The sequence below is a fragment of the Podarcis melisellensis genome, assembly GCF_964234715.1.
Source record: "Podarcis melisellensis genome assembly, chromosome: 3".
Classification (NCBI taxonomy): domain Eukaryota; kingdom Metazoa; phylum Chordata; class Lepidosauria; order Squamata; family Lacertidae; genus Podarcis; species Podarcis melisellensis.
In genome coordinates, this window is record NC_138530.1 from 114,984,010 (window position 1) to 115,202,298 (window position 218,289).

Consider the following 218,289-nt stretch of genomic DNA (forward strand, 5'->3'; position numbering starts at 1 on the left):
CTCCCGGGTTGGCACCTCTTGGGTGGCCGCGGAGGCTGCCCCCTAACTGGGCGTCACGGAGCAGTGGCGTAGCGTGGGGGGTGCAGGGGGGCCCGGCGCAACACCAGCGGCAGGATGATCATCTTGAGCATGCGGTTAGGGGGCGCAAATCCACGGGTTAGGGGGCACAAATTACTTGCCTTGCCCCGGGTGCTGACAACCCACGCTACGCCACTGTCACGGAGGAGCAGCAGCCGCCACTGTCAGGCGGGAGAAGCTTAAAACCCCAGGGGAGGTTTTTGAGCAGCTTCTGGAAGCAGCCCCCCCCTCTTCCCCGCCCGCAGCCCCCAAAGCAGACAAGCAATGGGAACTGGACCCACCTGGAGGGAAAGAGCCAGCAGGCGACCCGAGATGGCTGTGCCTTAGGTGGCCACGCACGACAGTGGCAAGAAGCGGCTATGACAGTGGCGTAGCGTGGGGGGTGCAGGGGGGGCCAGCCGCACCGGGCACAACATCTGGGGGTTAGGGTTAGGGGGTGCAAATGCACGGGTTAGGGGGCGCAAATTACTTGCCTTGCCCCGGGTGCTGACAACCCACGCTACGCCACTGGGCTATGATTGTTTTTATTATTGGTTGTTAGCTGCCCTGAGCCCGGTTTTGGCTGGTGAGGGCAGGGTATAAATAAAAAATTATTATTATTGCCTCCGGAAGCAAAACCTTCCTCTTACTTAGCATTTTCATTTGGGTGAAGGAGCTGTGATTCCTGCATTGCAGGGAATTGGGCTAGATGACCCTTGGGATCCCATCCAACTCTACAGTTATATGATTCTATGATGGGGGACGTGGGTGGCGCTGTGGGTTAAACCACTGAGCTTAGGAATTGCCGATCAGAAGGTTGGCGGTTTGAATCCCCGGGATGGGGTGAGCTCCCATTGCTCGGTCCCTGCTCCTGCCAACCTAACAGCTTGAAAGCATGTCAAAGTGCAAGTAGATAAATAGATACCACTCTGGTGGGAAGGTAAACGGCGTTTCTATGCACTGCTCTGGTTCGCCAGAAGCGGCTTAGTCATGCTGGCCACATGACCCGGAAGCTGTATGCCGGCTCCCTCGGCCAATAAAGCGAGATGAGCACCGCAACCCCAGAGTCGGCCACGACTGAACCTAACGGTCAGGGGTCCCTTTACCTTTACGATGGAGAAGAGTCATTGCTCCATGATGAGAGGACCCACCTTGAATGTGCAAGGTCCCAGTCTACATTCCCAGCTTCCCCTTCCTGAAGCTCTGGAGAGCCACTTCTAGGCAGTGTTTGGCAATACTTGGTTGGACCAAGTGCAAAGCTGCTTCCTGTGGTCCTATGGTTGGCCGTTGCTTGGGCCCCAGTGTCCATAAGTGCAAAAAGCAGCTGTCTCCACTCTACCCTTCGAGGTGATGAGGAGAGGAAGATTGGGCCTGTTAAACCTGTATTTTCATAGAATCATAGAATCATAGAGTTGGAAGAGACCCCAAGGGCCATCGAGTCCAACCCCCTGCCAAGCAGGAAACACCATCAGAGCACTCCTGACATATGGTTGTCAAGCCTCTGCTTAAAGACCTCCAAAGAAGGAGACTCCACCACACTCCTTGGCAGCAAATTCCACTGTCGAACAGCTCTTACTGTCAGGAAGTTCTTCCTAATGTTTAGGTGGAATCTTCTTGTAGTTTGGATCCATTGCTCCGTGTCCGCTTCTCTGGAGCAGCAGAAAACAACCTTTCTCCCTCCTCTATGTGACATCCTTTTATATATTTGAACATGGCTATCATATCACCCCTTAACCTCCTCTTCTCCAGGCTAAACATGCCCAGCTCCCTTAGCCGTTCCTCATAAGGCATCGTTTCCAGGCCTTTGACCATTTTGGTTGCCCTCCTCTGGACACGTTTTAGTTTAAATGAGTGGGTTTTTCCCCTAATATGCTCTCCAGGGCACTGGAGAGCATTCAGGCAGCTGGAGGCATTCCAGACTCTCCTTTTGGGTAGCACAGCAGGACCAGGACCAAGCATTACACTGCTCAGAGAGCTTGCTTGAGGCTCAGGGCAGCAGTCTTGTTAGAATAAAGTTATAAACTCAAACGAAAACACACACACCCCGCAGCCACCTTAGCCCTTTGGGGCTCAGAGCAAGTGTACCTGGCTGCCTGCACCTGAGCAAGTAGAAGGGCAGACCGGAAGCCGCCGCCTCTGCTTGGCCTCTCCCGCTGGGCACCCTGGCAGGGAGCCACTGAATGAGCAAAGAGGAAAGGCATGGGGGCAGGGGGCACTAAGGGTCTCCCCAAACCTGACCATGGTAATGAATTTAATCCGGGAGTGAACTCCAAGTGCTTCCAGATGCGCTTATTGTCATAAGCAGGTAATATGATCCGACCCAGACCCTGCGATCGCCACCTGAGGCCCTTCTTTGTGTGCCTCCTCAACAAGAGGCCGGGAGGGTGGCAAGATGAGAAGGGGCTTTTTCTGAGGAGTGGAATGCTGTCCCCAGGGAAGCTTATCTAGCACCTTCATTATACATTTTGGGCGCAGGAGGAAAACGCTCCTCTTCAACCAGGCCTTGGTCTGATTAACATCCTACGTCCTTTTAAATGTGTTTGTGGGAAGAGGGAGATAATTGGTTTGTTTCTGTTTTTGTTTTATCGTGTATCCTGTGTTCTCGTTTTCTAGTTTCATGTTGTGAACTGCCCTGTGATCTTCAGATTGAATACAAATTTAACAAATGATAATGATAATGATGATAATAATAATAATAATAATAATAATAATAATAATAATAATAATAATTCAGATATCACAGATGGTTCATTGGCAACAGGGGTGGGGTGTTTTTTTGCTAATTTATTGGATTTTCCCCAGAATAAGTAATTCCAGATTACATGGGGTAAGGGCAAATACAGGCTGGCATTTTGATGCCAATCATGTAGACCCTCTGAAAAACTTGCTTGCATGAGAACTCCCCATTCCACAATAAGCATCTGTCTGGAAGCAGATGCTTTTTTGAGTCATGATCTATAGCACTTTGTGTCGTGATCTATAGTCTTTCTAGCACATAGGTTATTATAAGGTTACCAGACGTCCCCGTTTCCCAGGGACAGTCGCTGGATTTACAAATCAGTCCCCTGACAAAATCCTATCATTCCTACTGAAGTTGAAAATTGTCCCTGGATTCATTGATAAAAATCTGGTAACCTTAGGTTATTATAATTAACCATCCAATGAACTGGGTAATGGGGAAGGTACATGGTGTGTACTTGCTTCTGGAGAGCTAATTCTATTTTAGAATTATAACCTCATGCCAAGATATTTGAATCGCTGTGGCACAAATTCCCTTCTACAATCTTTTTTTATATTGAATTATGATTTTTCATCATTTTTCATAGCAGGTTGATAATAAATCACCAGGACCAGCCTGAGACATTTTGCCACAAATTGTGTTCCCATCTAATGTCAAGGTACACAGGTGGGGGGTTTTGTGGCACCTTTGGCAGAGATTCACACATACAGATTTGTGGTGTACGAATTAATGATGACCCTCACTAAAATCAGGGTCTTTGAGGATTCCTAACATCCTGCCTTAGCCTAACAATTATTAACTTCCCCATATTACATTTTTATAATTTTTATCACAATCCCAATTGATCCTTTTTTCCTGCCAATGGTCTGAATCTGTTTAGGTTCCCACACCTTGTGGAAACATATTTTGAGAAATGCAGCCTTGCTTTCAAGTAGTTTCAGACAGCTGAGCAGATATTACTTCATTACCCAAACATCATGGATAAACATAACAGAAAACATTGATTGATCTGAGGTGAATATTTAATTTCCACAAAGTCACAGTGTTCTCTGCAGTGTGTTGGCCAGGTATTGCACAAATAAGAGTTTGCAGAGAAAGAAGATAGTTGGGGTTTGGATTTACATCTGCAAAAAAACCCAAACCCTGACAGAAATGAGCTTCTGGCCAATTAACCTTTGTGGGCTATGCTTTCATTAAAAAACCCAACTGTGTTGCAATTTTTGCTTCCAAAACGAACGAACTAGATAGAAGATTCATCTTGGGGAGCTTTGAAGACCCGTAACAACCCATCCAGTCAACCAGTGTTGTTACCTTGCTACCCTTGTCACCTAATCTGTGCAACAGCAAGCAGGCCATCCGAATACTGGTGGTGAATTGGTGACGGTGAACAAAACCATCCTTCCTGTGCACAAACTTTTCGCTGTCCCCTCTTTTCCTCTTGCACATATCCTTCATTTACGTTGCTGTTTCTCAGGCCTGTCTTCCTTTACAATGACCCTTCCTGAGCTCTCTGCCGATTTGCTTCCTTATCTCACCCTTCTTCCTTGACTTTCCAGTTCCTGCCCACAATGCTGCTTCTTTCTGTGGGTTTGTTATAAGCAAAGTGGCCTTCCATGGTTCTGTCATCAAGAGGCCGACTGGCCTATGATGCCTGATTTGATTTAATTAATTTATTATATGTATTTCTTTGCCACTTTTCATTCACATGAAGCGCATAGCGGCTTACAAACAAAAATAAAAATAGCAGAATAGACCATCACAAATACGACATAAATCACATAGAATAATACAGTTACAGATAGGTAGCCGTGTTGGTCTGCCATAGTCAAAACAAAAAAAATTCCTTCCAGTAGCACCTTAAAGACCAACTAAGTCAGTTCTTGGTATGAGCTTTCGTGTGCATGCACACTTCTTCACACTGTGTGTATCTGAAGAAGTGTGCATGCACACGAAAGCTCATACCAAGAACTGACTTAGTTGGTCTTTAAGGTGCTACTGGAAGGAATTTTTTTTATAGAATAATACAAATCATCATTAAACCGATTACAATCTACGTAACACAAAGCAAAACAACAACAAAGCTAATCAGCACATTTACAACAAAAGTCATTTTATAGGATTCACAAAGTACTGCCGCTTTCATAATATATACCGTATTTTTCGCTCTATAAGACGCACCAGACCACAAGACGCACCTAGTTGTTGGAGGAGGAAAACAAGAGAAAAAAATTCTGAATCTCAGAAGCCAGAACGGCAAGAGGGATCGCTGCGCAGCGAAAGCAGCAATCCCTCTTGCAGTTCTGGCTTCTGGGATAGCTGCGCAGCCTGCATTCGCTCCATAAGACGCACACACATTTCCCCTTACATTTTAGGAGGGGGAAAGTGAGTCTTATAGAGCAAAAAATATGGTATATAAAATTAACAACAGGAGCCTTTTCCTTCTGAAGATTGCAGGGTGTAGGGCACATCAGGGGACAAAGGATTAAAACCTCCTACCCTACCCTCTTTGATAAGGTCCTGATCCTCCTTAGAAGCCACCCAGAGTAGCTGGGGCAACCCGGTTAGATAGGTGGCATATAATTAACATCATCATCATCCAGACTGAGGCCCCAGTCTTGGCAACTTGGGTGGGGTGTGGACCTTAGGGCGCAAGAACATACAGTAATTGACGTACATGTAACTTGGCTCCCTGAGTTGTGTCTGGGTACAATTTCTTTTTCTTTAAATTGCATGTGACACAGACATTTAGAAGGCCTGGCCTAGAACAGGGCCCCTCGGGAACCCAAACATTGTAAGCTATTACGTTTAGCCCAGGATTTAATAAAATGCTTGTTTTTAAGTGGCTTCCTCCTTTAGAAAAACCACACCAAACAGAAATGCCCTATTATGTACAACCTACTTTTTTGGCGGCTGCAGCTGGCAAGGTTTGCTTTGAACTGCTGGTGGGACATTTGTGGATTTTCTGACATGGCTTTGATAAAAAGGACAAACCCCCCAAATGGCTTTTATGTATGCCCGGGAAAGGCTACTGCCTTTGGGTTGAGTTGAATCTTTTGCAATATGTAATAGTCAGGGGCAAGGATCCTTGGTGTGAAAATATCCATGCTATAAGTGCAAAAGAGTGCACTTATTTTTTTATGCTAGGGAATGGAGGGTATGGGTGGATGGTTGACAGCTAAATCCTAATCCCATTCCCATGCTCTTTGAGCTCTCTGTTCAGTGACAACACTGACGCACACAATTAAGCTAATGGGATTTTTAAAAGGCCTTTCTGGAAGAGAAGCTTATGAGACTGATGCTTTGCTTTTCATGCATCTGGAGGCCCACACTGCAGACCTTTAAATGAATGTGAATTGGATGTACAAGACGGAAACACGTTACACATCCCTTGAACAACTGCTCTCCAACTACAAATTTGCAAAGTGATTAAAGGGGGAGGGATCCTCTTGCAAAGTTTGCTCCAATTTTTTAATCCTTGTTTTTAATCACAAATTACAATAAAACTATAATAAATGCAAAGCATGGTCATAGTGGTAAATTTCAAAAACACTGGAGAAATTTCTTTTGCAAGAGGTCAAGAGGGGAGGACAGATGGAGGACTGAGGGCAGAAAGCTTCCACTAAAAAAATGCTTTAAAAGCCTTTCGTTGCTATGAATTGAAAATGCAAAGAGCAAGCCAAGCCAAACACAACGGGAAGGTTTGAGCTTGTTTGTTAAGGTCTTCGCAGTAGTCGTTTTGGCTACACAACAGTTCCACACACACACACACACCGATGTTGGATTTTAAATGGAAAGCTTTGCTGGGGTGATCAGTTGTTGTGGGACCTGTGGATGAGAACCAGACTCTAGAGATTGCAAGAAAGCAATGAGCTGGCAAATTGTTTCATCATTCAGTGGTAGAAAGTGAAGTGAAGAAAGGAAACAGATTTTGAGGAAACAATCCACTTTGCTGTTTCGGGGTATGAGGATGGGTGGAAACAATGTGATATGCAGACCCTCCAAGTGTCCCTATTTTCCAGGAACATTCCTGATTTAGAGAAGTTTCTAATTTGGTCCCAGAATGTCCCACTTTTCCTTAGGGTGTCCCTATTTTCAATGGAGAAATGTTGGAGGGTATGGAGTTCTCTGACCCCCAAGATGTCTGAAGGCAATCCTGTACAGGGAAGTTTTAAAAGGTTTAATGTTTTATTGTGTTTTTATATATGTTGGAAGCTTCCCAGAGTGGCTGGGGGAACCCAGTAAGATGTGTGGGGTAGAAGTAGTAAAATTATAATTATGAAATGGGACGTCCCTATTTTCATCAGATAAATGTTGGAGGGTATGGATATGGAAGTCAGTGTAGCTCTTCTTGTCAGACCTCAGCCTTTTCTGTTATCTTAGATGATTGTGAAACTTCACAACCACAAAAGGAGACTTTCTCAGAGGCAGGTGGAGTCTCCTATCATTCCATTTCTCCTTTTTCTGCAACCTGCCAGAAGCTTAAAGGGGATTCCTGAAATGCGAAATAGAACTCTCTGGATAATTAAATCATTTAGAAATCCTGAAGCATTTCAACTTTCCCAGTATTAGCAAACCATCCCTTAACAACAACAACAACAACAACAACAACAAAAAGTTATCATGGCCCAATGGGCTCTTTTAGCATCCAGTAAGTAACCCCAGAAAGAAGTTGTAGAGGGTCATGGAAAAAGGAGATCATGAATTATGTGGGATTAACTTACTCAGCATGTTCAGAGACACCCACAACCACCACCCCAAAGCTCAAATGTTGTTCTGCCATAAATGCTCCCGCAAATCTTCTGTTGTATTTTATTTTCTTTTGGCTTGTTTAGTGATAGTTCACCCATTGTGGATTTTTTTAAAAAAAATTGCAAGCTGTTTTGGAAGAGCTTTCCCAGAAAAGAGGCTTTAAAATAATAAACAAAGATGGTGGCATGATCTTCTATGTTAGAGATACATTGTGTTCAGCTACCCCAACCTGACTGTGATTTGGTTCACAATCTTCAGAGTCCCACTTTTATAAGATTTCTGAAGGCAGCCCTGCATCAGGAAGTTTTTAACGTTTGAAGTTTTATTATGTTACTATATGTGTTGGAGGGACGCTGATGGCGCTGTGGTCTAAACCTAGGGCTTGCCGATCAGAAGGTCGGCGGTTCGAATCCCCGTGACGGGGTGAGCTCCTGTTGTTCGGTCCCAGCTCCTGCCAACCTAGCAATTCGAAAGCACACCAAAAAGTGGAAATAGATAAATAGGTACCGCTCCAGCGGGAAGGTAAACGGCGTTTCTGTGTGCTGCTCTAGTTTCGCCAGAAGCGGCTGAGTCATGCTGGACACATGACCCGGAAGCTGTCTGCGGACAAACGTCAGCTCCCTCGTTTGGCCGCCAGTAAAGCGAGCTGGTGGGACGCGGGTGGCGCTGTGGGTAAAACCTCAGTGCCTAGGACTTGCCGATCATATGGTCGGCGGTTCGAATCCCCGTGGCGGGGTGAGCTCCAGTCTTTTGGTCCCAGCTCCTGCCCACCTAGCAGTTCGAAAGCACACTTAAGTGCAAGTAGATAAATAGGTACCGCTTTCTAGCGGGAAGGTAAACGGCGTTTCCGTGTGCTGCGCTGGTGCCGGCTCGCCAGAGCAGCTTCGTCACACTGGCCACGTGACCCGGAAGTGTCTCCAGACAGCACTGGCCCCCGGCCTCTTAAGTGAGATGGGCGCACAACCCTAGAGTCGGACACGACTGGCCCGTACCGGCAGGGGTACCTTTACCTTTACCTTTAAAGCCAGCTGAGTGCCACAACCCCAGAGTCATCTGTGACTGGACCTGTCAGGGATCCTTTACCTTTACCTGAGTCTGGCTGGGCTCTTGCTAGCATGGCACAAGAGGCTGGCATCCTGTGTAGTGTAGTTGGTGAGAGTGTTGAACCTGGAGGACCAGGGTTCAGATCCCCACACAGCATCTGAAGATGGCTGCATCTTGTGCCTACCAGGGGTTAGGCATTTATGTCATAGATATTGGGAGAGCAGGGGATGAGATTAACCGTATCTGACATGATTGAACAGAACCTCAAAGCCTTGACTTCCCCCAAAGTAGCTGTGGGTTCCTTCCTGACTAGCCCACATCAGAGACATACTCCAGGCTCTCTGTCACATCATGCATGCACTTAAAAGACCTTGGCTCCAAGGTAAAATTTGACACAGAAATTAATGTCCCAAATTAAAGCCCATCAGATAACGAGATCATAGAATCATAGAGTTGGAAGAGACCACAAGGGCCATCGAGTCCAACTCCCATATAAAGAGATATCCCATATAAAGAGATATCCCTTTATATGTTACAAAGCACTAAAGGATCAAGAAAAAAAGGGGGGAAATCAAATCTGAAAAGGGCAGGAAAGATGCAGAAAGCTTTAAAGGCTTGGAAAAATAGCCAAGGGGACTGGGTTGTCAGCTGAGGAGCATTTCAGGAAAGAAGAACGAGCGCCAGATAACAAAGTTGAACTAAAGTAAACCCACAGAAAACAAACACTCCCCCAGCCCTGGAATTAGTAGGAAGGGGCAGCACTAGGAAAAGAAGACAATAACATGAAAAATATTTCGTTGAAATGAACACACAGAAGAAAACTCGTGTATTGTAAGAGGAAGGGGTATGTTGCTGTTGACCATGGAGAGAAGTGAGAAAACAAAGTCAATTTTGTGAATCTGTGGCACTTCTCCACCTGCTGCCTCCTGGAAAGCTTTCAAAGCCAGATTGATACAGGAAATGATGAGTTGCAATCCAGACACTTAATGGCCAGTTCTGGATCAAAGTTAAGGCCATGTTCATATGTCAGGGTTTCATGCTGCTTGGTAAATTTGGTGAGGGGTGTTTTTTTTTGGGGGGGGGACAGTTGAATGAAAGTTCCTTCTCACACCAACATTCCTCCCATGGCTTCAGACTGAATGATTGTGTGTATACAACCAAATACTATTTTTAAAAATGGAGTGTGGCAGACAAGAGAGTTTGTGAAGCAGCATAAGATATAAACATTCCAATGCCCCCACCAGGGGCGCATTGGAAGATGGCCGACAATACCATCTCTCCGGCTTACACGGGGTAATTAAGAGGCTGATATTGGAGTATGCAGCCTCCCTTGTTTACCCCAAGGAATGGGGAAACACTGCCTTGCCTGGGGTTGCCATAAATCACCCCCGAGTTCGAAAGAAGGGGGTGAAGGCACTAGGCACACAGCCCCCGTGGGAGCCGGCTCTCCTAGACGCTGTCTCTGATCGCGCTGCAGGAGCTCGAATTAAACAATTAGCGAAGAAGCAAATGCACATATTTCAAGTGAAGAACAGGAGTTAAGACTGCTAACTGAAGTGACCTCTGTGAAGCAAGAGCTATGGGTTGGATTTAGCAGGAATTCATCATGAAGAAGATTCATCAAAGCATTGGTATGTCGGAACGGGGCTGGATGGGGGAGGAATATGTGAAAACAACAAGAAGAGATATGGAAAACAAAAAAAAAAAAAGATTGGCTAGAATTGTGAACATCATTTGCACAGATTTGTGGACATCAAAGCAGCAGCAACAAGATGACTGGATCCCTTTCCGAACTTGAAATATGGGTACCCCCAACAAAAAATTTAAAATTTGGCTTTGTAATTTGGAATTAATGTGATTTGATTTGATTTGATTTGATTGGTTTGTTAGTAAAAATTATTTTGAAAACCCCCCAAAAAACATCTGAATTACAGTAGGGTATGGTAGCAATGCAGTTTTTGTAAATCAGTAAGATGTTCAACAAGTGCAGATTCCAAGGGGTGAAAGACCACATGGGAAGGCTCCAACTAGATCAAAACCATGGGCAAACAACTGATGGATTGCTGCACTTTGTCATCTGAAACAATCATTCTACCATGAAATCTGAACAGTTGACCATTAATAATACCAACCAGGCTCCTCTGCTAGGACTTTGTCCAGAGTGGGCTAAATAAACAAGTGAAAACCCATTGACCTAAGCCTGATAGTTTTTGTGGGCATTGTACACCTGTAAATTGAGGTGCTTCCTGTGTTTGACACAATCATTGAGGAACTAAAGCTCTTTGCTAGGACACTGAACAACTGTCAGCATTTCAACACACACAGCTTGTCCCCCACTCAGTAACAAACATTGGCAATGAGAACAGCTCATTATTGATCATTATTCTTCAGCCTCTGCAGAGGTACCAGAACGCACCAGCACTTGAGCCCATTCACCCAAAATACCTTGGATCAGTCACCAATTCTTCATGTGCTGGGGTCCAACCCATATCTGTCCAGCTCATCAACAACTTTGCCAGAAAGCTACTTCGTGATTTATCGGTCTCCTCTGAGTATCACTGATTCTGGACTACACGAAAACACCAATCTCTTCAGAACTTCATGGGTTTTAATATGATGTCACATGATGTAAAACAAAATGTAAAACTTTAAAAAGTCATTAAAAAAATTAATAGAATTAAATTTTCCCCAAAAAAATTGTATTTAATAATTCTAAGAGCTTCCTGCAAAATTTCATCTTGAGATCTCAATGGGATCACATTATTAAAAAATATTAATGCTTTGAAAGAATTATTGTTATTACTTTATCTCATGAACATTACTTGCATATCAAACAAAATTGGGGGGGGGGAGGACTTACACATGAAATGTGTCTGGAAACATTTATTCTTCCATTATTTATACTTTACACCAAACACTTTTCAAGAAAATTGATTGCACAGGTTTCATTTTTGGTGGTTTTAGTTTTGGCATATCTCAATCATGGAATGAGCTTTAAAGGTTTTTGTTTAGGCTAAAATTACCATTTTTAAAAAATTTCAAACCCTCATAACTCAAAAATGGGATGAGATGAAAATTGAAATTTGGATGGCATGAGGTAAAAAAGTTGGATCACTTGATATGCAAAGACCCAGGCAGCAGAACTTACAGATGTAGATTTGACACGAAGATTGCAATGTAGCCACAGGTAGATGCGATGCAGGCTATGATCTGAATTGTGATGATACAGTGGTACCTCGGGTTACATACGCTTCAGGTTACATACGCTTCAGGTTACATACGCTTCAGGTTACAGACTCCGCTAACCCAGAAATAGTGCTTCAGGTTAAGAACTTTGCTTCAGGATGAGAACAGAAATCGTGCTCCCGCGGCACGGCGGCAGCAGGAGGCCCCATTAGCTAAAGTGGTGCTTCAGGTTAAGAACAGTTTCAGGTTAAGTACGGACCTCCGTAACGAATTAAGTTCTTAACCTGAGGTACCACTGTATATGTAGAATATGGATAAAACAGCAGACTAATTATCCATCTGTTGAATTTTAAAACTTTTCCCTTTAGCTGAACTCTGAAAAGTGTAGTCTACTGACACTCATGGAATTGCTTAGTAGAATGCTGATCAAGGAAAAAGCCCATTCCAAAGGGCAACAAAACAATGTAGAAGACATTTTAACATAGCCAGTGTTTTTCTGCTGACATAAACACTGTGGCCAAATCAACCTGCAGAGGAAGATTTGTAGGGCCACAGATTTATAACTACTTCATTCCTAGATAGGAAAATACTCGGACAGGGGATACCTCTCTCTCCCAATAGCACCTGAGATTCCGGGAAGGATACGGCTGAGGGATTACTGGAGAACAAATGGTGGGCTGGATCCTAGAATCGAAAAGAGGCAGGTGCATTGCCTGGGAGCAGCAGATATCGCAGAATGGCTGAAGTGATGCGGGTGTGAACCTAAATACTGTCAGTCAGTCAGTTTTATCGCACATAATCAAAGGCTGCCGCAATGTACACAGAATCATTCAACAATTAAAAATATATATACTGGATTGATACAAAAAACTTAAAAGATTTATATTATCAAGACATTACCTACTCAAAACAGAGCTATAAAAGTACCTTAATATACAAGTTAAGACATTAAACAATAAAATTTATAAGCTAAAATTATCACTAATATATTGAAAAATAATGTTAATTAATACAATGTACAATTATATTCAGAGTTTGGTGATAAAGATAGAATATAGCATGATGTAGATAGGGTCAAATAAATTCATCTCCTTTACAGTTGGTGGCTGCCTTGGTTATATAATTTGCTCTAATTTTCCTAGCGGCAGTTGCAACGAGTGCTACACGCCAGGTCACATACTTATTACTGACTTGGAAATAAGGCAAGGCAAGGTAAGACCGCTGCCTCAGGCTCCCAATGTAGCTCTTTATTCAGCCCTTGTCATAGCTGTCAACCTTCCCTTTTTTTGCGGGAAATTCCCTTATTCCAGCGCCATTTCCCCCTGCTTCCCGCTGCTATCCCGGATTGTTTTTGTTTTTTTAAAAAAGATATTTATTAGAAATTTTTTATAAGAATACATAAAAACATATAAGAAACAAAACAATACAAAACATTACAAAACATAAAGTATAGAATATAAAGAGTACATAAAAAAGAAAGAAAAAACATTTTTCTTTTAAAGTTCTAAGTTCTTAACCCTGTTTCCTGGCTTCCCCACACCTCCCTTCCCTGTGTTCCTGTTTACCATCAAATTCAGCAAATCCCTGTCCTCTTTTAAATCCCATTATCTGTTAAGATATTAAAATAAGTCTTATTTCTGTATTTTCATCCCTATTAGACTCCTTATTACATAATCATCACTTATTCACTAATGCCATATTATTTTATATCTCACATCCTTTTAACATTCATAGATTTTATAATGTGTCTGCAGGTAGTCTTTAAATTTCTTCCAGTCCTTTTCCACCAGATCTTCTCCCTGGTCTCAGATTCTCCCAGTCATTTCTGCCATCTCCATATAGTCAATTACTTGCATCTGCCATTCTTCCACGGTGGGTAGGTCTTGCGTCTTCCAATGCTTTGCGATAAGTATTCTTGCTGCTGCTGTTGCATACATAAAAAAGGTTATGTCCTCTTTTGACACCAATTGGCCGACTATGCCCAGGAGAAAGGCCTCTGGTTTCTTCAGAAAAGTATATTTAAATACCTTTTTCAATTCATTATATATCATTTCCCAGAAGGCCTTAGTCCTTGGGCAAGTCCACCAAAGGTGGAAGAAAGTACCTTCAGTCTCTTTACATTTCCAACATTTATTATCGGGCAAATGATAGATTTTTGCAAGCTTGACTGGAGTCATGTACCACCTGTATACCATTTTCATAATATTCCCTCTTAAGGCATTACATGCCGTAAATTTCATACCGGTGGTCCACAACTGCTCCCAGTCTGCCGCCATAATGTTATGTCCAATGTCTTGTGCCCATTTAATCATAGTTGACTTAACCATTTCATCCTGCATGTTCCATTCTAACAGCAAGTTATACATTCTTGACAATATTTTAGCTTTTGGATCTAGCAGTTCCGTTTCCAATTTTGATTTCTCCACCAGGAAGCCAATTTTTTTATCCAAATTATAAGTCTCTCTTATTTGAAAATAATGTAACCAATCTTGCACTTTATCTTTTAATTTCTCATAACTCTGCAATTTTAATTTGTCTCCTTCTTGCTCTAAAATTTCCCAATATTTTGGCCAACTGGCCTATCCCGGATTGTTAGATATCCCGTAGACTGTCCCCGGGACAGGTGAGGCTGCTGATCCCTGATTTTCAAATCTGAAAGTTGACAGCAATGCCCCTTGTTCCTGCAGTAGGTCTTCACTCTCTTCTTCCTCCCTGATGGGGAAGGGGGCACCATTTTGTGGTTCACCTCAGGCACCAACATGTCTTGGGCTGGTCCTGCCACTGGGAGCCCCATGAAAGAGCTGGCTGTAGGTTTGGAAGCAGCCACAATTACCGACAGTAGAAGAATGGCGACAGAAGGTAATGGAATATGCAGAAATAGCCAAACTAAGAGGGGAAATTTGACAACAGGGCGAGGAAACATTTCAAAAAGAATGGGGGAAATTTATGTTGTATATAGGAAAGATAAGATGAAATAATAAAACCAGTAGAACTGGAAACAAACCTCATAACGGGAAAGAGTAAGAAAAGTGATGGATAATGAAAATAATAAGAAGCAAAATGTCTAAGGAAACTAATATAACTAATAGCTGTGGTAAATGAATACAGGCAGACAACAAGAATTGTATAAATGTGAGGACTTAGTTGTTTATGGAAAATGAATAACAATATATAAAATGGAAGAAAATAATGCGATAAAATTATATGTGATATAAAAAACCAGACGAAGGAAGGTTTGAAGTCAGCTCTGAAGAGCAAGTATAAATGTAAAATGTAATACAGTATGTGTATGTGGAGTATCTAACTGAAAAACTAATAAAGATTATTTGGGGGGGGGAAGAAAGAGCTGGCTGTAGCTTCCTCCCTTAATGTCAGGCTTAAATCATAGAATTGTAGAGTTGGAAGGTACCATGAGAGAAATCTGGTCCAACTCCCCTACGATGCAGGAATCTTTTGCCCAACATGGGATTTGAACCCACAACCCTGAGATTAAGTGTTTCATGCTTTGCCCACTGAATCGTCCTCCCATTCCAGCATTTGCTTCCAGCCTCAGTATCTTTTTTGTGTCATGTGACAGAGAGGCAGACTTCAATAAAGACAGGATACATTTTGAAAAAGTGACAAATTATCCCGCAATTGAAGAGTTAAAAACTGTTTTGAGTCCCCCTTTAAAACAAAAATACCATAACTTTATTTTATTTATTTATTAGATTTATATACTGCCCTTCATCATAAGATCTCAGGGCGGTTCATAGAATGAAATACAGGATAAAAACAAGTAAATAATTAAAAACAAAACAGCAAAACAATAACCCCCTTTCCCACAGACACATTTAAAAGACTGTAGACTATTAATCAGCTGAAGGCCTGGCTGAAGAGGAAAATTTTTGCCTGGTGCCTAAAAATATATACGGTGGTACCTCGGGTTACAGACGATTCAGGTTACAAACACTTCAGGTTTCAGACTCTGCTAACCCAGAAATAGTACCTTGGGTTAAGAACTTTGCTTCAGGATGAGAACAGAAATCGCACAGCAGCAGCAGGAGGCCCCATTAGCTAAAGTGGTACCTCGGGTTACGAACAGACCTCCGGAATGAATTAAGTTCTTAACCCGAGGTACCACTGTATTGAAGGCATCAGGCAAACCTCCCTGGCGAGAGCATTCCACAAACAGGGAGCCACTGCAGAGAAGGCCCCGTTCTCATGTTGCCACCCTTTGGAGAAGGCACATGAAGAAGGGCCTCAGATGATGAACACAGAGTCCAGGACGGTTTATATGAGGAGAGGCGGTCCATCAAGTATGGTAGTCCTGTGCCATTGAAGGCTTTATATTTCAAAAGCTGAGGAGGACATTTTCTCCTACACAATGTGTATTTGATTTGTCACCAAACTTTGTTTTAAAAGTACAATTTACACCCCTCTCCATAATACCCTGTCTTTTGTCTCCCAGAAGCCCTGCATTATTACATCCTTCTAGTTCAAGAACTTTTGGTGTTTCCTTTCAGTCATATGGATGCTTCTACTGCACTTACGAAGGAGTCGTGCTCCTTTCCCTCCTCCTTCCCTCTCCAAACACGTTGTATCTTACTTATATGAGTCCTTCACACTTTAATCTGTTTCTTCCTTGCAACACCATCCTGTTATCTCTCCTGCACAGAATGGCGGCCTTGGTTTGGAGCAAAACACAAATGGGCAGCCTGGAGTTGACAGTGCCAAAACTTTAGATTCTTTCTTCCTTTCCTGTTGGAATCATAGAACTGGAAAGGACAAAATGGACTACCTACGTCTGCCTGCATAGGAACCAACGGCTGAGGTTCCTTCTCCCTCCACCCCAATATTTTATTCAAATTGGCTCCCCTGTCTGCCTGCCTAATCCTGCACTAAGGCAGGGTATATCCAGTGTCCCAGATTCCCCAAGAAAGCCTCTCCACTCCTTGGTGTGAAACAGTCCTCAGTGTACTTAGGCATCAAATCCTCGCCCCTCGTCCTCCTGCTAGTTCTTGTCTCTTTTCATATCCAGGCCAAATTCTCTGCTTTCATTTCACTGTTTTCCTTGGCTCGGCCTTAGCCTGTCTCACAGAGTTCTTTTCTGTCTAATAAGGCATGACTGTCCTCAGTTGCCCCAGATTCACGTTGCTGAATACATCATTTTCCCCGTTTCCCCCTTATCGCTAGAACATCAAGACCCGATAGGTTACACTCTGCATATTCCTCTTCAAAAGCCCACTTCATTAAAGAGCCTCTCTGGTCAATCCTGCTCCTACTCATTCCTGTTCTCAAAACTCACAACTACACCAAGCACATTTGAAATATACTCAGAGTCCTGTAGTGATTTTATGCTCTTTATTGCAGCTTGTAAAACAGTGGTTGAATTGCCCCCCAAATCTCAGGCTCTTACATATATTATTTACACAATGAGTCCCGTCTGATTGGCTGATTCTGCTTCCCTCCTGGAGCCTGATTGGTCTTTTCCTGCAGGCCAATCAGTTGTTGCATTCTAGGATCCTACCAGCCTAATAGGCTGATTAACTTCCTCCTGGAGCCTGATTGGTCTTTTCCTGCAAGCCAATCAGTTGTCGCATTCTAGGATCCTACTTGCCTATAGTTCTAGGATCCAAGCTTAGTACATAACAACATTTATTTGTTGTTATTTCTTAGCAAGATTTACATCCTGTCGTAATTATAGAGACAGACAGACACATAAAGATATCTCCGGGGCAGCTTGCAACCAGTATTAAAATATGTATTCATTACAAAAGCTAAAACCCATCACAAAACAATGTAAAAACTAAGAATCTAACACTTAATTTCTTCTGTCAGAATATTCAAGGCAGCAGCCAGGCAGGGCTTCTATTCACTGGAACTCAGTTCCCAGCACCTCTAGGTGGGCAACATTGCCATTCTAAGACAACAAAGAAGGTGTTCACGGTGAGTTCTGGCACCTCTTTTTCTAGAAAAATAGCACAGCAACCAGCTATACATAAATTAAAACAGTGTGCCATAATCATCAAGTTTAAATTATGTTGTTGTTGTTTTTTAAAAAAATAAAGAATGCAGATTGCTTTATAACAGCTGCCTGGCTGTTATAATACACAGGAGACATGGTCACAAACACGTCTGAAAAGTCATGACTATAAAGCAGGGCTAGAATATGACCAACAAAAACAACAGCATTGTCTTTTGGTCCGCAGTGCTTGAAAGGGCTTGGGATTGCAGATCTGGACCCCACAGCTGCCTGTGTTCTTACAACCAGCTGGCAGCTTCCTCCCCCCTTGTCGCACTGTTGCCCTTGTAGAACAAAGCAGGAAAAGGATGGAGATAAACCTGGAATTAGTTGACTTTGCCCTTCAGTGGCTCTCGCTCCACCTCCTAGGGGGTTTCCCCATCTTCTGGCCCACCAGACCCCTTGGCCTGCGGTACAGGGCAGCTGTCTACCAGCTCCACCTGGTACGCAGGATGAGACCCTACCTGCCCGCGGACTGTCTCGCCAGAGTGGTGCATGCTCTAGTTATCTCCCGCTTAGACTACTGCAATGCGCTCTATGTGGGGCTACCTTTGAAGGTGACCCGGAAACTGCAATTAATCCAGAATGCGGCAGCTAGACTGGTGACTGGGAGTGGCTGCTGAGACCACATAACACCGGTCCTGAAAGACCTACATTGGCTCCCAGTACGTTTCCGAGAACAACGCAAAGTCTTGGTGCTGACCTTTAAACCCCCAAACGGCCTCGGCCCAGTATACCTGAAGTATATCTCCACCCCCATCATTCTGCCCAGACACTGAGGTCCAGCTCCGAGGGCCTTCTGGCAGTTCCCTCACTGCGAGAAGTGAGGTTACAGGGACCCGGCAGAGGGCCTTCTCGGTAGTGGCGCCCACCCTGTGGAACACCCTCCCATCAGATGTCCAGGAAATAAACAACTCACTTCCGTCACTGGTGTTGTGCAATGCCAGGTCTATAGGCAACAAAACCGCCACCCTGCGAGATTTCTTCATCTCGCAGGGGGCCGACCTGGCTTGTGTGACGGAGACCTGGGTGCGCGAAGGGGATACTGTTACTTTACGAGAGATGGCGCCCCCAGGTTTCTCCGTCCTCCACCAGTCGCGGACTGTGGGCCGGGGGGGAGGGGTGGCATTATTAATCCGGGAAGATTGTTCTTTCAGGGCTCTACCATCGCCATCGATCCCCGGCATTGAATGTGTTGGCCTAGTGTGGGGCTCCGAGGTGAGCTTGGCTGTCTGGCTGGTGTACCGGCCACCTAGCGCACCAGCAGCCACCCTGTCAGGCCTGCTGGAGGCGGTGGCCGGCTGGGCCTTGGAGTTCCCTAACCTATTGGTATTGGGGGACTTCAACATCCATGCTGATGCCACTCCCTCCTCACAGGCTCTGGACCTGGTGTCTTCCATGGCGACACTAGGGCTCTCCCAGTTTGTTTCGGGCCCCACACATCAAGCAGGCCACACCCTGGATTTGATCTTTGGCGCTGGTATAGATGTGATCATGTTTCCTTCGATGAAGGTGCCATGGTCTGATCACTATGCTCTGAAAGCCAGGATTGACGTTCCACCCCCACCCTGCTTAGGTGGCGAGCCGATTTGGGCTCGCCCGCAGAGGCTGATGGACCCTGATAGATTCCGTCAAGCCTTGCGGGACCTTTCTCCCCCTGGCGACTCATTGACTGAGCTTGTTGAGGGCTGGAATACCCATCTCCTGGCAGCCATCAATGAGATCGCACCTAAGCGCCCTCTGCGACCCCGCAGAAACCGGGCTCCCTGGTTTACCGAGGAGCTCCGGAAAATGAAGCGGGACCTCAGACGGCTAGAGCGAGTATGGTGGCGTGCCCGTGACGGAGCTTCAAGAACATCTTATAGGGTTTTTATGAAAACCTACGAGATGGCTGTGAAGGCCGCTAAGAAGTCCTACTTCTCGGCCTCCATTGCATCCGCTAGCTCTCGCCCGGCGCAATTATTTAGTATAATTCGGTCTTTAACGTCCCTTGAAGGACAGCCAAATTTAAATAACAATTTGACACACAGCTGTGAGGCATTTGCGAGCTTTTTTGCGGAGAAGGTCTTGTTGCTCCGCCATGACCTCCCTGCCAATTTGTATACAATAAAGGAACTGGAGGCCCCTCGACTGTCCTCGGGTCCAGTATTGGACCACTTCGACCGGATATCCCCAGCCGATGTGGACAGACTCCTCCGAGCTGGAAAGCCCACCACCTGTCCTCTTGACCCGTGCCCGTCTTGGCTGATTAGAGCGTGTCCAGACGAGGTGCGGGTCCTCCTGGGGGATATCATCAATTTGTCCCTTGGCACGGGGACATTCCCAGGGGAACTGAAGGAGGCAGTGGTGCGCCCGCTCTTAAAGAAAACATCATTAGATCCTTTAGATCTATCCAATTACCGCCCGGTTTCGAATCTTCCGTTCCTGGGTAAGGTGATTGAGAGAGCGGTTGCTGAACAGCTTGGTGGGTTTCTGGATGAAACATCGGCTCTGGATCCATTCCAGTCCGGCTTCCGCGCTGGTCATGGGACCGAGACGGCTCTGGTTGCCCTAACAGATGATCTTCGTAGACAGCTGGATCGAGGCGGGTCGGGGCTGCTGATTCTTCTAGATTTGTCAGCAGCTTTTGACATGGTCGATCACGAACTTCTGGACCACCGCCTTGCCGACGTGGGGATCCAGGGCACAGTCCTTCAATGGCTGCGCTCGTTTCTCTCTGGTCGGGGACAGAGGGTGGCGCTTGGGGGGGAATTGTCATCGCGCCACTCCTTGGTGTGTGGAGTGCCTCAGGGTGCGATTCTCTCCCCGATGCTTTTTAACATCTTTATGCGCCCCCTCGCCCAGCTTGTCCGGAGTTTCGGGCTGGGCTGCCATCAGTATGCTGATGACACCCAACTCTATCTGTTGATGGATGGCCATCCTGACTCGGCCCCAGACACACTGATCAGATGCTTGGAAGCTGTGGCTGGATGGTTACGTGGGAGCCGGTTGAAGTTAAATCCTTCGAAGACAGAGGTCCTCTGGCTGGGACGGGATGATATGGGACTGAGGGGGCAGCTCCCATCTCTTGCGGGGGTGCAATTAGTGCCAGCACCGTCCGTTAAGAGTTTGGGTGTAATCTTCGATACCTCCCTCTCCATGGAGGCGCAGATTGCAGCTATTACAAAGGCGGCATTTTTTCATCTCCGCCAAGCTAAGCAGTTGGCTCCTTACCTCTCTCGCCCTGACCTAGCTACTGTGATCCACGCGACGGTCACCTCCAGACTGGATTATTGTAACTCGCTCTACGTGGGGCTGCCCTTGAGACTGACCCAAAAACTCCAGCGGGTGCAGAATGCCGCAGCGAGACTCCTTACGGGGTCTTCGCTGCGAGATCACATTCATCCGGTGCTATACCAGCTGCACTGGCTCCCGGTGGAGTACAGGATCAGGTTTAAGGTGCTGGTTTTAACCTTCAAAGTCCTATACGGCCTAGGACCCTCGTACCTACGGGACCGCCTCTCCTGGTATGCCCCACAGAGGAACCTACGGTCTTCAAACAAAAACACCTTGAAGGTCCCAGGCCACAGAGAGGTTAGGCTGGCCTCAACTAGAGCCAGGGCCTTTTCGGCTGCGGCTCCAACCTGGTGGAATGCTCTGTCACAAGAGACAAGGGCCCTGCAGGACTTGACATCTTTCCGTAGGGCCTGCAAGACAGAGCTGTTCCGCCAGGCCTTTGGTTAGGGCGCAGCCTGACTCCCTCCTTTGGCAACCTTTACAAAACTTTATGGCTGCCATTAATCTTGGTTTTAATTAATTTTTATAATGTTTTTATAATGTCGCACTATTTTGGTGTTGTTAGCCGCCCTGAGCCCGGCTTCGGCTGGGGAGGGCGGGATATAAATAAAATTTTTTATTATTATTATTATTACTTTTAGAAGATATCTGAAGGCAACCCTGTTTAGGGAAGTTTTTAATGTTTGATGTTTTATCGTGTTTTTAATATTCTGTTGGGAGCCACCCAGAGTGGCTGGGGAAACCCAGTCAAATGGTCAGCGTATAAACAATAAATTATTATTATTATTATTATTATTATTATTATTACTACTACTACTACTACTACTACTACTACTACTACAGAAGAGAGGCTGAGCAGCACCTGGGCCATTGCTTGTTTCTGTGCCTCTTCCTCACTTTTCTGTTAGGTGTCCTCCTCTCAAGTGGAAATTATTTTCCACAGTGTCTTGGGTTCAAGTATTCTGGTGCAGATTTGCTAAACACCTTGTTTGTATTTTTCACCCTCAGAAAAACACTCCTGTCCTCCTTCCTTTCTATTTAGAACCTGAGAGGTTACTAATTTTTCACTCTGAAGTCTACATTTGGACAATACCTTTACAGCCGTGGCTCTTGTTGCGTCAGTCTCCGGTTGCTTTTTTTCAGGATATGAACGCGGCAAACCTGGAAGTGTATACTTCTGGGTTTCGCCACACGCGCATGCGCAGAAGTGCTCTATTGCGCCACGTGCATGCGAAGAAAGTGGCGCTCTAGTTGTGGACTTTTCAGGGTGCAAACGGCACCCCGGAACGAATTGAGTCCGTAACTAGAGATACCAATGTATTAGGATCAACCTGAATGCTGCAAAATAACCAGAAAGCTTTCAGTTCCCCAGGGTAGATATTAAAAAAGCAGGGTAACATCTAGCCCAATGAAAAGCTCTGGATAACTCAAAGGCTTGTGCACTATTTTGCCGCATTTTAGTCGGTCCTAATAAAGGTATTGTCCAACAGTGGATTTCCGAAGGTTTCTTTTTTCTTATGGCCTTTTTGTTTTCTCCATGTAACTTTTCGCCGGCTCCCTTGAGCTTATTATTCCATGGTCATTCCTTGGCTCACCCTTATGGGGAGTGGGAAATGGCTCCAGCCATGTGCTCCATTTTCATTCGTGTCACGTTGCTGCACACTTTGTAGGAGCAGCAGGCGGTGCTCATTGTCCCTTGTGCAAGATGAAAAGAGAGAGAAAGCTCTCAAGAGAGCCCCGGATCCCCTGCTCCAAATGGCCTCATTCTCTTTCAGACCTTTTGCTGCTTTGGACTTTGTTGAAAATCAGGCTTGATTTCATTTATTTGTTTGTTATTAAAATTCTATTCCCCCCTTCCCTTCAATGGAGCCCAGGATGGCATACACCAAAATCTTTAAAAACAATACAATAAAAAATAAAATAGGAATGTATTTTAAATGTTTAAAAACTAATAAAATATTTGTAAAAGTTAACATCTAAAAACATTTGAAAGGTGTAAAACTGAATTATTTCCCAAATGAGTTGTTAAAGGCTGGACTTTTTGCATACAGTCGCCAACTTTCTCCTTCTCTTGTCTGTCATCCGTTTGTCCCAGCAGCTGTCAATTTGGGAGAAGCCAGAGATGGGAGGAAGAGGTCCTTTGAAGGGACGTTTTGGATTCAGCAACATTTGCTGGCACCATAGTCTCCCTTTGCTTCTGCTTCTCCCTGTCTTTGCTTTGCCAGCTCCTCCTTCACTATCTGACAGCTGTACCTGCTTGTCTCAGGTGCAGAAGACAGGCAAACTATTATCAGTGTACTGGAAGAAGCAAAGATCACCAGTGTTGAAGCAATGATTCTTCAACATCAACTTTGTTGGACTGGTCATGTTGGGCAGATGCCTGATGATCGTCTTCCAAAGCAACTACTCTATTCCGAACTTTAAAATGGAAAGCGTAATGCTGGTGGTCAACAAAAAAGGTTTAAAGACTGTCTCAAGGAAAATCTTTTAAAATGTAGTATAAGAAGAGTTTCGATTTGATATCCCGCTTTATCACTACCCAAAGGATTCTCAAAGCGGCTAACATTCTCCTTTCCCTTCCTCCCCCACAACAAACAGTCTGTGAGGTGAGTGAGGCTGAGAGACTTCAGAGAAGTGTGACTGGCCCAAGATCACCCAGCAGCTGCATGCGGAGGAGCGGAGACGCGAACCCGGTTCCCCAGATTACGAGTCTACCGCTCTTAACCACTACACCACACTGGCAACTGGGAAACACTGGCCTGCGAGCGCTCCAGTTGGAGAACAGCCTTTACCAAAGGTGTCATGGGCTTTGAAGACACTCGAACTCAGGACGCAAGGGAGAAACGTGCTAAGAGGAAGGCACGCTTGGCAAATCCACACTGTGATCAACTCCTGCCCGGAAACCAATGTTCCCCACTGTGGAAGGATGTGTGGATCCAGAACTGGCCTCCACAGTCACTTACGGATTCACTGTTAAAACCGTGTTTATGGAAGACAATCTTACTTGGCTACGAGTGATCACCAAAGAAGAAGAAGAAGGACCAGCCTACGCAAGCAGTCTGAACTGTATACCTTTGCACCATTGCTTTTTTTTCTAAAAAAAAAAAAAAGGTTTAGGGGTTCTCTCATTTTCCTACTCATATTGAAATACTGCCCCTCAATGAGGCCAAACTTAGATTCACAAGATGTTTAGGGGGGTGCGTCCTCCTGCACAATGCCTTGCACGAGCAAAACATTCCATTTTCCGGGAGGGGATGTGAAAACCAATGAGCCACTTCTCACAGCTTGTTGACAAGTGTGCAGTGGCACCTAGTGGCAGAGACAGGCATATATCTTCTTCCTAGCATGCTCGTTTTTATGTACAGTACAGAGATTCATCTCTTTTTGTTCAACTTAAGGAGACATTCGGACATCTGAAAATCCGCTTGCAGCCTGAAATGGTACAGTTCGGAAAGAGATACTGCATGTGATTCTGCTGTTTGCAATGAAAAATATTGAAGAAGTTTGACTTAAGATACCATATGTCCATATGTATGTGCTACAGTTGTAGGAGAGAATATTTTCAGGTTTAAGATTGTCCTTTTCACTGCAATTACTATTCTTATTTCATTCACATTTTTCAGAGCATCCTGATGATGTAGTGTCATTGAAGAGGTCGTGACGGAAATTAACCCGAGGGGGGGGGCGCACATCTTTAAAGTTATTAAATGTTACAAATACTATGCCTGAATGTATGCTTTCAACTTGACAGCTCAGGGAAGATACCAAGCTTTATGAATCATATAAAATCAACCCCTTTGCCAAGTTCCTCCATTCTGACACCATTTGGCCCTTGGAAAAAGGACTCTTTCCCCTTCCACCTGCCCAAGCTTGAAGACATGTATACACACCTCCTACCCCAGGAAATGCCCAGAGGTGACAATTGCTGGGCTCCTTGTTCTCCAAGGGAAGCCAAATCTCATCACCAGACTTGCCTCCGGCTCCAGACATGCAAAGGAACTTCTATTGTACTTTTGGGTGGTGGGTACTTAAGACATGTTTGCCTATGCTAATCTTATACTTGGGTGTTGCCCTGACATAGCTGCCTATGCTAATCTTGTGTAACCCTCCCCTTTTGTGACATGTTAGTGATGTCGCAATGATGTATTGATGATGTTGTGCGAACTGTACTCTGGGATATGGTGGGAAAGTTTTAAAAGTCAGTTTCGCCCCATGCTCTGGGTTCCCTCGCTGCTGTTGAACCTGCTGCGCAACAATAAAGGATCTAAGTCTACTGACTGCTGTTTTGCTCCAAATTGCTTGGAGTGGAATTTTCTTCTTTTACTGACTGCATGGACCCCGATGAGCTGGGCTGTTGAGTAGTCTTTCAACCCAGAATTTTAGAATCATAGAGTTGGAAGAGACCACAAGGGCCATCGAGTCCAACCCCCTGCCAAGCAGGAAACTTAACAAGGGGGCTTTTCCTTAACAAGGTCATGTCACTGAAGAGAGGAAATGTCAGAAGATGGAGCTCTGCTGAAACTCCCTGCTCTACACAACTTTTAAAGGTGCAGAAGTCATTTCCTTTGCTGTCTTTCTTTCTTTATGTATCTGGCCACATTATACCATATCCCAGTATTTTCTTGATTTTCACTGGCCTAATTTTTAAATGCAATTTCAGCACCAGCCTGTCTAATGTAGTCTCTGCCAGAGAACTATTGAGATTTCTCAGGGCTCCTTGTACCTTTAAATTAAGGTTTCCAGTTTGTTGTTCCTACACCTTTTATTTGTTCCTGTTGTCTTTTGCTGGGACATTAGTGAGGAATAGTGTAATAATTTTTTAAAGGATATATATATATATATATATATATATATATATATAATGTTCATAAATGTACCAAGCAAAAGGTAAAGGGACCCCTGACCATTAGGTCAAGTCATGACCAACTCTGGGGTTGCAGTGCTCATCTCGCTTTATTGGCGGAGGGAGCCAACGTACAGCTTCTGGGTCATGTGGCCAGAATGACTATGCCACTTCTGGAGAACCAGAGCAATGCACGGAAACGCTGTTTACCTTCCCGCCAGAGTGGTACCTATTTATCTACTTGCACTTTGACGTGCTTTTGAACTGCTAGGTTGGCAGGAGCTGGGACCGAGCAACAGGAGCTCTATGGCAGAGAATTTCAAAATGGATATATAAGGCCTTGCCATTGTTCAGAGTCCTCCTCCTCTCTCCTGCGTGTGGGGGGGGGGCGCACCCTGTTGCAACAGTCAATAAAGATCAGGCTTACTAGCTGCTTTGCTTCTCAGTAGAGTGGTACCTCGGGTACCCTAAGCTTCAGGTTACATACGCTTCAGGTTACAGACTCCGCTAACCCAGAAATAGTACCGCGGGTTAAGAACTTTGCTTCACGATGAGAACACAAATCACGCGGCGGCGGTGGCGCGGCAGGAGCGTGAGGCCCCATTAGCTAAAGTGGTGTTTCAGGTTAAGAACAGTTTCAGGTTAAGAACGGATCTCCGGTACGAATTAAGTACGTAAGCAGAGGTACCACTGTATTCTCTGGTTGGCCTCTGTTATTTTCTCCTACCGATGGAGAACCTCAAAAGGACTCTTGTGTACCCCATAAAGGAATAAGGGCAGATTTAGTTTACAACAGCTTCATACTTGCCTGTTGAATAACTTAATTGCTCCAATGTCAATTTCTGTTGAGTAAACAAATTCTGTTGTGCTTTTTCTCCCATAGGGTTTTTAAAAAAAATTATAATAGAAGAATAGCGCTATTTCACTATAGAAAAGAGGGGAAAGTTAATGCAAGATATAGTAATTAAAGCCTATTTCTAGTGCAGGAACTGAAACTGACCTTGGAGCAGTTATTCAAGACTCAATTATGAAGTTCCCAAGTCCTCATCTGCTATCAACTGGAAGCAATAATGCAAGAATGGACCTGAAAACTGGAAACTTGTAATGAGCATTGGAAAACAAAGTTACACAAAACAGCCTTCCATTCATGCAACCATTGGGTACAGCCCATGATTTTCTGTTTGGGAAGTGCAATATAACTATTTGTTTCCCCAACTTTCATTTTATGCCAAGTTCCATCAACATCCCACTTTACATTAAAATCATTCACTGCGAGACATCAGCACTGGAAAATCCAGTCAGCAATATTTTTAAGTGACAAAGTATAGCACAAGGCAGCCATTTCCAGCTTCCCCAGAATTGTAAAAGAAACTGCATTCATTCACATTAATTCCTTCCCCACATTCCTATCTCCGAGGGCCTTCTGGCGGTTCCCTGACTGCGAGAGGCCAAGTTACAGGGAACCAGGCAGAGGGACTTCTCGGTAGTGGCGCCCGCCTTGTGGAACGCCCTCCCATCAGATGTCAAAGCGATAAACATCTACCTGACATTCAGAAGACATCTGAAGGCAGCCCTGTTCAGGGAAGTTTTTAATATGTGGCATTTTAGTGTATCTTTCATCTTTGTTGGAAGCCGCCCAGAGTGGCTGGGGAGACCCAGCCAGATGGGCGGGGTACAAATAATAAATTATTATTATTATTATTATTATTATTATTATTATTATTATTATTATTATTAGAACTGTCTGAAGGTAATTTCAATACATAAGAAACAGCCTTTACCTTTTAAAAAAGATTGTTGAATGGTTTAAGGCATCTTTCTATTACAAAATGCAAAAACTTTTGAAACAGAATGAAACGGAACTCTTTAAACTGTTGCAGGAATTTATGTATAGGTTGGGGCGGGTTACCCCTCCAGCAGATATCATGCACATGCAGCCCACTACCAAAACCAGCACAATCACTTTTGTGATTTGTCCCCACAAAACACTTGTTATACTTGATGGGTGTTTGGTGGAGGGCAGGGAGAACCATGGGGCAGGGCCCAGGATGCTCAGATTACTGCCACCAGACCTCCCCTTTCATGATGTAACCGTGATGTAGTTGGGGGGGTGTAACATGGGGATTAGCAGCTCATAAAAGTTTGGGGGCTCTTTTGTTCAAGGCTTCCATCTTGTTCCACCTTGTGGCGGGTGGGAATCCTGTTGCAACAGTTTTCAATAAAGACCAAGCCTACTGGCTGCTGTTTTGCTCTGGTATTCCTGGCTGGTGTCCTTGTTTTTTGTCCAAGGGAGCCCTCAGACTTCTCCATTAACAAGACATAATCTGAACCAAATATTTCAGTCTCCACCCCCTTCTTTGTACATGCCAGAGTTATGCCTACTCTGCTGATCTGTCAATGCCTTGATGCCTGTCAATTGTCCTTGATGATCACCATGGGCGGGGTCTGTGATGAGTTGGTTTTTATACTAAAAAATGGCTATTATAAATCAACATATAAACACTATTGTGACCGTGCTTAGACCTGATGTTCGCTGTAGCCTCACTAATCCCTGCTTAACCTCATTCATTTTCTCTTTAAGAGCGAAACTCCACGAGATTTGTTCAAGGACTCTGGATTATGTCTCCTCTGTCAGACTATAGCACTCACAGAGGATTATTGATTAAAAACTTCCCAGTCATCTCCAAGGCAGGGAGCAGCTGTACGACGCCGTAAAAAACCCCAGCCTTTTCTATTCCTGATTTGGATTTCTCTGCATAGAGTGCCTTTGTCATTGGCCCATCCTGAGATGGAAGAGTAGTACAGTTCAGAAAGCACAAGGCTGACTACGCAACACAAGCATCCCCAGAGCCATTGTTGCTGTGTCACAATTTGTCAGATGCTATGCCACTCAGTCTTTAATCTTGACCTCCCCCCTCCCTGTTAGGCCCCATCATGGGAATTGCTTGTTTTCTTTCTCTAATGTACAGAATATGTAATTTTTGTATATACTGAAGACAGAAGAATTGCAATGCATTCCCCTTAGTTCCTTGTACAGTGGTACCTCGGCTTAAGTACTTAATTCGTTCCGGAGGTCCGTACTTAACCTGAAACTGTTCTTAACCTGAAGCACCACTTTAGCTAATGGGGCCTCCCGCCGGAGCACAATTTCTGTTCTCATCCTGAAGCAAAGTTCTTAACCTGAAGCAATATTTCTGGGTTAGCGAAGTCTGTAACCTGAAGTGTATGTAACCTGAAGCGTATGTAACCTGAGGTACCACTGTATAATGAAAATGCGTGGAATCATGAGAGTGAGACACTTCTCCAGAAGATTCATTTTCAGCTCTGCTCTTTGTGTACTTAAGGCACTCCTGCTGAGATTCCAACCAGGCAGGACTGAAAAAGCTGTAGCACTCACTGCCATCAGTGGCTCAGCAACACTATCCTGGAATTAGCCAAAGTAGGGTGTCTTCTAGATGTTGTTGGACTCCAAGTCCCATCAGTCCCAGCCTGCATGGCCGACAGTCAGGAATAATGGGAGTTGTTGTTGATTTTAAGGTGTGGTTTTTTTTAATTATCACTTCTTTGTGCAAACATAAAACATGCCAAGACTAACAAAAAACGGGTCACTAGTGGGTTAATGCAAAACATTTTATTTTACAGTACAAAATAATGAAGTGATGATTCAGTCAATCAGTTTGGAAAACACAGAATAGTAGGAGATAACTAAAGAATATTGCCTGCTTATCTCCGCCATATTGCAGTATAACTTGTAGCTGTTTCTCATCCCTGTCTTGTTTCATTTGTATAAGTAATAAGTTCATACCACACAGGTATGCTTTTTCTGCCACCTTCAATTTTTGACAATTTTTTCCATTGTGGCTCTTTGCCAGACTATATTATACCAGCAATCTATATTCAGTAATTGCAGGTCTGCCTTATGCCTGGAATTTCCCAGACATAGCCTCGATTCATCTGTCAAAAATAGCATCCAGGCAGAATTTTCTAAAATTGGCAAATTGTCCGGAAAAACCCGGGTGTATGGCAACCTATGCCGGAAGTGTTGAAGAGCACCCTCCTCCCACCCAGGATGCTGACACCCACCCATTGGCAGCAAGAGCTAGGCAAGGCAAACTGGGTGCTCTCCACCCTCTGCTCGCCCAGCCCTTGACCCCGATGAGCAGCTGAGCCGCACCCAGTGGCTCCACTCCTGGGTCAAGCATGATTGGCAGGGGGGAGGCGAGAGGAGAGGCAACAGCAGCATTGCCCAGCCAGTGTTCTAGCCCACCCAACCAGACTGGGATCAGCGGGCTCCCTCCACACTCCACACCCATGGGGGCATGCCCCATGCGCCCACCCTGGGAGGCTGGTGCATATACCGTATTTTTCACCCTATAGGGCGCACCGGCCCATAGGGCGCACCTAGTTTGGGGGGAGAGAAATAAAGGGGAAAAAATTATTTCCCCCCCAGGCGCGGGGCGGGGGCAGGGGAAGCCTGAGTTTCCCCTGACCCCAGCCCCAAGAACAGGCTGCTGTCCGCAAGCCTTGGGAGCCCAGCGGGAAGTCGCGCCGGGCTCCCAAGGCTTGCGGAGAGCTTCCTGAAGCCTGGAGAGCGAAAGGGGTCGGTGCACACTGACCCCTCTCGCTCTCCAGGCTTCAGCGAAAGCCTGCATTTGCTCCATAGGACGCACACACATTTACCCTTCATTTTTGGAGGGGGAAAAGTGCGTCCTATAGGGCGAAAAATACGGTACTTCACCACTGCCTGGTCATTCATATGGTTGAAACCAGGCATCCAGGTGCCCTTTTTCCTGCAAGGACACTGGCCGAGCAATTCATGAATGGCATTCTTCACTGCCCCATCGGTGTACTCTTCGCTTGACCAGCTCTTCGGACAATACGCAGGACGCCTAAAGATTGCTTTCCCTGTAGAGGGGGAATGTGTCAAGTGGCTGGCCCATTAGAGGAAATGCCCCACTGACATCCACCTGCCCTCAGCCAACCCCCACCTGCCTGCCTCCTTCCTTACAACCAGCCCAGGTGGAAGACCCGCCTGGCCCTGTCTCTGCCCTCCCCTTACTGATGCTGAAAGGATTATGAGGTCTGCATGGGGTCTTGCGTGGTTTGGATATTGCTGAGCTGGAAAAGGTGCAGAAAATAATCAGAATCACCAAAGAGCTGGAGCGACTTCATTTCAAAATGGGAACACAAAATACATACCGTATTTTTCACTCTATAAGACGCACCTAGTTTTTGGAGGAGGAAAACAAGGGAAAAAATATTCTGAATCTCAGAAGCCAGAACAGCAAGAGGGATCGCTGCGCAGTGAAAGCAGCAATCCCTCTTGCTGTTCTGGCTTCTGGGGTAGCTGCGCAGCCTGCATTCGCTCCATAAGACGCACACACATTTCCCCTTACTTTTTAGGAGGGAAAAAGTGAATCTTATAGAGCAAAAAATACGGTAATAAACAAAAGCATACCAATAACCCCTCCCACAAACACATGCTATAGTTCAAAGGTCAGAAAGGGGTGGTTGAAGCTCCAGGGGATGAAATTTCAAGGGGGGGATAGAAATGTTTTTTAAAAGAATTTTATTTAAAGGCCAATTGGAATGGCTCTTATCTTTAAACAAAAACACTTTGAAAAAATTGGGTTGGGAGAAAATAAGAAAATCTCCAACCATCTCATAACTCCTGATTTCCCCTACTTCACCCCACAGGGTGTCACCTGATTGCTCCCTCCTTTTGTAAAGAAAGGTCCAAGGAGCAATGGGTTTTTGTGCAGCCTTGAAATCAGGACATGCCTGGGGCTTTTTACTTTACAAAACTAAACCGTCTGTCTCCTGCTGCCTAAGGGATCACAGCCTGGGGCAGGTGCTGTGTTTTGCAGTTTCAAACGTTTGACAGACTATCTTTGTAATTATTACCAGGGTTAATTCCTTAAGTAGCCCCAACTCTCAACCTGTTCCCTTTTTCCAACATCCAGTTATTTTCTGAATCAGGGCTTTAAAGGGGGCATCAAGGACCCAGACATGCCAGGCTGCAGGTCCCCCGTGTTTGCAAGCCTTGTTAATGGACCAGGCAGATGTTCCTGTCAAGGCTGAGAATAATAGGCTACACATCATATTGATCTATCGTCAACCATTGCTGCTAAGCATTAAGGCTTTGGTTTGACAAAAAAGAGTTCAAGCAGGCTCACTAAGGCTTTGCAGATTTGGGCAATGCTGGTCTCCCAGCCAGGAGGAAATAGTGCATGGGTAGGCAAACTAAGGCCCTGGGGCCGGATCCAGCTCAATCGCCTTCTAAATCTGGCCTGTGGATGGTCCAGGAATCAGCTTGTTTTTACATGAATGTGTGCTTTTATTTAAAGTACATCTCTGGGTTATTTGTGGGGCATAGGAATTCGTTCATTTTTTTCCTCCAAAATATAGTCCGGCCCCCCACAAGGTCTGAGGGACAGTGGACCGGCCCCCTGCTGAAAACATTTGCTGACCCCAGAAATATAGGAATAATAATAATAATAATAATAATAATAATTTTTATTTATACCCTACCCTTCCCAGCCAAGGCTGGGCTCAGAGCAGCTTACAAGCAATAATAAAAACAAGTTGAATGATTGCAACTTAAAAACAAAATCAAAATACAACATTAAAATACTGAAACATTAAAATATTAAAATGTAGCCTCATCGCAGGAGGAGAAGGAAAGAAAAAAAGAAAGAGAGGGAGGGAATCAAATTGGCTCCAAGCCAAAGGCCAGGCAGAACAACTCTGTCTTACAGGCCCTGCGGAAAGAAATCAGATCCTGCAGTGCCCTGGTCTCATGAGGCAGAGTTCCACCAGGCTGGAGCCAGTGTTGGAAAGGCCCTGGCTCTGGTTGAAGCCAATCTAACTACCTTAGGGCCCAGGACCACTAGGGTGTTGCTATTTATGGACCTTGAGGCTCTCTGTGGGGCATACTGGGAGAGGCGGTCCCGTAGGTACGAGGGTCCTAGGCCGTGAAGGGCTTTAAAGGTCAAAACCAGCACCTTAAATCTGACCCTGTACTCCACCGGGAGCCAGTGCAGCTTGAAAAGCACTGGATGAATATGCTCCCATGGCAGAGACCCTGTGAGGAGCTGCGCTGCTGCATTCTGCACCCGCTGGAGTTTCTGGGTCAGCTTCAAGGGCAGCCCCGCATAGAAGGAATTACAGTAGTCAAGCCTGGAGATGACCATCGCATGGATCACGGTGGCCAGGTCGGGGCGTTATCCTGGCATCTGCACCCACCCAGTGTGATTTGGAGTGGGGCCCCACTTCAAACTTCAGGTAAGGTAGATTTGACACCCCAGCCCTTGTTCCTGATGTAGATCTTCACTCCTTGCCGCCCCCCCCCCCAATTCCACTCCTTGTTCCTGACTCCTTGATCTTCTCTGGAAGGCCTGTGTGCCATTGTGTGATTCATCCCAGGAGCCAAAATGTCTTGGGCCAGCTCTGTATCAATGGTGTTATGTACTGAGTTGAATAGCATCCAAACTGCAGCAGTCTGATTGGTCCTAGAACAATAGGCTCCAAAAGGCAGCAGTCTGATTGGTCCTAGAACAATGCAGCAGTATGATTGGTTAGCAGGAACCACCCAATCATGCTCCAGATAGAATTGAATCCACAACTTGATTGGCCTACAGTAGAATTCCGGAATTAGCCAATCATGTGCAGCCCATTGTGTAAATAATGTATATAAAGCAGATACTTTGAGGGGACTTTCATTCCTTCCTCCTCACCACTATGAGCTGAATAAAGAGCATGAAATGCGACTCTGAGTTTATTTCAAATACCTGAAAAGGCTTTTTGAAACTCTGAGGTAACCTGACACCCCAAAATTGCTCTGGGATATGAGTCACAGCCCTTTCTATCTTTCATCTGTCAATCAATCAATCAATCAATCAATAAAAGAGCAGCATCAAGTGGCTTAAATTCAATCAATGTACATTTATTGCAGAAGAGCTCCGAAAATTCCTTGAGATGCCACTGAAAATCTGCCTCTTAAGTCGAAATCTTTGTTTGTCGGTTTGTTTGTTTGTTGTTTTCTCAGCTTCTATTGGACTAACTTCCTGCCTTTCTCTCCAACATTAACCAATCGCTTGCCGGGACGTAGCAAAACCTCCCGCCCACTTCCCCCGCCCCCCCATTGACTATTTTCTTCGGGATCGCGCCTCGCTTCCTACTTCCCACCCCAGGCGCCTCCCCCGCTCCATCCGATTGGCTGTGATGATTCGAACGGCGGCGTTCGAGCAGCGGATTGGCGGGCGGCCTTCCCGGGGCGGGGCGGGGGCTGGAGACCGGGAATTCAAACGGGGGAGACGAGGAGCGGGTCCAGAGCCGCCGCCGCCGCCGGAGGTGCCATGAGGCGGTCCGGGAGAAGCCCCTCCACCCCGCCCTCCTCCCGGAGGGGGAGACGCCCCGGAGCCTCTCCGCGCAGGCAGCGGGCGCCCCCCGCCTCGCCCCGCCGGGCGCCCCCCGCGGACCAGGCGCCGCGCCCCCGCCGGAGAAGGTTCCGCCCCGGGCAGCGAGCCCTGCTGGAGATCCGCAAGTACCAGAAGTCCACCAACCTGCTCATCCGGAAGCTGCCCTTCGCCCGCGTGGTGCGCGAGATCTGCCTGGATTACACGCGGGGGGTCGACATGCAATGGCAGGCCATGGCCCTGCTCGCCCTGCAGGAGGTAAGGGCGGAGGGAGGCAGAGAGGGGCCGGCTGGCTTCCTCTTGGCCGGCCTCTCGGATCTGCGATGAAACTCTTCCATTTGCATGAGAACGGAAGGCTCCCTTCCCTCTTGCCGCTGCAGCCCCACAGCAGACCCTCCCTACGGACTGGGGGCAAAGGGAGCTGGCCCTTGTTGTTGCTGTTTAGTCGTGCCCCACTCTTCGTGACCCCCTGGACCAGAGCACACTAGGCACTCCTGAACTAGCATTTGAGGGGTGAGGTTCTATCCTAGCTATGGATGCAGCCCCTTACACACTTACTTTTCCACACACCCCTTTCTCCACAGTGGGATTTATTTCTGGGTAGATATGTATAGGATCACACTGAGAGCCTTCTTTCTGACTTGCTGGTTTTGAATGTGTTTTTGTTGTTGTTCAGTCGTTTAGTCGTGTCCAACTCTTCGTGACCCCCTGGACCAGAGCACATCAGGCACTCCTGTCTTCCACTGCCTCCCGCAGTTTGGTCAAACACATGCTGGTCTCTTCGAGAACACTGTCCCACCATCTCATCCTCTGTCGTCCCCTTCTCCTTGTGTCCTCCATCTTTCCCAACATCAGGGTCTTTTCCAGGGAGTCTTCTCTTCTCATGAGGTGGCCAAAGTCTTGGAGCCTCAGCTTCAGGATCTGTCCTTCCAGTGAGCACTCAGGGCTGATTTCCTTCAGAATGGATCGGTTTGATCTTCTTGCAGTCCATGGGACTCTCAAGAGTCTCCTCCAGCACCAGAATTCAAAAGCATCAATTCTTCGGCAATCAGCCTTCTTTATGGTCCAGCTCTCACTTCCATACATCACTACTGGGAAAGCCATAACTATATGGACCTTTGTCGGCAAGGTGATGTCTCTTCTTTTTAAGATGCTGTCTAGGTTTGTCATTGCTTTTCTCCCAAGGAGCAGGCGTCTTTTAATTTTGTGACTGCTGTCACCATCTGCAGTGATCAGGAAGCCCAAGAAAGTAAAATCTCTCACTACCGTGTCCAGGATTTTTAAACCCTGGAAACAATTTAGGGCAGGGCCCCTCCCCCCTGCAGACATTTGGCAGCTGTTTTGGGGGGGGGCAGAGTTGTGGGGCTGCCTGCAGTAACCTGAGGGCATGAGCCCCGTCTCCTTCCCCCATGGAATTGGGGGTGAGAACAGCCGGAAGGGTCCTGCTGATGGGAGTGGATTTGCTAAACCAGGGTGGGGTAACCTATGACCCCAAAGAGTCCCACTGCCATCAACCTCAGCCAGCATCATTAAACTGATATGCCATGTGAAGATCACAGGGTGGTTAGCAATATAAAAACACAAAAGACATGACATAATAGAAAAGGATTAACCCACCATCACCTAACATGGATTGGTTAATCAGCCAAAGGCCTGGTTGAAGGGGAACGTTTTCGCCTGGTGTCTAAAAATATGTAAAGAAAGCACTATATCACTGAGGACATCTGAGCCTAAAGTAATAGCAAAGGATCCCTCCCCAAACTGATGCCCAAGTTTGGTGCTGCGTTTTGTGCTGCCCCGAAAAAAAGCCCTGAGTAATTATCACTCAAACTGGGGTCACAAGTAAATGGCCCCAAACCCAACCTTGCCCAGTGAGCTGTGTAACGCCATCAAGGGCAGGCAGCCCCTCATCCATCTGGTCTAGGGAACTGCCCGTTTAACACTTGCATTAGTCTAAATCTGGATTGGGCTTCAGTTTGTTGGCTCTCGTTCACTGCATTACTGGGGCAAGACGGCAGTCCAGCCTATCCACTGTAGATGTGGAGGAGAGGCATGTGCCGTCGGCCTATTGCTGACAACGTGCCCCCCCCAAAAGCACCATCAAGCAGTTGGTCCCTTTCCCACCCCACCTGGCCATAGTGATCCATACGATGGTCATCTCCAGGCTTGACTACTGTGATTCGCTCTATGCGGGGCTGCCCTTGAAGCTGACCCAGAAACTCCAGCGGGTGCAGAATGCTGCAGCGAGGCTCCTCACGGGGTCTCTGCCATGGGAGCATATTCACCCAGTGTTATACCAGCTGCACTGTCTCCCGGTGGAGCACAGGGTCAGATTTAAGGTGCTGGCTTTGACCTTTAAAGCCCTTCACGGCCTAGAACCCTTCAGGGGACCGCCTCTCCCGGTATGCCCCGCGGAGGACCTCAAGGTCCATAAATAGCAACACCCTAGTGGTCCCGGGCCCTAAAGAAGTTAGATTAGCTTCAACCAGAGCCAGGGCCTTTTCAACTCTGGCCCCGGCCTGGTGGAACCTTCTGTCTCATGAGACCAGGGCCCTGCAGGATCTGATTTCTTTCCGCAGGGCCTGTAAGACAGAGTTGTTCCGCCTGGCCCTTGGCTTAGAATCAGTTTGATTCCCTCCCCCTATTTCTTTTTCCTTTCTCCTCCTGTGTAGAGGCTGCATCCTAATGTTTTAATGTTGTATCTTAATGTTTTAAATTGTATTTTAATCAACCTGTTTTTATTATTGGTTGTTAGCTGCCCTGAGCCCAGCCTTGGCTGGGGAGGGCGGGGTATTAAAAATATTATTAATCTCATCGGTTTCACGTAGATGTTAAACAGCATGGGGGGGGGGGAATGGGGCTCCGCCAATTGCCTGCACCCTTCCCACTTGCTCTCTTTTCTCTCCCCATCCTCCTTTGCTCTCCCCTCCAGGCCGCCGAAGCGTTTCTTGTCTTCCTGTTGGAGGATGCCTACCTCTGTACCATCCATGCCAAGCGGGTCACCCTCCACCCCAAGGACATACAGCTGGCTCGGCGGATCCGGGGCATTCAGGGCGGATTGGGCTAGCATCCTGCCTTCGAGGGAGCAGCGAAAAGGCAACTGGGAGCATCTCAGAAACTGCAACGTGCTCAGGGACCTCCTTCAGGCTGGGAGCGGCTGGCTTGGACCTAAAAGCCCCTGTCTGGGTGGCAGCGCGGCCTCAGCTCCTTGGCTCCCTCCTTTTTTCCGCCTGCTTCCTGCCCCAGCTCCTCCCTGAGGTTACTTAATGTGGGGCATGATGGGGTGGGATCCGGGGTGGGAGTGTTGGGTTGTCATATGCGGAAGGGGGCAGAATAAGAAAGGGGTCCTGTTCAGCTCCAAGTGAATTGCTTTTAAAGCCCTGTTTTGACTCCAGCGAGGGAGACGCTTGACCTGTGACCCCTCCAGATGTTGCACAGCTGCTGTCGGCCCTGACCATTGATGATGCTGGCTGGAGCTGATAGTTGTGGGCAGCCACGAGTCTCCCCCCCCCCCCTTGCTTTTAAAATCTTTCTCATGGAAAGTCAGTGGAGCTTTGCCGAAGTTGCTCTCACAATTTTTTTATTTAGGCCTCACCAGCACTGTGTGTTTAAAGCAGTATCATGCTGCTTTTAACTAGCCCCCCTCCAAGAGACCCGGGAGCTGTAGTTTAGGGGTGCACAGAGCGACAATTCCCAGAGTTCCCTGTGAAGAGGGATGGATTGCTAAACCTCTCTCTTAAGAAGTAGCTCCTACCAATTCTCAGCATCCCTAAAAAGCTACAGTTCTTTGATTCTTTGAGGGGAAACAACGAGTGCTTAGAGTGGTTACGATACTGCTTTAAATGCATAATGCAGATGTGGCTTTGGAGCTTGGTGTTTCCCAGGCTTGGGCGTCCAGCTGTTTTTTCAGACTACAACTCCCATCATCCCTGACCGCTGGTCTTGCTAGCTAGGGATGATGGGAGTTGTGGTCCAAGGGCAACTGGAGACCCAAAGTTTGGGAAATGCTGCTTTGGAGTTTTTAAACATGAAGTTTTATCTTAACTGCTCTTGTTGCCAATGGATGTCCCTTCTACTCACTGCCATGCTTGGCCCCCCCCCCCCCAAGTGGATGCTCTAGCATGGCTCTTGTCAAGATGGGCCCCTCTGGACATTTTGGACTACAGCTCCCATGCACCCAAAACCTCTGAAGGGCCTCAGGCCAGCGCATTCCGTGTCCTGCTGATATTCTGCCGTCTATTTTATCTCCTCCCGCCTTATTCTCTCATTTCGCATGAGAAACGCGAACATTATTGGAGGGGAGGAAAAAACGCTTTATCTCCAGCCGGACATGGAGGGAAAGCAAGTTCACCTCAGGCCTGATCCCTGCCCAAAACTAGGGAATGAAAAATCCTGTCCGAAACCAGAGCGAATACACACAGGTCCTTTTCTAAACCAACAGTGAATTCCAGGGCAGCAGAGCAGGGGTGGAGGGAGAGACGCAGAAAGAGTGAACCTCTTTTTCTTTTTAAACGCTGCAAGATGTTTTCTGTCAAAGTTTGAATAAAGCGGGTTTGAACGCTTGTTAATAAATAAATTGAAATCTTGCTCACAAAACTAGATGGGTTGACTGTTGCATGGGATTCACCAGTGCTGAGCACTTGACTGCTATCAGCTTAGTGGTAGATTTTCTACATGCATGCAGCTGTTTGGTTGCCAAAGAACTATAGAATGCTTTGGCAAATACAAATGACAGTGGTGCTGGGAGAGAAGTGCTTGATGTGAACAGACACGTCTGATTGCTAAGCCATTTCATTCTACTTCATTCAGGAAGCTGTGGTGACTCTTCATCAAACTGGTTGTTGCCATTTCTGGATAAACTGTGCAATGAATTTTCATGTCTAGCTGAGAAGTGATCTCTGCGATCTTATGAGATTCAGCTCTGATGCTGACAGAACTTCATTCTAATTGATGCAGGCTGGGGGAGGGGTAATGCAGGGTACATGGAGCACAGAGCTGAGCTTAGCTTTTCAAGGACCTAGGAAATTCCAGGTTCTAGATATCAATGCAGGAACATCTACCTAATCACTGACTCTTTAACTCTCCAAAATGCATCTGTTAGTATCTTCAGTTTCATCCTATCTCTGAGCTAAGTCTTGCTGGGCGGAGATAACGTTGCGACACCCTGTGTGGGTGGAGTCTAAACACGTCCTGCTGCATTCTGTCATGGATTGGCTGGATGCAGACCAGTGGCAGGGGGCACCAAATGGGAACCCCCAGGGGAAGAAGGCTCAGAGCCCAGGGGGTTGGTGGTGGGACAACAATGAGTAGTCAGAGGGAGAAGAGGGAGCTGACTGGGAGGAAGGGGTTTCGGAAGCAGAAGACATAACAGGGTTTAACAGGAAGAGGCTGTGGCAGAGAGCAGTCCGGAATTAGCGGCTGAAGTGGGGGTAGGAAAGGAGTGGGGGTAGGCTGCTGAAGAATCCAGGGAGTCTCCCCTTCCTGCTGTGACCAGCTCCTCTCCACCCTGGTCTCCCAGAACATGCAGAGAAATGAAGAGGGTGGAGCAAAGATAGACAAGATGAAGCAGTCTTAGATAGTGGTGGAAAGGCAGGGATCTTCAGTCCTCACAACGGCCTCACAAGCAAGACCAGCGGTCAGCAACCTAAGGCTCATGGGCCACAAGTGGCCCACAGGGGTCGTTTTTTACCTGGCCCACGAACCACCCGCTCAGTGAGTCCCCGCGTGCTGCGCCAAACCGCTGTGGCACGGGGACTCACTTCCGCGGCACCGAAAACCGTGTCTGCGCAGACGCCGAAAATCATGGGCGCGCACATGCTCTGGCCCACGGAGGGCTCTCCGCTGGAGTGAACCGGCCCAGGCGAGGTAAACCTTGCTGACCCCTGAGCAAGACCTACCAGGAAGAGTTGCTGGGATCATTAGGCCATCACTGTTTGGGTTTCTTTGAATGATTTCTCTGATACTGGGGTGGAATTTACACACATACAAAAAACCTTCTGAAAATGCTTCTTTTAAAAAAGCATTTTAAAAAATACATTGAAAAAATACCATCACCATCTAGTGTCACATTGTGTATTCCACTTTGTGGGAAGTCATGTTCTTTAAATGCGTATTGGATTTCCTTTAAATATGTGGTGTGGATGTGACTTCAGTCTCACTGTACAGCAGTTCAGCGGAAAGACCAAAGCCAGGTTTTTAGATTTCTGTTTAGCATCTCCACTATAAAAGAACATTTAGTCTAGTCTAATCACCGGTCAGAACATGAGAAGCTACACCTGACAATATTCAGTCTGCTGACTGAAGAGAATATGCCAACATAACAGGGAGGGAAGCAATTTTTGGCCATCCCTCCTTCACCTGGCAGTGTCACCTCACCCTTTAAATCTACTCCAGAGGATGAGTGGGTCCCTCTGGAGCATGGCGTCCTGCTAGGGGAGAGAAGACTCCACCAATAGCTTCCCTTCTGCCAGCAGACAGTCATTGTTGGATATCACCCGTTGACGTACTGAGCAGCGCCACAGCTTGGTTCTGCACAGTTGCCTTGCCTACAGTCGAATAACTACTGGAGGGACAATTCTTGGAGGAGCCCAGTTCTTCAAAGCAGAACCCAGAAGGAGCTGTTCATGAAAGATTGTGTTGACAGTGTGTTGTGGAAATGCACTGCGCTGCCTTAGCAGAGAAGGCAGGCCAAAGAAGGATGGAGGGCTGTTCTTGCAGTTTTAAAGTTCCTTCATTCTTCACTGGGTGTTTCCAGAGGGTTCATTCAGCTATCACAAACAAGACCTCAAGAACTGGTGGTGGTGGTTTTTCAAGTTACTTAATTTTCTCTGGAAAATGCAAGCTTGGATTAAATAGAGGGGGAAGTATCAGTGTCAGACAAGGGTACTATGGCACCCTGTGCAACGTCAGAATTTGGTGCCTCCCCCTGAGCCCTCACTGCCTGCCCAAAGGTGGGAAGGCAATAACTAGGTGGGAGGACTCTAGGAACCTGTCACTGCCTCCACCTCCTCCCCAATGCCCAGCACCTTGCTTACTAGGTTTTTGAGGCTGCACCTCCTCTGCTCAGAGCCCAATGTGTGCTCACCTCTTGCAGAGCCCTAAATCTGCCACTGGAAGTATGGGCTTGCGCCAGTGATGTCATGTGGGTGCTGGGGGCAGAGCTTCCATGCATTAGGAGCACCAGCCTTAAAATAATCACCCATCTGGAAGTCCCTCATGCTCTTGAAGGAAGCTTGAATTTTCATGGCAATAGCTTGTTGTTCATTAGTACTCTGTGCTCCACAAACCGTCTAGCTTGCTGCTTCCCTTGGACGGGTACAGCCAATGAACATAGCAGGCAAAAGAACCATGTCTGCCAGGTTATCTTTCACTCTTGGTACCTTCCGTGCAAGTGGAAGAATTGGGTTGATAAAAGCTAATTTCAGTTACTCCAATAGAGTAGCATAGCATGGGGGAGCCACAGGGGTGCAAAATTGATATGGGAGCAAAATGTAAACACCCAGTGCTGCCTCACTGTAGCTGTGCGCTTCCGTCGCTGGGCTCTGTTGAAAATGGCTTCCCCATGTGAACCAGGAAGTGACCTTTCTAGATAACTTTTCTTATTCCTGTGGCTACAATCTTCTGGGTGATGTGGACGCCATTAGGCAGTTGAATGTGCAATGCATACTCCATCAAGACATATGCCACCTGTTCAACCATGTAGCTTTTCCAGTCTTGGCCTTTGATTGGCACCCTGGATATAGATAATAAATTACAGGAATTAATTTCCTGTTGCAGTCAACACATGGCACTTTGGCATAGCCTGAAAATCAATGTCCTAGCGGCCTTGGAGCCATACTCTGTAGCACAGGCAGAAGGACAAGACTTGACCTTCAGAACACCTGTTTGCTTTTGGCTTCAGTGTTAACCCGGAAGATCTGAGTGACATCTGCCATCTTTGGGCCACGATTCCAAGCATCACCGTCATATAGTTGCAAGCTTGACTCTCTTGATCACTTCGTTAAAAGCACATTAATGTTTCTTCATAACTGTGAATGCCTTCCTGGAGTCTGAGAGAAGCTAGCTCAAGTACTCACATCCTACAGATTTGCCGCTGGGGGGAATTGATGTGTTTGCACATACCTTATACCGGTTTTGTTTTTGAGATTTGCTTATATAAGAATCTTGAGGCAACAAATTGTTAGTTACTTGATTTATGAAAACTAATAAAGGATATTTAATTAATTATTGTTTTTGCTGCGAGTTGGTGCCACATGGATTTTCTGCCTCAAGCATGAAAGCTTATTTATTTATTTAGAGATGATCTGCTGCAGTCCCATTTATATAATGGAATGCCCATTTCTAATCTGTAGTTTCATTGTGAATTTGTGGTTGTTAATTCTTTAGAGAGGCAGTGCAGCACAGTTGACAGGGTGCTGGCCAAGAGAAAAATATATCATTAGCCAAGACCCTTTCCTGCCCAGAAGAGGTTGCAGCTGATGTATCGTCCTAAACTGGGGAGGGTGCGGTGAGCATTTTTCATCCCTGGAGATACCTGTACCTTAAGTGACAGTGCAAGATTAAGGAGTCCTCTCAGTCATTTCAGGATTAGTGCAACCCATTCCAAAAGATGGAGAATTCTTCCTTACCAGACCAAGAAACCATTCACCTACTGTGTTCATTTTCCTCTAGAAAAAGACATAATAGCCTAAGATATTTAACCTATGGCTCAGCAAGTAAGGAAAAAACAGGCCCTTTATTTGATGAACTGCATAGGAAAAGCAAAGAAAAGGGACATTTGAATGATTATTATTACAGTGGTACCTCGGGTTACATACGCTTCAGGGTACAGAAATAGTGCTTCAGGTTAAGAACTTTGCTTCAGGATGAGAATAGAAATTGTGTTCCGGCGGCGCAGCAGCAGCAGGAGGCCCCATTAGCTAAAGTGGTGCTTCAGGTTAAGAACAGTTTCAGGTTAAGAATGGACCTCTGGAACAAATTAAGTACTTAACCCGAGGTACCACTGTAGTAGTAGTATTATTATTATTATTATTATTATTATTATTATTATTATGTTTAAGGAAAACCAGCTAAGCTTTCCACAATGGAAAAGGAAAACATCTATTCTCTCTTTTTTCTTTTCTTTTGGTAGATTTTAATGCCAAACTTCTCCTGAGTACATCCAAAATCCACACAAAATAGATGGTTGCAGATGTTTCTCTAGTGGGGATTTCCTATTAGCAGGAACAGTAGCTCAAGAACACCTTGGCTGGCAGCTGTTGATCGGAGCCTCAGGCAAAATCCTGCTAGCAAATGCATTAATGGTACAGTAACGTTTTGCTCCTAAAGTGGATTTCAGTTCAGTGACTTCTGGGTGGAAAAGTTTTATTAAGTGGCATGTTGTGCTGGTTTTAAAATAGCTCTGCCTCCCCCTACCTCATCCAAACCACATTCCCTTTGGGAACACACACAAACGCAAAAGGAATCCTGATCGCAGGAATGTTTTGGACTCTGCCGCACAACGGCCTCCTCTTAAACAGCTCTAAAATGGATGCAGATGAACATTTAACTTTTACTTCACAGCTCTGGATGATTCTTGTCACAGCAATAAGGTGTCGTCTCCTGTGAAATAAAATGGGCATGATTCAGGGAAGGGAAGGTCTCTAAACCGAACTGTTCTGTTTCATGCAAAACTATGTAAAATGCTTACTAATTTGTGTCCAGGGAGAGGTCCCGTTATGTCACAATTATGTGACATGTTGAGATTCAGTTTCATCTTACATGTCAATATACCATTTCCCCTCTTTAAAACTAATTGAAGGAAGGTTTTTTTGTAGTTAGCACTCAAACAACCTGTAGAATGTTGAATAAAAGGTAAAAGGTTACAGACACTTGCAATTTGTTTCCCAATCTCACTGCAGACAGTATATACAAGAAGAACAGCCACTGATCAAAGCTTGGTGCCCCTATGTATTTGGGCATGATGCTGGCGTTATCAGTCCTTAAATTCATAAAAGCAATGTTAGCATCGAAATTGGTAGCTTGGTATATATTCTGAAATGATATTCCTGCTCCCGGGGCTCAGAAGGATGGTAGCTGGCAGTAGTTCCTCCATGGGGAGTGGCACTGCCCTTTCACAGATGCACCATCTTCTTAATTGCTACTTCACGTGTTCCAGGATTGAGCTCTCTCATGGAAAATAACGTCTGGGTGAGTTCTGCCTCCAATTAAATTCTGAGAATAAGAAAGAGGTACACACAGACAGCTCTAACCCGACGCACATTGTCACAGAAGAGAAAAGTCGGTAGCGTTTAAAGTGTGCTTTCCAAAATGGTCCTATTGTCTTATGCATTTATAAAATGGTGTCACTTGCCTTTGCTCCAGAAATACATCAGGCCGCTGCACAGCTATTTTTCCAAATAATTAATCTTTCCAGTGGAATAACTTCAAGCCCGACATTTCCTGTTATGTTATACAGCTGCAATTTGTAACCAGAGATCCTGCGCAGTGTTCTGTGGGCGCCTTGCCAAATACATGACACTTTACCTACAGAAGTGCCCTACACAAATAATCCTTAACCACAAGTTAAACAGTTAGGCACTGTTCTGGTCCAGCAGAAAAACGGGGACAAGGAAGCTTTTAAAAAAGCAACCACCTCAAACCCCCACAACTTTCTTTAAACCTGTGCTAAACATCCCATTTTGATATTCAAAATATTTTAGCTTGTAACATGGGTGTCTGGAAATAGAACGCTTGGGATTGTTCATGTCACAAAAATGATTTTATTGGCTCAAATACATTTTTACGCTTGTTTATTTTGGTTAAATGTACAGCTTTTTAGCCATCTGCAATCCAGATGTACAGGTATCCTCAGACTGAAATCTATGCATGCCTGCTCATAACTAGATCCAACTTACTTCCAAGTAAGTATGTATATGATTGAATGATTAAAGCCTAATAAATACTGATGCATATTCTTAAGTTTGGTTCACACATGCATGTATGTCCCATGATTTCTCTACAGTTCAGGTCTTTAAAAAGGTAAAGGGACCCCTGACCGTTGGGTCCAGTCGTGAACGACTCTGGGGTTGTGGCGCTCATCTCGCTTTACTGGCCGAGGGAGCCGGCATTTGTACGCAGACAGCTTCTGGGTCATGTGGCCAGCATGACTAAGCTGCTTCTGGCGAACCAGAGCAGCGTACAGAAACACTGTTTACTGTCCTCTAATGTGTGACTTATTTTTTATTTGAGGGACACGCGTGGCGCTGTGGGTTAAACCACAGAGACTAGGACTTGCTGATCAGAAGGTCGGCGGTTTGAATCCCCTTGACAGGAAGAGCTCCCATTGCTTGGTCCCTGCTCCTGCCAACCTAGCAGTTTGAAAGCACGTCAAAGTGCAAGTAGATAAATAGGTGCCGCTCCAGCGGGAAGGTAAACAGCATTTCTTTGTGCTGCTCTGGTTCACCGGAAGCGGCTTAGTCATGCTGGCCACATGACCCGGAAGCTGTACGCCGGCTCCCTCGACTGGACCTAATGGTCAGGGGTCCCTTTACCTTTAATGTGTGACTTGGCTCCCTCGAAAGCATTCCGCATGAGGTGATGTGAGCAGATAGTTTTATCTGTAATAATATATCCCTGATAGAGATACAACAAGTCATCTCCTGAAATTGAAGCCGTGCACTGATGAGTATACATGTGTGAAATGGTCCTTGGACACTAACATCTATAGGAGACCACTATTGTATCAGGCCCCAAAAATTGTGTCTCCCTCCCCACCAGAGTGAGAGAAGATCTGCATCAGGAGTAAGTGGGGGGAAAGATCAACATCAGCTGCCCCAGTGGATTCTGCCACCAGAGGTGGCCTTGCGTCATGGGTGGGTGAGCCCTGAGTTTATTGGAGACTAACTCAAATCTATTTCAACTTTCATTCAGTGCAAGCCTCATATCTGGAGCATACAAAATAATAATAGGTGAGGCTGAATGCCGCTGAGGATGTGCAGAGTAATTTCCATAATCCCTGAGTAACCAATCCATTCACATATGGGGAAGTGTTTATCTAGAAGAATCAACCCCACACCAGCCAACAGCAGTCTGGTTTATTCACCCTCATCCTGTCCATCACTGACCTCAGGATTTGACCAGGGATTCTGGGAGAGGATGGGGCTTTGACTTTTATAGACTTCCACAAGTCCCTCCCCTTTCCAACATGGTTAGAAGGTGCAAATGTGGAAAGGAGATGCATTAGAAAGTTGGATCCTTTTGCAAAAAGTGTTTGAGTAAAGACTGAGTAGCTTACGCTTTCGATTTCTCATCCTCTACTCTCTCTCCCTTTTCCCTCTAACCCCCAGTTGGACTTTTCAAGGGGAAAATAAAAGTTAAATTGGCTCTGAATGAAGTTCTGAATTAATATATGACATTCAGAGCTATTTCAGAACTCTGGAATTCCTTCCTTTGCAATGGTTGAAGCGAATTGACCCAGTTTGTTTCAATCAGTGCTTTTTTTTCTTAAAAAAAATGGTTGGGGTACTCTCATTTTGACTCAAGAAAATCACCGGGAAATGGAATGAAACCGCCATCAGATTCACAAAATGTTTAGGGGTATGTGCACCCCTGCGTCTGTGCCCCCCTCCCGCCCAAAAAAAGCACTGGTTTCAATTGTTCATTTCTGAACAATTTCACAGGAACACCTCCCACTCCTAGCCCAGACAGATGTTGCAGAAGGATGCTGAGATCAATGGTATCAAGCATGGCTGGAAAAGAGTGAGCAGAGTCCAGTTCTCCCTGGCCTTCTCTTGGTTCACATAATCTAACAGGGTGAGCAGATTCATTTCAGTGCCAAAGCTGAGCTGTAATACAGACCAGTGGAGACCCAGACTTTCACTTCTGTCCCTTGTACTGTCCTGTGTTTCTTATTGTGCATGTTCTGCCTGCGCACGTAGAGAAATGTGACAGTATTATTCTAACCACACATTGGCATTCCAAAAAGGAAGCGCTTTACATGTCAGCCTCTTCTTGCATAATGGAGCCCTATCAATCACAACATGGGAGGCAGCAGAGGTTATCCCATGACAAGCTACAGGCCTTCCTAGCAAGCAGATATCACAACCACCTGTTCACTCAAAACATCTGGAGTGTGCCAAGTTGGTGAAGGCTGCGCTGAGTGACATAACTTCTCCTAATCCGCCATCACCAGCTGGTCCACTTTCAAGGAGGGAAAGTAGCTTTCTGCACAAAGAACCAAACTGTGACGCTCATCCTTGCGAGCAGATCTAGAGCAGGCTTCCTCAACCTCGGCCCTCCAGATGTTTTGAGACTACAATTCCCAGCATCCCTGACCACTGGTCCTGCTAGCTAGGGATCATGGGAGTTGTAGGCCAAAACATCTGGAGGGTCAAGGTTTAGGAAGCCTGCTCCAGAGGTACCAAAAGGAACACACTAGCTGTGCTCACACCTTTGGCCATCACAAGCAGAAACAAGTGTGCAAACTAAGGAAATAGATGGGCATTCAGTTCATTCAGAGACAGAGGAAACATTTGTTTTGCAGGTGCTGAATTTTGGTTATCTGATGCAAATTTTAAGGAGGGTTTTGTGTTGTTTCTCAACATAAATGCCCATAGCCCTGAAGAAGCTTTATTAAGTGATATGGCAGAAGTCCGAAGTACTCTGGTGTCAGCGCACAGCACTGCTTTTGAATCCGTTCTGCTACAGCACAATGAAATATGCATTTTGGTGTTTCTATGTGGGTGAAGAAACTGCTTCCTGTTCCATTCCTCTGTGTGGTCTGCTTGTGTACCTGCACAGCACTGTCTGAGGGCATAGATGTGATAGCATTTCATGATAGCTTTGTGTAGGTGAAAACAACTTCTCTATGGGATGGACAATGGAGAGGAATTGGCCTCAGGACATTTACTTTAGCTGCTGTTGGAGAGAAGGTGAATTAATCATGCGTAATTGATATTTGTAGCTATTGTGTTCTGGTGGTTGACTGCTCTGAAGTAACAGGTAAAATAAGCATCTTACAAGCCAAAGACCCTTCTGGATTAAAACTGCTCAACAAATCCTTCCATTAGCTGATGCTAACTAAATGTCTGTGTGTGTATCTCCTGAAACCACTTGAGGCAAAATTTACAGTCACTGTCTTGCTTGAAGCAACCAAAATATTGATTGAGCTATAAAACCATGGGGCTGGAGCAAATGATGCAGTTCTGGAAAACAACGATCAGGGCTGGTGGCAGCCTTTCAATGGGGGAATGAAAGAGGAGCAATTCAGAAGCATCAGCTCTGGGAATCTGGAGAAAAGCTGGGAGTCAGGCTGGCCAAAGAAAAAAAGAAAGCATGCAGCTGCAGGGGAGAAAGTCGACCAATTCATATTAGACTGGTATACACATTATGGGCCAGATTCAACTAAAGAGTTGCAGTAGTGGGAGCCACAGCAGAAACTTCCTCTCCTCCTGCCCCCCATTTGGGCTCTTGTGGGTGGGGGGAGACACATTGGACATAAGTATTAGCATGGTGTTGAATGTGCTTTAAATATGGCTGCCATACGGGGTGAGCTCCCGTTGCTCGGTCCCTGCTCCCGCCAACCTAGCAGTTCGAAAGCACGTCAAAAGTGCAAGTAGATAAATAGGTACCGCTCCGGCGGGAAGGTAAAGGGCGTTTCCGTGCGCTGCTCTGGTTCGCAAGAAGCGTCTTAGTCATGCTGGCCACATGACCCGGAAGCTGTCTATGAACAAACGCCAGCTCCCTCGGCCAGTAAGGCGAGATGAATGTGCAACCCCAGAGTCGTTCACAACTGGACTTAACAGTCAGGGGTCCCTTTACCTTTAACAATACAAGAGAACTCCTTCCCCCTTGCCCCAGGTGTGAACAGAGATGGGGATTTGGAAGGTTGCCATGGTTAACTGCTCCACAGGGGGCAAGGGGTGCTGGGAGGAAGGAGGAGGAAGAAGAGCCGAGATCCATCTTTGGGAAAGGCTGGCTGCAGGGCTAAGGGCAGAGATGCCTTGGACTATGCTGCAAGATCTGGACTCCCTCCATGCAGACTGAAGGTGTAAATGGGCGAACAAACCATATTTCTTAAAGTCACAGCAGTCTCTGCCACGTCTTCAATTCTCCATGGAGCACAGACCCCACCTGGCTCTTTCCACCGCTCAACAGAGAAAGGGGCAGGCACCCAACTTTTGTAAGGATATATATTTCCTTTTTTTTAAAAAAAAACATTTATTAAAGTTTTAAAGGTTACAAAAAGAAAAAGTAAAAACACCATATTAAACAAAAACAAAACAACACATCACAATAAGGAAAAAAGGGAAAAGAACGAAGAAAAAACAGAAAAATAAAATCCATTTAAAAACACAGCAAATCTTCCCATAACTTATCTTTCATTTGCTTGTTTCATTGACCTCCTCACACCTCCCTTTTTTGTATTCTAGTTTGGTTAACTATTTCAGCAAATCCTTTCCATCTTTTCCAATTTTTGTCCTGTAATTTATCTTAATATAATGTGACTTTACTTTCCCTCCTTTCACCAATTTACAGTCTGTTTTTTTCCTAAACCTTTATACCATTTCTGCTAAAACCACATAACTTCATTCCAACATCCTTCTAACATTCATTAATTTTACAACGTTTCTGTAGATAGTCTTTACATTTCTTCCAATCTTCCTCCACCGACTCTTCTCCCTGGTCTCGGATTCTGCCAGTCATTTCCGCCAGTTCCATGTAGTCCATCAACTTCATAAGGATATATATTCCTTCCATGCCTCTGGATACCAGTCGCAGGGGAAAAGAAGCAGGAAAAGTACTGCTGCACTGAGGTACTACTGCTTTGGGCTTTGCAGTGTCATCTGGTTGGTCACTGAGGAAAGAGAGGTGCTGGATTAGGTCCATCATGGCCCTTCCAGGCTCCACATGAGATAGAGCTTGGATCAGAATCCCACCCAAAGGTCTTAATCGCCAGAGGAGGATGCTTGTACAGGAGGAGAAAGCAGCTGTAAAAACCTTAACTACACTTGTGCTCCCTCTGCTGTCAATTAGTTGTAACTAGAGATGAAATCCTGGCCAGGGAAGACTGGGATGTGCACAATGAATCCTGAAGGTTCATGCTCTAAATCAGGGGTAGGCAACCTAAGGCCCGTGGGCCAGAAGCGGCCCAATCGCCTTCTCAGTCCGGTCTGCAGACGGTCTGGGAATCAGAGTGTTTTTACATGAGTAGAAAGTGTCCTTTTATTTAAAATGCATTTCTGGGTTATTTGTGGGGCATAGGAATTCGTTTAAATTTCCCCCCAAAATGGTCTGAGGGACAGTGGAGCAGCCCACGGCTGGAAAAGGTTGCTGACCCCTTCTCTAAATAATCTGCCACCTTCTCTCCATCCCTCATGATAAACCATCTAAGGGGAATCAAATGTATCCCAAGTGGGCAGCAGGCCATCTCCGCTTCCAGAACGGATGGGCAGTTCTTGAGCCCCTTCTACCAGCTGTGAGGTGGGTGGCAGCAATGGATTCCAACACAGGATTCTGCAGGTATGGATCTGAGAGTTGAGAAGTAGCAGCAGGGGCAAGGTAAAACCAAGAGAGAAGCTGCAGCAGTGGTGTTACAGTGGTCAGAGCATACTGTGCAAAGCTAGGAAGGATGTCTGAATTGTTTGCCTGAACTGTTGCCCTACCTCTATGTTTCAATCTCCAAGAAGGGCAAACGCTAGGAGCAACTGTCTCTTGCCACCAGGAAGACTGCAGCAACACTGGACTCAGGAGCATTGCCAGATAAGTAGGAGACTCAGGGCACATGCCCAAGTTGGCACGAATTTGCATACAATTCACATATGCTAATTTATATGCACTTTTTAGTGTCTGAGCAAATTAAAATATTGGGTGGGGTCTCATCAGCACTGTGCATTGCAGCACACTAAGCAGCCAGGTAATTATTTTTATTTATTTTTTAAGTTTGAAACCAAGGAGGAAAGTAGAAAATAGAGAGAGATTTAGAGTGCAACACAAAAGACTCAGGTTTGAGCGACCTGGCGCTGCTCCCTAGCAAGCCCCTAGGAAGTACTGGACCACAAGACTAAAAACTGAAAAGGTGATCAGAATGTGTATGAGCTGTGAGCCTCGGTCCTGTATACCTGAAGTTGCGTCTCCACACCCATCATTCAGCCCGGACACTGAGGTCCAGCACCGAGGGCCTTCTGGCAGTTCCCTCATTGCGAGAAGTGAGGTTACAGGGAACCAGACAGAGGGCCTTCTTGGTAGTGGCGCCCACCCTGCAGAACACCCTCCCTTCAGATGTGAAGCAGCTATCTTCTCTTTAAAAGACATCTGAAGGCAGCCCTGTTTAGGGAAGTTTTTAATATTTAATGCTGTATTGTTTTTAACACTTGATTGGCTGGGGAAACTCAGCCATATGGGCGGGGTATAAATAAATTATTATTATTATTATTATTATTATTATTATTATTATTATTATTATTATTATTATTTTGATCTATCCTGACCCTACTCTGGTGTTGTTTGATGCACATGGACAGGGCCTTTTAACTGCGTTTGTTGTGGGGGAGGGGAAGGTGTTTGTCATTGGTTTGTTTATTTTATGTATTTTGTGTTTTCATCTCAAAACACTAAAGTGAACTGAAGTGAACAGAGGGAAAAGTAAACAGCCAGCAGTAGTCATCATCATCATCATAAAACCTTTTATTGGCATCACATACAAAGATCCAAAACAAATCATGAAATTGTGCATGAACTTTGACAAAAGCAAAATAATGGTTTTGGGGAATTCACGCAAGAGCTATAACTAGGTATTTGGTGGAAAACCCTTCAGCAGGTATTTGAATTCAACTACAGTATCTGGGAATTAAATTCCATCATAGGCTGCTCTGGTCCACGCACCGTGCAACGGAGGTGAATGCCAGTAAGATGTCTATGCAGGCCATAATGTGTTTTTTCATAACAAGAGGTAATTCGCATATCCCTTCTGCCCTTAAGGTCTTCAATGCCAGAATTATAGCTCAATTGCTCTATGGTATTCCAGTCTGGCTGCCAGGGTTTACCCAGTTGGTAGAACGAGTGCAGGCAGCTTTCCTCTTCAAGATTTTTACTGTCCCATGGTGTGTACCCTGTGCAGCCTTGTGTTTACAGGGAGGTCAACACAAGGTAGAGACTGTCACCTAGGTGAGATATCGTCTATGCTGGTTAAATATCTGCCTTACATCAGAAAAAGATACTCTCCTCAGCGAAGTTTTTGTTAGACCCCTTTCTTTCCCCAGGGCTACAACAGTTTAACAAGAAGGTACAGCAACTCAGCAGTAGTCAAAATGAGACCATTGCAGCTTCTGTGAGCTTGTGAACAGGGGCTTTTCTACAGGCATTTAGCAGGGGAGTTTAAAGGGGAGGCCCAGAGCACTGTCTCTCGGTGTGCATAGGACCAAGACACCTGTGCCATTTTGGTCCTTCTGCCAGAGAACATGCAAGAGTACACTTGTAGCAAGTGCAAGCTGGTTGTTTTGCTGAAAGAGAAGGCAAAGCAGTTTGAGGCCCACAGCTCGACCGGCAGGACAATGTGCAGAGTTTCTTGATAGAACTGAGTCAACTGCTATGGAGCAACAAGACTGATGGGATTATGAGACTCTGGGCAGATAGCTGAAGAGCCTTGGGGCACAGGTAGTCTTTTCATAACTCCTTCCTGTTGAAGGTCGCGGCCCAGGAAGAGAGAGGAGAATACTGGAGGTAAACCACTGGCTGCCCAGGTGGTGTCGTCAGGAAGCGTTTGGCTTCTTGAAGGGTCCTATCCCTCTTTGCCCTTAAAATGCCTTCTCCAGTTCAAACAGCAGTGTGGTCCTTTGTTTTTAAATTCAAAAAGCAAAACACAGTAGAATTCGAATTGTCATAAAAGGGAAAAGACACTCCCCTTTTAACTCTCAGAACAAATGGTGTTGTGAGGAGAATAGCAAGCTCTGCACACAATGTCTGAGTTTGGACGCTGTGTGAATATTTCCGTTTATTCTGGGTCCAATGTGCTCACACTGCTGATGTATGAAGCAGAGTGACAGAGTGACCCAGCTGTACAGTGGTACCTCGGGTTAAGTACTTAGTTCATTCCGGAGGTCCGTACTTAACCTGAAACTGTTCTTAACCTGAAGCACCACTTTAGCTAATGGGGCCTCCTGCTGCCGCCAGAGCACAATTTCTGTTCTCATCCTGAAGCAAAGTTCTTAACCTGAAACACTATTTCTGGGTTAGCGGAGTCTGTAACCTGAAGGGTATGTAACCTAAAGCGTATGTAACCCAAGGTACCACTGTATTCTGTAGTTTCTTGAGAAATACAGCTGATTGGCATGTTTTCCCTCAAACCAGCTTCCATCTGATTTGAAAATGAAAGCCATGGTTAAGCTGAGGTGTGTACATTTGAGGCAGCTGTTGCATATGGACAGGTGGATTCGGTGAATAGACACAAATCAGGTAATGTATGTTGGATGGCAGCTTAACTGGCCCATCGCTAGTTTGCACGGCAACATAAAAAAGTGATTTCAAACAACTTTGCTGTGTTTTTAACCACTAATATCTACATAGCCTAAATTTAATGTTTAGATATAGCTCTGAAGCCATTCATCTAAATCTGAGTTTCCTTGGAAGAGAGATGGATTATTAAACCATCCTGGGAACTGTAGCTGTGTGAAGGGAACAGGGGGTCAGAGGACAGCTCAGAAGAGGCACCAGGTTTTGGGAAGGAGGCATGAGGCTTTGGCAGGCTGGTAGAATCCTCCCCCACCCCCTTCCCAGAGCTGTGAAAGCGTTGACCCTGCCAGAGTCTCACATCTCCTTCCCAAAGCCCAGCATCTCCCTTACGAGGCTTTGGGAAGGAAGCGCAAGGGCTGCAGAGAGGCGTCCAGTGTTGCGGAGGGCTACCAAAAAAAGCCGTTGGGCTGCACGTTGGACCACTCTGGTGTAGGGAATGCAGCAGGAATTAGGATTTTGTGGACTTTCAGAAGCTGCACAGCCAATAGACAGGGATGCTGGGAGCTATTTGCAGGAGCCCAGAATGTGAGAGCCCTTCATCATTTGGCAAAGCACAACAAAATGACCTGCTCAAAGGTTTCATTCTTCCAGCACATACACATCTAAAATTGCTAGAAATGGGTAATTAGTTAGAAACTCATCATTAGGAGATATCAAAAGCTATGGTTAGCTTTACAAAGAGGCTCTATTTTGTCTGCAGTCAGGCGGTGATAAATGTAAATAAAAAGTGACAGGTGATAGTTAGCAAGGCAAGTTGCATTATGTGTGTACTGTAAATCTTCATGTTCTTTCAGTGCACTGAATGTCAAAATGATAAACAGAATAAACAGTTATTTCTTTATGCTGATTAAAAACCATGAGAGTAATTTGTGCCAAGTTTCGTGAATAATGGAGATAGTTGTAGGCCCTAAAGGGATTTACATAATGGGTGGGTGGCCTCAGGATCCAGCCCACTTAGGTTGAAAAGGTTTCCCACTCCAGTGCAGAGGATGTGAATTTTAAGGGTGATGAACATTTAGTGATGGCAGGAGCCCACTTCTGTCCAGTGTACCTGCCAGCCACAGGCATACAGAGAAAGCACCTGTTCTTTGTTCTCTTTCTGATGGGCTCCATCCATTCTCCATTCCTTGGCTCCACCTTAGTGCCAGAATCTGGGAAACCCAAAATTTGGCAGTCCTTCTCTCAACCTCAAGAAAATGTTGCTGTTCCCTTCTGAGCATGCCTCCCCAAACCCCTGGCCCAGCCAAGAGGATTTGGTGCAGGATTCAAAACCTTTTGCCATTTCATGCCAAACTTTCCCCAGCCAGTCCCCCTGCCCCTGATAGCTAGAGCTTTATATTGAGCAGAGACAAGCAGCTGCGGCACTGTGAGGCCACTTGGCAGCTGGATGCTGCTCACTGTTTCTTTCTCAGCTGGTAAAGATCCCCACATGTCCCCCCGCCTGCCCTTTTTTCTTCCCGCTGAGATTGTGGCCAGCCCTCAAATGCTTCACAGAGTGAAGAGCAGAAAAGGGAACATCTCATGCCACTCACTAAACATCTACTTTACAGGCCCGTCCAGAATCACTGGAGCTAAATGTAAAGGGGGGTTGATTGCTATTGTTGGAATACAGCCCTTAAGCCTTTGTTATAGCTGCAATCTGCGCCTCCATGGAGAGGGAGGTATCGAAGATTACACCCAAACTCTTAACGGACGGTGCTGGCACTAATTGCACCCCCGCAAGAGATGGGAGTTGCCCCCTCAGTCCCATGTCGTCCCGTCCCAGCCAGAGGACCTCTGTCTTTGAAGGATTTAACTTCAACCGGCTCCCACGTAACCATCCAGCCACAGCCTCCAAGCATCTGATCAGTGTGTCTGGGGCCGAGTCCGGGTGGCCGTCCATCAACAGATAGAGTTGGGTGTCATCAGCATACTGATGGCAGCCCAGCCCAAAACTCCGGACAAGCTGGGCGAGGGGGCGCATAAAGATGTTAAAAAGCATCGGGGAGAGTATTGCACCCTGGGGCACACCACACACCAAGGAGTGGCGCGGTGACAATTCCCCCCCAAGCGCCACCCAAGTTAGACCTCTGAAGGCCCATTAACCATAGAAGCCAACTCCTAGGGGTTGAGATCTCTTCACTTCCCCTCCAACAATAATATACTGAAGCCCCCCACCAAGTTTATGGGCACTGCCATTCAAATGGTGTGCGTGTGCTGCGTCTTGTGATTGATTATGCAGGGTGGGGCTTACCAGTTCCCCCTCCCCCCGTATTTCATTTAAGTTGGCACCCCTGCCATTAACACAGCTGAAGTAATCGAGTGCGTGTGTGTATGTGTAACACCTATGAACATATATATGATGATGTAGAGGGGAGGGGGGGGACAAGAGCCAGGTGAGAATGTTGAGATATCAAATGATGAGGAACTGAAGGTGTATAAAAACTCTTTAAGTCCAGAGACAATAAATATCACCAACAAGCAGTTTCTCCCTCTATCAGCAAATTTTCCACTGTTGCGGTGCAAAATCTGGAAAAATAAAGATGTGCAATTCGATTAAGTTCAATGTATGTGCAAACTTGTTTAAGATCAGCACTCTGAAAGAAATGTGTTTATCCAATGGATGGTAAAGAAAGCTGTGTTATTAATTGAGCAGCCCTCTTAGCTATGGTCGTTTGGAAGACAAGAGCTGAATTTGTTAAGGCCATTGTTTTAAACTGCATTAGGTAAGTCAATGTTTTAGCCTTATTAATTAATGGCCTTTCTCTATTGTGTGTATAGTTACACTCCTTTTCCCCCAGAGGGTCTGTACAAAGTTTGATACTTTTTTTGCTGTGTTGTAATTGCTTATGTCTAAATCAGCAATAAATGGTACTTGTCCATGACTTTGTGTTCCGAAGCTACAATCTCACACTTGCATCAGCTTGAGCTTTCTGTAGTTCCAGTGTTATTGGCTTGCGCTGCCATTTCTGTAATGCACGCTAATAACAATATATATAGATCTGTACATTCCTTTGTAGCCATCCTGGTTTTGTTGTTTTTAATAAAAAGAAGAAGACGACAAATTGAGAATATTGATAGGGGTGGGGAGAATTAGGCATTCTAAGCTCAGGTGCAATCAGCCCACATATATCAGATAGAACAGATGTGCAATAAATTATGATTGTTTCAAGATCCGTTACCAGAATGTGCAATCCCAATAATTAGGAAGCCGCTTTCTGCACGCCCATTACAAATCCCACATATCTTTGCAATTCACAGGCCAAGGAAGGGTCTGTGTGGCTCCCCCCCCTCCTCTGAAAGCAGCAGGGAGCTCTGGCTGGGAAGAGCAGCCTTCCTGCCAATGTTCCCTCTCTGAAAAACCACACACTCCCCCCACCCCCACTCCCTGCTCTCTGAAGCACACTTTACTAGCGCTCCCTTCCCTCAGGCCTCCCAAGCTACTGCAGGCTTGGAGACAGCCCACTTTCTCTTCATGACAGGCGATTCGGTCCCCCTGTCGGCCCTCTCCATTTCCAAGGCAGACCACTTCCGTCCCCTTCTGGCAATCCTCTCTAGTTCCCTGGAAGTCCTTGTTTTCTGACTTCAGTGCAGGCGACCTGCTTTCTTATTCCGTTTTGCTTTTCAAAAACGGGCATGTGCTTTTTCTTTTTTGCGTCTCCTTTCTCACCTAGTAAATCTTTTTCTGCATCCTCAGTGCTTAACTTGCCAAAAGACGGATACCAAGATTTCAGAGCAAGCGAACAAACAAATAAGCTCCATCTATCCTACACCACAGAGCCTAGGACTTGCTGATCAGAAGGTCAGCGGTTCGAATCCCCGTGACGGGGTGAGCTCCCGTTGCTCGGTCCCTGCTCCTGCCAACCTAGCAGTTCGAAAGCACGTCAAAGTGCAAGTAGATAAATAGGTACCACTCCGGTGGGAAGGTAAACGTGTTTCCGTGCACTGCTCTGGTTCGCCAGAAGCGACTTAGTCATGCTGGCCACATGATCCGAAAGCTGTACACCGGCTCCCTCGGCCAGTAAAGCGAGATGAGCGCCCGCAACCCCAAAGTCGTCCACAAGCGGACCTAATGGTCAGGTTTACCTTTACCTTATCCTAACAGTCAGTGCTATTTTTCTAGAAAAAGAGGTGCCAGAGCTCATCATACGAACACCTCTCTCGTTCTCTTGGAATGGTGGTGGCGCCCACCTGAAAAGTGCGGAAACAGTTCTGGCAAGTTCCAGCTGGAAAAAAGCCCTGCTAACCGTACTTCTTCTAATCCTTCAGTCACAGAGGGTGCCCCTAGCCAGCGACTATTTTGTAGGAGGGACTCAAGCACAAACAAAATGGTTTATGGGCTGTGTACACACCTGGGCATTAATGTGCACATGGGCTGGACAGACCTGATTGTTTCATGTATGCTTTTGTGCACTTTTGTCACAGATGAGCATTTTCAGCTGAAATCTGTTCTTCCCATCCACACTAGTGGGCAGTGCTCCATAGGACGTATTCACACTCTGTGTGGTTGTCCTGTCCTTTCAATTGCTACTGCCCTTCTCATCAGAAGTTCCATAAGCAGTATTATTCTTTTTTAAAAAGCTGCTTTGCACAAGAGCAGTTCTGTGCAAAACTGCTCTTTTGAAAACATCATAATAATAATAATAATAATAATAATAATAATAATAATAATAATAAATGTGAAGATACCTTCAGCAACCACTTGTGGAAATAAACAGGCTACTGGTATATCCTTTCCTGTGGGCTGATGGAAACAGAATAACTAGGTGATACTCAGGAGAGGACCAAATGGAAACAGAAGGTATGGTGAAAACATCCACACTTTGGTAATGTGCAATTTTATGTCAGTTTCCCTCCCTTATTGGATTATCCGCAGATTAGGGAAACCTGAATTAACTTGGGGAAAATGCAGGCTGCCCCTTGCATGGGGATTGCATCAGGTGGAGGATGCAAAAAAATATGCACATGTGAGATACATCAAATCCATTTTAAACTGCTGTGTGTACACACCCTAAGTTTCCACATTTAAAGTGGATTAAAGGGCTCTGTCACCCTAGCACAACAAACACACTTTAAAAAGAACCTAGAATTTTTGGAAGTGATAAGGAAATGCATTGAAAAGTGTGGGAAGAATGAATGACTAACTAACAGGAAGATGTGAAAACACCACACAAGAAAATCTGGATGGATGCTGGGTGAACGCTCATTGTCGTATAACCACCCTGCAAGCAAAACAAACCACCGTGTAAGCTTTGTGAATGCAAACTAGGATGGATGATGAATAAATAAGTCATCTGGAGAGGACCAGAGGATGGGGAATGTTCTCGAACTGTCACTACTTGGGAGTGGGATACAGTCACATACTGATGATGAAGAAGAAGAGTTTGGATTTGATATCCCGCTTTATCACTACCCTAAGGAGTCTCAAAGCAGCTAACATTCTCCTTTCGCTCCCCCCCAACAAACACTCTGTGAGGTGAGTGAGGCTGAGAGACTTAGAGAAGTGTGAATAGCCCAAGGTCACCCAGCGGCTGCATGTGGAGGAGTATGGAATCGAACCTGGTTCACCAGATTACAAGTCTACTGCTCTTAACCACTACACCACACTGGCTCTCAATTTAGGTTGAGCAATTGAAGTTGATTGGAGTTCTTGCACAACAAAACTCCTTCCACAAAAGATCAGATTTCTGAAAAGTGACGGTCAGCATTTGATTGATGTAGCATGGTCTACCCTCCCCGCAAACAAATCAGAATGAGCGGTCAGTAAACAGGCTGTCTGACAGCAGCCCAGGTGCAGTTACTCAGAAGTGAGGGAAATAACTCTGCCCAAGTTTAGAGCTGGACCATAAAAAAGGCTGATCACCGAAGAATGGATGCTTTTGAATTCTGGTGCCGGAGGAGACTCTTGAGAGTCCCATGGACTGCAAGAAGATCAAACCTATCCATTCTTAAGGAAATCAGCCCTGAGTGCTCACTGGAAGGACGGATCCCGAAGCTGAGGTTCCAAGACTTTGGCCACCTCATGAGAAGAGAAGACTCCTTGGAAAAGACCCTGATGTTGGGAAAGAGGGAGGGCACAAGGAGAAGGGGACAACAGAGGACGAGATGGTGGGACAGTGTTCTTGAAGCTACCAGCATGAGTTTGACCAAACTGCAGGAGGCAGTGGAAGACAGGAGTGCCTGGCATGCTCTGGTCCAGGGGGTCACAAAGAGGCGGACACGACTAAACAACAACAAAGTTTAGAGGCATCATCATTACTGTTTTCTTCACATGCTCTAGGGCTCTCCAGGCAATGAAAATCAGGCTGATTAAAGCACCCTCATCCTGTGCCTACGCACACTTTCCAGTTGGAAAAGACCAAGGGTCTGACTCAGTAAAAGGCAGCTACTTATGTTCCTCTTCCCAGGGTGCTAAGAAAATTCAGTCTCTTTTCCCCAAAGGGGTTGTTCATATATTAACTCAACCACAACAGCAGTTACCATTACAGAACCTGTAGTTTCTCTGTAATATTCACACACCACTTTAGTAGCTAGTCTTGGTAAACATATTTCTAGGCCTGCATTGTGCTTATTATCTCATTTCATGAAAGCAAAACGATAGAATTTGCTAACATGGGAATTCTGCAGGTTCAGAGGCTTAACCATCAAATGCTCTGGTTAATTAGCGCAGGGGCATTCCCACAAGTGGTGGGCCTGAGAATTAAGTGCACTCCTGCTTATTTTGCGAGGCTAATTTGGCTCTGCTGCAAAATAATAACAACAAAAGTGAAAGCAAAATGTGGCTGCCTTTTATATGGGAAGGCAATGTTGGCAATACAGTCACACCTCGGGTTGAATGTGCTTTGGGATGAGAGCATTCGAGTTGTGCTCCACGGCAACCCAGAAGTAACGGAGCGCGTTACTTCTGGGTTTCGCTGCTTGCGCAGACGCTCAAAATGACGTCACGCACATACGCAGAAGCGGCGAAAAGCGACGCGCGCACAGACGTGCCATCACTGGTTACATTTGCTTCTAGATGCGAACGGGGCTCTGGAACAGTACCTCGGGTTAAGAACTTAATTCGTTCTGGAGGTCTGTTCTTAATTTGAAGCTGTTCTTAACCTGAAGCACCACTTTAGCTAATGGGGCCTCCTGCTGCCCCTGGAGCCCGATTTCTGTTCTTATCCTGAAGCAAAGTTCTTAACCTGAGGTAATATTTCTGGGTTAGCAGAGTCTGTAACCTGAAGCGTAATTTATCCTGGTCTGTGACCGTAATAAATTTCATTCATTCAACACGAGGTACCACTGTAGTACTAGGGGTGTGATCCAACACCTCAGGTAGCCATTCTATGGTACCTTCAAAACTGGAAACAAATCCAATAAAATTTATTTATTTCTTGCTTTCGTAGCCCACCTTTTGTTTCCGCCACGGAGCTCAAGGTGGCATATGTATGGCCCCCACCCCGTTCCTCTAGGTTAGTCTGGAAGATGGTGACTGGTCCAAGACTGGCAGAGCAAGCTTCATGGCTGAGTGGGGATTTGAACCCTTGGCGCACAGGTTCTAGTCCAACACTCTAACCTTTCTTAGACTTTGGGTCCCCAGATGTTGTTGGACTACAACTCCCATCGTCCCCTAGCTAGCAGGACCCCAAGATGGAGCCCCTCTGCTCCCAAATGCCAACCAGGGAGGAAAGGAATGAAAGAAGATCTCCGTCAGGAACAAGGGGATGTAGCGGGGAAACTGACATTGGGGTGGGTTGCCCCGGCAGATGCTGCCACCTGAGATGGTCACCTCACCTGACTTCATGGGTGAGCCGGCTCTGAATAAAGCTCTACACCAGGATGTGCTGTCCTTGTGGACCCTGCCGTCTGAGGCAGTCACATCACCTGGCCTCATGGTGGACTTACAGGTAAGTATAGTTAAAGCTATGGTTTTCCCAGTAGTGATGTATGGAAGTGAGAGCTGGACCATAAAAAAGGCTGATCGCCGAAGAATTGATGCTTTTGAATTATGGTGCTGGAGGAGACTCTTGAGAGTCCCATGGACTGCAAGGAGATCAAACCTCTCCATTCTGAAGGAAATCAGCCCTGAGTGCTCACTGGAAGGACAGATCCTGAAGCTGAGGCTCCAAGACTTTGGCCACCTCATGAGAAGAGAAGACTCCCTGGAAAAGACCCCTGATGCTGGGAAAGATGGAGAGCACAAGGAGAAGGGAACGACAGAGGATGAGATGGTGGGACAGTGTTCTCAAGCTATGAACATGAGTTTGACCAAACTGTGGGAGGCAGTGGAGGACAGGAGTGCCTGGCATGCTCTGGTCCAGGGGGTCACGAAGAGTCGGACATGACTAAACGACTAAACATACAAACAAAAGTGGGCATGCATGGGGCTGGCTCAGCCCTCAGGTGCCCCTTGCCCCTCTTTTCCTGTACCCACCCCCTCAGGAGGGGGAGGACCATTTCAACACAGTGCATCTCCCTTCTGCTTCACCCAGTAGCTCCAATGCAACCGTCTGGCAGTCAGAGCTGCTCGGCAGTGGAACGGACTCCCGTGAGAAGCGCTGGACTCTCCTTCCCCGCAAGGCTTTGAAACCAAAGTTGGGGGACCATTTGCCAGTGGAGACGTTCGTTGAGACTCCTGCATTGCAGGGGGGCTGAATTAGAGGAGCCTCTGGGTGCCCTCCAGCCCTACAATTCCACGATCTAGCTTCGACTCCCCCAGGGGTGGACTAGATGACCCCCGGGTACCCCCCAACTCCATGCTTCTACGACGCCTCTCTTAGAGGGCGGGGCAAAGCCTGACCAGCCTCCCTCCTCGGCCTCCCCTCCTCACCCCTTGATTGGCCGGTCTCTCCTTGCCTATCATGCAATTCCCCACACGGCATTGGCCCACTTTGCCCAGACTGGGGGAAAAGCAGAGCGGGGGGGGGGGCAAGGCTCCCTGCTCTCCCTCACAGTCTCTCTCACGCCCCTTCTCTTTCCTCAGCGCCCAGGAGACTCCGCTGAGGAGCCAGGCACCCGAGGCTCGCTCGCTCGCTTGCCCGGCCCTGGCGCTGGGCAGGGCTGCCTCTCCGTGCCCGCTGGCTCGGGCATAGGCTCCCCCCAGGCCGCCTGGGTGCCTGGCCTCAGAGGTCTCTCTTCGCCCCCGGGGCTGCGCCAGGAGCCTCCTCCCCGCGTCCCCAGACATGCCTCGCGCGCGGGGGCTCTGAGGCGGCGGCGGCGGCGGGCCGGGGCTCCTCCTGCTCCGGGTCCCGCCAGCCCTCCTCCCGTTCTCGCCGGCGTCTCCTCCTCTTTCCTCTTCCTCCTCCCTCCTCCTCCCTCTCTCCCTCGCTGCTGATACATGGCTAGCTGGTTGCACTCGCTACAGTGTCACATCCTCCTCTGCCGCTGCAGTGCCAACTTCCCTCCCTGGCTCGGAGGTCCTTGGCGGAGGCTGCGCTGCAAAGGGATGGGATAGACCAAGAAAATAAAGATAAAAAGGCCCCTTCAGCACCTTTGGGGGGGGGGAGGGGGCGCATGCCTCTCGCTCCTGGCCAGCCTGGGTCGCCCCTTCCCACTCTTCGGATCTTACCCCCCTTTCCTGCCCCTTCCTTGGAGAGACTCTAGCTTGTCTTCCCTGTGTCTTTCTTCGTGTTTGTCCCCCCCAGTCCCCCCTTTTTTAGTTGACCCCCCTCTTTTTCTCCCTCCCTTATGAGCCTGGATTGCTGAATTCTTCTGGAAAGGGTGAGTACGAAATGTTTTGTGGTTTTTTTTTTTAAACACGTTTGCTGAAGAGCACAATGTTCTCGATTTGTTCGTTGCACTGTGTAAAATGGAAAGGGGAGGGAAATGACAGGCTGGATGGCAGGAATTAAGCAGTTTTTGTGCATTTTAATGGCTAACTTTATTCTAGGTTTGTGCCAACTGCTGTAAAAGTTAAACCTGTTCTTCTTTCTTCTGACTAACAAGACTTCTCCTATCCCTCTACCTTCTATTATACATTATATAATACTAGGAATTGATAAGTGTCTGGTGGCGTGAAATGGTAGATATACACCTAAATCAGGGCTCCTTCTCAGACTTCTGAGCTTGGGGTGTCATTGACCCCCAACCCAAATTCTTAGGAATGTATATGAAATAAAGTCAATAAACAGCAATACGTAATCACCATTTAGTAAGCATCAATCACCATCATTCGGTGGGTAGGGAAAGAGGGGTGTTAGTATTATTATTTTGACATTGTAGAAAATAATTGTTTAAAAAGTGAAACTTTGCACCTGTATACAATGTTTAGCAACAAAGCAGCATGGACTGAGAGCACCATGTAATTGTTTTATTAAATACAGACATTCCTCATTGCCTGTCCCCTTTATTTCTGAGGCTCACAGGTCCTGATTTAAATAAAAAAAACACATGCTATATCACATATACTTTGTTTTGTTTGCTAGGCCCTTTTCAACCCTCTTTGGTTTTAATGTACTTTTTTGTGTTCCATTCAGATTCAAAATGTAGATGTGCTGGGATTGTTCTTGCGTTCAGATGCTTGAGCAAAGTTTTTACAATAATAGTGTATTCTTTTGACTGTGTAAAATGCTTCTGATCACTCCAGAATGAAAACGGATAGCTTTCAGTTGGTGGCGAAGAGGTTGTGCACTAAATTTCTTCCCTAGGTGAATGCATCCTTAGAGCTGTTTTATTGTGCATTTTCTTGGGTGGATATTTGCCATGATAGGTATATGGAAACTCCAGTTTCAGAAGCAGTTATGCTCGTGAACACCAGTTGCTAAGGAGCACTGGGTTGGGGGAGGCTATTGCCTTCTTGCAGCCTTCCAAGAGACATCTGGCTGGCTGCTGGAGGAAGCAGGATGTTGGACTCCATGGGCCCTTTGGTCTGATGCTGCAAGCGTCTCCTTTGTGCTGCATTTACTAAACTACAACCCTCAACTCCTTTATTCTTTACATTTAGAAGATTCAGAATGTTTCACTAATGCCCTAAAGCTAAGGATGTTGGCTAGAGCAACATACATGGCTGTTATTCTGGCATGCCAGAAGCAGTGCTGTTAACAATGACACTATGGTCATTTTCCGTTGAGCAAGTTGTGGTGTGAAGCTGGGTTTGCACTGTGGTGACCTGTGTGGTGTGTGCATAAATAGTTTGTGTAAGGTCGGGCTTAGTGGTATACTATTTAGTAACTTCAGTGATGCTTTGCTAACTTAGCTCATTTTTGGAGACATTCTCCAAATGTGTGTCTGTGCCTCTGCATCACCAGTTTTAAATATTATTTTAGTATTATTATTCAGTCATTATATAAAAGCTGTTGAGCATCCCTTGCCTTTTTCGGGTCACTGTATTACTTTCACAATGCCTCTGTCATTATGCCATGAACCTTCAGTTTTACTTACCCACCCAATGTTATCAGTCTTTTGATTTAAACCAGTTACAGGTAAGCAGTGACTTCTGTTTAGGGAATGCACCTTTGATCCTTAATATGTTTTAGCTCGTTGGTCCACCCTGCAAATATATGGTTAAAAAAAGAGAAAGAAATGGATCTCCAAATGCATGTTTAGGCTAAAAGTGTGTCCCAGATCTGAGAACGTTGAAAACTATTTCATTAATGATCCTGAGAGCATAGTAGAGAAGGAACAGGAGTCTGTAGTCCTCCTTATAAAAGAGTTAATGTGGATGTTATGGACATGTTGCCAGAGGAAGCAATGCGTTGGCTGTTTGCTCAGCAGGAGTCAAAGCCAAGAAGAACTGGGGTATCTCTACATCATGAGTTCACTCACTGTGATCATTCTGAGTGAGGAGGAAAGCTATGCAGTTGTATTTATCAACTGTGTGCACATCACAGATATATGCTTCTCCTTCCTGCATAGCCCTTGCAGAAAGTACCTAATGTTCCTGTGAATTTAGCCTTAATTGCAAGTATTGTGTGATCAGATGTCTCTCAGGAGTTTAGTAAGAGTGAAAATGCTTTGCCCCTGTTTTAACCAGTCACAATTTTGCTATGCTTCCCCCATCCCCACATAATGTATGATTTCCTTTATGTTCACGTAGAGGTGCCACCTGTCCTGTATTATACGGGATTGTTCCGTATTCCAGTGTAAAAAGCAACCTCTCCTGTATTGATGCTGTTTTGTCCTGTATTTCAGGTCTTCTCTCTCTCTGCCAAGTACATGTGCTTGAAAAGGGTGTATGAAAACTCTTGTATTTAAGCTCTGGGTACCCAAGCACAGAGATGTTTACAAATTTGTGTCTGCGCGCGGACGTGCATGTGTCACAAATTCCAGAGGGGCCACCCTGTTAGGCAGCAATAGATTGTGGTGGGTTGCTTTGAAGTCACTTCAGCACCAGATGAAAAAAAGAAATCGTCCACCAACGGCCCCTGTCCTGTCCTGTATTTTGCCAGAGCACAGGTGGCAACCCTAATATTCAGTGCTGTCAATTTTCACAGCATTTGGAAGTGCACATTTAAATATTCCTCCTATTGTGATCTTCAGAAGCAAGTGTCATTGATTATGTAGCCAAAACAACACCATCCATGCATAAGAAGCAGGTATCATCTGGCCTGGGGGGAACTTCACAGCTTGCAGAAATACATTTTATTTTTATTTTTTTAAGAATATTTATTAAGATTTTACAAAGTCATAAATACAAAAATGCATAAAAAAAGAAAAATACAAAATACAGAAAATGAAAAAATAGAAAAAAGAAGTTAGAAACAAATCCATTTTTTATAACTTTACACTCATTAGCTTGTTTCCTTGACCTCCTCACACCTCCCCTTTTTGTATTCCCAGTTTATATAATCCATTCAGCAAATCCTTACCCTCTTTCATTTATCTTAACTCTTTATCTTAACATATTATAACTGTATATTTTCATCCATTATCAATTCATTATTGCATATTCTTATTAACTTTGTTGCTAATACCACTTATTTTCAATCCAACATCATTTTAACATTCATTAATTTTACAGTGTATTTGCAGATAGTCTTTAAATTTCTTCCAATCTTCTTCCACCAACTCTTCTCCCAGGTCTCGGATTCTGCCAGTCATTTCCGCCAATTCCATATAGTCCAGCAGAAATACATTTTAAAAGACCCTAAAAGCAGGGGCGGGGGAGAGAACAGCCCATTGAGAACTGAGCATGCTCAGTGAACTAAAAATGGTGGTTGATTGAAAGAGGTCAAGAGTGAAATGGAAAAACCAGGAGAAATGGGAAATGAAGTACCGTACCCTGAGGAGGAGCATTCTACACTTTTGTTGCAAACTCCACTTGTTCTATTTTGAAATGGATGATTTTGGCTCTTCGGTCATGAAACTAAATATGTAGGTCTGCCCGGGCTTTTAAGCAAATCCTCTAAAATGTTTTCTTTATATAAAAAAAGACTTGCTTTGGTTGGGTGGGTGTTGTCAGCTCGCCTACAAGTAAATCACAGAAACAGTCCAGGGAAGGTGGGTTGTTGCTGACCTTCCATGTTGGTGAACCTCTTAGAATTACCTTTCTCCACTCACTGATGGATATGGATCAGTGGTTCCCAATTAGGGGGTCAGGGGACCCCAGGACCCACGGAATGCACCCAGGGGATCCCCCATCCCAATGTGGGGGACAGGTTGGCGCCCCTAATGTGCATCTTTGCTGGCAGCCCCACTGATGGCAGCCTAATGCACCCCCAGCCCCATTACCTCCCACTCAAATCACGCAGTGGAGGAGACTCTACTTCCTCTTCTCTCCCCCCTTCCCTCTCCTTCCCTCATCCCCACGCCGGATCTCCAATTTCAGCCATCGTGATATATTGGAATATTGCGATGCTTTGCTGCTGATATATCACAATATTGAAAACCAGATACAGTGGTACCTTGGATTAAGTACTCAATTCATTCTGGAGGTCCGTTCTTAACCGGAAACTGTTCTTAACCTGAAGCACCACTTTAGCTAATGGGGCCTCCGGCTGCTGCCGCACCGCCAGAGCACGATTTCTGTTCTCATCCTGAAGCAAAGTTCTTAACCCGAGGTACTATTTCTGGGTAAGCGGAGTCTGTAACCTGAAGCGTATGTAACCCAAGGTACCACTGTATCTCTCAGCCCTGGTCTGTTTTTTTTATTATACCTAAAATCCTTCACTTATTAGGGGCTACCCCATATTTTGTTCAAAAAATTGCTTTGCAGAGGTAACTGCCATAGAGTTGTCAAACTTTTCAAAAGTAGGGGATCAGTGGCTTAGCTTTTGAAAAATAGGGGGTCCTCAGTAATTAGCTAGTTGGGAACCACTGTTATAGATCATTCCCAGATGACCGTCAGAGAATGTTTGGCTAACACAACTAACTACCCTGTTGATCATTGAAACAGGGAATTGGCAAGTTGTAGATGCTACCTCCCTCTGCACTTTCTCTCACATGCAGTTTTTCAGGGAATTCCTGTCAATGAAGCATGTTGTCCATGAAGGAATGTGGCTGGGGAACCTTTTCCGGCTTGCTGTGATTGCACCAGAGGCAGGGCTGTATCCAGGAATTTTGTACTATTGGGGCCCCTGAAATAATTGTGTGTGTAGAATTTTGTTTGTGCATATTGTTGTTGTTTAGTCGATTAGTCATGTCCGACTCTTCGTGACCCCATGGACCAGAGCATGCCAGGCACTCCTGTCTTCTACTGCCTCCTGGAATGTCATCAAATTCATGTTGGTCGCTTCTATAACGCTATTCAACCATCTCATCCTCTGTCATCCCCTTCTCCTTGTGCCCTTCATCTTTCCCAACAACTGAGGTTTTTTCCAGAGAGTCTTCTCTTCTCATGAGGTGGCCAAAGTGTTGGAGCCTCAGCTTCAGGATCTGTCCTTCCAGTGAGCACTCATATCCAGTGAGTTGTGCATATTACATGATGCTATAACATACCTGCTCACACTCAAGAAAATATATAATGTAATAGCAGATCTATTATTATATAATAGAAACATTCCCCCCCCCCAAATCAGTCCCCCCCCCCAAATTATACCCAAATAACTTATTGTTAAATTAGTTCTCAATCAATTCCCTTCCCCTTCTCTATCTGTCACCCAGGTTCATGCAGTCACATACCGGTAGGTACTCTTTCCCTCCATACCATCATCCAAACACACGTGTTCAATAATATATACCACCCTCGCTGATTCTTTTCTAGGCTCTTTGAAGGGAATTGTGCTCCCTTTGGACAGATCCTGGAAGGTGAGCCAGACAGCATTCCTTAATTTCACAATTGCTCACTAGGGCATACATAAAATTCTTAGTAAAATGTCATGTGAGCTACATGACTGGAATATTCTTTTTCTGGATAGTATGAAGGCTCTGTTTAGTTGCAAACAGATATGTTTTATGAGCAACCAATTAGTATGCATGCTTTTCTGGGCATATATGAAAGATGGAAATTCGATTTTGATACAGTTATTCTAAAACAATCCCTTTTTCTTTGTCATTTAAAAGAACGATGTAAATTACCTTGGTTTAGATCAGTGTTCCTTGAAGATGGCTGCTGATGCATCCCATTAAATATGTCCTGTTTGTGCCACTAGATTTTGCTTGTCTCCCATGTTCACCAACGTTCAGGTGAAATTGCTTGGGGAAGGTTTCCTAGAGGTTTGGACTGTGGCAATGTCAATATTCCTTTGACATTCAGCACTATTTTCTCCATTTATCTGAACTGGATGAAGCACTGAAAGCCTTGCATGGCTATCTGGAGTCAGCAACAGAAACTCTGTTCAGGCATGATGTACATTTTAACAGTGGACGGTTTGACTGAGTTAGTTGTTGGTGTATTGCATTCTGGATGGGGTTGCAATTACCCCTTAAAGTGTACCTGCACAGTGTTGCCTCTTCTGCAGGATCTGGAAATCTCTTGAATTCCTGCATGGTGTCTGTGGCCAAGATCACTTTTTGTCAGGTTCAGATGATATATCAAGCTGTGGACATTCCTGGAGAAAGGGGGTGTAGCTGCTGTCATAAATACCTTGGCAACCTATTTTAAATGGCATGGGTATTATACCACATGGCCAGTGTGGTGTAGTGGTTAAGAGAAGTGGACTCGTAATCTGGTGAACCGGGTTCGCTTCCCTGCTCCTCCACTCGCAGCTGCTGGGTGACCTTGGGCTAGTCATACTTCTCTGAAGTCTCTCAGCCTCACTCACCTCACAGCGTGTTTGTTGTGGGGGAGGAAGGGAAAGGAGATTGTTAGCCGCTTTGAGACTCCCTAGGGTAGTGATAAAGCGGGATATCAAATCCAAACTACTACTACTCCTCCTCCTCCTCTTCTTCTTCTTCTTCCTCCTCCTCCTCCTCCTCTTCTTCTTCTTCTTTGGGGTGATGTCACCTAAGGCTATCCAGAAACTTCATCAAATCACTTCATAGTGCAGGATAGGGCATAAAAGCATGTAACATTTGTGTTTAAATTATATATACACTGGCTGATTAATTTCTAGGCACAGGTTGAATAGCTGTTTTTGACTTTTAAAGAATTGTGGCATCTTCTTCCACATGAACGTTTGAAGAGCAATGCATGACATCCTGCTCTGAGTTCGTTAGCTTAGAGCAGGGGTAGTCAACCTTTTTATACCTACTGCCCACTAATGCATCTTTCTGGATGGTAAAATTTCCTTACTGCCCCCCCCCAGTACTGATGGAAGGAGGATTCAGCTTGTGCTGTAGAACCCCCTACCACCCACCTAGAATCCTGAAGTGCCCCCTATTGGGTGGTAGGGACCAGGTTGACAACCCCTGGCTTAGGGTGACCAGCACAGACAGAATATACCAGGATTCCTCAACCTCGGCCCACCAGATGTTTTTGGCCTACACTCCCATGATCTCTAGCTAGCAGGACCAGTGGTCAGGGATGATGGGAATTGTAGTCTCAAAACATCTGGAGGGCCGAGGTTGAGGAAGCTTGGAATATACTCTTGGTGGTACAGAAGTGATAGAATTATTTCCTTGGGAAGTTCATCAGGCCTCCTCGGTTTAGACTGAGAATGTCCATTAAAACCACATTTGAAGGAAATACGATTCCCGCCCCCTCTGGACTCAACACAATGTTTTGTTGGAGTCTGTTGCTGTTGTTGTGATTTTGCACTTTTTTAAAGAACTGAATTGGTGGTTTGAAAAACCAAGTTTTAAATAACTTAATAGCATGGTTTGGATTTCACACTTTTGAAGCATGTTGGGGATATAAATTGAAATAATAAATAACTACAAGTTATTCCAAAAGGATCTTTTCAAATGGTTAACAAAATGGGAATTGTGATGCAATGTAGGTAAGTGTAAAGCATGGGCATAGCTAAGGGATCCAGAAAAATTCTTGAAAAGCAGAAGTCCAGTAATGTCTGTAATGCCCCTTAAGAAAGCTTAAAAACTTTGGGAAGATCCCCTAAAAAAAGCTCAGCAGCCTAGGCTGCCCCCCCCCACTTGCCCAATCTCCATCTTGCTCACCAGAGTTGTGACTAGATCCTTTTATTTTTTGAGTGATGGATCAGATAAGAATCAATGGCTCTAGTCTTGAAGCCCCTTGCACAATACGCCCCCCCCCCTTGTGCAAGTGGGAGGGGTGTTGCCAACTGGATGGTGTCTGTAATTTATCTGTGGAGAGGGTCTGGGTTTGGGTCAGATAAATTACAGACACCATCCAGTAGCCAAACCATGGTGGCACCTCCGGATGCTGCACCCCCCTGCAATCCCTACACAGATCTGGCTGACACAGGCCACAAAACCACAGCTCGCCCCTATACACGAAGCCAAGCCAGAGCACAACTAAGTGCAGTACAGCCATCTTCTCAGAAAAACTCTTCACAAAGTTCAAGAGGTCAAGACACAAAGACTTTAGCAACTAATCCACACCTAATGACCCACCTAAGTGGTACTCAGGATATCACTCAAGAAATCACTCAAGATATCCCTCAAGTAATTAAGGAACAAAAGAAGAAAAGGCACACTAGCCTGGGAACTTCCTCTCTGCCCAGAACATTGGAGGCTATACACCACACCCCCTCAACAGTATTTATAGGAACTCAAACACTGAGATCCTGCTCTGTTCCAGTAACAAGAAGCCGAAAGCACCAGCCTGAAGATGACGAGTGAGACCTCGTCGAAACGTCGCCTAGACACCCCAACTTTTACACGGGAAGACACCCGAGGACACCAAAACCTGCATTCCTGTACCCGTGAAAATCTACGAAAGCAAATATATATATATATATATATATATATCACATTGAAATTAGCTTGAAGGAAATTTGATTAATTATATTCCTGTAAGCCTGTTATTTAAAGCACAGATTTTTATCGCTGATTTTTGTGTGAATTGAATCAAACATCTAAGCAAGGGTGATAGATCAAACTTTGGTCTGATGTTGTTAGAAGATAGTATTATCCAAAATGTTCACACTACTGAGCTGCTTCTTGTCTTGGCAGAAAGCTGTCCCTCTAACAGATTATCAAGAAGGCAACCTGTCTTGCTAAGTGGTTTTGAGCTCTACTACCGTGTATTTGCATCTTTTAAATGAAATCTCCTGAAACTCATATCTGAAGCTTTTGGAATGAGGAGAGATTGTTCTGTTTGTTTCATCATGTTTCCGCTGGCTTGTGTGACTGAGTGTTCATAGCTATGCTTTGTGTCACTGATGGGGATGTTTTAGTAATTAACATTAATTAAACAGACTTAGTTGCCTTTAGGGGCTCTCTGGCTCATGATACTGCCAAATAGTTTATGCAGTAAACAAAAATCTTATCTTTTAGGATTCTAGGGAAGCTTGACTTGGTTAGTGAGAAACTAGTTTCGGCACAGGTGAGGTGGCCAGTGTAGAATTCAAGCTTTAGCAAAATGCAGCCTTTAAAAGCATTGTTTTAGTTAAATAAATTGCTTAAATTGTTATTAAGGAAATGATTATTTTTCTCCTTCCAATAAAGTGCAGCAGAAAAATTGTCCAAATGTAAACAGTTAACTTACTAAACCTCACAATAATTTCATAATAATCTGCCTATGTGTTTCTAATAGTATAACCAAATCAGCAATTTTTGTTATAACTGTAAAAACTGCTCTGAAAACTTATTATTCAAAAAACGAAACCTTCATCTGGTTGTAAATATTAAGATTTTACCAGCAGGAATGCCTTTCTGTAAAAAAGAAAGAAAGAAAGATTTAAATCAAGCCTTACTGACTAGTGATTTAAATCGATTTGATTTAAATCCAATCCACCTCGTTGGTGGTCAGTGCTGGTGAAGAGGACTTGGCGGGGGGCGGGCAGTGCTACAAAGGTGGGTGCAGAGGGGAAGGGAGGAGATGGGCTGGGGTTTGTGGTCCGGATCAGGCCGGGTTCACAAAGAGGTTTGCTGTGGAGGCTCATGGTGCTTGTTTAAAGTGAGCTCTGACTCGGGACGGGGCCTAGAAAACTTGCAGAAAAGAGAAACTCTTCCTATTACTGGATTGGTGAGGCATGCAAAAGTAAAGGTCATAAAGTTGGAAAATTAATAGTATCGTCCCTGCTGACATTTCAGAGGGAGCGCTGGGTGGGGTGTGGCCCAGTCCAGTGTGTACGTTTTGTAGTGGATGTGTACTCTTTTATTTCGTGCTTTCAGTTCAGGAGGAGGAAGAGTTGCCAGTTTCTCCTCCCCAACTTAACCATTCTTGTAAGAAAAGGATTTTTTAAAAAATCAGAATGTTGTGGTTTTCCTACTTATTAAGTGAGACTGATTTGAATTAGAGCAAACGTTTGCTATCATGTTTGCGGCTCCAGTATAAAGCTAAGAAAGGCTTGAGTGCTCTTTAGAAACAATCCCTGAAAGGCAGATAGGGTTTTTAGAGGTAAACAAATAAATTCCACATTATCCACAATATTGCCTGGCACTTCTCCCCAGCACTGCCCAAATCCCTCTATATATCTCCAGCAGCACATAACTCTTAAGAAGTAAAAGCCAGATTGCCGTGGCTTCTCTTTGTAATCAAGGAAATCCCAAACTTTTGCTTTTGGAAGCCGTTGGGGTTGGGAAGCTAAGCTCCTCTTCAGAGGTTCTTGCCTTTTTTCTATTCCCTGAACATCTGCAAAAATATGTGCTGACAATAGGCAAGGAATCGTATTTGCAGGAAGAGCAGCGCTGTCAAAATATGACTAACTGCAATTCAGAATTAGGTTGCTGTAAGGACTTCAGGCAATGCATTGTGGTCGTGGCACAGGAGCACAAAAAGTTCTGGTTGCCATAGTAATTGTGTTGCGTGTGGTGGGTTATACCTGCTAGTTAGAATTACATATTGTAAATTTTATACAGGCACCAAAGTTGTACTTACTCCCATCTCAAATGATGAATCACTTGCACATGTGTGCTGGAATCCTCACATTTCTGGTTTAGCCAGTCATTCCTCATGGATTGTTTGTTTGCTTCTGTTGGTCTCTGTTGTTGCTTCCTTTAAGGGTTTATCTTTGGATGCCAAACTGATTACTGACTAGTACCTGCTGTGGACAAGGTGTGCATGCTGCTGTTCAGGTTGTGATGAGGAAAGCTTGTGTGTGTGTGTTGACAAGAGTGAGCATAATTTATTAAATAGCATGACATTCTCCTTTCAATGGGACCTTCTTTAATTGCCTTAGGCTAGAGTTATTTCCTTTTTCCTATTTCCTATTCCAATCAGACTCTGAGTGTGTTTGATGCCATGTGAAGTCTGCAAAGATGAGGAGGTTAGGGGGCTGTGGAGACCTCTCTGAAAACAAGACCGATCTGTTGGTGTTCACAATAAAATGGCTCTCCAAAGAGTCTACTTGCTCTGATACCAGTACAGAGGTACCTTGGGTTACACATGCTTCAGGTTACAGACACTTCAGGTTACAGACTCTGCTAACCCAGAAATAGTACCTCGGGTTAAGAACTTTGCTTCAGGATGAGAACAGAAATCGTGTGGCGGCTGCAGTGGGAAGCCCCATTAGCGAAAGTGGTACCTCAAGTTAAAAACAGTTTCAGGTTAAGAACGGACCTCCAGAACGAATTAAGTTCTTAACCTGAGGTACTACTGTACTAAAAATGTTTGTGGGAATCGGTTTTCTATGACTCTGGAGATCTGGATGATGTTCCCTGCCTTTGCAATGGATTTGGTAGTAGCTGGTCTAGGAAAATCACTGTGCTTTGATAATGTTGCTGCATTTGTCCTTTCATAACGTGCCCTGAAAACTAATAAGACTACTGTACTGCACTGGAGAATTATAAGAAGTGTATTATTATTATTATTATTATTATTATTATTATTATTATTATTATTTTGGAAGACATTTTCTTAGAAGAAAGCTAGCTCCTTGTGTGATGTGGTATATGTGTGCCTGTACGCACACACGCATGTATCCACACTCCCTGGTGCTTGTCTGGTTGGCTTTTCTAATGGTTTTGCTGGATTTGTGCCACACCACAAGCATGATTAGAATAATGATAATGAAGCAGGGGCAGTGGGGGCTATTTTATAGACTCGGTTAATGGCCTGCAGGAAGGCAAGTCTGATTTGGTTTCTTATGCTGTAGATAAAATGAGGGGTCTTGTTTGGTCACCATCAGTACGTTTTTGAGGTATCTGGCCACTCTTTTTTTATATCCACTGACTATGAAGGGCAGTGTAAACCCAGTAAGGTAAGACTGCCATCCAATTCCTCTTGCCATCACCAGTTTGTTTGTCATAAAGAGCAAGATGAGAAGGTTTCAGTGGTCTACTTTAATGTAGAGGGACTACCTGCTGGATTCAAAGTCTGTTGCTTGGCATCACCCTTGCTAATCTCCCAGGCATTCCGAAACAGAACAATAGCCAAAATGGTCTAAGCAACACTGGGGAGGGGAGAACAAATGGCCCATGTCTTCAGAAATCAATGCAGCCTTTTGTTGTTGTTTAGTCGTTTAGTCATGTCCAACTCTTTGTGACCTCAAGGACCAGAGCAAGCCAGCACTCCTGTCTTCCACTGCCTCCCACAGTTTGGTCAAACTCATGTTAGCTTCGGGAACAGTGTCCAGCCATCTCGTCCTCTGTCGTCCCCTTCTCCTTGTGCCCTCCATCTTTCCCAACATCAGGGTCTTTTCCAGGGAGTCTTCTCTTCTCATGAGGTGCCCAAAATATTGGAGCCTCAGCTTCACGATCTGTCCTTCCAGTGAGCACTCAGGTCAGGGCTGATTTCCTTAAGAATGGATAGGTTTGATCTTCTTGCAGTCCATGGGACTCTCAAGAGTCTCCTCCAGACCAGAATTCAAAAACATCAATTCTTCGGCAATCAGCCTTCTTTATGGTCCAGCTCTCACTTTCATGCATGACTACTGGGAAAACCATAGAATTAACTATACGGGCCTTTGTTGGCAAGGTGATGTCTCCTTTTTAAGATGCTGTCTAGGTTTGTCATTGCTTTTCTCCTAAGAAGCAGGCGTCTTTTAATTTCATGACTGCAGCCTAGGCTAATTTAAAAGGAGTATTTTTACTCAAAGTAGACCTGTTGAAATTAATGGACCTAGTTTAGTCATTATCACTTTCAGTGGGCATGAGCTGTGTAAAACGTAGTTGAATGGCACCTCTGGAGTTGGTTGAGGGACAAAGGGCTACCATTATTTTTGGTCTTCTGTGCCTAGGTAGCTCTGAGTGATAGCAGGCTACCAGGTCTAGCCAGTTACAGGATAGGCACATTCTTCAAGGAAGGCAACTTAACTTTAGGCAATGGGGCTGTCAAAATGTTGAACTGTTGTTTTGTTGAGGTGGTTCAACTCCTCTGCCAGCCAGCAGCCTTGCCTCGGCTTGTGTATTGGATGGGGGCACAAGCAGACGGCATGGTGGAGTTGCACTGCTCACCTGACCTTTGGCTAGTCAGTGGCTGCTGACTGAGATGTAAATTAATTTTATAATGAAATGATTTTATAAAGTTTTATCATTTTACTGTTGTTATCCACTCTGAACCTGGCTTCAGCTGGGGAGTGCGGGATATAAATTAAATTTATTATTACCGCCCTTCTTCCTGCATGCTTTATATGTGATTCTGAAAAATCTTACACATCACTTGGGAAGACAGACGAACTAATATCAGTGTGCTGGATGAAGCAAAGATCACCAGTGTTGAAGCAGTGATTCTTCAACATCAACTTCATTGGACTGGTAATGTTGTGCAGATGCCTAATGATTGTCTTCCAAAGCAACTACCCTATTCTGAACTTAAAAATGGAAAGCGTAATGCTGGTGGTCAACAAATAAGGTTTAAAGAGTGTCTCAAGGCAAATTTTAAAAAATGTAGTATGAACACCGACGACTGGGATACACTGGCCTGCGAGCGCTCCAGTTGGAGAACAGCCTTTACCAAAGGTGTCATGGACTTTGAAGACACTTGAACTCAGAACGCAAGGGAGAAATGTCCTAAGAGGAAGGCACGCTAGGCAAATCCACACCGTGATCAACTCCCGCCTGGGAGCCAATGTCCCCACTGTGGAAGGATGTGTGGGTCCAGAATTGGCCTCCACAGTCACTTATGGACTCATTGTTAAAACCGTGTTTATGGAAGACAATCTTACTCGGCTACGAGTGATTGCCAAAGAAGAAGAAGAAAAAGAAGTAGAAGAATATGTGACTGGTGCAGGCATTGTGACCAAACAAACGTGGCTGGTTTGTCTAACACATAGCTCCTCCTCTCCCCAACCAGATATGCCCTAGTCCCTCCCCCAAAATTATCCAGAGTCTTGGGGAAAACCCCAGAACAAATTTAAGGGGAGAGGAGCAGAAGGAGGAGTGTAAATCTTGTGTTGGCAAGATGAGGGAGTTGGATATCGCCCAATAAATCTTTGTGCGGATGGGAGGCTTAGCACTGTGCTGAATACAAACCATTGTGTTTAACAAATGTGGAAGCTGGCGTATGTGGTGTTTTTTGCCCAGTTGAGCCAGCAGTTCAAAACTTATGATAGCTGAGGCACACTCTTGGAAAAGCATGTCTACCCCACCCTTAGTTCTGCATCAGTTGGCTGAGCTGGGCCTGCCTCTTCACTGGAAGGAGACAAGATCACAACACTGGTCCACAAAGCGGCACAACAGGCCAACCTGCTCTTGAGGGCAGATGGTTCTGCCGTTCTGAGAAATAATGATCCAATTGTACTTGAAGTACTGATGCAGCAGATTTTACTAAACTGAAAACGGCTGTGTTGAAGGAGTCAAGGCCTCAACAATAAATCGTGTAAAGTTGCAGTTCTCAGCCTCCTTTTGAGGGAGTAGCACTTCTTGTTTTTTGTTCATTTTTAAAATGGCTGCCACCTATCAATAGAAATATTGCATAAATACTTTGTGTTTAAAAGATGCACAGATTGAGAACGACTTGGTTAAGCAACCTTGTGTCTGAATCACAGACTTCATTCATACAAGTTTTCTGAACTGCTTTGCTGATTTTGGGGGTTACACATTGACTTGCTGGTTTCACGTAGAATCAACTTTTTAAAGGCTTTATTTTAACATTCAGGGTGATGACCAGTATATAGTGAGGCCAAACTATATTACCCAAGGGGTGAGCTGCAATTGTGCATTTTGGTTCTTATACACAAGAGCTAGAGCTGTTAAAAGCAACCTCAATTTGCTAGCATACTGAAGGAAGCTGGCAGACACAACCATCGAGACATTGCATAAAATCAGAGTTTGAGGACATTCCACACTAGCAACACTGGCATGTGCGCTCAATGTGAGTATTTAAAATGCATGTGTTCAGTTCATTGGAAATAAACATATTCAATGTGCACTTTGCATGTAAATCTTTTCAGGCAAAACAAAATATGTAAGTCTTTACAATCTACTGCGAGCCAAACTATACATTAAGCTAAAGGCGACATTTAGGAACCATATTAAGTTCCACACACCCCTTGATTAATGATAGGTGTGAGAATGGGAAAGAGGTTTTACACTTCTGCAATGGTCCTGGCAAGAATTGCTCCTGCTGCCCTGCTGTTAGCCCTGGGGCAAAGCTCCCTGTAAGGAGCTGCAAGGAACTGTCAAGGCTTATCTCTTCCTCTATGCTAACCTAAGCCCACGAACCATCCTGCAAGTAGAAACAGGATTCAAACCAGGATTCAAACCTTACGGTGTAGGAAAACTCGCTGGCTGTAAGCTACTTAGTGCAGGAGGAAGAAGGAGATTGGAGCATGGAGTGTGCTGGCCAATGTGAGAGGGAGTTGCTGGAATTCCCGTGGAAGCATTTAGACTTCCACACAGACTTTTGTGCTGTAAATGTGGGTGCCGTGGGGGGAGGGCTGTTCTGCATGATATGGGGCAGTGCAGCATGGCTCTGCTCACCGTCACGCCTTCCCTTCATAAAAGCACATCCTAGAACATGCCCCCTAATACTCTTCACAGAGGGTTTGTGGCTGATACTTGGGGTTGGGGTAGACAACTTGATGTGGAAATTGTAGCCTACACTAAAACAGTTTAGTGCAATGTTGAATATATCGTACAATCCTTGGCTATATTGTTCTTCACCTGACCTGTGAATTACAGGGCTATTTTCTAATACACAATTTCTCTGCTGTGATTGGAGCTTTTCACGTAGTGCTTCTTGAAGCGATGATGAAAGCCACAAGTGCGGCTCAGATGTTTTGAGTACATGTGGGGGAGACTTGGAAGTGTTCTCTTTAGCATTCTTGAGCATCGCCTGAGGTGTTTTGCAAAAGCTCCCCTTTGATTTTGTGTATGTCTTGGTGGCTTAATAGGGTAGGACTTTATAAGTGGATCTCTATGAAGGGGATCCCTATTGCAAAGAAGCCATATGTGCTCTTCTCTAGGTTCTTATTCCTTACTTTTAAGCAATCCTTTTGTGGCATTTCTTAATAAAAAGTTTCTGCTGCTTTGAATAATTTTTGCAAGGAGTAAAGAAGAATGAGCAAGACTTCCCTGCTGCTGATATGCTCTCCTTTGCGTCCCACAGAGTCTGGAAGCAGAATTTTGCTTATGTGCTATATTTGAAAAAGTGGCCTTTTTAGCTGGTAACTAGTATATGCCAGATGAAACAGTAGCTGTTTCAGGAATTTCCAGTCTCCAAAAAGCGGACGGTGTGGTCCTTGGAGGCAAGTATTTGCTTCATTTCACGTTTTCACAGTCCTCTAGGGTGTCTGGGTGTTGCTACTATACGTAATTGAAAATCATAAGCCTAATTCATCCATAATGCTTCTGTTACTACACACATGTGCATACTCTGTGGGATGGTGGATATTTATTATCCTGACTTTTATTTGGGAATATGAAGCTCTGTACTTCGTCTAGGGGCATGCATGCACAATCACACCTTTTTATTGTGGCTTAATGGATCTTTTGGCATTCCTGCCCCCCCCCCCTTCTGCACACTTCCCTTCCACGCTCCTTCTCTTTTTGTGAATTAGAAGCACCATAGCACACAAACTATGTATGAAAAGAGGTGAGAGAAACACATATTTGATTCCCCTCACCCCCACTAACTTTGTAGTTTCTGTAGTGATTTTATATTCTACCAGCTGCCTCTTGAAAAATGAAGAGCTGTTAAATGAAGTCTGCAAAGGGACAACTCATATGTCTTTCATGATTGTTGCCTGGCTGACATGACTCAATAAGCCAAACTATGGCTTAAACCAGTGTTTCTCAAACATCCCAGTGGTCAGGGATGATGGAAGTTGTAGTCCAACAACAGCTGGGGACCCAAGTTTGAGAAACGCTGGCTTAACAGGTTCGTGAAATGTGTTGGCTCCCGGAGAGCAGCTCACACCCACTTTGTTCCTCCCTGATCCTTTTAGCTCAGCGTGGCATGGTAGTTGAACCAAAGTCTGGCTTGGCATGTTATCCAAACCAGGGATTGTGGTTATGGTCTCTTCTACTAAACCATGATTTGTATCCTTGACTGCAGATCATGGGTAAGAAGGAGAAAGCCCCTTCACCTCCTTGGTAGCGTGCACAAAGCTGTGATCGAGCTTAGCATTATGTGCTAACACAGCTGTTGAGAAGGGAGATGATGATGATTTGCATATGAATTCCAATAGTGGAATCTAATGAGAAAAATGGCTAGATCTACTTTTCTACTTTTCTTCTTCCTTATGACATCTGCTTAGTTTTTAAGGGGGAAAATGTGCGTCCTATGGAGCAAAAAATACGGTAATTGTTTTTGTTCTTTACTGGTCGGACTACAGTATATGCCAAATCTACAATGACATGTGGGGACTAACTACATGCTTGGTGCTGGGTGTTTCTTCTAGCAGTGTGAACGGGGAAGAACCAGCTTGGAAAGCTAGGAAGGGAAACAGTCCTTTCCACAGCTTTTTCTCTTGCTGCTTATGAGTACAACAAATAACATTTTTTGGGAAGGGATTACAGTACTGTCCCCTCATACACCAAGGGAATGGTTAAAATGCACTCTTGTGTCTACTAGCCCAGAACACTAAAGCAATCCAGTCAGTAAATGAAGACATGCAGAAAATGTATTCTATCCTTAATTGCAGAAGTGCAAGGCCTGAATTTGAATAGGATATGCATAGCAAAATTAACAAAGACATAGCATGCTGGAGGGTGACACATACAATACTTCAACATGGTATTTTATTACTGCATATTTTTTTAATGCAATTGTGATTTTAAATAGTTGCAAGCCACTCTGTGTACTGCATAGGCACTAGAAGGGTGACATAGAAATGTGTATACAAAAATATATCGTATTTTTTGCTCTATAAGACTCACTTTATCCCTCCTAAAAAGTAAGGGGAAATGTGTGTGCGTCTTATGGAGCGAATGCAGGCTGTGCAGCTATCCCAGAAGCCAGAACAGCAAGAGGGATTGCTGCTTTCGCTGCGCAGCGATCCCTCTTGCTGTTTTGGCTTCTGAGATTCAAAATATTTTTTTTCTTGTTTTCCTCCTCTAAAAACTAGGTGCGTCTTGTGGTCTGGTGCGTCTTATAGAGCGAAAAATACGGTAAATAAGTGAGTAAATAGACGAGCTAGTAAAGACTGGAGAAACAGAAAGATATTCTTGGTGCTGCTCAACAAAACAGGAAAAAGGGATTGGGGCAGGGAGAAGGAGAAAAGCAAATTTGGGCACTAGAGCTTTGTAATAGGGTTCTTGAAACGACCAGCTGGAATGGAAACTGCTCAAGGAGAGGAGGAGCCGATCATTGCTGATCTCTCAGCTCCTGGACCTGCTTCCCTTTTTGCCTTCTGCGCCAGCCCGATGGAATGGCTGTTGCTGGATAACATTTAAGTAAGTTACTTTTCACCACACAACTACCGCAGGGTACCCCTCTGAAGTTATGTGAAATGCAATGGTAATGTACAAAACCAAATAATACTAACATCTAAATTACTCCTATAGGTCTGCTCATTGTCAAATGAGCCAACAACTCTGCTTGACCCTGTCAGTGCTCATGTTTTGTAAAAACATTGTTCTGTAATGTTTGCTATTTCCACATTTTTTCTATTAATACTTAAAATTATTTCCTATTATAATTTTTGTGTGTGTACGCAAATCAAGAGCTTTGCACAATATTCACACACTGTCCCTTCCCCACGCTTTGCATTTTCACCTTCTGTGTTGTTATCTGCTTTGAGTGTCTGAGAGAGAAAAGGCTGGATTATAAAGCTGCCAGCAAATAAAAAATGTTAAGACTTATTTTTGTAATATCGGAATATTCACATCCTTGGCTGCGCTGTGTCTGCTGTCTATTTCGACCCCTCTGGGCCTCCCATCATATGCTGGAGCTTTGAACAAGCAAGCTGGATCCTGGCCATCGAGAGAGGCTTCTCTTTGCACTTTCTGAATGCTTCTACTCCAGCAAATATCTTGCCTGTGAAATACAAGTGCAATTTTACACTCAAGATTAAATAATACAGCCCCTGGTTTCTAGGGGGGAAATACTGAATCTGGGCTTGTTTTATTCCAATGCATTTGGCTTTCTGTCCATTAACACAGTGTTTGTCCACTTAGAGTGAGGAGGGTTAATCCTGCGTGATTTTGTTGGCTGGTGGAATTGGTCCCATGTTTGGGCACAGTTTACTTGCAGAGTGAGGAGTCTGAGCCTCTTCCTCACCCTCCCTATCCCTCTGGTCTCTATTTTGCCCCCTGTGTACTTTCTTGCTCCTGGGGATAGGGACCCATCTGCTGCTTTGTCTTCTGAAGGGTGGAAAACCGCTTCTCCCATTCTTTCTGTCTGCACTAGGACCTCTGCCAGTTGTGATTTCTTCCGAAGGAGGCAACCTTGAGAGAAGCTCTTATTTTAGAACTGCAAGCCTCTAACCCGGTTCTCAACCTGTGGGTCCCCAGATGTTGTTGGACTACAACTCCCATCATCCCTGAGCTCCGGCCTTGCTAGCTAGGGCTGATGGGAGTTGTAGTTCAACAACATCTGGGGACCCACAGGTTGAGAAAGGCTGCTCTAACCTGTGGGCCACCTCAGTACCACCTGTGGTGGTACTCCAGCTGAAGAATCACATATCTCCTCCCAGAATTAGCAAGCCCCATCTGGCCAGCCAGTGAGCTAGGTTGTTGGCCCTTGCCTACCTCAGTCTCCTGGAGTGTACCTCCCACTGCTCCCTTCCTCAGAGCCCACTGTGTTCATGGAGACAGAGGCCCATCTGACTCTGGTGATGGGTCCTGCTGCTCTGGTTCCTGTGCACTGACCCCCATCCCCTTGCCATCCTCCGTCATCCCATACTTCCTAAACCAACCTCTCCTTCCCCATCCCCATCTTGTCCCAGTCCCAGCTACACCCCTTGTTGAGGTCATCTTTCTTCTTCCCATCGTGCTGCCAGGTCATTAAATCAGCTGACTAGTCGTGGTTCTCCTGTGTTCCCACACACCTGTGTTCCCCTCCCTGCAGTGTGCAGCATTTTTGTAATGGGTGGGTGGGTTCTACAGCATCTGAATCAGTGTAAAAATCAAGTGCACTTCAAGGTAAAAATTTGGAAAACCACCAAGCTAGGAGTGACAGGCAGTAGATCCTGTAATGCATTCTAGGGAATCAATCCTGTTGTAAAAGATTTATAATAAAACTACAGGCTCTGTGCAAAAGAGATAGAGAGAAAGAGAGAGAGAGAGAGAGAGAATGGAGTTTGGGTTCAGGAGCAGGTGAGGTGTGGACCAGTATAGTGGTACCTCTAGTTACAGACTTGATCTGTTCCAGGGTGCCATTCGCACCGCGAAAATTCTGTAACTAAAGTGCTGCTTCTACCCATGTGTGCAGTGCGATAGAGCGCTTCTGCGCATGTGCAAAGCGCACCAAACGCTGCAGAATGCTTCTGTGCACGCAGATGTGGCGAAACCCAGAAGTATACACTTCCAGGTTTGCCGCGTTCGCAGGCTGAAAAGACGCAACATGAACCTAACGCAACACGAGGTATGACTGTATTGAAGACAAACAGAACTTCATTTGTGTTGTCCCCGTATGTGCTGCTTATGAAAAGTTAAGGGATAGCAATGATCTCTGAGCACTGTACCCCACCACAAAGATTTGAGTGTTTCAGTGATCCCTAGCCATCTTAACATTTCTTGCAGAACACACAAGCACCATGCCTTGGTAGAACTTTGACTTGGCAATAATGAGAGCTTACATCGCCTTGAGTAATTTCTGTCTGAAGATCTTAAACCCTGTGAACGTTGAAGAATATTCTGCCTTTAGCTTCTGAATGGTTCCATGCATAATTCAGAACTGCTGTTGGAATGATTTGTTTCAACTGTGGAGCTCGTTTAAATAGAGCTGTTAGAAAGCATGTGTTGCTGGTTCTCATTCATCACAAAAGTGAAGTCCAGTGAATGATGAGCTATCATGGGGCACCACGAGGAGATGGGAGATAGTGGCTTTGAAATAAATGGTAATTTCATTAAAGAAAGGGACATTGTGTCTGTAAAGCTTAGTATTAAGAGCTGAAGTACTGGGCTTTTTTAAAAAAAGAAAAAAATATGCAAGTGGATTAAATGGGTAGGAGGGCATTTCAGGATAAGGGGGGGAGAATTCTCTGCAAGACGCACCCAATTTCTACCTACCCACCCACATTTTTGTTCACCTGAACACTTATTGGATTTAAATTTCTTTTTTTGCTCGGTGATTCCCTGTTTGCTTTTTGTTTTTAATGTATCTTAAAATGCAATTTAATTTTTTAGGAACGTGGGTGGCACTGTGGGTTAAACCACAGAGCCTAGGGCTTGCCGATCAGAAGGTCAGCGATTCGAATCCCCGTGACGGGGTGCGCTCCCGTTGCTTGGTCCCTGCTCCTGCCAACCTAGCAGTTTGAAAGCATGCTAAAAAGTGCAAGTAGATAAATAGGTACTGCTCCTGCGGGAAGGTAAAACGGTTTACGGCTTAGTCATGCTGGCCACATGACCTGCAAGCTGTACGCCGGCTCCCTTGGCCAGTAAAGCGAGATGAGCGCCACAACCCCAGAGTTGTCTGCTACTGGACCTAACGTTCAGGGGTCCCTTTATCTTTACCTAAAATGCAATTTTAGTGCACTTAGTCTTATGCTGAAATGTACCCGTGTGAAAGACAGTATATGTAAGTTTTTTGAAGAAAATAAATGGGGTTGTGCCAAATGGGGCTTATGCCAGGAAGAACATCTTCCAAAACAGGCTTGCAGCTTATATGCTTGCAGAACCAGAAGCTAATATTTCCTGACTGGAGAAATCCAGGAGTGCTATGACTGCTGTATGCAGCCCAGCCTCTTTTTAGGGGAAGGAACGAGAGAGAGAGAGAGAGAGAGAGAGAGAGAGAGAGAGAGAGAGAGAGAGAGAGAGAGAACAGTAAACACACAACTTGTGCACATTCAGCTTTATGCACTTGGCAATTTAAAAAAAAAAAAAGGAAGCGGGCATCTGGGGGGAAAGGACTTTGGCAATCCCACCCACCATTGCACTCAATGTGTTTTGACTATATATAATTTTGGCAGACAGTCCTGCCCAATAGTTCAATAAGGACTGAACAGTAGCCACAGAATGTTAAGTCTCAGTTTTTTTGGGGGGAGGGGGAGTAGAACAGCCAACTTGGACGATGCTCACACCATCGCTGCTTGTTGATGAAGGGGTTCTGGTGCATTTTTTCAAAGGCTATGGCAGTTGTGATTACTTATTAAATTTATATACCCCTTCATCCAAAGATCACAGGGCAGATCAAAACATAAAAAAAACACAAAATACACAATGCAATAGCAAAAAGAAAAAGCCCTCCATAACACATTTAAAAGGCCATAGATAGTTCAATCAGCCAAAGGCTACATGTTTCTGACTTGTTATGCTGAATTCACAACTATAATTCATTTACTGCTTGAAATGAATTATATTTTGTGCTGTTCTATTGGATACCTTATGTTTTATGGACTATCTTGTGCATTTCCTATCTCACATTTTCTTAACTATAAATGGCTTCAGGACACTTCTGGATGCAGTGGCGTAGCATGGGGGCAGGGGGGGCCGACCGCACCGGGCGCAACATCTGGGGGTTAGGGTTAGGGGGTGCAAATCCACGAGTTAGGGGGCACAAATTACTTGCCTTGCCCCGGGTGCTGACAACCCACGCTACGCCACTGTCTGGATGTGTGAATATATATATATAAATAAATTAAACTAAAGAAAAAGCATTTTTGCTCCAGATACAGAAACTGAAAGGATAGAGACATCCTTTCTTCTTGAAGCCCTAGGAACTGCTGCCCACATTCCCCGCTTCTCCTGGGCTGCTGTATTAGGGTGGAGATGCTTTATTCAATATGGCACTAAGGAAGCTGTTGACAGATGGTCAACAGGTATACTGCAGCCCAGCATGCTCCAGTGACGCGAAGAGACCTTGTGATTCCTGTCTATAACATGGAACATGGCCTCACTGCCAGTCAGGCAGTTACTGCATGTAGCTTCACACTGTTTGCATCAGTGCTTCTCAAAGGGTTCTCAAAGGGTGTGCCGTACTGGTGGTGCGGCAGGAGAAGGTTCAAGGACAATCAAAGAAACATTTAAACATTGCAGTGTACTATAGTATAATATAGCATCAAAATAATACAGTGTGCCACTGAACTCTTTTTGTATATAATACTGGAGATGGTATCCACGCCTCTCCTCCATAGAATTGGCTATTCTCCTGTACAGTTCTCCAGGACATATTGTTGTGAACAGGGATTTTTAACTCTGACAACTATGAAAGCTCAGAAAAGAGAAAGGCTTCTTTGTGTTGATGAGGAGATGAGACCTTATTTGCCTCAAATTAGACCTAATATACAGTGGTACCTCGGGTTACAGACGCTTCAGGTTACAGACTCCGCTAACCCAGAAATAGTACCTCAGGTTAAGAACTTTGCTTCAGGGTGAGAACAAAAATCATGCAGCAGCAACCCCATTAGCTAAAGTGGTGCCTCAGGTTAAGAACAGTTTCAGTTTAAGAACGGACCTCCAGAACGAATTAAGTTCTTAACCCGAGGTACCACTGTAAATGAGATTAAGCAAAAGCAAGCTCACACCTCTCATTGAGTTTGTTATGGATACTTAAGGTACATTTGCAAGAGGCTCAATTATCATTTTATTTTGGGAATGATTCATGTTCTTATGCAGCTGCATTGTTTGATACCTTCTGGATGTCCCATGATCATACTATAAAGTAGTTGTGTTCTGTGTTATAAATCAAGAACTGCTAGGAGTTGTTCCTGTTTCCCAGTGTATTCCTTACCAAAAAAATTTGGTGTGGGCAAAGAAATTTTTATTCTTAAAGTGTGGCCCGGAGAGCAAAGTTTGAGAACCACTGGTCCATGTTGACTGTAAGCAGATACGCAAGATTTCAGGCAGGATCTCCAGTCCCAAAAGGAGAACTGAATCTGGGACCTCCTGCCATTTGAGTGACTCCTCCTGCTACAGACCCAGTTTGGGGGTGGAACTGTATAGGAATTTTAAACAACAGCCTTGTGGCATATGCCAGGTTGCTCAGATTTTGACACACATAACCCGGGATCCTTTCTTTGCAACAAAAACCCCCCTAAAAAGTTGTTTAAAGTATGCTGATGACACTCAGCTCTATCTGCTGATGGATGGCCACACCGACTCAGCCCCGAACACACTGACCAGATGCTTGGAAGCTGTGGCTGGATGGTTTCGTGGGAGCCGATTGAAACTAAATCCTTCGAAGACAGAGGTCCTATGGCTGGGTCAGGATGGCATGGGGATGAGGGACCAACTCCCTTCTCTTGCGGGGGCCCAATTAGTGCCATTGCTTTCCATTAAGAGTTTGGGTGTAATCCTTGACGCCTCCCTTTCCATGGAGGCGCAGGTTACAGCAACAGCCAAGGCGACATTTTTCCACCTTCGCCGCATCAAGCAGTTGGTCCCTTACCTTTCCCACCCCGACCTGGCCACCGTGATCCATGCGACGGTCATCTCCAGGCTTGACTACTGTAAGTTACTCTACGCGGGGCTGCCCTTGAAGCTGTCCCAGAAACTCCAGCGGGTGCAGAATGCTGCAGCGAGGCTCCTCACGGGGTCTCTGCCATGGGAGCATATTCACCCAGTGCTTTTCAAGCTGCACTGGCTCCCGGTGGAGTACAGGGTCAGATTTAAGGTGCTGCTTTTGACCTTTAAAGCCGTTCACGGCCTAGGACCCCCATACCTATGGGACCACCTCTCCCGGTATGCCCCATGGAGAGCCTCAAGGTCCATAAGTAGCAACACCCTAGTGGTCCCGGGCCCTAAGGAAGCTAGATTGGCTTCAACCAGAGCCAGGGCCTTTCCAACCTTGGCTCCAGCCTGGTGGAACGCTCTGCCTCATGAGACCAGGGCCCTGCAGGATCTGATTTCTTTCCGCAGGGCCTGTAAGACAGAGTTGTTCTGCCTGGCCTTTGGCTTGGAGCCAATTTGATTCCCTCCCTCCCTCTCTTTTTTCCTTTCCTTCTCCTCCTGCGATGAGGCTACATTTTAATATTTCAGTGTTTCAATATTTTAATGTTGTATTTTAATTTTGTTTTTAAGTTGTAATCATTCAACTTGTTTTTATTATTGCTTGTAAGCCACTCTGAGCCCGGCCTTGGCTGGGGAGGGCGGGGTATAAATAAAAATTATTATTATTATTATTATTATTATTATTATTATTATTATTATTAAGTTCGCTATCTGGTTCTGCCCCAAACTGGGTTTGTAACAGTCAGAGGAGGTTAAGGGGTGATATGATAGCCATGTTCAAATATATAAAAGGATGTCACATAGAGGAGGGAGAAAGGTTGTTTTCTGCTGCTCCAGAGAAGCGGACACGGAGCAATGGATCCAAACTACAAGAAAGAAGATTCCACCTAAACATTAGGAAGAACTTCCTGACAGTAAGAGCTGTTCGACAGTGGAATTTGCTGCCAAGGAGTGTGGTGGAGTCTCCTTCTTTGGAGGTCTTTAAGCAGAGGCTTGACAACCATATGTCAGGAGTGCTCTGATGGTGTTTCCTGCTTGGCAGGGGGTTGGACTCAATGGCCCCTGTGGTCTCTTCCAACTCTATGATTCTATGATTCAGTCCCTGTTGTGCAGATTGAACAGCTCGTAAGACTGTCTAGAACCTGCCTGAACCTAATGTCTCCAGCCCCCAGCTCAGACACCCACTCTCCAGACATTGTAAGATTACTTAACTCTTTTTTGATGTGGGTATTTCACTGCAAGCTTACAGTTAATGTAAATGGTGAAGGCCTGACTTATTTCTGGCACATGCACTCCCCCTGCCAGCCTTGTGTTCAACTATTTTCAACCTCAGTTTACTCAGACTTTCCAGAAGCTGAAAAACATTACCAATATGCAGGCCGGATAATGTAGAGCTAACCTATTAAAATGCTATGGGTTAGAATGTGTGTTTTTGTGTTTGTATGTGTGTACAAACTGGCCAGATAATTTCATGCAGTGTAAGCTGTTCTCTGAAATAGCTGTAGCTTTAGCGAAAATACATCGGCTGTATCTTGGCTAAATATCACTCACTCAACATACCTATTAATTTCGGCTAATTAAATTTCCAGTCTTTCTAGCTTAGTCAGAACAATCCAATAGGAATGAAGATATTCTGCCCCTGACTTGACATGATTCTCGCCACCACCAGCTGCTTTCTTCTCTGGCAAGAGAATCTGGGTGTTGTCACAGGAATTATTCTATGAAGGGCTTTTTGGACTAGAATGTGTCACTTGTGAAGGCATGCTAGAAAGGAGAATACAGTAGATATATTTTTATCCTTCCCCCGGAGAGGCTCCCAGAGTGGCTTACAGTTTACTACAAACAAGTCCCTGTCCTCATGATTTTATTTTACTTGTTTGTTTTGTTAAATTTCTATACTGCCCTTCATCTAAAGATCACAGGGCAGTTTACAACATGAAAACACAGAAATACGTAACATAGTAACAAGCAAAAACAATACCCCCCCCCAAACAGTTTAATTAGCCAAAGGCCTGGGATTAGAGGAATGTTTTTGCCTGGTGCCTAAAGATATGTCACAAAGCTGCCAGGTGAGCCTCCTGGGGAGAGCATTCCACAAGGGGGAGCCACTGCGGAAAAGGCCCTTCTCGTCTTGCCACCTCGCAGGACTCTCATAAAGGAGGCACACAAAGAAGAGCCACAGATGATGATTGCAGGGTCTGGGTTGGTTCATATGCAGTGGCATAGCGTGGGGGGTGCAGGGGGGGCCGGCCGCACCGGGCGCAACATCTGGGGGGGCGTGCTCGCACTCGCAGCTCTCTGCCCCTACCTGGCTCACTCACTCTCTCTCACTGCAGTGTTGGCTGTGCGAATCCGATCCGAGCCGCCGGGTTGTCGTCCACTGTGGAGGGGGTGGGTGCCAGGCGTGCGGTGCGGAGAGAGAGCGAGGGACTATCTGGGGGAGGGACAGTGCAGCGGCTGCCCAGCGCAGCGCTGAGCGCGGGAGAGAACCACACCAGACCAGCCCAGGCAGCAGCAAGAAGAAGCTGGCAGCGGCGGCAGGTTAGGGGTGCAACTTACTTGCCTTGCCCCGGGTGCTGACGCCCCTGTTCATATGGTGAGAGGCGGTCCTTGAGGTATTGTGGTCCTGAGCATTTTAAGGCTTTATAAATGAAAACCATCCATTTGAAATGGGTCTGGAAACTAATTGGCAGCCAGTGCAGTCAGGCCAGGATTGGCGTACAATGCTCAAACCTTTCTTGCCCTGGTGAACAACCTGTCGGCCAAATTCTTCACCAGCTGCAGCTTCTGAACCACCTTCACAGGCAGCCCCTTGTTTAGTGCATTGCAGTAATCTAACCTAGAAGTTACTAGAACATAGATGACAGAAGTTAGGCTGTTTCTGTCCAGATAGGCGTGCAGCTGGGACACCAGCCAAAGCTAATGGAAGACACTCAGCGCCACAAGAGCCACTTGAGCCTCAAGCAACAGCCGTGGATCAAGAAGTACCGGCAAGCTGCATACCTGCTCCTTCAGAGAACGTGCAACCCTATTTGGTGTGAGGAACCACCCACTAGCCATGCCTCAGTCTTATTTGGACTGAGCTTCAGTTTGTTGGCTCTCATCCAGTCCATTATTGAGGCAAGGCAAAGCTCCAGAACATCCACTGCTTCACCTGCAGTGGATAAAGGAGGTAAGCAGAGGTGTGTGTTATCAGCATATTCCTGACAATGTACTCCAAAACGCCAGACCCCTGTCTGACACCTGGAGAGTTACTGGCAGGCAAGTCCTGAGCTCAATCATTGTTCAGTCATTGTTGGCATATCTCAGGAGACAGTGGACGACTATGCCTTTGGGGCTGAAGTCTAACAGTTGGAAGGTTACAGTGCCTGCTGTGGCTGTAGAGACCGATGCGGGAGATACATGTTTTGTTGTAGCCGGGGCAAATGAAAGCGTCCAGTTGTGCTGCTGCAGATGCGCCACGGTGTTTCTTATCTCTGTGCTCTTCCCAGTGGTCATTCCTCCTCTGGTCATTGCTGTGGGTACCTGACCTGTCTGTCTGTCTGTCTGTCTCCAAACACCGCAGTCACCTGCAAGAGATTCCCACACGGCAGGGTTGATGTTGCCAGCCTTTTGGTCACGTCTGCAGACATCTTTGTAATGCATAGAGGGTCTGACAAGGGGCCTGGTGCCTGAAGCCAGCTCCCCATAGAGCATCTCCTTGGGGATCCTTCCATCTTCTTTTCTGTGGACATGACTAAGTCAGCATAGATGTCACTAAGACAGGAGGGCAGACATGCTGGGAATGTGGACTTGGGAGAATACGTCTTTGTTTCAGACTGACCTGCTATGTGATGCCCAAAATCTTCTGGTTGCAGCGCATTATGGAAGGCATTGGTTTGTCACTCCTGGCAGTTGTAACTTACTCACAACTGACTTCCATAAAGCAGTGTGCTCAACAGGCAAGCCTAGTCGACCTTCATCGTGGTGTTGGACATTATCATCACATTCAGTACAGTGGTACCTCCAGTTACAAACTTAATCCATTCCGGAGGTTCACTTGTAACCCGAAACTGTTCTTAAGATGAGGCATGCTTTCGCTAATGGCGCCTCCCACTGCTGCCATGCCGCTGGTGCGCAACTTCCGCTGGCATCCCGGGGCAACAAGGGGCATCTACTTCCGGGTTAGTGGAGCTCATAACCCAAAGCATTCGTAAGGAGGGCAGTACGTAACACGAGGTTACACTGTAGTTCAATTATAAGGCAGCTTTTTACATTCCTATGTCTGAAGTGGTTCATGCACTTGACCACATCGTGTGGACCAGGCCTCGTTTCACTACTAAACTTATTAGACCTGGTTGCTGTCAGTTTCTGCCCTGTTCATCTTAATACAGTAGTATCTTGGGTTGCAGACGCTTCAGGTTACAGATGCTTCAGGTTACAGACTTCGCTAACCCAGAAATAGTACCCCGGGTTAAGAACTTTGCTTCAGGATGAGAACATAAATCATGTGGCAGCGGTGTGGCGGCAGCGGGAGACCCCATTAGCTAAAGTGGTACCTCAGGTTAAGAACAGTTTCAGGTTAAGAACGCACCTCCAGAACGAATTAAGTTCTTAACCAGAGGCACCACTGTACCTAAGGGAAATATGAATGTGCTGAAGAAAACTGCATAGTTTTATCTGGGAGTACCTAATTCTAAAAGTGGGAAAGCTGAAGAGATGTGAACAGTTCCTTAGTGGAAAACATCTGTGAGCCTGTGTAGGGTTCTCTGAGATTTTTACAGGAAGAACAGGATAGATATGAATTATAATAAATTGCTGAGGGTGAGAGTGCTACTTGCTCTTAGTGACCTCATGGACATTGTCCACATGCTGCCTATTAAAAATCCTCAAAGCTGTTATGCCAGAGTGAAGATCAAAATGCTGAAGGTTACTCTTGGCTTTTTAAGGACATATTATTGTGGAATATTATACTATATAAATATACAGTATATTAAATGGCATTGATACATTACCTCCTTCAGATCTGAAGGGTCTGCTCCCTGCCCAGTTCAGCCTTTCAGTGTAAGATAACAGTGAAATGGTCCCATTCGGATAATAGTGGTTCCAGTCATGATAGGAAAAGCTAGCTTTAAAAAAATGGAGGAAAATAGAGTCCCAGTTTCTTTAAGTAAGCCCAACTGGGAAATCATCTTGTTTACAGGGTAACGGGGAGGCAAATGAGAAACCTTCTTAGGTTATTATACAGTATTCTTAGACTAACTTCCTCCTGTAGAATCTGCATGCCATATTGCTGCTAATGTAGGAACAAACTTTTGCTATTTAAAGGAATTCCTGTAAATCTTATGTTTGTTAGGGCAGAATGCTGGCATTCTTATTTTCCTCCTGCTACTACTTTTGTGATTAGATTACTGGTAGTGGATTTGTGGTGGTGGTGGTGGGGAGTCTGAGACTTTTAAAACAGAAATCTGAAACATCTAACACCTTCATGTTGGGTGTTCCAGCCAACAGGGTTTTTTGTGAATCTTGCTGTGGTGTGTATATATGAAGGGGTGTTGCTGCTGCTGTTTTAATTTCTGAAAATGTTTGGGTAATGGGGATGTTGTTTTTTAGCAGCAGAACATCTAGTTTGGTGGGTTAAATTTGACATTGGAAGAACTTGCTTAGGTGGTGGCATTATTCTAGGAGCTGAGCACCTATGCAAATCAAAAGCTGACCCAAAAATGAGCACGAACTTGATGTTTATCAGTATATCTCAACTGTCCTGAAGAATACATAGGAAGTGAAGACTGTACCTGGGCGTCCCGTCAACCAGAGTCCTTCGTGTACACAGTCTTATCTAGAAGATTTACTCCATAGTTGAACTATTGAACTCTTGTTCTCAGTTATATTGAATAGCAATTTGCAAGACTGCATATATATATTTTCAAGTTCTTGGTGACTATACATATATACCTTGTGTGGATCTTATTTTAAATCACAATACCAATTGCATTGGAAAATTCAGTGCATATTATACTTTCGATGTATATAGAGTTGTGTTTGTTTTGATTAGATGGTGGTTGAAAGCACAAGATTTTGCTGTGTGTTTGTATCTCTGCACACATTCAGCCTCTTATGGGCATCGCACACAAAAGGAACTTGTTCTTTGCTTCTGAACAACTGAGAGAGGCAGGAGACTGCTGTCTTCAGTTCAGCGGAAATTGGCAGCGTCCCATCTCTTGTAAACAACCGACTGACGTCAGTTCATGCAAGGCTGATAGCAGCACAACTTGAGAGATTTTCAGCTGGACAAGCTGCTGAAAGCCTATCATTGGGATTGATAATCTTTGGCTGTGCTTTAGAGGACCCAGGATAAAAAATGGATTGGCTAATGACAGAAATAATAGGCCAATTTCTGATTACAGTATATTGTCTATCATAGTGATTTTGCTTGTTGTTGTTTTTTTAGTGAATGTGGGTTATGTTATTTTTAAAATTCTGGTTTCTGCTGTGTAACAGTTGTTTTGTGGTCTATTTCTGCTGTTCTGTATTACTTAATTCACTTTTCCAGAGGCAGAAATAGAGTTTGCAATACTGCAATTTGAATTTTTGGCACTGATGAATTAATCAGTTTCGTTGTACTTATTAATTTTTTTACTTTCACATTGTCTTCATATGCAGCACTTCAAATGTTAATAAGTTAATAAGTTAAAGCAATTAACTTTACCTTAATTCAGAACTGGCCCTATTCTTTTTTTCTGCCATGTTACCTGTTCTATAACCAAAACTCTAGTTACAGGTAGGTAGCCGTGTTGGTCTGCCGTAGTTTCTTGTGCATGCTAAAGAAGTATCTAAAGAAGTGTGCATGCACACGAAAGCTCATACCAGTAACAAACTTAGTTGGTCTCTCAGGTGCTACTGGATTTTTTTTTTTTTTGTTTCATTACCAAAACTGAATGTGATAGTCTAAAGTTGGGGTGGGTGTTACTGATTATTCTCCTTTCTTGAATGACCAAAAAAATTTAATACTTGGAATGGTGACACTCTCATCACAAACCTATGCATGTTTACCTGATGCTAAGCTCCAGTGAAGTCAATGGAAATTATTCCAAAATAAATGCGGATCCAATTGCAGCCTTGGGATGAAAAAAGCAAAACCAAGCACTTTGATAGTCCTCTGGCAGCGCATCCCTGTGCATGTTTTCTGCACTCAAGAGCCAAAATGGGTGTGCATTTAAATGCACCTTTGCATTTAATATTCAGATTTTTCAAAATGGAAATTGCTTTAGGAGGGCTGATAATTAACAGGCATGCATGCTGTGGCAAAGGATAAATTTAATCATTTCCTCCCTAACTGTAGCGTGAGAGTGTCTTCTGAAGCTGGTGTTTGCATTGCGAGAAAATCCTCTACTGTACTAGTGCTGCTCTCACAAATATAAGGCAAAAAGCTATCTCTGCCTTTTGGGAGGTGCTTTGCCATTCAGCTAGGGCTTTTAAAAAGTTTTTTTAAGTGCTGTCGTAGTGTGTTATAGTCACAAGCACCAGCACTACAAATTTAAAAGATCAGTCAGCTGTAGTTTCCCCTTCCTTCCCCAGCAAACATTCCCCTGTGCCTTGCAGTAGCCCAGGCACCTCACACTGGTAAACACTGTATTATACAGTACACTGTTACCCATATAGGTCAATGAGAAATTGCTTTATCTGATATATGAGGTAGACAAGGTAACTGGTGAACTTGGAGCACTTCCAGGTCTGTATTTTACTGCATAAGCAGCCTATCCTGTTTATTCAATTTTTTTGAGGTGTCCAGATGAGGATGGCCTGTTGTAGTAGTAGTAGTAGTAATAATAATAATAATAATAATAATAATAATAATAATAATAATAATTATTTATTATTTATGTCCCACCCATCTAGCTGGGTTTCCCTAGCCACTCTGGGCAGCTTCCAACAAAAAATTAAAAATAAAACATCAGTCATTAAAAACTTCCCTATGAGCTGCTTTATTCGCTGCTGTGGAAATCTGACAAGTGAGGGGCAAAGGGCACTTCTAGGCTCCACTACCTCCGTCTGGAGGGGGATATGATGGGATATGAGGAGAAAGACCACCTTAAAAGGACTGAGAGACCTTCAGTGGTCTGGAGAATCTTTGGCTTTGCTGTTTTCATGAACACCTGCAAAGATACTGACTTGCGCCCACTTTTAGGTTCTCATCTGGAAGTGCCCGTATTCATGTTGCCTTTAGTGTTGGGAAATGAGCTGTGTTGTTTGGAATGTTTTCCATTGTAAATCTGCTTCACATACAGATGTGTGTGTATTCTATGACATCCACATGAGTAAAGAAAATGTGCATAATGTAATAGGTAAAGGGACCCCTGACCATTAAGTCCAGTTGTGACCAACTCTGGGGTTGCGGTGCTCATCTCACTTTATTGGCCGAGGGAGCCGGCGTACAGCTTCCAGGTCATGTGGCCAGCATGATTAAGCTGCTTCTGGCAAACCAGAGCAGCACACAGAAATGGCGTTTACCTTCCCGCCGGAGCGGTACCTATTTATCTACTTGCACTTTGACATGCTTTCAAACTGCTAGGTTGGCAAGAGCAGGGACCGAGCAATGGGAGCTCACCCTGTTGCGGGGATTTGAACCGCCGACCTTCTAATCGGCAAGTCCTAGGCTCTGTGGTTTAACCCACAGCACCACCCACGTCCCGCATAATGTACTAGTAGGGACATTATTCAGATCTCTGCGAAACTCAGTTTTCTTTCTTTTACTGCTCTTACAGCTGTGATGATAGGATAGGAAGTGTTTGGATATTGAACCCCGAAATCTCTAAAGCCAGAGGGACTAAGGAATGAGACCTCCAGTAGTTTGGGATACGGTTTTAGCATCTTTCATAGCTCTTTATTCCTGCCCTGATTAGCAACAGCAGCAGGATAAATTATGCAAATGAAGAACATGCACCATTTTATTTAATTTGTATAATTTTAAACTGGCTGAAGAAGCGGGCTTTTTCTTTTAAGCAGAGTATACAAGCAGTGATTACAGTCTAATTATGAGTGATCAGCAATGCCCTCCAGTATTTGACAATATTAGCTTGTTTCATGTTAATTGAACATGTGGTTCACAGCGCGCAATAAGCAAAAAGGAAAAAATGGGTAAGGCAAGACACTGGAGATCATGGGCATAGCCAGGATGTATTTTAGGGGGGCGGGCACTATGTTGGGGGGGGCAAAACTGAGTTATCTGTAACACAGTTAGTCAGTTAGTTAAGTATGTTTATTTATTTACTTGATTTGAGTGGGGGGGGGGAGCTCCCCCCCCCAGCTACACCCTGCTGGAGACTATTGGAAATTACTCAGCTGAAGAAGTTTAGAAGCATTAAATTTGCAAATACTGTATGGTGCCCTGCAGCCTAAAATGTGAATGTACACACAGATTTTCTTATTGTTTCTTATTGTTCAACATACTGTGCCAAAAATACTCCATGCAGAATTTATATGTTTTATTGGAAAGTTTAATTCCCAAGTACAGTGGAAACTTGGGTCACGTACCGTCTTCCTTACAGACGCTTTGGGCAATGAGCTCCCCTAACCCGGAAGTAGATGCTCCTGGTAGCGAACTTTGCCCTGGGATGCAAGTGGAAGTCATACACTGGTGGTGCGGCGGCAGCGGGAGGCCCCATTAGCGAAAGTGCGCCTCAGGTTAAGAACGGTTTCGGGTTAAGAACGGACCTCTGGAACGAATTAAGTTCGTAACCAGAGGTTGTTGTTGTTTAGTTGTTTAGTCATGTCCGACTCTTCATGACCCCATGGACCAGAGCACGCCAGGCACTTCTGTCTTCCACTGCCTCCCGCAGTTTGGTCAGACTCATGTTTGTAGCTTCGAAGACACTATCCAACCATCTGGTCCTCTGTCGTCCCCTTCTCCTTGTGCCCTCCATCTTTCCCAGCATCAGGGTCTTTTCCAGGGAGTCTTCTCTTCTCATGAGGTGGCCAAAGTATTGGAGCCTCAGCTTCAGGATCTGCCCTTCCAGTGAGCACTCAGGGCTGATTTCCTTCAGAATGGAGAGGTTTAATCTTCTTGCAGTCCATGGGACTCTCGAGAGTCTCCTCCAGCACCATAATTCAAAAGCATCAATTCTTCGGCGATCAGCCTTCTTTATGGTCCAGCTCTCACTTCCATACATCACTACAAGGAATGTACCAGAGGTACCACTGTATAAAAAGGTAAAGGAGCCAATGTTTGTCTGCAGACAGTTTTTCCGGGTCATGTGGCCAGCACGACTAAGCTGCTTCTTGCAAAACTAGAGCAGCGCACGGAAACACCGTTTACCTTCCTGCTGGAGTGGTACCTATTTATCTACTTGCACTTTTTGGCGTGCTTTCGAACTGCTAGGTTGGCATAATAACACTGTATGTTATCATGCAAAATGTGAAAATGTATCCAGAAAATAAAGATGGGTGGGAGATATGCGTTAGCAGTGCGCACTGTAAGAAAACTGAGAGCAGTCAATAGATACCATAACATGTAACAATGGAAATGATGTTTGGATTGAGAAATACCTCATTGCTCCTTATAAACTCATTCTTAAGACTTAATTACTGTACTAACTGGTTCTCCTTCTAGCCAGCCAGTGAGTGTGGCTGTTTTCAGTTGTTTGGCTTGCATTCCAAACCAGTGTTCAAAATTAGCCAGGTGCCAGTCACATTTTGCTCCTGGCTATTGACTGGTTGTGACCAGACATTCTGTTTTGGCAACTGTAGCCTTGGTTGAAGTAGCCATTTGGTGCCTAGCTGATATACCTGAGTTTCTCTGTCCCAAACACAGGTTTGCTTTCGGAACCTGACACTAAAAATGTTGTTTAAAGTGGGTTGCTTGTGTTGGTAACAGTGGAAGAGTCAAAGCAAGTATACAAATTACTATGCAAAACAAACATAAAAACAGTGTGCTTTATTTTGTTTTTAAATGTCTTACATGTTGCTTATATCTTTCTTGCGCTTTGTAATGTAGGCATTTTATTAAACAAATCTCAGTGCTATAGTACCGCCTTTCACCTCCACCTTGTTTTTTTATGCCACCTGGGCGCTAGAAGCTGTGCAACCAATCCATGGTCCCAAAAGCAGGCGTTAAAAGAAACTGCTCTTTTATTTAAGTCTGTGATCCTATGCTCACTTGCATGAAGGTAGTCCTTTTCAATTCAGTGTGATTTACTTCATAGTAAACATGCATAGGAATGGGCTTCTTACATCATACCTGTGGCCTGGCCTTCAAAATCCTATACAGTGGTACCTCGGGTTACATACGCTTCAGGTTACATACACTTCATGTTACAGACTCCGCTAGCCCAGAAATAGTGCTTCAGGTTAAGAACTTTGCTTCTAAGCTGGCTTGCTGCTTCAGATGTGATGATGGGTGCTATCCTGTGTGTGTGTGTGTGTGTGTGTGTGTGTGTGTGTGTGTGCATCTATCCTGCTTCCTGGCAAAAAAATAGATCCTGCAGAATATTATTATATAAATATATGATTAGATAATTATAATATTTTTTTTCCTGATAGGGAACTCAAGGCTGCTTACAGATAAAATAAGAAGAGCTAAGAACAGCTTAAGTTTGCTTCCCAAACAATAAAATGGTTCAATAAATACAGAAACAACAAAAGTAAAACAATACCATAAGGCAAGAAAAACAAGTATAAAAGCCTTCCTTAAAAGGAAGATTTTGATCAGCCTCCTTAATTCGTGGAGGGAGGGAGTCAACTGAGCCTCTTGCAAGGTAACCACTGGCAACAGCCAAACTTTGGTTACAAATCCCAATTGAAGAACAGTTCATATCCATTTCCCAATATAAATGCCTTTGGATATTGGGTCTCACACATCTCCTGTGCCTTGTCAGATGTTTGCAACCCAATGGGCTACGTCATTTGTTGTTGTTGTTTAATCGTTCAGTCGTGTCCGACTCTTCGTGACCCCCTGGACCAGAGCATGCCAGGCACTCCTGTCTTCCACTGCCTCCCGCAGTTTGGTTAAACTCATGCTGGTAGCTTTGAGAACACTGTCCAACCATCTCGTCCTCTGTCGTTCCCTTCTCCTTGTGCCCTCCATCTTTCCCAACATCAGGGTCTTTTCCAGGGAGTCTTCTCTTCTCATGAGGTGGCCAAAGTATTAGAGCCTCAGCTTCACGATCTGTCCTTCCAGTGAGCACTCAGGGCTGATTTCCTTAAGAATGGATACGTTTGATCTCCTTGCAGTCCATGGGACGCTACGTCATACACCACAGTAATTTTCCCTGAGGCAAGGGTACTCAGGAGATGTGTTTTCACGTAATGTAGGAAGCCTATGCAGAACTTGTCTCCTGGACTGTCATATTCATATTTGGATATCCATCTTCCAAGGTTAGGTTTACAGAATATGAGGGTTGGATGTTGGGGAACAGGTGTGCATGGCCTCCCCACACAGTGCAACTAAGCATGTTTCCCATCTCAAAAGTATTATTGCGTGAAGTGGCTTAATGATGTCGGTTGCAAAGATCCAAAATGTCATTTTTGCAGCAATATCTAAGTCTCATTGCTGGAGTTTCTTGTACATTGGACAAAGCTTGTAATGCTATCTGTACTGACACTTTCATTTCAGCTGTGTCCGCACCCACCTGTAGGATGTCTGAAGTTTCCAGGCAATTCTGGAAAGTAAATGGTTGAACCATATACCGTATTTTTCGCTCTATAAGACACACCAGATCACAAGAGGCACCTAGTTTTTGGAGGAGGAAAACAAGAAAAAAAATATTCTGAATCTCAGAAGCCAGAACAACAAGAGGGATCGCTGCGCAGTGAAAGCAGCAATCCCTCTTGCTGTTCTGGCTTCTGGGATAGCTGCGCAGCCTGCATTCGCTCCATAAGACGCACACACATTTCCCCTTACTTTTTAGGAGGGGAAAAGTGAGTCTTATAGAGCAAAAAATACGGTAAATGCTCTGCAGAGAGTGTCAGCTTTCCTTAATGAGCAACTTTCACTCTCCCATGAACGAGTAATGCCCACTCTATTTATCCTCTTTGGGGCAGGGGGGCGGGGTTTGTTCCTTTTCGTTTTGTCCAGTTGCATCTTCTTTTGCTCTACAGGTCCAGACAGTGCAGAAGTCTGCCTGTTCCTACTAAGGTTGTCCATGAAGACTATCAAGGATCTTAGTCCAGCTGCTAAGAAAGGCGATTGCAGTAGCATTTCCCCTGCCTATCATCCTCTTAGGTATAGTGGCCTGGCCAGACCAGTCTTCTTCAACCCAGTGTTGGACTCCAATTGCCATCAGCCCCAGCAAAAATGGCCAGTGGGCAAAGATGATGTGTGTTCTAGTTTTAACAACATCTGGAGGTAACCTGGTGGGGAAAGGTGATCTAGGCACAGAAAATGCACTCATTTATCTGTGTGAATGAGGCAGTCCACTTAAACCAAAGACACAAAGCAAGGCCATCAAAACAGAAGACAGGGAAACTTTAGTAGCAGAAGAATGTGTAAAGTATGGGTCAGAAGTTTTTGCTGCTCAAAACAGGCACATATGTGAACATTGTAGATGAACATATTGTATTAGACTGGGCGGACCCTCTAAACTCTAGAAATCATATAAATGCTAGGATTTTGATTATTTGGGATGTGAAATATAAGCTGCAGAGGAATTCCTGGTTTAGCCTATGCAAAAGAACCTGGCTAAGCCAGGGCCATTAAGGAACCATTGAGGGCCATTGAGGGCCATTGGCAATGCAGGACATCTATCCTCACCCCACCCACCTCATCTGAGGTGTGAATAGAGAACGGGCTTGGAGGTTTGCCAGGGTAACTGCGTATGAGTTTTGAGCAAGAGTTGCTGGGAGGAAGAAGGAGGAAGCAGACTGGGATCCATTTTGGGCAGGATGGCTGAAGGCTGGCTGCACTGCTGTGGGGGAACGCATCCCTCTTGAAATGACCAAGCTGTAAGATCTGGACTCCCTCTATGCAGACTGAAGGTGTAAATGAGTTAATAAACCATATTTCTTAAAGTTGCAATTGCTTAAAGTCTCCATTCTCCAAAGGACCACAGACCCTGGCTGAGTGCTGGCAACCCCATGGGCTTTTGCCACTGTTCAGCAGAGAGAGGGGGAGGCACAATATGTATCAACAAAGCAGCTGATTTTTAGCAAAACAGAAAGGACAGTTTTGGATACAGGCAGCAACCATTTCTCACAGGGGCTCTGTTCCCGGCCCCTGCACACGTCAGTGGAGTACATATAAGCATAGACCCCCTCGTTCCACCCCCATTCTGCCTTCTACTGGGTCAACAAAGAGCCTGTGCATTGGTGGTCGCATGTCACTTGGATATGCCTAAAGTCTGAACCACTGAGCCTAGGGCTTGCCAATCGGAAGGTCAGCGGTTCGAATCCCCGCGACAGGGTGAGCTCCTGTTGCTCGGTCCCAGCTCCTGCCAACCTAGCAGTTCGAAAGCATGTCAAAAAGTGCAAGTAGATAAATAGGTACCACTCCGGTGGGAAGGTAAACGGTGTTTCCGTGCACTGCTCTGGTTTCCAGAAGCGGCTTAGTCATGCTGGCCATATGACCCGGAAAAACTGTCTGCGGACAAATGCTGGTTCCCTCGGCCAGTAAAGCGAGATGAGTGCTGCAACCCCAGAGTTGTTCGCAACTGGACTTAACTGTCAGGATCCTTTACATTTTTAAAAAATGGTCACTGCCTACACGTGTGTGTGTGTTTTGGATCTCTCTTTGAAAAATCATAATTGCAAATCAAGATAAAGGCATGGAGGGATTTTTAAGAAGCTGCCCCTCTATGTGGGCCTGTGTAAATGAAAGAACAGATTTGAGGCCAAAGGGTGTGAGGTGGATGTGGAGGGAATCCTACCTTGACAAAGAAAAGATGTTCCTCATTTCTCTTCAAGGCTTATTTCCTTCCCCCCTTTCTATGAGTGGCAGGGGGTAAGGAGCTGGAACAGCGGCCGGCCAAAGCCAGTTTCTTAAACTTTCTGCGCTGCCTTGCCAGCTGCAGACCTTCAGCCACCGCAGGCCTGCGATAAGAGCAACAGACCGAGATAGCAGCTCGCCTTTTCTACCTTTCCCCCTCATCCTTGTTTGGAAGAGGTGGAATGCAAGGGCATGCATTTGATTAGAAACTATTATTGCAGATGTCATTACCTACAAATGAGAGGAAAGACCAAGGACAGAAACTCCACAGGCTTGCTTACTTCAGCCAGCACTGTTCCTTCGATTCTTTTTCCTATTGACCTTGATCAGGTTGTTTGTGACTCTTATCAAAGGGCCCCTAGTTGCTGTGGGACTATAACTCCCATCAGCCCCTGGCCCCAGTCAGGGATGATTTGAGTCATAGTCCAACAACACCTGCAAGGTCACAGGTTCCCCATCCCTGGTCTGAGAGAACACCAAAGGCTTTTTTAAAAAGCAAAATGGTAAATAGGGGCTTTTGAGTTGTAAACACACATCCAGTACGGGTTGTGGTTTCTGCAAAGCTGACCAGATTCCACGCTGGCAATATCTCCTTCCACTTCAGCCTTAATAGCTTATCTGAACTTTGTATTAATAATAATATTATTTATTAATATTATTTCTTTATTTATTTATGCCCTGCCCAACTGGCCGAGTTTCCCCAGCCACTCTGGGCGGCTCCCAATCGAGTGTTAAAAACAATGCAGCATTAAATATTAAAACTTCCCTAAACAGAGCTGCCTTCAGATGTCTTTTAAAAATAGGATAGCTGCTTATTTCCTTGACATCTGATGGGAGGGCGTTCCACAGGGCGGGCGCCACTACCGAGAAGGCCCTCTGTCTGGTTCCCTGTAACCTCACTGTTCACAATGAGGGAACCACCAGAAGGCCTTCGGTGCTGCATCTCAGTGTCCGGGCTGAACAATGGGGGTGGAGACACTCCTTCAGGTATACAGGACCGAGGCCATTTAGGGCTTTATAGCTCAGCACCAACACTTTGAATTGTGCTCGGAAACGTACTGGGAGCCAATGCAGATCTCTCTGGTGTTATGTGGTCCCGGCGGCCACTCCCAGTCACCAGTCTAGCTGCCGCATTCTGGATTAATTGCAGTTTCCGGGTCACCTTCAAAGGTAGCCCCACGTAGAGCGCATTGCAGTAGTCCATATGGACATGTAGCTGTACCATAAAACTTCCCCTTCAAACTAATTTTAATTAGGGTTGTCACTTGGTGAGTTTTAATTAACCAAACCTGTTTAGATTTACATATGATTGAAACACTAGTTCTGAAGGAAAAGGACATTATTTAAGTTTAGCTGGTACATGGAAGCGTGTCAGAGCAAGCACCACCTCAGAAGAGGCATTCCCTTTTCCAGGTGAGAATGAGAGATCTGTATCTTAACTTGCATTATTCACTATGACCCAATTTCCTTATCATGGTAGTTGATGATTCACTGTTAATGCACTGATCTCGACTGCTTTGCTCTTCCCTTCTACTGCACAGAGAAAATAAACAATGGCTCAGCATTATGTCCAAACTCGGGATTGCGGTTTGCTTTCTTCCTGAGAAAATAAAATCTGTACCTAAGGCTTGTCTCTGGCTTACTCACCATGGCTGGTTTGAGCAAAATGAAGTACGATCCCTATGAGGACCAAAACAGCCCTGATTGGTGCATTCAGAGTAAACCATTAAGTGTGGTTTACTATGACGTCTGAACTAGGCTTATGTGTACAGGCAAGTCCCCCATTTGTGTGGGGGTTGCATTCCTGACCCCCAAGTGTGTATAAGCCTGCCTTTGTCGTCCCACCCTGCCCCCTTTTTTGCCCACTTCCAGGTTGCAGCAATGCACACATGCATAATCGTGCGCACACTGAATAAGTGTAAAATGGTCATTGCCGGTAGGTATATATTTTCACATGGAACTACTTCCATTGTAGGATATGGGACTATCTCTGCTGTGGAACCGAAGTCTCTAATCCACTTGTAATTTACACACTAGATCTGGGTGCGTAAGTGTATTTAAAAAGGTTGGGTGGATATTGTGCTATAGATGGGGGAATGCAGAATGGAGAATTTACCTGGTTTGGGGAAAGATCTTTATGTTTGACTTTCGAGAAGCATCCTGCCCATATATCACTTCTATTTTTGAGATTATGTGGCAACAGCTTCTAGATCACCTGATGATAAATATCTGAAACTGATTTCCTTTTGGGGAATTCTGTGCCTTATCATTATTTGCTCAGATGTTTCCTTAGTTATATTTATATCTAACTTTTTCGTGTTCCGCTATTGAGAGTTACTGGCTCCTTAGGTGACTCCATTTCATGAAAGACTGGCCACAAACCAAGAAGTTATTTTAGACACAAACAGGAGCTTGTATGGACCCACACACAGTCTCAAAGTACTTCAGAAACTTGCCTAGATTTCAAAAAGCATCTTGAAATACTTGGTTTTGTTTCTCATTTGAAAGCCCTTTCTCCTTTGAAAGCACATTATACCATGGCTGCTGATTTTACTATTAAGTATCCTGCTCTGTAAAGGACGCGGGTGGCGCTGTGGGTTAAACCACAGAGCCTAGGACTTGCCGATCAGAAGATCGGCGGTTCGAATCCCCGTGACGGGGTGAGCCCCTGTTGCTCGGTCCCTGCTCCTGCCAACCTAGTAGTTTGAAAGCACGCCAAAGTGCAAGTAGATAAATAGGTACTGCTCCGGTGGGAAGGTAAACAGTGTTTCCGTGTGCTGCTCTGGTTCGCCAGAAGCGGCTTAGTCATGCTGGCCACATGACCTGGAAGCTGAACGCTGGCTCCCTCAGCCAGTAAAGCGAGATGAGTCGGCCACGACTGGACCTAATGGTCAGGGGTCCCTTTACCTTTACCTTTACCTTTTCCTGCTCTGTAGCTGAAAAATAAGATTTCAGGTTTTATATCAAGGAACACCTACCAATTATTTGCTTATACATTGCCAGTTGTGTGGCCTGTGTGTGTGTGTTTATGCAATGTTGGCCGTGGCCCATGCCAGTACTAACAGCTTGGCTGAGATTGTGAAAATGGCCACTGCCCAAAAATGTAAACCATCCATAATGTACGTTGGATAAGCCATAATGCCCATTCTAGTAAATGGTTACTAACATAATCTAATACTCATAAATCAATATCCATACTTCACCTGTTATATCTTCTCTGGAGAGAGCTATACAATCATGCAATTGCTGGCTTCACTAGCAGAATGGCTTATTTTTTCCATGGCGGTTTCTTCTGCAGGGGCTGCTCCAGGATAAGTTGTTTGCTATGAGCTCCTAGAAGTGTTCACCCCAGGGCTCCTCAGAACCCAGAACTTCAGCCCACTCTTCCTCGCTTCTTTCCCCACACTATAATAACTCACTATCTGCACGCTCTGTCTGCTTGTTGGAAACCCAGTTCTGTGGCCTTCCTTCATTGTGTGTGTGTGCATAAGAGAGAGTTGGATGTATAGGGCAGGAGTAGTCAACCTTTTTATACCTACCACCCACTAATGCATCTTTCTGAATGGTAAAATTTCTTTATCACCCCCCAGTGCTCGATGGAAGGAGGATTCAGCTTGTGCCATAGAAGCCCCTACCGCCCACCTAGAATTCTAAAACGCCCACTAGTGGGCGGTAGGGACCAGGTTGACAACTCTTGGTACAGTGGTACCTCTGGTTGCGAACGGGATCCGTTCTGGAGGCCCATTCGCAACCTGAAAAGAACGCAACCCGTGTCTGCGCACATGCAGGTCACAATTTGCCGCTTCTGCGCATGTGCATGATGTCATTTTGCGCGCATGCGTGAGCGACGAAACCTGAAAATAACCCGTTCCGTTACTTCCGGGTCGCTGCGGGACACAACCTAAAAACGCGTAACCTGAAGCAAACGTAAGATGAGGTATGACTGTATAGGCAAAGCAATCCAGTGTAACCTACTTAGAAATACCTTCAACTGAGTTCAGTGGGACTCACTGCCATTTAAGCATGCAGATGGTCGCAGCCTTGTACTCTTAGTGCCTTTGAATGGGGCAGCAGGGCAGTGCCAGATTTACGTATAAGCTAAACAAGCTATAGCACTCTCTTGGGGGCCCCAAAAAAATTTAAATGAAAAAAACACCTGGATGTACATTTCCAAAATATAAGATAAAAAACAAATAAAATACAGTGGTGCCCCGCAAGACGAACGCCTTGCAAGACGGAAAACCCGCTAGACGAAAGGGTTTTCCATTTTGGAGGCGCTTCGCAAAACGAATTTCCCTATGGGCTTGCTTCGCAAGACGAAAAAATCTTGTGAGTCCCCGCGGGTTTTTTTCGCTCCCCCCTCTTTTCCTAAGCCGCTAAGCCGCTTAACAGCTGATCCGCTGATAAGCCGCTTAACAGCTGATTGCTAGAAGCCGCTAGACTGCGGTAGCGCTAATCCGCTAAGCTGTCAATGGGCTTGCTTCGCAAGACGAAAAAACCGCTAGACGAAGAGAATCGCGGAACGGATTCTTTTCGTCTTGCGAGGCACCACTGTAAAGCCTACATACAGTTAGAGCTTAATAATTATTTCACTATTAATATACTTCTTCTTAATTGTATTTCACTATTAATATACTTCTTCTTAATTGTATTTCAGTTCAACAATTCCTTTGATAAATACATATTTTGTTATGTGCAAATGGCTTTCAATACCTATTAGGTCCATAAATTACCATATAGCATATACAGTGGTACCTCTGGATGCGAACGGGATCCGTTCCGGAGCTCCGTTCGCATCCTGAAACGAATGTAACACGCGTCTGCACGGGTCGCGTTTCACCGCTTCTGCACATGTGTGTGACGTCATTTTGAGCGTCTGCGCATGCGTGAGCGGCGAAACCCGGATGTAACGCGTTCTGTTACTTCTGGGTCGCGGCAGAGCTCAACCCGAAAACACTCCACCTGAAGCGTATTCATCCTGAGGTATGACTGTACTCAACACAAAAAATAGTGACAATTTGTTGTTGACAAGGGACAACTAGACATATAAAGGGCCCCATTACCTTCAGTAGCTTAGGGCCTCATCAGACCTAAATCTGGCCCTGCAGGAGGGCATATATTTAGTTAGCTCCACCTCCTGTGACCCCTGGCTCCCCCAACCATGAGTTGCCCTTCCCTCTGCCTCACCAGCTGCAATGGGTGCCAATCTTCGCTGGTCGAGTTTGACCCATCTCTGCTTGCAGGAACCAGCTAGTTCCCAGCTCAAGGTGGCATGGCTGATTACCATAAAGACAAAAGGGCTGATGTTTTGATCCATTTCCAGTAGGCAAGGAGAGGTATGCACTCAATAAATTCTGCAGTGCTTTCCATCTATTAATAGTAAAGCATTTATTTTGGCAATGGGTGGTTTTTAAGTGACTAAGAGAGGAGCCAAATAGACTGGCTGCTGTGGAAACTGAAGATCTCTGTTTCTCTGAAGAATGGTGTGAGATGTGTAGAGGAGGCCTACAGCCTCTCCCCTGTGCCCCCTTCCGCTCTTTCCATCGCTGACCTGTTCCAAACTTGAGCTGGAATGACCACATCCTAGAGATGAGGATAAGTTCATGCTTTGCAAACATAATGGAGTGAGTTTGTTTGATTCAATTTTGGGGATTTTCTTTTTTTAAAGGCTGGGGAGTAATATCCTAAGCTTAGTTCCAGATCTCATTGTTAAACTTGGAATAAGTACAGTCATACCTCGGGTTGAATGTGCTTCTGGTTGAGTGCGTTCGAGTTGCGCTCTGCGGCAACCTGGAAGTAACGGAGCGCATTACTTCCAGGTTTTGCGGCTCACGCATGCACAGACGCTCAAAATGACGGCACACGCATGCGCGGAAGTGGCAAAACATGACCCGTGCACGCACAGACGCACCGTCGCATCTTACGTTCTATTCAGGATGTGAACGGGGCTCCGGAACGGATCCCGTTCGCACCCTGAGGTACCACTGTAATGATCCACCAGCTCTAAATGCACAAGGGACTTTTTGACCGCAGTCAAGGGACTAATCTAAGAAGAAGGGCCACTTGAGGAACATGGCTCAGGACCTCAATACCTTAAGGACTGCCTATCCCCATATGAACTGACCCAGACCTTGCGCTCTGGTTTCTCTTCAGATCATGTAAATCTTTTACCTTGTCATCTCAGGCCCTTTTCTATGTCACCCCTTCTCGAGAGGTCAGGAGGGTGGCAACACGAGACCTTTTCTTTGGTGGCTCCCTGACTGAACTGACTGTGGAAACGACTCCCCACAGAGGCTCACCTGGCGCTATCATTACATGTCTTTAGGCACCAGGCAAGAACATTCCTCTTTACCCATCCCTCAAATAATCTATGGCCTGTTAAAGGTGGGGGGACCACACTGTTATTATGATTATTTTATTATGCTGTCTATTATTATGCTTTGTATTATGTTTCTATTATTGTTAAGAACATAATATAAAATATGTTATTAATGTACACCGCCCTGGAATCTTTTGATAAAGGGCAGTATATAAATTGAATTGTTATTATTATTATTATTATTATTATTATTATTAAATCAATAATCTCAGAACACATACATCCTTGTGGAATGTAATATTAGCATTGGCACAGAACTTGTACATTATTGCTACTTTTGCTACTTCTCTTTTGTTTTGTTTTGTTTTATTAACTCAATTTCTGAACTGCCCATCTTTGATTATGGTCCCCGAGCAATTTACAACACAGCTATCAAAATATTAACGTGACACAGATCTGCCCTGCCAGGGTACGTCTTCTTTAAGTCATTCAGTCTTCTCTCTAGGTCCCTATTCCTTTTTGAGTGGCCAGTTCACATACTTCCTGCTACTTCTGAATATCCAGGCTCAACTCAACTGTTGAGGTATCCTGTCCTGACAGGACAGGTCAGTCACCACCACCACCCAGCTCCATGCCTGAGCACAGCAACTTCAGGGTATGGACAGAAAGCAGCAGAGTAACAGGAGCTGGAAGGGACGCAGGTGGTGCTGTGGGTTAAACAACTGAGCCTAGGACTTGCCGATCAGAAGGTCGGCAGTTCGAATCCCCGTGATGGAGTGAGCTCCCGTTGCTCGGTCCCTGCTCCTGACTACCTAGCAGTTCAAAAGCACCTCAAAGTGCAAGTAGATAAATAGGTACTGCTCCGGCGTGAAGATAAATGGCGTTTCTGTGCACTGCTCTGGTACGCCAGAAGCGGCTTAGTCATGCTGGCCACATGACCTGGAAGCTGTACGCCGGCTCCCTTGGCCAATAAAGCGAGATGAGCGCCGCAACCCCAGAGTCGGTCATGACTGGACCTAATGGTCAGGGGTCCCTTTACCTAACAGGAGCTGGAAGTGCAACTCCCATGCATTTAGTTCAAGGTAAAACACACACACAGGTAGCAGAATTCTTCAGTAATAGTTTTCTGAGGTTTAAAAGCGTAAAAATGGTTACAAAGTCCAGCATGGTCCTGGATCCCCAGTAAAACCTCAGCTAATAAGAGTACATCCAGTAAAAGAAGCAAAGAACAGACAGGAGAGACTGGGAACAGAAAAAGAGAGACACAGAACTGCTCGGCAGGCAGGAGATATGTTACTCACCTCTGAGCGGTGACCTTGAGTCCTACAGACTCACAGACTAACCAGATAAACAACAGCTGCAAGCATGTTTTGAGAAAGTTCTGCACCCATAAAACTCACAATCCTTGACACCCCTTCAAGTTTTCTGGGTGCAGAATGCACACAGTTACAAAGAGTATTTTTATTTACACTACTCTGTTTCGCTACTAAATCCATGTGACCTGGTGCAGATAATGGTTTAGTAAACAAATCTGCCAGATTCTCCTGTGATTCACAGTAAATTAATTTGACGACTTCCCAGTTCACACGATCCCTCACATTTACAAAATTTAATTGCCACATGTTTTGTCTTTGATGTCATGAGTTCTGAATTTGCCATCACTATACAAGCTTGATTATCTTCACAATTTTTTGACTGGCAAATTTATTATGCACCCCAGGTCTTTCAGAACCTGAATGAACCAAGTTAATTCACTGCAAGCTTTGGATAAAGCATAAAATTCAGCTTCACATGAAGGAGTTGCAACACACCCTTATTTTCTGGACTTCCACCCAACCAGCGAACCAGCAAAAGTTATTACTACCCCACTTGTTGATTTCTAGGTTGTTATACAGCTTCCCCAATCACTGTCAACAAATACCTGTGTATTTGTTGACCTGTCTCTGATGAAGACAATCTTAAACACATGTCTTGAATACCTTTCAGATACCTAAGTACTCTTTTCACAGCATTCCAGTCAGCTGAACTAGTCTTAGCCACTATATGACTCAGAATACCTACAACACAGGCAATGTCAGGCCTGGACCACTGGTTGGGCCACTGGCTTAGGTAAAGCAGAGAACCAATGGCTGGATGATGATGATGATGATGATAATAATAATTTTATTTATACCCCACCCTTCCTGGTTCAGGAAACCAAGCTCAGGGCGGCTAACAACAAATTTAAAACACTTAATTGATGCTACAAGAAACCCCTAGCATAAAATACGGTATAAAGCATAAATAACAATAAAATCTAAAATCAATTTAGGTGGAAAATCCATCCAATAAACATTAAACGATCACCAGGGCTAGCTGGCTAAATTAGTCCCACTTAGGCCAGCGAGGAGACCAGGGGAGAACCAGCTGTGGGATCCCAGAGGTCTGGATGTTCAAATAGCACGTTGCACTCTGTTTTCCGGAAATCTGTTGTCTTAGGAGTTTGAACACCATTGTAGTCTTGCTTTCCAAACTGCTCCAGCAAATGAATAATTTTCTGTTTTTGACTTAATAGAAAACTTCCATCAGGCAGTTTTTTGTACCACTCCTAAATAATTACTGACCTGCCCTAAGGCTTTCAGTTTGAACCATTTATGTAGCTGATTTGCTAACTCCTGTGGCTTGTGTGTGGAACTCCCTGCCACTAGCAAATCATCAACACATGCCACCACCATCATGTAAGCATCACCTGACCCTTTAGTATACAGGCAGGGATCATCAGTACTACTGTCGAACCCAAGTTCTACAAGATTCTGGTTTAAACAGTCATTCCAGCACCTTGCACTCTGTTTAAGACCATACACAACCATGTTTAGTTTCCACACCAGATCAGACCCTTCTTCAAAACCAGCTTTTCTCATGTAAGCTGTCTCCTGTAAATTACCATGTAAATAAGCAGCAATGATGTCATAGTGACACCCACTTGGCTGTTTTACAGCTGCTATAGACAAAGCTAAAAGCCATATATATGCATGCTGAGTCCCTAGCCCAGTTTCCACTTCCCGACTGTGAATCTGGGTGTATTCCTGTGTGTGGTGGTGCCACTGCCCACAGCCATGACTCAGGAAACAGCAACATTTTTAGCCAAGGGGGGAAATTTTGAGTTCATGAAAATAATTATAATGATGCATAATATTGTAGTGGAAACACTATCGTGCCTTTTTTGATAAAGAGAACATGCTGATCTTTAACTCACTTGTTTGCAGGTGGTCAGTTGCCTGTTTCTAGAGCTAGGCGAAAATACTTGCTGGATGGCTTTTGATGGAGAGAATATGTTTCTTCTGTGGAGCATAGATGGGAATAGGCTCCTCCTGACCTGAAACAACTCAGGAGCTTGGGGGATGGAGAAACACTTGGGAATCAGCAGGGTAGCTAGTGGAAGAGTTTTGCAGCTGGCTTGAAGGAGGAACCTTGCTTCTCCAAGTGTATGGCTTTGTTTATGTTTCAGAACTGATGCTGTTAAGGAAACCAGCCCTTTTTGCCTTCACCCTCCCTCATGTTCTGTTACTGTGTATATTTGCTAGTGAATGGGTCACACATATCAGAAGTGATTCTCCACTCTAAACTTTTGTAGTGTGAAACTGTTTTAGGGGAGCTTTGCAGCAGGTATCTTGTGAAAAGCATTTTCTCTTTCCTGTTGCCTGAGTTTTTGTATAGGCATGTGAAAGCATTAATGTCTGTCAAGTCAGACCTCCTGGACACAGGAGCCTCCTGCCTATAGCCACAGTTCCAAAAAACTAGTCAAACGAGAAACTGATTAACGGTGCAGTCCTAACTATTCAGAAGTAAAATCAGTTGACAATGGTGCTTACTCCCAAGTAAGTGGGGCTTGGAACACTGCTTCAAATGCAAAACTTTTTGTGCTGTGGGTGGCTCTGTGGGTTAAACCACAGAGCCTAGGGCTTGCCGATTAGAAGATCAGCAGTTCAAATCCCCAAAACAGGGTGAGCTCCCGTTGCTCGGTCCCTGCTCCTGCCAACCTAGCAGTTCGAAAGCACAAAGTGCAAGTAGATAAATAGGTACTGCTCTGGCGGGAAGGTAAATGGCATTTCCGTGCGCTGCTCTGGTTCACCAGAAGCGGCTTAGTCATGCTGGCCACATGACCCGGAAGCCGTACGCCAGCTCCCTCGGTCAATAAAGTGAGATGAGCGCCGCAACCCCAGAGTCGGCCACGACTGGACCTAATGGTCAGGGGTCTCTTTACCTTCTTTATATTTATTTGTAGCACAATGTGTGTGTGTGTGTGTGTGTGTGTGTGTGTGTGTGTGATGTGTGCTGTGAGAGCTCCTGTTCTAATCTGAAGCAGTTGTTTCTGCTCCTGGTCACAAAATATAATCTGGGACAAAAAGATTGCTTTGTAAAAGCTAGCCTGTTGCGAACCTGCATTTTATTGTCCTGCAAGCTAACTTCTGTACAGCCTGATCTGCCACTACCACCACTGCCCAAATTAAAATGATCTGCTTGTTCTGGAGAATTCTTAATGTGCTGCATTTTGCCTTCCTGAATCTTAAGCAAATAGCAGTGGGTATAGCTTGAAACACTAAGCCGAGGGAAAATCTTCACCTGAAAAATTGCAGCACAATATTATTTGCAAACATCTAGAGTTGCAATATCTTGATGAGTTTTCCTTTACCCTACAGAATATGCTTTTGGTCTTGCTGTTCATAGAGTGCATATTTCTGTGCCGTCACCTTCCCTTCTGGTACAAAAAGTGCTTGCTTTCCACTGAGCTTTGTGAATTCCTGAAGAAAACGGCTTGCTCCTCTTGGACTAATGTGGGAATCAAAACAGCGATCCGGTTATTTTTTGCATCTTTCTTAATGTGCAGTTCATAGCAGTTTGAACGTCTAAAAACATCGAAACGCACATTTTGAGATAAAAAGTGTACATAGAAAAGATGGTTAATTTGGAATGGCACTGAATTGTGCATAAGAACATTGAAAAACATCACCAACCAAGAATGGACTCTCCATGCTTCCTTTTACAGAGCTAATGAATGGACTGGTTCTTATGGTTGGATCAGTTAGAAAAGGGCATAAAAAGTCTGACTTATAGCTTTTAATAAGAAATACTTCAAGTTCTCCTCCCCCTTGCAGAAAGTGTTCTTCCTTAACTCTTTCTTTACCTTAGTGCAAGGATGGAGAGCCCGTGGACCCCTAGACAGCCAGACCTCATGTTTGTCCAGTGTTGTGAGCTCCAATACTGGGCTTCTAGTATTTTCTACTATATTTGATGGTATTTCGTTCTCTACTCTTGTTTTCCACAGTTCTGGCCAAGTGAGTTTCCTGACAGTTGCCGTGTCGTTCACCAGTCTCCCCATCCTTACCCCAACCCATTTCCTGGCGGCATCATCATTGCGTTAAAAAAAAATTAAATCCCTCATAGCAGCCGTAAATGCCTGCTAGTGCACTCCACCCTGTAATTATTCTTCCGGATGCATTTGATGGTTTTAGTCCACATGTAGCTGCAAAGTTCTCCAAACATAATTCCAGTAGTAAAGAGGACCAACTTTTTCTTACTAAACTTGTTGTTTGAACCTTGTTTTTCCTGTGTTATCCAACTCTGCAAATTGACATCTTAATTTTAACTGGGTGTGTATGTGTGTATTTTGATATGTTATCCCATGAGTGGCAAAGTATTCCAGATAGCGTGGAAGAAACAAAGTTGGTAAAACAAATTCCTTTAAGTTTCAAGAGTTACCCACCTGAACTGCCTTTCTAGATCAGGCCAAGTCCCATCTAATCCAGCATTCTGTTTCCAGTAATGGCCAGGCTGATGCCTGTTCAATGTCAAATTATAGGACATGAATGTCACAGGCCTCCTCCCCTCTTTGGTCCCACAAGGCAATGTGTTGAATAATGCTTTCTGGCAGCATTAATGGCAACTAGAGGCTGAGAAGGCCCCCCTTTTTCCAGCCTTTTCCTTGCCCCATGTTGTTACCAGGGCTCAAGTTCAGATTAAGATGGTTGGGAGCCAGCATGGTGTAGTGGTTAAGAGCTGTGGACTCATAATCTGGGGAACCGGGTTCGCGTCTCCGCTCCTCCCCATGCAGCTGCTGGGTGACCTTGGGCCAGTCACACGTCTCTGAAGTCTCTCAGCCCCACTCACCTCACAGAGTATTTGTTGTGGGGGAGGAAGGGAAAGGAGATTGTGAGCCGCTTTGAGACTCCTTAAGGGGAGAGAAAGGCGGGATATCAAGTCCAAACTGCTCCTCCTCCTCCTCTTCTTCTTCTTCTTCTTCTTCTTCTTCTTCTTCTTCTTCTTCGGAGCCCTGGTGCAATTCCTAAAACAACCCTCCTTACCCCAAAAAAGAAAACATGAAATAAGGTACAACAGAATTAAGTATTGTAGTATCTGAAAAAGACTTACCAATTTCATTACTGTACAGCATAAGCTTTCATGGACTATGAAAAATACTTGCAGCATTTGCAACTTTACGCCTCTCAGCAAAGAGGACAACAAAAGCATTTTGGTAACAAAAAGAAAACGCCCTGATCATGTGCTTCTGCATTTTTGCTTCTGCAATTACTCCAATGGCACCAGTATAATCCAGTTATGTCATTGTCACAGCAGTGCAATGACTTTCTGAGTTCTTACTCCAGGTCCAGCAAGAGGCAATGAGACCCCCACTGTCCTGGGTGTGAGTGATTGTGGCAGCACCTCTTTCCTTGCCTAAAGTACAGAGAAATTGCTGGAAGGGGATCTCAAGGCACAGCTGCCTGTACAGGAAGTATAACCACAGCAGGCATTGGGGTGAGCCTTTTCCCATGTGAGACTTCATTATGAATGCAAGTCGTGCCTGTGTCTCAGCCCGGATAAGGTGAAGCTATTTCCTTTCTACAGAGGTGAAATACGATGGCAGCTTATTTCAAGTATAATGCAAAACAACACAGAGATGCAAGTGGGGTGTTTTGCACACTATGCTTCTATGTATGCCCTTGGCTACTAGCCAGTATCATTCTGGATGGAATTCAAAGTGGTTTTGTATTACACAGTTGGCACCTGCAAAACTCTGGACGGTCTAGCCCAGGTAATAACTGACAGGATGACTGACTAGACAACTAATGGGCAATCTAGAATGTGTATTAAAACAAATCCAAAGGTATTAGAAATTGCCCTTCTTAGATGCTGGCGGCGGCGGCTTCTAAATTCAGTTCTGTGCCTGAACAGGTTGGGATGGACACATTGGTGGCAATGGGGAACCTTCTGCATCCACAGCAGTCAAAATAAGTATGTTTTATTTATTTATTGACATTAATAAACCACTTAATTTTAAAAAAAAAAATCCCACAACATAAAGCAGTAAAGAATTAAAACAAAAACACAACACAAAAACAGTAAAGCAGCATATAAAAAGAGGTATCCAGAGAATTCTGAATTTGGTTTTCGTGGATCAGGGGAAACCTTGGCGAAAAGATACAGATTTGTATGATGTGTGGAGCAATGGTTGGTTGCTGCTTCATGTAGAAGGCAGAGGGAAGGGCTTTCCACAGTATAATGGGGTTGACTGCAGAAAATGCCCATTTCCAGGTCACCACCCTATGGCATTCTGTCGGGTGTGGTAGCATGAGTAAAATTTCCTGGGGCAATCTAAATGACCTGACAGGTCTATACAGGGGCAGGAGGTCTTTTAAGTAACTTGGTCCTGAGATGTTTGGGGCTTTACGTGATATTGGTTCATGAAAGAGCGAGTAAAACAGGGGGATCCATATGAAACTCCTACTGTTACTGAGGTGTTTGGGGTCAATTGGACCTCAGCTCCTCAGACATCCACCCCGTCTCTCTTTCTCATGTGCGGTCTTGGTGATCATAGAATGATAGAATTGTAGAGTTGGAAGGGAAGGAATATTCAACTGTCCCATACAGAGATCAAACCTGCAACATTGGCATTATCAGCACCACACTCTAACCAACTGAGCTGATAGTTGGAAAGTTTTTCTACTTTCTTGATGTCTGTGCATAGTGCTGAAAAGTCTTGCGCCAACTCTTCTTCTTACATTTTTCTTATTGGAGACTCCAGTTTGGGCATTTCTTCCCTCCTTGCTTTTTTGGCTGCAGACTATATTAATGAAAGAGCTTTGTTTGACATCTGTAGAAGCAGCTGGATGTAAAGGGGAGCCAACACTGTGTCCCCTTAGAAGACCAGTGGACTAGGATAACCTCATCTTAATGGGTGGTCTTCTTCTTCTTCTTGTGCATCTGTGAACATCTTATTTCCCACTCTTTTGACAAATGTAAAAAGAGAGAGAGAGAGCTTTTTGCCCTTTCCAGATGAACTTCAATATGCAAAGCATTTGTGGTTTTGGTACTAATTTGGCCAGTTACCACAATTGTTGCATGAAATTTGTGCTCTAATCAGCAGGAGACTGGACTAGATGACCATCATGGTTCCTTCCAACTCTGCGATTCTATAATTCCATGAAACTATATCTGAAATGTTGAGCCTGGCTCTTGAAACTGAACACAGGGGAAATCCTTGAAGGCTGATGCTTGTTGTATTAAACTGGTGTACACGTTCTAAAAACGCCTGTGGCATTTGTGAGTTTCTCATCTAATACTGGCTTGCCATGAACTGAACAAATGTGTCTTTCCCTAGTATTCTGCATAGGGCCATCTTCCAAAGTTTCCTGAGTTAAGAGTCTTGGGCGAGAGCAGCATGTAGAGCAGAGTTGGGTGTGCTTTCAGTTTATGCTACTTAGAGACTGTGCATCCTGGCTTCTGTGCCCAACTGTGCTGATTGCTTTCCATAATATAATCCTGATCCACTGTGAAAATCCAATGGTCTGGCTCAGCCTTTCTCAACCTTGTGTGCCCAGATCACTGCTAGCTAGACATGATGGGAGTTGTAGTCCAACAACATCTAGGAACCCAAGGTTGAGAAAGGCTGAGCTAGGCTGTTGGATGGGCCATGTAGCCCTGGCTTCTAATCTTCACTCTGCCATGTAGTTCACTAGGTGACATTTGGCCAGTCACTATATTTTGGTCAAATCTACGTCGCAGGGCTGTTGTGAGGAAGAAATGATTGTGGGAAGAAGATTGTACAGTATGCTTCCTTCATTTCTGTGAAGGAAGGGCAGGATAAAAATGTATGAGAAAAATTAACTGTCATTCTCATTTTCATCTTCGTGTTTCATTAGGGTGATTCTGCCATTCTGCCTTGAATTAGGGTTGCCATATTTCAAAAAGGGAAAACCACTTCTTTTTTACAAAAATGCCCAAAAAAGGCATTTTTTGGATTTACTTGCCTAAGATCCAAGAAAAAGTGCTGCCTTTCAGAAATTCCTCCACCTTTGAAATCCCGGTAATGTCCAGAAAAATCCAGACGTATGGCAATCCTACCTTGAATCTCAAAGCAAAGCGTTGTATAGTGGACCTTCCGGCCACGAACTTAATTCGTTCTGGGGGTCCGTACATACACCAAAAAGTCTGCAACATGAGGCACCGCTTCTGTGCACTTGCGCAGCATGATAGAGCACTTCTGTGCATGCGTGTGGTGCGCAGAGTGAATCTGCACATGCGCATGCGCTGAAACCGCGTTCGCAACTCGGAAGTTATGTGACTCGAAGGTAACATAACCTGAGGGTCCATTGTACAAGCAGGACTTTTCTACTCAAGAGAATCATACTGATTCATTCTCTCTGTTTGTGTGTCTGTCTGTCTATCTCTTTCTCTCTGTGTGTAATCATTAGTTAAAGGAAGGGTGTGCATTGGATTTTGTGGTCTAGATGGGCCCTTGGGTGGGTGCCTCCAAATCATGTTGCCCTAAGAGTTTTGTGGCGGTGTGTTACATGATGCAAAACAGCTGTCAGCAAACTACATAAAGCCTATAATAGCTTTATTAAAGCCGCCCAACCACAACACTTGGCAAGTAAAGTTTTCTTTGCAAGCATGCAAATGAGGTGCATAATTTGCCAGAGCAAATGAACTATCAGTGGAAGGTGTAGGGCAGAGCTTTCCCAACGGTGTGTCGCGACACATTAGCCTGTTGGCTGCTGTGTGTAGGTGTCACGTGAACACTCCTTGCACTCCTCCTGGGACTGGAAAGGAGTTAGTTTAACCTCTGGTTTGCTAGTGAAACTGAATTGCTGTGTTGCAAAATGATGCATGTCTAAAAAGTGTGTCACCAACATGAAAAGTTTGGAATGCTCTGGTGTAGTTGATAACAGGAGACATTATATGTATAGCAGCCGTTTGCTTCGTAGTAAAGATTCTTAGCCCAGGACCCAGGCCAGCCATGGAACCAATCCTTGTAGAGATCAAGTGTATCATTGCCTAGCCCAGGATTTGTTGCCTGCTCCATTATCATTCACACAATTAACCTTTCAGATATTACTAATGTTGTTGCCCTGAGATAGCAGCCCCTATTTATCAAAAATTCGCCTTGTGTCAATCACACATCCCCCCTATCTTGGGCTCTTTGTGTGTCATTGTATGTTCTCGTGGTACCTGCCAACTCCTCCTACCTTCAGCAGGGCAAAAATGGTAATCATCTCCTGAAGTAAAGCAGAAGTGGAATCTAGCAGAAGTTTAACACTAGTTTTCATGTTGTTTCCAGAAAATACCCATTTGCAGCCTCAAAAATTCGCGGGGGGCGGAGGAGCGGTACTTGTGTGCACTGTAATCTTTTGACAGTTTTCATGATCACTCCATTACTGCTTGTGTGTTAAAATCTGGGGGTGGGCATAACCCTGGCATGCAGTTTTCCCCCACCATGTAAAATTTTGTGTGACATGGTGGTGTATCAAGCAAAAAAATACACAGTTCCATAGTGCAATAGGTACTGCCATATAAGAGGAACAGTATAATCAGTCAAGCCAATGCAACAACCCCCCCACTCTGAATCCAGCCCAAGAGACATTTTGTGCTTAATTTCATTCAGCTATTTCCATCAATCCCTGAGCTCGTTTACAAATGTATTTAGAAAATTGCATGTCTCTTTTGTTTTTAGTACAAACATTGGGAAGTGTAATACAGTCAAACCTCGGTTCCTAAACGCCTCCGTTTTGGAACGTTTTGGTTCCCGAACACCGAAAACCCAGAAGTAAGTGTTCTGGTTTTCGAACGTTTTTTGGAAGTCGAATGCCCGACGCAGCTTCCGCTTGAGTGCAGGAAGCTCCTGCAGCCAATCAGAAACTGCACCTTGGTTGTCAAATATTTCGGAAGCCGAACAGACTTCCGGAACAGATTATGTTTGACAACCGAGGTTTGACTGTACTAGAAACAACAAAGCACACACAATCCGCTTGGCATTTGGAGGAGAAGCGCAATGTCATATATTTGAAGAATCATAGAATCTTTGAGTTGGAAGGGACCTCGAGGGTCATCTAGTCTAACCCCCTGCAGTGCAGGAATCTCAGCTAAAGCATCCATGACAGTTGGCCATCCAACCTCTGTTTAAAAGCCTCCAGGGAAGGAGAATCCACCACCTCTCGTGGGAGTCTGTTCCACTGCTCAACACCTCTTACTGTCAGAAAGTTTTCCCAAATGTTTAGTCGGAATCTCCTTTCTTGCAATTTGAAGCCATTGGTTCGAGTCCTACTCTCTAGAGCAGGAGAAAACCAGCATGTTCCCTCCTCCATATGATACCCCTTAAGATATTTGAAGATGGCTATCATATCTCCTCTTTTCCAGGCTAAACATATCCATCTCCTTCAAGCGTTCCTCATAGGGCTTGGTTTCCAGCCCCTTGATCATCTTAGTTGCCCTCCTCTGCACACCTTCCAGCTTCTCAACATCCTTCTTAAATTGTGGTGCCCAGAATTGGACACATTATTCCAGGTGTGCTCTGACCAAGGCAGAATAGAGCAATACTATTTTTCCCTTGATCTGAACACTATTATTTCAGTTGATGCAGCCAAGAATAGCATTAGCTTTTTTTGCTGCTGCATCACACTGTTGACTCATGTTAAGCTTGTGGTCCACCAAGTCCCCTAGATCCTTTTCACATGTCCTGCTAGTAATCCAGGTGTCCCCCATCCTATATTTGTGCATATGGTTCTTCCTGCCTAAGAAGAAGGTGGGTGAGGATTTTTGTCTAGTTTCCCAGTACTGTTTCTAACCTAGAGGTGGAGGGAGGGTGGAAAGTGCTAAGAGGAGCATAAATACCTGCAGCACTTGAAATCGTTTTGGCTGTTATTGTTCAGCAGAAAGTGGGAATATTCAAGTTGATCTCTGCTTTGTGCCATCAACTGTTAAATTGCTAGAATGGTTCCGTGTTCTTCACAGACGCTAGTATGTGTATTCTGAGATGTGCCGCTGGGGTGACAGAAGGCACAGCAGTACAAGATCTTAACAAAACAAGAGTTCCACATCTGTATCTTATTACATTGTGGGCTTGGTTTTTAAGGCATGGATTTCAGTGGCAGTTGCATTGTGAAATATGGTATGGAGAGGGAGGAAGAGGACTACTCACACTCTTGCTTTGCTTATGTGATGTCCTTCTAGTCATTTTTGTTCAGCAGCCTCCACACACACACCCCATCCCAACTGTAAAGTCACTAATCCAAGTTCTGTGCCCCGGGTGTGCCATCTGGTTCAATGATTCTCAAAGGGCGTGGCAGGAGAGGATGGCAAGGGTGGTGGGAAGATTCAAGGTCATTTAAACATTTCAGTGTAGTATTGTATATACCGTATTTTTTGCTCTATAAGACTCACTTCCCCCCCCTAAAAAGTAAGGCAAAATGTGTGTGCGTCTTATGGAGCGAATGCAGGCTGCGCAGCTATCCCAGAAGCCAGAACAGCAAGAGGGATTGCTGCTTTCACTGCACAGCAATCCCTCTTGCTGTTCTGGCTTCTGAGATTCAGAATATTTTTTTTTCTTGTTTTCCTCCTCCAAAAATTAGGTGCGTCTTATGGTCTGGTGCGTCTTATAGAGCGAAAAATACGGTATATAAAAAAATTATTTGCAGAGTATGGGTAGATAGCTTTTCAAAATGAAAGCAAGGGAATCTTAAGTGATACTGAGGACAATCTTAGTTGTGTTTTCCAGTGTGTTGCTTATCAATAAAAATTGTGGTGTGGTGCAAGCATATCTTTATTCTGAGAGTGTGGCCCAGAGAAAAAAGTCTGAGAGCCACTGATCTGGTTCCTGTCCAATGGCTGGTGAGAAGGGGTCACAGAGTCTGCAGAGAGTTGTTCTGTTTTTTAAGGGTTTAAAGCAGAGACTTTTTTTTTAAGGATATGAATAATGGTTGTGTTGGAGAGGGGTGCACAATGTGATGGAATGTTATTGTTGGAAGGGGATGTTAAGGTTCATCCAGTGTGGTGTAGCAGTTAAAGTGTTGGAGTAGGACCAGGGGGGACCAGGGTTCAAAGCCCCACCCGGCCATGAAGTTCACTGGGTGAACAGTTGGTCCTGCAATACATTTATTATTTCACTTATATTGAGCACTCATTGAAAGGAGCTCAGGGCAATGGACACCTCCTTTTGTCCTCAACCCGAAGGAGGTTAAGAGGTGAGATAGTCCTAGTCTGACACTCTGAAAATTGGCCGCCCAAATAAATTTGTGAACGTCCTTTGGCTCCTCCACAATAATATGACAGCAGATCGTGGATAACAACTCTGTTTATTATCTTCATCGTCATGATCCTGCACATTGTCGAAGGGAAACACACACACTCAGAGGATGACCTCCAAACCATCCTAAATATCTTTGCAGAAGTTTATGAAAAGCTTGGCCTATCGGTCAACATCAAAAAATCTGAAGTGTTGCACCAACAAGCACTAAACAACCCCTCTGTAGTGCCACAAATCCAACCTAATGGTGTAATGTTGGAAAAGGTTGACCACGCACTTATTTAGTATACAGTAATTATGTCTTTAACGTCCCTCGAGGGACAGCCAAATTTAAATAACAATTTGACCTGGAAAAACTGTCTGAGGACAAACGTCGGCTCCCTCAGCCAGTAAAGCGAGATGAGCACCGAAACCCCAGAGTCGTCCGCGACTAAACTTAATTGTAAGAGGTCCTTTACCTTTACCTTTTTATTCCTTTCTTTGCATGTTGTGTGCAAAGGACCTGTCTCAACAGCAGCACTACTGTATCTTCCCTTCCAGCTATCCCCCACAATATAGGCAAGTTACACAGAAGGAAAATCTCACGGGCTGTTTTCACATAAGATGCTTTAAACCATGTATGATGCGTATGAGTCTTCCATTTTTCCACATTTCGAATTCAAACATAATACCTAGAAACTGGCCACATGGTGCCAATTAAATATGACTCCCTTCTGATTTCTGTCCTACATTGATGACACTGAAACATCATAGCCTTCAATGGTATTTATTATTTAGTGTGCTACCTAAAAGGGGGGGCAGCAGTTTGCAGCCTCACAATCTAAGATAGGATAATTTAGTGAGTGTAAACACTCAACATAAGCTTCTGACGGTGTTCTCAGTTTGACAGTGAACATTGCATTAGAGAGAGTAGTTCTATAGCAGCTGAACAACATATAGTGTGTGTATCTGTAGAAGTGTGCATGCACACGAAAGCTCATACCAAGAACTAACTTAGTTGGTCTTTAAGGTGCTACTGGAAGGAAAAAAAAATTTGTTTTAACATATAGTGTGTCACTTTTAGATTAAGGACAGACTTCTCTGTTTTTCCTTGTCTGCAGGGTAATCTAAAGAAATTAAAAAGGAGGAACACATTGAATGCTTTCAAAGAAACCTAGATTTTGAAATAATATGAATAAATGCATTTAAGCAGAAATTCCACATTAGAGAATGTGAATGGGTTTTTGCTGTCTTTTGTTAAGGTTTGACGGCCAGATTGGTCAAGATGGTGAAATATAAGGTCCCATTTTCGCACATTGTATTCTGCACCTATTCAAGCCAGGGGTTTTGAATCTTCTGAAGTGTGGCTTTACTATTGTTGTTTTTCATTATCTAGAATAGGCTGCTCAGCATGCTCCCCTCCAGACATTGTCGACTGCAACTCAATCATCCCTGGCCTTTGGTCATGCTGCCTCAGGTTGATGGGAGTTGTGGACCACGGCGTCTGGAGGGGACCACCTGGAGGGGACCACGTTGGCTACTCTTGATCTAGAAGATAGGTAAAGGTCAAGGGACCCCTGACCGTTAGGTCCAGTCGCAGACTCTGGGGTTGTGGCACTCATCTTGCTTTACTGGCTGAGGGAGCCCGCATACAGCTTCTGGGTCATGTGGCCAGCATGACTAAGCCACTTCTGGCGAAACCAGAGCAGCGCACGGAAACGCCGTTTACCTTCCCACCAGAGTGGTACCTATTTATCTACTTGCGCTTTGTGCTTTCGAACTGCTAGGTTGGCAGGAGCAGGGACTGAGCAACCGGAGCTCACCCCGTCGTGGGGATTTGAACCGCCGACCTTCTGATTAGCAAGGCCTAGGCTCTGTGGTTTAACCCACAGCGCCACCCATGTCCCAGAAATTCCACATTCATAATTATTATTATTGCCAGTTTGGAGTCATTGCTTCATCTATTTATGCCAGGATTTTTAATAACAAGGGTTTCATCTTTTTTGGTTCCTCTCCTTCAGTTAGCAGTCTGGAAAAGCCCATCTATGCAAACATAATATTTTCCATACATGCCAGCCTTTCAGTTTCATAGGAGACCTGGAAAGCGTGCCAGAGCATGGCTGACTCCAGACTTCAGCAGCCATTAGAACTGAGGCAGGCTAGATTTTATTTTTCACAGGACGCCATTCATCATGTTTGCCCTCGGGACAGAGAAACTTGGGCTCTAGTCTTGAGCACATTTGCCAAGGAATATGCTCAGTTGTACACAGTAGGACTTACTTCTGAGTAAGCATGCATTGGGATCACATTGTTGGTTAAGTACTTTGTAAGGACATGCAGGTTTGGCTTCAAAACGGCTTGTCTCGATTCTCCAGCAGCGTGGTCAGTTAAATGCACCAAATAGTGTGTTGCAGAGAGTTAGAGAGAGAGAGAGAGAGAGAGAGAGAGAGAGAGAGAGAGAGAGAGAGAGAGAGATTGAAACACACCCTTTTGGTGGCACTGAAGTATTTCAGTGAGACACAGCAAAAGGAAACATCTGTCAAGCACAAAGATATCATGTTCAGTGGCAGTTTGTGCTGTAACTTTTGCCTGCATGGTGTGTGTGTGTGTGTGTGTGTGTTCCTTGGCTTGTCTTTCACTCTGTCTTTGGTTGTTCTCCATGCTTCTTATATGCCACAATCCATACAATCCAGTATACCTGAAGGAGCATCTCCACCCCCATTGTTTTGCCCGGAACTGAGGTCCAGCTCCGAGGACCTTCTGGCGGTTCCCTCACTGCGAGAGGCCAAGTTACAGGGAACCAGGCAGAGGGCCTTCTGGTAGTGGCACCCGTCCTGTGGTATGCCCTCCCAACAGATGTCAAAGAAATAAACAACTATCTGATTTTTTGAAGACATCTGAAGGCAGACCTGTTTAGGGAAGTTTTTAATATTTGATTAATTAAACTTTTGCTGGAAGCCCCAGAGTTATTATTATTATTATAACGATTCTGTCATTTCTTGGCAAGTACACTGGTACCTTGGTTTATGAATTTATTAAATTTAATCTGTTCCGGAAGTCCGTTCTTAAACCAAAGCGTTCTTAAACCAAGGTGTGCTTTCCCATAGCAGCGGGGGACTCAATTTACAAATGGAACACACTCAACAGGAAGCGGAACATGTTCTGCTTCCAAGGCAAAGTTCACAAACCAAAACACCTACTTCCGGGTTTGCAGCATTCTTAATCCAAGTTGTTCATAAAGTAAGCTGTTCTTAAACCAAGGTACCACTGTATTGTTGTCTGGCGCATTTTCCCCTCTCAAACTGATTTCAGTCTAATTAGAAACTTGGATGAGGAGTAAGTAGCAATCTGAACATACCCTAACAGCCACCTCACATGCAGAATGCATGACCAGTGAATGAGTTGGATTTCTAGGGTGGTTGCATGGGCAAGGAAGCCAAGAAGGCCACGTGGCGTGAAATGGGCTCACTGCGTTTCAAGCCACTAATGTGAATTTACCTGGAGTTGGGATGGTCATGGGGTAGACAGAGGACCTGGGAGCCAGGACAGGTAAGAGAATAGAGCCCAGAGTTCAGAAGTTGGAAGCACTGGCGAAGAAAGTTCAAGCACGTCTTGCCTCATCTTGGGTTGCAGCCCTGGTATTCTGTGCCCTTCTTTTCTCCACTGTGCCTTCTGCTGACAGTCCTTGCTTGAGCCTCGGTTATCTCTCACATTCCCTACCGTGGGCCTCCTGACCTTTCCCCTCTGCTGCTGTTTAATCCTCCCAAAGAGCTGCTGCACAAATCATCACGGAAGTCCTGCATGAGTATTTGCACATAGCTCCTCTCCTCCAAATCCCTTTCCTTACACATCAAATTAGGCAGGCCATTCCTGCCTTTTAATGCCACCTAGTTTGGCATACTCTTTGCGCATGCCTCCCCTCCACTGCACATGGGGCTTTGTGCCACAAGAGAAGAGGTGGGTAAATCCCTGTCCAAATAGGAGATAGACAGACAATTCACACGTGCATATAAAATGGCAAAACAAAGACACAGTACGGAGAATGCTCAGGTCATGCATGAGATTGTCTGATCAACTTCAGAAGAAACGGAGGTTGGTAGGAGCTTCAGAGATTATAGGATCTATAGAGCTTTACATAAGCTATACATTTATACATCTATACATTTCCTCTATGGAGCCAGAATGCTCTGAAATAACAGACATTATTGCAGACTTCGTATTAAAACTGTTCCTGCACTGTACTTTTCATGTGATCTTGCATTTACAGTCACATGACTGCATCATACCCTCCAGCATTTGTATGATGAAAATAGGCATATCAGCCATGTATATGCTCTCCCAAATAAAACATCTCCTTGCACACAAAACTCATATATTGGGAGAACAATTCTACTCTCTGTAATGTGCCAATTTTCTATATGTTGGGTTGTGGGATGGGCAGATATGCCGCCACAACTCCAACGGTCTAAAGTGGTACAGTCCAGACACAATAATAGCACATGATCCATGATTTATGTAGCCTGGACCTAAGACATACCTACTAAGCGCTCTAGAAAGAAGGAACCAATGGAGATCCATAGATACTGCTCTAAGGAAATCCAGAAGAATGGGAAGACATATCTTAACCAGATTTGCACAGGTGTAGGGCCTGCAAATGTCCCAGCCCTCAGACACTCTGCACTTCAATCAGGAGAAAGCTGCACTTGAAGAGCTCAGGTAACTGTTCAGGTAGGAGAAGTGATCAACATTTCCCAACATCACACCATTGAATTGGTTTTGTGGCACTGCAGAGGGGTTGTTTTGTGCTTGTTGGTGCAGCACTTTGGTTTTTTGGGTGTTGAGCGATAGGCCAAGCTTTTCGTAAGCTTCTGCAAATATATTTAGGATGGTTTGGAGGTCAGCCTCTGAATGAGCACAAACTACATTGTCATCAGCATACTGAAGCTCTATGACGGAAGTTACTTTTTGCTTTTGGCCTACTCAGATTAAAGAGGTTTCCATCTGTTCGATATGTGATTTCTACTCTGGAGGGGAGTTTCCCTTTGACAAAGTGTAGGATCAGGGCAATGAAAATAATGAATGGAGTTGGGGCAATGACACAACCATTTTTAAAACCTGATCCCACTGTGAATGGTTCACTTTGATAATAGCATGCTGGCTAGCTGAAAATCAGCTTGGATCAGCTCTCTGGCCTTTCCACACTGTGGTCCCAGCCCAGTTCCTCCTAAGCATCTATCTGCCCACTCACTGCCCAGACCACCCCTGCTATTGGCATCTTCCGTACAGACCTCTGATGAGAAACAAAAGGCTGGGTTGTTCACCTTTAGCAAACAAAGGCCACTGTCTGTGATTTGGGGAGAAATGTCATCTTTTCAGCCAAGCCTAGATAGTGTTTGCAGGAGGCAAAACTGGCCCAGGGGGCAACTGCTGAGTCTCTGCTTGAGTGGGCATTCTCTTGAAGCAGCATGCTCAGAACAGTAGCTTACACCAAAACACAGGAACCAGAGTTCCTTTTGGCCTCTTACTCTTGCATACGCTCTTAAACTTATGGATTGTCTGGATGAAGAGTGCCTCCAATTTTAATGCGGGCAAAAAAAGTATACCTCAGTGATGAGGAAATTGGGAAATACTGATTTGAGGGATTTATTGTGGCTGACTTGTTCTGCCTTAACGCAGAGAAACCACAATTCCCTGAGAAAGTTGGAACACTAGGTTCCTCTATGCAGTTCCAGTTCCCAGATAATGAGCACATTATCCATGTGCTGCCGTTCCTTCCCAAAAGGTTTTGTTATACTACTGACTCATGTACCACTGCCCTTGTGTGAAAACAGTAGCAAAACACAGAGCCCAACTGTGCTGCTGTTCACTTTTTTTTCTAGGGGAGATGGAATTTAGCTTTCCCAAATGCTTTTGGAAGGATCCAGCCTTTTTAATGTGATGGATTAAACGTTAAATGGATTTAATTTTAAATAAAAATGTGTGCCTAGAGTGTAGATTTTAATGTCGTTGACTTAATCTTTTAAGTTTCATATTTGGGCAATAGTAAATTATTTATTTAGCGCGAGGCCTTTGGGGACTTTTTGTTAATACCTCTCTGGAGCCAGCACATAGCAAACCTTCAGCAGCCCTGTTGGGTATTTTCTACCACAGTATAGTTAATGGCCATGACAACAATTTGAGAATTGTACAGGAGACTCCCCTCCTTGCCTGAGAGTTGCAGGCACCAGAAAGTCTCCATTGGAAAACCCCTAAACATTCTGTTTAAGCCAAAAGCTGGATTTAATGAGAGCTTGGGAGAACTTGGTGGGACTTTTATTTGTAAGTGGGTTATTCCCCTTCACCCAGCACATGCTGCCAGATATATATTTCAATTCATCCCTTCCGTTGCAGATCTCTGCCTGTAAAACACAAGGCAAATCAGCAAATAAATTGCTTCAGTAGGTCTAATGACAAGACAAAGGCCTGGTATGTTTCTGTGGCTCAAGGGGGCGAGGGGTGGGACTATGTGATCTGCTCTGGTATGATTTCAGAAGTGAATATAGCTGGTTGGAAGATAGATGAATGCCAGATGCAGTTTGACATAGATTCAAGCAGCTGTTTCTAGGCCTGGTGTTTCATCAGCTTGCAAGCTGGCAAGCAGGAGAACTGTAGTGAGACTTTCAAATGCAGAAATGGATGCAGCAGAGAGGACAGTGGAAAAGAAACAGCTTTGGCTATGTGATTTTAGTCTGTCTAGCAGATTAAGTGACACCTAGTCAGACATTTTAGATGCTGCAAATCAACATAATTAAAGTTGATAAAGGAGCTAAATTCAACAAACTTCTTGGGCTTTGTGTCTGTTTTGAAGAACAGCTCTTGTACTTTTGTCAGCTAAGGAGGGGGAATAAATTCTGGATCCCAGCTGGTTCTTTGTTTTGCCATTGTAAAAGCATGACCACAAGGGTGCTCTCTTGTTAGCAACAATAAATCGTAGCCCAGGTCCTTGAAATGTTTGCCTGCTGCGTGCAGAGGGGAACTGCAGTCTGAGACAAGAGGCAATACATGGCTTTGTGTTCTTGACTTCATTTTCAGGCTGCATCTCTCCATTCTGCTCTGCACTTAACTTGAGCAGGCTGCAGTGCTTTGACTTCGTATGCAAGTCTCTCATTGTTCTAAGACCTGTATGTTAAAGTTGCATTTTTAAGTTTTCCCCAGTTCCAACAAAAGGGCAGGTGTCAAAATATCTCAGTCTAGCAATATCTAATTAAAAAGTCTTTCCTGAAGCTCATACCTAAAGCATTACTGTGCTCACTGGTCCAGCCTTGAAAATTTGCAAGGAAGTAGATTCCCCACAAGGGACGCGGGTGGCGCTGTGGGTAAAAGCCTCAGTGCCTAGGACTTGCTGATCGAAAGGTCGGCGGTTCGAATCCCAGCGGCGGGGTGCGCTCCCGTCGCTTGGTCCCAGCGCCTGCCAACCTAGCAGTTCGAAAGGACCCCTGGGTGCAAGTAGATAAATAGGGACCGCTTACTAGCGGGAAGGTAAACGGCGTTCCGTGTGCTGCGCTGGCTCTCCAGATGCAGCTTGTCACGCTGGCCACGTGACCCGGAAGTGTCTGCGGACAGCGCTGGCTCCCGGCTTATAGAGTGAGATGAGCGCACAACCCTAGAGTCTGGCAAGACTGGCCTGTACGGGCAGGGGTACCTTAGATTCCCCACAGCTTCCCTTACTATTCCATTGCAGAATGGACTTTGAGGTTAGGAACCATTTTCCTCCCTCCCTTACATTCAATCCTCCTCAAATATGGTGGGCAATTGCAAATTATGTGTGTATTTCTCCTATTTAGTCCCCTTCCTGCGTACCCAGCTTCTTTAGTCTGTATTCTTCTTATCTGCTAATTAATCATGAGCATTTATAGAGTTTTAGAACATTTATAGAGTTTTAAAGCAATCAAATATGATCATTTTAAACTGCCTTCTAAATTAGACCAGCCTGCTATTATTTATTTTGCTGTGGTCTAAACCACTGAGCCTCTTGGGCTTGCCGATCAGAAGGTCGGCGGTTCGAATCCACGCGATGGGGTGAGCTCCTGTTGCTCTGTCTCAGCTCCTGCCAACCTAGCAGTTCGAAAGCACGCCAGTGCAAGTAGATAAATAGGTACCGCTGCAATGGGAAGATAAACATTGTTTCTGTGCACTCTGCCTTCCATCACAGTGTTCCGTTGCACCAGAAGCAGTTTAGTCTTGCTGGCCACATGGCCCTGAAAACTGTCTGCAGACAAACGCTGGCTCCCTTGGCCTATAGAGCGAGATGAGCACCTCATCCCATAGTCACCTTTGACTGGATTTATCTGTCCAGAGGTCCTTTACCTTTACCTTTTACCTACAGCAGAACCATATAGTTTCTTTGCTGTAGAGCTTGGGGAGGGAGGGAGATGTTGAAGCTAAGATAGAGTAGCTTGCCTATGGTAATCTAATAAATGGTGAAATTCAAACTTCCTTTAGCAATGCAGGTTGTATTTTGATGCAATGGTATGCTGTGGTTTATTGTTTCTGTTATGCAGTGACATGCTACGGTTTATTGTCTCACTTCTGTTCCTGAGTAACCTTAGTTAAGTGTTTTCCACACCTGGACAAACTGTGGCTAGAATTAACTATAGTTTACACACACACACACACACACACACAGCCAGTTTCAGACCTTGCATTAAGCTGTTTTTTAATCAATAAACCATAGTAAAGTTTATGGTTCAGACGTAACACTGAACTGTGGTTAACAAAAAATGGGAAGTGAAATATCCTGGTCTCCTTACAGCCATGCCAGAGAGGAGAAGTGCGCAGACTGAGGCTCACATGCGCTTCTTCCTCTAAAGATACAATCTCGAAGTTTTATATACTGCAACTAAAGAACATAATGGCAGAGCATTTGAAAAGAAAGATAAACCTACCAGCCAAAAAAGCAATTGAAAGCCTAAATTCCACTGCACATTTCTGAAGATGCAATGGTGGCAGAAGATTATGCCTTCCTCAACAGCTTTCAGTACCTGTCAGTAAAAATAGTAACGGCCACTGCTTCATGTCCATCCTATGTCACGTAAGACGCATTCAAAACACAGTAAGTATGGATGCTGGATGAGTATTGTCTGCCAATATTTAATTTCAGAATTCTTCATATGTGGACTTCCAGATCTGTAGATTTCAGTTAGGCACCTTTTAGCCCTCTTACAATATTTCAGTGAAGTTGAATTCTCTATTCAGAAGGCTATGGCTTTATTTAGCAAGTTAAACATATCTCTTTGTACACAAGTGGGTTGTGATCTAATCATCTAGACATGTGAGCCATTTTGTAAACAGCAAACTGAAGTGGGGGGAAATCAACTAGCAGATTTTTTCATGAATGAACTGGCTAATTAGAATCAGTTTTTGAAAGTGTGCCAATTAGTGCTCAAATTGCTTGGCGTTCACTGCTAGATTCTGAGGTGGATGGTTCATGTATAGTCTCTGGAACAAGGTGAGGGGGGGTGCTTTAGGCCTAAGGAGATAAAAAAGTTCCCCACCTCCATGGGCCAGACCTAGGTCAAATTTAACAGGTGGATGGAGCTGCTGATCTGTCAGTCTCCAGATGTCACAATGATGTCAGCTTACTGGACAATTTGACGTCCCAGTTTGAAGTCCCTGGACTTCAGAGAGCCCAGGCCTCTTGTGTGTGAGGAAGTTCTCCACAGGGTGACTTGAAAAGTCTGCTGCAATGGACCAACAGGGCTCCCCCTCTGGAAATTCAAATAAAAGTGTAGTAAAGCCTCCGGAAAAGGTAAAGAGGATATCCCACCAGCCCTTCTCCCCAGCGCTCCCAGTGACACCTAAGATAACTATTGAAATGTATTTAACATACTGTATTTTTCGCTCCATAAGGCGCACTGGACCATAGGGCACACCTAGTTTTTAGAGGGGGAAATCAAGAAAAAAAATCCGCTTCTCCCAGAGCTTCTGGGGCTGCCGGGGGAAGCCCGTGTCCCCCCCCCCAGCCCCAAAGAGCAAAGAAGCCAAGACAGCGAGCGGGATGGATCCCACTCGCTGTCTTGGCTTCCTCTTTGGCCCCACGCAGCATCTCCCTGTTGGAGGGGTTGCGCGCGGCTATGGCACAAGCCAAGACAGCAAGCAGGATGGATCCCGCTTGCTGTCTTGGCTTCCTCTTTTGCCGCACGCAACCTCTCCAGCTGGGAGAGGCTGCACGGGGCTAAAGAAGCCATAGCTGCGTGCAGCCTCTCCCTGACGGAGGGGCTGCGCGCGGCTATCCCTGAAGCCTTCGGAGCGCAGCGCAAGTTCCTGCTGCGCTCCTTCAGTCCCTGGTGTTGCCAGGTCAGGCTGGGAAAGAGCCTGGATGAAATCCTGGAATTTTGCTGCCAGTCAGTGTGTCGAAATTCTGAACTAGATAAACCAGTGATCTGAATCAGTGTAAAGTAGTTTCTTACGTTTCTGTGTACTTGGAACTAAATATTACCCTATTCAATGGCTCTTACTTCCTAGTAATTGGGCTTAGGATTGCAGCCATAACTAGTAGCACCTTTTGCCCCTAAGAAATCTGCCTGCCCTTTTTCGCAGGGTTCAAAATTAGCAGGGCGCATTTTGTGCCTAAAGGTTCTCCATTTGCGAGCTCCTCAAAAGGTCTGGGTGCCATTTTTTGTTGCGCCTGGCTGACACTCAAGGATTAATGAAATGTATGTGCTTTGAAGCCTCAAAGTATAGGTTAAGGATATACAATATGTTAAGGAGTTTGAACAATATAGAGCAGAGTTTTTTGAAAACTGAAGTATGATACCAGCATTTTTATTGTCAACACCAAATGGAACATGTATTAACAATTTCTGCTAAAAAATAGGATATTAACAATGTGTCACTTATGTGAATTGCGTATTCATGCTTATCAAAATAATAAATAATAAATGTTGTTGACCTTTCCCCCCCCCCCAATAAAATGGTGACTAGACATTCTGTTTTGGCGCCCACAACCCAGGTCCCAAAAGCCATTTGGCTCCTAGCTTTTCTATCCCAGTTTCTAACACTGCTTTTTCTGATTACCCATAACATGCTCCTCCATCTGAAGTGTTTCTTCAGTGCCAGAAAGTTAACAAGATTTATCAAACAGCAGTCTTGCTTTTGACCTCTGCCCAAGCTTGGTCTGTTACTCTAAAATGGAGTTCAGCTCAGTCTTTGTATTATAATGCATGTCACTGAAAGCCACCGCCATGTGTGATCTCTCTTAATGGCGAGTGGCAAGAGGTCTGTAACTCAACAAGCTTTGAAACGGTGCTTTCTCTTTGCACTTTGAAAGGCGGTCTGACCTGTGCGCTGAATCATGTAACTAGGAACAGTTGTTGGGCAAGAACATTGACACTACGGCTGCTTTTTGTAAACACTACACTGCCATGCCTCTGCTTAACAGAGAACATTTGTTCCAGTGTGTTTTAATGCGGTGCCAGGTTAATAATATGGCATGTACAGGAAGATGCAGAAATTATTCCAGAAAAAGCATGTGATGCAGCTGTCATGAGACAATGCCACTACAAGATAGAGATGGGGGAAATCCCCTGATCAAATACTTCCCTGCCTTAAAACATCCCTGCACATAGCAGTGCTATACTAGAACCCTTCTTCCTGGCTGCAGTTTTTGATGAGGGGAGTACAGTGGTACCTCGGTTTTAAGGACTTAATTTGTTCTGGAGGTCTGTTCTTAACCTGAAACTGTTCTTAACCTGAGGTACCACTTTACCTAATGGAGCCTCCCGCTGCCGCCGTGCTGCTGGAGCACGATTTCTGTTCTCATCCTGAAGCAAAGTTCTTACCCCGAGGTAATATTTCTGGTTTAGCGGAGTCTGTAACCTGAAGCATCTGAAGTGTCTGTAACCCGAGGTACCACTGTATTAATTTGTGATCTCCCCCTCCTTGCATCAAAGGTGCAGCCACAGAAGTATAGCATTTTGTTATTCTTCATTTCTTTTCGTTAACTCATCAGCTATCCTGGTTTTTGAAGTCTAAGACGGTGTCCTTGGACTTCTACTGGACCAGCAGCATTTTTCGTTCAGTTGACTCACCCTGAAGAACACTACAAAAAGGGGTTATAAATTGGTTGGGTCTCCTGTTTGTAAGTTTACTGAGCCTCATAACTTTTCCCTTCCTTCCTTCCTTCCTTCCTTCCTTCCTTCCTTCCTTCCTTCCTTCCTTCCTTTCTTAAATTAAACGCAGCCTTTTAATACCTGCGATTTTAAGCAGCCCTGTGGAGCTATTTGACCTTGAAATGAGTCATCTGTATCTTCTCTTAACTGAGGTGTTTAACACTAAAACTCTCCTTCCCTGCTCTCACTTGGTCCCCTTGGTCGGCTTTTTTTTGTGTATATTGTGTTGATTTTATGCTGCTGCAGCACAATTGTGGCAGCACAAGGAATGGTTTGTGTCGGAGCAGCTGGAGCAGCCGTGTTGCATGCCAACCAGATGGGGCAGAGCTCCTCAGCTCTGTTCCCCTTGGTGTTGGAAATCCTTCATCTCCCACCACAACCACCTTGATGCAAATCAGTAAATAAATCCCAAGTGATCTAGAGATCTAACAGCCCAATGGATCACATGAAAGATGTGGCCTGTATTTGTCCCCTGCACGCACACACCACACACACACACACACACACACACACACACACACTCTTGCCATCTGCCAATTCCAGAAGGGGCTTAGACTATTTTTTTTTTAACGTGCACATATATGTAACATTGCTAATTACATTTGCACAGGCACCAAACAAAATGTGCCCTGCAATTCTTCGCTCCCTCCCCCAGCTCCCTGTCCAGCTGGTGGACGTAGCTGAATGTGTTTCAGTTGCAGCTGTTTGATAACAAGTAGAGCCAGATGCACGGTGAGATAAAATATTCTTAGGAAACTGTTGTAGTTGGTTGTGCAACATCCCATTTCAGAATCCAATGCTGGGCAGAAACCTGCAGAATAAATGGGTATGAAGTATGGCAGGCAGAGAAGAGACTCCTGTAACCTATAATATGGGGCTGGAAGACCTTTGTCCTTGCGGCTGAAAACAGCAAGGGGTTGAACTAGATGACTTCCGGGTCCCTTCCAGCTCTATATTCTGAGTTCTATGAGATGTGTGTTAGTATTGTTACTTGTGAAGTATATCTTATTAAACACCTCTTAGCCTGGAAGTTTGTTCTTGTCCTTGCTACTGTCTGTTTTGGTTCCATTATCCAATGCAGGAAGTGTAGAGAAAACAAAACTAAGAAAAAGTAGTTGCCTTTCCGTCATGGAAGAATAAAAGCTATGGTTGGGGTGTGTGTGTGTTGAGGGTTAATTACAGGTGCAACGGTGCATAAGTTTGAAGAACTGTGTGCCTTTATCATGAAGGAAGTTAATGCCAATCTGATTTCTAGCACGCCCACATGGAAAAAGCCACCAAAGGTTCTCTGGCTTACAGAAACACAGCAAATCCGAAAATGTGATCTACCAACGAAATGTGTTTGTGAGTTGTGGCCTAACCCATCATGCAGAAATTGCCACATAGTGTAATGCCTTCGTAAATTTTGGGAGTAGGTTTGGGATGTGGGGGTAAGGCTGAAGGAGATGGCCACTTTTAGCTTTGTGAAGGGTGCCCTTGTACAGTACAATGGTACCTCGGGTTACATACGCTTCAGGTTACAGACGCTTCAGGTTTCCGCCAACCCAGAAAGAGTACCTCGGGTTAAGAACTTTGCTTCAGAATGAGAACAGAAATTGTGCGGCGGCAGTGGGAGGCTCCATTAGCTACAGTGGTGCTTCAGGTTAAGAACAGTTTCAGGTTAAGAACAGACCTGCAGAACGAATTAAGTACTTAACCCGAGGTACCACTGTATCTGGTTGGGAAGCTGCAACTCGTGCACGATGCAGCGGCCAGACTGCTCACAGGAACAGATCCTGGCCAACTTTTACTCTGCTGCTGAGAAACTTGCTACTGGGCCAGGTTCAAAGTTTTTGTGCTAATTAACAAAGCCGTACCCAACTTGGTCCCATAGTCAGTTCCAAAGCATGACCCTATATATTCTCACTTCCTCTGATGGGACACTTCTGGTGGTTCCCCAGGCCCCTGAGGGTTAGTTGGCCTTCACCAGGAATCATAGAATCATAGTGTTGGAAGAGACCACAAGGGCCATCGAGTCCAACCCCCTGCCAAGCAGGAAACACCATCAGAGCACTCCTGACATATGGTTGTCAAGCCTCTGCTTAAAGACCTCCAAAGAAGGAGACTCCACCACACTCCTTGGCAGCAAATTCCACTGTCGAACAGCTCTTACTGTCAGGAAGTTCTTCCTAATGTTTAGGTGGAATCTTCTTTCTTGTAGTTTGGATCCATTGCTCCGTGTCCGCTTCTCTGGAGCAGCAGAAAACAACCTTTCTCCCTCCTCTATGTGACATCCTTGTATATATTTGAACATGGCTATCATATCACCCCTTAACCTCCTCTTCTCCAGGCTAAACATGCCCAGCTCCCTTAGCCGTTCCTCATAAGGCATTGTTTCCAGGCCTTTGACCATTTTGGTTGCCCTTCTCTGGACACGTTCCAGTTTGTCAGTGTCCTTCTTGAACTGTGGTGCCCAGAACTGGACACAGTACTCCAGGTGAGGTCTGACCAGAGCAGAATACAGTGGCACTATTACTTCCCTTGATCTAGATGCTATGCGCCTATTGATGCAGCCCAGAATTGCATTGGCTTTTTTAGCTGCCGCGTCACACTGTTGGCTCATGTCAAGTTTGTGGTCAACCAAGACTCCTAGATCCTTTTCACATGTACTGTTCTCAAGCCAGGTGTCACCCATCTTGTATTTGTGCCTCTCATTTTTTTTGCCCAAGTGCAATACTTTACATTTCTCCCTGTTAAAATTCATCTTGTTTGTTTTGGCCCAGTTCTCTAATCTGTCAAGGTCGTTTTGAAGTGTGATCCTGTCCTCTGGGGTGTTAGCCACCCCTCCCAGTTTGGTGTCATCTGCAAATTTGATCAGGATGCCCTTGAGTCCATCATCCAAGTCGTTGATAAAGATGTTGAATAAGAGCGGGCCCAAGACAGAACCCTGTGGCACCCCACTAGTCACTCTTCTCCAGGATGAAGAAGAACCATTGATGAGCACCCTTTGGGTTCGGTCAGTCAGCCAGTTACAAATCCACTGAGTGGTAGCATAGTCAAGACCGCATTTTACCAGCTTCTTTACAAGAATATCATGGGGCACCTTGTCAAATGCCTTGCTGAAATCAAGGTAGGCTACATCCACTGTGTTCCCTTCATCTACCAGGCTTGTAATTCTGTCAAAAAACGAGATCAGGTTAGTCTGACATGACTTATTTTTCAGAAATCCATGCTGACTATTGGTATCACAGCATTCCTTTCTAGGTGCTCACAGACTGTTTGCTTAATGATCTGCTCCAGGAGCTGAGAGTTTAGTGTGGAACTCCCTGCAGAACTCCCTGCCTGTAGAGATTCAGCAGGAAGCCAGCCTCCCCCCCTCCCGCCTCCTTTCAGGTGCCTGCTGAAAACTCTGTTGGTTACACAAGCTTTCACAATACAGTTTTTTCTTTTTAACAAACCAGTATCTGCTAATATTTTGTTGATGCTTTTAATGACGTTTTGTGGATCTGTACAGACTAACATGTATTTCGCATGTTGTAAGCCGCCTTGATATATTTTATGAAAGTGCAGATTATAAATATTTAAAAAGATAAATAAACCTAAATTTGACTGAAAGGATGACAGCAAGTGTCAGATATTTATAAAGAGGACTGTTTAGCAACTACATGAAGCACTATATTGTTGAATCTGAACAAACTTGAAACATTTGCATGTGGCTTTTATTTAGGATGTGTTTCTGCTCCTCATAATTCAGGCTTCGTACACATTGTATAACAAAAAAATAATAATTCTAAAGCATGCAAACTAATCAAATGTGTGTACAGTTTCTTTATTTCTGCTACTGCTGGCTTGGAACCAGAACTACGACTTCTACTGATGTCTCTTTTCAGCAAAAGCACTGATTTCAGCAGGCATTGTTCATGCATACATTTTACAAGCCTACCTTCATTCGTTGAGGGCTAGAAACATGTATGTTAAAAATAATAAAAGCTGAGTGCTATTCTCAAGCGTAGGTGGCCTCCTTATATGGTGCTAGCATTCTCTCAACTTGCCTATTTTGTACCCGTAGAATTAACACTCTAGGGTTACTTAACCATATAATAAGAAGGAGCCTTTATTCAGTTTGGTTAAGGTATAAGGACACTTTAGAAAGGAAAACGCCATGCTGGCTATCGCCTGTGGAAGCACTGTCAATAAAAAGGACAAATACAAAGGAAGAACGGGGTACCTACAAAGATATCATAGAATTTAAAGAAGGAGAATAAAAATTAAAAAAAGAGAAAAGACATACAAAATTGGATTAAATACTGGTTCCAATATCACCAGTTAAATGAGATTTTTAAGAAAGACAAAGGAAGAGGATTTTCTGAGCAAGGTTCAGCACTTGAAAAAGTACTAATGGGAAATAAAGAACAATTAGTCTCCAAAATTTACGAAATCTTAATAGAATAGGAGACCAAGAAACAACAAAAACATCCATGATTCAATGGGCAATTGATTTAGGACCCAACATAGATATGGTATCCTGTGAGAGGCTATGGAAAACAACGATAAACTTCTCAGCATGCTGTACTCTAAAAGAGAACCTACAAAAAATGATCTACAGATGGTATCTCACCCCAAGTAAACTTGTAAAAATGTACTGAAAAAGGAACTAAACTATGTTGGAAGTGTGAAGAGAGTGAGGGGACCTTCTTACACATGTGGTGGGGGTGTAAGAAAACCAAAGTATATTGGGAGATGATATATTCAGAATTTAAAAAGATGTTAAGACTGTCATTTCCCCCAAAAAACAGAGATATTCTTGCTGAGTATAACAGAGGGTGAAATACCTAAGGAAGTACTTAATCCCTTCCATTATGCAACAGCAGCGGCCAGAATAATGTATGCCCAAAGGTGGAAGGATAAAAATAGTCCTACAAAAGAGGACTGGCAGAATAAACTAATAGAATATGTGGAATTAGCAATGCTGACTGTAAAGTTAAGGAATCAGGATGAATCGGACACAAGAGAGTAGTGGGAATACTTTGGAGACTATATAAAGAAATATAATAACTAGTAGGTTACAGTTAAAAGCAGCCAGAGGAGAGGTGGTGATTGAGGAAATGCAGGTAACAAGAATTGAGGAGTGTGTGGGCAGCCCAAGAATGTAGGATAAATTATAATAACTGTTTAGTGGGTGTATCAAATTATGGAAAATGTATAAATAAATAAAAACTAACACCCTAGGCTTTTTAAAAAATAAGATTTAAAAATTATTTTTTTAATTTCAAGCAACAAAACATACCCATACATGGAAAACAGAGCTTAGTACAGGAAAGAAAGAAAAATAGCAGCTGATAGTTTTAGACATTCCAAGAAAGGCAATCAAATGAAAGTATCTCCATGAGTTGATGGAGGGTGAAACCATGTTCGATTGTGTTAATGAAGTCAATAAAAGGATACCATGTTGCATAGAAGTTGAGAGTCTTTGCTCCCCAGATCGATATAACACCCTAGGCTTTTTATCAGAGAAAAGTGTATTAATGGTAACTATGTTAAGGACACGGGTGGTGGTGTGGTCTAAACCACTGAGGCTAGGGCTTGCTGATCAGAAGGTCAACGGTTCGAATCCCTGTTACGGGGTGAGCTCCCATTGCTCAGTCCCAGCTCCTGCCAACCTAGCAGTTCGAAATCACATCAAAGTGCAAGTAGATAAATAGTTACCGCTCCAGTGGGAAGGTAAACAGCTTTTTCGTGTGCTGCTCTGGTTCTCCAGAAGCGGCTTAGTCATGCTGGCCACATGACCCAGAAAAACTGTATGCAGACAAACATCGGCTCCTTCGGCCAGTAAGGCAAGATGAGTGCCGCAACCCCAGAGTCATTTGCAACTGGACTTAACTGTCAGGGGTCCTTTACCTTTACCTTTTTATGTTAAGGAAAATTGCCACTGTGCCCATTGGTTGGTAGAACGGGGCAAAAGCCAAGTGCCCAGAAGTTCATGCTGACATCTTGTTCTGCCATTCATGTTTCATGCTGGAAGTCTGGACAGATCATGCTGTAAGTCTGTTTTGCCTTCCTCCCCTTTTCCTGGGGACTCTGGCTAGGGGATTCTCCCACGGAAAGGGGCTCTTCCTGAGAAGCAGACTCATGCTGGTTCCCATCTTCTAGGCACCTAATGGGAGGTGGCATGTGGGGTCACAAAGTTCTCTGATTGTGAGAGCTGGAGGAGCTGGTGAATGTTTGGGGGATGCACAAGTCACACCAGAGAGAGAGAGAGAGAGAGAGAGAGAGAGAGAGAGAGAGAGAGAGAGAGAGAGAGTCCATGTTCCACCCTCCTCCACCCATTGCCCTGATGGATTTATTGACCAAGTCACTTCCTAAAGCCCTGCTATGAAGTAAAACACATCACCAATAAATATTTGTGGAACTGATGCAAGTGACTTCCAAAGATTCTCTGAATTTTCTTTCCAAAATCACAAAGTTTAAAGACGATATGCACACCTATCATGAAGTAGGTTCTACTGAAATCCATGGGACTTACTACGGAGTAAATAAGTCCGAGTTGTGCCACAATATGCATACGGATTTAATTTGTTCAAAACAGGTAATTTTGCTACAATACAGGGAACTCGCAACTTGAGTGAGTTTCCTGCTTGGCAGGGGGTTGGACTCGATGACCCTTGTGGTCTCTTCTAATTCTATGATTCTATTCTATGATTCTATGAGTGAGGGTTTTGTTCTGGAGATACGCAAAAACTCCTTGGAACTGCTTTTAAGTGTTCTGCCTTACTAGGCTTTGTGAGGTTCTTGTGAGATCTTGCAGGGCCATCTGAGATCTTGCATGAGCCTCCCAGAAAAACCCAGCACAAAATGAGCTTTTAAGCTCTCCGCCTTCTGTGCATTTAATTCGTGTGTTTTTCCACCAGCCAGACTTTAACTGTGTAAAGTTGAAAATGGCATATGTTAAACACACAAGTTGCAAGTTTGTGTGTCTAATAGAGACTCTAATCCGTGGTTATCAGCCTTTCATTCTTATTCCCCCGCTCCCCGCTTTGATTCAGGAAGCTTTCTCTCATCAGCAAATGCAGCTTTTGTCATCCTTATTTTTCTCCCTTCCTCATCCTGTGTCGTGCTGCGTGCATCATCCATCAGGCAGGTAGGAGGATGAGTTGTGGGCAGATGACACCGCTGCTTTTTTGGCACTCCTCGCAGGCTGGGGGCAGAGCAAATGAAGCTCAATTACGCAAATACCGGAGGCACCGAAAATGTGCCACATCACTTGTGAGCATGACTGGAACCGGCCGTGAATCACTGCTGTTGTTAAGGCTTTGTGTGTGTCAGCGCAAGTGGGCAGGAACACAGCATTTTTTTAAAATGTTAACAGAATTTCTGCTAAGAAGCTGCAAGCTTATAAACATGACTGATTCTTTTTGTGTGTCACATTTTGAAAGGACAGCCATCAAGGCCTGCAACTTAAAAGCAACTTACTGCCACCTCCTCCTAGGTTTTTAGTTGCTGAGAAAGGAGGGAAAAAGCTTAATACCTTTAAAAATCTGCTTTCAGTGATAACACTGTAGCTCTCAGCAGCAGCTGATAGCAGTAGGTACCAATGTTTTACAACTGCAACAAAAGACTGAAGCAGTGTTTTGGTTTGTAAACCCAAAGTTTTCCGAAGAGATTTGCTAGAACAGCTACCAAATGTCACTCCCGAGTTTGTATTTTGTTTTCATTGTTGTTTTGATGTTCTCCTGGCAGCCAGTTCCCTACTTGCCAAATAAAGCTGACTTTCTCTCTCTTACGAATTTCCCAAGCCTGCATGTTTCAAATTTAGTCAGATTGGCTAGAATGGTTCAAAGCAGACTTTGGTTTCTAAATGCATTTTTGTCAGGGGTTTAAGTTACTATGTAGTGCAAGTATGTGGTGGGGAAATGGGTTTTGATGGTTAACCTTTTTTAAAACAAACAAACAAACAAACAAACAAACAAACAAACAAACAGATTAACTTTCATACTTTCATTTTAAGAATGTGAAGGAACCTGTCTTCCCAAGGAAGGGTAGGAATTGTATGTTGGTTGCTTATGACCAGTGATGCAAAAAGGCTGGTGAAGATTATTTGGTAAATACTCTGCACTGAAAGGCTTTGCCAGTTGATGCAGCATTCAGTAGTTTGCTAGCAATAGCATGCTTGCTTAATGAACATGCTTAGTTTCCTTGACTTTTGTGTTTGCAATATATTATAAAATGTCTTAATTGCTTTATATTCAAAAGCAATTTACAGAAAATAAGAATCTAACAGAATTGCAGGACATTATACAAAGCAGAGGTCCAGTAGCAGGCAGAAGAATATCAAACCACTTACAAAATAGTGTTCAAGTATCAAACAAAAAGTCCAATATAGAATTTAAAAATCAAATACAGTCATACCTTGGCTCCTGAACACCTTGGGAGTTGAACGTTCTGGTTCGCAAATGATTGAAAACCAGAAGTGAGTCTTCCAGTTTTCAAACTTTTTTTGGAAGCCAAACGTCCGGTGTGGCTTCTGCTATTGTTTTCAGCATGCGTGCACAATCGGAAACCAATCGGAATCTGGACCTTGATTTCCGAACATTTTGGAAGTCGAATGGACTTCCGGAATGGATTCTGTTCGGCTTCTGAGGTATGACTATATAGGGACCTCAGAATATGCAAAGTGTGGGTCAAATACAACACAAAAGAAATCAAACAGTGTATTACAGAGATTTCAAAGACAATAAATAATTCTCAAAACAGAATTTTAAACCCCTTCTATAAAGAATAAAAATCAAGCACAGTACAAAATACTAATAATACAATAAAGCTATTTCCTTACCAATCCCTTTATAAAACAGACAAATAAGCCTGGGACAGACAAATAATCATACAGCCTTGGAACTAACGTAAAGAGAAATATAAAGATAAACATTGTTATGACTACAGTAGGCAAGCAAGGCAGGCTAGAGGAATATTTGTTTTACTTAAGAGAAATCTTGCCATTTGGGCTTCCCAGATACCATAAAAGAGACCTTAAATGAATGTCCCATTTCTCTTATTTGTACAGTACTTGGAAGCTGCCTGCATCTTCCTTCCTAGTGGGTGTTCTTCCACTGCTTGTTCTCTACTGAGACTTGGGCTGACACCTTCTTGGAAGCTGCAAGGCACATGTCCAGCTGTCAAAATGCCTTCAGGCTTGAACGCAGCACTTGGCCACATTTAGTAGCTAGACCTGACAACTGTGCAAAGTGACAGAAATGGGCAAGAGGGCAGTGGTCAGCTGTGCTAGAATAACTTTTATCTGAACTACATTTTTCAAACCTTTATCTAGGTGGGGAACCTGGGAGTCTCCAGGTGTTGTTGGACTTTAGGTCCTGCCAGCACCAGCCAGCATGACTGTTGTGAACAAAAATTGCCCTTTTCCCTTATGGGGTATCCAAGAGCCCATATAGAGTCCTTACATAGGTTCCCTATTGGTAGGAGAGAATAACAGAGGCCAACCAGAGAATATTGAGAAGCAAAGCAGCTAGTAAGCTTGATCTTTATTGATCTGTTGCAACAGGGTGCTTCCCTCACCCGCAGGAGAAGGAGGAGGACCCAGAAAAATGGTGTGCAAGGCCCTATAAAGACTTTTGAAATTGCCACCCTGTAGATCAAGACCACCCCCAGAAAAATCATACATACATCACAGAAGGGGTGTAACCTAAGACCACCCCTCAGATACATCATACCTACATCACAGAAAAGGCAGTCTAAACAGAAATTTAAATGTTGCTTATCTCCTGTCTGGCAGGTTACTTGATTGGATTTCCTGGGTAGCCTGGCCAGTCTTTTGTAATGATAAATACTTAGTTCCTGGGCCAGGTCAAAGGCTCACACCCTATTCATATCTTAAATGTGTCCTTAAGACAGGATTTGTGAGGAAAGAGACAAAATGGGGAGGTTTCCCATTTTGACCTTGTAGAGAAAACATTGGAACAATTTAGGAATCAAAATGGTTCCAGGTTGGCCTTCCTGTGCTGATCTATGTATGTGCTTGGTTGGTACACTTATGAACATTACCATATATCTAAGACCATAAAATTCCTATTACATGACCAATGGCCAGGGTTGATAGGGGCTGGAAGCTCATCACATCTGGAGGGCCTCATCAAAAGACTTGTGCAAAGGCATACCTAAATACCATCTTCCTGACCCAAGTTTCATCACCATCTCAGCCCAAAAAACTTCAACAACCCAAAAAGTCCTCTTCTTGACCCATCTAGCTACCCATCTGATCCTCTCATTTTCTGCCTCTCCTGAGCCAACTTCTCCAGATTGCAGGTCATCTCCCAGCTGCAGTTTGGGTAGCATTAAGACCATCTTTCCTGCGTATTCCGGCCCTTCTTGATCTTGGGGCAGAATGCATCTGTGCCTACAAAAGAGTACTGTGATTTGGTTAGAACAATCCACCATGGGTGGTGCATTTTTTCAAATGTTGTGAAAGATATACAGTTAGGGGGGGAGTATTTGATCCCCTGCTAAATTTGCCTGTTTGCCCTCTGACAAAGAAATGACCAGTCCATAATTTTAATTTTAATGGTAGATTTATTGTAGCGGTGAGAGACAGAATAACAACAGGAAAACCCCCAGAAACCCAGAAGACAAAAGTCTTAAATATGTTCATTTTTTACTCTGGTAGGTTGGCTCAAATGGTGATTGCGGTTCTGTTGAAAATTAACACCGCTCTGAAAACATAGTGCTGCTGTAGACTTTATGGTGTTTCGAGAGATTATGATTATCTTTGTATGTTTCTCAGTTTTTTGCATCCCATTGCAAACAGCTCATCAGTCATTTATGATGGGCAGAAATTTCCTACCTGCAGGGTGAACTAGCTTTCTTTTGCTAGAGCTTCCTCATAAGGCTGAGGGTCCACTTCCCATTCATTAATAGCTCAGTCCCCTTTGCACTAGGAGCTTTGTGGCAGGGCAGTATTAAACAGCTTGCTAACTTCGGGCAATTCAGTAGGGTGTGTCAAGAGGCTGATTACTGACTCCACAGAACAATTAGGCTGCAGTTAAATTTGGAAGTGGAACTCCAGGCCTGTGGATCATTCACAGTTAGCCAGAGACTATAGCTCATTACTCCTGATAGTATTGTTCTCAGTGGATCTATCTCAATAGCACTTAAGGTTCTGCTTTACATACCAGGTAAACTGGGGGTCAAATAATATTGGCTTTCCCCAGGAGATCCAGAACAGCATGGATCTTTTGTGAAGATGGCAACCATTTTGCTATAAATCTAGGGGAGAAAGACCTGCATCAGTGTAAATAGTACAGAAAGTAAAAAAACATTAGGCACTTAGAAGTGCATTATTAATATGACTCTAGGTGCTCCCAAAGAACATTCAGGAGAAGAGATCTCAAGATTTTCTGAGAAAGTGGTGGGCTTTGCAGTCTCTCGTAAGTGCTGGATTTGCCTTTGGAGAACCCTAACTAGCATTCTGTAATAAGTAAATTGTCTCTTCATTACATGCACAGCTCATTGTCTCTTATTCCAAGGTATATGCAGGAGTTTGATCCTTCCCCTTTCATAAACATGAAAACCCTGGAGATTTTATGCTGCTTCAAAACCTCACTGCATTTTTTCCTTGCCGAGTTGTGGAGGGTTCTACCAAATATCCCTAGAAAATTGTTATAGGTGATGTTGCTGGATGTTTCCAGATTTCCTCTGTTTCAATCTGGAGGGCACCTGACCCAGTGACCTCCAGATGTTGCTGCACTACAATTTCCATCATCCCAGACCATTTCCAATGTTGGATGAAACTGAAGGACACTGGAATCCAACATCTGGAATGGCACCAAGCTGAGGGAGGTGGAATAGCTTTTGAATTTAAAGCGATGGACACGACTCACCCTGTTGGATGTGTTCTGCTGCCACTGTTGGAGGTGCTATGCCTCTGAATTCTAGTTGCTAGAATCCACAGGAGGGGAGAGTGCTCTTGCTCTTGTGTCCTGTCCGTGGGCTTAAAATGGCCACTGTGAGAACAGACTTGCTGAACTAAATAGGTCATTGGTCTGTGGGGATGGACAATGTATCAATATATTGTCCCAAACCAATTTGAAGTCCATATTTCATAATTTTTGACCTGGCAATATATCATGAAGTGTGTGTGTGTGTGTGTGTGTGTGTGTACGCAGGCTATGCAAAAATAACAATGTGGGGGAAACTGTGAAGCCAGCCAATGCCTCCACATAGCTCCATCCTTGTTTCAGACATCCTGATATATTGGTATATCATGATGTTTAAAGGTAAAGGGACTCCTGACCATTAGGTGCAGTCGTGACCGACTCTGGGGTTGCGGTGCTCATCTCGTTTATTGGCTGAGGGAGCCGGCGTACAGCTTCCGGGTCATGTGGCCAGCATGACTAAGCCGCTTCTGGCGAACCACAGCAGTGCACAGAAACGCCATTTACCTTTCCGCCGGAGTGGTACCTATTTATCTACTTGCGCTTTGACGTGCTTTCGAACTGCTAGGTTGGCAGGAGCTGGACCAAGCAACAGGAGCTTAACCAATCGCGGGGATTCAAACTGCCAACCTTCTGATCGGCAAGTCCTAGGCTCTATGGTTTAACCCACAGCGCCACCCGTGTCCCAATTCATGATGTTTAGCTGGTCATATATCATGATGTTGAAACCCAGATATCACCCAGCCCTACTGGTCTGCTCCAGCAAGCTCTTGCATTCTTATAGAAGCTGGTAGCTCTGCCTCTTTTTGCATTCAGTGACCCCAAGGCCACGTCGGCCAGCCAGGCTTCCCCCTGTGCAGACAGGCAGCTCAGTGTGACCCCACTTTGCTCCGGCAGGGTTGGGGTCACTCCATCGGCCACGAGGGCTGCCACTCCCAACACATGCGCACCCACCCCGGGCACCAGCAACCAACGCTACGCCGCTGCCTCACCCCACCTCCACCCCTACTTCTCCTTTCGATAACGCGTTGAAAAGAAAAGCACAAGTTTAAAAAGAAGCATGTCTTATTTTCAGAGAGCACATTCGACCATTGTCATGTGCGCAGCTGACATGGTGGAAGAGGCCGCACTGTGGCAGGACAAATGGGCAGAGTTGGGTGGGCGGAGCTTGAGAGACCTTGCTGCCAGTGACAGGTTTACTTGTTTTGATGAAAAGGCGTGCTCTGAAAAGCAACGGTTTTAGATGCAGCATGTGTAGAACAAAAAGGTCATTACCAGCTGTGTGCAAGGGTTTGTGAGAGTTTGTATTCTGTGCTCTCTCTCACTCTCTGTGTGTGCCTCTTTTTTTCTGTGGGAGTTATTTCCTGTTGTTGACTCCAGTTCTTTATTTAGAACCACCTTAGCTACTCAGCAACTGCTAGTTGGGGTGGGGGTGGAGAGAGGAACAGCGTGATTACAACTTCTAAAGGCTCCTTTCAAACAGATGTATCCTTGCTGTAGCTTCATTGAGAAAGGAGAAGCTTGACTTGGTAATTTAACGGGGAGAGAAATGCTTTGCATTGGACACACCATTTTTTGTCTGTGGACACCATCAATGCTCAGAAGCACCTAGCAAAAACAAATAAATAAAGGCAAGTGGGGGGTGTTGGATTTCTTTTAAGTGGGTGCCTGCTCACTTCAACACCAACAAACTCAACACCCTATAAAAGTTATAAATACGTTATATAGAAAAAGAAAGAGGCTATCAATACATGTACAGTGGGACCTGAGGTTAAGTACTTAATTTGTTCCGGAGGTCCGTTCTTAACCTGAAACTGTTCTTAACCTGAAGCACCACTTTAGCTAATGGGGCCTCCTGTTGCTGCTGCACCACCAGAGCACAATTTCTGTTCTTATCCTGAAGCAAAGTTCTTAACCTGAAGCACTATTTATGGGTTAGCGGAGTCTGTAACCTGAAGCGTATGTAACCCGAGGTACCACTGTATTCTGTTATTGTGGAGGCAGTCTCTTTTCAGCTGACACCATGGTTTCTTATGCTACAAATACTACAGCATTTTCAGTCTCCCAGTGGCAGAAAGAGGGTTTTTCCCCTGCAGTGGCTGCCAGCAAAGAGAACATTTTCCAACTGTTGACCAGGGTGTCTGAAAGAGCACGAACACTTACCAAAACTATGAGACTAGTTGCATTGCATGCCCTGTGGCTTGCAACAACGGTAATAATTATTTGTTGTTGTTGTATGGTAGAGACATAACAACGACAAATTATTATTTCCTCCAAGGAGCTCAAGGCTCCTCTATGTTTTGTCTTTACAAAAACCCTGTGAGGCGAATTACACTAAGAGAGAGTGACTGGTTCAAGGTCACCCTTGAGCTTCTTATCTGTGTGGGGATTTCAGCCCTGGGCTTCCAGGTCTTATTCCAGCACCCTAACCACTACGCCACACTGTCACTGTAGCTCACACTTAGGCAGTCATGGTTCCATTATGATTTTGCAACGGCCTATTTTAAATCCATTGGGCTGGCATGTCAAGTCATGCCTCAGAACTGGACTAAATGAGTATGTTGAAAAGTTTTGTGTGTTTTTCAAGGGACGTGGAGTGACTGGGAAGTTCTGTCTGTGGCATTAGATCTATGAAGGCCTTTATTAAACACATGATAAACAAGTGAGTGAGCTCTTGCAGTGTTATTCAGGGAAAGAGCTGCTTACTCAACTGTGCACCAGCCAACTTAATTTGGATTGCAACCATTACGCAGCATATACTTCCACATTATATAGCTATCAGTGCTACAGTTCGGTGGGGCCTGTGCTAGGAAACATCAGTGGATTGCGTCCACAGGGTCTTTTTTTGCACAACAGTCGCGCCAAAAATGTGCTTAGCTGTTGCCTTGCCTTCCTGCAAGTCCCTTTTCTAAAGAAACTGCATGTTTGAGCATGGCAGGATGAGAATTCCCAGGTGTGGAATTGTACAGCAAGGCAGCAAAACATCCACAAAGATCTATATTTTTAACCAACCAAGAATTTTCATAAAATGGTGCCAGCATAGGGGAGGGGAAGCAGTAAGGCTCAAGATTAATTAACAGCACTAAAAATACCAAGTTTTACCTGGAACATTTGTGTAAGCACATTCCATGTAGCAACCTGAATAGCAATTAAATGTGCTATCTGGAAGGGAATATTGAGGGCTATTCCAACAACAAAGACAGTTTTAAGGGATATGATACAGATTGGCCTGTTTCGCACGTAACAGGAAACCATGGTTTTGAGGTAGGACTTGTGCTCACATTTCCTCCCTTAATACATGTGAAGAGAGGATAAAAAAAAGCTTTCACTTTTGAACTAACTGTTACAATCTGCTCTTGGGGAATTTTGGCTACTTAATACAGTAGCATGTCAAACCACAGTTCAATCCTAGTATGTGCCCCAACATAGTAAACTGTGGTTTGTTCTAATGGGGAACTTTGGTTAGTACAGTTGAGAAAGACCTCTGTCTCATCCTTCCACATCCAAAAACTTAAGAGGAGGAAGGGGCAGCCTGCAAGACTGGGGCGGTATATGCATTATCATGTCAAAGGAATGCACCAGGCAGGGAGTTAACTCTTTATTGTGAAATGTAACACTGGCAGTCACTTCTACGGCTCTTGAGACCTCCACACACCAATCTAGTACCTAGGCAGCTATTCCCAGGTCTGTACTCTATGGAGCAGTTGCAGCAACCAGGAACAAGTCCCCCTCCACCACTACCTTCCCCTAACAGGCTATGCACACTTAGACAAGAGACTCTGCCTCTGTGGAAGCCCTTTCTTCCTGCTTCCATTCCCTCCTGATTCTGTGAGACGGTAGTGCAAGGAAAGGGTGGGAAAGCACCCGGCCCTTCACTTGCCTGGCCTGCCTCTTCCTCCAGCCCTGAAGCTCCCCCTGCCTCCAGTTCTTGCCTGCTGGCTGGTACAGGTGCCCACAGACCATTGCCCCTCTCTCCCAAGTCTGGCTTCAGCTCCTCTTCCCCCAGGGCAGACTCACCAGAGTCCTGTCAGTCCCTGACATACCACTTCCTCTGGCTCTAGCGTGCTTTTCACTGCTGGGGTCTGAAGCAGAATACAGTCATGTTACGCACATCAAACTTACGCAAATTCAACTACCGTATTTTTCGCACCATAGGGCGCACCGGACCATAGGGCGCACCCATTTTTTTGGGGGGGGAAATAAAGGGGAAAAAATTATTTCCCCCCCCCCCAGGCGCGGGGCTGGGGAAGCTCGAGCTTCCCCCGACCCCAGCCCGCAAACAGGCAGCTCTCTGCAAGCCGTGGGAGCACTCCCGCTGCTTGTGGAGAGGTCCGCGAAGCCTGGGCGCGCTGAGCTCAGCGTGCGCAGGCTTCGGCATGCTGGCAACTCCCCGCAAGGAGCCGGAGCGCTCCGGCTCCTTGCGGAGAGGTCCGCGAAGCCTGGGCGCGCTGAGCTCAGCGCGCGCAGGCTTCGGCATGCTGGCAACTCCCCGCAAGGAGCCGGAGCGCTCCGGCTCCTTGCGGAGAGGTCCGCGAAGCCTGGGCGCGCTGAGCTCAGCGCGCGCAGGCTTCGGCATGCTGGCAACTCCCCGCAAGGAGCCGGAGCGCTCCGGCTCCTTGCGGAGAGCTCAGCGCGCGCAGGCTTCGGCATGCTGGCAACTCTCCGCAAGGAGCCGGAGTGCTCCCGCTCCTTGCGAAGAGGTCCGCGAAGCCTGGAGAGCGTGAGGGGTCGGTGCGCACCGACCCCTCTCACTCTCCAGGCTTCAGCGAAAGCCTGCATTCGCACCATAGGACGCACACACATTTCCCCTTCATTTTTGGAGGGGAAAAAGTGCGTCCTATGGTGCGAAAAATACGGTATATGTGCTGGGCCGAAGCTCCACTCCAGCCTTTTCCTTCTGCCTTGCCAGGACCTGCCTGCATCCATCCATTCATCTCTCTGCCCACCTCCCTCCTCTAAAGAGGTAGGAGAACTGAAAATAATGCCAATATATTTCACATCTGGCAACCAACTCTGGAACACTTCCAGAGTTAATGTTAAATACTTTACTTCTAGTACAAAATAAAATAAATAAAACCACATTATTATATATATATTTTTAAAAGAACACTTGAGGCCCTGGTTATTTACCACAGTGCAACACTGCTCTAGCACAAGCAGCCATACCTGGCAAACCCCAGGAATACATGCATGGCCCCTTCTCCCCTGGCACTTAGGTGTGGACTCTGACCTGAACTGTTGGCAACCACTGTCTTTATATTGCATTTATATATGTTTTATTGTTAAATCACTTTGGGATGTTGTATGGGAGGGCATTCATAGATGATGAAATAACAACAACAACAATAATAATAATTAGTAGAAACTCATGGCTGCATCAATGGAGGAGGGCTCTTCGTGGAGAGAGGCAGTTTGAATGAGACTAGGTGAGCTGTTTTGACAACTCTATAAATCCTACAAGAATTTGATATACAGTGCTACCTCCAGTTGTATGTGGCATCTGTTCTGGAGCTCCAGTTGGATCCTGAGGAATTAACCACTGGACGTGCCACTTTTGCGCATGCACAAGGTGCGGTAGAGCGCTTCTGCGCATGCGGCGAAACCCGGAAAAATACTTCCGGGTTGGCCGCGTTCATATCCTGAAGGATGCGCAACCAGAGGTGTGAATATCCCGAGGTACCACTGTATAGGCTATTCCCCATTTGCATGCGATCGGCATGCGTGCGACTGCTGGCACATGCACTGTTTGGGGCACAAGAGAGTGGGGTCAGAACAGGGCAGGCTTAAGCATGTCCCTCTGATGTACATGGTGCCTCAGAACACAACCTCCGTGTAAATGGGAAATTGCCTGTATTTCATTTATCAGTCATTATTTATTTATCAGTCATTAGACACATATAGTCACTTTTTTTGTTTAATGAAATGTAAGTTCAAAGCAAGGGACGTGGGTAGCGCTGTGGGTTAAACCACAGAGCCTAGGACTTGCCGATCAGAAGGTCGGCGGTTCGAATCCCCACAACGGGGTGAGCTCCTGTTGCTCGGTCCCTGCTCCTGCCAACCTACCAGTTCGAAAGCACGTCAAAGTGCAAGTAGATAAATAGGTACCGCTCCGGCGGGAAGGTAAACGGCATTTCCCTACGCTTCTCTGGTTCCCCAAAAGCGGCTTAGTCATGCTGGCCACATGACCCGGAAGCTGTACGCCGGCTCCCTCGGCCAATAAAGCGAGATGAGCGTCACAGCCCCAGAGTCGGTCACGACTGGACCTAATGGTCAGGGGCCCCTTTACCTTTAAGTTCAAAGCAAACTTACCATACAAAAATCAAAACAGATATAAAGCTGAAACAAAATGTAAATGCAAACTACTTCTGACAGTAGAGGCTGCAAATAGCCATCATGGTTATTAATCCTCCATGAATTTGCACAATTCTCTTTTATAGCCACATGGGAGTAGCCAAGCGGAGGCAGGGAGGGGCAGCTGCCCCCCCAATCAATAAAAACACATAGGTTCTGCCCCTCTAACAAAAATCCTGCCCGTGCCCATGTATAGCATCTGAGTAGGTGGCCATTTCTGCCTCTTGTGGGGGGAAACGCCACAGTTTAGCTATACCTTGTGCGAAGGCAGTGGCGTAGCGTGGGTTGTCAGCAAGGCAAGTAATTTGCGCCCCCTAACCCGTGGATTTGCGCCCCCTAACCCTAACCCCCAGATGTTGCGCCCGGTGCGGCCGGGCCCCCCTGCACCCCTCATGCTACGCCACTGTGTGAAGGCAAAGCATGATGGCATGATTTCAGGGTCACAGCCAACATTTCAAGGTGCACGAATTGCCTTTTATCATCCTATTCTACAACAATTTATATAACTCTAAAGTGTCACTACATTACCTATTACAAACCTCTCTTTAAAACTTCCGTGCGCGCGCCGAATTGCAAGAAGAAAGGCTTTGAGATGGGGGGGGGGGAGGAGAGAGAGAGAAACTCTTGGATTTACGGTAGTTTCCCAGGTTTAAGAACAAACTTCCAAGATGAAGGAAGATCGGTCACCGGTTTCTTCCTACTGATTTCGTGACGCAGCTGCCGCCTACTCCTTCTACCGTACTGGGGGGGAAATAACCAATAGGCATTTTGAGTGGGGGGAGCTGGGAGAAATTATGAGCAGCTATGAACAGGGCCAGGGTGCTTAAACCAGCTCGCCAAACTGCTGCCCAAAGGGGTAAATAAACTGCCCACCCCCGACTTATTTGTATTCAACACGATCTCATAAAGCCATTATCTCCTGGATTGCCTAGACAGGGGGGAAAAGCTATGCAATGTTGCCAAAACGCAGCGCACCCCACCGCTCTGCCATTGGTATAATGATTTCTCCCTGTAGGTGTAACTGGCGGGGTGGGGGTGGGGGGCGAGGAAGGCGACTGGCTTTCGGTTTGGCTCTGTAGTGCCGGGATCTACCCCAGGCGAGCCGAAGTTCAACCGGGGAAGCTTCCCTTGCCAGGGCAGCGGGCTGGCTGGATTGGCAAGCGCGAGAGGCCAGCCAGCCGCTTCGCCTCCTCGTCAGCAGCGCCGCTCCCCGCCGGCCTTTTACGCGGCTGCGGGCATTGCCGGGTTATGCAATGGCTGGGAGGGTCCACCTCGCTCACCTACGGCTGGGGAGACGGAGGGAACATAGTGGATCGGTCCGGCCCGGGTTGAGCGGCAAAAACAAGGCTTCCTCCCTCTATTCGCACACATGCCCCGGAGGGAGGCCCTCTGCTCCTTTCGCCAGGAGCAGCCAGGCCGGCGCTCCCCCCCCCCCCTTCCCCTGATCGCTGCCCTGGCTTGCAGGGGGACCCCAGCTGTTGTTCCTTCTGCAGAGCTCCTGCTGCCGCCGCTTCCAGGCGCACTCGCAGTCTTGCTCCACTTTTGACTTGTTGACCAGTTTCAAGTTATTGAATAGCTCGCGTGCTTAGCATAGTTGTGGTTTTCTCTGCTCAGCAAGCAAGCAGGCTGGTGTGTGTGTGTGTGCGCGCGCGCGCGCCCAATTTAGGAACTGCTTTGTATGTGCGTGCGTGTGAGTTTGCGCGTTTGTCAATGGAGCGAGCTCCCTTCCTGGCCACCAAGCTTGCAACTTTAACGTGTGCACGTGAAGCTGTCACGGGCCACGTGCGTGTAGAAACCGCTGTCTCCATGCCGGTTTCCTTGTCTTTTTTTCTCCAGCTGTCTGGATCCCACCCCACCCGCTCTTCGCCCCGGAAACGAAAGTCACCTGGCTGGGTTGCTTTGCTTGCCTTTTGAAAGACGCTCTGCAAGGCGCCTGTTTGTGCGTCTTGTGTTTTCCTGCGGAAGGCAGTTCAGCTTCCAAGTTCGCCCCCGCCCCACATCTCCAGTGGGATGCAGTCAGGCTTCACCCCCCCCCCCGCTCCCCTGTGTCGCCTGGAGCAGCCGGACTCCATAGGAGACCGTGCGCGCCCCTCCATTCATTCCAGCATTCACAGGTGTATCTAGAGGCAGGTAGGCTCGTTCGCAGCCTCCGTGGCTGCTCCCAGGGCTGGCCCTGAGGAAGGAAGCCGGCGCAGGGCCTCTGGGCATACGCAGAGTGCAGCTCACCCCCGGCCCCCGACTCGCCGCCCTGAGATCGCCCGGCGGCGGCGGCGAGGACGCCTGCTGCCCCCCTCGGACGAGAGGCCGGGTGGGCTCAGGGGAGGAGACGGAGACGCTCCTCCGCCGCCGCCCCCCTTTCTCCTGGCGCTCACCGGCTCGGCCTCTCCATGCAGCAGCTTTGGCTGCTCTGGCCCCGCCTCGCCCCCGCCGCCAAAGGCGCCTGTAAGCGATAGCTGCCTGGAGCTGGGCGGCTCCGCCTCCTGCCTGCTGGCCCCGCCAGGGGGGCCGCGTGTGCAGCTCGGCCTGGTGTCGCGGGATGGAGAGGCGAGCCAGCGGCTGAACGCGCCCGCCTCGCCCGGGGACAGAGGCGGGGCTTGCCAAGCGAGCCAAAGGGCAAGGAGCTCGGGGAGGCTCTCCTCCGCTCGCTCTGCCTGGCCGGGGCTGCTGCTGCTGCTGTTCTCCTCGCAGCGCCTGCCGCCTCTCCTCCCCCTCCCCGCCTCTCTGGTCCCTCCCCGCCTCTCCTCCTCCATTGTATAATGCTTCGTGACCGCCGCAGCAAAGCGGAGGCTTAAATCCTTCCGAGCTGCATTCGCTCCCCGCCCCCACTCCTCTCCTCCTCCTCCTGCCCCCCCCCGCCAGCCCCCCACCCGCGGGCGAGGAGAGCGACATATGGAGCCGGGGGAAGATTAGGAGGAGCGCGCAGGAGCAGCCCCTGATGCTTCTCGGCTCTCAGGAGGAACTGCATGTGGTAAGTGCAACTCGCCGCTCGGAAGGAGGAGAGGGGTCTCTTGCCGCTTTGCCCAGCCCGGGGATCCACTGGATCGGGGAGATGCTGAGAACTCGGCCAGCAAACTGGGTTGTCTGGGGAAAGGAGGGCGAGGTGGCGATGCAAGAAGGCAAAGCCGGAGGCTGCCGCTCCAGAAGCAGCCCCTCCCCGGTTGGTTGGTGAGGCAGTGAAGGCAGAAGGGGACCCGTGTCGCGGGGAGAGGGGCAGGAGGGGGCCGAGGAAGCGCTGCCTTTCGCTTGCATGATTTGCTCCCCCTTGTAACCTTCCGGAGAACTACCTTTCTCCCCCCCCCCCCGCCCGCCCGCCTTCAGAGAGATGTGCAGGGGAAAGAGGTCGGCTGAGTTACTTTTCTTCCTTGGAAACGGTTGAGGGTCCAAATGTGCAGACGGATCGGAGGTTCCCGTGTTGCTTTGAGCAGGTGTGTGTGCGCGTGTGCGCGCGCGTATTCCGAATTTCTCATGTTCTCTCCCTCCTCGTCGGGGCATGAGTGGCGCATTTAAGAGTTTCTCCCAGCCATGTTTACAGTGCAACTTGCTTTTGCTCTCCGATAAGTTTCAGTGTGTGCTGCAGACCGACATTCGCTGGAAACTGTACCCTGTAATTTTGCTTTCTGATCCTGGAGGAGAGGAAGAAGTAGCGGGGGCGTTTCAGAACCTCGAGCTGGGAAAGTTGAGGGTCTTATTTCGAAACAAACTGGCAGACCCCAAGTGAGGGCGATTCTGTGTTTGAACTGGGGAAAAGAGGCTCAACGCAGAAGGTTTTTGTAGGTGGGAACTAAAATTCTTTAAAGTGAGACAGGTTCTTCTACTAGGTTACTAAAAAAGCTAGATTATGGTATTCCATGCTTTGGCGTCTCAGCATGACATTGTGGTGGTGATGTCTGTATGTGGGTGTCTTTTCATGGAGATATTCTGCATCTTAAAAGCAGTGCTAGCTGCCAAAGCTGGTCTTTGACATGGAAACTAGTAAGCAATATTGTTCCTAAGATTTGATTTGCACTTTCTAGTAGATTCTAGCTTCTCCAGTCATTGACAGCACATAAATACTGAGTGCATGTTAGTGCCTAGGTTGGTGTCCTACCCTTCTCATGGAATATACACTTGTTTTTCTTGATACAAGATTATTTTGTGGCAGGGACTTCTCTTGCAAATTAGCAGCGCAAAATGAAACGGATAGCTCAGGTGGCTGCAGGTTCACCTAGCAAGGGCCCTCCCTGGAAGTTCTTTATTTTCCCATCTAGCATTCAAAATTCTGAATCAAGATAAGCAACTCAGTTGCTCTCCAAAAATCAAACCGAATGCTGTCAATTTTATCACTAAAGGTGCTCTCCTAGGCTCCTGTGAAGTTCTCGTAAATGCTTTGAGTGAAGACACAGTGCCAGAGCCAGGTCATGTATGTCTTAATTTCTTCTGGTTTCCTTTGGTTGAGATGACAGGGAATTGATTTTCAAAGTTCATCTGCAGAAACATGTACCTTTGTATCAAGGTGCTCTTGAAAGAAAAGAATAAAAGTGGGGGGGGGGGCAGCACTGCTCCCAAACTCTAGACTGTTGTAGCTGTCAGATATGAGAATTGTGCAGGCTTCTCATCTTGGATTGTCAAGCCTTTTCATATGGTCAAGATTGTTGTAGAGTTAATTTTGAAAAATGTTTTTCTGTAAATAAATAAAAAGTGCTGCGCTGTATATACAGATTGATATATCAGAAACTAGTGACTTGAATAATAATAGTACTAGACAGGTACATGAGTCTGGACAGTGGTAGTGTTCCCTAGGATACAAACAAGTATTGTAGCATCTTAACAGCTGCAAGAGTTTTTTTTCTTTTTTGTGCCTGATACTACTTCATTTAGCTCTATAATGAAAAATCGCAGATTGGCTTCAGGAGGAGCAATTAAAAAATGCAGTCTTGTTAAAATTTGTATGATGCGCATTAAAAATCCAAATATGATTTGTTTAGTGTGTCCAGTGCTGTTTCTCTTCCTTTTGAAGTTGCCCTAAATAAATGGGGAAACTTGTTCAAATACATTGGCATTTAGATGTGACTTTTTAAGGCAAACCTGAGATGAAGGCTAACTTAATGTGAAGTCTGGTGAATACTTAAGAGCAAACTCCACTGAAAGCAGTAGAACTCTGAGTATACATGCATAGGTTTGGGCTGCACAAGAAAACACGCTTTGTTTCCTTTTATTCCTTTTTGCTCACTCCATATTTCCCAAATTACAGAGCTATAGCAAGCAGTGATGGAAATTGCATAACATGTACCACCCATAAAATAGGGTTGCTGTATTTTTAAGAGCAAAAAAGAGGACACATTTGCGGGTTGGCTGGGGTGTGGAGGGGGAAGGAAGAAAAATACTGTAGTAGTAGTATTAGTGTGTGTGCAGTAAAAAATAAAAGGTGTGTTGAAATATTTAATAATAGTAATTGCAAATGAAAATGACATGCCCTCCAACATTTTGTGAGAAAAATTCGGGGCACCCCCCCCCCCCACCAGCCTGCATCCCCATCACTCACCCCCTACCTGCCACTGATCCCTTCCATGCCCACCTGCTCGCCTCCCCTCTCTTACCTTTGCTGTCTTCGGCCTCTGAGTGGCCCTGGGAAGGCCGGGACAGGCCTGGCAGCCACCAGAGATGCCATGAGTCCTAGAGTGTCCCCATAAAGGTTGCCTAGTCTGCGCCATGTAGCTCACTCCGCTGGCTACCAGTGTCACGGACAAATGGTACAAAAATAAATTAAAATAAAACCCGGACATTTTGCAAAAATTTAAAAATCCGCCCAGACGGTGATTTTGCCTCTGGAAAAAAAGGACATGTCCAGCAAAATCTGGACACATGGCAACCCCACCAAAAACCAGATTTACTGAAGTCATTGTTTTGTAGGATCCTGGCTGAATTTGGTGTACATACTCAAAGCAGTCTTCTCCAAACTCGGGACTAAAAAGTTTGAAGTTTCACCTCCAACCTGTCTTATGCAATAGCCAGTTGAACCACTTTGCTGATGACTCCTGTGTTTTCTTCACCCTTGGTATGAATCATTGGTGGGGAAAACACTACAGAGTTTCATTTTATACCTTGCATATTTTGGAAAGTAGCTGGACAGTTGGTGCTGATATGCGACCAGCAATATTTACTAGTGAAGAATTTTTGCCTTGACGTTACGTATATTCATATGTTGTATATCGGAAGGGAGATTATATTGTTATTTAAAATGTGGGCAATTTTCCTATGACCCACTTATAAGGGCTCTTCAGTGCCTTCTTTGGAAATAACAGTTTCTGTCTAAAAAGATAGCACAAATGGAGACGGCTCCAGTTGCAACAGCTTCTTGGCCAAAAAGGGGGGGGAGAGAGAGAGAGAGAGAGAGAGGAAAAGTAACTGTGCCAGAAACAGCAGGCTCTGATTACAGAGTCCAAAGATCATTTAATGCACTAAAGGGGAAAAGAGAAAGAGTGCAAGGTTCACTTTAAATGGCTGCAGGCTGGCAGTAGGTTTAGGGCACAGGCACAGCTGATTCTCCTACTTGTAAAATCAGCATTTTCCCCTTTCTTTTTTCTTTTTGCTAATTGTTAAGCTAATCATCCAGGAAACAAAAATTCATTGAAGGTAGGGAAATCCACTCCGCATAGTGTGAGGTTCTGTCATCACTTTATGTGGACAGTGTGCTCACCCATGATCCCTCCCTGGTCTGCAGTGCAGGTAGCAGGAAACCAGCACATGCTGCGCATGGACACATGTAGCTTTGTGCAGATCTGGTGCGCTATGTAAACAACTGACCCACCAAATCAATTCCATGCAAACTCCCATGCCCTCAAAGGCGTTTAACAGTCAAGTGTGGTTTTCATGGTACACTAGCAGATTTCAATTCCTGGCTGGGACAATAAATTGCTTAAGTTGCTTCTGCTTGAAACTCGGTGTGTCTTCCCAGCAGCCTCTGGTTTCCACCATGGCTGGAGAAAGGAGATATTAAGGGGTTTGAAAGCAGGTTGACAGAGGCTGAAATGAGACAACTTACTTAAATGTTCAGATCATCTGGTGAATGCTCTCACGTGAGGGGGAGCAGATATTGGCTGGGTTGTCTCTTCAAATTCTGGTGCTACAGGAAATGGATGGCTTAGGACTCCAGCTCCACATCAGTTGGGAGAAAGTCTAACAAACCTTTGCCCTACCCAAAGCTCTTGCAGGAACAAATAATCTGTCACCATCTCAGCCTTCACCAACCTGTTGCTCTCCCAAGTCTTTTGTAGTGAACCTTACAGGGTGCATTTCTTGTTTGTGTCATGCTGGTGTGGATTTGGAATACCTTCTGTTAAAGGTTATGGGGCCAGTGTCTTCCTCCCAGAAAGCCCACAGTTGGGTCATGTGACTGAATATCAGCATGGCTGTTTGGTGAGCTCAGCTATTATTGCTGACCATGTGATAAAGTAGTCATCAGCTTCCACAGCCAGATCCATTTTCAGTACATAATGAGGTAAGATTTTCTTTTTGCTGCACATCTTCCAATAGCTTAAAAAGTTGATGAGATCACTGTGTGCAGGAGCAACTGAGTACAGTGGTACCTCTGGTTACGTACTTAATTCATTCCGGAGCTCCGTTCTTAACCTGAAACTGTTCTTTACCTGAAGCACCACTTTAGCTATTGGGGCCTCCTGCTGCCGCCGCGCCGCCAGAGCATGATTTCTGTTCTCATCCTGAAGCAAAGTTCTTAACCCGAGGTAATATTTCTGGGTTAGCGGAGTCTGTAATCTGAAGCGTATGTAACCTGAGGTACCACTGTACCCATTTCATTGTATAGGAACACATGACCACAGCTGACTTTTGGTCACACAATTCTTATTCCTTATTCTGTCACGTCCAGGGTGCATGAGAAGTGTGCTGGGGAATTTTCTGTTTTATTCTTTAGGAGTTCAGAGAGTCCCTAGATTTCAGAAAGCTGGCTTGTGGGCCCTGCAGAGTGGAGAAACTAGGAACCTTTGAGCATCTGTGATGGTGTGGAAGTTGCTTGCTGAGCACAGTAGTTAAGATAGCAAATAGATCATTGACTACTGTCTACACCTTCTCTAACACTTGAAATCTGCACTGATAAACTTAGACATTCACTGGTGTAGATGATAATTGCTGCTCCCATGGTCCTAACATATATTTTGTGTGTGTGTGTGTCGTGATTATTAAAAAGGGGCTCAGTTCCTTAATGCTGAGGCAGAGCAAGAACTATGCCTGGAAATGTCAGGCAGTCTCACTCATTTATGGTACAATCCTTTGCAAATTATCCAGGAGTTATGACACACTGTTCAACAGGGGATACACCCAGGGAAGTTTGCATTGGGTATCAGGCTTAGAGTGGTGCTGCAGAACATCTAATCGCTGGAGGTTTGGGAAATGTATGAGTTCTGATTCCAAAAGTTTTACATTTTGAAGAATACTTGGGCAGTTTGCAATGCTTTGAGATAACTAAAGTTTCTTGCATCGGGCAGTATTCATATGAAAAGAAGTGGACTAGATATAATTGCCCTAAACAAAATTAATAAAATATGTGTTTAAAAAACCCCACACCAAATCTAAACCCACTGCTTTTAATTTTTGAAGATGTTGTTTTCCATTTAGCTGCTGTATAACTACTTTCTCTGTAATTTAAGGTTTAAATTAATATGTGTGCACAATATTTTTCTTTGAACTAATAGATCTGTTAGGTGTGACTTTTTATGTAGTGTGAGGTAACTGTGCTGAAAAGCTTCGAAAAGTTTTGTAAGGCAACATGATCATTAGTTTGTTACTTTCTTTTGCCTTTATAAAATGAGCAGCAATAGAGAAACACCCATGATAGCAGGGAAATGTGTGTGGATGTGTTGGGGGGGGTACATTGGAAGGAAGGCCTGTTTGAAGCAGAGTGTACAGCTTGTCAGTCAGCAGGTCTGACTAGTTTCTGAATGCCCCAGGGCGGGTTCGTCTTACTAAAGTGCAGGTAGCTGTGAAATGAAGTTCTTAAATCCAGATTTGTCAGTATAGTGCCCCCTTAACATTTCCTCATAAAAGAGTTAGGTTTTTTTGCAGCTAAAGAGAACTTTCTCAAATTCAGATAAAGCAGACAAAAATATATAGAACTTGTCATAGTGCACTTTTCTTTTTAGTGCACTTTATATACCTGAAGGAGCGTCTCCATCCCATCGTTCTGCCCGGACACTGAGGTCCAGCTCCGAGGGCCTTCTGGTGGTTCCCTCTCTGCGAGAAGCCAAGTTACAGGGAACCAGGCAGAGGGCCTTCTCGGTGGTGGCGCCTGCCCTGTGGAACACCCTCCCACCAGATGTCAAAGAGAAAAACGACTACCAGACTTTTAGAAGACATCTAAAGGCAGCCCTGTTTAGGGAAGCTTTTAATGTTTAATAGATATTGTATTTTAATATTCTGTTGGAGGCTGCCCAGAGTGGCTGAGGAAACCCAGCCAGATGGGCGGGGTATTAATAATAATAATTTTGATTGATTGATTGATTCCTTGGAATGGTGGGGACATTCTTAACTTCTGCCCAGAGGAGCACGGGCAGTCTGAATATTTTATACCAGGCGTAGGCAGCCTAAGGCCCGTGGGCTGGATACGGCCCAATCGCCTTCTCAATCCAGCCCACAGACAGTCCGGGAATCAGCATATTTTTACATGAGTAGAATGTGTGCTTTTATTTAAAATGCATCTCTGGGTTATTTGTGGGGCATAGGAATTCGTTCATTTTTTTTCTTTTCCAAAATATAGTCCAGCCCCCCACAAGGTCTGAGGGACAGTGGACCGGCTCACGGCTGAAAAATTTTGCTGGCCCCTGTTTTATACCAAAGCATGTAGCCTGGCTGTGTTGGTTAGATAGGCCTTGCAGGACACTGAGAACATGCATGAAGCAGCGATGAGCCATTCATACTCGTCTTTGTCTCAACAGCCTGCAATATTATTTGCAGGGTGCTGCTGCTTTTAATCTCTTTTGCCTTCCATCACAGAAAAGTGACTTGCTGCTTTGTATAGTGGTCAGAAAGTTTCTTTAGTTCATCCCTCTCCCCCCAAGGGCCATAATTCTTCTTCCTCTGTGAATCAGAAATCAGGCCTGCGTCCCCCTTTCCTCTCCATCTACTTGGGGAGCAGATAATTTCTGATTGATTTCCTTCTCTCACTGTATTTGTTGCACATAACCCTTCAGCCAGAGCGTATTCTTTGGTTTTGGTTTTTAAACGTAAGTAGCTGGCTCTTGTTCCCAAGTGTTAATGTAATATGATATACATGATGCACACTGCAATAGTGTGCTCTACTTTTTCTCCTCCTCCTAACTATGCAGTAAAACTAAGAGTTGATTCATATGGTTGGTAAAAAGAGGAAAGGGGCGGGAGAGGGGGATGAGTCACTCATGTTGCTTCCCTCTTAACAGAGAATTTGCTATAGAATTTGCATATGTCTTTACAACTTTTTCTTTCCCCATGGCCATTTTTTCCCAACTTTTGTTCTCACCCCAGCCACCCTCCTAAACCGTACCATGATGTCTTCATAACTACACAGTGTTCCACAGATAACCCATCAGGGAGAAAATGACTACTGTCAAGCAGATACTTAATTATGAAATCCAGTATTTAAAATTTAATGTAGGCACTTGCGTACTCTGTGCATGTGTGTGTATTCCAAAGTGGTGTACAAAAGTAATAAAACACGGCATAAAAATATGTATATTCAATTAGTTACACAACAGAGTGATTGGATTAAACATTAGCATCCTTTCCTGATATGTTCTTAAGTGTGCAGAGACTGAGAAAGGGGGACTGTCCCTGGGGGCTCTGCTCCTGCCATCATGCCCCCTTCCAGCCTGCTGTGCTCTCCACACTTGGGGGGCATTTTTGCAATGGGGAGTCCCTGCTGAAGCTGCATAAGTTCCTGCTGTGAGCTGGAACCATGGCAGAGCTTCCACACCTTCAGTAGATGTCTTGGTTGTCCACATAGTCCCTGACAGCACTGACATGTGGGGCCTGCAGGGGATGTGACAGCATGGAGAGGGGAAGCCCATTCTTTGTGAGAGGGTAACCAGTTTCTGCATATGAGGAACTGAGGCTCACAAGGACACAGCTTGTTGCCCACAGATCTTCCAAAGCTGCCTTAGAGCCATGTGCCTAGTTGTTTTTTAAGGGAAAGTTCAGGTCATCACTCTTACCTGGCTGTGAAAGGTAGGAGCCTACAACCAGAGAGTTGGCTTGTTAACTGAAAACAACATGTGGGGATTGGGTCCTGTCATTTACACACATGTTGGTTGCTTTAGCTTTCATTACCCAAGTCTTCAAAGCTTCCTTGCCCCTCAATTTTCTGATCATAATTGCTGCGGCTGCTTTGCTCCTCTGCCTCTTCACTTTCCCACTTTCCTTTTCTCAGGTCCCAGCTTGCCAGTCTGCTGCTTGTGTGCTCTGTCCCTGAGAGTATTTCCTCCCTCCTGGGCCTCCTCTCTCTTGGATCCCCAGTGACTTTTTAGCCAAGGGAATTTTTGGGAGTAAGGGAGCCATGTATGACACTGGAGAAGAGGTGGAAGCATTGCGGAGTGTTCATAGATAGTCTTCGGTGAGTGAAGTGAGAGCTCACTTAGACTAGAACTAAAATGTCATACCGGTTGTAGAGGCAGGAGATGTTGGCTGCCTAAATAGGTTTACTAAGAGGAGACCCTGGAAGTGGGACAGCTGAAGGAAAGGGAGCCGGGAGGAAGGTTGCAGAGTTAGCACTGGACTCAGAAATGGAAACCAGATCAAAGCATTCCCTGAGCAGGCAAGGGCTTGAGGAAACAATAGGCTGAGCAGATAAGGAATGGAGGAAAGGAGGGGCCAGTGAGGAGTACGTAGAGAAGGCTTCTACATGAGGTGCACATTGCTGGCAGGAAGAGGGGTGGAGAGATAAATAAGAGGACTGAGCAGCGAAGGATGTTGGCTGGGTGCCAGTAGACTTGAAGGAAGCAGAACCAATTAGCAGTAGGAAGAGAGAGAATCAGGAGATCTGAGGAAACAACTTCCACAGGGGAAGCCATAGTACTCTGTTGTGGCAAAAACAACAAGAAGTCTTGTGGCACCTTAAGGAACAAGAGATTTTGGCATGAACAGGTTTGCTTGGCAAAGGTGTGGCACTGAAGGAAGAGCCAAGCAGTAGAGTACAAAAATGGATGTGAAGGCTTGGGCCTTGGAAGGCCACTAGGGTTTCATTTCAGCATTTGGAGGCGTTGAAAGCCGTGCCATGCTCAAAAAGTGGGCAACCCTATAAGCAGCTTAAGAACAACAAGGGTCTGTGAGCTGTGGGCTAGCAAGTGCAATTGCGACTCCCCCCTTTCATTAGCAGGAGCCTGGTACAAAGAAATTAAGCAAGCAGCCCTTCACTTACTGTGCCATCTTCCTGTTAGGAAAAACTTGGCCTGCTTAATTTCTTTGCGCCAGGCTGCTGTTAACAGAGCAGGGCCAGAAAGAAAACCAGCAGGCAAAGCAGCTTTGGAAGCCAAGAGGACCAAAGCAGACCTGGGGTTGGCTGCTCCAATAATGAGAGTGGCTTTAAGTGATGTGTATAAATGACAGTTCTACCAAATGCAACTTTGCCTGTTTTCTTCAACTGAATGAGGAGGCGGCAAATGTTTTTGAGCTAGTCAGTCAAAACATCTGTGGAGGGAGGCATAGACAAGGCCAACGCTGGCGTAGGCTTGACCTAGGGTATTCCAGCCCCAGCCAGGTTCCCTCCATGGGGTGGGAGGGACTGGCTGCTTGCAAAATTGGGTGCTACTGGTTGGTGGTGGCACATCATAGTCTTGTTTTTCCTTATCTCTTCGTGGCTATGGGAGGTAACCTGTTCACAGGGGGTCACTGCTGACACAGGAAGGAACAACCCCAGCCCAGGCTACATCTGGATCTTCCACCCCACCCCACAGGATGGCCTTAGCCCTTGGTTGTTTAAATGGCTGGGGGGCTGGTAGGAGAGCCCATGCTGATAGAAATATTATTAGGGGGAAGAGGCAATGAGGGAGGGTTTCCAAACACATGGTCACTTAAGTATTGTAGTTGTGGGGGCTGTGGGAAGACCAACTGTCCCCACAGGCCATTTCCCCTCTGTGTGAGAGTCCGGCTGAGGGAAAATGGGATCAAATAATTGGAGGTCATTTGCAGGGGAGAGTCAAGGCAAAGGGTTAAGGAACCCACCCCTTGCACCTGCCATTTCTCCCTTGTAAATGCCTCCAGTTCTCCTCCCTCTGGGGACTTGTTCAGTTTGCAGTACAGTATGTAGTTCCTCACTCTGGCAAGTGGTTAGTGGCTCTAACTTAAATCTTTCTGTCACAGTGATTTGTACGGCAAAACGAAGCAGAAAATGTTTTGCCAAACTGTGCACATGCTACACTGTGCCTTTAAAGCACATTCTTTCCCTCAAAGAATTGTGGTCATTGTACAGTGGTACCTCAGGTTAAGAACTTAATTTGTTCTGGAGGTCCGTTCCTAACCTGAAACTGTTCTTAACCTGAAGCACCACTTTAGCTAATGGGGCCTCCTGCTTCCGCCGCGCCGCCGGACCATGATTCCTGTTCTCATCCTGAAGCAAAGTTCTTAACCTGAGTACTATTTCTGGGTTAGCAGAGTCTGTAACCTGAAGCGTATGTAACCTGAGGTACCACTGTAGTTTGTTTGGTGTTGTTGGGAATTGCAATTCTGGGGAAAATAAACTATGGGTCCCAGAATTCTTTGAGGGAAAGAATGTGTTTTGAAGGCTCTTTAAAGGTGTACACAGCTCCAGTCTCGTCCTTGACTTTGAGGGGTAAAGATGGGACAAATGAGCATGTTTTACGAAGCACAAAATGGCAACTGTCTCCTGGCCCAACCTTATCACAATGCCCCATCCTAATGCAGGCCACTTGCCCTACAGCCCACTGTGGCTTAACATTCAGGTACCTGTACTTTCTAGAGTTCCATTGTTTGGCTGGTGTGGAATTGTAATAAATCAGCCTAAGTTCCCTATAGGAGTTTTCAAAATTCTTATCAGACAAAACTTGCAAGTGCACTATAGTTCAAACATCGCAAGAGCCTGTAATACATTGAAAAATCCCACATTCATCCTCATTTGTCTAGCATTACTGTTATTATGTAAATGTGTATTCATCCATAGATCTCAGGGTGATTCACAGTTAGGTCTGGGCAATGTATTGATACATCGCCGAGGACCAGTATGAGGGCGAGACCACGATGGGTGCTTTGTCTGGCACTAATGTATATCCATTTGCCGCCAGAGGGACTCAGGAGCAGCTGCAGTTTCACCTGCGATATACAGCCAGGTGAAGCAGGCATTGCGTTCTGGCCCTCATACCACCAGGGGGCTTCTTTAAATTGTTCTGCTGTCTGCGCCTCAGTGGCGCAGTTTATTGATGCCCCCACCCTGCCTATGATCAGCTGAGAAGCGGGTGGTTTAAGAAAGCCTGCTTCTCAGCTGATCAAGCCACCCCCAGACTGGGGGCGGAGCTCCGCTAAGGGGTGGTGGGCAGCCTTGCGCCCCTCAGCAGGTGGCCTGCCTGTGACTCACCAGCCGGCTGGCGGGTGACCTCTTTCTCCCGGGAGGAAGAAGTAGCCCGCCTGCCCATGGCAATGGCGCCCGAGGCCACTGTGGCAGCCTCAGCCGGTGCTGCCTTAGCACAGGTGGGTGCTGGGGTGGGGGGCTCAGCCCTCGCCGCCTTCACAGGGGCGGGCCACCTCTTCCACCCGGGAGGAAGAGGTAGCCTGCCCAAGCGAAGATGGAGGCAGCCCTGCGAATGGAGTCTTTCAGGCTCTGTGTGCTTGGCTGCCATCTGGCTGCCTTCACCCAGGAGGGTGGGCTGCGTCTTTCCTCCCAGGGTGGTTGGTCAGCTCGGGAGTAAAGATGCAGAGTGCCCGCTCGAGCAAACATTTCAGGGAGGCCCGCCTTTGTAGCTTGTTCCCACCTGGCACTGGGGTGGAGGAACTCTCTCTGTCCCCCAGCGCCCAGTGAGATGAACAAGCTGCATTGGCCCCTGAGGTGCCAGGGTTAAACCACCTGGGAGCGGCTGCAATTTCAGCCCAGCGCCTCATAGGTCTGGGGCCAATGCAGCTTGTTCATCGCTCCATTTCAGCCTCATGGTGTATCATCATAGAAAGAGTTGGAAGAGACCACAAGGGCCATCGAGTCCAACCCCCTGCCAAGCATTCAGATTGTGATGTTTGGCTGGTGATACATAGTGATGTTGAAAAGCAGACATCGCCCATCCCTATTCACAGTGTAAAATTGGTTTCATATTCCATGTAAAATTGGTTTCATATTCCATGTTTCTCATTATTATTATTATTATTATTATTATTATTATTATTATTATTAATTATACCACCCATCTGACTGGGTTGCCGCAGCCACTCTAGGAGGCTTCCAACAAATAAAAACACCTTAAGACATCAAACAGGAAAAAGTTTCAGATGTCTTCTAAAAGTCAGATAGTTTGTTTTCTTGACATCTGGCAGGAGGGTGTTCCACAGGGCGGGTGCCACCAGCGAGAAGGTCAGCTGTCAGGTGTCCATCTCTCTCCCCTGCTCCTTCTCATTTAAAATAATAATAATAATAATAATAATAATAATAATAATAATAATAGGCATTTAACTTACTAAGCCATTAGGGGTCTGATTTCTTCCCATTGAACAGAAAACAAAACTTCCAAACGCCTGAAATCCTAAGCTAACTGAGATCCATTCTCTCCCCAGAAACGTCTCAGAATAGAACAGGTAGAATAAATTGATGTTTGCATGTGGTTGTGCCACTCCAGAAGCAATATGGTAGTTGCCTCCCTCATTCCTGCAAGTACAAAGGAAAAAAGAAACCATTGCAAAACGACTGAATGGGTCAGTTGGGCCAGGAGGAGTCCTATTAAGCTATTGTGGTACATTTGGCCCCTTCCATTTTGCCAAACATTAAAAGAGGACAAAAAAAAAAAAAAACCAGTCAGTGATCTCTCTCCTTCAGAGCTTGAACTACAAATTGGGACTTCCGCTTCTTGGCCTCAGACATGAACTCGTCTCAGTGGCCTTGGGGTCCACTATTTCACTCTCACCCCCCACCTGCAGTACGGGGGAAATAGTCTCTAGCAAAGTGTTTGTGTGGATTGTGAGGAGTGAAGTGCTTTAAACGCTCTAAAAGCGCTACATAAATTATTATGATTAGTTACACATTGAAGATTCACAAATCTGTTTTTCTTTTGTTTGTTTATTTTTAATGCTACATTTGTCTAATAATGCTGCTGTTGTGCAGACTGTGGCTGAAGGCAAGAAATGCCGAAAACTGCTTCTGAAGTGACAAGGTCAAACTCCTGCAAAAAGGAACCCCATGGAAACGCTTTCGTTGTTGTAATCTGTGCAGTAGCAAGAGACTAGGCAATAACGTTTGCCAGAACCGTACAGAATGCTTGCAGCTTATATAGTGTACCTCAAACGTACCTTTTTTGGTGTGACACTTATTTGGTGCTCTGATCCTTAATGAATTTCGCATAAAAGTAAATCTTGTAAATCAGTCACTGCACCTTTTTTGATGGTGAGAAGTACCGTATTTTTTGCTCTATAAGACTCACTTTTTCCCTCCTAAAAAGTAAGGGGAAATGTGTGCGCGTCTTATGGAGCGAATGCAGGCTGCACAGCTATCCCAGAAGCCAGAACAGCAAGAGGGATTGCTGCTTTCATTGCGCAGCGATCCCTCTTGCTGTTCTGGCTTCTGAGATTTGGAATTTCCCCCCCTTGTTTTCCTCCTCCAAAAACTAGGTGCGTCTTGTGGTCTTGTGCATCTTATAGGGTGAAAAATACGGTACTTTGTCTACACTACCAAAAACACTCTACTATTTTTTTTCTTGTTTTCCTCCTCCAAAAACTAGGTGCGTCTTGTGGTCTGGTGCGTCTTATAGAGCGAAAAATACGGGTAATAGCTTGAGTTGCATCCTTGATCAAACTACCCCCCTCCCCAAGCTAGAATATACTGACTGAGCAGAGCTTTCTTGCTGTCTAAAGTTAGTCCTCCACCCCCACACCCCGCCCACTCGCGCACACCCCCCCCCAGTGTATTTTATTAAGGGTCTACAATGTGAGGGGGAAAACAAGGTATCTTTAGGGAAAAGATTTTGCAGCACGGTTGAAAAATAAAGGCTCCAGCCAAGTAATTATAAATACCAGGAAAGGGGGAGGGGATCACCCATTGCAACGCAAAGGGATGTGGGGGGGGGTGGGCTCTTGTCTCCCTGCTGTGAAGTCAAAACTGTCATTAATCTTTATGTAAAGTGGATATCTGCAAGGGGGAATGGAGCCCAAAGATGCAGAGACTTCTAAATGCACAAACTACACCAGCCAGAGATACACAGGTCAATAGTGACATTTTTTTCAACATGCTGAAGATGGTTCCATTCAGCCAAATGGCTCACTGGTTAGTAATTGCTATGGGCGGCTAAAGCATTTCCCAGCGTCTTGTGTTTTTTCCAGGCATATCATTTTAAAAGAGGAAGAACATCTCTGATTGGTTAGGGAGCTTTGCTGGTGCTGCCTGCCTTGAAAGTTTTCCACGTTATTTTACGTGTAAACTGCCTCTTCCAGCGAAGTTTATTCATAATTAAAAAGAGTATTTTGTGATCTTTTCATATCTGCCCTTCCATTGATTTTAAATAGGCAATTCCCCCCCCACCTGCCTGGTCAGAATGGTCCCTTACCCAGCTTTTGGGATAAAAAGTCATTTGTTAAAGACTTTTACCTACTGAGTCTTTAAAGAGGAGTTGCTTAATTTGTATTATCTATCCCTGAAGCAGTCCAAATTCCAGAAATTACAATGATGGTCTGTAGCAACAGGAAGACAGAAAGTGTTGGTGCATCTTAGAAACTTCATCATGGAATGAAATTAGTCATAGTATATGTTTAGGTCCTGTGCCATTTGTGTGTGCATCTATATGGTCAAAGGATATTTATATACTGTTGCTTCCTTACCTGTATTCTAGTCCTTCACTCCAGAAGTAAAGCCATTGTGCCATGAAATGTACAGCATAGAGTCTTGCATAAACACATGTAGTATAATCTGATTTGTGTTTGGCAGCTTCCATTGAACTGCCAAATGGAGACGTGTGTGTGTGTGTGTGTGTGTGTGTGAGAGAGAGAGAGAGAGAGAGAGAGAGAGAGAGAGAGAGAGAGAGAGAGAGAGTGTTTCTCCACTACTCTAGTCACTACTCCCAACATTTTGTTAGAAAAACAGCTTTGCAGATTATCTGTGGGCAGCCTAGTTTGTGGGTATACACACACACACACACACACACACACACACACATTTAGTGACACAGTAAACAAAACTTTAGTTGAAGTTATCTAGCCTTAAGATTGCATATGCTCGACTGTTTTTTTCTAATCCTGTGGTGTCAGTACGCAGTGGTCCGGTCTTGATGGTCAGCAGTCAGATTCTGAACACATGAAGAACAACACTAAGTAAACAAGGTTCAACTTTGCATTTTTCTATCATAGCATTTCTGTTAGTTTTGTGTTCCGACTGCCATTTCAGGACTTCGGTTTTGCTTCTGCAAGGTAGAACATACACCAATAGTGGTTCCAGGAGAGGTTCAGTTGATATGAAATCAATACTCTGCCCCAGTTCATCCCCCCCACCCCATGAAAAATAATTGCTTTATGTGCCAGTATTCTACTTTTACAAGTTTGCCCTGATTTCAATGGGGAAACATTCTATGCGTTAGCTGTTTAGTATTTTCAGATTGACTTGCTCTCGATTTCAGCCATAGTATTCAAAGTCCCATCCTGCAGGACTGTCTATTTTTCCCAGTGTAGTTTCTAATAGCTTAGCAACCTAAAAGAGGTGGGTCTGATTACACTTTGTGCAAGAGGACTTGGTACTACTCCTTAATATTGTAAACATTCTCAGGAACAATTGAGTCTTTTAGTGTACAAGACCTGGTCCTCTTTCAGAGGATTAGTAAATGAGGCAGTAATTTATTCGAAAGGATATATTTAGTAGAGGGCTCCTTAGCTTTATTTGACATAGCCCTGTCAGGCAAGCGCAATTTGTCAAAACCATTAAACAAGCTCCTCTTCTTCGGGAGGAGAGGTTTCCCTTAGCAAACTGACAACGGTAGAAACTGTTTCTAATTTAATAGAAACATATGCTTCCTGCAAAAACCTTAGCGAGCCACATGAACTGCAGGCCTGCTTGAATTGTTTATTTTCGTGTGTGTGTGTGTGTGACTACAGTAAAATCTTGTTTGGGAGCAAAGGGATTGCTTTCTGCTGGAAGTTTCAGTAGTCTGTGATCTTAAAAGTCTGGAGAAAGTAGTAATAATGGCAGTGTTGGTGCACATTCCCCCGCCCCATGCGCCAACCCCCCCCCCCCGTGTCTTGCAGCCTCTGATCATTAATAAACAGCAAGCACTTGCTTTGCCCTCTGGGCCTCAAATAGTACAGTATGCAACAAGGGAGTGCAAGCAAGGCTGAAGGATGGAAACAGTAGTATCGGGTTACAGTTTCAAAATATCGCAGGAGCGTGTTAGCTGCCTTATTCTATTGACTTGCCATGTAATTGCATTACTTATTTGTGTGAAGAAAGACTTCCCCTTTTCCACCCAATTACAATAGACGTTACTACTTTGGAGCTCTCCAGAGTTCTCCCCCCCCCCTCCGAAATTACTCTCAAGTGCAAGCATTTTGCAATAACTTTATTTATTTATAGGTTACTCAGCCTATATCGTACATGATAAAGTTGAACTGAATCAAACTTTTCCCTTCTTAAAATAAGGTTTCTTACTACAGGTATATATTTATATATCTGTCTTCAGGGTAAAAACTTGGCTTTGTATATGTTGATAGCCTCATTTGAAATCAAGATGCAAATCCTGTGATGTGTGAAGAATTCAAGGCAGAAGTAGCTACTCTGAAATACTTTCCCATGGTTATGGAGGAAGGAGAAGATCTAGAGGATGGGTAGGCAAACTAAGGCCCAGGGGCCGGATCTTGCCCAATTTCCTTTTCAATCCAGTCCACGGATGGTCCGGGAATCAGTGTGTTTTTACATGAGTAAAACATGTCCTTTTACAGTGGTACCCCAGGTTAAGTACTTAATTCGTTCCAGAGGTCTGTACTTAACCTGAAACTGTTCTTAACCTGAAGCACCACTTTAAGCTAATGGGGCCTCCTGCTGCTGCCGCGCCACCAGAGCACAATTTCTGTTCTCATCCTGAAGCAAAGTTCTTAACCTGAAGCACTATTTCTGGGTTAGCGGAATCTGTAATCTGAAGCATATGTAACCTGAAGCGTATGTAACTCAAGGTACCACTGTATTTAAAATGCATTTGTGGGTTATTTGTGGGGCATAGGAATTTGTTCATTTTTTAATATATATAGAGTCCAGCCCCCCACAAGGTCTGAGGGCCAGTGGACCAGCTCCCTGCTGAAAAAGTTTGCTGACCCCTGATCCCAGAGTTCACCCTCGTAGTTTCCACAGGGTGGCCCAAAACACATGTCAGATTGATATTGAGACCCTTGTGGAGTACAGTATTCTAAGATGAACTATCGTTAATTTATTTCCTGTCTGTCAATTTTCCATCTCTTTAAATTTGATGTGCAGTATCTCATAAATAAGTGTTTTTTGGCACATAAATTAAAAAGTACCTAGCTTTTTCCCCACCAAGAAGCTTTGAGGGATTTTTGTTGCAATTTTGCATCTGTAAGTAAGGGTGGGTGGGCGGGTGTTCTCCAGATCCAGTAAGTCACACACTTACAGGCCAGTCATCAAAAGGGCTTTGGGGGGCAACATACAAAAATTGGATTTCTGCCAGCATAGAGTATGGGGGATTAGAAATTTACCCTGTGTGTTTGCGTGCATTATGGCTTCAGATTGATTAATTTCTGCCTGACTCCACCTATCCATCTACACCTGAGTAAATTTGGAGAACTGGTTCGTGTTAAAAATTTAAACACAGCAGATCTCTCCAATGTGTGGTTTTTGGCAGCCCTGAAATCTTTACAGTGACAACCGATGAACACTACTAAACAAGCCTTTGTTCTCTGGCTCCATAGTTATTTCCCAGAACTGAAAAGGAGCCAATTTTGATGCAATTCTAAAAAAATATATTCATAATAAATAATAGTTTCCTTGCAGAGGAAAGGGAAAGCATAGCTAATATAGACTTCATTTATGGAAATGGGGAGAGGAGCCTTGAAAGGTGGAAAAACCATAATTAATATTATGTCACCGTGCAGGAGGGGAAGAAACTGACCTTCATTTTGGCATCTGCTTCTGTCCAACTTGCACACGTGATATTACAGAGAGTCACAAGCATCTCTTCTAGAATCAGAATTGGCGTTTCAAGGTGTATGTGCATGTCTGTATGTAGCCCACACTTTGTGCAATATACTACAGGGGGAAATACTGGTGTAACACCACTGTACATGTAGTAGACAAAAACGTTCTCAGCAGGTCATATTCCAGGGTTGCCTTTTCATGTTCAGCTATCTGAGGATAACAATCATAACAATCGGAGCCTTTAAGCCTCTGATTCTTTACATTTGCAAAAGGTTAATTCTTCAAATTTGCAAAAGCTCCCCACTTTGTGACCCGGTTTGCAAGTCACATTAAGCCATACCTAAAATAAACTGGTTTAATGTGAACAAGCTGTGCTGCTGAAGTTGTAGGTTCTTTGCTCATCTCCTTCCCTTCTTCAAGCTGCCAGGAAGCAAGCTGTGGTTGGGCTTGTCAAGTTGTCCGAACTTGTGGTTTATTTCTCTCCAAACAAACCAAGGTTTGTTGCCCACAGTTTGCAAATTTATTGTGAGGATCACAAGTGTATACACGTTGAATGGGTTTGCTACATAAAAGCCTGGAGGGAGCCACTATTCATCTCAGGAATAGTGAGCGCAATCCATGGGACAGTCAGAAAAAGAGCATATAGTTTTTCAAAGTGCAGTTAACCTAAAGCCCTACTTTGCATCTTTGTTGGTGGAGGAGCAAAATCATGTTCCAGGGGAAACAAAATAAAATTATTCCATGTTGCATAAAATGCTTCCAGAGACTTCTCTTTTTAGCACTCATATTTGGCCATGGGCCAGATATTTTGATACCACAAGTTCAAAAGGAGCATATAGTTGAACAAATGTTCATTTTTGGGAAGAAGAATTGTCGCACTTTTTAAGGACTAACAGAATATTCTCATTTGTAGTTTCTGCAAAAGACGTGGCAAAAAAATAAAAGATACCCAAGACTCAGGGAAAGACTAAAGGAGCAAAAATAGCCTAGACCAAGAACAACTTGTTCAGAAAAAGCTCTACAAAGCCACCTCTAGTACATTGCAGTGATAAGGTGTGCTGTATGCTCCCATCTCCTCTAGATGGTTCAGAAGGATGTTATGGTTGACGGAGTCACAGGCCACTGATCAGCAGGGCTCCCCCCACCCCAAATCTGGTTCAAAGCACACGTGAATGCAAAATAGAAATGAAATAATCCATTTGGGAAGGAATCTGAATCAGTTCTAATCTGTTACCTCCGAGGATGTGGACAGGCTACTTGGACGAGTGAAACCAACCACCTGTCTCCTTGATTCTCGCCCATCCTGGCTAGTAAAAGTAAGCTGGGAAGGGCTGGGCGATGGGCTCTGCGGGGTCATGAATGCTTCTCTCTGTGAGGGAGCGTTCCCAGACCCACTGAAAGAGGTGGTCATTAAACCGCTTCTTTAAAAAAAAACATCTTTAGACCCAGCCAATATGGCCAACTATCACTCAGTCTCAAATCTTCCATTCTTGGGCAAGGTGATTGAGCGGGTGGTTGTTGAACAACCTGGAGCATGCCTGGAGGATGCGGACCATTTGGATCTCTTCCAGTCAGGATTCAGGCCTCATCATGGGACTGAAACTGCCTTGGTCGTGCTGCTTGATGATCTCCAGTGAGCTAGGGACAAATGTGGAAGCTGTTCCCTAGTTCTGCTGGATCTCCCAGCGGCCTTTGACTCCGTCAACCATAACATCCTTCTGAACCGTCTAGAGGAGATGGGAGATGGGGGCACTGTTATACAGTGATTCCTCTCCTTCCTCCTGCGCCGTGTCCAGAACGTGGTGGGGGATGCGTGTTCAGACCCCTGGGCCCTCACTTGTGGGGTGCCTCAGGGTTCCGACCTCTCCCCAATGCTTTTTAACATCTACATGAAGCTGCTGGGAGAGATCATCAGGGGTTTGGGCTGGGTGTTCATCAGTATGTGGTGGGCGGTGAAGGTCCTGTGTGTGTGTCTGGAGGCGGTTGGAGGATGGATGGCAGCTAACAGATTGAGGCTGAATCCTGACAGAAGTACTGCTTTGGGGGGACAGGTGGGTAGGTGTGGGGGACTCCCTGGTCCTGAGGCAACTGTACCACTGAAGGAGCAGGTTCACAGCCTGGGAGACATTTTGGACTCACAGCTGCCCATGGAGGCGCAGGTCAATTCCGTGTCCATGGAAGCTATCTACCAGCTCCATCTGGTACCCAGGCTGAGACCCTACCTGCCCGCAGACTGTCTGGTCAGAGTGGTGCATGCTCTAGTTATCTCTCGCTTGGACTACTGCAACATGCTCTGCATGGGGCTACTTTTGAAGGTGACCCCGAAACCACAATTAATCCAAAATGCAGCAGCTGGACTGAGGGACGCTGGACTGGCCCCCTGCTGAAAAGGTTTGCTGACCCCTGTGCTACATCCTATACTAGCAGGGCATGGTTGTGCCAAAATTTATAGCCTTTTTTGGTACTAGTGACTCCAGTATCTGAGAGAGTTTGTGGTGTGGTGTTGCAGTTGGAATATACCGTATATTGTGAGCTTAAAGAAACTTTGGTATCTGTGTTTTGTGGGGGTGGGGGAGGGCAAGGTTTATTTAAACTGTCTCTGGCTGAACAGAGCATGCTGTATTTTCTCAGCCAAATAAAATAAATAAATAAATAAATGCTTCTCTGCATATTGTGTCTCTTCCGTTGTTGGGCCTGTGGTTTCATAGACACCCGTTGGATCCACATTTGTGATATAATACAGGTCAAATGAGATTTGTAAGCTGTCTCCTGATATCTCTTGTTTTATTGAAACACAGCTGTGAAATGTTGAATATTTGTTCAGAAGAGCAACAGAGGCTTGCTTCGCACACTTTAAACTATAGTTTAAAATCAGCGATGGTTTTAACAGGTGGGGTTCCTTTGCTCCTGTTTCTGACTGTGTCACATGTGGGAGGAAGCAAGCAGGCTCAGGAGCAGAAGCCCCCTCAGTGCTTGAAGGTCTCTTGTCTCTCTCTCCCCCCTCCCTTACAATCTGATTGTAGGAACGTTCATTTCTGCCTTGCCTCTCATGAATCTTTGGCTTTCTTATTTAATTTTGATCTTCCTCCCCCTTGGAGTGCAAATACTTATACTGAAGTATGACAAAAGGAATCATAAAAACAAACTTGACGAGGCAAGCCTTTAACAAATGTAAATGGGCTCTCAAAAACAGCTTGTGATATATCGGGGGTATTATGTTGGAAAGAGTTCCCCCTGGGCTGGCCTAAGAACTTGGGAGTGACTGAAGTAGCTCAGCCAGCTCCAGCTATTGAAAAGGCATATTTTGGGTAAGTGTAACCCAGGCATGCCTTGGCTAACATCATGGAGAGGATGAGCGTTGGATGAGAGATCTCCAGAGTTCAGAGTGGATTCAAGCTGGCAGATCATTGCTCTTCCACTGTTACAGTATGTGAAGTTGGAAATGGCCACTACCTACATTTCAGCGGGTGCAGAACTGCTTAGGTGTGTTCATTGCCATCTATTATTCGCCCATAGCAGTGGCTTTGCATTGTAAGTGAGAAAGGCTCAATCTTGAGCATGGTTTCTTTTAAATCAGTGAAGAATGAATTATATGTGAAAGTAAACAGTCCTGTGTACAGGAAAGGCTTGGCTGAGTCACTTGAAAGCTTAGCGCAACCCCCACAGCAATCCTGAGAGAATCTGCTATAATTTGCTTGATTCTTTTAAGAAAAAAGAGAAGGCATTTTAACTTTTTGAGTAATAAAGTCCTTAAGTCCTGTTCTTAGAAATCAGCTCAGTCATTTCTTTTAAACACTTGAGGCAAAGCAACTGTAGAAAGTAGAGTGTTATTGGTAGTGTAGACAAAGTACCGTATTTTTCACCCTATAAGATGCACCAGACCACAAGACGCACCTAGTTTTTGGAGGAGGAAAACAAGAGGAAAAAAATTCCGAATCTCAGAAGCCAGAACAGCAAGAGGGATCGCTGCGCAGTGAAAGCAGCGATCCCTCTTGCTGTTCTGGCTTCTGGGATAGCTGCGCAGCCTGCATTCGCTCCATAAGACGCACACACATTTCCCCTTACTTTTTCGGAGGGAAAAAGTGAGTCTTATAGAGCAAAAAATAAAGTATTTGCTTCCCATATTGTCACCTTCAATAAGCAAAGTGGGGTTGCTTTGCTTTATAGAGCTGGTATTTTTTTCTAATGGCACAGCATTGATCTGCACAGCCTGACAAGTTTTAATGATCCAGTACTTTGTGATGTTGTCTGTTTATGTTATGATCAAAAAGAAGAAGAAAAACAAAAAACGATTTAAAAACAAAAGCTTGCTTGTAATGCACCTTTCTCTCTGATGGGACTCTAGGCGGCTTACATATAAAAATAAGAACCATTTAAAAGAATTATTTTTTAAAAAAGCATTTATGAATCTTCCTATGTCTCCACCCCTTTTCCTCTAGCAAAACTGCACAGAACTATAAAACTGTAGCACTCCAGATGCATGCTTGATGGTCGCCTTCTGCTCTCAGTGTGCCCAGTGTGTCCCTGGGGGGAGAGAACATTAATAGTGTTACTCAGTGCGTTTTGTTTTTTTAAAATAATGTTTAGGGGTACTCTCATTTTGACTCAAGAAAATCACCATTTTATAGTTCAAATCGGAGGGGGGGGGGAAATAAATACAGTAAATGGACAAAAGTACAAAGGTTCACAAAATGTTTAGGGGTATAGCATTCTTTTTTCTTTTCTCTCCCCCCGCCCCTTTCTCTGTGAAGAATTACTCCAGAGACACTAGACTTTTTGTGTTCTCCCTAAACTGAAAAGTTTGTAGCCTGGCTCTTAAAATATATCTACTCTGAAGTAGACTACTCTGAATTCAGTGGGGCTAAACTTCCTGCTCAGTATACTTCAGATTGTAGACTCAGTTCTCTCTCAGCTTTTCTTCCTGTTCCTGATAAAAGAACTTGCCCCTCACTGTAGAGTATTTATTTGACAGCTTAAAAACTATTGGCATTCAGTGTGCTGTTGGCCAGTGCAGAAATTGTTTGAAAAGGAGTGTCCTAACTGGAAAACTGTGAAGATGGTGGCATCTTCCAGGGATACTGTTGCACTGTTTAAAAGGTGCTTTAGGATTGCTACGATTCTTGAGTGCGTAGCTCAGGCAATGGCTTGATTCAGTGAACTGCACATACATTCTTAAGCCACAGCTTACATGGTCGAATGCAAGGCAAAACAGACACAAAGAATTTACAGCACACTTGTGGCACAGAAAATAAACTGCTTTTAACTGAAATGGATTCCAGTGTGGAGACAGAAGAGCACTGAGAAAGCAGGGTGGGGGTGCTTCAGTGTGATTGATTAGCAAATATAGAGCGTGCAGGGATCAAGATCTCTCCTCTCCCCCCCATCCCTTCCCCACCCATTCCTTCAGGGACTCAAGAGGAAACTATCACAGACAAGGGCATATTCTAGCCTGGTAAACGCACCTACGGGGTATACAGAGGTGGCCTGGTGAGAGTGTAGTGCAGCGAAAGTCCTAAAGGGCCAAATAGAGAGTCCTTGAGGGCCACACCCAACCCCTGGACTTGAGGTTGCCCACTATGGCTTGAGAACAAGTATGTGTGGCCATCATGGAGTTGCAGTGCTGAGGAGCATTTCTGCATAATAAATGCACACCCATTTTTTATCTGTTAAGGACAGCTCATCTTCACTCCGTTGCAGTGTTTGGTTCCTGAGGCCTATGGGCGGGACGCAGGTGAGATTGCTGGACCTAAGGTCAGCAGTTCGAATCTGCATGACGGGGTGGGCTACCGTTGCTCTGTCCCAGCTCTTGCCAACCTAGCAGTTCGAAAGCACACCAGTGCAAGTAGATAAATAGGAACCTCTGTGGTGAGAAGGTAAACAGTGTTTCTGTTACGGTGTTCCATTGCGCCAGAAGCAGTTTAGTCATGCTGGCCACATGACCTGGAAAGCTGTCTATGGACAAATGCCGGCTCCCTTGGCCTGAAGCGAGATGAGCACCGCACCCCATAGTTGCCTTTGACTGGACTGTCCAGGGGTCCTTTACCTTTTATCTTACAGTAGGCTTTAGTTTCCTTTTAAAATAATTGTAATCTACCACCACTTGTAACCCTGAGGCATTGTACAACTGGGGTGGAAAGCAAACCCAGAGTTATAGGACAGATTACCGGTATATTCCTGCAGGCTGTAAGTGAAAGGCAGAAGATCTAGCTGTTGGACAGCCAAGATCCCAGGAGCTGTAAATGAAGCCTCTTCTTTATGCCACCTGAGATCCTCCTCTCTCTCCTTGCAGATTCTGATTTGTCAAGGGTGGGGGGTGAGCAACAAGTTCCTCGGGCACATCTGTGTCACCATCAGAAGAGCTCACAAGGTGTCCTTCCCAATGAATGTAGACCAGCCTTAGGCCCAGTGGTGTTCTTTGCTCTAGCTCAAGAACTTCTTAGCTGCATTTCTTAAGGTTACAAAGCAAACACTAAGTTCTTTACCTATAACCTCCTCCTTCCTGAGTAGCTTTGTGTTTCTCTGTTCGGTGAGGAAGATGAGCAGCGCGTCTGGTGAGGCAGCCCAAACCTACAACTAGCAATGGCATTCCCTTCCAGAGATAGAAGGACAATAGCCAACCCTATCAATATATTTGGTGCTTGCGTGTCATTTTTACATCCCCCTACCAGGGTAGTGTTTTGATAAATATTCCCATCCTAATTTACATTAGGGTGTGTGCTGTGGAGGGAATGCTTTGTGCGTGCTTGTATTTTCTGCTTTGGAATAACTCCAAAGAGAACTCTTGCAGCTGCAGTTCCAGGGACGGTGTACCTTATTCACTGAGGTCTTGAGGAGGAGGGAGGGTTTTCGCGGGGGGATAAGCTTTACAGCCTGGGGGCTCTTGCCACTGCAGTTGCTTCAACAGTCGGAGCCGAAGAAAAAATTCCTGCACGTATGATGTGTGCAGCTGTGTTCTAGATGAAGAAGAAATTCAGGGATCGGTTAGGTGGGCAGGCAAGTGACCCCAAATGATGTTGATTGTATGCCTCTCGGTTGTTAAGCTTGAATGACTGGCACGCAATTATATGTTAACAGACCTGGTGCTTTGGACTGAGGCTTCAAATTCTAGATGAAGCAGAGGTGAGCAACTTCTTATTTCAGCTGGAAGCTCATATTCTCCAGAAGCAGTCAGACATGGGTCCCTGCCTGAATAGATTCAGAAGACCAGGAATTGCCTTAGTATCTGCTCTGTGCATGGCACCTGAATCTGTGTATGCAGTTCTCCATAAGCTCAGCTCTCCAAACAGCTGCCAACAAGTGACAATAGACTACAGATCACCCCTTTTAACTGCAGGGGAATGTGTCATGATGCCTTAAGGCAGAGGTAGCAGACCTTGGACCCTCCAGATATTGCTGGACTACCACCCTCATCATTCCTGACTCTTGGCCATACTGACTAGGACTGATGGGAGTTTGAGTCCAACATCACCTGGAGGGCCACAGGTTAGCTACCATAAGGGTTTAAGAGGCTATAAGCTAAATCCTCTGTCTGTGTCCTGTTAGCAGAAGAATACAGGAAATCTCAAATCCCAGAGTAACAAAATTCCTACTTTTGCAAGCAACACATCCAAATTTTACATTAGGATTAAATGATGCGCATCACAATGTTTTGTTTTTGGCGCACACTTGTTGCAGGTGGCATCTCTGCCAGTTTTCATGTTATTTCAGTGGTTTAGCAATGGACTGCACAATATCATTTAGATATAAATCAAGGGCTGTCCCATGGCGTAGGCAGGGGGGCAGCTGCTCCCCGATCAAGTAAAACAATAGAAATATTTAGCTAACTGACTGATCACATTGGTTCTGTCCCCAACAAAAGTCCCCTCCCCCCCAAAAAATACTGGCTACGCCCATAGGCTGTACCTGTATTAGGTGAGGATGTTCCCACCCTGTGATTACCAGTTTATATCAGTTTGGAGTCCCTTACTGAATTAGCAGAAACCAGTTTCAGCTTCCGCATTTTTCTGTAGCCCTGATAGCTAAAATTTTCCTTATCTTTCAGGGAATGGGCTTAACCAGTGAGCCTAAAGGACTGTTTTAATTCTGCAGGGCAGGCCCAGGATATTTTCCTGCCTGAGCCAAAGGACAAGATGGCATCTCCTTCCCATTCTATTTAGATAAGTTGACCAGGCAGGCACTTGAATTTTATCAACACTGGTGAAGGGGAAGCATCTTCCTCTGTACCTGAGGCTCCAAGCTGACTGAAGGGGTGCAAAGCAGGCCACAGTTCTGTCCCCCGATCCTAAGCTGCTTGAGGAACCTAATGTCCTTGTGCGTCTGATTCTGAGATGTGGCCACAATAGAAAAGGCACTTCCTGCTCTTACTTCCTCTCATGTGACTTAAACCACATATCTGCATTTGAATGTTGAGGCCTTCAGCTCTTTTTCCAGTGCCCTTTACTTCTTAAGGTTTCTTTCTCACCTAAGCTTTGTCAGTAGCAAAGAAACTGTAGCATGGGGCTTACCCTACGTGCGACTCCTTAATATTTCAAGGTGCATGCTTACTGTCATGGCATCAAATGTTAGCAGCATGAAAGAGAGAGATGGTTCTCTCTAGGATGTTTGTTCTCTGGCTTGAGAACCTGAGCAGAAATGTCTCTGAATCTGTACCTTAGACCTTACTTTAGAGTAAGGCCCTTTGCATTAGGGTCCCAGAACCAGTGCAGGTTGGTTTTCTCTCTTTCCAAATTAATTACTATGACACACACACATATGCATATCTACACCATTCAGTTATTCTGCTGTTAAAACCCCATGAGTAACTTTGATTTCCAACTCATATTTGGTTTGTGTTTAGGGGTAAGTTAAATTAGACAAGTGCTAGATTAAAGGCAAGAAAAAGAGCCTAGAATAACCAGGAATTCTGTCTGGTTTCTCCCTCAAGGATAACCTGGTGAAGATGGGGGTGTGGGGGGGGGGCTTTCCCTGGTTCTCAGTGGCTTCTGCATGCCAGATAGAGAAAGCTTAGGCTGCTCTTTCTTTTTCTTCTCTATGCCCCATGCAGGGTGCAAGGTGAGGAGAGCATATGATACCCAACATCTCCGTCTCTGAAACTAACTGATCTCCTCAGTATGCGCTATTCTGCATGCCTGAGCAGAAACTGTAACTTTTGACAATGTGTGTGAATCTGTTGCTTTGCTACTCGGCAGAGTTCAGGCGCACATGGCAAGCTGCTTTGATAGAGAGCTGGGTCCTTGTTTCTTTTCTTTAAAGGGCGAAAGCACTTCAATTTCTCTAAAATTTCAAATGCCTTGTGCGTTGTCACTCTAATAAATTACAAAAAGACCAAGACCACAGTTTCTGTGCAGTTCTGAGGACTTTTCTTAAAGCAAGATATGGATGTTGCATGTATTTATTTTTTACTTAGTTATCATTTCCCCCCTTTTTTTCAGATATATGTTGGGGAAAGGAGGAAAGCGGAAGTTTGATGAGCATGAAGATGGGCTGGAAGGCAAAGTGGTGTCTCCTAACGATGGTCCATCGAAGGTGTCTTACACCTTACAGCGCCAGACTATCTTCAACATTTCCCTTATGAAACTTTATAACCACAGGCCATTAACAGAGCCAAGCTTGCAAAAGACAGTTTTAATTAACAACATGTTGAGGCGAATCCAGGAGGAACTCAAACAGGAAGGCAGCTTAAGGCCTGTGTTCATCACCCCTTCACAGCCTCCAGACCCTCTTGGAGAAAACTTCCGGGAGGTTCAGCCTGCCTTTAGCCATCTGGCCTCCCCGCCAGTCCACCCCACTGACTCAGCAAGCACTACTACGCCACTGGAGTCTTGCCTCACCCCTGCCTCTCTGCTTGAGGATGACACTTTTTGCACTTCCCAGGCTATCCTACAAGATGGTCCTATAAAACTACCACCTCCAACTATCCAACCAGTAAAGGACAGTTTCTCCTCAGCCTTGGATGAAATTGAGGAGCTCTGTCCAACACCTACCTCCGCTGAGGCAGTAGCAGCTACAGCAACAGAAATGACGGCGTCTGATAACTCTAAAGAGAATTCCAGTGAATCCAGCATTCAGAAGTCCGAGGGAGTCCAGGAGAACAGAATAAATGAACCTAAACTAATGGACTCTTTACCTGGCAATTTTGAGATCACAACATCTACAGGTTTTCTTACAGACTTGACCTTGGATGATATTCTCTTTGCTGACATTGATACTTCTATGTATGATTTTGACCCTTGCACATCTACTACGGGGGCTGCCTCAAAAATGGCTCCTGTCTCTGCAGATGACCTCCTAAAAACTCTGGCTCCCTACAGCACCCAGCCAGTAACCCCCAATCAGCCTTTCAAAATGGACCTAACAGAACTGGATCATATAATGGAGGTGCTTGTTGGGTCTTAAAATATAGCAACTTTTTACAAAAAATGTTCCAGTATAAACACTTGGTAGTATTTTCACAACCTTCTCCCTTCTTACACATCTACGCAGACAGACACACACACACACACACACACACACACCACTTTGCATGCATCTTTGCTTGTCTTTTTCTAAAAAGGATCACACTAGTTTTTGCTTCAAGCAGAGTTGGAGTGCCTTCATCCATGTATGACCACTTTTAATGTATTTTTGAAAGTGGTTCCTCAAGGGAGACCTGAATCCTGATATGGGGGGATGCATATTGTAAACAATATTAATATGTTTGACAAAAAAATGAATTGTTAAAGCTAAGCACAAGGATTATGTTGGGGGAAAGCTGTAAATTGCATGTGCATATTTGTCTATTTTTTCTATAAGTTTTACTGCAAGAGGTGAAAATATTATTTAGATAATCGCTGTAACTTTTTGGCATTTTAGCCCTGTCTAGGTTGACATAGCAATTCAGCCTTTTTAGAGGTATTAACTATTCCTCTTTAAATGTTGCATTTACATGGCTCTTAAAAGAAAAATACCTGCTACCCAAATTTATTTTATATTTTTGTACAGATTCTGCAATTTATGATATTGGGGTCTTTTCTTAAAAAAAAAGGAAAAAACAAAATCAAAAAACAAAAAGCTGTTTATACTCACACACAAAAAAGGAAATAGCTATTTTGGTAGGATTTGCTCACCCAGTTCCTGCATACACCTTCTGATGTATAAGAACTGCTTGTAGTTTTATACAGACTTGTAGTGTTTTATATGTGTATAATGGTGCAAAGAGAAATTTGGATCAAATCATTCTAAAGTTGGCCTCCCCGAATCCAGACACACATGCTTGAAGGAAAAGGGCAAGGGCTCTTCCCTTTTAAAGTTTCACAAATATTTGCTCCCTACCGCGTACTACTGTGATTTTAACAAAAACCTTAGAGCCATGTCTATTCCAACACTGATGTCAAACAGTTGGCAGGAAATAGCTGTGAAACTTCATTCTGATTAAATTCCCTCTTCCTCCCTCCCTGCCCCACCCGAAAATGATCAAGAATGTTTTTTTTTAAATCATGAAATGAAGCATTTAAAAAAAAAAATACTAAAACCTTACTTCAACCACATTCTTAACAGAAAATTAAGCATCCTTAAGCTCATTTGCTTGGGAAAGGCCCATTATGTGAGCTGGTCATGGAGCAAAAATTTAGGATCCAAATTAATGGCCTTCTGTGTGCTTAACTCTCTGTTGGATTGCAGCCTTTGTATTTGCATCTAGTCTTAGAATGTCACGACTTAGTAAGTTGCAATTATTTTTAAATGGAACCATATTACAACAATGTGTCTAGCTTTTTTTCTAAAAAAAAATATATTATTTTTTGGCTGCATAAACTGGCTATGCTTACTTTGAAAGTAAGTTACATTGAAGTCAGTGAAGCTTTCTTCCATGGAAATGTGTTTTGGGGTCTTGGGAGGAGGAAATGGTGTAACGCGAATATACTGTATTCCTTTGAATTAGTCTTACCTTTCGCCTTTTCTTAGAACATGCTCACTGTGTTAACAAGTGCTGGGGAAAAAAGAAAGAAACTTCAGTATTACTGCAGTCAAATCATCTCTCTTCAGCAATGGGTGGACTCACTCAAATATCCACTGCTGTCAGAACTGGAGCCTGTCCCATGGCGAACTCTTGGTGTCTTCTCTAGGGTTGGTTTCTTGAACTGACTGTGTTACCTGTTTTATTTTGACTCGACAACTGCAGCTCTCTATGCATGTCTCCCTTCCAACTGCAGTCTTCTCATTACAGCTACCATTGCAATTCCCTCTGTTTTCATTTGTGATGTACATTTATTTTAACGAAAACTTGCAATGTTATCTATCATGCCTGTTGCTGAAATTGCTATGGCATATTAATTTTAAATGGTACTTAAATTGAGTGCAGGTTACAAACTATATTGTTGATATGCATATGGCTTCTTTAGGAATAACTTTTATATTTATTTAAGAATTTTTAAATTATGTTTTATGTAATTTGGCCATATTCAGTCAGTTCTGCTCACTTCTTGTCACGGATTTTAAAAATTGTGTCTTGTCTGCCTTTAAGAAGGCAGCTTTATGAAACTGGCACTTTAGAACAGGCCATCTCTATTTATTTAAAATGCATATAATGTATTATGTGGCATGCACACTCAGATCCTCATTCCCTTACCAACCAACTTGGCAAATAGAGAATTGCTTCTCTGAGCTAAATGCATCGATTAAATCCCAATTCAGCCATTAGTTTTTAATATTTTGAAAAGTGTCTGTCACTCAGTGTGAAATAAGTGAAGTTTAGAAAGAATACTTCTGCTTATCATCAGTGGTGTGTATGGCAGAGGGTGAGCCATTCAAAACTCCTAATGACAGGGTGTAATAACTCATCTAGATCCATGTATACAACTGGTGGTATATAAACCATAAATATAAATTAGCCGGTCACACCAAACCGTGTATTGGTGGAGTCTAGCCTTATCAATAACTCCAAAAAATTGACTAGCCCACGGCAGTTTCTACTGCCCATTGACCTATCCACATCTGCGCTAGAATTGTGCAGCACCAGAGTAGTCTGAAGATGAAAGAGCCAGCTCACTTCACAGTTATAGAACCTTCTCTCTGGGATTGAACTGTAGATGATGCTTCTGTGCCCCAGGCGACCGGCCAAGTTACTAGTTACAGCTTTGGGTGCAGGTATTGAAAACTGGAGAGTAATCACATGCATTACAGTCATGGCTCAGTAATTGCTAAACTTACTCCAAACATCTCTCTGCTGGTGCAATATTAAGTTCAGGCTAAAATCCATACAGTTGTAAGCATCGTTAAGAAGAACAGCAATGTAAAATAAGTGCTTTCACCCTTGTTAAAATCTGATTCTGCACTAACTTAGAAACAACTGTCCTCCTCTTTGGACTAGCTAAGAATTTAAACAAGTTCCATATGTTGGAACATCGTTTTTAGAGCAAAGCAGTAAGTTGTTTTTCAAAAACTGGCCCTTATACCCTGCACAGTGAATCCATTATAACTTTTGTAGCTGAAGTCTATCTTAGAACATAATTTGGAGCAAATGGGTGGCATATGTGACCAGGAAAAGTAACTTCTCTATAGTATTTTGTGTCCAAATGACCAAGTGTTCCTTATAATGCGTTGTAGCCCTCGAATATATGAACTGAAATAACGTCTGCTCCTGGATAGCCTTCTCCCCAGTGTGACTCACATTTCTTGAAGGGCCAACTTCTAACAGGCTATGATTTCTCTCCTCCCCGCCCCCGAAGGCATGAATACTAGGGGATTTTTATTTACACTCATGTGCAATGAAGTTACAAGAAGAGAGCAGAATTTAAAAGAGCTTTTTTGAATCTGAAGTAATTTTTTCCATTTTGTTTTCCATAAGTTATTTATTCCTTCTTATTTTTCCTTTTGTAAATATATTTATTTTATTGTGAAGCTAACAACATCTGGATTGTAACATGTACAGAATGTATGGTAGGAATGTATTCTCTGGTAGGAATGTAAATCCATACGAGAGGGGAATGAAAGTTAGGTTTGAAGAATAACTGGGTTCTATTCAGGATACATGTCATTCACAAGATTCTTCCCCCATTTCTCTACTCCTCCCTTTCTACTATGAGTAGATCTGGTTGGATAGAATTATGCAAAAGAAAAAAGAAAAAAATGGTTTATAGACTTAGTTATAAAAATTGAGCTGTTTTGTATTCTTGGTTACTTTTTAAAAGGGCCAGATGCTGTTTTCAGCAGCCCAGCATGGCCTTGGTTTCTCTGAGGCTTGGCCCCTTTAGAGACCTTAAGCAATTTATTCTCGCACTGGTACTTGAGTCGGACAGGTGTGTTAGGGCAGCATAGTCTGAGGCACCTGAGTATGCCTGTCGATCACTGTAAACATGCACACAAAGACCTGGCACCTAACTTGTTGTTGAGCAGGGCACTAGCATAGCGAGAGAGGAGGTTTCAGGCCAGCTTTCAAAGTGCACTGTTGAACTGGTCATTAGGATAAAACAGTCTGACCATGCAAGATGAAACCATGTACGTCTCCAATTATGATCCATTAAAATTAGGAGTTGATTGTGTGGGTTATACCTTTGCTAAAATGCCCCTCAAATATTTTTAAAGCGTTTTAGAAGTGTTAGGCAGTTTTTTCATTTTTCCTTTGGCCAGGAAGTTTAACTGGGTGGGGTGTACCAGCACAATCTATTAACAGAGCCGAGTGAGTTTGGCCTTGACTTTGCACCTAAAAGTTAGCAGTCCTTTCCCTCTGCTTTTTGGACTAATGTAGTACAAGCTGCTGCAAAAAGGCATGTTCAGACATTTTTGTTGCATTATTTACTTTTTAAAGGCTTTAAACATTTTAAACGCATGTGCAGTACAGTGGTACCTCGGGTTACATATGCTTCAGGTTACAGACTCTACTAACCCAGAAATAGTACTTCGGGTTAAGAACTTTGCTTCAGGATGAGAACAGAAATCGTGCTCCGGCGGTGCGGCAGCAGCAGGAGGCCCCATTAGCTAAAGTGGTGCTTCAAGTTAAGAAAAGTTTCAGGTTAAGAACGGACCTCCAGAATGAATTAAGTACTTAACCCAAGGTACCACTGTACTAGCCAGGGTGCTGATGAGTAGAGAGCAACAAAGTTGAGTTTCCTTGGGTCCCGGCACTGCCATGGAGAACCTCCTAGGACAAAACTAAGCAGGGGGAAGAGGAATACAGTGGTTTGGAGGCTTGCCCCCTGAATAATGCAACTTGTAGTGACTTTGCTAGTCTTGCGAGTGCTGCATGGCTTGCAGAGATCAACTGGCCTCGGTATGTGAAACTGAGGGAGGAAACCTATGTGGGCAAAAATGGAGGCGTTTTTTGAACAAAAGCTGTTTTCAGGATATTATCACTAGTAAAGTATGAGCATTTGCCTCCATATTGTTTTTGCTGCTCATCAAAGGAATTTGCTAATGCAAGTGCAGACTGTAGATCTCGTTAGGGCAAACATTAAAAAAAAAACAACCCCAGACACACTTTCCAAAGGTTTGCAAAAGTGTGCTTCAAGACGGGTTAAAGTAGTGCTGAGGAACGTAACAGGTCTTCAGAAGTGCATTTTGTGCTGGTGTGAAACAAAACTTTTCCCTGCCCTCCCCACCTTTTAAAAAGATAGCTGAGCGCCAGAAGATTTTGCACATCACCTTTCGCCTGTCTTACGCTACAGACCCTGAGTTTGAGAGTAAGAACTCCCCAGCATTCCTGTTCCCGAGAGATAATCCAGGAATATAACAGTTCTAAGCACCCTCACTAAACTACAGTTCAGAGAGAAGTCATGCTAAACCATTACAAAACCAATTAGAGTTTGTAGATTTGCTGTGCCCTTGCTCCCAGGCTTCAGGTCCAAAGAACCACAAGTGTGCGCCAGTACTCTCTGAATTTTCTCCCTGCCACCATTATTCCTTCTGCAGAATGGGTTGCCTGCTGGAAAAAGAGGTGAGTGCCTGGCCTCACTGTGGAACCAGTGGGCCCTATGTATGCAGGGACTTTATGGTGGTGGTGTTTCTGACCATCCCAGCCTCCTGTGTGGGTGAAGATTCCCTCACACATTGCCCTTCCTGACTGGTTGCTCATGTTTACAGCGAGATGCATAATACAACCGCAATTTTTCTAAAGTGACCAGTGTGAGAATAAATTGTACAATGTGCGATTTTCCTGATGTCTTACAAACCCTGACTGAAAAGTTTACAGTTAAAGAGAGAGAGAGAGCAGATGTAAATGTCCTCCCCTGAAAAATCATTTATTGGCTCTAGAATGTAATTGTGTGTGTCTCTCTCTCTAACAAAAACCCACAAGAAACACCCCCACACAAACAGTATCTTGCTTTTCTTGAACATTACAATGCTTATAATATTATGGCTGAATTTTATTTTGGAAATTTTAGCTCATTTTATAGCCTTTTGTTTTTCAATGTTATGCTAAAAATAATCCTAATGCAAATTCTGGGTTTTTTTTTTTTTTTAAGAAAGCTTTTTTTTAAATAAAAAAAACACTTCATAAATGCTTAACAGTGTAATCCATACTAGACTGTCTGAAGGCAGAGATTCAGGGGTGAGGGGGAGAAAATATGTAAATAGTCTAACATGTTTGGTGCATGGTTATTTAAACAGGGCTTGTTTTTGCCAAAAAGGCTGTATTTTCTCTTCCCCCTGTCCCCACCCCCAAACCACAGACCTTAGAGCTGTGCCTTTTCTATGCAATATTGCAGACATATACATCTGAAACCAGATTACTGTATTCACTTGTAGGTATGAGCTGTAATAAACAAAACAAAAAACAGTTGGGCAAATTACATGGAAATGAGCAGTCTTACTTTTGTAGTTTTATATTATACAATAAACAGTTTAAAAAGAAACACAGCTGTCCTCGGTTCAGTGTTCGGTATTTTCATATAGTAGGAGTCAAAAGGGAAAGAAAGTACCGTACTGTATGCAAGAACAAAGGGGGGGGTGGATGAAATTTGTGGATGGGGGGGTAGAACTGATACAAATACAGTGGTGCCTCACAAGACGAAAATAATCCGTTCCGCGAGTCTCTTCGTCTTGCAGTTTTTTCGTCTTGCGAAGCACGGCTATTAGTTGCTTAGCGGCTATTAGTGGCTTAGCGGCTTTAAGAAAAAGGAAAAAAACTCACAAGAACTCGCAAGATTCGTCTTGCGAAGCAAGCCCATAGGGAAATTCGTCTAGCGAAGCGATGCAAAAACCGAAAAACCCTTTCGTCTTGTGCGTTTTTCGTTTTGCGAGGCATTCGTCTTGCGGAGCACCACTGTACTCCAAGGCAACTTCACTGCTGACTAGAGAGACTAGATAGGATTTACAGCTGATACTGTACCCAAGGATAGCTGTTGGCACTTGTCTGACAATGGAGTGCACCTCCACGGGTGACGTCAAACTGCTGCATTAAGAGTGCCAAAGTGACCCAAAGGAAAGCAGAGCAATACTTTTGGGCATCATTTTTATTCAAAAATTCCTAGCTTTCCAGGTTGACTTTGTAGAAGAAGCTTGCTCAGTGAAAGAAGTTCTCAAAATACTGTAATTAGTTAAGGCTCTGTATTATAAGTTCTCAGACCTATTCAAATGTTAACTTGCAGTTCTTCCTCTTTAAAGGCTAGTAAGTGTTGATAAAGGTGCACCAACATTTTCAAAGCAGTTTCTAGACATACACCACAATAAGACAGATGCTTCATACATATTATGGGGGACGCGGGTGGCGCTGTGGTCTAAACCACTGAGCCTCTTGGGCTTGCTGATTGGAAGGTCGGTGGTCCGAATCTCCGCAGCGGGGTGAGCGCCTGTTGCTCGGTCCCAGCTCCTGCCAACCTAGCAGTTTGAAAGCACACCAAAAGTGCAAGTAGATAAATATGTACTGGTCTGGCAGGAAGGTAAACGGCGTTTCCATGCACTGCTCTGGTTCGCCAGAAGCGGCTTAGTCATGCTGCCCACATGACCCGGACAAACTGTCTGTGGACAAACGCCGGCTCCCTCGGCCAATAAAGCGAGGTGAGCACCACAACTCCAGAGTTGTCTGCAACTGGACTTAACTGTCAGGGGTCCTTTACCTTTTGCCTTTCATACATATTACCAGAGCAAACCCTAAAAGAGGCCTGTAAAATGAGACTACAAAAGGCCATTGTGGTGTAGTGGTTAAGAGCGGTAATCTCCTAATCTGGGGAACCGGGTTCGTGTCTCTGCTCCTCCACATGCAGCTGCTGGGTGAGCTTGGGCCAGTCACACTTCTCTGAAGTCTCTCAGCCCCACTCACCTCACAGAGTGTTTGTTGTGGAGGAGGAAGGGAAAGGAGAATGTTAGCCGCTTTGAGACTCCTGAAGGGGAGTGAAAGGCGGGATATCAAATCCAAACTACTACTACTACTACTACTACTACTCTTCTTCTTCTTCTTCTTCTTCTTCTTCTTCTTCTTCTTCTTCTTCTTCTTCTTCTTCTGTTATCAGTTGGCAACATGAGAAAGTGAAACGCAGATGAACGGAGGTTTCCCCCAGTTTCTAGGATTTTGCTAGGATTTTCCTTTTCCTCCTTTCTCAAGGCCCTTAACAATCAACTATTTGAATGCCAGCACTCTGGGGATTGTCCCAGAAACTAACATACAGTTCACATTCATTAAATATTGTTGCATGCCACCCCAATCTCCAAGCAGTGTGAGATTCCAGGGGATCCCGGCACTTACCCGGGGTTAGTGTTTCCTTTTGGAACGAGGCACAGCAGAGACTGTGGTGTCTTTAGGATATATGGCTTATTTATACTTCTACACAACCTAAGCCTATGATGGAGATGTTCACAGCATAAACACCCCAAAAAATCGATCTTGTTTCTTCCATAGCCACAGCTATTCAAGTAGAGATCTGCTGTGGCTCTCTGCTTGCTGCTTTTCCTCTAGTAGCCTCAAAACTACCTCAAACTCTGGCTTTGTCCTTCTATCTCTGATTTGAGGGAGGGTCCCCTTACATTTGCCATTTCGCGCAGAGACCCCCTTTCCTTTGTTCTCTTAATGGCTCCTCACCTCATCAGAAATCTAGCCTGGCTTATAGTTTAACACTTGCTGGGTCCAAGGGTTAGAAGGGTCTCAACTCCCCCCCCCCACCCACAACTCATAACACTATCAACTACTGTTCATTATTTGCAACATATTCTTTTGCAATGGTAGTTATCAAATTAAAAAGGATCAATGGTGTTCTGATTTGTGTGTTAGGGATCTGCCCCATCATATACTTACATTACAGGGCAGACTTGTCAGCTTTGCAATCCTGAGAACTATACTCTTCCCATACCCCCTGCCAGATAAAACCTGAAATTTTCAAGAAATCATATTCTGCACCCTATTAATGGTTTTGCAAGCCATGGACATGCTTAAACACAGTAGTTTAGATCCTAATATAAGTTAGCCTAGGGACGCGGGTGGCGCTGTGGGTTAAAGCCTCAGCGCCTAGGGCTTGCCGATCGAAAGGTCAGTGGTTCGAATCCCCGCAGCGGGGTGCACTCCCGTTGCTCGGTCCCAGCGCCTGCCAACCTAGCAATTCGAAAGCACCCCCAGGTGCAAGTAGATTAATAGGGACCGCTTACTGGCGGGAAGGTAAACGGCGTTTCCGTGTGCTGCGCTGGCTCACCAGATGCAGCTTTGTCACGCTGGCCACATGACCCGGAAGTGTCTCCAGACAGTGCTGGCTCCCGGCCTATAGAGTGAGATGGGCGCACAACCCCAGAGTCTGTCAAGACTGGCCCGTACAGTGGAAACAAGAGGAGATACCGACGATAGAAGAATGGAGACTAAAACTGATAGACTATGCGGAACTGGACAAACTAACCAGAAAAATTAGATATACTAAAGACCAAAAGTTCATTGAGGTCTGGGGAAAATTGGTGGATTATCTGAAAAATATATGTGGTATGAACACAACGTTAGTGGGTTTTCTAGAAGCACTGTAAAAAATCAAATAAGTATTGTTTATCAAAAATAATGGAATTAAGGAGTAATAATGGCAATATAAAAAAAAGGGGAATGCGTACTAAAGATACAAAAATGGATGACTCTCAGAGACGCTGAAGGAAGTTCAAAACAGACACAAATTGCTGTATTCGGGTTAAAATGTATAACTGGTGGAAAATTAATAAAAAATTTACTGGGAAAAAAAAGACTGGCCCGTACGGGCAGGGGTACCTTTACCTTTATAAGTTAGCCTAAGGAAGCATAGCTTCTTGGAGGAAGGGGGGAAATTGCCCCAAAGAGGATGGGTTTTGCACAGGGTTTGGCAACTTCCCCCTCCCTCATCAACCCCCCCCAATGCCTTTTCACATTGTTCAGCAGGGCCCCCTGACACCCCACTTCTGGATAGGATCTTCAAGAAGCTTCAGTGACTGCAAGGAGGGATTGGAATTTTTCCTTCTGTGAACTTCCTGAAGTTAACTTATAACTGGTGACTTGGATTCTGAGTTAAGAAAACTTAGAGCCAGAGTTTCAGTCATGCATGCTGGCTTCCTCATGCAGAGTATTTTCTCCATGAAAGCAGGCATCTGAGCCAGTGGGGGGCGGTGGGAGCGTCTGCATTAAGATAATCTGTTCCTAAGGCAGATGCTCAGCTCACTGTACATTAACATTCATGTACAAAACTAGGAGTGGGGTTTACTGCTGCTGCTTCCACTCAAAACCTCCGGACTGCAGGCACTGTGATCTAAGGTTTGCAAGCATAAGTTGGCAGAAATATAACTGTCTACATTCCCTCCCCCACCCAGTGGTAAAACTTGTCTGCCTCAGACATGCATAATTTCAGGAGGAAGATTTTTGAATAGTGCAAGTCAACAGAACAATTTGCAAGTTATGACAGGTTAAGTCTGCAGCTCACTCCAGCACCGTATCAGGAAGCAAAGTTGCTGCCGCCTTCTTCAGGTAATAGGTTCATCGAGAAGTTGGGATTTGTGCTTTATCATTCTGCATTTGTCCTATGGAACCATAGGCTGCAATCTTCAAAAAGCAGAACAGTCACCGGTCCCATTGGCTACAGCGTCCCTTCTATATAATCAACAACTATATATATATATAGTCCTTCTGTACATAATTCCTGCTATGTACAATTGATTGTTCTGTAATGCTCTCCTAGCTCAAAAATAATATTGTAAAAATATTATTTTGATTATTTAATTTCTATACCACTTAATATATTAAAAATATCTCTAGTAAAGGTAAAGGGGACCCCTGACCAGTCACGGACGACTCTAAGCAGTGTACAAAAAACTGAAGCAAAAATAGACAAACAAAATACTACAAAAATATACATAGTAAAAAATTACATCAGTACAAAGATACTAATATATATATATAAATCAATATCAATTCGTTTTCCTTCTGACACACCCTCCCTCTTAGCCTTTGGGTTCTCACCCAGGGTCCAAACTCCCAACGCATCCATAAAATCTCACAAGGAGAAGAGTTCCTGGAACCAGCGGACTGTTGGAATTTTTTATGATGTGCCAATTGCCATAAAAGCGACAGCTACTTGATTGATCAGGCCCAGCACACTTCCATTCAGCAGAGCAGTAAAGACACACAGCTTCCAGCATACAGAGACCCAGGTTGGAGTAGTGATAAATCACAGGACAACCATGCTTCAGACAGACTTTCTACTGCCAGGCAAATTAAGATGCTTAACTATTACAGTTATCTACAAGAGTGAGTCCATTAGCAGCAGCCACAGCCCTGACCACAGTCCATACACTTGTATCTCAGCAGTCCGCAGCCTTGAGTCCCATCAGACCATCATGAGTCCATCCTGGAGAGTCAATGCACAACAAAAGCAAAGCTGCTTTTATAGAACAAGCACACATCAGGACCAGGCCAGTTTTTTACCATGCCGCCAGATGAGGGATAATATGAGGAATATAATTGATATAATAGAATATATGGAGGTTAGAAATGATAAGCAAGCAGCATTGATGGTTATAGATGCAGAGAAGGCCTTTGACAACATTTCATGGCTTTTATGAAGAAGACCATAGAGATGATAAATTTTGGAGAGTCATTCCTTAGAGGAATTCTAAGAGGAAGGCAATCTATTCTGACCAACAGGCTATGCTGATAGTAAATAATGTAATAACGGGAAAATGCAAAACAACGAAAGGGACGAGACAGGGATGTCCCCTGTCACCATTATTGTTTATTTTACTTTTAGAGACCCTGGCTAGAAGTATATGATCAGATGAAGAAATAAAAGGGATAACAGTAGGTTACAAAGCATAAAAACTTAAGGCATTTGCAGTTGACCTTGTGGTAACTGTTTAAGACCCTATGGCTAGCATACCAATTCTCAAGTTTGGAGAAGTAGCAGGTTTTAAACCTAAATAAAAGTAAAACGAAAGTATTGGTGAAAAATGTAACAGAGCAATATAAAAAAGACTTACAATGAGTGACAGAACTGATGATTGAGAAGAAAGTTAAATATTTAGGAGTATGGGTAACAGCTAAGAACTATACAAGAATTTTATTTTTATTTCAATCAATACCCTTGATCAGCAATGCAGGACACTTCAAAGAATGGCAGAAAATGAAACACAGGTGCCGCCAAAGTAGGGCCAAATTTAGACAAGATGATGGAGAAGGCATGATCAGATTTCCCAACATTTACAATTTTTGCAAAACAGCCTGTGCAGGAGTGGCAATGTCTGGACTAGAACTACAGCAGTTGAGAAGAGGAATATAGCTCTTCCTTCCACACCATTCTCCCAATTAAAATACCCCTAAGCTATTATTTACCCCATTAGAAGGAACTTAGGAAAGCAGCACGAGGGGGCACGGTTAACACGCCCTGATCGCGATCCCTCCAGCACCACCACCGTTCAGATTTGATTTAGCAAAATGTAAAGAGAGGAGATCCCATCACAGATCTCTATCATCTTGTGAGCCTTGAAGACACACAAGAGCAGTGGAAGGGGGGGGGGGGAGGAAAATGAGTTTGGCCACAGGCAGAAAGAAAAGGTGAATTGTCAACCAGTATTTTCATCCAGTTGGGATTAGGCTGATCTGCCCTGGCTGCTGGTCTCAGTGAGATTGAGATGTTGGAGTGACCCAATTTATTCACATGTTACATACTGAGTACTAGAGCAGTGAGGAGCAAGTGCCTGATGTAAGGCCAACACGTTTATTGCATATACATATACATATACACATCATACTTTCCCCTGTTCCCCTTCCCGGTCTTTAAATAGAAAATCCTAAAAATTAAAGTATAGAAGAGGGCTCTGTCCTGCACTTTGAGTGGCATGTCCGTTTGCCCACTCTCCCAAGTATACAGATAGCAGTGCCTCCTTTACTAGCAAGGAGAGAGTAGCACAAGGCCTTTCTTAGAACAGCCCCTCACACTAGAACTGGGACTACACAGAACAAGAATTGCACAGCTACCAGCCAACAGAGGAGGTCTGATCAGCACACAATGGGCAATGGTGAAAGCTCATTCCCAAGCACTGAACTTGGGTTAAGGGTACCTGGGCCAAGGGCAAATGGCCAAGGGAACCCCCAGTCTCATCAGCAGGAGCTTTGCTGGGGTTGTGGAGAGGGAGTATAGCAGGTTGCCCTCCCTTCCCTCAGCTGAAGTCCACAGGAGACCCCAACCCCCCATTAGTGACTTTGTCATTCTTTTTAATTGCAAACTAGACGCGGGTGGCGCTGTGGGTTAAACCTCAGCACCTAGGACTTGCCGATCGCATGGTCAGCGGTTCAAATCCCCGCGGCGGGGTGCACTCCCGTTGCTCGGTCCCAGCGCCTGCCAACCTAGCAGTTCGAAAGCACCCCCGGGTGCAAGTAGATAAATAGGGACCGCTTACTAGCGGGAAGGTAAAAGGCGTTTCCGTGTGCGGCTCTGGCTCGCCAGAGTAACTTTGTCACGCTGGCCACGTGACCCGGAAGTGCCTGCGGACAGCGCTGGCTCCCGGCCTCTAGAGTGAGATGAGCGCACAACCCTAGAGTCTGTCAAGACTGGCCCGTACGGGCAGGGGTACCTTTCCTTTACCTAGACATATCGGTTGCAGAGGGAACCCTCCCTCTCTCTCCTGTTCTTGGTGTTTTCCTTAAGCTGGAGATGAAAGCTTTGATTTTGCAGAACAGCTCTGCCCTCTCACATCGTGGCTTAGAGACAATACTTTGCTTTTCACAGACATTGGTCTGCAGGCACACAAAGGCATACAAAACACTTCAAGGGTCTCTGCTTTGACTCATGCCATGAAACACCATGCAGAGATCCTGCCTTGCCTTGTTAAAGTTAAGCTTGTTATTTGCGGTTTGTATAAATATTTTTTACGCATCTAATAAAAGCACCAGATTCCACTAAAAGCCTGGGTGAACAAGCAGGTCTTCAGCAAGCTTCTAAAACGTAGAGTAGGCAGCAGTCATTTTCCAGAGGGGAGGGAGCTCCAAAACCAAAGAGCCACCACCAAGAAGGCTCTTCCCCACATTGGAATATGGCAGGGCCTAAAGGTGGCACAACAAAGTGAGCTTCCCCAGTAGATCTTAAGACATGGCAACTCTATAGAGGAAATGGTGTACTTTCAGGTATCCCAGTCAGTACAAATTTTGAAGCAGGCTCAGAAGGCGATAGGCAGCCAATACAGGGTCCCCCCAACTGGTATTATATGTTTGCGTAGGCCACCTCTGATAGAAGCCTAGTTGTCACGTTCTGCAGTAGCTGTAGGTTCTGAACCAGCTTCTAGGACAGCCCCACAGAGAGTTAACTGCAATAGTCCAGTCTAGAGGTCAACAGTAGATCCTGGTAGTAAGACTTTCCCTGTTCAACTGGTGAATCAGCTGTATAGCAGGTGAAAGGCACCCCTTGCCCCCAAATGTCACTTGAACCTCCAGCAACAGCAATGGCTCTAGGACAGGGGTGTCAAACTCAAATTCATCGGGGGCCGCATCAGCAATTTGGTCACCCTCAAAGGGCTGTATCTGTTGTATCCGTAAGACTACAAGTGGAGGTTTCCTGAATGTATGTAAAGTGGAGGTTTCCTGTGTAGAACGGCCGGCGCCACTAGAGGGCAGACATTCTCTGGCTTGTAGGCTGCCGCTCATGCGCTGAAGAGGCGACTTTCTTGTGTCAAAAAAAAGAAAGCGAGAATAAAAGGTGAAGGCTGGCGGCTGGCTACACGGGCCACATGACGAGGTCTGGCGGGCCAGATTCGGCCCGCGGGCCTTGTGTTTGACACCCGTACTCTAGGAGCACCACCAGACTACAATCTGTTCCTTCAGAGCAACCCTATCCAGCACAAGCAAGCTCCCCAGTTCTCAGAGTTGGGAATTACCTACCCACAGGGCCTCCTTGTCACAATTCAGTTTCAACCCAATGGCCTTCATCCAGTCCTCCACTGCATCCAAGCATCTGTCCAACACATGCATAGCTTCATCTGACTCAGCTGGTAAAGGGAACTAGAGCTGGGTTTCAACAGCAAACTGATGGCATGGCACCGTGCTCCCAATACCTTGATATATAGATGTTAAGCAGCATTGGGAACAGAAGAGAAGCCTGCAGCACTCCACAGCTTAAAGTCAAGGAGTCAAGCAGGCACCAGTTTGTGCCATGTTCTGGTAGCGGTCCTACAAGGAGAAATGCAACCACAGCAATGTCACACTCCTTAGTCCCAACCAACAGAGCCATTCCAGAAGGATACCATGGTTGATGGTATCAAAAGCTATGTAAAGATCAAAGAGCTTGTGGCTGTAGCTGTCTATCATTTTCCCCCTGGCACTAAGCTTTTAAAGGAAGATTCTTCAGATCAGGGTCCACAAGAATGAATGCATCCCTTGTTTGTCACAATATAAGGGGGCATGGTCGTAATTTTAAAAGGAGACAGAAATACGACTGAGGTTAACAAAAAGGGATGAGCTAATACACCAGCGTTTTGCAATATCCAGCAAAGACAGCCCAGTGCCAAGACAAAAGGTTTCATTTACAATTCATAACAACTGCTAGGTATTCCAGATGTAATGCTATATAACAGGATGTATATATTTAAAGCTGTAACAAAACCCAAATGCTAACTTATTCCTGCAGGTTCAAAATCCCCTCATTGCTCCTCAACGGGAGACCTGTCCAATAAGCCACTTAGTACAAACACTTCATCATGAGAACAAAGGGTAGCATTCAGAGATATACTGCTATATAATGTATTGTTGAATGTTTGCTGTCTGCTTTCTTTGTCAATAGGTCTATTACCATGGTCTGCTCTCCAAGCAATACCTGATGAGAATCTGGATATGATAAAATAATGCTCATTTTTCTTGATGGCCTAAGATGGCCAGTTGATGCTTCTTTATTCAAAGATGGTTTCTTGAGACAGAGATCTGTGCGTAAAATTTGAAAGTGGAAATGTGAGTTTGGGGAAGGTGGAACTTCTAAGCTCCTACAGGTGGAAAGGATGGTCGAGAGACAGACAGATGGACAAGAACTTTATCTTGCAAACAAGTTGTTCACATATTGCAGGCTGGCAAGATGTTGTAACAGTGGTTTTTTCCACTGAAAAGCTGAATCATGATTTAGTATTATGAAATAGAGCTTGGCATTTTTATGTCAAAAGTGGCATGTGAATGTTGCAAAAAAACCCAAAACTTGCATACAAAAGAGAGATAAAAAGAAAACAAAAGGTACCGTAAGTCATTTTGAGACAGAAACACAGAACTAGCTAAAAGGCTTGAAGCATCGTGGGAGTTCTCTCTGGAAATCTGATATTGGGTAGCTGATCATTTTATCTGGTAGAAATACAAATTTGCATTCCTCATCTTGTGCTCTACTTATAAATTTATGTACTTAGGGGACGTGTGTGGCGTTGTGGTCTAAACCACTGAGTCTCTTGGGCTTGCCGATCAGAAGGTCGTCGGTTCGAATCCGCGCAACGGGGTGAGCACCCATTGCTCGGTCCCAGCTCCTGCCAACCTAGCAGTTCGAAAGCACACCAGTGCAAGTAGATAAATAGGTACCACTACAATGGGGAGGTAAATGGCATTTCCATGCACTCTGGTTTCCGTTATGGTGTTCCGTTGCGCCAGAGGCAGTTTAGTCCTGCTGGCCACATGACCCGGAAAGCTGTCTGCGGACAAACACCGGCTCCCTCAGCCTGAAACGAGATGAGTGCTGCACCCCATAGTTGCCTTTGATTGGACTTAACCATCCAGGGGTCCTACCATCTTCAGTGGGACTTGTCCCCTAGTATGTGGGTTTAGGATTGCATTGGTGCAATCCAGTTCCCCAATCTGTTGTGCTGGAGGATCCCTCTTCCCAACCCTGTTGTGCTCCACTAGCCTCTACCAAGAGCAGGAAAGCCCTATAGTAAAGACCACCCAAACAGGGTTGGGGCTTGGCTGGCTCCGGATCTGCTGTAATCTTGGCACAGTGAAGGTGTTACCGTGGGCATTTCTTCCTGCCCCCCTCCCCACCTTTTGTCCCCGGCAGCTCAAGTACCAAGTTTTGCTACTGGCTATATCACTCCATCAAACTGCAGCTATGGGTTAGGTTTGCAGCCTTAGTTTGCATTACCTTATCCACATACCTAGGAGCAAGACACATGGAACTCAGTGGGACTTAATTCTAGGGAAACATGTACAGTATAGAATTTCACTGTTAGCAGCCTACAAATTAGGCCTGTTGCTTATGGCTTTAATTGAGGTTCTGGGGTTTCATCTAATTACAAGTGTTAATTAGCTCACCAATGCAGGATGTCATTGTTGTCATCAACAGAGTGTTGTGAATGGGCACTGTAGTTATTTTATATACATTTACTATTTAAGGCAATAAACTCAATCAGTATTTCTTCCCTTTCATTTCCTTTGGACTTTACTACAAACATTTTTTTTTCTTTATGCACATGTGTATGTAATATCTGCCAAATTAAATTAACATCCCATGCATCTGATGAAGTAGACTCTGGTCCATGAAAGCTTATACCATAATAAACTTGTTAGTCTTTAAGGTGCCATTTGACTTTCTGATGTTTTAAAAAGCTACGGTCTATTTACTTACTCAAGAAATATCTGGGTGTAAGTGTGATTCCCCAAGCACCAAGATCTTCTCCTATATAAAAATAATGATCAAGACAATATCCAAAAACAACTCCTCTCTTTCCTGAACAGAATAGCCAACATTTCACAGCAGAAGAATACATCTCAGCATACTTTAGAGGAAAAATTCTCTTAGTGGCTGGGTTTCCCCAGATGGGCAGGGTATAAATAAAATTATTATTATTATTATTATTATTATTATTATTATTATTATTATTATTTGCTCAGGGGCAGCATCAGAGATCAAAATAACCAAAGCTCGTTGTCAGGGGTTCAGGAGCAGAGGCACAGGGGAAGGAGGAAGTGGAGAGCGAAGGGGAACAATCCGAAGGCAGTGTAGGTGAGGATGACAGTGGGGCAAGACATTCCATGAGTCTGTCCAGTGATTCGGAAGATTCCCAGAAGGGGGCGCCTATAGCCAGAGCAAGGGGGGTCCCGGGGGGGACGCACCAGAAGCAAGGGACCAGCGGTGACTCCCAAAGCAGCAGCTGGAGATCGGGACCAGCTTCCCCACCGGAGCGTAGTGGGGGGGAAGGGTCCCACGTGTCAGGGCCGGTTTCCCCTTCAGGAGAAAGAGAAGATGAGTCAGGACTGACCACGCCCCTATGGCTGAGTGAGGGAACAGAGGGGAAGTCAGAGCCAGCTAACCCCCCCGAAGGGGGAAGCAGTGAAAGGAGCAGCATAACGGTCAGGAGGAAGGTTACCGGCTGGGCGCGCGCGCCAAGTTCAAATGCACAGGAGCGCGGGACAGCCGGGAGCGCAGACTGGGAGCCAGGTCCTAAAGCACGCCGGAGGGAGGAGGAAGAATCCACGGACTCAGCATCAGAAGAGTCCAGAAAGGGCAACACCCCAGCGGGCAGAAGGACCCAGAGGAGAAAGGAGCAAAGGAAGAGGTGGAGCAAGGCTAGGGTCTTGAACTGGTGTCTGGGGGGAGGAGATTCAGACGGAGCTTCAGCGGTCTAGGGTTGAGACGTAGAGCTGCGCGCCGCGGCTTTGGAATCGAAACTGAACCTTAATAAAGACTTTTGTATATAACAAGAACTGGCGTTGGTCCTCTGTGAGCTGGGACCTTGGGCAGCTCTGACACTCGTTAACCAAAAGGGATCTTGCAAGTTTTCATCCTTATTGCTTTCCTTCTGTGATGAAAAATAGAACATGACTAGTGATTATATTGGGATGCGGGTGGCGCTGTGGGTTAAACCACAGAGCCTAGGGCTTGCCGATCAGAAGGTCAGCAATTCGAATCCCCGCGACGGGGTGAGCTCCCGTTGCTCGGTCCCAGCCCCTGCCAACCTGGCAGTTTGAAAGCACGTCAAAGTGCAAGTAGATAATAATAATAATATAATAATAATAATTTATTATTTGTACCCCGCCCATCTGGCTGGGTTTCCCCAGCCACTCTGGGCGGCTTCCATAGAAACCAGAAAGAAGAGAAGAAGAAGAGTTTGGATTTGATATCCCGCCTTTCACTCCCTTTAAGGAGTCTCAAAGTGGCTAACAATCTCCTTTCCCTTCCTCCCCCACAACAAACACTCTGTGAGGTGAGTGGGGCTGAGAGACTTCGCAGAAGTGTGACTGGCCCAAGGTCACCCAGCAGCTGCATGTGGAGGAGCGGAGACTCGAACCCGGTTCTCCAGATTATGAGACTACCGCTCTTAACCACTACACCACACTGGCTCTCACTAAAATATCATACATTAAAAACTTCCCTGAACAGGGCCGCCTTAAGATGTCTTCTGAATGTCAAGTAGTTGTTTATCGTTTTGACATCTGATGGGAGGGCGTTCCACAGGGCGGGCGCCACTACCGAGAAGGCCCTCTGCCTGGTTCCCTGTAGCTTTGCTTCTCGCAATGAGGGAACCGCCAGAAGGCCCTCGGCACTGGACCTCAGCGTCCGGGCAGAACGATGGGGGTGGAGACGCTCCTTCAGGTATACTGGACTGAGGCCGTTTAGGGCTTTAAAGGTCAACACCAACACTCTGAATTGTGCTCGGAAACGTACTGGGAGCCAATGTAGGTCTTTCAAGACCGGTGTTATGTGGTCTCGGCGGCCACTCCCAGTCACCAGTCTAGCTGCCGCATTCTGGATTAGCTGTAGTTTCCGAGTCACCTTCAAAGGTAGCCCCACGTAGAGCGCATTGCAGTAGTCCAAGCGGGAGATAACTAGAGCCTGCACCACTCTAGCGAGACAGTCCGCAGGCAGATAGGGTCTCAGCCTGCGTACCAGGTGGAGTTGGTAGACAGCTGCCCTGGATACAGAATTGACCTGCGCCTCCATGGACAGCTGTGAGTCCAAAATGACTCCCAGGCTACGCACCTGGTCCTTCAGGGGCACAGTTACCCTATTCAGGACCAGGGAGTCCTCCACACCAGCCCGCCCCCTGTCCCCCAAAAACAGTACTTCTGTCTTGTCAGGATTCAGCTTCAATCCATTAGCCGTCATCCATCCTCCAACCGCCTCCAGGTACCACTCCGGCGGGAAGGTAAATGGCTTTTCCATGCGCTGCTCTGGTTCGCCAGAAGCGGCTTAGTCATGCTGGCCACATGACCCGGAAGCTGTACGCCGGCTCCCTCGGCCAGTAAAGTGAGATGAGTGCCGCAACCCCGGAGTCGGTCACGACTGGACCTAATGGTCAGGGGTCCCTTTGCCTTTACCTAGTGGTTATATTGCCTATGGGTTCAATCTACATACAAATCCTTGAGAACTTTAGCATACTTGTTCAGTCCTGGAAGGTCTGCAACTTTTATCTTGAAGGGGCAAAATTAAAATCTGGCTTGCTAGTGTTTAATAGGGGAGAGTGAAAGGAGCTAAGGCTGGAATGACTTGCTTCTACACTTCTCTCAGGCTACATTGCTAGACATACCGAAATCTTAAAGTGACAAGTGTAGCTAATTTTCTATCCTCCCTTTTCAGGGGTGGCATCAGGCTTCCTCTTCATCCATTAATTTATTCACCTTTGCACCCCACCCTACAGCCACATGAGCCCTCATAACAACAAAACAAAATCAAAACACTGCTGGTGCAGGTTAGATATCTAGGATCCTTCACCATGTGGTAAAAGGACCTTGTAGGCTGGAGGAAGTATAATCGGGAATTACCTCAACGCAGCAAAACTTCCAATGGCATTCACTCCCATGGTGGTTCATGTAAACAAGATAACACCCGATCTCTCCCAGGCCCTGCTTCCTCACTCTCAAAACAGGCATAACATAGAAGTCTCCTGATTTGAAGAAAACGGTCGTATGCTATTGTGGCAACATGGGTGGCATAGGTTGTAACAGAGGCAAAAGTCCTGCAGTCCCAAAAGCACAATGCCCTTAAAGCACATGCGAAACACATGTAGTTTACCCCCACAGATTTACAGTTCCCAGCAACCCTTGACAAACTGCAGTGCCCAGAATTCTTTGAGGGAAAGAATGTGCTTCAAATGTGCTTTAAGGGTATAGTGTATACACAGTGATTAGGGCCCCATCTGCACTATACATTTGAAGCAGTGTTCTACCATATTAAGAAGCATCCTAGGAACTGTAGTTCGTTTAAATGAGGATTTTAGGTGACTCCTTACTTCCCCCACAAAGCTGCAGTTCCCAGAATAGTTTAACAACCAATCCCTCTTCCCAGGGAACTTTAGGAACTGTAGTTCTGTGAGAGGACTATAGGGTCTCCTGATAACTCCCAGCAGCCTTCACAAATCAGTTCCCACAATTATTTGGGAGAAGCCATGACTGTTTACAGTGGTATGATACTGCTTTGAATGTATAGTGCAGATGGGGGCTATGTTAGTTACACAGTGGGAACTCTACTTACAACCATAATCCGTTCCAGAGGTCCGGTCATAACTAGAAACGTACATAAGTAGTGGGCACTTTTCCATAGAAAGTAATGGAAAAGTGAATTGATCCGTTCTAGATGATGAAAGAAGGGACACGGGTGGCACTGTGGATTAAATCACAGAGCCAAGGGCTTGCCGATCAGAAAGTCGGTGATTCGAATCCCCGCAACGGGGTGAGCTCCTGTCGCTCAGTCCCAGCTCCTGCCAACCTAGCAGTTCGAAAGCACATCAAAGTGCAAGTAGATAAATAGGTACCGCTCCAGCAGGAAGGTAAACGGCATTTCCGTGCGCTGCTCTGGTTTGCCAGAAGTGGCTTAGTCATGCTGGCCACATGACCCGGAAGCTGTACGCCGGCTCCCACAGCCAGTAAAGCGAGATGAGCATCGCAACCCCAGAGTTGGTCACGACTGGAACTAATGGTCAGGGGTCCCTTTACTTTTACCTTTAGATGATGAAAAACACCTCCTAAAGCAGCAATTTAACAAGGATTTTACTGTCTAACGAGACCATAGATCCATAAAATGAAGGCAATAATCAATGTACTGTACTATAAAATAAGACAGTATTGTAGATGAAAAAGAAAAAAAAACATTTTTTCTTACGTGTACTGAGGGTGGGTGGGCTTACCTGGCTACAAGCTGGGGGTGGGGCAAGGGTCAGTAAAGAGCTGATTCACTTCGGCCAGGGTCACTTTTTTTTCTTGCCAGGCCAGGTTCTTCTCTGAACTTCCTCAGGTTAGTTCCTCGGCAGGGTTTGGGGCTGCAGTGTGCCCAGCGGTGCCTCTTGTAGGCGGCATCTCTTCCACAGCTTTGGGGGTGGGATGGGGTCCTTCTCCCCGGCAGCAGAGGCCTCAGCGCTGCTCCACAGCCGGCCGGGCAAGCTCCAGGCTGCTGGCAAGGCCTCTGTTCATATCTAGAGGAAAGTTCATAAGTCGAAGCACCTACTGAAGGTCGTAACTGGAATCGTATGCAAGTAGAGCCGTATGTTGGGAAAGAGGGAGGGCACAAGGAGAAGGGGATGACAGAGGACGAGATGGTTGGGCAGTGTTCTTGAAGATACCAGCATGAGTTTGACCAAACTGCAGGAGGCAGTGGAGGACAGAGGTGCCTGGCGTTCTCTGGTCCATGGGGTCACAAAGAGTTGGACACGACTAAACGACTAAACCAGTGTTTCCCAGCCGGTGTTCCGCGGCACACTAGTGTGCCGCCAGGCGTTGCCTGGTGTGCCGTGGGAGGGAGGCGGGCGAGTCGGGCGGCGAGAGGCGGGTAGCTTTTCGGGAGCCCAGGTGTATATATGTGCCCCCCTGAGGGAGCCCTTCACTGAACATGAGAACCCTGCTGTGGAGTTGGTGGGACTGAGTTGCTGTGCGCCCTTACGAATCCTTCCCAAATGCAGCTTTAATGATTCAGAAACAAGACCTACAGAATTCGTTGGAAGTTACTATTTTTTTATTTTTTTTTACATAAGTAAAAAGTGACCTTTCCCCATCTGGCATGGTGGTGTGCCTCGAGATTTTTTTTATGAAACTAGTGTGCCTTTGCCCAAAAAAGGTTGGGAAACACTGGACTAAACAACAACAACAGAGCCGTACATAAGTCGAGGTTCCACTGTATTTGCAGATTTAAAAAATGAATCCACAGGGGAAGCTACCTCTGTCTCTCCCAATATTCCTGGATTCTAGCTGGCACCAGTCCTAGCCAGCATGGCCAGTGTGGTGTAGTGGTTAAGAGCGGTAGTCTCGTAATCTGGAGAACCGGGTTCGCGTCTCCGCTCCTCCACCTGCAGCTGCTGGGTGACCTTGGGCCAGTCACACTTCTCTGAAGTCTCTCAGCCCCACTCACCTCACAGAGTGTTTGTTGTGGGGAGGAAGGGAAATGAGAATGTTAGCCGCCTTGAGACTCCTTAAAGGGAGTGAAAGACGGGATATTGAATTCAAACTCTTCATCTACCTCAGTATTGTCTGAGGTAGCGGTATTGACCAACTGGAAGAGGCTCTCCAGGTTCTCAGGCAGGGCAAATTCCCAGTCCTACTTATGCCAGAGGCATGGATGAGTGCAATCATCGTTACAATATACAATAAGGGAAAGCACACATTACCATCCAACTGCAGACCAATAAGCCTCCTTTCCATAGAGGGGAAACTCTATGCTAAACATCTTCTAGGAAAGTTTATCCAATGGATGTGCCAATTATGCATTACCAGGCCCTGAGCAGGTGGGCTTTTGCCAGGGAAAAACCACCTTGGATCATTGGGTCATACTTTCCCACCTAGTGAATAAATACTCTAGTGCTCCTCATCAAAATACTGTGTTCCTGGACCTAAACGTAACCTTTGCCTCAATCCTGAACAAGCTGCTCTGGAACAAACTGTCCAAATTGGACACAGATGACAGGCTACTCTTTCTCATCAGAAAACTACACACCTCCACGTGCTGCCAGGTGAGATGCTCCCCATCAGGCAGGCTAACCCTCCCAAATCATTGCCAAGAAAAGGGTAAAACAGAGTTGCGTCTTCGCCCCAATTTATTCAACGTCCTTTTCTTAAACGTCCTTGCACCCCATTTATGCAGGGTGGATGGCCATTGCATGAGCTCAGTTCCATCCATGTTCCCATCTTACTATATGCCAACAACACAGTCATCTTCTCGCACAAGGACTGGCTTGAAGCGGCTTTTGGGCCACTGCCAGGAATACTGTATAGCCAAAGCACTGGAACGAAACTACACAAAATCTAAAGTGCTTGATTTCTTAAGATCTTGGAAGCCTCATAAGTGGGAGATCAGTGGAAACCCATTGGAACATGTTAAAAACTTTAAATACCCTATGCATCCACTTCCAATATAACTGTCAGAGCTGCCTCCAGGTCCCAGCTCACAGAGGACCAACGCTAGCCGGTGGTAATTTACAAAAGTCTTTATTGAAGTTCAGTTTCCATTTACAAGCCGCAGCGTGCAGCTCTACGTCTTAGAACCTAGACCGGCGAAGCTCCGTCTGAGTCTCTTTAAAGCGGGCTTGTGCTGGACAGGCCTTCAAATAGAGGAGTCCAGGGGTGTAATTAAAGGGGACCTAAGCTCCAGTCTTTATGGGCCTGCGCCCTAGGAACGCCCCTGGAATATGCCTTCAAATAAAAGACTAGCCTCTGACAGCCCTTCAAATAGAGGATTGTCATTTGCAAAGTAGGACACATGGCTACACTATCTGTTGACATGAACATTAGTAACTTTACTACTGTACTAATCTTGTGCTGCAGTCTGTTATATTTTTTTAAAAAAATGAGGGGGAAGCCCAGAGGCATAGGAAGGTCAGGTGGTACTCAGTGAGGAAAATTTATTCCCCCCCCCCCGATTTTTTGATTTATTTATTTTTGCCTGCAAAAATGGTTTTACGTTCTTTCATATTTTCTTACAAAGGAATGTGGATTCTGAGCCTCTGATAACAAGTAGATGACTATGGACAGATCCTTAAATCTACAGGATGGATTGTGTTTTGGCTTGTGTTATTTTATTTATATTTATTGTTTATTTATTTAATAAAATTTATTTTGAAAAACCTGAAAAGTGGTTTACCAAAACAAAAAAACCCTCATCAGTAAAATCAAGAAAAATTAACAATCCTACTTTAAAACATACAAAAGCTAAAATATTAAGATTAAAATTACTTCAATGTCCTAAGCATCTAGCTTTGCTTGCCTAAAGAAGAATGCTTTTAGCAGGTGCCCGAAAAGAGTCTAGCAAAAACATGCGCTTTGTTGAAATTTCAGCCTTCACAACATAGGAAAACGGTCAACAGCTATTTTTGTGGAGGAGGGTCAAGATATTAACTGATACGCATGAAATTTCATATGTAGCTATATAATCCCTAGTGTAGTAAGATAAGACCTTTGGAGCAGGCATTTTCAAAAAAAAGTTTTTTATGAACTGCCCTAGTAGAGCAGTAATTGTTCCTTGATAATTTGTCACCCCCCTCCATGATGGCACCTGGGGGGGTGACCCCCCCACTTTCTTACGCCCCTGGGGAAACCATATCACCACCAAAGAGTGGCACTAACCTGTTTGAGGTGACACTTGTTTTAGCATGGAGAGAAGGTCTTTCTTTCTTGCTATTATCCCATTGCTTATCCATTTTTGTTTTTTTGTCCAAAGATCTCAAGGCGATCAACAGCGTAAAAGTGCAAGATAAAAACACAAAAAATAAAAATAAAAACCAGAACGGAAACAAAATAAACCAATAACCCTCCACTAACACATTTAGTTGTGGTGATCTATCCATCCATAGAGCACCAAATTCCCACTTGTAATAGTTGTGGACCCTGAATCCTTCCTTACCAAACTCTCCTTGTCAAATAAGCAGTAATATTTGCCTTTTAAACTCTGCCTCTAGATCAGCATACAACTACTAACACCAAGTACCGGTGATCTCCAAGCATTCCACATGGAAGAAAGTGTCTTTCCCGCCAACCCCAACTTAACATTTAACCAATCACAACCCAACAAAAACCAAACAGAGGAACCAAAATTAAAACTGTTTAAAACATTTTAGGCAGTTGCCCCAACCCATGAGTTGTTCCAGCACCGTCCCTCTGGCCTCCCAGGGTGAGTCTGGGCTCTGCCCCCTGGGCCAAGTGGAAACGGGCATTGCAGGTATTCCTTCCAGCACTCACAGCAGCAGTACTCAAAGCAGACACCTTTTCACATTTCTGATCACTTCTTCAGGCCTAGAAACTTAAATCTGTCAAAATAATTGAAATGCAGCTGGGTCTGGGTGCGGAAGGGTGCTGTCCTCCAACCTTCTCAAAGCAACGCGCTCTATATCCTCTTGCAGATTCTTCAGGACAGAGCTGCTCAAAGCCACAAATCCCAAGAGGGCCTTCCGCTTGTCCCTTTATCCTCTCTGGGGCGCTGCCCTCCTCGCTTATTTTTTTCTCTCCCATCCTAGGCCCTTGCTGTGTGTTGACATATGCAGCTGTTCCCCCTCCAGCTGCTTCCTGGAGGCGAGGCCTAGTGTGGGTGGCCAGGCAAGGCAAAAATGCGGACCAAGAAAGGGATGTGTGGATCTCAGCTGGCAGGGAAGTGGGTGGGGCAGGATCCTGCTGAGATTTTTAACCCAGCCTTTATCCAGCAGCTCCAAAGCTTCTTGGGACAGTGGTTAAAAGCATAAGCTACAGCAGGACATCCTGGTTTTGAACTTTAGGTCAGCCATGGTCCCATGCCGTAGCTTTGAGTAGGTCCTCTCTCTCTCAGCCTCAGTTCCCTCTCAGTGAAATGGGGATAATAATACTGATCTAACTTCTAAGGTTTTTGTAAGTGTTGTTGTGTTAATTCTGTTGTGTTAATCTATCACATCCCCCCTCCCCACCCACAGCACCATAGTGTGCATGAAGCCTGATCAATAGTTCTCAAACTGGTCTAGCAATGGGAGATCCTGACCAGCTCCAATGTTTAAGACCACCTGACCTCAATAAATCCAGGCCGGCTTCATAATAATGAAAAGTTCACTGTGCTAAATTGTCCATCATTTGTGATAGCAGCAGTTGTTTTACTTCTGCACTCTGTATTACAGATTTATAACGGAATAAGAATGGAAATATCTGTGCTTGGAGCATATTTCAAAGTAGCTGTACACCACAAGCGTATCACAAGATCAAGTGTTGGCCGCCAACTTTGGATGGCTTTGAAAGACCAATTCATATATGATAAAATTATCAATGGTTACTAGTCATGCATACCCTCCAACTTTTCTCCAATGAAAATAGGGATGTCCTATTCTATTATTATTATTATTATTATTATTATTATTTATACTCCAGCCATCTGATTGGGTTGCCCCAATCTGGCCAGCTTCTAACATATATAAAAACATACTAAAGCTGTCTTCAGATGTCTTGTAAACGTTGCATAGTTACTTAACTTTTTGGCTTGAGGGTTGCATAACTCAATACCCTCCAACATTTCTCAGATGAAAATGGGGATGTCCTAAGGAAAAGTGGGACATTCTCAGGTCAAATCAGAAACCGGGATGGACTCTGTAAATCTGGTACTGTCCCTGGAAAATAGGGACAGTCTGAGAGTATGGTAATAATGGCTTAATATTGCCTCCATGATCAGAAGCAACATTCCCCTAAGACCAGACACTGGGGAGCAAGGACCATTTCCCCAACATCCTGTTTGTGGGCTTCCTGGAGGCATTCAATGGGCTGCTTTGGGGAATAGGATGCTGGACCAGATGAGCCTTTGGTCTGAGAAATCAGGGCTCCTTTTCTTATGTTCCTAACCAAGAGTAACCAGTGCATTGCCCTCAGAGGGGTTTTCCAGCCGGAACGTACTGGAACCTCCCAGAGGAGTGCCATTGCCATTATAAGAGAACAAGGGAGGCATTCATTGTGAGTTCCGGCACCTTTTTCCAAGAAAAATAGCACTGATTCCCCTCCCGTTGTTGCTAGATTCCGACTCGCATCAGCACCAGCCAGCATGACCAATGGTCAAGGATTATGGGAGATGTAGTCCAACAATACCCAAAAGGCCACCCATTGAAGCTTGCCTGCTTAGCACAGACTGCCTGTGTAATCATAGGACCTTGTAAAGCAATAGTTTTTTTTGCTAACCTAGTGTTTAAACTTCTAAGTAAATAGGGAAGGAACACCAGTTTATTAAGAAATCGGCTCAGGTGTGTTGGGGCATCTATTTAGGAGCACTAGTTGTTGTGTGGGGGCAAGGAGAGAGGGAGGTGGGCCATGTGGAAGTGGAAGCGTCCCTAGTTATAAATGGATTGCATTTGTCTTTCTTTTGCAGTTGAAATGGAAATATCCTTGCTTTTGGAATAGGCACACACAATTAAGAGCCAACAATTTGTTTTTGTCTCAGTAGCTTACATAAACCTGGGAACAATATTATAGCCACTTATCCTGCATGGAATAGATCCCTGCTGGAAAATATTTTTTGTTTTGTTTTTACTAGTTATACCAAACCATTGTAGGTTGCAAAATGTCATGGATATGGTAAATAACATGTTGAAGTAAATTTAAAAAGCTAGGCTTTGCTTGAACTATTGCAGCTTGCATGTGTTCTTTATCTCATGGCATGAGCTGACATGGCTCTCCTGGGGTGGTTATTGTGGTAGCAGGAAAGAGAAATCAGCACAGAAGGGGATCCAACCAACCCATCCAGGCTCCTTGCATTTAACAATATTCCAGATACTGGGAAAATGCCATTTACGTTTTGTAGATGCAAAAGCCTGTACATTGCATATTTAACTACATATTTAACTACCTGTTTAACTACATTGCATATTTAACTACATGTTTGTCTTTCCCTGCATCTGAGGAGCTCACAGATTGTCCACCCTGTCATCCCCACAACAACTCCGTGAGGTAAATTAAACTGAACGAGAGCAAGAGCAAGAGCAAGAGCAGCCTAAGGGCAGTTAGGCAGCACCAAGGCTACGTGGGGATTTGCTCATCCTAGTCCAGGGGTAGGCAAACTAAGGCCCAGGTGCTGGATCCGGCCCAATCGCCTTCTCAATCCGCCCCGCGGATGGACCAGGAATCAGCGTGTTTTTACATGAGTAGAATGTGTCCTTTTATTTAAAATGCATCTCTGGGTTATTTGTGGGGCATAGGAATTCATTCATTTATTGTTTCCCCAAAATCTAGTCCCGCCCCCCACAAGGTCCAAGGGACAGTGGACCGGCCCCCTGCTAAAAAAGTTTGCTGACCCCTGTCCTAGTCACTATACCATCCAGGCCCTAATCTTTACAATATGCGGAAATAATTTATATTTATTGTGAACATTTACAGTAAGAGAAATGAGTTGTTCACCTATACAGTGGTACCTCGGGTTAAGTACTTAATTCGTTCCGGAGGTCTGTTCTTAACCTGAAACTGTTCTTAACCTGAAGCACCACTTTAGCTAATGGGCCTCCTGCTGCCGCCGCGCCACCAGAGCACAATTTTTGTTCTCATCCTGAAGCAAAGTTCTTAACCTGAAGCACTATTTCTGGGTTAGCGGAGTCTGTGACCTGAAGCGTATGAACCACTGTACATGGTACCACTGTACCATTTACTATAATTACACTGAGCTGGCTTAAGAATGGTTGGATGGGGTGAGGGAGATAAATGGCATTGCTATTATTATTATTTTTAAGGAGACACAGAAAAAAACCATGGAGACATTTCTTACCCCTGCTATCTTCACACCCCACACCCCAAGCAGCAGGATTCAGAGGGAGATGTTGAAAAACCTTCTCATATTGGCCATGTGTCTAGTTCTTAGATGTCATACACATGGCAACCAATAAAAACCTTACACAGCTAGAAAAGATTGCATCAGTTTATTGAAGTTGAATTTTGTGCCACTTCCTCCCCACTCTTTCTTTGGGTTGGTTGACAGGACACGGTAAGCCAAACTAAGGCTCACCAGGAGGAGCTCACAGCTGCTTTGCCTCTTCCTGGTCCTTTAATCTCATTACGACACGACAACAAATCCTAGATTTGTCTTTGTGTGCAAATGCGTGCTAGAGGCTCCAAATCCAAAGGCAGACCAGTGGTTAAATAGGTAAAGGGATCCCTGACCATTAGGTCCAGTCGTGGCCAACTCTGGGGTTGCGGCGCTCATCTCGCTTTATTGGCCGAGGGAGCCAGCATACACATAGCTGTCAATGTGTTTTTGCTGTCATTCGTCAAGGTTTGACGGCCAAATTGGTCAAGATGGTGAAATATAAGCTCCAATTTTTGCACATTGTATTCTGCACCTATTCAAGTCAGGGGTTTTGAATCTTCTGAAGTGTGGCTTTACTATTGTTGTTTTTCATTATCTGGAATGGGCTGCTCAGCATGCTCCCCTCCAGACATTTTCGACTGCAACTCAATCATCCCTGGCCTTTGGTCATGCTGCCTCAGGTTGATGGGAGTTGTGGACCACGGCGTCTGGGGGGGACCACCTGGAGGGGACCACGTTGGCTACTCTTGATCTAGAAGATAGGTAAAGGTCAAGGGACCCCTGACCGTTAGGTCCAGTCACAGACTCTGGGGTTGTGGCGCTCATCTTGCTTTACTGGCTGAGGGAGCCCGCATACAGCTTCCGGGTCATGTGGCCAGCATGACTAAGCCACTTCTGGCAAACCAGAGCAGCGCACGGAAGCGCCGTTTACCTTCCCGCCCGAGCGGTACCTATTTACCTACATCCACTTTGACGTGCTTTTGAACTGCTAGGTGGGCAGGAGCAGGGACCGAGCAACGGGAGTTCACCCTGTCGCCAGGATTTGAACCGCCGACCTTCTGATCGGCAAGCTCTAGGCTCTGTGGTTTAACCCACAGCGCCACCCGCGTCCCTAGCGGTTAAACAGGGTTGCCATATTTTGAAGAGCAAAAAAGAGGATGCATTTGCCAGGACACATTTGTAGGTGGGCCGGGGGGGAGGGGGGGGAAATAGTAGTAATAGTGTGTGTGCAGTAAAAGAGGGAAAGTGTATTGAAATACTTAATAACAGCAATTAAAAATGTGAGAAAAATTTGGGGCACGTCCCGCCACCGCCCCCTCCCTGCCACTAACCCCTTCTTTGCCTGCCTTCTCACCCCCTCCTCCCCTCCCCTCTCTTACCTTTGCTATCTTGGACCTCCTACTCATGAGAAGCTGCATCTCCAGACGATGTGAGGCTGAGTGGCCCTGGGAAGGCCACCTCTGGCCTCATGGCCACTGGAAAGAACACCAGGCCTAGAACAGCCACGTGACGGTCGCCCCAGTTTGCGCCACGTCACTCACTCAGCTGGCTGCCGGTGTCACAAAAAAATGGTACAAAAATCAAAACCTGGGCATTTTGCAAAATTTTAAAAATGCACCCAGATGGTGATTTTACCTCTGAAAAAGAGGACATGTCTGGGAAAATACGGACGTATGGCACCATTAAGTGCGAACCTGGTATTTGAAAAAAGTTTGCAAAACATGGTTAAAAACCATAATAAAGTCGCTTCTTCTCTGAATACCGCACTGGCCCGAATATAAGCCGTACTCCCCCCCTCCAATTCCAATGGTGAAAAGTTAAAGTGCAGCTTAAATTCGTTACCTTACAAAAATTAGCTTTTATGATATTGCTTCTGAAGAAGACATACAGTAAAATGGAAGGGTGTGAGTGCCTGTGGAATTTTAAGGGAGGGGCTTATATTTGGGTACTGTATTGTCTTTCTCCCCCTCTCCCCTCACCCTTTGAATTTTAAAGGTGCACCTTATATTTGGGCCAATACGGCACCAATTGCTCACAATCACAAGTGAGGAGACCGCTGTTGCATTCAGGGCCTGCTCACTGGCTACCCATGGGCATCTCTGATTGGCCACTGTGAGAACAGGATGTTGGCCTAGATGGGCCATTGGCCTGATCCAGCAAGCTTCTTATTATGTTCACCTAACCCAGGGGTCAGCAAGGTTTACTGGCCATGGGCCAGAACACTCCCACAGAGATCGTCCATGGGCATGACTGATACAGCGCGACGCCAGAAATCGCTTTTGCGCATATCTGTGGAGCTGGAAATTGCGTCTGTGCATGCCCAGACGCCGAAAATCACGCCTCTGCGTGCATGCGCAGACGCGAGTTCCGGTATCTGCACATGTGCAGACACAATTTCCAGTGCTGCTCGGGGACTCGCAGCATGTGGGGCACTTGCTGAGCGGGCAGCTCAGTTCAGGGGCGGTTCGTGGGCTGGTAAAACGGTCTTCGAGGGCCACATCTGGCCCATGGGCCGCATATTGCCAACCCCTGACCTAACTATAAGGAAGCAACTCATCAAATTACCAATGAAAAGCACCTTACTCAAGCCACGTAGCCAGTACTTTGTAAGGCTCATCTTGCACACCAGGAGTAACACTTAACCATTCTAGGTTATGTCTATCCCATTATGGCAGCACCATAGCACAGCAGGGAAGAAATACAGCTGAGTTTTTTTTTGAGGGGGAAAAAAAATGAGTGTGGGTAGAACAACAGTGACATTGCTCACAGGACCCCACAGCATTTTGAAATAATTTTTACCAAGAAGGCTAGTACTGCTGTTGGACATAAGAAGTCTACTGTATCAGACCAATGAGCCCATCTAGGCAGCATGCTATCCTCACAGTAGCCAACCAGATGCCTCTACAGGTAGGAAACCTGCAAGCAGGATCTGAGCGCAAGAGTACTTTTCCTCAGCTGTGGTTTGTAGGAACTGGTATTCAGCAACCGGCTAGTAGTCATCCATACCTCTCTCCTCTGTTAATCTGTCTAATTCTCTTTTAAACACAAGAAATACCAACAGTGGAAGATTGGCAGATGAAGACGATGGATTTTTCGGAGCTAGCCGACCTGACGGGAAGAGTCCGCAACCAGAAGGAGGAGGAGTACCAGGAAGAATGGATAAAATTTAAAGACTATTTAAGATAACTTAATTGGAAAAGCTTGCAAATATTAGATAGGCTTAGGATTTAAATATGTAAGGATAGGAATTAAGATGTTTAAAGTTGGTTAGAAAGAATGAATGATGTTAAGTGATCAAGTTAATTTTTTGAGAAGATTGATTTTGGAAAACCGTTAAAATGATATACAATGAAATTCAACCAGGGGGATTTGAGGAAGTCACTTAATAATGTTATTAAGATTGGTTTAATTACAATTAGGATGTATGTATGTCTGTTTGTTTGTCTTAAACATTTTTTGGAAAATTAATTTAATAAATTGAAAAAAAAATTTTTTTTTGTCTAATTCTCTTTTAAACCATCACTGACTCTTGTGAGAGTCACTTTTAAAAGTGCCCTGCAGTCTCTGAATGGGATTCTTACAAGTCTTGGTCAAGGTAATAGGATTTATTTAATGATTTGGCAACAGACTGAAAGCCTACTCAGTCAAGTCTTCTACTGCCACAGCTTGTATATT

General features: G+C 45.0%; 2 protein-coding genes across 5 annotated transcripts; both read left to right on the forward strand.

The window, feature by feature from the left end:
• The first annotated feature begins 34,241 nt into the window (after nt 1–34,241).
• LOC309367249 (histone H3-like centromeric protein A) lies at nt 34,242–38,912 on the forward strand. Its single transcript, XM_081906660.1, has 2 exons — nt 34,242–34,574; nt 37,249–38,912. The coding sequence occupies exons 1-2, from the start codon at nt 34,257–34,259 to the stop codon at nt 37,381–37,383; spliced, it is 453 nt and encodes a 150-aa protein (XP_081762786.1). The 5' UTR covers nt 34,242–34,256; the 3' UTR covers nt 37,384–38,912.
• A 24,119-nt stretch (nt 38,913–63,031) lies between these two features.
• On the forward strand, nt 63,032–189,195 carry SERTAD2 (SERTA domain containing 2). 4 transcript variants are annotated; one of them, XM_081906507.1, is made up of 4 exons: nt 156,048–156,232; nt 156,583–156,689; nt 183,985–187,277; nt 187,309–189,195. In XM_081906507.1, the coding sequence occupies exons 2-3, from the start codon at nt 156,649–156,651 to the stop codon at nt 184,946–184,948; spliced, it is 1,005 nt and encodes a 334-aa protein (XP_081762633.1). In that variant the 5' UTR covers nt 156,048–156,232; nt 156,583–156,648; the 3' UTR covers nt 184,949–187,277; nt 187,309–189,195. The 4 variants fall into 4 exon arrangements, with proteins under 4 accessions (XP_081762635.1, XP_081762633.1, XP_081762634.1 ...); XM_081906509.1 differs by lacking the exons at nt 156,048–156,232; nt 156,583–156,689 and adding an exon at nt 63,032–63,485; XM_081906508.1 differs by lacking the exon at nt 156,583–156,689.
• The last annotated feature ends 29,094 nt before the right edge of the window (nt 189,196–218,289 follow it).

Coding starts and splice junctions, on each gene's coding strand:
- LOC309367249 (XM_081906660.1), top strand. CDS start 34,257: ATGAGGCGGTCCGGGAGAAGCCCCTCCACCCCGCCCTCCTCCCGGAGG. Junction 34,575..37,248: donor CCCTGCTCGCCCTGCAGGAG/GTAAGGGCGGAG, acceptor TCTCCCCTCCAG/GCCGCCGAAGCGTTTCTTGT.
- SERTAD2 (XM_081906507.1), top strand. CDS start 156,649: ATGTGCAGACGGATCGGAGGTTCCCGTGTTGCTTTGAGCAG. Junction 156,690..183,984: donor TCCCGTGTTGCTTTGAGCAG/GTGTGTGTGCGC, acceptor CCTTTTTTTCAG/ATATATGTTGGGGAAAGGAG.